Raw genomic sequence first — 233807 nt, 5'->3', positions numbered from 1 at the left:
AACTTGGCTGACTCCAATGCTGTCATAAACCCTTGCTTAGTGTAGCTCTCCCCACTGCTTAATGGGACCTAAATAATCCTTAGATTCCTGACACATTTTGTTCCACTTTCTTTTCCCAAACTATCCAACCTGACATAATAGTCATTCACACTACAGGGGATAGGAATATTTGCAAAACAGAGATTTGGGAAGAAGAGTTATGGAAGAGGGAATTCCTTATCAAAGATATGAAGGCAAAGAGAAATAATCACCAGGAAAACAATTACTTTGTCTTTCCTTCTGCAGTATTTTTAATTTCCTCCTGAGAATTTTTGGAAAAAGACCACTCTGCTGTCATCCTCCTGGGATAAGCAAAAAGGAAATGAAACTTCAAAATACCTGAAAGGCTGTTTGGTGTTTCTTCCATAGACTTTCACTAGAAGGTAGGCACAGAGATAATATTCTTCAAGGTTATTTTGACTAAAATATTAAAAGTCTTTTTTGTTTGTATTAGTAATATGCTAATAATTGTATTATACAAATGCTAATGTTCACTGGGTTTTTTATGTATTGCTTCTATTTTCTTTATATTTACAGAAGTAAAATCCATTAAAACAGTTTTTAAAACACAGGGCCTTCCTATTAGATACATAGTTGTCATCTATCTTTTGATTTATTCATAAAAATGCAAACAGACATATGTGATGATGCTCTTCAGACCAAATCCCAGTTCTGAGGGTTCCTCATTCCAGCACACACTGCTCAGTTGTGACCACACTCTCCTAACACAGCCATATGTTGAATTTCCCTGTAAGCCAAAGCATAATCATGATAAATTTCTGGTGTGACCAAAATGAAATAGTAACAGAACTGGGTCACTAAGAATCTTTCTTTATGTGCAAACTGAGCATTTAACCTCATGAAAGTGAAGTGCTTTTTTTAATCCTAATTGTCTTCTACATTTTTTTTTCATATTTAGCCTAAAACAAATCCCTCATTACTTTCCAGAGAAATAATTTATTAACTTGCAGATACAGTGAAAAGCAAATGATATTTTAGATATCTCAGCTTCAGGCTGCTTTGTGCTATCAGAGGAACATCCCTGATTCCACAAAAATTATTCTATAGAAAGCAATTTATTAAACCTCACAATCTGTCAAGAGACATGAATATTGATGTATTCACATTAACATCTCCTGGAGCTGCTGAAAACTGAATTTGTCATGACTTAATGGGAATTACATGTTGCACAGCAACAGGTGACAGGAGCTTAATTAAAGCAAACCTGATAAAGTATCTGAGCCATTATAAAAAATGTTTTGTTTTAAATGTCCTAAAGAACCACTTGCATGTTTTCATTGATGGGAAGGGAAGGCAACTTTGGTTTACAAGATAAAACCTAGAACAGGACAGGTGCTGCTTATCAGATGGCAACTGCATCTAACATAACTCTCAATTATTCTGGAATTTAGATAGAATAATCATGTAAAAATGGCCATACCCAGTTATATTTTACTTAGATTCCAAAAGAAGAAAAGAACAGCAATACCTGTATGGTGAAGAGACAGAATTCTTTTGAGAGCACAATTAAACTTATTATTAAAATTTAATCATATGTTGCTCCTAGGGTGAATTAATTCTAGATGTTCACAGCAGGACTCTTTTCTTTGCCTTAAATCAACAAATCCACAGAAAAGACATCCTTTCCTCAGCTACAGCAATAATTTGCTTGTTTGTGGGATTGGGCATCAGTGCCCAGGTATTTTGTTACAAAAACAAATATACCATCAGACTGAAGTATCAAAATTAAGTATAAAATAGATTAAATAAAATATGTCTGTTAAAATGATGCCAGCTATTTAAAAGAAAACAAACCCAGTCTTTACTAACTCCAATGATTAAAGATACAGAGGTAGACTTGGATTCTTTGTGTAATTGAATGGAAATAAACTCTGTCTTTTTCCTTTGAAGATTTATTCCAAAAGTTCCAGTAACCAATAATGTGTGCTCTGCAGCCCTATGGCATGGTGGGCAGTGTGAACAGGGTAAAAAAGCACAATAGTAGCACTTTGTGCAGAGTATAAATAAAAGCAGCAGATGAGGCAATGACAGCTTTAATGTCAAAGGACTCTTCCAGGTGAGACTAAAAGAAATTTGGATTTGATTGCCTGCCTATTTTTTAATCTGGAATCACAATTTTGGTACCTCCTGGATCGTGGATGTTCTTGCTCTGAGTGGGTGTGTTCGTTCCTGTCCCGAAGAGCTCGGCAATGACAGCCTACATGTTACTTTATTTAATCCTTCTAGAATTAGTTCTATAATGTTTGCTTGGAGGCCAGGAGATATTTTACAGTGACTGTGGTGGGATTCTCATTTTTAAACAGCTTTTCCCTGTTAAGAATTGTGATGAATGCATGATTAAGAAATAACACTGACAAACAGTGAAGTATTTTAAGGTTCATAAAGGAAGTGAATGACAATTTCTGGCTGCTTTGGAGGTCGCTGCATGGTGAAATTGCTTTTTTTGGAGTGCTCTTCACCATTTCTCATGGTGATTGGCCTGGCTCACATTGTTTTTTCACACTTTGAAATTTCCTTTACTACCTGGAAAGAAAAGGCTCCAAACCCAGTATATTCTTCCTCAAAAAAAAAAAAAAAAAAAAAGGAAGGTGGGAAGTTGTTGCAATGGTGCAATGCTCATGGTGTGCCAAGGAATTGCATTTTGCCATTTTTATCCAAAGGCTGGATACAAAAATACAAATCTTGAAAGAGGAATGGAAATTCCATGTGAAAGAGTTTCTGTAGAATAAACATTTCCTGAATACAAAATGGCTTTAGGCTGCTTTTCCCCCTGTGTTTTTAAAGTACTGAAGGTCGACTTTTGTTTTGAAAAGAACTTTTTAATGAAAGGTGGGATTATGCTACTGGTTCAAATTCCTCTGTAATTGAATTATAGAGGTACTAAGGTAGAATATTTTCTTCTTTGTATTCCTCTCACCACTTAGCCCTCCAGTTTTCCTCAGAGCAATGGATCTTGTGTATTGCTTCTCTGAAATTTGAAATGGATCAGATGCAGAATTAATGAGTTCTGCCAGTGGATGAGAACAATTAGTATCAATTAGTCCCTTGGAAATGAGGGGAAGGTGCAGACTTGGCACACCCCACATCTTAAAGCTTTTAAGCATGAAGCAGAAAGTAGTCAGCTTTTCATATCAAAGAGCTATCAATAAAAGCCTAACAGCCAACCTCAAAATGACAAAAACCAACAATAACTAAAATAAATAAATATTTTTTTAAATTTACCTTAAGTAATTGTTATTTGTTAACAACCAGCTACCACTTAAAATCCTCCAGAAAACAGCATTTAAATCAGTGGAGGAGTCTGTGTTCTGCATCAACCTATTCCTCCAGGAACAGATACTACAAAATAAAGATTATTTAGAATACAAGATGCTGGAATAAAAGAGATTTGCACACAGGCTGCATAGTTTGTTGCACCTCTTTCTTCTCTATGTTCCCCTGCTTATATTTTGATGCCTTTCAGTATCCCAGCCTCAAAAGATCATGTATCATCTAGTTCCTGTGAATAAGAACTGCTACTTCTCTCTTAAAAAGGGTTCTTTAAATCCTACTTGTTTTCTGGAATTCAGCTCCAAACTGAGCCAGAGGCACAGCCAGGAAATGCTGGCAGCGGTGTTCAACAGCTGTGTAGAGTCTGCAAAAGTCTTCCCCCCTTATATGTAGCCTCTTGGGGCAAAAAAATGCTATTCCACACTCAGAAATATCCAATGAAGAGGCTGATCCAAGGTATTTCTAAACAGTGAAGGTGCAGGAGCAAGGCTGCCTCCCCCTGTCATTGCCTGCCCAGCTGTGATGTGAGAGAAGGACACACAGCCCCCACTGCATCATTCAGCAGTACCAACACATCAGAAAATGGCAACTCCTAAATAGCATTTTTCTTTTCATGCCTACCAAGTCATTTGTAAAGGGCCATTTCTGCCCAAGCTGCATATAAATCCTAGGTTGTTAGTGGATTGCTGCTCTCTGGCTTCCTGTGCACAGAGCTCTGTGCCAAAACCGGGGCTCTGCAGGACCTCAGCCATAAAGAAGAGAATGATCAATAAGGCTGGGCAGGCTGTGACGCTCAGTGACAGATTTGCACTGCCTCTACGGCTGTATTTGAGTTTAGACAAAAATAGTGAACAGCGCAGTTGCAAGGGAAAAGAAGTCATCTGCTTCTTATCTAATGTGTAATTCAAAAATTCCTGTAATTGATCTTCATTGACAGTTTTTGCAAGCTCACTCACCCACACTGCACATATTGTGCTTCCTGACATAATTCCCGACATAGACGATGATATTTCAACAGAGGAAGCTTGTTAAATCAGGTCAAACAAAAAGCATTAGAATGTGCTGCAAGTCCTTGCAGCTGTCTGTCTTTTCACTCTTTCCCCCTTATTCCCACCAAAAAAAATACAAAACAAAACAAATAAAACCCACAAAACAACAACAGCAAAATGCACAAAAAAAACAATACAAAACCAATTTCCAAATACTGGTAATTTTGTAATGGGCTAAAAATACAAAATTCAGCTTTGTTAAATGTTGATAGGCTTTTGAATTAAAATACATTATTTTCTCCCAAGATGCTGGACTATTACTGTTGATCAGACATAACTGCCAGTCTTTTATTGCTTCCACATGGTTTAATTTTCCCTGGAAGTGTCATATATATTCTAATGATCTGCTGAATTAAAAGAATTCTAAATTGGTTCCCAGTTGATGAGATGGTGTTTCTGAGATAGGACAATAAAGGGCATTTTCTCTCACAGACAAACACAAAAATTCAGGAGGTGATAATGGTCCTCAGGTGTCTGAAAGAGCAATACATAATTTCAGAGCAACACAAACAATAGATGCATTTTCCATTTACAATGACTGTAAATAAAGAGGAACATAATGTTTCTGTTTTATAAACACAATCACTGGCCTAGGCAGCATTCTCCAATTACTCAAACTGCTCTTATTCTTCAAAAATTGAGATAGAGGAAGGGTTCAACAGGCTAACAACTAATAGATACAATTAATGGTAGCAGAAAGCCAGATGAGTTCAATAGAAGCATGTTAGAATAATAGATACAAAAGGCTGGCACTGGGGAACCTCATCTTAATTTCTATAAATACATCTCCAGCTTTTAAAATAAAACATTTGAAGTGCAGAGTGAGGCACTTTTCTATAGAGGTAGATTCCTTTATTCCAGCTTCTTTTTCCAACTCTAGTTGCTAATTCTATAGCAGTTGAGAGATGATTCCCATAAATCACCTCCCTGACCCACAGGCCTTTCCCCCATTGGCTGGAGGTGGCTCTTAGGCTGTGCTGCTGAATGATTTTCCAATTTCTGGTGGCTATAGCACTGCAGGTTATTTATGCTACAACTTATTGAGCTGAAAAGTCATCAGGAGAGAAAGAGAAGCAACCAAGGGTGACGCATGTACAGACACACTAAAAATAACAGTAAGCTCTTACCTTTCTTGCCCACAGCAAGTTTCCAGGAGGCTTCTGCACTGGACAGGGATGTTGGTGTGCTTCAAAAAGTGAGACAATATTTCCTGAACTCTGCAGACATATCATGTTATGTGCAAGCATCTCCTTTTTCCCACTGAGTAAGTTCTGAAACACTCAACAAACAAAAACACTTGAAGGGCAAACCCATAAATATTTCAGCAAGTTGTGTATAGGTTTGGAGTTAAATAACTGGAATAAAACTGACACAGTGTGTATTTTATACTGAGTAGCACAAAACTGACCCAGGGAGTAACAAGGATTATGAAGCAGACAGTGGAATGGAAAGCCATACAGGCTCTTCTGCAAGGATATTCAATAATGGAATGTTTGGAAGGTAGTTGCTGCCTCTGTTTTTTGGCCTTCACTGAAATGTCTTCATTTAAGTGTAAATTTGGGGAAGCAAAACTCATCTGTCTATATGATGGGTTTATATGAAACAGTGAGTGAAAATAAAAACAAAATTCTTCACATAAGGCTACATCTGACACCGACTTAGAAGAGAATTACTTAAATAGGAAAAAACATCCTAAGATATACTTTTAATATCACAGTGTTACTGAAAGAAGCCAGATACACAAATAAGTGGCAAGCTAACCCGCAGCACTGAAATAATGTACAAAATATTATTTTTTATGACTTTTCCCTTCCTGCTCAACAAAGCTGATTTCATGTCATTCTAGGCAGGCAAAGGTGTGAAGCTTTATAAAATAACCTGATCTCCAAGAGAGAGGAGAATCACAGACCAAAGGGCATTCAGCCAAACCCAGAGCCTGGATTGCTGTGGATTTTATCAGTCTCTACATCCAGGATGAAAGGCCATTGAGTAAGAAAAATATGCACCCAATCTTCCTATCTTTTGACAACAGCATGTCAACGTATTCATTGATCCCAGTGAAGAGTATCTGGCTCCCTTTTTGTCACATCACTGCCTTCACACACCCCATGGGAGACATTGGCTGTGAACTCACACCAAGGCTGCACTAAATGTTCATAAATGTCATTCCCAATGCAACTGAGCTCACCCTGCCCCTGCAGGCACAGAATGCTGTACAGCAAAATGCAAAAATGGGAAACAAGAATAGAAGGCACTTTATTAAGGTAATGTTCACATCTTAATTTCACCCCCATATAGATAATGTGTGGGTGAATATTAGATTTAAGCAGTTAGCTTAATGCTGAATATTTTAGTGACAAATATGGTCTATGCACTTCCTAAAATGTCTAGAAGTATGCAAAGGAATAATATGGGAAAGGCAGGATAGAAAGAGAAAGGAAACTTTTAATCTTAAGGTTTATTTTTAGGTGATCTATTGAATGAAGGTTTGGCTTTTCCTTAGAACACCCACACCCCTGCAGCAGAGCAAAGATTCTGATGAATGCGATACCCAGAGTATCACAGCTTTCTCCATGGTTGTTTTTTTCATATAATGCAGTCAGTTAATTAGATCTCCTCTGATCAATCATTGAATTACTGCTTCAAAAGGCATTATGATATGATGAGAGTGCCTCGCAGCAGTTAAACACTTTGATTTTTCTGTCCTAACACATTTACAACTGATGTCAACTAGGTCCTCCCAGCAGGAATAAAGAAATACTTTTTAAAATTACAAGAATAATTTATCTCACAATTTTAAATCTAAAAAAAATTACTGTAAAGTGGACCAGTAAGATTACTGTAATATGGATTCATTCTCTCCATTGGTCCTTTCTAGTATTTAAGACCAATCTCTTTCATGTTTTCCATGTTGCTTATGTTTTGATCTCAAGCCCTCTGGAGCCTCAACCTTCTCTCTTGCTCTCTTCAGCTGTTTTATACCATCACTGTTATATATCTGTGACTTCAGCTGTGTTACAGCAGCTCCTTCCTTGATCCTTGGGAGTCCAACTCAAAAACCAAAGCAGTGTAGCCATTCCAAAGAGATACTGACAGGAACTCTTCTGTTTTCCTTTTGTGACTTGGCTCTTGAAGAGGAACTCTGATCTAAGGGTTAGGACTGTAGGTCACAACTCGATCATGAGATTTGCATGCCTTGGCATTGGGGACTGTTGGCAAGTTACTGCCTTGGCTTCTCCTCATCCCTCTGCGAAAGGGGAGCAGGGATTACAGGACAATGTCACCCCTAGAGTTGCCTCATTATGGTTTCTGTGAAGAGCTTTGAACTCTTGGAAAGCAGACAGTACAGGGAGGGGTGGTGTGTAGTTTTGGGAAAGGTCTGGTTTTGCTTCCTCTCCAAAAGCAGATGCCATGTGCCACATCCAGGGATCTTTGCACAGTGCTGTACAGAGTTGGTATGTTTGCAGTAAAACAAGAAAATAAAGAAGCTTTCTACATTCTGCTTTTGTTTGTGATTCAAGTCCCCAAATGGGGCAAAAAAAGATACCTTGGTTTTCTGAGCAGTACAAGTGATGGAAAATAATTTACTTTCTAATCCTACAGAAATACTTTTGCCAGATGAAAACTGTTCTGCTATTGCCTTTCCAACAGGGTAGTGCAGTCTGCAAGTAATTAAACAGCAGAAAGCAATACCCATAATTCAACAGTATGTCTTAGCTGTTATTTGGCAATTCTTTTTCTCTTGAAAACTCCTATACATAACATGAGCTTAAAATGGAAATCACTCATAGCAGGTTTCATTTCATTGTGAATTGTTCTCATACACCAATATGCAACCACATTTGTAAGAAACCCAAATCTTTTCCTGCCAGCTGAAGCTGTCCTGCACTCTTAGAAAGTCTGCTATTTTGAATTTGAATACCTGCTACGTGGGCAGCAGACCCCAGGAAGATGATACACCAGTCTGGCAACTCGCCATTCTGTGAAACAGAAAGGTGCTGACAAAACTGAAGGGGATTTAGAAACCAGCAACTAGCATGAGAAGACACAGGATTTTCATTTTTCTGGAGAAATCAAGACTTAGCTAGTTTTATAGCAAGGTTGATTACTGCCTCCCAAATTAAACGCCACTACTGAGGGAAACATCATCTGGAGACTGGTTCCATGGTACTGCAGGTCTCCCCATGGCCAGGCTGACACAGCAGACAGATTTCCAGCTGCCTCCAGAGCTAAGAGGAGGAGAGGTTATTGCTCCTGACAGTGCAGAGCACTCCTGGGGCCCAGGGAGGCAGTGTGTCCCCTGTCCTGTGAGCTGAACGTGGAAAAGGTGACAATGTTCTTTTTAGTAACTCAACTGTTAAAAAGAACCAGAATAAATCTCAGTTTGAAAGTGTGAAAAAGGAGAAAGATGCTGGGGAATAGCACTGACTACCTCAAGCTAATGCAGGATTCCTCATCCATGTAGAATGAGCTTTAGCTCACCAGGAGCAACTTAATTACTTCTGTTCAATGGTTTTCCACCCACATGTTTATCTAGTTCGTGCTCTTGGAAAGTGCTGAGGAAACAGCTCAGGGTATGAAAGGGGATTACTCTCATAGGTAATGGGTGCTGCAAAAGCTCCTCTGAAAGCTTCTGTGCTGCACATACCCATGATGCCTCCCCCTGGGCAGGATGGTCTGACTCCTAATGATGTGACAGATCCTGCAGGGACACGAAGGTGCTGATATTTGCACCAAGGAGTGCAAATTACCAGCTCTAAGGATTAGTAATTACACAAATAAGTATACAGCTAATGAGAAACCCTGTTATCCTCTACTTTTTACTTTAAAATTTCTTGTTCCCAAGAAGTGAATCAGGCCTCTCTTCAGATAATTTATAGAATACCAGTTTCCATAACAACATAATTGCTCAATGAAGCAAAAATACCTGGCAGAGTTGCCATTATCATGAAATAATTGACCACAACAGTGAGTGAAAGAGGCTGCATTAAACCCCCACCATTGCTTTGTGTCAACATGGTCAATTACAATCCAGTAATGCCAGATCAAAGACCAGCATTCCTAAAACAAGTCATTACAAATCACAGCAGATCCCTAAGAAACAGAGAGATCGTAGTGAACAAGAATTTTTCCCTACAACAAAGCACTAAGTCATGTCCAATCATTTAACGGTTGCAGAACTCCATGGCCCCCACCATGACAGGTAATTTTAGGACCTAATGGTTTGCTGTAAAGAAATACAAGCAAGAACAGCTCTCTCAGTTTGTGCCTTAATATGGGCAAAGGCACAAGCTACTTTTTAAATCTTAATAGGAGTGTTTGTTCCACAAAGGCCTGGCAAACGTTGTCATGTGGTAAGATTCAAGAGGGAGAACTTACACCCACTGCTGAAAACACCTAGTTCATTAAAAAAACACAGCACCAGTCTAGATGTAGATGTGCATCTCCCATGGAACCATTACATCTTTACTCCTGTGGGCTGCAGGAGCAGCCAGCCCACAGCTGGGTTTGTGTGGGAGCACTCAGACCCAATACCTCACATGTAAGTGTTCATGCCATCCTGTACCTCCCCAGCCCAGCTCTCCTCTGCACCCTGTTCTGCTCACTGTGTCCCTGAGATATTTTCTGTTTCTCTGCAGCTTCTCCAGCAGCTCTGAGTAGCTCCAGCAGTGTCACACTGCAATCCCAGCAGCTGGCACAAGGGTGTGTGAGGATGGGAGCCCTCTTGGCACAAGTGTTGGAAGGTCATCCCACTAAGGAGCCAGCTTGGATCCTGTGTCCAGAGTCTCCCTGGATCATGGTAAGCCAAGAAGGAGCCTCAGGTGCAAGGCAGCATGTGTGTCAGATCAGGGCCAACTGTGAACCAAAGCCAAATTGTTGGTGGGGTACCCCAAACTGTTGTTGTTCTATTTTTTCTAGAGTCCCATATTGTTGTTCTATCAGATTTCTAAAGTCCATACCTCTTTGGTGTATTCTCATGGCTGCAGATCTTCACTGACTCCTTCTTCTGCATGCTGTTCTCTCTCAGGCCAGGGCTCCTCCAAGGCTCTCCCTGACTGGCTATCCTGCCCCCTTTTATCCCAGTCATCTTCATTGGTCACAGCTGCAGCCCATCAAGGGCAACCGGGACCTCTGGGGCAAAGCCTCTATACAGATATTCAAATACATTTCCTTTACTATATTTCCCCCTTTTCTTTTACTCGAGTTAACAGTTGTACAGATGTTCAAGTACAATACATACATTTTCTCATGACTCACAGGCCATATACAACCCACATAGCTCCTTGCTCAAAGGCCATACTCTTTCACAGCTCCCTGACCCAAAGGCTATGTTCCATCGCAGCTCTTGGCAGCCACAGCTCTCAGCTGTCTTAGCTTCTACCAACTACCACCGCAGCTCTTGGCTGTTCTGTCGCAGCTCTTGGCCATCTTATCTTCTGTTAACTATCATGTCAGGGTCACCAATCATTGTTGTTCTATTATTTCTAGAGTCCCATATTGTTGTTCTATCAGATTTCTAAAGTCCATACCTCTTTGGTGTATTCTCATGGCTGCAGATCTTCACTGACTCCTTCTTCTGCATGCTGTTCTCTCTCAGGTCAGGGCTCCTCCAAGGCTCTCCCTGACTGGCTATCCTGCCCCCTTTTATCCCAGTCACCTTCATTGGTCACAGCTGCAGCCCAATTAAGGACATTGCAGCTGCAGCCCATCAAGGGCAACTGGGACCTCTGGGGCAAAGCCTCTAGACAGATATTCCAATACATTTCCTCTACTATACCAAAGAGATCAAGCTGGCCTGAAATATTGGCCATGCAACTCCTCCAGGTCTGGAGTAGTTCTGCTTGTTCCCAGCACTGTCAGCTTTGTATAGAGAGACTGTTACAGAATGCTTCCAAACTTCACAATTCACAGAGACTAACACCTATGGTACAAAATAGTTACATCTCTAACTCCTATGTGCCATATTACAAGTCAAACTGTTCTCCTGTTCTTTTCCCTTTGCACCTCCTGTTCCTTACACACAGGCAGGGTGAGCACAGCATGGTTGGTTCTGTCCTTGGGCACTCCTGAGTCATCCATGCTTTACCCCCTTAGCAGTCAAGGGATGTTTCCCCTGACTTCAATACCATGAGTCACCATGGTGGATGAGTGGTCTTTCTGTTCTTTCTGATGTGGTTTTGATAATCCTGGGAAAAAACAAACTTGTCAGAAACTCTATGGAGATACTGAGCCTTGAGAAAAATAGGATGGCCTTTTTTTTTACTACATCTTGCTTGGCTAACACTCATAACAACTTCCTTTCCCTTCTTAAAACTTTCCAGAGTTTAACAATAAATCTCTGGTTTTTTCACCCTTACCAAGCTCTGCAAATACACCTTCCCATTCTGTATTTCCTCTACTCAGCATCAGGGAGAAGCTGGGCACACACATACTGGATAGGTTTGGACATTACAGAAGCAAAGAGAAAGAAAGGTCACACACGAGTCTTATCTCTGGCTTTACAGTTCTGGCCTGTTTTGCAAGCAAGACACAGATGTCCTTTAATTATTCATTAAGGTAACTGCAAACTCTCTGAGGCTGCCTGCACCTCTTGCAGCAGAGGAGGCTGTGGCTGAGGCTGTGGTTGTACACAAACAACCAGAAAACGTAAGATATTTGTCAGAAATTAAGTGCAGAAAAACAGAGAGAAGAATAAAGCAATTCATCATTCAGAAAGGGGGGAGTGGGGCAGGGAGGGAGAGAGAAAAAGAGAGAGAGAGAATGGCAAAAGAAACCTGATAGCTTGTGCTGCCTCCCCTGGAAATCTGTCAGCCACTGGCAGGAAGATTAAGGATGTTGATGGGAATTCCTTTCTCACCACAGTCGGCTTTAAAAGCACAGGAAAATAACCTACTTTTACAGGTCTGGCTGTGGCTTTCCCACAACACATCTTTTTCTCCCCTTACTCTAAACAAAAAAAGATGATCCCTTGCAGTGCCTGTTATCTGAGTGCTGCCCTCACAGCTGAGGTGATGGTATTGATTGAAGCACTTGGACATTTATTGGATTTGCAGCTTTCCTGATGTGTGAAAAATGCTTTGTCCTGCTCAAGTCATACAGTCCTACATGTTCCAGCATTTGTTGGTGTAACCACCAAAGGTCCAGACCCTCTGCCACACTTCCTTTGTGAGCAAACCAACCAGTGAAATCCCTGCAAGGCAGAATACAGATTTCAAAGCATCAGATCTAACAATATACTTGACAATGGGCTTGAAGAGCCTGCACAGCTTAGAGTTCACCTCCCCTTGACCCTCTGGGAAGGACAATACCCACTGCTGTATCCACAGCTTAAGCTGGATTGCCTCTTTCAGTATCTTGCTCTATTAGGAACCTGTTTAGTGGAGGGAATTTGCACTGGCAGGATGCCCTGGATGGCTCCTTGAATCAAGTTCTCCAACCCTCCCCATGGCTTTTTTACTGAATTCAGTGCTTGTGGGATGGAAAAAAGCAAGAAAGGAAAAAATTACTCAGAGGCAAGGTCAGTGCCACCCTTTTGCCCCATAAGAATAGAACCTTTTGCTTTCTAGTTTATACAGAACTATGCAAGATTTTCATCTGAGCAAGGAAAGAATGACTGACCCTCTTACAAAGACTCTTACACCACTCTCTTACACCTATGCTTTATTTTCACCCTTGTTTGCTAATATCACAAAGAAGGCAGTGTGTCCTGGGCAAGGTGACATTTCTGTGCTCTGTGATGACATCACTGGCATCAGTCACTTGCTCTTGGTTCTCTGTGTGCTTGAGTCAGTCTGGCCTTTTTGCATTTTCAGAAAGGGCCATCCCTGGAGTGATTTCCAGGCTGAAAGATCATTTGTTCTGTACACACAGAAAGCTTCTGTGTTTCAAGAGTGTCAGCTCTTGAAATGCCTGATCTAAATCTCCACAAGAGCTACTCACTATTGCAGTACCTGAGGAGTGAAGTCTCACATCAGCCTTCAGCAGTGCAATTAAAACAACCTCATATTTGACTTATTTCCAATAACTGGTTCTTCTATTTTCTGGGCTGAGGCTCTCCAAAGGACATAACCAAGCTGAAGCAGGGCAAGAAGAGCAGAAATGGGAGTTGGGCGTCCACTTAAAGGCAGCAAATGTCGCAGCTCTCAGCTGAAATATATTTTAGGATCCTAGAAGATAATGCCACCATTTCATTGTAAAGAAACTGCATTGTTATATTTTTAGCAGTTTTTCATAGGTATTTGATTGAGATGACACATACAAAATCAAATACTAATAAAGTAGCATACAAAGGAGTTTTAGAAGCAGTAACATACCATATTTCTAAAAAGCCAAACCAATAATTAAATTCACAGGACAATGGATTTTTAATTTTTTTTTTTAAGTGGAAGTCAATAATATGTTGTGCTATAAACAAAGCTTTAATCCAGGGTTGCTCCAGATAACACAGTTATGTTTTGCAGTCAATAGTCCCCAAAAGAACATTAAGCTTGTATAGAGGCCTGACTAAGATGGTGGCATATTTACAATACATTTCACTGATTTATATGTGCTTTTCCCTCTCCATCCAAGCAATAGATTTTCTTCATCCCTCTCCTAACAGATGCAGCAATGGGGTTTGTTTCAGGCTTTGTTTGGGAGATTAAAACCATCTCAGTATAATCTCTTTTTGTTTTATACACTGAAGGAAGCATTAGAGATGAAAATTGATGCCACAATGGATTTCATTAATCACACCAGGAGGCTTGGTTTGCTGTAGTAGGCACTTCCAGCAGAAGGTGCTCACAATCAGTTTAAATATTAAACGCCCTCCTGTGTTTAAATAGAGATGATCAAATCTGTGCAATCACAGCTCCTCTTGGGACAGGGATTCTTTTAAAAGGGCCAATTTTGTCCAAACCATCTCACCTTATGGTCAATCCCTCTTTCCAGCAGTGTAAGCGTCTGTGGAGCTGCAAGGACAAAAGGACTAGAAAAGTCAGTGCCTGGGGGAATTGCTGTGAGATAAAGGAGGTGCCACCTCTGGGTCACCAACGAAAAGAAAATCACAATGGTCATAAGGGCCAACAGTTACCGTGCTGGGACAGGTGCTGGCAGCACGAGGCACCAGTCTGCCCAGTCCTTGGAGAGTAGGTGCTCACATATCAAAAAGCAGCACTGCTGTTAACTGATGCTGCCAAGAAAAAGGCCAAGGATCAACAGATCCCCCAAGCTGGGCTGTTGGGGTGTATCCCCACGAAAGGCCAAGTCCCAGTGGCAGATGGCCAGAGGGAAGTTTGCATTCCCACAATTCATGTTCTAACTGTTAGGAATAATCAGCAGCTCTCCAGGGCCCTGGGTCTGACGCCAGGCAGAAGCCAGCCGTGCTTGAAACCTGCATCAGTCACCAATTGTCCCAGCCAAAAACACCTTTGGACTGATGTGTTGGGGCTGTTGCATACAGATGAACATGGTCTAAGTGAAGGAAAGGAAAGCAAACCCCAAGAAAGCAGTATACAAAGAAAAAAGCTGTGAAACTCATAATTCCTGTCTGCAGAATCTAGGAACCAAAAGCACAAGTTCACTTTAAAATGTTTTTGTGCCATCACTGTAAAGCCTTGCTTAAAATTAGAGTAAAATCAGAAATTGAGGGAATGGGGTCTTAGCAAAGGTGACAATATACAGGTTTATGCTGCTGTATTCTGCCTCAGCCTCCTTCCTGTACTGGGATCTAAGGAGATTTAAAAAATCAACAAAACCAAAACTGAAACCCCAACCAGTCCTGCCCCCAATAGAGGGAATAGTACTGGGAGCTGAATTGACTACAGTTCCCAACGTTCACTGAGGGTACCTTTAGGACAAATGTTACCCGAGAACATGCCAAACAATCTGAAATTGAAAGCAAGCCCCGGTGGCTGTTGGAAGCTGTAGTCAGTTCTCCGGGGTGAACTACTGAGCACAAAGATCCCGAGAGCTGCTCTGGCAACCGAAAGAGCCCCGCTAGAGTTCTGGGGGATCGGGCGGCGAGCGAGGAGAACTTGCTGTGCCCCTCGGGGGTGCCAAATTCCCTCCTGGCACTTCCCCGATGTTTTGGGGGGATTTTTGGCCTGGGCCTGCGGCAGAAGGGGCGAGACCTGCCCGCGGCAGCCGGGGCCAGCAGGACCCGGTTTCCCCCGCGCCGCCCGGGCCCGGTGTCGCTGGCGGCGGCTGCGCCGGCGGCAGTGGCGGTGGCCGTGGCGGCGGCGATGCGCTGCCGGGGCCCGGCGCCGGGGGGCGGGGGCCGGGGGCGGCGGCGCTCCCCGCCCAGCCGCCGCAGCCGCGGGCCGGGCGCGGGGGGCGCAGCGGAGCGGCGGCGGCGCGCAGGGCCATGTCGGCGCCGTGCCTGCGCCTGCCCGCCGCCGGGTCAGCACCGGCGGAGGCGGACAGCGCCGGCGGCATGGAGCCGCCCGGGGCCGCCGCCCTGGAGCTGGCCCTGGAGGAGGAGCTGGCGCTGCTGGCCGCCGCCGGGGAGCCGCCGGAGCCGCCGCCCGCCGCCGCCGCCCGCGACCCCGAGCTGCTCTCGCTGATCCGGCAGAAGGAGAAGGACCTGGTGCTGGCGGCGCGGCTGGGCAAGGCGCTGCTGGAGCGCAACCAGGACATGAGCCGGCAGTACGAGAGGATGCACAAGGAGCTCACCGACAAGCTGGAGGTGAGGCCCCGCCGCGCTCCGCCCGGCCCCGGCCCCGGCCCCGGCCCGCGGGTTCTCCCCGCGCAGCGCGGCCCCTTCCCCGGCGAGCGCCGGCGGCGGGCGCGGGCCCTGCCGAGCAGCCCACGGGACGCGCTGTGGCCGTGACGGGGAAGAAAGGGTCTGAGGATTGCCTGCGAGGCCTGGGGGAGGAAAAGCTGCCGTTCTCCCCCGATCCCCCCGGCGCAGAGCCGGCGTGCGGGGCCGGGGCCGGGGCCGGGGCCGGGCTGCAGCACCGCGCTCCGGAGGCTCCTGGGGGGCTGTTCTGCCCCAGGACCACCTGGGAGAGATGTGCGCGGCTCATCTCGTCACAGAAATACCTCGGAAGTTAAATTTGCACAGCAGGTACTGAGCTACAGAGCATATGTGACCCTTATGCTTAAGCTGTTGCAGCTAAGGCTTTAGGCATGGCAGGAGATAAGCCCTACTGATACATCGCTGTTAGCCGTTTGCTCTAAAAAATGCCTACAGGTATCTGGAGAGAGCTGTTTGCAAGGAACTCGGGGGGATTGAGCTATTTATTGATTTTTTAAAGATAAAATAGAGCTATTACAAAGAAAAGGACTTGTGCTAGCAGCTTTTTTTTTTTTTTGAACGACTCTCTTGCACAATTCTGAGAGAGCCGCTATTATTCACTCTTCCTCATAGCTACTCTTGAAATTGTATTTCTTCCAATAAGTAATACTGCTTAGAAGGCTGAGGAAAGCCTCTCTCACCTTTCTGGAGAGAGTTTGAACAGTGCTGGATTAACATTCACATTTCAAGTCACAGCCCTAGACCTTTCTGCACAGTCCTGCATATTCCTGTATTCCTTCCTCACAGACTTAACATTTCTCAAGTTCAAGAGGATTTGTGAAATTACGGTATGCCCTTTGTTCTCCTGACAAAAATTCCTCTCTCTTATTAAGCTTGTCATTTACCTCAACTGATCCCTTCCTTTTTGCAAGGGAATCTCTCTGCCTTTGCTATTTTAATAAAAAAATAGTGAAGGTGACATTTGCTCAAATTGTTGCTTAGTGGCTCTGTTTATCAGATGAGAATTTCCCAGAGTATTAAAATTTGCCAGAGTGAATGCTTCCAGGTTGATCTTTAAGCAAGAACAGACGTACGTGGTGTTGTGCTGACATGGTTTTCCTTAGGAGTTGGAGTAGAACCTTTCCTACCATTAAAGGAAAAATGCACAAGTTTAGGTACCCAGCGAGCTGCCTCTTAGAGAGTTCAGGAACCTCAAATACCACTCAGTGCTTGCAAAATGTAGAGGTGAAAAGGAGAGGGGAGAAGCTATGACTGTATAGTACTTTAAATAACATCCCACAAATGTTTACCTCTGCTCTCACAGGCCCATTCAGAAGGTAAATGAAGAGATTGTAAACACAACTGGCTGTTTACATATTTTCATCCCATTACTATCGCCCTAACTTCCCAGTGGAATAACAGATTGCTATTTTCCAGGCTACCCATTTGAGAGGAGTTAGTGTTATCTACTTTAGGGGCATTTTTTTTCCATTGTGTTTGGCAAATTTAACCCAGTGCTGCTTCACACAAAAAATCAAATTTCAACATTAATCTTCTAAAACACAAGCTTGATAATCCCAGCCTCTGCAGATTAAATCTCGGCCTCCTCCTGTTGTCACTGAAGTGAATAAAATTTCACAATAAGCTTTTTTATTTCAGAGTAGCAGAGAGGAAGGACCCACAGCTGTTCCCTCCTTCCCTATGCTGAGAACTTTCTGATGGTGACACAAAGCAAAGTCTCAAATGAGATCCTTGGTGACAACCTGATATAATGATGTTTAGCACTTAAAAGGAGATATTTTGTCCCAATTCACAGTTCAGAATGGGTTAAAAGAGCTCAGTGAAGCCTCTCCATTTAACAATAGCCAAGGTCCTGGTCTGCTTGTTGGGTGCTTTGCCTCAAGATTAAATACGTTCTACTTTTGTGGGTTCATTGCTGAGGTACAGCATTCCTGCCATGCACCTATTCTGGCACTTCACAGCCTGAATTTAAATTCATTTCTAATCATGAAATTGAAGTTCTGTAATAAATTCTGATATGTGATCCTAGACAGTTTTATCCTCTCTAAGGGATTAAAACAGTTAATAGTGCTGTTCCTCTGACACAGAGGAACCTGCTGTGTCCAAGCATTTTACAGTATGAACCCTCTTTTTATCAGCTGGGAAACTCCCCCTTGCTTTCATCTCTTCAGATGAGGACCAGCCCAGCTCAGTTAAGTTGAAGAGAAGCTGTTTTCAGAAGAAAACATCTTCTGGAAAGCAGTTGTGTTTAAAAATCAGTGAGCAGCTGGTGAATGGAGAGACACTCAGGAAACAAGAAACTCCCCTACTGAGGCCAGCAGTTTGCCCTATCAGCACTACGTGCAGAAATCCCCTCTCCAGACCTGCAGCCCTGCAGGTGCTGGGGTGAGGGCAGGCCAGGAGAGGTGGCTGCTGACAGAAGCAGGAGGGACCAGTCAACACATCTCATCTGGGTTCTCCTCCTCTTTGCAACAGCCTCTCTGTGCCCCCCTGCTCTGTTCTGGTTTCTCTGTCACAACAGAATAAACTTCATATTCTTCACCTTCTTCTAATGCCAGCCTTTGTGATGGCCATTTATGGGGGCTCTCTGTAGTGATTTTCTTTTGCAGTGAAAAACTAAAGTGCTTTTTAAATGATTGACAAGGCTTATCGGTGGCTTCTAAATCACATTTGGGTGTCTGGGGCACTTCAGCTGCAGTGCTGCTTCTCAGCAGGCTGAAGTTCCACTTTCCATTTAGAGAAGGCCCTGGATCTTTCTAAACGTTGCCTAGCAGTGAAAGAGGCAGAGCTATAAAAGACAGAATTTTCAGTGTGCTGCTGAAAGTGAAATTGTGGCTGCTCCAGCCACACTTGGACTACAAACAAGATTTCTTTGCAATGGTTGTCATGGGCCAGGTGCTGGGATCTCATGCCTACCTATTGCACTAAAATATTTCTATTTTTGCTTAGCTCTCATTTGCAAGGATGCTCATTCTTTTAGAGCTGAAACATGGGGAAATCCCCTACTATGGACCACTGTTTTTAATCAACTTTCCCTCATTTAAGGGTTTTTCATGAAAATCTGGAATTTGCAGAAGGATTTGAAGGCATAAGCAACATGCTGCTACACTGAGCTGGAAGGAGCATAGGAAAGGATTTGGGGATCAGGTGAAGAAAGAGAAAACATGGCATCTGTGTGGCAGAGCAAAAAAAAGGTGGAAGATTAGCAATACACAGGCCAGAAGCTGGAGAGGTACTGGAGGGTTTTGACATTCAGACCTGCTTGGGAAGGTGACAGGGACCCTGCCAAGGAGGCTGTGTGTCATCAGCAATAGGCACCCAGGGGAAACAGCCCCCTCACAGCCTGTGTTTCTAACAAGCAATAAAAAGCCACTTCACATAAATGCAGTGCAATTTTCTTTTCCACCTAGCAGGTTTATTTTTCCCTCCTATCAGAAGTGCCATGGGAATTGTTCATGAGGGAACAATTCACTTGGGAGAAATAGGCAAGTGCTACCAGTGTTTGGCCCAGTGGGTTTCTGTTCTTATCTAAGACACATTCCTTAAAGACTGGGGAATCTGATAGAGAGTAGCAGGAGAATATTCTGGGGATCAGAGGACAACCAACAAGGAGAGGACTCCCATTTTTCAGGTTTCCCTGCTGATCCTGGGACATGCCCATGTCCCCAATCTGTGACTGTTCTGAAAGTAAATGTGTGTCTTCAGCCACCAAGGGAAATTCAAACTCAGGGTTTTGGAGCAGGGATTCTTTCAAATGGGCACAACATAAATCTGCTTTGACCTGATTTGCAGCTCTGTTTCAATCAAGCCCTCATTTAACTGAGCCTGTAAAACATGCAAAAGTTTCACCAGATTGGTGCTGTCCCTCATTTTCCAGCCAATCCAAAGCCAAGCAGAGTCTCCAGAACTGAGAGTGGTTTCTAAGAAACCTGAACCCAGAACATGGATGTACATAATGTCTATAGCAACCAGTTCATTGCATCCATTGCCATTCCAGAGCAGGCTGCATCAAACAATGGAGTTACTGTGCACTATCAAACTCTCAGACAACTAATTAGGTCAGGAATAGAAGAAGCAAATGGATAGATGATTCAACTGTTGTTCATGAGACCCATATGACAACAAGGATGCCTCATCTACATTCCTCACCAACAGTAAGGGTATATAGTTTGTGTATTTTGACTATAAAGGCAATTTTTAAAAAATTATGCCACTGACCACTGAAATATTGCTTTGGAGTTAAGCTGGGCTCTGCTAAATCAATTGCTCCGTCTGACCTATATATCTCGGCTATTGACATGCAGCCTACTTCACTCTTTTGGCAGTTATTTCAGTAAAAATTCAATGTGCTGAACTCCAGTGGCCAAGGACAGGCCAATTGCTGGAAATGGAAATTGGCTTTAGTGCCAGTGACCTGCCCTGATGTGGAATTGTTATCTCCATGGCATTGTCACGCTCCAGCACCATCCTCTTTCCTGCATGAGGTTTTAGCCCTAGCATAGAGGAGGAAAAGGAGACATTCACCTTTTTCCCCTCCCTTCCTAACCCCTTCTCCCCCATCATGTAGCACCTGGAGCAAGAGAAGCACGAGCTGCGGCGGCGATTTGAGAACAAGGAGGGCGAGTGGGAAGGAAGGGTGTCAGAGCTGGAGAGCGACGTGAAGCAGCTGCAGGACGAGCTGGAGAAGCAGCAGGTCCACCTGCGCGAGGCCGACCGCGAGAAGACGCGCGCTGTCCAGGAACTCTCCGAGCAGAACCAAAGACTCCTGGACCAGCTCAGCAGGGTGAGTCAGCTGGGTGGCACAGCTGGGCATGGGACAGCTGCCATCCCCCTCTGGGGCAAAGGAGTGGGGAATCTCCAGCTTCCAGGGAAACAAAAGGTTCTGCCTTTGGTTATGTTACACATGCTGCCTTTAAACTGATTTTACACCTCCAAGGAGTGATGCATTTCTTTGGCAAAACAGTTGTGTTTCTGGGTTGAGTGGTCATTTACTGCATAGTTATCTCTCTCAACTGTTTTTGTATCAAGAACTGATGTAGAAAATCTGTTTCTAATTTACTAATAGGCTGAACAAATTTAGCATGCAAGAAGAAGGCTAATCTGCAACAATGGGGCGAAAGGCTTTTTGCAGGCCTCCCTTTTTTGAGATACATTGGTTGTAATGTTGTAGAATTGAACATACCATGTCATTCTCAGATGGTGTGTCACTACAGATAACTTTGCCATGGTTAGATGTGTGAGAACCTACTGAAATTCCTTGGAATGCCATGTTTCATCAAAGAGCTTAACTTGCCTCTGAATGAAAGAGGATTTATAGTGAGGCTGCTACAAATCAGCCTAATTGACTGAATACTTGCAGCATGAGTTTCTTTCTGACAGCAAAAGACTTAACAGTTTCTGCCTCCTTCTCACAGAAGTTAACCTGTCTTCTGGAATTAAGAGCCTTGATTTTTTTCCTCCCCACTGGACAGTTAGTACAAACCATAATTTTAATGCTTGAGAACACAGTTACTCCAGCAGACGAAAGCATTTGCTTGTTAGCAGTTGCTTATTCCCAAAATAGCATAGAACAAAAACACACAGATTCAGGCTGAAGAGGCCCACCTCATGCTCTAAGAACCTCTCTCAGACTAAATTCTGTCAGAGCTGAGTCTCTGAGGCTGACACAGGGATTTTGCTTATGGAAGAGTGAACACCTCAACCACAACAGTAGGATCAGGGGACTCTGAAGAGGGTCAGATGTGCAGGCCTTCACTCAAGCTGTGTATGCAGTTGTCCTGTGCCTCTGGAGGTGAGAGGAGCTAGTGTTGGGTATGACACTGTACTGACACTTGAGGAAATCACTCCTTATTCCACTGTAGATTTTCTTGTCAAGAATTTAAAAAGTCACTTATTCCAATTTGGTTAACTAACTTTAAAAAAAAAGAGGAAAAAAAACCCCAAAAGACCTGATCTTCCTTAGCTCAGGAATGCTGCTAAGTTTATTCATGTTTTTAAAGCAATGTGTCCCAAGTGAGCTACAAATCTTTCACCTTTTCTCTGGACAGAGCTTATTCCACATACACTATGGATGAGGGTTTCCACCCAAGACTGCACAAGCCCTGTGTTGTGTCAGGTTTCTTATCCAGGGCTAATAAGTTGGCTCCTTCTGTGTATGTATGATTTCTGTCACTGGCTGGGGAATGTAAGATTTGTTATTGTCCCAGCATAAGCATAAACTGGAAGAACATACTGGAAGGTGGGAGAGGCAAACCAGACAGCTTTTTTTGGGCTTTTAAAACAGATGGGATTATCCTCACATGATACTTGTGCTAGAGGAACCTCTCACAGCCAGATGCTGAGAGATCCACTCCACAAAGCCTTGTCAGAGGAACCACCAAGTTTACCAGCATGTGGTGTCCAAGCATGGGTTTTGTTCCCTTAACTCCCTGTTAGTGCCAGAAATGGTCTTCATTGACCCACTTCAGAACTGCCATATTCAAAAATGCTGAGTATTGCTGCTGCCCTTCCCATTGCAGCCCAGCCCTGCTCCCAGCCTGGAGGACAGTTTTTCTCCAATGCAGATAAGCTCTGATAGAGACAGAGCTGATGTTTGCTGAGGCACGATTCAGTGCTCATGGAGTTTGTCACCTGGCCAAAACTTGCCAGTAACTCAGACACAGCAGTGAGTATAGCAAGGGGGTAAACAGTCTTCCCACAGTCAGGAAAACCTGGACAAATTGAAAGAGAGTAGGGAACGATCTGTTGTCATTCTCAGGGCTTTAGCTGAGGCTTTTTAAAATCTTAGCATTATATTAGCTGCTTAATATTCCATATTTGCTGCTCCATAGTGTATTTACAGTCTCATGTGTCTGGTCTCTTCTTCTGAAGAGGTTACACATGTAATAATCCCTGAGGCAGTGGCACTGCCTGAACCCTGCACCCATGTAGTTCTGGCTCCTGTTACCACTTAGGCTTCCAATTAATAAAAAGGACAAATAAGAGTTGCATGGATGTGCTTGCCATAGGCTGGAGTCTCTCCTGGGATCACGAACTGAGCACTGAGGAGGAAAAGCCCCACAAAGAGGTGCTATTACAGCTTCTGTGATGTTTAAGGCGTTGCTGCTATCATCCTTGTGTTCCTGGTTCTGCATTTGTGTCACCGTGGGTTGTTTGGGAGCAGAGGGTCATGAGAAGTCTGGGATAAGGTGATGAAAGCCTTATTCAGAGCCTCAAGTCTGCCCCATCCTGCTGCACTCAGGACACAAAGACAGGCTTCTCTCTGGTAGTCGTTCTACACTAGAAGCTCCTCAAATTTGAATTTCTATAGTTTTTAGCAATTAACACCTCGTGGCCCCACTAAACAACACTTGATCATGTCACTCCTGGAGAAGGTATCCCCTTGGCATGAGGCTCTGTGTGTTAAATGACAGTCAGCCTCAGGAGCTGCCAGCCCACATGGCCCTGCTTGTTTCTTCTGGATTCCCTGGGCTTCAGCCTCTTTTATCTCAAAGCAGGGCAGCAGCCACCATCTCCTCCGTCCTGCCCCTCCTCCTTCCTGCTGCTGCCACACTTTCACCAACTAATTAGTCCTTAGGACATTTTTTAAACTCTGCCTTCCCCAGAGATGAAAAGCCAACACATACTCACTTTGTCTAAACCTGGCACTAATGCCAACCAACCAAGCACACACACCCACACAAGGACAGCAAGGGGACCTGGAAAGCTCTGTCTTGCAATTATTGCCTGGGACTGAAAAAATCCATCATCAGTTCCAGCAAAGACTGATAAGGAAAACTCAAGGATAGGAATTTTAAGTCTGTTCTAGTATCTAAAAATTAGCCTCTTGCCTCTGTCACCAAGAGGCTAAAATAAGGTCCTTAAAAAGTTTTGAGGACTTCCAATGAGGTGGTGATATAGGAGAACTTTAAATATCTAATAATAGTAAGTAGGCTGTAAGGAACTTTGCCTCCTCTTGAAATACAGCCTTTGGTTCTCTGCTTTTAGCAGAACAAAGATACTGCCTGAGGTTAGAGCAGCATTAAACCTTGGGGAAAATTTGGTTGGCTGGACTGGGAGCACATGATGAAAGACATGATTGAAATGCCAAAGAGCAAGTTTAAGACCTCCACAATATTTTTTAATTTGCTACATGATGATTAAAATCCCTTCTGCACATTGCTTTGATTTCCCTCCCCCTGCCTCAGCACAGCAAAGGGTGCAGGAGCTCTCAGCAGTGTGTCCACACCAAGCTAAATGCCAAGTTTACCAAGGAGAACTGAAGAGCTCCTCATGAGCAGTGTGCCAGGGTACAAACCACTCACCAGAACTGCTCAGAGCTAAAGTATGAGGCAAAGAACAGTTCTGCTGAGAAAGTCAAGGCTTGGGAATTATTACATGTTCTGTTTCCAGCTCCTTCAGTGTCTCCCATCTGTTTCAGTTCCCCACGAGGATAAAAAAAGAAAAAGAAAAAAGAAAAACACAAAACCCACAATCCTATGCCTTCTGTCCTTTAATGGAGGAGTGTGTATAGGGAGAGGTCTCCTCTTACATGTGCCCACAGCAGGTAGCACAGCAAGAGTCCTGTCCCCACCTTTGGGCTTCTAGGAGTTACTAATACAAATAATAATAGCAAGCAGTCATCTTCCTATAATGAGACAACATATTACTACTTTGTCAGGAAGTGAATGAGAAAAGACTTCCACGCTGTTTCTGAGTGCCTTCTTCACCAGATGGCTTTCCCACACATTTCCTGCTCCCCAGCTCTGGCTCCTGGAGCTGTTTGCTGCATGAAGCTTGGGCGAGGCTCATCCTGCCCGGTTCAGCTGGGCTTCTTTTATGGTTTGTGGAGCACCGGGAGCGATTTCACAATGTCAGGCTCAGGTAGTTTTTGCAATGCAAATCTGTTTCCCGGGGCAGTGGCAGAGTGTCATCTTGCACTGCTGAAACAGCTCCTTGTGTGTAGAGGGGAATGCTGGGCTGCTGTGGCATCCCTCAGAGGGGCTCTCAATCACCAACTCCTTAGATTCACTCAGCATCTAGAGCCAGCATGCTGCTACAAAGAATGAGGTGTTTCAGTCAATCCCTCTGCTACAAGAACAGGAGCAGCCAGCCCACAATTCTCCAAAGGAGGTATTATTTACTAACCACAAAACCCTCCTTTCAGTAATATTTCAGTTGAAGTTTCTCACTTCATGCTCTAACATGCAGCATGTTAGAGAACTGGCAGGCACTGCCTAGCTTTGCTTTGAAAGAAACAGGTTTTTATTTAAGAACAAGCTAACCATAATGTGTTCTCCTTTCCAAATTACTTGTATTTTAAATACATCCTTTTATGGTCAAGAACACACAGGAGAGGCAGATCTGTTGTCAGTTACTTATTTGAAGAGATTTTTCTGAATGGTTGTTGCTGGGTCTATCAGCATAGGAACAATGTTGGGTTTAAGAAATTCAGATTATTCACTGAAAAAGCAAGTTATTGGAAGAAGTGTGCTGGGCAAGATGCACTGCTTTTGCCATGCCAGAGATCTGTAGTAATTACACTATGAATTATGTCTTTAATTCCTTATTTTATCTATACAGGTGCTTAATGCAAGTCTTGTTTATTAAGTTGTCTCCAGTAGCCCAGCAGGGTCTATTGAGAGCTCCATCCTTAGCACAGAGGCAAGCCAGGCTGAATTTAAGTCCTGCTTCAGGGGGTTTATTTTTAACCAGACAAAGATCCTGAGTGAACCTGGGCTAAAGAAGAGTTTCTTTTACTATCCCTACATTTCAAGGTGCAGATCAACCACTACGCTGAATTCTTTTCCGTAAAAACTCTTCAGTTTTTGCTCTTCGAAGTGTTTACTGGACCTATTCAGTGAGTAGCTTATTAGCAAGCAAGCACAGAGTCCTGAGTAGCAAATCTTCACCTGCATCACAATTGAGCAGTCCAAATTCAATGGAAGGGGAGATTGCAGGAGAAAGGGCAGCACTGCTTCCTGTTGAAGGGGCTGAAGGACCTGCTTGTCATGGCAGCTGTGGTGGGGCTGCTCATTCCTTGGGGGAAGGCAGACAGCCCTCCAGCACTGTTTTGTGCCTGGCATAAGGCACACACTCGTGTCACACATGCTGAGGTGAGAGGAAACAGACACCAGCACCAGACAGAGCCAAACACTGATTCCAGTGAACCTCCCAGTAACCTCATTCCCAGCTCCCCACCCCTCTGGAGCATCAGCAGATCCTCACGCCACATAGCCAGATCCCTGATCACCCAGGGAATACTAATGAGAAAGGCTCCTTCTCTCCAGTTGCTTCTCCTCTAGCAGAGAGCACTTGTTAATAATTCAGCTTCGTGCCACATCAGGCCTGGAGTGCTGAGGCTTTCCATGCTGAGGCTGTGAATATAGGACGTGACTGCAGCTGCCTGTTCTCGCCTGCAGAGTCCTTCAATGAAATGATTCAGTGCCCTAGAAGGTAATGGAGAAACACCTTGAGGTCACTGCTGAGTGGCACTTATCCTTCTGGGAGAACAAGGACAGAGGCTCAACCCTCTGCTGAGAGTCAGTCCAAGCCTGCAGCACCCATTAACCCCATTTTAGGACACACAGAGCTTTGGGACCCAACAGGAACAGGATCATCCAGACATCAAGGAATAAATACAGGAAGTGCCAAAGTAATTTCAGCAAACATGAGGGGGAGCACCCCTACAGAATTTGCTCAAGGATTTTGCACACACTCATTTTGTGAAAGATTTTTACCCTTGAGTCCTTTGGCTGATGAGCACTTATGGTATGGGCAGAAAGAGAATGGGCTGTATTGGTAGGACAAAGGGGAATGGGGACAAATTAAAAGAAGGGAAATTCAGGTTAAGTATTAGAAAGAAATTCTCTCCTGTGAGGGTGCTGAGACACTAGAGCAGGTTGCCCAGGGAGGTTGTGGCTGTCCCAACCCTGGTAATGCTCAAAACCAGGTTGGACAGGGCTTGGAACTGCCTGGTCTAATGGGAAAATGCCCTGCCTGTGGCGGGGGGAATTGGGACTAGATGATCTGTAAGGTCCATTCCCATCCCTTAACATTTCATGCTTCTATGAAAGCTGTGCATGGACTAAAACAGGGGCTCGTGAATAGCGAAGCCCTCCCTAGGAAAAGGATTAAACTACTATTTAGATTAGAAAAAAATGTTACTGCTAAGGCAGTGGAACTACACAAGTCGCTGCTCCTGGGCAAAAGGATGGCATCCCTGCCTCCCAGGGGCTGGGTGGGACCCTCATCCTCCTCTGGGGCAGCAGAGCATCCCCTCTGTCCCCAAGGACCCCTCGCCGGTTGCTGGATGACAGCACGGCATGTCCCGGCTGCTGATGTCGCCGTGGCAACCGGGCGTGATTTCTCTGCCTGTAACGCCACGACAGTCAGGGACACGCAGGGAGACGCACTTGTGACGTCCGAGGCGGGCGGGCGGTGGCCGCGGCCCGGCTGCCACCCCCGTGGGCTCGGCTCGCTGCTGCCGGGCCGTGTTCCCGCGGCGCCTCTGCATCCCCCGCGGGCCCCTCCCCACCTTCCCTCCTCTGCTCACGGCGATTTCCCCCCCAACATCGCGCTGGAGCTGTACCAGCCCAAGGCAGCCTGTTGTCTGTACCATCCACAGTGAGCTCCCGAGACTGCTGGGACAGGCAAACATTTCATATCCTGGGTGAAAAGAGCCCCTTGTGAGCAGATCAGTGAGTGAGCCCAGGTGACCCTGCTGGGGATTTGGCACAGAGCATCTCCCGGGAGTCCAGCTCGGACGTGGCACCAGGGAAATGATTGTCTGCCCGAGCCACTGAGCCTGCAGGCTGTGCACGGCTCATCTCCCACCCTCCGAGGCTGTCGTGCCTGGATGAGGCAGCAGAGGCTGCCCGGGGAGCCATCACAGAGCCACTCCTCCTGTCCCACCATCCCCCCTTCCACCGAGCGGCACATCTGCAGGAATGAGTGGACAAATACACGTTGGTGTAAAGCCCTTGGTAGTCAGCCATACATTGTTCTTCCCTGCACTTCAGCTGAGCCCTCTCATAGTCCAGCTTTCTGCTGGCAGGTGGTCCTAGGAGAGATTTCAAAAGTTCATGCAGGGCTTCTGTCTTGAGACATCAGCAGCACCACTAATCTGTGAACATCTGAAAGCCAGAATCCAACATAAAACTGAAGCTGAATTTGTTCTGGAGTAAGAAGATAAAATTCTGAATGAGTCCTTTCCTCCCCTCTTCTACTGCACTAAACATTTTGAGCGGCTATTTTGTTTACATCTAGGTTGTTTATTGGAATTGTTTTATGCAGCAGCTCAGAGGTATGAACACATGGACAGAAGAAATTTTTTCAAAATATTTCTGCTTATTCACACTTGCTGTAAACACTTTCTCCAGGAGATTCTAGAAAGTAGGACACAGAAGGTGTTTGTATCCAGCCACTGCATTACTAGCTAGAACCAAACATGATTGAAGGCTTTGCAAATAGCTACATAAGAAAAAACCAATTAAAAGCATTTAATCTTTAAAGACCCATTCTGGGTTATAAAGTTTACACACCTTATAATGAAAGTCTTCTTTTTTCAAGCAGAAAAAAAGAAGACTTGCTTTTTTCTAAATGCAATTTAGTAGACAATAGCTCAAGAGGGAAGTCTCTTCTACACTGAGAGGGTTTTGCCAGCTGTATTGAGTGCTCTGATTACCCATGAAATCAGAGGCCTCTTGCAAAACAGCCAAGAGCTTAACCAACATTTTGTTTAGAATGTCATTTAGCAGAACCCAGTTTATTTTGAGCAGAGATACAGGATCAGGAAGACGCTGTTGTTGACTTCTGGTGGCCATGATGCAATACAGAGCTGGCTCATGCTTGGCAGCACCACCACAGGGATGGGAAATGCCACCTCAGACAGGGACACAACAGGATCCAGAGGCAGGAGTACCACAGGAAACAACTGACATACGTCAAGGGACCTGCATGTCAGAGCAACTGGAGTAAAAGGGTGCTCATAAGCAGCCCAAGGAAGCATTTAATTTGGAGGAGATACAGGCTGGCCTCACAACCTCAGTAGTTATCCTTCTGCAGAGGCTCAGTTCTGTAGGTGCCAAGTCCTCCAACAGATTTCCATCATGGATGGGATCCATGGCAGTGTTTGAAGGGGGACTGCTGAGGTCAGAAGTGTTGGGAACAATTCCATTAACTGTTCTCTTCCTCTCCTAACTATTCTTGCCTAGAAGGTTCTGCTGTTGAAGCATGGAGAGAACATTTTTAAACTGAGGGACTGCTTGGATAGTTTCAGCTGGGTTATGACTCTACCACGATTAGCACAGTAATGCAGATGTGTCATAGCTGCAGAGCTTTCACAGAACAGTTACACGACCTGCTGATGTTTGGGTAACTAAAGCATCCAGCTCATTGGATTTGCCCTTTAAATGGAATCCTTCAGTTCCTTTGCAGTTCAGTGCACCAAGATAACAAAATTTAACCTTGTGATTGCTTTGTTCTCTACATCCTTTAAAGTCTGTTCCTGAATCCACTTCCAGACTTGGCACAGTTTTGTAGTGACAGGGGTGCTCTTAGAAAGCTGTTCCATTTGGCAACTATTTTGCCTGAGCTGTTCCTGGTTACTTGTTGAACAAAGCACCATTGTACTTGGCTGTCTACAAGCTCAAATCCAGGAAAATGGAAGTGTTCTACAATTCAGGTGTAGATTTTTCACTCACACTAGGACCATTAGACAGGTAAAAAACGTCAAGACTTGCTGGAGGGAAGGGTCTGTATTTATAGAAGAGATCCATAGTCCCATTTGCTTTTGCAGGTGAAGTGTTTCAGGACAAAAACACACACAAATTTCAAGAGAAGGCCTTTTGGAGAAGTACCTAAAGAGCTCTCCAGTGTTTCTTTACTTGGTTAGCAAGGGATTGGCATAAATTCTATGGGAATACCAGGAAACTGAGGCACTGACAAGACTTTTCAATGAAAACCAATAAATAAGACCCAAGTGAATGAAAAATCTCCACTCAGGGAGAGTAGTCAAGAGTTAGAGCTTCTCTTGATCTTATAGAATGGGAGTGAACTGGGGTGGGGTTTGTTATTTGTTTTTAAGATGTGGAATAGGAATTTAGTGCTCTGTGTCCCACACTGACAGCATGACAGGGTAAGGCTAGTGCTCAGACATTACTCCTTGACCAAGTATAAGCTTTCTTTAGTCTCCATGTCCCTTACATAAATGGTCATGTGTATAAATTGCAGGATAAAAATTAGACTGATATTAAAAAAAACCCAAAAACAGCTGTAAGTTTGGCTGAGTCGAAGAGATGGTCCAGAAACTCTACAAGGTCTCCATCAAAAAGGAAACTTTTGGGAAATGGCCAAGCAGACACCAGTCAGGGAGGGCTGGCCAATTTCTGCACTGATATGAGAAGAACCAGGCAAAGTTAAGTCTGAAAGAGACCTTCTGAGGTTTCCCTTTTATGCAGGCAAGAGTTTGACTAACATCAGGTCATGTCTTCTTGCTGTTCATGAATACTAAAGAATGAGGCAGAGAAACCTGAGGGAATGCTCACAAGGAATGTGTGATCTCAAAGGCTTTGGAACTGACTTGCATTGTAACTCTACATGGACATAAATTAATGAAAGGGTGAAAACAGATGTAAACAGGCCATTATTCAAAATGCTTGAATAGACTCAGATTTTGTGGGAGTCATACTTTCAACAGATTTATGTTTAGAAGCCAAATGAGAAAGCCTGGAATGACCATGTTTGTTTAAAAGAGATCGTTGGTAGAATGTAGCAGTGTGATATTTGTCTAAATAACATCTATTGATCAGCTATGAAGTTGCACAGGGATTTGCCAGCTCAAACTATTCCTGTAGGTTTGCCTCTATTACAGAAAGATTTATTTCCCTAGGCTTTCCTGGATGTTGTACTTCACTTTCTGCACAAATTCTCCCTAAATGTTGTGCTGCTTAGCCTTTATTTCACTCTCCACTTTAGCACAAGGGACCAGACTCCTAGTGAAGTCTAACTCATAAATATTTAAAGCTTTAAGGGGTCCAGGCAAATGCTTATAAAATTGATGATTTCATTAATGCCACCTCTTCCTGGGACCTTCCTGTGCCTGAGGCACTGCTGCCATGGGCACAGGCCCTCACCCTGCAGAGCTGCAGACAAGGAGGGGTCTCTGAGGCTTGGGCTGCTTTATCAGCAGAAGCTGCAATAAACCAGTTCAGGCATTATCCAATCCAGCAGCTCAGTTAATCTCTGCTTACCCAGATTAACTCTGGCATCACGAGACACAACCCATCAGCTGCAGGCTGGCTCTCACAGCATCTCCCTCCTTTCAAAGGAGTTCTTTGCATCAGGCATTCAAAACTTGGGAAATTCCTTCTGTCTTCCCATCCTTCTTAATCCTCCATCAAGAGACAGTATCAGAAACTAAGAAGGTCAAAGTGGGGGAGAGGGAAGGAGACATGCAGCTTTCTCCCTGACTGCATGTCACTGCCTCACCTCAGCACAGGAAGGGAAGATTTGCCCAATGTGAGAAAGCTCCAAATCACACAATTTTAGTGCTCCTGGTCCCAGACATGGGCCTCCTCCAACAATCTCTGACCCTTTTCATGGCCATGGAACACCCTGCCAAGGAAATATTTTGCTGTGTGAAACCAACAGTGCAGAAGCCTTTCCAAGCATGAGCTTGTTCAAATGAAGGTATTAGCTCTCTGGTTTATTTAATCTCACTAAGCTATAAGGCACCCCAGGTCAGGGAAAGTGGCATAATTGCCCAAAATGCCTGTCTAGACCCACATACCGAGTAGGCCATGATGCTAACCCTGCCCACAGCTCAGTGAATGTGACACAAGCACCCAGAGCCAGTGTCTGTGGTGCAGCTGGGCTCACCCTGCAGGGGGGAGAAATGAGCTGGCTGGCTGTAAAGCCATCAACAAAGCACACACACCTCCATGCCTGTGAGTACCACCTGCACACCTCCACTCTCCCCTCCCCTCACACCGCTTGGCCTGAGGCACCTGTGAGTATTTCAGGCATGTGGAGTGGACAGTTCTCATTAAGCCTCTGTCAGACTGAAATGACTTCTTTACGTTGTTTATCCTTGTGTATGCTCTGCTGATGCCACAGAGTGCAGGTGGCTGGACAGGGAACTCACAGCACTGCAAAAGCCTTGTCTGCCCCTCCCCTTGAAGCCTTGGAGTGACTTTCTAGAACCAGAGGCTGGACAAGATTAAGAGAATAACAGCAGGTATTTCTTAAAGGCCTTCAATAGATACACCTTGGGCAGTCAGAAGCCTCCCAGGGGCTACACCCAAGATGGATGATGGTCACAAGGTTTTCACACAAAGTTTGGTCCATTTGCATATCAGGGTTCAGGTTGAGGTAATGAAGTAATTTACCCCCAGTTTGCTCCCCCCCCAAGTCACTTTTGTTGGTACTTTTCGGGTCCTGAGGCTGTAGGGTGTCCTTGAGTTTTAGGCTTACAGGAATTGTTTTGTCTGAGCAAAATATGAAGACAGTAGTTAATACTTTATATGGAGTTTAGAGTTATGCACTAATGCAGTACAGGATTTGAAAAATATAAAGGCTAAAATCTTAAGGCATCACCCACAGCACTGGATGAGGCCACCATAGGATAAAAGGAAAAAATCAAGGCCAAGCTGCTGCTGCTTTAATTTCACAGGGACATTTTTTGCATGTGTACCAGTCCTCCATATTCATCACAGAAGAGGTAGTACTTCAAAGGCACTCAGATAATCACTTCTTGGTGCATTCCACCAGCATCGTTAGGCAAATGTCCATAAATACCCTTCTCACATATCTTGTTTCACTCAGATTATCCTTGTCTCCTTGGCAACTGTCAGATGATGTATAATGCTGGCAGGGATTAGCCCCAGTGAGCCTCATAACCCTCGTGTAAATTCACACTCTGTGAAGGGACCTGGCCAAAACACTCCTTTCCTGGTAATGTTTAATTGTTGCCATAAACAATATTAAATCCTAAACCCTTTCAGCAAACCTGAGTAAGGGTGAAAATCAATAGAGAGCTTTTTAACTGGTAGTATTTGTCTTGTCCTCTAAATAAATAACTTTGAGACATGGATATACTTGGTGTTTCACAGCTTGACATGTAAAGCTGTATTTTGAATCAGTGCTTGAGAGAACACTTGTGCTGAAAACTCAGCTCTAATATCTTTATCTCCTTGTCCCTTGTTGTCAGTGGGATCACACTGGGAAATTCCAAATCCCTGCAAGAGCTTAACAAAATTATGCTTCACTTTAACCTGTTAATTTCTGAAAACTATCCAGGGTTCAGGCCATCACTTGGTGTGCACACACTGTCTGACATGGGTTGTACTCAGACTTTCTCTGAGCAAGCAGCTCTGGGTTGCACCCTCGTGCCCCACTGCTCAGGCAGACATGACCAAAGCATCAAGTCAAGGAGCTTCCACACATGCTCCACTTGCATGAAGCTTGTCTCTCCTCCACCTGGTGTGTGGGTCTGCTGAGGAAGAATTTCCTTGTCTCATGTGGCATCCTGGGCACCCAAAACCAGCTTTTGCCATGTGTGGCACTGACGTGAGACCTCCACATAGGAGATGCAGAGAGTGCCTGTGCATGGAGCTGAGCAGCCCTGCATTACATACAGGTGTTAAGAGTTGAAGATCTAAGTGATAAAAGCCTACCTGTGCTGCAGTAGTGACATGATTAAACCACTTGTTCCTTCTTCAGTCCACTCAGTTCTTTATAACTTCCCAAAGTGGAGATATCTGCTCAAATTCAACAGAACAACAAAAAATATCTTTAAGCAGAGCCAAGGAAAGGAGGCTGAAATCAGCACCAGCCTCAGGAACAAAACCAAATCCAGACATACTGCAGCAGAAATAATAGTATTTCTGTAATTGAGCAAATAAATCTCTGGCACAGCATTGTGTCTAAAAATGAATTCAACAATGTGCAATGGCTGATATCTCTTAGACTAATCAACTAGAGAGAGCTGAGAGAGGAGGGGGGAAAACTTTCCAGGAGGTAGGTCACCAAACAGCCAAGCCAAAGGGTGATGGGGCAGCCAGTGACAGGCAGAAGAAAACCCAGGTCCTGGCACAGGCTGGTGAGCAGCGATGCAGCCTGATTTTTTTGCATGCTCATGTGGACCTGTTTGCTCCCCAGCCATCTGCCAGCACCAGCACACACCTCACTGCATGCAAGACTTGCACGGAGGGAGGAAAGGGATCAGTGGCTTAAGGCAGGTGATTTTTAGCACTGATAGGATGAAAGCCCTCCTAGCTCACTCACATGTCTGTGTACTGGCAGAAGCTCTAAGCAGCACCATTTTAGACACTCCAGCACACAGCAGGGGCTCAGGAGATTTAGTGCTGCTACCACTGGCTTGTGCACATAGAGAAATTCAGCTACAGCAGCAGGAGTAATAAAAACTGCTGAGAGCTGAATACCACAGTCTCCTCTGTCACTGGTCACATTACTCTTGATTTCAGGCAGCTAGAGGAAGAGAAAGTTAATCATTTATGTGCAGCAAAGCTAGGGAAGATCCCAGTTTAAAATCCTGCTGTAGTAGCAGAAGAGATGGAGTAGATCAGCCCACGATTAAGTGCAGGAGAATCCACACACGCTCAGGCAGGGCAGCCCTCTCTGCTGAAGATAAAGGGATAGATGAACATACCTGGAAAGCAACTAAGGTTGCCACAGGTAAAGTATGAGCATGCTCAAACAGGGCTTTGAAAATTAAGCACATTCCCAACAGTAACTTGTCAAGGAGTCTCTGAAGCTGAAGAACAGCCACTGCCACACCACTTTTGTTGTCCTTTTCTTGTTGCACTTTACAGCTGGTCTCCATTCCCTTTTTTGGCCCTAGGTAGGGTCAAAAGGCACATGCACAGGGTACATGTCATTGGTACTGACTTCTGCTTAAAAGCACCAAAGCCAAAAGCAACAATATTTTCCCTAAAGGGCAGCTGTAGGGAAACTCTCCTTGTTTACAAACTCTGCCCCTCCAAGATAAATCACTGAGGGTGAACAGGAAGTTTTGGTGAAGGAGGGAAGCATGCTTCTTACCAGCCAAAGCCTCAGCTGTGAAACCTTCACAGAGAAAAGAGATCTTTTCTCAGCATCAAACACAGGACAGGCTGCTAATTCTGTCTGTGCAGTGTTTACCAGTCTAAGACCTTGACCAGTGCTTATGGGTTTGCAGGCAGCCCCACACCAGGGCTGTGGGTCAGTCCCAGACCTGCCTGGCACCTGCTCCAGCTCAGCCCAGGCTTGCTGAGAGCTGGCTGTGTCTGCATGGAGTCAGTTGTCAAAAAGCAGCAGCCTCTGTGCCAAAAAACCACAGCTTCAGTTACTCTTATCCCTCTAAGCAGCATCTTATAGACAGTGCAGGAAAGGGCTTTCACTTGAATGACACCTGACCTGGATTTGCAAAACCTTGGCTACAGGTACAAGTCTGAGTCTAACATATTTGTGCCAAACTGGCTGCCCACAGCCAAGCACGGCTTTTGTAACATTTTCAGTGGACTCTCTCCCAGGCAGTTACTCTAACAGAGCTGCTGGGATGTTGCTGCAGCAGGTTTTTCTTCCTCTAATAATACTGCACTTCTTTTCTATCAGAAAAATAGCTGAATACATGAAGGGTTGGTGACTGAGGCATCTTCCCCCATACAGGACCATCCATACTTTACCTTTAGTGATACTCACATACACTAAACCCTGAAACTCATACAGAGAGGGGCTCTTTCCAGTCCCTGATAATGATTCCCCTGCATGTGTATGGTTTGGCAGAGTATAGTATCCTTTATATGCCATCCCACAGCATGTGTTGCACCCACCTCGTTTTTCAGCTACGTTTCCTCTCCACATCTACTTTATTTTTTATTTCCAAGCACAGCCTGTTGTAGGACTTAAAGTACCAAAAGGCCAGCAAGTTTGCCAAAAGCTGTTATTTCAATAAAATTCATGCAAGAGCTTTTTAAAAGCAAGATTGTAGGAGGACAAAGCTGCAAGGAGAGATCCATATTTCCAGACCCTCTCCTCACTGGCCACAGCTACAGCCATGCAGTCTCTCCAGAGAGAGACACATGCATAAGATCATTATCACATGAATAAGATCTGGCCACTTGGAGAAGTACTGAGAAGCTTCCCAAAAGCTGGGTTACAAGAGTGGTTTGGAAAATATATCTTCAGCTTTGAATACACCTGCTGTGAATTTAGGCTCTGGCTCACACTAGAAATTACTATTGCATATTTGCCCCTCTGTACAGCTGGGGAGGTGCAGAGTGCTCTGAAGGCCAAGCCCTGCCCTGAGGATCTGGGAATTAAAGACCTAATCCCCCTCAGTGTTTACATCTGTGCACTGCACAGAAGGTAAACATGCTGTGTTCCAGCAGCTGCTGCACCTGCATCCACAGGCTCACCCTGGGTGGAAACAGAGCAAAGTTGGGCTAAAAGGAGACAGAATTCCTGTACTTATTACCCATGTTAATGCACTAAGTATAGATTCAGCTTCAGCAGATCAAAGTGCTCAGATGTTATTACTAACACATTGTAATTATCTTTTGTCAGCAATCACCAAGAGCAAGGTCTGCCTTGTGCTCAAAGTCTGCTCCAAAGACCTTATGCTCTGAACAGATCTTTTCATGCTGTCAAGAGGGAGAACAATTCAGATATAGCTGGAGGCTGCCAAAGTACAGGAAGAAGCACTGCTAAGTTAAATGGTATCTCTCTAGAAGCTTTTTGTCTGCAGGTATTCAGCACAGTTCTTTTGTGTTTAGGACAGATCAAGTACTAGCTGACCAAGAAATATTTTCAGTAAAATGTTACTTAACAGCTCCAGAACAATCCTTTAAGAACATAGATTTGTACCTTTTTATTTGAGTACTGCAATGTGACATGCTGCCATATGAGTTTCATGGTTTCCAGTCCATCACAAAGTTTCCAAATCTTTGTGATGGACTTGCTCATTTTTATGGCATTCACTTTCCATGTGTGGCCCTATTGCACCTATCTGTGGTTAAAACATTTAGTGAAGAGGAAACTTTATTAGAATAGTTTGAAGCCGTAGCTTTCATCCTGGCCACTGTTCACTATAGAGTTTGAGTTTCCTCATTTTTCCACAAAAAGCATCCACAAGTTCTACTGTATTGGCTATGAGAAATCATCCTTCTGCACTGAACATTTGCACATCTTGCTTTAATCAAGCCAAGCTCCAAAAACCACTTCTTAGCTCTTTTTCCTCTCACTTTTGAAATAAGTTTATCAAGTTTTAAAGGAAATGAGCAAACACATATGAGCACCGTTTTTAAGAAACAGCCTGATAGAAGTTATTTGGAATCAAACTTTGCAGGGATTTAAAAGCTAATCAAACATGTCCAGGTCAATCTACCATAAAATTTAAATATACATTTGAGAAAATGTTTTCTCTCTTCCTGTCTGAAGACTGCCTGGGAGAGTTTATTATATTTTAAACCAACTCCTTGAATTTTGTCCCATCTTTTTTAGCACTAACTCATTTCACATATATGGGAATGGTCACCCCTGTTTTCATGCATTCAGACATGTTTGTAACTGCAGGGTTGAGTACCAAGTCTACACACACTGGAAAACTTCTGGCTTGTATTTACTACTAATAAATCCTAAAACAGTATATTGTGAGCTTAACATGGTGTAGACATGAAGATTTCAAGAGCAGACAGAACTGTTAGTTTGCCATCAGATATTAGATATCCCCAATAGAACTCAGTTAATTTGCTTTGAAATAAAGGGGAGAGAGTGCTTAAAGCCAGAGCAGGAGACTGTAAGAAGCTTAATTATTGTCTCTTTCTTCCAGGCACAACCATTTGGGTTTAAACACCTCCAGGTTTAAGGTCTTAAGACTAAAATGATTTTGTAAAAGAATTAATTCAAGAACAGAGACTGGCTGTCCTGACTTCAGGCTACCATGGAAAGAGAGCAAAGCCTCTCAGGCGGGAGGGAATGTTACATTTCTTTGTCTCCAACATTGTAACCTTCTTAATTTTTCAAAAGGTTTTAATGACCAGGTTAAGTATTTGTGTTTCCAGTTCAGTTATTTCCAAACTAGTCCGGCATTCTGTATTTCTTTGTCCTCTCATCTGACCCACACTTTTGGCTCACTAGGAAGTTACTGGAAGAAATATTTTTCAGCCTTTAGCTCATGTAGCAAAGATAGACTGAGCTCCTGCAAATCTGGATTAAAAACCCACATCAAAGGTAATGGCCAAAATGGTCTATCAAGATAAAATATGCCTTTATCGGGGGAAAAAAACTTATTAGTGGAAATGAAATATTAGAAATGCATTGAAAGTTATCTTGGAGAGCAGACCACAGAGCTTACTGATGGAAAACATGAACTGTCCACTTCCAAACTGTACCATTCCCTCTGCTAGTCCAGTATAGAACTCCAGGCACTGTGTTCTTGCACAGGCACAAGGGGAATGACAAACTTCTTAACCTGAAGGTCCCAGACACCCTTGCAACAAGGGCCAGGCTGGGCTGCAGTGAATTAATGTGGTGGTTCCTCTCAGCTCCACCAGACTTGATTATTGCAGCCTTTCTGCTTCCATGTGCAATAGGTAACAAATGCTTCACTCCAGATGATGTGCAGCATCCCCACAGAAGCAGACCAGCCTGCTGGTGTCACATGTTATTACCCTAATCCTCTCACCATCCAGGAGCCAAGCAGCTGCCAACAAGCCCATGTTCAGCTCTCTGTGCAGAGCCCCACAACAGACACAGTGCAGAGCTGCCTCATCTCCCACACTTCTTCTGCAAAGCAGGATTTGCACACAGAGCAGGAGCCACTTCGTGCACTACTTAGCATGGTGTGTCCTCCAGGCACACTTTGTCCTCTGAATTATCTCCAGTGCTAATTTATTGCAGCATTCAAAGCATCGTGCCTCCTGCAGTCCCTCCCACAGGAAGCTGGCTGACTCATTTTTCCACACACTCTATTTTCTTCTCCACAAGAGCCAAATGTTTAGGTCAAGAATAAACCACAAAAAAAAGGGAGGCTCGTGTTTAAGCACCTCCTAAAACAGCCCACAGCCACTTGTGAAGCTCTTTCTTTCATTCAAATAACAGACATGCAAGTGTTACACCCAGGTAGAGTTACCCCCATATGGCACCCAACTGCCCCTGCAGTTCCTAATCCTGTAAATTGATTTAGCCCAAGCTAATGGTTTTTGGCCTCAATCAGTTATCTGAACACTTACTAAAAGACAAGATGAAAGCCACCATTTTGCATTCATTCCCCTGAGCTCTTTCCCAAAGCATTCAGATGCTTGCCTTGCACACTGGTTTTGATGTATCACCTAACCTTACAGGAAAGGAAAAAAAGAACATTGCCAGGAAAACCCCATCTAGTTTTTCACACTTTGCTTAGTGATGTAGCAAAAGTCAACCATCTTTGATAAAAAGGACTTTTCAAGGACACCTGAAAATAATAAAAAAAAAATATCAGTACCTTTTCTCCATCTGTAGCCACACAGTCCTCCAGTCACCAGAAATATAGGAAGGAACCAGAGTAATACAATGCAAACACTTTTCCTTCCAAAAACAAGAAATCCAGGTTCAGCCTGAGAAGAGCCATGGTTTGCAGATGTTTCCACCAAGGAACTAAATACCTCTATTCTTAATTCCACATCAAGAAGCAGGTGCCAGAGCACTCCACCCCAAAATACAAAGCCCCAGGTGCTGCCTGCTCTCTCTTTCAGCCAGTTGGGCCTCTGCCTCTCAGGTGTGAGGCCTCAGAGTTGATTGGCATTAACCCATTGCCACCCACTGCACAACTAGGGCTTGTGGTGAGGAAACACATTCTTGGGGTTTTTTATGGTAAAACTCAGGTAAATAGGAGTGAGGTTAAAGGACACACTGTGCATTTCCCACTTGTCCTACAGAAGGGAAAGGGAACAAATCTACAGCAAAAATTTCTCACTTTCATGCAAGCAATAAAAGCTTGTATTCTTGTATTTCCAAAATGTCAAAACTGTGGAAGTAGTGCAGAGCTTAGCATAAGCTGCCATTGCTGCCCTTTGTCTCACAGAATCCTCTCAGAATAGGTTTAATGCTGCAGCCATGAGGCTTTTCCCATCACTAATGTGTCCCCAGCCTGATGCTTATAAAAGAGTCATAATTGTGCCTTTCCTCCATTACTGAGTCTCCTTGCTTTGGCAGTCCTTTGGACCAAGATCTCTGTTTTCCTTTTTTCTGGGGAGATTCATTTTGTGCAAAAATGTTATTGTGCAAAACTAACATTCTTTTGTTTACTGTTTTGTCCCCCTGCCCTGTTGTCAGTGTGGGGCCCTCACCCAATGGAGCAGGCCTGTAGCAGCCTGTTTCCTGCCAGAGGGAGAGCTCATCAGCCTGAAATCCCCCACAGCTGGGCAGTAGCAGAGTGAAGGATGAAGTGAGGAGGAGGATTCAGCCCGACTCCCCATTTGGCAGGGATGGGGGCACTTCCCAGCTCTGATGTCCTGTGCTGCACTGGGGAGAAGCAGGAAGAGGTCTCTGGAGAAGGCCTAGCCAAATCCCCTACTACTCCTCCTTCAACCACGAGGCTGTTGCTGTTTCACACACTTTTTACCTCAGCTGACACTGGCAGAAGGTGTTGTGCCCTTTCCTGAGTGCATTTTTCCAGAGGTGTGAATGACAGGCTCAGCCCTGCCTGCAGAGGGGCTGGGGTGGAACTCACCATGTCCACCCTGGGGCAGCCCCAGCCTCACCTCAGAGGGTCTCTCAGCCCCCCAGCAGTGCCTGGGCATCTGCAGCAAATAAATTCCACCCCTTGCCTCAGCAAAATGCTAATTTCATAATGGTCATTAAAGCATCCACTCGCCACACACCCTGCACAGCTCCACTGATGACATCAGTCCCAAAAAAACCTCCTCACACCACAAAGGAAACAGGGAAACAGCACCATCAACAACCCCACCAGGATGGGCAATATCCACCCTCAGTACAGTTCCATCCTCTCCCTCACCACAAAAATCCCCATTGCTAATCCAAGGCAATGGTTGGTCTGAGCTTTGCCTTTTATTTTACTGGCCACTGTTTTAACTTCAAATTCCCCTAATAGTGTGTAATCTCCCTGTCTTTGTCTCAACCCACAAGCTTTTAAATCTTATTTTCTCGCCCATTGTTGAGAAGGGGGGCTGAGAGCAGCTGGGTGGGCATCTGGCCAGCCCACCAGGGTGCCACTGCTCTTCTCCACAGAGAATTCCTCAGGGAATCCCTCTGGGCACATCAATCAGCAAATACAAGCTGAAGGCCCCAAGAGGAGGTGAATACAAGCACTTATATTATGTAAGAACTTTTCCTGGATGGGCTAACGTTTCAAATAAGAATTTGAAGTTGACCTGCATTCAAAGCTTTGCTAAAAATCTCTCAAAGATTCCCAAACTGAGCAACTTCCAGGTGTGCAAAATACTGATTGTGGCTTATGGTGTTTATTGTGCCAAGGCTTAGGAAACAGCCAATTTATTGGCCTGGATCAAGTATCCCAGAAAACCAGGGTTCTTCCAGCACCAGGATGCTGGCTGCAGTGGCAAGACAGCAATCCCAATCCTCTGGGACTTCCTTCAGAAGCCAGATTAACAATTTTTTTGTAAATTACTAATCTAAAGCAATTTGTTGTTGTTGTTGTTGTTGTTTCCTGCTCTGGTTATGTTTTAGTAGCCAAATATATTTTCCTTCCAGAGAAGAGCTGGGAATCCAGGAACCTGCAGCCAGGGGAGGCAGCAATTAGTGGTTTGAAGTGTTAATGGGACCACAGTGGGAACTGGAAGTCCCTTGAACTCAGCTATTAGCAAATTAATAAAAGGGGTAACACGCTCTCCTGAGTGTTACAAATTTAGCACTAATTAGAACTTCTCTTTCTTAGCTATTTTAGGCAAGAAAATCTTCAATATCCTTTGTTAAATCTTAATCATCTTGTTTGTAGAAGTAAATCATATGGAAACATTGGTTTCTCCACCCAGCTACAGTCTATTTAACTTTTTCCATTCTCCTTTTCTTTGTGACATGACTTATAGCTAGATATTTTGTAATCAGTTAGCTTTATTTATCAACTCTTACCCCAGAGGAAGGTTTTCTTTGACTAAGACTAACCTACAGGCTATTAATTTGTCACAGTCCATCCCTGACTTCTCAAAGATCCCCCCTTCACAGGAACATCAGTGGTCCAATTTATTTATATTTGTTTTATGTATTTATTGCTCATACATTCCAGATGTTAAACCTCATGGAGTTCTTGTAACTGGCAAGCATCTCTTTCTGCCAGAGATATACACATGTAGATCTTTGTGTATTTTAACACTTGGGAATTAATCACGAGAGAAACTTAATCAAGTTTGCAATGATGAAAAGCCCTTAATTACAGCAGAAGCCAAAATGTCCTCCTGCTCTTCTTGCACTGCCCAAATCTCATCGAAACCTTGCCTGAAGACCAGAAAACAAATCTCACAGTTGATTGGATATATCTAATTGTGAATTGATGTCTATGCTTTTGCAGATATGTTTCAAATCTTGCCTGGCGGCTGCGTTGGCCAATTTGCCCATACTGAGGAAATTAATTCATTTTTAACTACAGAGCAAAGCTGTGATGTTGGGCAATATATGTCTCCTTTCTGTAAAGAATATTACTTGTCTCTAGGAAAATCAGTGCATTGCTAAGTGATTGACAGAACCACAAAAGATTTAGCTTTTAATGTTTAGGAAACACGGATGGAGAAGGGAAAGCCCTACAGGCTGGCTGAGGCAGAACAAACTCACTTCCATTCAGCAAAAGCCATATTGAACATTAAAGAGGAAATGGAGAGGGAAGGTTACATCTTCACTGAAGCCACTAAGTAAAAAGAGCATGTTAGAAGTAATCAATGGGAATCTCATGGTTTAAAACACACATGTACATGTGCACACCACCAGCAGTGCTGAGAGCTGAAGCAGACACTGTCTGAATATACACCATAAAGCCTGAGAAATACTGGACACTGTCAAGGTGGCCTTCATAAATTAATGCAAGCTGATGTTAAAATCTCTATTTTACAATCAGTTAGAAGGGTTAGTTTGGCAGCAGGATTAATAACCTATGAAACAAATGTAGCATGACAAGGAAGATTCCATGACCAGAGCTCAGCTCAGAAGACTGTTTCATGTCTAGAAAAACTGGATGAAGACTGTTTCTAGTTAGCCTGTGGAGGGAAACACAAAATACAGTCATTTCTGTTTACTTCTGCTAAACAGCTGGTCAGAGAGTATTTTCTGTACTGTGTGAGCCTAAAGCAAGTGTTGTTTTTGCTTTTCTCTACTGCATGAGGTAGGATGCAAGTGGTGTTCACTGAGGTGACACTGTGACATCCTGTCTGCCTTTAGGGCTCTAAATACTAACAGTAACTGAGTCCTTTTTTTCCCTCCATGTGGGTTATAATTGTGGCAATAAGATGTGTGAACCTGTGAGCTGGGCAGCACATAGATAAATTCCAGATGATGATTTAATGCTGGTGAATACAAGTCTTACAGTCCTGCAAGCAGCCTGGTACTGGAGAGGACCTTTGAGGTCAATTCATTTCCCTTCTGTCACAGGCAGCCCTCTGAAAGAAGCTGCATGATAAAGTGACCCAGCTCCATTACAAAGTTAAATTTTTTTGCCACCATTTCTACTACTGTAATGGTGCAGGAAGAGGAATCCTACAGCAGGTCCTTGAAAATGTAGAAATCTTCCTATTGCCAGCCTTAATATACTCTTATCCGGTTTATTCACATCTTTCTTTTCTGCCAAAATTGTGCTTCTGCTTAAATAGCGCTTCTCCCTTCTGTGTGCTCATCCGTGATGTATTTATAGGGAGTCCTCTCTCAGCATTCACTGCATGAGATAAAACAAGCCATCCTTTTTTTAGACTCCTTTCATATAACAGACTTTCCACAATCTGAATCATCCGTGCAGCTCATCCCTTCACCTGCTCCTGTCTGGGCATGGGGAGCAGAACGAGCAAGAGCAGCTATATATTCTCCTACCAGGGATTTTTACAATGCCATTAATACTGCCTTGTTTCCTTACTGCTCTGTTGTACATTTATATACTCTCTGTATGTAGAATTCTTCAAGCATATAAATTATGTTACACAGTGAGCTATCAAATACTGGTGTGTCATCTCCTCTGGGGCCACTTGTGCTCCTTGGGAGTGTGGTCAGCATCTTGCAGGCAAAATCCTTCAGTGCTTTTCATCTGGTGCTTTTTCATCCTTGATAGCTCCTGCAGAGTGTTTCAGCATGAAGATGTTTCAGCAGTCATTACAAAAGCAAGTGAATCATTCAGAAAAAGCACAATCCATCCATCTTCTTTAGTGTCACCAATTAATAGCTGCTCAGGATGCTTTGCAACCTATAGTTGCTTAAGGGAAGAAAAATAACCACCCCCTTCCTATAGTGCTGTGCTGTCATTATATTCCGTGCATCCTGTCCAAGCAAGGAAGCTTTATTAAATCCAGTTGGCAATCTGCAACGGGTTCTGATATGGGGCTTTAAAGAAGAGTGAAAAAACAGTATAAGAAGGGAACTAAAAACCAATTGGTAGACAAGATTATTTCTTTTCATTGGAACACACTTCTGTTTTTAGGAGCCAGTGGTCAGAGCCTGATTTGGTGGCCACACTTCTGTCTGCTTCTGCCCCTCCAAGCAAACAGTGCTGAGGCCACCAGTTTCCTCCACTTGATGGAGCTGGAACAGCCTTTTACTTCATGCTTCTGGTTTGGAATATTTTGCTGCAGACTGTGCAAAATAAGGGATCATTTTTAAAAGGGAGCAGTGTTGCCTTTGTGGGCAGCTCAGGCTGGGTCTGTGTGCTCATTGCTCCAGTCACAAGCTCCTAGAGCAGAGTCATTGCACCCTTTGGTGAAGCTCTGCCTTGGGCACTGTCAGAGCACCTGGAGAAAATCCAGACCCACATTTGCCAGACCTAAAGATGCATTCCCCAGCCTGCCCACAGCTGCTGGCTCCAATCCCTCCCTCCCATCTCACCTCCCTGTCTAAAGCACTGTGGCTTTTGCCACTGGACATGCCCCAAGCAGGACAGCAATGCCACCTCTTGGGGGGAATCAGCTCAATCCCAGCCCCTGTGGCATAGTTGGAGCTCTGTGCCTAAGTGTAATGGAACCTGATGGAAGCTAATTAAAAAGAAAACTGTCCATTTTGCTGTCTCTTTAGGATTTAGTCATAAAAACTTTATGTTGTCTCACAAGCCTAAGCAAGTGTGTTCACATGTAAAAATCAGCCATAAAGCTGCCTGGAGAGGCCTTAACATGTCTAAGCTGTCATTTGTAAGGGCTGCCTCAAGCCTGGATCCTGCAGGTAGGAATGACCTTTCTGCTGTCCTCAAACCACCCTGCATAAGTGGGGCATCTCTGCTTCAAAATGGGAAAGAGGGACAAGCCCAGGGATCCTTCACTGACAGTCGTGCATTGGATGTTTCTCCATCTGGCCTTGACAGGAGCTGGGAATCAAAGGCAAAGAGTACTTGTTATATTAGAGCTGTGCCAAAGATGTTCAGAGGTTAAGAGAGTGTAAATCTAATAGGAGTGTTTCCTGGTCTTCTCCTCAACCCCAGCTAGGCTACAATTTTTAAGGCAAAGTGAATTTCCTTTAGGACACAGGAGTCACCATGTTTTTTTGCAGTGAAAAAAATTATGGGCTGTGTCCTCTTGGCTGCCCCAAGGGAAAAATCAACATGGTTTAAATGGCAGCTCTCCCCAGTGTCTGTCCAGGATGAGATTTTCACTCACCCAAACTCTGCAAAATTCGGAGTTTCTGCTGAAACTGGGCTTGTGCAGAAGGTGTATCTGGGTGGGTTTCCCTAGGCAGGAGGAGAGGGCTGCTTTTGGGGTAACTGCAGCTGGTGTCTCCTTGCAGGCGTCGGAGGTGGAGCGGCAGCTCTCCCTGCAGGTCCACACCCTCCGGGAGGACTTTCGGGAGAAGAATTCCTCCAGCAGCCAGCACATCGTGCGGCTGGAGAGCCTCCAGGCCGAGGTGAGTCACCTGCCTCCCTCCTGCAGAAAGCAGCCAGGGCTCTTGGAGCTTGTGTAATGACCCTCTCTGAGCTGGGCAAACACAGTCACCCAGTGGAGCCAGCAGAGGGATGGCAGCACTGTGGCGCAGGACTGCCCCAGCAAGGATTGCTCCATGGTGTTCTGGCTGGGCTGGCTCAGGGCACCTTCCAGTGCTGCCTTTGCCACAGCATTCCTGCAAAATGAATGGATGAGAAGGATCTTCCAGGAGCCAAACTATGGCTGTGCTCCTGCAGGGCTGCTGTCCAGTACGGACTAAACTCTGGTAGGAATGGTGGGAAGGTCTGCAAGGGTTTTTTTCCTCTGTTGCTCATGCTTGCAAAGAAAGCAGCAATCCTCTCTTGCCTCTGAGCCATGCACTTGGGAAAGCAAGGAGCCCCTGCCTGTTTTAACTCAGGTACATTTGCAGGAATGAGACAACTTCCTTCCTTTCCCCTTCCCTGGCAGGCTCACTGGGGATCAAATAGGCAGGTAGAAGATGGGTAGAAGATGTCCAACTCTACTACCCAACCACTTCTTTTATTTAAAAGCTGTCTGGAAAAGCTTTTCCTAAAATCTCTCGATTTCTTTTCTCCCGCTCCCACCTGCTCCTTGCTGGTCCCTCGCCTTTTCTTCCCCTCCCCTTGGTGTGGAGCAGCAAGTCCTTGAAGTAAGTATGGAGGCTTGGAAAGGGTTTGCCTGCACATACATTGCTGTCACCATGCATGCCTGTCACCATGCATGCCACACCTTGTCTCCTCACTTCCTTCCTGTCTCTTGCTTTCCAAACCCTTTCCCCCTGTGCCTTTCCCATGGTCCAGGGCTCATGGCAGAGTGGTGTTTTTTATGTTGTATCATTATTTACAGCATGTTCATTACTCTGCCTACCAAATATGAAATCTTGATACAATCTCTCCATTAAACCTCTTATTTTTTTTTCTTCAACCCATGCAAATCATGGTGGTGGTGGGCAGAGACATCTCAGAAACCATTAGTCACCTCAGAGCAGCTTTCCAATACCTCCAGCAGCCTTTACTCGGCAGAAATAGCAAGTCCACGTACTTGGCTGATACTCCTTTGTGCAGCCAGATCTTTCCAGCAACCTGGAAAGCAGCAAAGAGACAAGGTCCCAAAGAGGCCAAGAAAACAGTAGGAATTTGCTGAATTTGTCTACACTCCATGAACTGAAAGGAGGCCATAAGGAATATTTAGGGTTATGCCGGACTGGTGGATGGCTGGCATACCAGACCCCAGAGATCCTGTGTGTACTAATGTGGGGAAAAGCTCCTTCTTCTTGGTTAAACAGAAGAAGTGACCTTGGCTAGTGCTGATTCATCCCTTGCACTGTTCCCAGCTAACTGAGTCATGGAGGGTTTGTTTGGCAAACTGTCCATTGCCTGAATTCACTGCCCTTGACAATTAAAAGAAATGAACCAATTTTGAAGGCAACCGATCACTGGGAAGCTAAAAATAAGCACGGCACAGAAAAGAGTCTACACAATTGAAAAGACAGAAAAATCCCTGGTGAGGACCTGATGAACACACACCAATTAAGAACAGCAATGGGCAGTGCTGTGGCACAGCCCTCCCTGCAGGGAGCAGGATCCCACAGACTCACCCTGTATCATGCTGGCTCACCCTGTGATCTCCAGCACCCATACAGGAGAAAATGCCACCATCAGGACCAGCCAAAAAAGTAACCAGTTCTTCCCAGTCTATTGAATATTCAGGTCCAAGGGGTGGGCAGGGGTGGTCTCCACTTAATATTGATTTCAAGGAATATGCCTTGCATATTCCTGCCAGTGCACACCCAGCCCCTTTGGAGCAGGCCCTGCAGCCTGGGAAAGGAGTTGGTTCCTTTCAGAGCTTTCCTAAGCTTTAAACCACACACAGAGGTAGTTTCTGTCATACAGGTACAGAACACCTGTGTACATCCTTCTGCTTGTTGCTGTTTCATTTCTCTCCTGGGAATGTGGTGTCTCTCCTCTCTGCTCTCTGCACAGTCTGACAGGGCCTCTCTTTGCCCTGCAGATCAAGATGCTGACGGACAGGAAGCGGGAGCTGGAGCATCGCCTCAGTGCCATGATGGAGGAGAACGACCTGCTCCAGGGAACTGTGGAGGAGCTGCAGGACCGAGTGCTCATCCTGGAGAGACAAAGCCATGACAAGGACCTGCAGGTGAGGAGGCAGCAGTGAGACAGGGAGGGGATGGGGAGATGCAGTAAAAGTCATGATTTGGGGTAAAATTTGCCACAAACTGGGAGACAGGACAACTAGAGGAATGAAATGGTTCATGCAAAAATGGCAGCAAGCAAGGTCCAGGTTGTTCCCCATGAAGACAGGTAACAGGAACATCAACGAGGCAAAGATCTTGACAGCAAAGAGCAGCTTAGGAGGGAGATCTGAGCAAGGAAGTGGGGCAGGGTACTGGGGAAATGAGGTAAATGCAAAAAGAATCAGAGGACTCTGGTTGCAGTTAATTTTATTTCGTTTTTTAAGAGTAGAATTGGCTTCAAAAGGGGCTTCTCTAGATCCAGAGAAGCCCCTCTTGATCTCTGCTGTTCTAGAGGGCTGTCACTGACCTCTGAGATCCCAGTGCTCAGGTGGTTTCCCAACAATCTCCATGGTGTTCACAGCCACAAATCACCAAATGCCACTCCCCAGAAAACGAGCTTGGCCCCTCTGAGGCTTAGGGCAGAGCAAGGTTTTTCCATTTCACTTCTGTGGGTTACCAAGCACTGAATCCTCAGTTCTGTAAAACAACCCTGAGTAATTCTTCCTTTTTTAAATATATATTTGTATATATTTTTAAAAAACATGTAGATAGCACTTTCTCTTTGGATCCACTTCCTGCTGTGTTGTTTTCAGAAAATTTTTTTACCTGAGTCCCAACTTCTTCACAATGTTCTCCATTTTAGTGCTGATTAATCTGCTATTTTTATCTTTCTGGATATTCTGGATTCTAAACAGTGTCTAATGACACTTGGAGATTATTAGGCTCCAATAAACAGCAATACCAGCCAAGAGTACTTTCCTCCTGGCTGGAAACCCTGTTTTGTGTCACTCATTCCTCCCTCCCAGCTCCCTCACAAACCAAGAGATTGATCCAGTCCATATTGCCTCCATTAATATTCTTCTGTTTCCTTGCCTTTCTTCCCAAGCTGCACCAAAGCCAGCTGGAGCTCCAGGAGGTGAGGCTGTCCTACCGACAGCTACAGGGCAAGGTGGAGGAGCTCAGCGAGGAGAAAAGTCTCCAAAACCTCAACACAACCAGCACATCCCTGCTCTCTGAGATAGAGCAGAGCATGGAGGCAGAGGAGCTGGAGCAAGAACGAGAACAGGTATTTGCCCTCCAGCCTCTGGGGAAGCCCACAGGCCTCTGTGACCAGAGCAAAAGGGAGTTTAATGCATCTGAGCTGGATTTGGAGCTGAAAATTGGGATTGGGGTTTGGCATCAACACCCTTTGACCATATGAAAGTAAACCTCTGCATCCATTTCCAAATCAATGTGGCAAATATTTGTGAGGGCTGGAAATCCCACACTGCACTTTGTGACCGTGTTCACAGGGGTCCGAGGATGAGGGAAGAGACAAGGATCTGACTCCATGTTTCAGAAGGCTGATTTATTATTTTTTGATATATATTATATTAAAACTATGCTAAAAGAATAGAGGAAAGGATTTCATCGGAAGGCTAGTTAAGAATAGAAAAAGAAGGAATGATAACAAAGGCTTGTGGCTCGGACAGAGAGTCCAAGCCAGCTGGGATGTGATTGGCCATTAATTAGAAACAACCACATGAGACCAATCCCAGATGCACCTGTTGCATTCCACAGCAGCAGATAACCATTGTCTACATTTTGTTCCTGAGGCCTCTCAGCTTCTCAGGAGAAAAAGTCCTAAGGAAAGGATTTTTCATAAAAGATGTCTGTGACAGCACTTGGCCATGGAGGGAGGCTCTCCATGGCCCTGACAGCCCAGGCTAATGTCAGGCTCTGTTGTTGCAGCTGAGGCTGCAGCTCTGGGAGGCGTACTGCCAGGTGAGGTACCTGTGCTCCCACCTACGGGGCAACGACAGCGCCGACTCGGCCGTGTCCACCGACTCCTCCATGGACGAGTCCTCAGAAACCTCCTCAGCCAAAGACGTGCCCGCCGGGAGCCTGCGCGCCGCGCTCAGCGAGCTCAAGAGACTCATCCAGAATGTGCTGGATGGGGCAGACTCCACGGTAAGGTGGTGGCACAGAGAGGCCTTGCCTTGGGCACATCTCCTGGCCCAGAGCTTGCTGCAGGTGCTGCTGGATCCTGAAGGTCCTGGTGTCTCTCTGTGGCACAGCCCACTCTTTGTGTCTCAAATGGTCAGCCAAGAGCCAAGCATGTGGGGTTTCAGCCTGAAGTGCTCAGACCACCTAAAGTTTCAAGCTCATACAGCTGTCATTGGTCCGGGAGTCATTCGGGAAAATTAATAAAAGTAGGCTTACTTTGAGATTTTCAGTAAGTTAGAGTTTCATCGTGGAAATATTGCAGGTTGCCTTACACATCACGGTTCAGTTATTTCCTTTGGGATTTTCTTAACCTTGCTTTATTAGTAATAGTATCACAAAAACATCATAAGCCCTATGTTGGAAGGTTCTGTCCTTGTGAATTGTCATTGGTAAAAATGTCTTGGCAGGAGCTGCCAAACTCAAATCCATGGCAGGTTAAGGGTTTTGCTGGCACAAGATGATGTCTGTAGGATGTGGTCTCCAGGCTGTTGAGCAAAGGGGGTGGCATGGAGGGACCAGTCATCATCCACAGAAGTGCAGAATTACAAGAAAACACCTCACTTTTTGTTGTGGCTCAAATCAGGCCTGGTCCCATTCCCTACAAGCTGTTTGCATTGCCATTAGGGCTTATTTGGGGTGTTGTGTTGAGGAAAACAGTGTAGCCCCTGCAGGGAGCTGTGAGGGAGTACTCACCCTCCTCACCTAAGTACCTATAGGCAGAGTATAGAGATGAAGTTGTATTTGTTAAATAAAACAGAGAGTGTCCTGTAAAACGTCCACAAACAGAGACTGTAGCCATGTGGGTTACCAAATGGGCAGTAGGTCTCTGTAAATTTGGTTTATGCCAAGCTCTGCATGCTCTTTGCATCATGTGTGAAAGCAGTACCCTTGGTTGAGCACCCTTGGTTGTGGAGGTATATGGAAACAAAAAGCTCTACCAAAGTCACATTCACATTTTCATTGTTTAGCACCCTCATCCCAAACTGGTACCAAATTAATACAATTGCCTTTTTTAAAGTGAAATCTGAGCAAGAGGTTTCTCTCCCGCTCTCAGAGCTCTCGGCGAAGCGACGACGACACCTTAGAGGAACAGATCAGGAGAACCAGTGAGGATTCACGAGCCCTGAGGGAATTAATGGAGGGAGAACGGGGGAAACTGAGGCAGAGTTTGGAGGAGCTGCAGCGACTGCACAGCCAGGTTAGCAACTCCCACACTTTACACGTGGTCTTGTAACAGCAGTGTTCATCCTCCAAGACATGCCTTCCATCAAAGAGACCAACATGATAAATAACCCAGGAGGATTTAGGCCAAAATGGTTGGATGAGGGAGATTTGTTAAACCAAATGCAGAGGATTTAAGCATTTAGGATGAAAATTTCTGACAAATTGTCTGGGGCCCATCTGAAGCATCATCTCCAGCAGCCAAACTTCATATAGGCTTTTCTCCCAGACCCAGACTGCTTTTTAGCCAGTCTCTGTTACTTAAATTCTTCTCAACAGAAGATCTCAAAGTATGAGGCTTCTTGATATGGGGTACTGGAAACCTGAAGGTATCTGAATTGCTGCACTGAGCCCTTGTGAGGGGTATGTGCACCATTCCATGGATATAAAGGTGTTGTTATCAGATTTCTAAAGTCCATACCTCATGGGTGTATTCTCACAGCTACAGAGCTTCACTGACTCCTTCTTCTGCATGCTGTTCTCTCTCAGGCCAGGGCTCCTCTAAGGCTCTCCCTGACTGGCTATCCTGCCCCCCTTTTATCCCAGTCACCTTCATTGGTTACAGCTGCAGCCCAGTTAAGGACATCGCAGCTGCAGCCCATCAAGGGCAACCGGGACCTCCGGGGCAAAGCCTCTATACAGATATTCAAATACAATACATTTCCTCTACTATATAAAGGTGCTGCTCTGCTGAGCAGCACCTTTATATCCATGGAATGGTGCACATAACCCTCACAGGGGGGTATGTGCAGCAATTCAGGTCAGCCTGAATTGACCTCTTCCACAGCAGCATCACAAACCCTCAGAAAAGCACTCCCAGAGAATCCTAATTGTGGCCAGGCTGGCACCAGGCAGCACCCCAGGGACCAGCTGAAGCAACCTCAACAGCAAGGAATGGTCCAGCCCCAACACCAACTCCATACCTAAGCACAGAATCCCATTGCACCCCCACCCAGCATCATCTGTGTCTGAGACCCTGTGCCAAGAGCAGGATGTAGACACAGGCATCCAAAGAGGTGCTTGGCAGTCCTTGTCTCTGTGAGACAAGACTCCAGATGCTGGAGAGGATCTGGAGGCTGCAGCAGAAGCAGCAGCAACTGCTCTGGAGCATGGAATGGGATTAATGTCCTTGACTGGTCTTCCCAGCAGTGCTGTATCACCCTTTGGAGAATAAATAGGAAAATACACCTCTGTTCAGAAAGTCAGCACAACCAGGGATCTGACAGCCTTGTGTAGGGCTGTGGGAGCTCCCACCAAAGGGAAAAGAGTGAGAGCATCATTAAATACCCTGGCAGTGGTGGCTGCACTTGTGCAAGGGTGGGAAATGTCCTGCTTCCACAGCAGCTGATCAGGGCAGAGTGTGGGAGAGGAGCAGCCCTGCAGCCCGTCCTTCCCTAGGACTGCTCCTCTCAGCAGTGTGGCCACCACAAGAGACACTTTTGAAGGTCCAGCCTTCTGCCCCCAGTGAGACATGAGCCAGCCACTGCCCTGGCTGTGCTGCTGCAGTCCTGTGCACCACACACAGCTTCCCTTGCCCTTAAACACACCTGAGATGGAGGAGACAAGGGCTCGACCTCTGCAACCTGGCAGTGCTGACAGAGACCTTTAGAGATTTATTCACAGATTTTATTGTCTGATCTCCCCAAACTCTCCAGCCAGGAGGGACCAGAAGACCAGCCCTGGATTACAAGCCTGGAACCCTGGGTCTGCTTTTAGGGGTCCCCGGCTGCCAAAGCTCTGAATATTTAGTAAGCAAAGGGAGGACTGCAGTTCTGTTTTCTTCTCACACCTCTGTGTGATGTGGAGAAAGATGAGGCGTAGCTACAAATGCAGCAGCCATTACTCTCAGAGAGGAACTCCAGCCTCCCACAGCCAGTACATGTCTCCCACAGCTTTTGCCTGTTATCCAGCCTCACACTTGCTGCAGGTTAATAATTATTCTCACCACCTGTTAAAGAGGCAGCGTCATCTTCTGTTCAGTGCTACAGAAAATTGATGCATGTGGAAATCTGGTCCAGCGGGGGAAGCAGTGCTCTGCTGCCTCCTCATCCCTCTATTCTGGCACTGGTATTGATACAATCAAAGGGGAGCTGCTTCTAAATGGCTTTTAGGATCTTGTGGCATCACACACACATTCATTGCTGCTGCCCAACAGCACAGTGAGCAAGTGGAGACAGGAGCCATCCTCTTCTCTGTCTACACTGAGAAGCTATTTCACGCCTTCTGCCTGTTTGTTTCCTCCCATTCTTACCTGAAGCCTGGACAGAACCAATTAAAATCCCAAACCTATCCCCAAACAGCATGTTTTGGGCCTCTGGATCCTCTGTCCCCTGGGATTTCTGTAGAAGTGCTCAGCATCTTTTACATCACCCCATCACCACTGCTCTGTGTCACATCATTGCTCTGAGGTGCTCCCCATGCAGGGCTGAGGGAGGGCACAGCTCCCCAGTTCCCTGGCAGCCCCGGCACAGCCCCCCAGTCCCGTGGGGAGTGTCTGCACAGACAGGGTGCAGTCACACCCTCCTCCCCCCGGCCCAGCCGTGCCTCACTAACAGCAGATCCTCCCACACCCTGGATGTGATCAGCCCTCTTTGACTGTCTGCCCTCTATTTAAAGATTTCTTTGAAGATTCAAGCACTACTGAGCTGCACTTAGAGGCAGGAGGTGGGTCAAGTGCTGGAAGGGTTTCCAGGTGGTGGAGTAGTGTAACAGAGCATGTGTGTGCCCTAGACAAAGAAATTAAATGTGTATGAAATATTGTGAAGCTGTGCTAATGCAATCCTTGCATGATTTCACACCCTATTAACTCACTCTGCACAGGACCAAAACCATAGATCATTTCTCAGACTATTAAAGACTCCAGACATATTTTAAAGTCTAATTAAAATTGTAAGATGTGCCAGTAACACCTTCCATGGCATGAAAGAGAATTTTCACATCCTTTGTCTACAGCTTCATATTACTTCAGAAGATGTAAGGGTCCCTTCAAAAATATTATTTGCTGGTAAATTATGTTAGCAATAATTTAACCCTGGAAAGATCAGAATTATAACAAGCAGACTCAAAGGATGTGTACAAACTGCTTGGAGAGGGACAACCTTTTAGCACTGATGCAGTAGTGTCAGCAAAGTCCCAGGTGGATCCTGCCCTGCCCAGCTTTCAGTGCTGTTTCTGCATGTTACTGAGGCCACCCTGGTGACACATCTTGCCCAGGTGAGCGTCCCAGAGTCACTCACCGCCTTTCATGGAGGGTGGCACCAGCACTAACAGCCCCACTCAGCAGACGCAGCTTTTTCTATGACCTGGGGATCTCTCAACCTGCAGGTTCGCCCATGTGGCTTTCCCCCCACACACTTGTGGTACATTTCCCTGGGCAGCCCCGGGTTTCACAGGCTCCCTTTGCCCACAGGTGACGCTGCTGAGTGTGGAGATGACGACGCTGAAGGAGGAGCGGGACCGGCTGCGCGGCGCTGCCGAGGACAAGGAGGCGAGCGAACGGCTCCTGCAGGCCATCAGGGACCGCGACGAGGCCATCGCCAAGTGAGTGCCACCAGCGGCCAGAGCCAGCCTGGGCGGCACTTGAGGAGTGCCATGGCAGGAGATGCCTCTGGAGTGGCTTTCTCCTGCTCTCCACAGCAGCTCTGACAAAGTGCTGGTGTTGGGAAATGCTGCCAGGAGCCTGGGAGCAGGGCAGGAGATGCTAAAGGCAGAGCTGCCCCATGGCTGGACTGAGGGCATTTAGGAGCATTCTGTGAGCCGTGTTTGTGCCATCCCTAGTGCTGGTGTGAGTCACAGTGAGGAGGAGAGGACTTCAGGAAGCTAAATGCAAACACTAGGTCTGCCCTATTTGTCACATTTTTCTTCCTTTACTGTTCCAGAGAAACAGCCCTGCTTTTCTGACCATCCCCATTACAGCCTGCCTGGGCTTCTTCCCTGAGCCATTCCTGTTCCAAGGTCTTTTTTTGCATCTCTAGTTCTGTAATTCTCTGGTTCTCCTTTTGGGATTCTCCCACTGTTTTGGCTCTTTATTTTGCCCATCATCCTTACATATCCGTGCAGTTCTGCTCCCCCATACCCCAAATCCTCCTTCCTCAGCTCTTGGGCTTGCCAAAATGCCCTGAGGAGAGGGACAGACACCTTTACCCCTCTGTGCTCTGCTAGAAAGGATTCTCTGATAATCCTGGTGGGCCAGGACACCACCAGTCCGTCTTGTTAGGGGAAAAGCCCTGGACAAGAGGAGGAGCAGGAGAGGGTTGCACCTCTGAGGGTGCAGGAGCTAAATCAGCCTTCACCATCCCTTTTTGTAAGTGGCTGGATCGCCTGTGCTGCCCCTGCCGGGCTAGCTGGCCACCAGACTGCCGCGGCTGTGCTCTGGAACACCTCCATCTATTGGCAAGGAGCAGGAGCATCCCAGCTGCGACGTTCCGGTGCCTGTGGGTTGCTGGCTCTGCCGTGGCTATGGCAACACTGCCATCAATCCTGGAAACATCCACCCAGCAGCGGGGAAGCGAACAAAAGGCTGTTCAGGTGCTCAGAGCACTGCCCGCAGGGGAAGGGCACAGCTTCTCCACTTCCCTGTGACCCTGCTGGGCAAAGCAGCAATATTTGGGGCTGGCTGGGCTGTCCTGCAGTGCAGGAGCTGTGGGAATGAGGCACGAGTGAGGGGGATTAAGGAGCAGAGAGTGGTAGCAAGGGAAAGCAGACAAGAGCATCTTGTCACTGAAGTGAAAACATCCCTCCCAGACCGAGTGGGCTGGTTCTGCCTGGGGAGGCTCGTGATTTTCTTCCCACCTCACAGCCCAAGGGTTAAGTTGCTTTTGTTCAACCCACCCCCCCCAAAAATCCCTAAGTCTGAACAGAAATAAAATCACTGCCCGAGGCAGACATCTGGTGTGGAAAATTTTTGCTTGAAGCTGAAGTTTGGCAACATGGGAAGCAATAGGAAAATAGGATCCTTTCAGAGGAAGTGTTAAGCAACCAGTACCTGGAATATAACAACTGGAAGTGTTAAGCAACCTTGGAATATTTGTGTTTATATTCTAATACCTGGAATATAAACACAAATTCCCAAATTGCCCTTCTACAAGGGAGCTATTACGAGACAAGGAATGAGCTGCAGTTAATAAGATGCAATTATTTCTCTCGAAAATGTTTGCAAGGAAAGATGGTTCCCAGCAAGTCATGTTACACTTTCCTATAACACAGCAGTTAATTGAAAACTTCAGCTTTGTGCTCACCTGTGTGCTCCCAGCAGGATGAGCAGCATTTCCCAGCTTGGGCAGCTTAGGAAATTGCTCCATCCTGAAGGACAATTCCTTTCCACAAGCAAGGAGCAGCTGGAACATCTCAGCCACTGAGCATTTGGGGCTCTTTGGGTAACCTTGTCCATGGCATGACATGCTCAATGGCCACCAAATGTCTGGGAAAAATGCAGCAGAGGCGTTCCCAAGGGCTGGGACAACTCCACTGAAATTGGTAGCTTTCCTTAAAGCCTAACAATTAATTCAAATAATTTTGACAGTCTTTCATTCTTAAAAAGTATATGCTGTAATAAGTTCTCATCTTTCATTCCTTCCTTCGATCCTTCCTTCAATCAAGTCCCAAGTGAAAGCAGAATTGTGCTCTTTAAGAGATTTTTATGTTTGTTTTATATTGCAATTTATTGATCAAGCAATCAGACATGAGTCATTTGATTTTTAGCACATATCATTTGTTTTCTATGCATGTAAATGGAAGAAAAATAGAAAACATTTGAAAATAGATTCTACCTTGTTCTAGATCTCCATGTTATTGGCAGATCTTGCACATTATCCAGGCACACTATTACCTTACACAGCAGCGTATCTGATTTTTTTCAGTATTTTTCACAGTGTGCTTATCAGAAATCTGCTGGTTTTAAGGTATAGATGTCAAAAGTTCTTCACTCAGATTAATAGATTGTTCAGAATACAACAGAGATGAACATCTTAGGATGTGGGGACTTGCCAGTGAAAGACATAAATTGTAGATTTGTTTAGATATGCCTGACTCTTTGTTTAGAAAGAAGGAGGTGCCATGTCTGGATTTCTGTCCCCGCAGGAAGAACGCGGTGGAGGTGGAGCTGACCAAGTGCAAGATCGACATGATGTCCCTCAACAGCCAACTCCTGGATGCCATCCAGCAGAAGGTGAACCTCTCGCAGCAGCTGGAGGCCTGGCAGGTGAGACATGAGCCCACTGTCCCCCCTCCCTGTGGGTGTGTCCTGTTCTCTGCCTGAGCACCCATGGATTGGGTGTTTGGGGGTTTTGGCTCTGCAGGAGCCAGCGATGCTCATGAGGTGTGGGGGGTGCTGCCCCTCCCTGCTCCCACCCTTTTGGCTGTGAGCAGTGAATTCTACAGCTCTAAACTCCTTTAAAATGGAGAAGCAGACTGTGCCTCACATGGGAAATGTGCACGTTGCTCTGCCCTGGGGTGGGGAGGGGTCCATGCAGGAGGTGTCCCCAGGCAGGCACACCCTGGTACACGTGGGCACAGCATGTCTGTGCATTTCCATGATGGAGCAGAAAGGTGGGAGAACGAGGTTGTGCTGATTGTTGCTGCACTGTTTGCAAAAACTCTGAAGATCCATCAAGAAGGAGAAGCTAAAATTCCAGTTCTTCAGCAAGGTGAAAAAACAAAGTCATGGCAGTTCCACAGCTGCCCTGGAGATGCTCTGCTTGGGGTCAGTGGGGAAAATCCTTGTGAGCAGACAAAGCTGCCTCCTCCCAAAAGCAGCACCAAGGGAGGGCTACTTCAACAGAAAATAGAGCAGACTCAAGAGCAAAGGTCTGTGCCATTTATAGTGATTTGTTGCAGACCATGCAAGCCCCCAGCTCTACTAAGAACCAGCCTGACCAGTAGAAACCTTTCCCGTACAACCTCGCTCCTGTTTCAACTCCACTGTGTTTTCGTTTCTCTCTCTCTCTCTTTTTTTTTTTTTTCCCTTTTCTTTTCTTCTTTCTTTTCTTTTTCCTGCTTACAGTTTGCTTCCTCAGGGCTTTTTACTATCTGGCTCCTTTGGTTTCTGATCTAGTGGCCTTTCTCAGTTCCTGTACCAACAGCTTTAGTCGTACACCCCTCCTGCCTTTGAGGTGAGCTCCCCACACCCACCATCCCCTCTCCATCTGCTGCCACCATCACCCACATCCTTCTGTGCCCTCACCATCATCTGGCAAGAGGGGCCAGTGGGGGTCTCCATCACCCACCAATATTCTGCCCACACCCCCCATCCCAGCAGCAGCCAGGGGCAGCATCCTGCACCCCATGGTGAGGCTTTACCAAGGTCCATGGGCAAAGCCAGGCTGAGGTGCACATTTTATTAACCCTCTCTATCCACATATTTAGTATCTGGAAAGTTTCTTGAAAGACAGACTGGGATTTTACTTCTCAGCCTCATTGTCCAGGTGACACTCTGCTCTGCACAGGAGCTGTCTGGATCCAAGTTCAGTCTGGATGGGTGCTATAGTTAGGCCTACTTAGTGCTAGAATAAACCCAGCTTAGGGCTTTAGAACAGGTCCTGTTGCAGTAACACAGCAACCCCAGACCTGCTCCCATCAGCTCTGTGAGCTGAGGCTCAGGCCACTTCATGGCAGTAAGTTGTCTCTAACATACTGACCTGAGGTGTTGCTACACAGCAACAAAAAGGTTTCCAGCCACCTCATGTCCCCTCAACAGCAGCTCAGCCACAGAAGCACAAAACAAGTGGGGAGATTTATGTATTTTGGGGACTATTTTGCAAAGGAGTTTGCAGAAAAGTTTCTGATACAGGATAAAAGTCTCTGCTTTAGCTGGGCATAATTGGACTCTTTAATCTGGTAACATTCTGCTTTTGCTCACTTCTAGTCTGCATTTCACCAAGGGCTGTCAACAAGATGACAGTGTTCTCTAAGGACATAATCATACAGGCTGCAAAATAGGATTCATGCAAAAAATCCTCCCTATCCAAGTGCTTTTCTCTCTGACTCACACATCTGACAGACAGGGATCCAATGCAGTGCACTCTCAATAGTGCATACTGTATTTTTATATATATATATGATATTTTTGTGTGTATATATATATATATATATATATAAAAATATACATAATCCTTCTCATCCCTTGTTGTATGGTCAATCAAGGACACAGATCTGCCATGCAGGAGCCTGGGCACCTACTTCATTTAGCAGAAGAGGTGCCTTCAAAATCCAAGTGCTGTACATTTTCACATGGCAGCTTCAGCTCTGGAAACCTGTCTCACTGATATTTCATACTGATATTCACCTCAACCTCTTCAACTTTCCCTCTGCCTTTCCTCTCTCCAGCCCTGCTCTAAAAAGACCCAAAACTTCCCCAGTCTGTGTAGCTCTGCACCCTCCTGCTCCCACAGGGGAAGCCCCCATACTAAATTCAGGCCCAGGTCATGGCTATCAATCCTTTTCCCTGAAGAAAATGCTGCAACAAGAGATCAGCCATTATTAAGTTTCCAGTCCCAGCTGGCTGATTTGATTCCAATCCAGAGCAGCTGGGGCACCTGCTGGGCAATGGCAGCACCTTCCCTTCAATCCTGGGGCTGCCCTGACAGGCTGCCCCTCACCAGGTGCTGAATGAACAGCACTTCCACCACTCCAGCCCATCCAGATTATCCTTACAGTGTCCTCAGCCCTAGTAGGGACCAAACTGCTGGGGAGTAGGTGATTTCTCCTGTGGGGCTAGTTTACGTACACACATTTTCACTAAGTTGTAGCTTAAATATGCAATTATAGGAGAAGCAATGGATCTGAAAGTTTAAAATCTGTAAAATTTATAGCCAGGTTTTCAAGGAACATGTTAGCACATCATTAGTGGCAACAGAACTGGGTAATTATTTTGTATAAAGGAGCTTCACTGTGCTGCAAACATGAACAAAATCAGAGCATTCCTGGTACACCTGAAAAGCCACAGTTGGTGTTGAGGTGTCAGTCAGAGCTCCCACTGCTGTGCTGGCTCTAGGGGAGGAGGGGGTCCAAGGGATGAGCTCAGTTCTGTTTGGTGAGTCTGGTGCAAAGCCCAGGAGGGATCTGGTGGGCCCACACCTGCCCCAGCCCCTCGGCACCTCCCCCAGAGAAGCCCCAGTGACAGTGGCCATGCAGCAGCTCTGCCACCCCTGCCTGTCCACTTGCTGTGCACACAGACCTGCTCAGCACAGACTCTGTCCTTCTTCTGGCCTCTGCTTTCAGCTGCATTTGTTCTTCTTATTTATTTCTCCCCAAAGGGGACATCTGCAGGCTGCAGACAGCAGAGAAACGCAGCTTAGGGGTGGCACTGAGTCCCAGGCAGGCACAGAGCTCCTGTGCCAGACCACCTGAGCAATCTATCCCTCAGAACTGTGTGATTGATCTTCCTCACTCCCTGAAAAGCCTCGTGGCAGCGAGCACAGCTGAGCCTGCTGTGGGGGGGGGACACAGACCTGTCCCTGCTCCCTCATCCCTGCTCCATCTCATCACTGCACGTTCCATTCCCATTTCAGCCGCCCCACCCCAGCTCCCCTTGGGCATCAGCTGCCACTAACGGCCCTGTCCTGTCCCTCTGCTGCAGGATGACATGCACAGGGTCATTGACCAGCAGCTGATGGACAAACACCCGAAGGAATGGAGCCAGCTTGCTTATTCCTTCTCCAGTGGCACCAGGCGGAGCGCCAGGCCCTCCCCCAGGCCGGAGCAGCAGGGGGACGAGCCCGGCGGGGCCGAAGGAAACCGGCTCTTCTCCTTTTTCAAGAAAAATTAATTTGAAAAAGAGAAAATTCTCCAACAATTCCTGCTTCAAGATGGGGAGTGGGGCAGCTGCCCAGCTTGCTGATGGACCCAAGTCTGATTCACTGAGTAAAAAAGAAGGGGGCAAAGGAGTTAACCCTTGAGACTCTGCACTATTTACACCGCACCTGGTCTGAACCAAATGTTTACATGAATTGGAGATTTGCAAATTGACAATGTTATTCTAGTAGAAAGAAACTTTTCTTATTCTATACGTGAAGTGATAAACTTCAGGGTATATTTTAGGCGCTTTGACACAGTCCAGTTTCTGCTGTGAAGAATTCTCTGATTGTCTTAAAAGCATTCTTATGCTGGAAAAGGAAATAAGCAGCCCCAAGACAGAGCGGTGCAGGGGATTGAGAACTTCTGTCACAGCAAGGAGAAGGGGAAGAAGAGAGCTGAATGCAAGAGGACAGAAGGGAGCCATTTGTATCACCCTGGCAGCTGTGACATCCTTCATCCATCCCACTGAGACTGGAGTCACTCTGGCCCCAGCAACACCATGTTTTGACCAATGTAGCTTTCTCCGTGGTGGAAGCTGAGCCCTCACTGCAGCTCCTGCCTGGGCACCATCTCCCCTTGAGCTCTGTGTGGCCGTTCACCCTCCCTGGGATCCAGGCTCCTCACAGCTCAGGGCAGGGGACAGATGGGTGGTGTCACTGTCCTCTCCAGCTCCCTCCTGTTAGAGGTAAGAGTTGCAGGCTGTAGCTACTCAGATTTCTCCCCAGGAGACTGACCATCTACAACAGATTACAGACTGGATAAAAGTTGTGCATGTTCAGTCCCGGGGCACCTGCTGTTCCTCCAATGGCCAAAAGCAGTTTGGGAGCTTCAGCAAGTCACACACCTTTCCCCAAAGCCATACACATCTCCCGAGCAGAGTAAGAAAACTGTCATTTTAACTGGATAGGCCCCCAAAAGCCTAACAAATAATTCACTGGAAGCCTACTCCCAATGATGTCAGTCAGTCTTTGACACTGGGTTGGCAGACTCCATCCTCAGAAAGCACACTGGCATCTGCCTTCACTGAAGCCAAAGGCTATCAGGGTGTCTACAAAGCTCTGGAAAGCCTGCAGGTTACTCTGCCCTATGCAGAAACACTGGCTATGGCCTGACAGAAAGGAGTTTTGTCCCTGCCTGGGGGTCAGTTGCTACTCAGCCCTTTAGTGAGCCAAAGGTCCTTTGGATCAAAGATGACCAGAGCCTGCTTTGCACGACTTGATCAACAAGAAGGAACGTGGCTTTTTTGGTGTATTCCAGCACACAGCAGTGCTGGAAACCCTGCAATACTCAACTAGGGACCTGCCCTCTGCACTGGATGGGCACTTTACAGCTCTTCTCTTTTATCAGTCTACCATCATAAGCCAGTGAGGAGCACCAGGCTCAGTTCAGAGATGTCCTGCTGCTGTCATGCAATTTTCACACATTCTCCCAGCTCATAATACCCATGAGTTTGTTTCCTGCTGCTTTCAAAAGGCCACCACCTACACTGTCCCACAGCAGACAGAGCTGGCCTCACCTCCAGCCCTGCCCTGCTCAGCAACTTCGGTGCTAACACACCATCCCACAGGGAGCTGCTATCTCTACTCACAGGAACAAGCTTTCTGCTAGAACGGGTACCAATCACCTTCTAAGCAGCAGGTAAGAGGCTGGTGGCTTGGGTTTTAGTGTTATTCAGCCTCCCTGTGGGATAGAACATCCATAATACCTCAGTACAAATATCCTTTCTGCCTATGAAGATTTGAGCATTCCTGTATTTCCTTGTTACATGAAACCACCACATTGGTATGAAATCATCTTGCACTAAGGCAGCTCTGGGCTGCAAGGAGCAGAGTGCTCTGAGATTGGCCATGATAGTGAAGAGCTGAGTGGTGAAACCCATCTACATGAAAGCAATGAACTCTGGATTGCAGAACTTTCTTCAGGAGATGCTTGGGCAAAGCCCCACCAATACAGCTTGATGCTTTTGGGGAAAGGCATCAGGAGCCTCACAGGCAGGGAAGGAAACTGAAACTTGGCCTCTCCTTTCTAGGCAATGCTCAGCTGTTGAGTATCTCCTTGTAGCCACTTGTGCAAGCGAGGGGAAGGGCTGCAGTGCAGTGCCACATGACCTCATGCTCCCATCCTGCCTCTACTGTGACTCTGGACAGGGCAGGGACACGAGGCACCTGCTCAGCATCTCCTGCTGCCAGGACTCAGTCACACCCACATGCATTACCCCAGCCTTGGATCCCTGCAAAATGAGGAGTGGATGCATGGATGCCAGTGACGCCTGTGACACGGTGACACCAGTGAACACTGAGAACGGTGCTCTGTCACAGGAGAGCCACACGAACATCTTGGTCCTCAGGGACCTTTCTTCTGCTGTCAGTTGTCATTTCCCAGATCCCACCAGCTCTCTTCAAGCCACATGCCCACCATGTGTGGGACTCTACCCCAGTGAGCATGGATGGATGGATGGATGGATGGATGGATGGATGGATGGATGCAAGCCTAAGGCAAGGGCCTTAAGTTACCCCACGAAGATGCAGTAATGAGATGAAGAAAGGTGCCTTCTGCTACGTTTGCTGAGGAAAGTGACGCAATCGGTTGCAGGGGTAGGCACAGCCCATCTCTTCATTCAATAAGAATCCTTAATCCCATTGCAATTTTATTTATTTAACAAGAGTGACAGAAGAGATTGCAAGAGGAAAGTCTGCATGTTCTAAGGTGCCAGTTGGGTATGGTTTCTTCAAACAAGCCCCTTCACCCTAAAGACTTAGTTGCACTACTAAACCCAGAGATACAAGAGAACTGGGTGTAATGAACTGGACAACACACCAAAGGAGACCTCCTTGTGCTGAGCTGCTACTCCACAGGAACAGAAACTGCCTTAACACAGCAACTAGGTATTGTCTTCTGTCTTGAAAAACCTCACCTGTATTTGTCACGTTGTGTTTTAACAAGGTCCCGACTGCTTCACTCTGTGCTGTCATTAACACACTCCCCTCCATCCTGTCACAGCCTGGAATCAGCCTTGCAGTGCTGGTTGGAAGACACTTCCTTCACTTGTGGCACTTGACTCTTCCAGGACGCACCCACGGTGTAAAGGACACAGCAGCTCCAGGAGATGAGATGGAGGAAGGACATTAATCCAGCAGGTACTCAGGATCCCAAAGGAGATTTAATGAGTGGGATCAGCAGCTCTAAATACAACCCTCAGCCTCGCTTTTGAGATAATGGTAAATAAAACAGCAGTGCTGCACAGTCACTGTTCAAATATTGCACAGAGAAGAGATGCCTGCTGAGATTAAGGTTACAAAGGACTTTCCCACAGGTAACAGGAGACTCTTTGGGCAAACGTTTGTTATGCCAGCCTGAGGGAAAAGGGATCAGTCTCCCCTTCCTAAACTCTGCAAGGGAAGCAACTGTAAACAAGGAACAAATGTAAATGAAAGGCAAGTCACTAGCACTTTATCTTCCCACAAACTTAGATCAGCAACTTGTCATGGAGATGAACAGTAAATGAAAAAGTTACTGACAACAGAGTCATTTTGCAGAGAGAGCAGGAAGTGAGGCTGCAGGCAGGGCCACATGCACTTGTCCTACTTAGAATGGTAGATTCCAGATATGCCTCTCCATCAGGCAAACTCTCTACTCCCCACTCAGCTATAAAAAGCAAAATTGTTTGAACCAAAAAGCCAAGAAAGGAAGTGTCTGGGTGCTGCAGCAATGATTCCCTTGGATTGAGAGGGAAAAAGCACACAGCAGGGACAAGCAGAAAGAATGTACCTATAGATATGTACATATACCACAGTGCTGTAATTTTTGTATGTAGCAGTCATGTAAATAAATGTATGGTTTTTATAAGATACATATTATAAAAATCTATAAAGGCATATTTTTAGTAAAAACAATGCTCTACTTCTTTTGTAAATAGTTCTCTTCAGAATAAAACATCATTTATACGATACTGTCTCAGCTCTCACTTTACTGTACCCAGCAGCAAAACAAGCTCATTTTTTGAACTGTCATTTAACACCCAACAGCATCTTTGGTGCTGCATCATCCCATGAAATTCAGCCAGGTAAAGCCCCTGTGTGTGCTTAGGGGAGAAGGGGCCAGGGCAAAAACATTTGAAACATTTGCATCTCTTAGGAACACCTAAAGGTGGGTAAATCATCTCACCTTCCAGCCATTTGTCCTTTACTGGCCCTGGGATGGAGGCAGACTCAGACTGGGAGGGGTTTAGACAGGAAACACAGAGAGGCACAGACCCACAGCTGGCAGCAGCTGCAGCTCAGGCCATCCACACGGCCCCACGAGTCCCCTCCAGCTGCTCCTCCCAAAGGGCACAGACACAGCCAAGGCACCTTCCCAGAGGTTTCCATCTCTGCCCCAGGAGCAGCCTGGGCAGGGCAAGGGGATGCTGAGGGCACAGCCACGGCTGCAGTTCCTGCACAGATTCATTAAACACACAGCAATTTCCTGGGAAAGTGAAGAGAGACTCCAGGTGATTTTTATTCACCTCGGGAGAAGGAGCTTTCAAAGCTCACTCAATACTTTTTGTTGAGCAGAAAGACAAAAGATTTCAGCACAATCACAGGCATCTCACTTCACACAGAAATAAGCTACCCATTCCACCTTCCTCTTTCATTCAACCTAAAACGGCAACTAAACATTTGAAAGCATTAATTATGGTTTTTTTAATATCCCCTCTTAGGAAATAACCCTTTACACTCAGCAGCAGAGCTCACCCCTGGCTTGCCACCCTTCACCTCCAGGTGCTGGACAGCAGAGGAAACAGAGCCTCAAAAAAAGATTTGGCAGCTTGTAACCTTTATTTTTAGTTTTTTAAAATTATTTAAAAAGCATAATTAGAAACTTTCATTACAGAAATAATCCTAGCAAACCAGTTAGACATTCCATTGCTCAACATTTAGGAAACTTCACATCAGCACCACTAGAGACACAGTCCCCACCCCTTCCAATTGAACAGTGATGGCAAGAGCAGAGGTAACTGCTCCTCTACAGCCAGCTCTGGGGAAAAAAAAAAAAGAAATTCCCACTTTAAGCCAGGAAGCTGGACCTGGATTGACAGAATTCCAACCACAGCCACAAAAACCTGGACTCAAAGAGGACCAATTTTTCCATATAAGAGAACACTCCAGGCTTGGGTGCACCATTTCCTCATTTTATTGCATCATTTCCAGTAAATTCAGACATGTTCTTTACTTCTGCCTATATGAAGTTACTCCCTCCTAGATCTGCACACAGCTACCAACAAGATTCCCAAAGTACCACAGCCGGGCCCCTCAGTCTGCAGGGGGAACCCCCACAGGCAGCTCCAGGGACTGGCCCAGCTCCTCCCAGCACACACATTCCACACTGGAGAGCAGGCAGGAGGGACTGGTGTGACCAAAGCCACCACTTTGCACAGCCTCTCAACACTGATCAGAGCTCACCCCAGCAGCACCATCCCAGCTCACTCCAGTTCTGGGGCTACCAATGCAGGATATGTGAAGAACAGAGGTGGGTGAAGGCAGCTGGATCCATATCCCAGCACCTGAACCCATTAAAAACCCACGTGTTGCACATTCATCGTTTACACTTTGGAAAAAGTCTTTAAAGTGATTGACCGTGATGTGATTGTATGATCAGGGCTCTCACCACAACCTGAAAAATCTAAAAAAATGCAGGCAAAATAAGTGACTAAAATTTAGCCTCTCCTGGAGAAAGGGTGAGGAAGGGAGAGAAGTGGGCTGATTCCAAGCTCATGGACATGGGTGAATCACATCCTACCAAACTAAGGCCAGCAATTCCACAGGGCCACTTACTGGCACATGGAGTATGTCCTCCTTCAAGGCCTTAAAGGAAGTCATACCCTCCATGCCTTTTAAGGTAAAATTATTTTTTATTATTATTTAGGCAATAATCCAGGTGCTGAGCGTGTCCTTTCAGCCCAGACATTTGATATTTTAGTTACACACACACACATACACTCTCCACCTTTAACTACATCTATTCAGGCTGAGGAAGTGAGCCCTTGTTTTCCCAGAAAGGCTGACGAGGGCCAGGAAAATGTTGCTGAGCACAGCAAGCCCAGTTTGTTTCCAAGTGTGATCCTCCACCACCACATAACCCAAGCAAGCAAGCTTTCCATTTCTTTGCATTAAACAGCAGTCCTCCTTCCTAACTGAAGAATCCTGGGAATGATCCTGCAGCTTTCATATTCAGACATCAATAAGAAGAGCTCAATTTTTTTCATGCCTTTTCTCTCTCAAAAACAAAAGCTTTGCCACCAAAATTCACATTCAAGTTCAGATTGCCTATTTGTGGACAGGGCAACAAGGAGAAGTTTGGGGTTTTTGGCAGAATCACATGATTTTTGTTCTTCTCAAAAGAAATGGACCCTCACTTAGAACACTGGCAGAACCAGAAGCAGAGGTCAAAGTTGTTAAACTTTGCTTTAAAAAAAAAAAGGTTTTATCCAAACAAATCCCACTTCTGCAGGTCAGTTTGTTTTCCAGTATCTTGATACAAACTACAGGAGAGCACAGGTACAGCTGGGCTGCAGCAGAAGGAGGTGAAACCCAAGGATCCAGCCACGAATCTGGATGATGGCAAGCTGAAATTCCAGGCCCCAGCAGCAGCTCCAGCTGCCAGCCCAGGGGCTGGTGAAATCAAACCCCAGGCTCCAGCAGCAACACCTGCAATCCTGGTACCTAGAAAAACACAGCCCGAGCCCCAGGAAAAGCCAGGGACTCCAGGAGAAGCCAGGGGCCCCAGGGGCAGCAGATGCCAGCCTGGAGCCCAACAGAAATGCAGCTGGAGGCCCCGGGAAGCAGTGCCAGCCCGGGGCCAACTCAAATTAAGAACTTTTAAACTTTTTCTTTAAAAAGATGAACTCTGCAGTCCATGATTGGTTGACATTAAGAAGGCAGAAGCCAAAGCGACAACAGAGAGGCGAGGCTGGTTAAAGCAATATACATTATATACAAACTCTTGGGTTAATTAGTCCACTTGGTAGGCAACGTCCTTCTTGTCTACAAGGCGCACTGGAATAAGCAGGGGAGGAGAGGGGGGCAAGATTCCATCCGATACCTTCTTGGCACTGCAGTGGGAAGGTGCCAGCGCCTCTTGATAGAAAACATGGAGAAAAAATAATCTTTAAATAACGGCACAAAACTGAGAAAGTCCTCCCAAAGCCTGCCCCAGTGGAATTGCCCGAGTCTAGCTGGAGGGGCTGATCTGTCTGAGAGCAGAGTCTCTGCAGCAGGGAAGGGGCATTAGCAGCACCGCTTCTTCCTTTTACTGTTCTTCGTTAGCTTCACCACATCGTTCTGTTGCTGCTGTTGCTGCTTTGCTAAGTTTTCTTTCTTTGCTCGCAGGACAAGCTCTGTAATGCAATTAAACATCTGCAAGAGAAACAAGCACACTCAGACCACCCCAGAACTCGGGTTGGCTCCTGTGGGGTGCTGGCTCCTGTGGGGTGCTGCTCCCATTCCCCTTTTCTCTATGTTACAATAACACTTCAGAGACCTTCCCCAACCCACTATGGCCCAAGTGGAAATCCAATAGCTTTTCCCAACCCACTCCCAAACTAAACAGTACCTCTATCCCTTTTTCCAAACCAATAAAACCAGGGCAGTTTGGCAATTGAGGGCAGGAGTGAAGTCTGGATAGTCTTACCTCTTACAAGCATTCTCAACTCCTTCCTGCCTAATACATGAGCACTGCAAAGCTACTGAAAATGCAGTGTGGGCTCCTTCATTTTGCTTCCCCAACTCTTCCAAAAACAGCTGAATGTCTCTTTTTGAGATTTTACCTACTACTTCCAACTCATACAAACACTTTTTCTTTCTCAATGGGAAGAATGGAATTTTTATTTCTTCCCACACCATTATCCCTAAATCATTCTATCTCTACTCTTCTGAATATTATATTACCTCTTCCACATTAATATTTTCTTTGGCGCTGGTCTCAAACAACTGGATCTCCATCTGCCCAGCAAATTTATAGGCATCTTCTGTTTCTACCACTTTTCGGTCTGGATCATCATTCTTATTGCCCACTAAAAAAGGAAAGAGAATAAAAGTCAGTTTGGTATTCCAGCAGGCCAGCCCACTAAATAAGGTGCTGTAACTCCCTAATCACCTACCAAGTATCCTGCAGACATCATCACAGTTTTGATTAATTTCATGCAACCACCGTTTTACATTCACAAAAGATTCTGCGCTCGTTACGTCGTAGACAACAATGACCCCGTGTGTTCCTCTGTAATACCTGTGGGTACAAAGGACAGCAAATGTTAACCCAGGGCATCACCTTCTCTTCCACTGAGCTTCTACAGGATTCACAATAAATCCTCAAGTTATGGTAATCAAGTGCCCCCATTTCTCTCCATTGAGACTCATGTAGCTCTTTTATAACAGCTTGATCCCAGGCTATTCCCCCAAAGCTACAGAGCTCCCTGCTCATTCACTCTACACAAATACATTTCCAAGTCCAAAGTCTTCTAAAATCTTCCTTGTTCAGGTTGTCAGGACCTTCAAAGATGAATGCTGTCTTCCAGCTACAGGACCAAAGGCGATGGTACCCCCAGCACATCCTCAGAACTGGCTGTGATGTCATCCCTGGGGCTGTATAAGCCACATCAAGTTTTTGCAGTAATTCTGTTATCTGTGAACAATCACTTACAGACTAAAATTTCAGCAGATCTCCAAATATACTCAACCTTCAGTCACAGTTCTCTTGAGCTCTCAAAAATTTCTGTCTTGTTGAGCGACTGTGTTCTGATCACACCTTCCTACTCAACAGATCGACTCCATATGTGCATTCAATACACTCTGCTACCTTTAGCCATTAAAAATAAGCTGTATTTCAGTTTATTCCCATTAGTCTTGGGCAACTGGCACCTTTAAAAGATGATGCACAAGTCTGATATGCAAGAAAAATATCTGAATTCAGGTTCCAACATTATCACCTGCACAAAGCTACCAAAGACAGATAGTATCTGCACCATGAAAATGCTAATTAGAAACAAGCAAGCTCTACCTTCTCAGTTTTCAGCCACAATCACAAGGCTATCAAGTACATTCCCTGTGGCAAATTAGGCAGCTGTAACCCAAAAAATAAAAAGTAATTTAAACAGGTAACAGTTAACAGTGAGGTCTTCATCAGGATCCATTTTTTTGTATTATGTGTAACTTTATTCTTTTCCTTACATCCTCTTCTCTTTCTTCTGATCAATATTAAAATTTTTAATAAAACAAATTCAAGAAACCAGCATACAAAATTGAGGATTTTCCCTTAAACTGTGACAGCATTACTAGACCTTGCTGTCTTATCACAAGCACTTCTTGCTTGTGCACTTCAGAGATGTCCACTGAGACCATTCTGCTGCTCTTTGATTTTTCCAACTCAGCAAACACATCTTTGAACTTCAAAGCTTTAAATCTAACCCAAACACACCTTTGAGAAGATCTCAAAGCCTCAGCTCTCTTTGCTACTGAAGTGCTTCAGCAAGTCACTGTCTCTTCCACCTCCAGCCTCATCATCCTTCTACGAGAGAAGCCACCTGCCTTTATGCATCATCAGACAGACTTGCAGAGAGGCGCAGAGCACCCCCAGGGTCACACACCTTCCTCTGCTGATCCCTGCAGTGACAGCCCTGGGTACCAGTGCTCCTCCAGGATGCTCCTACTGCCTGGCTGGGCACTTGCAGAAGACACTCAAATGCTTCTCCCATGCCATGTTTTACCAGTGATTTATGCTGTACATTTGCTTCCCTTGGCAAGAACTAACTCAGGTAAGAATTACTTATTCCCAGCCCATAAGAAATCCTGCACTTTCAAATGTTCTAGTCCATTCACAGTCAATTCTTTCAACAACTTCAAAACTTGCTACAGCACTGCATTTGTGCTTGACTTGATTACAACACAACTTTATTCATAACTTGGATCCTTTAGAGGGAAAAGTATTTCATGGCCTGAATCCACATGTTGCAAAAATAACCCATCCTCTCCTGATACTGGCATGCCCTGCACACTGGTTTTGATGAATCCTCTTTTGAGTGACATCAATCCTAGCAACACACTGCATTTCTCCACAGCTGAACAATAAAATTATCTTCAAGTTCTCCCATATCATCACCTAATAATCTTTTAATTCAGCAGCCCCCAGGCTGACCTACCACTTCCTCCCCAGCACTGAGCACTGCATTTGCCAAGACAGCCCTTGCAGAAGCGCAGTGGCTCAGCTGCACCTACGCAGAGCTGCTTCTCTCTGCTGTGCACACCGAGCCCAGCCTGGCATCCCTGTCAGCCCGAGCAGGGGCCCAGCAGAGCATCCTGCTGCTCCTACCTTGCCCACGCACCTACATTTTCTCCTGAGCAAAGCACATGATGTCAGGGAGTGGAGAAGGGGCAGCTGCACACACCAATCCCACTCCTGACACCTCCATGTCAGCACCACCACGTGTTGCTCCTGGGATGGGGTCTGTGGGCTGGACCCTGCAGCAGAGACCACCACAGCAATGGGAACCCTGCAGGGGTTTGGAGCTCCTGCCACTGATACTGCCAACCACCTCATCAGAAAAAGCTTCCTTTGTGCAAGACAGCAACCCCTGGCTCCTGCTGAGTGCCTACCAGCACACACTGCTGCTATTTTTGGAACAGAAAATTGTCTGGCACATCGTTCTAGAAAGGTTGCCAACCCCTCGTCTACACTAAAATGTCATTTTCTCTATTGGCTGTCATTACCAAGAGAGATAAACCTGAGAGATAAGACCATGACTACCTGTTATTCTCTAACTCTTAAGTCCCATAGCACACATTTTTTCTCAAAAAGGTGGTCATGCTATTTTCCATCAGTTGTTAGATGCTCTGCATCCTAGATAACATTTAAGGCTTAACAAGTACAGAGAAGCTTCTCCAACCCCAAATGCAGGACAGTACTAGAAAACAAAATCTAATTTATCCTATCCCATACTTCAACTTCCAGAATGATGCAGTGCAGAATTGCTTTTATAACAGGTTGTGGGCTTTGGCGAGTAGAGAACAGATGGGGCTTTTGGCATTCAGGGAGGAGTAGGTGTAAATTTTGTGCTTTTGGCAACCAAGAGGTAGTTGAGACTTTGACACAAGGGAAAGAATGTCTTATCTCCTTCCCATCCACATTTTTGGGGAAATAGAGACCACAGAAATGAAAGCAGAAGAGACCTGAAGTCCTCAATCTGAGCCTCTCAGTCACAGACTGGTGCTGGCTGTCCTCTGTGTGGTGGGAGTGCTCTGCCATGTACTCTGCAAACCCCCAAGCCAGCATCTGCTGGTGGAAATACCTTTGTGAAATACAGAAAAAAATGTTCTAGACCAGTTATTCATGTTAAGAGTATCCATGAAAGTATCCTGCTGAGGTGAAAGACAACCAAACCTGACCTGTGTACACCTTTGGATGCTTGGTGGTAGCCAACAATCTCCCATACAGTTGCAAGTCCCTAGACCTAGAGGCTTTACATTTAGCTTAGGTGTGGAAAAGGCTTAAGAAAGCCAACATTTAATTGAAATAAACACCTTATTGCTTGTTCTGCCACTGGAATCACCTGGGGATTACCCAAACTCAACATGTCCTTCAGCCACCTGCATCCCCTCCTCACATCCCTGAATACAGTCTTGGGAAACACAAAGGAACAGCTGCCACTCGTTGGGGCATTCACTGCTGCAAGAAAACAGTGACAAAGTTCTCAGATTCCCTCTAGCAACTGCTTCCCAATATTAACATTTGGAGTTATAACAACAGCTTCATGGAGCACAGCAGCAGCTAAGTCAGATTTAAAACAGACACTATGTTGGTCCAGTAGGACCCATATGTTGTTTTTTTTTTTTTTTCCCAGGAAAACATTTAACTGCCAAACATGAAAGACAGGGCACTGGTTTTTAATCCAGCTTCTTTGTTCATATTTCACTACTTTGTAGCACACATTTCCTTTGTTTTTTCATTCATCTAGAATTCTAACCATTTCCAGAGACTTCTAATAATCTGGTTTCATACTCATCTTTCTTTCAAGTTCTTGGAAGCACACCTATTGTCAGTCACACCAGTCTTTTAACTACTAGCCTTTTAGTCATATCTGCTTTACAAGACACAGCAATTCTATCATCTCAAAGGTCTTATCCCTCTCTCAAACATGCCATTCCACAGGAAACCATGGCAGAAGGTCCCTCTGCTATCACTATTCATCCTGAGCTGGCATCTGACAGCCATTATGTAAAGCTGGAATCCTAAACCCAGAGTCCTGAATCAGGACAAAGTAGTCCTGTCTACAAGAGGAAATCAAGTACAGGGACTGGCTGTTCATGCATTTTAAGTATTCCTGCTAATACAGCTGCATCCTGGCATGCTAAATCCCTGGTGAATTTAAATCAAATTTAATTTGGATGACATTCCATGGCAACCAAATTCACACAGATCAGCCTCTCCTCCCAGAAGGCACCAGCTATCCCAGTATTTCCACATTTAACAGACAATAAAACCAGCTGCCTTTATACTTCCTAGTCTGAAATTTTCTTGAGCTTCTGTGGAATACTCCAGACCAACGTGATTTCTGTTCCTTAACAGTTTTATTCTGCTTTTCAGCTTTTGACTGTAGTTACAGTCACGTGAAATCAAACTACTACAACCTTTTAATGTTTCCCAATTTTCCACTATTAACTTCCTACCACCTCTACCATTTTGCAGTTCTAAGTCCACACAGCAGCACTACCAACCTATTACTGTAATTACCAGATGGGCTCTAATTTCAGGCTTGCTTGCCAAGCTTGGCTCAACATCAATCTGAACTCTGCCTTTCACTGTAAAGGGACTCCCTGACCTACTGTAATACTGAAGGAACACCTTTTATATTCTTAACTTCAGTCTAAACCTCAATCTAGTCAAAGACCAGGCACACTACTACATTCTGTTGACAGGGCACTCACACTCCACCCATGATTTGATAGCCAAGGCCTTTTGTAAGAACAAGCAAGGTTGATTTGTCAGTCAGTTTAGGATAAATAAATCAGTTAACTTTGCCAATAAATGAAAAAAACCCAAAACTAACCACAAAACAAGCCAGCCAGAACCATTTCTAAAATTTAACTTTTGTTATTGCCTGGTTTTATAGGCAATATGATTAGGAACACTAGACAGGCACAGCCAACCAACCTAGCAAGAGGAGCCCTCATCCCACTATAATCAGCATTCCCAAAACATTTTCTTCAACACTTCAAATGCACTTGGACACGTGAACTTCTTTGCACAGAACTGCAAAAAATGCAGATTTTTTTCCCTGACCATGGAGTTACCATTCAGTAACTACCAGAGTGCTAAGGAAGACACCCCAAAACGTTAGATCCCCCTAAAGTAAAATATGCCTCACTTGGGTAAAAAGCAATGAATGCAAAAGGAAGTAGCAGCAGAGTTCCAAGAGGTCATGGCACAAATGCCTCAAAACAGATTTCATTATCTATTTGAAATGTTAACGAAGAAAAGAATTTCCATAAAACACTGCGCAAGGTCCGATCTGCAGCAATTCCCACTGAATCCTCCTTTGCTGGTATCCCCGCTCAGTGCTGGACACACCATGGCTTTCTAAGCTAGCTGGCATCACCCCAGGAGCCAACGCTCGTTCCTGAGCCCGGGAATCTGCAAACAGGAAGGCCATTTGCTGACTCAGCAGTACTGGGGGCTCTCTGACTCGCCTGTCACAGCTGACAGGGCTGCAGCACTGCACGGCTGCCTCCCCCTCACCACTTCCTTCCCAAAACTGCCTGCAGCGCTCCAACAAGAAGTGATGTCACACACAGGAACCCTACAAGAGGCAACTGAGGTTTTTTTCAAGCTAAACACTTAAGAAACAATGGAAGTAACCCAGTAATATCCATATAGGAGCGCAGAGGAAAGGGGCGGCGCACACATCACGTTGGACTTTGCCATTTCTAGACATAACACAGATGTAACCAATCTCATTATTTTCAGGTGTAAGCAAATTAATCAGTTCATCAGCTGAAAATTATCCTTCTCTCGAATAAGAGCCAAAGGAGAAGTGAGTCGTGAAGGACCAAGTGAAACATATGGATCTTTCAAGAATTATTTTGGTTAAAACCCAAGGAACAAAAGTTCCATTTCCAAATGCACTTTTCCCTCTTCCCCCCATGAGCAGTCCACTTTTACTGCAATCAGTTTACAAACACATTTTATTCTTAGTTCCCACCACCGCAGCTCTAGGTGTGGTTTCTTCAGGAACAGGAAAAGCTCTGCACATGCTGTTCAAAAGGACAATGAGTTCAAATCTGAATTCCAACCAAGGAAAAGGTTAATATCATGTGGGCGTCTGCTTCAGCAGAACTCCACATAAAGATAGCTGCTAAAGCATTTGTCCTAAAGGAAAACCAGGAGAAATCCCACTCTTCAATCTTCGAGCTGTTCATTAGTTACATGACACTGGCAGAGAGTTTGCACTCTGTGCTTGGCTGTGCAGTCAGAGGACAAACTTGGATAGGCACCGAGACAAGCTGCCTACTACACGCAGTCTAATACCTCTAGCTCTACCAGCAGAGGAATAAGGGAATACTAGCAGAGGAATAAGACAAAGCCAACCACAGAAATGCATAGAAGGGTGAGGAACTCTGAAATCCCAGTTTCAAAGCTTGCCAGAACATCACCACCACAGTCAGTTCTGACACAGCTGAGAGAGGTTTCACTGTACAGACCACACAGCTATCACTAGTGATCAACTGCAACACTTCAATAGCTAAACCCCAACTCTGGACTATGAGATCCAGACCCAGAGGTGCACAGCACAAAGGCTGGTGTTACTCACGTTGATGTAATAGTCCGGAAGCGTTCTTGGCCAGCTGTGTCCCAGATCTGGAGCTTCACCTTCTCTCCATTGATCTCAACTGTCCGGATTTTAAAATCCACTCCAATGGTGGTAATGTAGCTGCCTGGAGGGAAAGCATGGGTAAGTGAGAACCTAAGGCTTGTTTATTTTGGATGTCCCAAAGCACACTGCTTGGACACTACTTGGCAGCAGCTCTCAGACTGGACAGGAGAACAAGGTTCCCCAATCTGCTTACTGTTTAAAATGCCTTATATCATGCTGATCTACATATTTTTATCTGTACCTAATAGCTTTTCTTCCTAGCCATAAAACCACTTCTCCCATGCCATCTTTAAAATTAAAAGCTCAGTGTTACAAAATAAAATTATTATTTTCCTATCCCATTGATCAAGAGTATGCACCCAAATATCTCAAGAAATAGACAGTAACTATGAGAGCACTTCACTTGTGAAAATTTTGAGACAACACTTTGCTTTAAATACTTGTGGAAACACTTGTTTTGAATACAGTCCTACAGTTCTAGGAGTTTCCTCCCAATAAATTGGTTATATCACGAATGTAAGTGGTTTACCACAATACTCAATCAATCTAAATCCCAAATGGCTAATAGGAAGTCTGCAGAGTATAGCACAACCTAAACCACCCAAGCTGTTTCTGGAACCACCTCAGTATTTCAATACTCAGGGACTTCCAGCTGCAAGTGAAGATCAGTCAGGATGGCCTGCACAGGCCTACACCAAGAGATGCAAAGTTAAAAGATGAGGTATTCCCAGCACAGCTATCAGTGGGCAAACATAGATTCCTTACAACCAGCAGCAAACCTAGAGCATTTCACTTACTGAAGGAAACAAACCACTCACCTGAGAAGGTATTATCTGCAAAACGCAACAGCAAACTGCTCTTGCCCACACCTACAACAAACAAATACAGCAAACTTTCAATGCAGTCATCCTGGGGGTCGGGGAACATGACAATGTTTTATCCATCCATTGCATAAAAATCAGCACATCATTTAGTACCATCCACCTTAAATATTCATCTCCACACTCTCCTCGGAGATTTGACCAAGCACAGTCACCCCAAGACAGGATGCTCCTGGTAGCAGTGCAGGGAGGGGGAACTTGTGCCCTCCCTCCTCCAGCCCTCAGCAAACCCTGCAACAGCAGCTTCTGAACTGTGGTCAGTTCAAGAGGTCAGAGAAGAATAATAACTAAAATCAAGTTCACAATCAGTAGGCTTACATCTGCTAGGGAAAGAGCCAAAGCTGAGCATGTCCTGTGAATGAACAAGTGCTCAGAGCACTGCTCTGAATTCAGCACTATTGAATTCCACTTGCACATCGTGTGTGACGTCAGTAACAGCCCTGCCTACCTCCCATTCTGTGTGGAATTTGGACTGCTCTGACAATCACACAGGGCTCGGTACTACAAAGCTCCCATTAGCATGGCCACAGTGTAACAGAAGCCTGAACACTAATTGGGAATCACTGTCCTGTACTGCTGTCTGAAACAGCCTCATTGCACATCTCACTGGAAGGACACACACCTTTCTGAAGCTGTCCCTGTTGCCAAAATGTTCCATGAAACATTACTCTAAATGCTTTGAGTAGCTCTTCATCCAGGTTTTCCATACTGATTGTTTGCACCCTGATCACACCCTGTTGCAGGGAAGCATTTTTCACAGTGCTTCAGACAAGAGCTGTAAGAAACTCATTCCTGCACACCCACCCAAGGGAATCTGGGTATCTGAATGTCTCCACGTTGTTATCTCTGCATAACATCTCTGCTGTTAATGACCCTTTCTCCCCAAAATAAATCTGCTATGGCATGAATAGGAAATTCAACTTCACCGAGGTAATTATCTATTAAATCTTTTCAGGTAGAAGTTATCCAAGGTAATTATTTTGATGATGTATAACTTGCAAGTTCTTCTTAATAGAAGACCTATGCAAAGGCTATGCAGAACTCCAGTAGTTTTCAGCTGCTGGCATGTGACAACAGCTACCAACAAAAAATAAAAACCAGCCTAAAAATCTGCATGATTACAGTAAGCCAGGTCTCATTTGCAAAGAGTTCAAATCACCAGCCATCTGGAGAAGCCATGCTCATTCCTCACTGCTACCAAGCTAAGGAGGAAAAGAGGTAAGGGACTAAAAAATACAAAGCTACAGCATGCATATAATCAATATATCTGAGCTCAAAAAAGGTAGCAGAGCAGTTCCTTCAGAGGACTGGTTATTTAACAAGACTTAAAGCTCTGGAAACACCAGTCAATTAAGAAAAAATAAGAAATTAAAAGAAAACAAGGATGTTTCAGCAGCAAGCGTGTGCTTCTTGACCAAGCAGCCTTGGCCTTCAGCTCAGTGAAAGGCAAGAAGGTGCCAGAACCCCCAGACCTGTCAGACCACAGCAGCACGTCCGAGCTCAGGCGGCCCTGGGCAATGCTGCAGAGCTGCACATGACACTGCTCTGTCACACTGCCCTCCACTGCACAAGCTGCACAGCTCCCAGCAGGCTGGCAGCTTCCAGAGAGAAGAAAGCTCCCGAACTCAGGAAGTTCTGCATGCTCCCAGTGACAATGATCTCACTAAACAAACCCTGCCTCTGACCCACACTGCTCACACAGAGAAAACCACACTCTTGGTGACCCCACACTTCCCACACAGAGCTGTTTGAAGATCTGAAGACAAGGCTTGCAGGGCCCTCAGCTTCTTGAAGACAGCAAAACGAAACAAAACAAACAAAAAAAAGCCTATTGACTTTGCACAATTACAATTAAAAGTATATTTCAGTGTCAGACAAGATTCTAAGACCCATGTCTTACTGAATGGTAGAGTGAATTAAAGAAGCAGATGCAAAGCACAGATCATCTGTATTATTTTTAAATATCTGGCACAGCTGAAATCACCAGCAGCTTTTCAAGATGACCTGTTCTAAAAACACACAAACCTACTACCCCTCTGACAGATTTGCATACAAGGGAAAGCAGATGAGACAGAATTATCCTATCTAGTAACAGTCCACTTCCTATTGCAGGGAATAAATGTCAATAAACAAGGCAAGCAAACTGTTTCGTGCAAGCAGGGACAAAGCCATCCTGTTGGGGTTAACAAAAACAAAACCAAAGAAAAATCAATAGTCAAACTACATAGTGAGATTTAATTACAGCAGAGAACCACAGGCAGCCTGACAATTCTCACAACACTCCTTTCACTGGATACACTACAGGGATTTTGCTCAAGAAGACTGAGCTGACAAAATTTATTTAATTGTTTAAAATGAGAAGTCTTCCTCAGAGTTTTCACCATCCTGTTTATCTTGCCTGAACAGTTTTGGAACTCATCAGCAACCAACAGAGCCACTGCTCTACTCAGAACGCAGCATTTGGTTGTAATAATCCAAGGCTCCCAGAACTGCCTGAAGCTGCTCTGAAGCCATTGTCCTATCTCCCTCCTTAGATCCCTTCATGCAGACACAGTTTAGTGTAGAAAAAACCATTTTTTTGCATGAAGCTAAGGCTTCTGAAGGTGATAACTGCCAAGATCGTGCAACATTACCCTTTCATCAAGAGCTGTGCCTCGCTGCATGCCGGGACCTGCCGCCCCAAGGACCACACCTCTGTTAAAAGAAGAGGGTGGATGCACCCTTCTCCAGTTTATGGAAATTCAGCTGCAAGCTGCTGGAGTGCTACCAACACGGAGCTGCACCGACGGCAGCAATCCTCCCAGCCCCAATCCCTGTGCACCCAGACCAAAGCATCAGACACTGGCACAGTTCACACGCTCAGCCCTCCAGAAGTTTCTGAGGTTGCTGAAGTATTTAAAGGTCTATTTTCAAAAAAACCTCAAACTATGCCTTTATCTCCTCTTTTTAGATATTTGCATCCTATGCTATAACAAGAAGCACACAAAGCTACCAGCTCTTCCAGGATTCATTAAAAAAATAAGGAACTCTAGAACTGAGACTTCAGGCTGAAGCACAAAGAAGTCTTAAGGAATAATTAAGATAATAATGACTGTTAAAACGTACTAGCTGCCACACTGGAAACAACAGTCCTTAGGGCAGCCAGCCCTTCCCATCGATCCCTAAACTGCCTGTCACAGGGGAAGGGAATTCCCTGCCCATCCCAGCAACAGATTAGTGGGCGCCGTCAAAACATGCGCTCGCCAAGGCTGATGCCGGCAGCACCGCCGGTGCTGTCCTGGCTTCTACGTGTCTAATCTGCCTTTTCCCAAACCCAGCCAAGCTATTTACCATAATATCCTGCGGTAGCCAGTTCCGCAGGTTTATCAGATAAAACCTCCCGAAGCCCAAGCGAACGCGCCCCGCCATTCACGCACAGCGCGGGGTCCCGGCTCAGCCCCGCGCCGCGGCACCGGCAGCACAACGCCGCGGCTGCCCCGGGCGGAGGAGGCCGCCCGTCCCCGGCTCCCCCGCGCCGCCCGCCCCGGACCCGGCCCCGCCGCCGCGCTCCGGCCCCTCACGGCCCGAGGGGCGGCCACCCCGCCAGCGGCCTACCCACGCCCCCGGGCCGTGCCGCCCGCGCTCACCGCTGTCGCCGATGATGAGCAGCTTGAAGAGGTGGTCGTAGTCCCGGGCCATGGCCGGGGCGCGGCCGCGGGCGGCGGAGCGGGCGGGGGGGGGGCGGGGGGCGGCGGCGGCTCCGGCCGGAGCCACTTCCCGGACAAACAGCCGGAACTGACAGCGGGGCCGCCGCCGCGCATGCGCCGGGCCGCCGCCACGGGCCGCCAGCTGCGCCGCCGCGCCTGCGCCGGCCCCGCCCAGCCCCGCGCCGCGGCTGCGCGGGAAAACGGCCGCGCCCTCACGCGCCCGCGCCTGCGCGCGAGGGGCGGCGGTTGAGGCGGGCGGCGCGCGCCGGCGGCCCTGGCGGGAGTGTGAGGGACCGGCCGCCCTCAGCCGCCCTCAGCCGCCCTCCGCCGCCCTCCGCCGCCCTCCGCCGCCCTCCGCTTCCCCTCCGCGGGAACCTTGTCCTCCCCCCCGTGCCCAGACACTGACTGACCGCCGTCGGGCGCGTGTTTCCCCCCCAGTTCCCGTAGTGCTCGTGTGAGGACGCGGCAGAAAGCGACGCTGCCCCCAGGAAAGTGTCAGAGGCGTGAGGGAGCCGCAGCAGTCCCAGCTCTGCTCCAAAGGAGCGATTTGTGTAGGTACAGGAACAGTTCCCAGCGCAGCCCAAGCCGCAGGTGAGGAGCCCCACAGCAGTGATAGGAAGTGCCCAGGTGTGTGTGTCAGCCCTGGCAAGTCAGGCCAGTCTGAAATTAAATGCCTGGGGTTTTTAATCCACAGATGTGCCTGTGTATGGCCTAGGAAGGGCCTTGACCTCATGCCCATCTGCAGCTGTGCTTGCACCGTCCCCAGCCATATCTGCAGTGTGGCTCTCCAGAGCACTGCCAGTCGTGCAGCAGCCTGAGTGATTTTGTTATCAGTTGCACAGATACTGACTACACGTATTCTGCCAGACTATGGTCACTTTTTAGGTGATTGCCACCTCTAAGTGGAGACATGGCACAGGAAAAGTGCTGGGTTTTGCTCTGATTAATTTTTCTTAAAGATTCTCACTGGTACTTGAACTGCTGAGATCAAATTGAATTAGTTAATGAAACCTGTTACTAACATACATTATCATCCATCTGGGAAGAGGTATATTAGCTCTAAATAACTTGGATTGTTACAGATTATAAATGAGTCTATATTAGGAATAAGTTGTTCCCTGTGAGGGTGCTGAGGCCCTGGCTGGCACAGGTTGCCCAGAGAAGCTGTGGCTGCCCCATCCCTGCTGTGTCCAAGGCCAGGCTGGGTGGGGACTGGAGCAACCTGGTCTAGTGGGTCATGTTCCACTTAATTATAAACCTTTCTTAATCTTAACCTTCAAAAACGTATTATGGTTTTCAAAGTTCACCCCGTCAAGGTCCTCAAATCCTGGAATCCACCCATGTGACCTTCAGCTCACATTCACTCTGCAACTGATGCATTTTAAACACCACATGTGTATATATGTATATATATATATATGTTGCACTGGGGCAATCCAGCACCACCAGAGTAACTGAGGACACTGTAGCTGCAGGGAAATCCCTTGAACCCAGCACACAAACCACCAGCTCAAACCCAAAATGACAGTGACTCCTATTACTTCTATTTTTAAGCTCATGAAACCTCATCGCATGAAAAGCATGAAGTGTCATGATGTTACCAAATAAAATGGACAGTAAGAACTGTGACTAATCAAAAAAAAAATCAAAATATTTGAATATTTTATGCTTTTACATTTGTCTCTCTTCCATTGTAGTTTTTAGCACCTTGTAAGTTTAAACCTCTCTCATAAATTATTTTTTTATCTTCTTGAAATCCACACAGTTCAGCTGTCACTCAGAGACAGCTGCTTGACAGTTCAAAGATGTTATTACCATCAGTTGTAGGGAAAAATTATCTTTTACTGACAACTGGTATTTTTAAGACATTTGAAATGAAAAAAAAATTAATTCTTTAGTCTCCAAGTTGGCACAATCAATTTATCAGATCTCATGTTGTGGCAAAAATTATGGGTATTTTATCTCTGATACATTAATACTGCAGTGTATAAATAGTTTAGCAAAAGTAGCTATCAAAATCCAAATCGAGTGTTTCACTGTGACTGAAAAATCAGCATATTCTCCACAAGTGCAAGTGAGCTCCTACCTTTTACTCCTCTCTCTCAGGAATCACTAAGCTGAGTGCAGAAATTCAGGTGCTGTTTGGGAAAATGAATGAGTTTTTCCACTTGCTGCTACCTAAGTTGGAAATACAAATAATCAAAATAATAGAATAACTTATTGGTTGAAATGAACAAGTGAATAGAAAAGGCTTCATTTACCTATAATTTTCTTTCCCATGGTTATGTGGAGCATCAGTTGGAATCAGAATAAGCCAAGGTGCCCATGATCAAGAGCTCAAACAGACATTCTTCACCAAAACTTGCCATTTTTTCATTCCTTCCTGGCTGCAGTGATGGAGTGAGTGATTCCAGTACAATCACTGAGATTTTTGACACCTACTTAGTAGGTTTTGAGTGGCATCAAATTTTGTGGCGTTTCAGGGCAGAGGTTTTTGCATTGCATGGTTTAACTGCTGTTCCTGGGATCCCAGAGCACAGCTAATTCATCACAGGTGAAACTCATTCCAGTGCCCCAAGCTGCCAAATCTTTAAGAGCACTTAGCTGACTTTTCACTCTTGAGTATTACCAACTCAGTGCAGAATATGTGGTTTTAAGATGATATCAAATTCACAAGTATTTTGAAAGGTGAAAATCAGAATTAAAACTCACCTTCAAAATGCAGCTAAATGTTATGAAATTGAACACAATTTCCATCAGACCAACTGGGAAGCACTGCAGTTTTGTAGAAATATGTCCAAAGCATAAATACAGAATTAGAGATAATTAACTAAAGAGCCATTTTGTAGCTTGGCTTCATAGCTGATCACAAACTAAACATGTCCACAACATTGTGGTGTTGCAACAAAGGAACACCCAGACCTTGTGCTGGGGTGGACAACTGAGATTGTTGTGTGGGGCTTGCAAAACAACTCCCCAGGAGACCTGGGCCAGCAGTGGCCACCTTGAGGCAAGGAGGAGTCAGAATGAAACCAACATGAGGGGCAGCAGTGCAAGTTTAGAAAACATGTAAATCTCTAAGGAAATACATAGAAAATCTGATTTTATTTCATCCAGGAGTGAGGACACTGAAGTGATGATGCAGCTGCTGCTGAAATGAACTGTCTTCAATGTCTGTGGGAACAGAACAAGCAGCAATGGACTCAGGTAACAGCAAGGAAAACTTTTTCTTCAGACATGAGGTAAGTTCTGACAGTCCGGTAAGTTCATATAACAAAATAGATGGCATAGAGGGGTTATGGAATCTCCATCCTATAATGCTGTATAAACAATTGTGTGGCAGTCAGCTAGGAATGGTTTAGTGGGAGCTGAGACTATCTTAGGTATAGGGTAAAATAGCTGATTTCCCCAGTTCCTTCCACTAACTCCTACAGCAAATCTGTTGTCAGGATGCTACACCACAGGCTGGGAACTGACACAGCACCAAGAACCTCTTGTCAGATTTTTGTACTTCTGACCAGAATAAACCACAGCACTCCCCAAATACCTGCTCACTATTGTATCTTGCTGTTTGAGGCATGAATATGATAAAAATGTTCTTGTGTTTGCTGCTACTGCCATAACAATCAGAAAACTGCTTCTGGCAGAATGTGTGTTCCCACGGGGGTCCACCTCATGCTCTCCAATTTTATGTGTAGTGTTGTGTTCTCCATTCATCACAGTTTGAGCCATCCAGAGTTACAAGCAAGGAAGATTACACACACACACCCCCCACCCACATGAAAAAATAACAAATCTTAGTGCTCTGTCTTCTCAGGTGCAACCAGCTTCTGTGAGTTTCATAAAATAGGTACGGCTCACGTAACTATTGCTCTACATGAAACGTAAAGCACATTTAGCCTTCTAAAAATTTGTATTCTGCAACAAGATTTTCAGTATTTCCATCAAGTGACATCATATCTACTAGTAAATTGATTTTTTTTCCAAAAGAGATATATGTGGCCAGGTAAAATAAAAGACTTTCTTGGAGCAGGACAACTCATTGACCAAAAGACCTAAAGCCAAGTTTTGTGAAGCCTTTGAAGACGTAAATACAAAGGACGTTTTGTGAGTTGGGTAACTAAAAAGCTGTCTGTAGTCAAAAATACTTTTGAAATTAACAGGAGTAATTATTTACAGATTTCATTAAATGTCAGCTCTGGCTTGGCTTTAAATCCTGTATTGCCTCAGTTCTGCGAAAGGTTTTCACAGCACTGTCCACTCTACAAACTGTATGCCCTAGAACAAACAGGTCTGAAAAGTAAATCACAGTTTGTTGACAAATGAATTTGTAAAAAGAACAGTTTACATCAGAAGGATCAAAGTCAGAGCCTTTATTAAATGTTCCTTCTCTAAACAGACTGCATTTAATCCCCCTTTCGCATCTGTGATTTCTAAGGCTATTTTAAATACTTCGTTTTACAGGGATTTTCAGTCTTCAGAACCGTCACAAGCAGCAAGTTAGCAGTACACAGAAACAATACAACTGAACTTTCACTGAGTTCTATTCCTGCCTCCCAGGGGGTGTGCAAAAACCAACAATACCTCCAGTAGTGGAGTTTTTGCACAGACCCTGGAAAGGAAATAGTTGTCACCAGAGATTAAGCCTGATGTGCTCTAGCCACATCTCACAATTGGCCACAGCTGACCAGTACTGGTTAGTATGTCTGTCTCTTGCGCATTATCTGTTTCAAAAAGGGGACCAAATTTTTAATTTTCATCTAGTGTGGGTCTAATTAAGGCTATTCTGGTATATTTGATACTAAAATACTCTCTGGGAGTCCTTTTCATGAAATCCCATCAGAATGAACATTTTCAAAAATGAAAACATTTATAATAGGTGTTGGAGTTGAAATGCTGATGCAGCGGTTGGTTCAGTGTTTCCTGGTCTTCGGGAGCTTTATCACGTCAGGATAGTGTCATCGATCTGTTCCTCAGAGTCAGCCTGCCCAGCCAGCTTCCACAGGGACCTCCTGCAGCTTTCATTGAGAAGCTCCAGGCTGGCAGCATCCAGAATCTTGGAAACTGACTGTGGAAGGGAGACAGCAACAGTTACCAACTCCTTACAACATACCATTCAAAATCACAGTGAGTGTAAGTGCCTTAGGCACTGTACCAACTAAAATCTTTCAAACATCCCAAAAGTCTCCACCTGGTTTTACAATTTCAGCACTATCCAAAAACAGGTCAGCCTTAGAAAACAGGTCTGGAAATGGATGCATTAAGTGGTCTATCCTAAATACGTCCTAACACCACTGTGATCATCCAGGTGACCAAAGCAATGAATTATCAGTGCCAGCTGAGGGAACTCAGCACAGGCAAGGCTTAAGGGGGTATGTTAAATGCCTCAATTCTATTAATGCTGCACTGTAAGGTTGTACATAACAGGTGTTGCTGATTTCTTCAGAGCTTAGCATGAGAATGCTGCTGAAGATGTAAAAGAAAATGGGAATGTCCCGCTGAATCTATTTCATAAGAGACTTCCAGCACATTCTGCAGGCACTTCACAGACAAATGCAGAACAGGGTGACACAGCCTTACTACCAACAATTATGTTTTTTTAATATGTCTCATACCTCAAGCACTTCTTCACCCGCTCTCATCTTCAGGAGGTTGACAATAGCCTGGTCACTGTAGGCTCTTACACTGGTGTTTTTGTCTTTTGTGTTGTCCAGAAGTGCTTTGAGAATTGGTTTAATTGTTTGAGTATCCAATGGGGGAAGATGGCTTTTATTTGCCCACCAAATCATCTTTTCTGCAACTAACTTTATGTCACTGGATGAGTTCTGAAGACACTGAAGGAGACAAAGATACACTTGCATTCAGATATTCCAAGAATGTATATTTAAAGCAGTTGTTAATTTTTTTTCCTAATTTGAGTATTTAAAACTATGCTAAGAAAAACAGTTTTCAACTCACAGGTACACAAGATACACACTTGTTACCAATTAAGTCTGACTAAATTGTGTAAGAGAAGGTCAAACCTTGAAAACATGACAACTTTTCAATAGAAAATTTCTAAATATGTAGTTGATGACAGTATCACATGTTCATCTCTAGTGTCTCAGGAAGCAACAATGACCCCTAAGTGCAGAAAAGCTGATAGTGTCAGCACCTTTACAACACACTCACTCAGCAACAACAGCCAAGCCAGTCTCCGGGTGGAATCCTGCGTGCATTCGAACAGTGGATTTCACTTCACAATTCAAAGAATGAGAGTTTTGTATTTTAACCTTAACCCATTTAAAACATGAAAGCTAATGTCTGAATGTCGGGTACATTATTAATATGGTGATAAAGGTTTTGTGGTAACTGTGGTATTTTATATTTTAACACAATACTATTAACATAGAAAAGTTGGACTTCAAACAAAAAGTGTGCTTTGAAGAATGTTGGTTGTATCACGTCAACTTGGCATGTTTGGTCGTTTTTCAAGTAAATTGCAAAGAAATGTAAAACCTGAAAATGTAACATGCTGCAGCATCACCCCTCTCTATCTGTCCTTGTCTACCAAGAGGGATACTCAAGTGAATGGTGGGGTTTGGGGAGGGCAGACAAGTAAAGGAATCAAAAAAACCCAGCCACACACCAAAAGAAACAAACAACCAATAAAGGAATTTTGAAGAAAAATATTTAAATATTTAAAATAAACTGAAAAAATGTTAATTTCAATGTTCTCAGGTTAGGTGAGTTTTGGTATTTGATTTCTAGCAAAGGCTGTTTGACCTTTAGCAATGTTAAAAACCTGACATCTTCCTCACACTCTTCTCTGCCTCTCTGCCAGCTGTTTGCTACTATAAAGGAAAAATGCATTTATAAGGCTCAGGCTTGAGATTCAGTACAGAAGGCTCAAAAGCAAATTTCCATCTTGGAGCAGGGATGGCAGTGTTGTATTCACAGCTTCAAAGCAGGCTGATACAGTGATTCTATCTGCACCCTGCCTCAAAAAGAAAGTTCCAGACTTTCAGGGACTTGATAGACCCACCCATGAGTTAGGTCACACAGAGATTCAGATCACACAAGAACACCAGCAGGTAGCTAGCATGAAAATTCTTACCTTAATAAAGAGGCTGGAAAGTTTGGGAGGCAGGTTGCCTCCCTCTTCCATGTGGTATTTCATGAGAAAGCCCATCCCTCTGATGCCACTAACTGCAATGGGGATCTTCACCATAAAGACAAGAATTGGTATTACTACAGCACAGTTCAACAACAGCCTTTAAAACCAAACTCATGGTCTGTCAGTTTCTGTGGAAGGCTAAACCCATCTTTCAAAAGAGCAGCAGGATGAAAAAACATTGGATTAATGGTATTGAGTAATATGATGAAAAAATTCCAATGCAACCATGAGCCAGAGGAAACAAAGCAGCAGGCCCCACCAAGCCCACAAAATTCCTACCCCAAACTACTCATTCAACACCAGATTTAAACTCTCCCTCCCCTAAAATGATTTCCACTTCTTGCAAACTTGGTCTGTGAATGAGAGCTCTCTAGGGAAACAGGAGTGTAATTTACTCCAAATGAAAGCTACTCTGCAGTTAAAGATTAAATAATCTTCATCTCCCAAGAGATCAGAACTCAAAGAACCAGAACAGTTGTGTAATTTCACCATAAAAACTGCATCTAGCCAAGGGAGAATCTTCAGATGGCACTCGGGGGTTTTTGTCCTGGTTGGTTACACAGGAACCTGTTCAAACACCTTTCAAAACTGCTCCCAACAAGAGCTTGCAACAGCACTTTCCCTGTGGGGCAGGACTCACCCTGTCAGCTGTGGCATTGCTGAAGATCATCTCCTGGACACTGCTGTAGTATTTTGGGGAGCACAGCTTGCCAGGAGCCACGTTCACAGCCACGGAGAGAGCCAGGCTCCGGCCATGCCTCACCATCCAGTCAATGCCAGAGACATCTGCTGCAGAGGAAAGAACAAAACAATGGCAGGGCTCATGCCATCTACTTCTCTTCATCTGAGAGGCTTTGGGCAGTTTGTCAATTCACTGCCATAAAATGAAATAACGAGTGGCATCTAAAGCAATGCCTGGCTTCCTCCATTTCTCCCAAAAAGACACACAGACAGAGCTAATATGCAACACCTTTTCCAGGCAAGAACACCACTTGAGCAGGCAGGAAGGCAGACACTTCTGATGGTTCAAAATTAGACAAGCTTTGACTCTCTAATAAATTTGTAAAAGTCATCATCTATAATTTGACCAGCCAACAGACTTCCTTTCTAAGCCTAGAGGGAAGAGTAATCCATAAAACTCTCAAACATTGGGGTGCTATAAAATGCACATTTTTTTCTAACTTGGAGGCAAAATAGTTAATTTTCCAAAAGCATGTGAAGCCATCAGATGTGGCCTGCAATTAACATCAGCCAACCTAAGATCACAGTGCTTTCCCAAAATGTGGGATGGCCCTCCTGTCCACCCTGAACATCCTGTCATGTCCAACTGTCTGAACATCCTGTCATGTCCAACTGTCCTTGTGCTGGCAACAGCAATTACTCAGCCATGCTAGTACTTTTATCAAGCCATCAGATAACAAATCCAGGGGAAAAAAGTCTGAGCAATCCCAAGTGACAACCAGTTACCTGTGCTCCCTGTGTACCAGAGTGCATCAATTAAGAGCCATGAGAAAAGCACAAGATAATACAGAGCAGAGATTCAGTCACAAAGTTATCCTGAATCAATGGCTCAGAAGGAATCTTCCCTGCTTCCAGCATCTGTTCCAGTCCTGTAAAGAGCTTCACCTACCCAGTAAGTGCTGGTAGAGAACGTTGCTGAGCTCGTCTTCGGACAGAAAGGCGCACAGCTCTGCCAGGCAGCCGGCCGAGGCCATGCGGGTGGCATCCTGACAGGGATGGGAGAACACAGAACATGGCTTGAGATCAACACACCCCAGAGACAGGCAGCAAGAAAAACAAGTGCCAGAAGATGACAGGAAATAAAGAGGAGAAAATAAATAGCAGTATTTCACTCATACTCCTGAGGATTTCTTTCAGTTCACATTGTTTCTTGGACATAATGGAACTTAAAACCAAATCTAAGGTCAAAAAAGCCAGCAGAGACTGAAGAATTACAGATTTTATCTAAGTTTTGATTTCTTAAATGGAAAAGTCATAAAGATGAAATTCAGTGTTTTAAAAGATGAGCTTACAAGAGCTTCTTTAAATCTAGCCATCTCAGAATGAGCTGGTTTCTGTGATAAACTCTTACTACTCTTCATTTAACGCTTCCAAGCTTTTGCTGTTTTGGCTTCCTTATGTGACCATCCCATTACTGTCCACTTCTCCCCCAAATTTATTTCTATTTCTAGCATGTCAACAGTATCATGTCTGTTGCAGAGACTGACATAAAAAATAAATTATTAAATTATTAATTTAATCTCCTTCATGTTACTGTTGCTATCTGCTATATACAGAAGACCCTGTATTAAACTTGGAGAGCTTCTCTCATTGGAGAAAAATCTGTCATTATCAGAAAAATTTCTCACACAGAATTATAAACCTCACCTGAGAGGCTACAAACACATCCGTGCATATAGTGAAGGCACTGCAGGCTTTCTCCAAGATAAAAAACAAATCCTGACTGCAGAGCTACCTGAAACCTGTTAGTGAGGAGCTGCAGGTCAAACCCACATATGCAGTTGCCAAGGAAACATTAAACTGGAGGCCTTTTCAGAGTTACCAGGGACGGGTCAGGAATCTCCAGTTCTTGGCTGTGACTACATCATTAGTAATTTTCCCAGAAGTTATTTTAGATAGTACTTCTGTTAGAAAGTTCAGATTTTAAATGTAAGAACAAGACTGTGTGCAGCAGGGGACCTTTGCAGGTGGCAGAAGCAGTACCTCATCGTGTCCCAGCATCCCCAGCAGCACTGTGCTAATATTCTTCCTAATTGCAGCATCCACTTTAGCACCAGCTCCTCGTGTGACAAACCGCAGTGCTTGCAGCATTGTATCCCTGGAACAGATCACATTCTACAGTCAGACAGTGCCTCTCCCCTACCCTCCAAGAGAAGTTTTGTTCTGGATAGTGTAATTGCTGAGCAAGGATCTACAGGTGAGATGCCTTACAGTCTGGGAGAGTGATCCCCTCTCTGCACTGCTGGAGACTCCACCCTAGACAGTACTTCCATGTGTCTGTCTAACACAACACAGATATTTTCTGTTTGTTCAAACATTAAAAAAATTATCACGGCAGGAAGTTCCTATCTTAGGGATCTGTGCCCGTAGGATACAAGAACAGCTGCTTTGCTTCAGGTCAGACTGACAGTCAACACTGCCTTTTATCTGGAAGTGGGCTGCTTGGGGATGTGCAGGAGAGGAGAACTGGGCAGACCCCCAGCACTCTTTCTCCTAAATACTCTCAAAGTTCACCTGACACAGGAAAGCCCCATCACCCCCATTCCTGGTTTACAGTCCACTGCTTTCATTAATACATGCATCTTACTCTAACTGGGGGTTTTGTTAACTCATCCCAGCTCTTTCATCCTCAGTAAGCAGGAAGGTCTGAGCTGTCAGCTGCAGCTCACCTGATGGCAGAGTCATCGCTGGAACGAATTCCATTCAGGAGCTCTGTGAAGAGAGGATCCACTTTGACATGGATGACAATGAGCTTCCCAAGAGCATCGGCAGCTTTAAGGCGAACAGCGCGGTTTGAGTCCTGCAGAGCTTTGGTGAACGTTGTTTGCAACTGGGGCAAAAACGGTTTCAGAGCAATCTCCACCTATTCCAGAGTAGAAGAAAGGAAAGTGTTGGGGTCAAGTATTAAAGAGCAGTTGGAGATCAAAGCCTGAAAATCTCTTTTACAGCAGTTTGTTATCAGAGAACCCTCGTTAAATCTAACATGCTACTAAAATAGGAAAAACATGAAACAACAATTTACCACAAAACCTTTGACCCTTTCCAATCTAATTATCTTTTCTTCACACTGAAATACAAGGGTAGCACTGAGAAATTTTACACTATCATGTACTCAGAGTACTGAATAAAAGCTCAGCTCTGTTCAAAGATCTTTGCACTTAACAATACATAAAAATGGTAGATACGGGAGAGATTAATTACATGGTGGGTTTTAATCACTTGAAAGTGGGATCGGCATTTATCAATATTTCTAAGAAGCCCAGTGTTTCAGCACTGGGTGCTTTTTTTGTAGGCCAGAAGCCGCTGGAAGAATCCAATCAAGTTACAGTGCTATTCCTACATATCAAATCCACAGCAGCAGACATCCCTGCTGTATTTACATGAACAGCAACAGGTATTTCTGAAGGTTGCCATGGAAAATGTTCACAAACCACAGTCCAATACTTGGAATCTTACCTTAGCTAAAAGAAGGCTTAATGTTTCAAGCAGAGCCACCTTGACATTCCAGCTGAACCGATCTCCCAAGATTCGAATGAGTGGCCCAGTGATGCTCACCACAGATGGTTTGAGAGCTTCAGCAGAAGTCAACTTTATAACCAGCCCTAAGGCCTTTGCTGCCTCCTCCTTCTGTTCTGGATTACCAGTTAAAACACCTTCCCGCAGTACTACAAGTATGGAAGTCACTCCCTGTCACGAAAATCGGATAAGAAAGCTTAGAAGCTAAGATGCAAGAAATATGTATCTTATTTTTGCTGCTATTATACACCAGATGCACAAACTTGGAGAGTTTCTCTCAATTTCCTGTTGACCTTCAGCTGCCTGATTCCACACTGACAGAGCTACTTTTATTTGGTTTGATTTCATGCCTCTCCGCCTTACTAAGCCAGTTGCTATGAGAAAAGTGGTGGCGGCTCAGGGAATTTTTAAACCAGAGAAATTTGGCACAGAAGTCCAGTGTTACTCCCCCACAAAAAGCAGCCAGTAACCATAACTTACGTGCATAACAGAACTGTCAGAGACCTCATTGCAAGAAGGGTCTTCTGTAGGGTTACTCAAGAGCTCTAACCTACAAAAAGTCCTCCAATATACAGGTTTGGAAAGCCTAAATAGTCACTGCTTCTAATAGCTATAATATCAATCAGCTCTCCCCAAAGGTGGGGTATTGTGGCTGTGATGAATCCACACTCATTCTGATCCTTTACCTTCTTAGGAATACAGAATCCTGGCACATGTTCGCCCTTGGCCTCATTCCCTACAATCCGGATATCCCTATGCAGGTCCTCAATGAGAGCAAGCTGGTTCCCAGCGTCTAATTTCTGCAGGAGAGAGGGGTGAAACAAAGATCAGGCAACATGACATCCAGATATCTTCTGTGAAGTCTTCTCAGGCCAGGGATTACTCCTGTAACCTTTTTAAGCTGCCTCTCACCTTGGTGATGGAATTAAGCGCATCCCAGCTTTCATTCAGAACTACGGGGTTGGTGTCATTAAACAGGCGAATCAAGCCTGAAACCAAGCTCCTGGGATGCCCAGTGTAGTCTGCTTTCGTCTTGGAGCAGTAGATGTTCAGCATGACAGCTGCTGCCTGTCTCATGCCCAGCTCAGGGCTGCGGGTAGCTTCTAGCAGATCTTCAGTTATAATTCTTTGTCCAACATCATCTTCCACAGATAGGATCACAGACTGGCAGTTTGCCATCTCCTGAAGAGTCCAAATTAACTTTACATTAGCCCTCAAACAGAACAAAGCCAAATTTGGCCCCAGGTTTCTCCACGTTATCCCCAGCATTGTCTCTTAGATAAATCCTACAACACGCCCCATTTGCTAATTGTTTCTCATTAAAGAGCTGCTCACATCACCATTAAAGGCTTGACTCAGTCCTGGTGCAGACACAGGTATAACCAATTCTTAAAATTTATCAAGTGACCAAACTCTGCTGAACTGATTGCTCCAGCAGCTGCAGGAGGGCTAATTTACAAAAATTAGAGTAGCTCAGTCTCCCCATCTTACTCACCTGTGAGAGACTGTGAGTCTAGTCAGATAACATTCTTCGGATTTAGGTAGTTTAATGCTGTGCGTCACAGCCCTGATTACAAGCACGTCTGTGGATACATTAGAGATTCCAGGCAGACTTGGGGCTAGAAGCTGATCTAATGGGTATCCACAGCAGAAAGGCAACAGGACTCTGTCACTCATTTCTAATTCACCAACTGATTATGAAAATGTCTGTCCACAGTCACAACTCCAGGATGTTCTCTGGAGTCCAAACACCAGATGTTTTGGAAAGCAGTACGTGAGGAGTGCAGCATGCAAAATAGGAGATTTCCTCCCTGCAGCCCTTTAATCTCTCAGTCTTCTACACCAAGAATAAATACAAAGTTAACTAGACTTTCTGGCAGTTCTCCAGGAATAAGCAAACTGAGAATTGTATCTTGTAGCAGGCCAAGGAGACTTTTAAATGGATACAAATAGATTTGGAAAGCATACGTTTTTTGACTCACAATATGCCACCAGGCAAAAAGACTCATCCTGGAGAAGCTAATGGACTGAATTAAACATGCAATCTGTGAATTTAGAGAACACAGATTCTGGGATGGGAAGTAAACCTGGTGCACTATCTTCAGGCAACCTGTCACAACAAAGAGTTGAGCTGTGCTACTTGCCAATTGCTCTTCACTGGTGCCCAGCTTTTCTTTGAGTGCAGACATCATGGCAGGCAGGATGACACTCAAATGCCGTGTCAGAGCATCCCCTGCCACCGAGGAGAGGAAAGCCAGCACACGGGTATTCACTGGGGGGGTAGTCAGCTACAAAAATAAAAAATAACACCAAAAATTGAGACAAGCAGAAAGTTTTTTCAGCAGGAGTCTCACTTTCTCTACAGCATGAAATATTTATGCATCACAAGCCAAATAACAATGTTTTGAGCACAAAATCAGAAAAAAAAAAATCAGACTATGCTCTCCTTTTTGCTGTATTGGTCCAGAGAAAACTGGCAGCAAGCAGAGAAAACAGCACAAATATCAAGTTTAAAATTTGTTTCCCATTCTACCTTTGGCACCAAGTAAGGCAGCACCACACGGCTCTTGACAGCCATAACTTGTTTAAGACCATCCACAGCAAAGTCAGCTGTCTCTTCATTATCCTACAGGGAACAGAAAGAGACAAACCTGAGAAATTATCTGTGACACACTAAGCTAAGCCCTGCTTCAAGAGACAATTTTACATGTGATCATAAAAACAAAACCAAGTCCTTCTATTAAAAAATGTTCTCATATTCTCATTGTCCCTAGAAAAACCCAAACCAAGCTCTTCTGTCACATCAGACAGATTTTCCATTTCAGACATGTTGGCCAAGCAACTTCATCGGGTGACAGTGGCAATTCCATCACAGAGCCAGGTGTAGCAATTCTTAGGCCTAGGCTTAAGCCACAACATCTTCCCTACCACTGGCTAGGATGACTCCAGGAGGAGACAAAATACTGCTGCCATTCCCTGGTAGGTCTGCCACTACAATCCTCCTGCTCCTTTAAGTTAATTATTCAAAACTTGTCCCACAACATCATTAATCAGGCTGTTGACTAATGCTGAGCAATGCTCACCAGCTGCTTCAGCAAGAAGGGCAGGATGTCTTCAAGAGCCTGATGGCCAATTGTTGAGTGCAGCTGTTCAAATGTTTTGGCTGCAGCCTCTCGAACTTCTTCCAGAGGGTCACACAGTGCTTTTCTCACTGTAGGAACCAGGGACTCGGAGAAAAGCAGCACCTGTGGATGAAGAGATAAAATTACAGAACATCTAAAGCACAACAGACACTCAGTAAAGTAGTGAAGAATGCAGAATTTGCAAAACTGAAACTAAACTGCAATTTGCTTGGAATAATATTGGAAGAAAAGCAGGAACCATCAGCACAAATAGCTGCAGTGCTCTAAGGCTACCTAGTGGAAGATTTCTAGTATTGTATCTCATAAAAGGCAATGTTTAAATTTACCGACTGATAAAAATTCATACAATTTGCCTGAGCAGCAACTCACTATTAGTTACAAGCCCTGACTTCAGACCACAGAACACTGGCTGTATTTTTCTGTCTCAAGTGCAATACCTGCACCATAACATCAATACCTGGGAGAAATGGAAATTTCACCTGGCACATGTGACTCACCGCATCCCTGCTGGTTGATTTCATGATCTCGCTCAAACCAATGCAGACTCCTTGCCTCTCATCACTCTTGTCTGATCTCAGTCCATCTTCCAGGATAGGAATGATTTCAGGGAGGATCTTCTCCCCTAACTTTCGGACAAGGTCTCCTAATGTCCGTGCTGCAACCTGTCCCCAAAAATGTATTAATTATTTTCCTTTTTTATAAAACTTAAGAAGGTGAACTGTGAGCAAATGTTCACTTTTGACCATTCGCTACTGTTCATAGTGCAGACCGTAGGAATGGAAACAGTATTACAAATAACCATTGAAAAATAGTTTTAGTGTCATCACAATCTCAGTTGCCTTCAGCAGAAAACTCAGACCTGCTTATGCTCAGAACAGTTAAACTGATGACAGCTTTGGAGTTACTTATAGAGAAGAATTAGCCTCTGTTCCCTCAGGAGTTATTTTCCACAGTCACCTGCAGGATCAGCAAGGCACAACTTAATTCCTCACCGTTCGTTTATCTGCACAAGTACTGGCCAGGAATTTCAGCAGAAGCCCAAAGAGTGTTGGCAGGATTTCCCGCAGCGTGCGAGGAGTGTTTGAGACAACAATTTTCCAGACGTGTAAGGAAGCCTGGCGCACCACCAGCTGCGTGTCCGAGCGGCCCATGTACAGCCCTGCCAGCACCCTGTTCCTCCTCTCCACTCCCAGAGCATTAATGATAGCCTGGAAAGAAACAGCACAGAATTGTATTATCTGCCCCTGAAATCTATAAAAAGAACAGAATACATGATTATTCAGTATGTCTTTCCAGCAGGCTGTCCATGCCGATTTAAAATAGGAGAATTTGAAAAAAAATAAAGGCACAACAGGCAAGAATGGCTTTACCTTGTTTGACTGGGCTGTTCCAAAGTTGTCATCCTCTGAGGCAGTTTCTGTGGTCATTTTTCCAGTGACTCCTGAGATATGGAATAGGAGATCTCCAAGGAGCTGAACTGAGCTAAACCTGGCAACAGGAGCAAGTCAAGTGTTACAAACAGGGTGCTCAGGCAGTACCTGTCCAATTTTGACAGGATGTCAGCTACAGACTGGAGCCGAATGTGAAGCACAGCTGGGTCTGCACTGAAATGCTGCATGGGCTGATGTGTCACATCAGTGTGCCGACATGGCTGAAAGCAGCATGATAAAGAGAAAGGGAAGGAATGAATTCCAAACTGGAAGGGCTGAGAGAATTTTCAAATGAAAGCAATGAATCCAAGAATAGCTTTGACTCTAAAAAGGAACAAGACATTGCCTGCATGTGTCTAACCCAAACGACATTCAGCTGGGGCAAGAGTACTTAGCAACACTCAGCTGGCACAAATCATTTAGTGCAGCTAATTTTTGAGTAACTGCTAGTGGCTGTGAGTGCTCCACTGCGCATCTCCACACACAGGAGAACAATAACTTGCTCAGCATTTGGAAAAATGAAAAACAGTACACAAGGGCTAAATATTGCCACATCAACTTCCTTGGAAGTGCATTTCAGAGTCACCACCAGAATTAATAATCCAGCATGAATGCTCTGTAGGTAGTAGGAAACCTGATCCAGCCTGGCAGGGCTTTGCAGACTCAAGTGTTGTAAGGCATCCTAATCAAATCAACAAGCAAAAAGAGACACTTGTTTTTGCTTCACAGGAGGTCTCTGCATTTTTCTGAGGAGAACACAGAGCCTAAACCACACCAGTTTTTCAAGCACAGAAGGAAAACATTTGTGGCTAAGCTGGTTCTGCCTTACCTTATCCTCCACAAGTCATCAAAGAGCCCATCCTCGAGCTGTGGCAGGAGCAGAGCGATGGCAGTCTCGGCGTACATGCTGATGATTCGCTGCCCCGCGCGCAGCGCCGTGTCCCGCACAAACTCATTCTCATCTGCCAGGGCCTGCGCACAGGCACAAAAAGGCTCTGAAAACTCAGCCTTTCACAATACACAAAGCAACAGGAGGAAAACAAGCCAATGTTTTCTCTCTCCACCATGAAAACCAAATGAACTATGGAGTTGTGAATGCACAAAGATGACTTCAAAAAAATTACTAGTGACCACAAGTAAAAGACAGCAAGCCAATAAATTAGGAGAAATAATTTATCATTTTAATTCCCTTTTTTCCTAGTAGTCCAGCCAAGCTGGACAAATCTCTGCACATCCTACAATTATCAAAAATTTTACTTAAAATATTCTGGAGGCTTATTTTTATTCTGTGATAAATAAAATTCTTCAGTTCTGCTACATACCTTAAGGATACAAGGAATGATGGGACCAACATAGGGAGTGAACTTGTCTCCAAAGGTAATTGGCAGGTAGTTGAACATCATGATATAACCATCTCGTACATGTGGAGCAATATCCACTTTACTGGCAGTTGCTACAATCTCTGGCATAAGTTTCTCCAGCTTTTCTACCCCCAAACCAGCCATAACCTCAGCCAGACCTGGGGGAAAAAAGCAGGGAACAGAGCTGATACACACAAAAAACAAACAGCTAATTTGATTTAATATGGGAAGACCTGAGCTCAGTGCTCACACACAGCTGTCCCCACCTTGAGCAGCACCAGAGCGATCCACTGAGCTCTGCTCATATGTCAGTGTCTCCATCAGCCATGGCAACAAATCCTCAAAGCACGACTCTCCCATACCCTTCACCATGGCCCCCAGGGCCTTTGCAGACACTGTGCGCACCTAACAGACAAGAGGAACAGAGATCTGCAAAATGTCCAGTCAAAGGTGCTAAAGATGTGCCAGACTGATGAGGACAATGTTTAACCTAATGCACTGAAAGACAGACTGTGTTTGTACAAAAGACTTACTTCAGGTACAGGATCCAACAGAGAGGCCTTCAGTCCAGGGGTCACACTGGGTAGGTATGGAGCCAGATCCTAAAACAAAGAGCCCAAAAAGTCAGAACCAGATTCAGAATGAGAGAAAACACAGTCACCTTCATGTAAAGGACATACACCCCTTGTAATCAGCAAACATCCTTAACATCCTGAAAGTTTAATTAGCTGCTCTCACAATACTGCAGACAAGCACAGTGAATTATTCTGCAAGTCCAAGAACACCAGTTCTGTGCAGATCACTCAAAACCTTTTTAATGCTCACTCACAACGCAGCAGTTTGTGTCTTAGTATAATCCAACACTCTTAACATTTACACAAGGTTTAAATGTAGAGATTATCAGCACAAAAATTAAACACAGATCTTTAGTCTACAGTCAGGTCCTACAAATACTTTTCAAACAAATCCTGGATCCATTTGTTAGCAGCTGATCTGTGTTTCAGTTGTTTGTTGAGGCATTTCTTATCTGGTAAAAATTACAAGACCTTTTTGCAGGGATAAACTGGTAATAACTAGATGACCAAAGCTGACAGTCTTAAGGACCTCAGAACTGTCACTATCCTTATAGTCATCTGCTCATTTACATACATTTAATTAAGAAGCTGTAGGGATGATAGTATTTTCTATCTTAACAGCAAAATCTCCAAGCCAAATAAATTGTCTCTAGTGCTTGTCACAGTGATCAATTAGAATGCAGTTAGAGGGCTTTTTTAGCACTGTACCTTCTGGTCAGTCAGGGAGTACATGTTCCCAATGATCTGGGCAGCCATTTTCCTGGTGTCTGTGGAACGATCCTGGAAAGCTCTCTGAACAATTGGCATGATCAGGGCTAAGGATGGAGCATCAATGAAATGGACAAATTTGGTATCCAGTAGAGTCTGCAAACACTTCTGAGTCTTCCTGGAGGGGTCAGTAAGAGCATCCAACAGAACTGGAGCAATTGCTGAATGTTTTTAAAAAGGAGAGAAAAGATTTTTATTTGTACATAAACCAAAAATGTGTCAGGATGAGCTAGTGTGCTCTCATGAGATGTAGGCAACAAGCAGCACAAAGACAAGAGAAACTCTATTAACATCAGATGAAAAAATGGACAGGAACATTTAAAAAGCCTGGAAGCAGACAGCTGCTGTTAAGCTTTCATGTTTTACTTCTGTAGGATTAGTTTCATTTCTACACAAATTTGCACTTAATCCTAAATACCATGAACCTAAACCTTGCTATTATAAACCACAGTCACATCAGGACATTAGAGATGCACAGACAGGTCTTACCCAGGATCTCTGGATTCCTGATGACAGACCCAATCTGCCTAAGAGCCTGCTGCCCTGCATTCTGCACCTTCACATGGGAATCTGTCAGCACTTCAGTGAGTTTGGGCACGATGTTGGGTAAACAGGAGGAGAGCTGTTTGGGAGCACAGTATGCCATAGCCCCCAGCAATTCCACTGAGCCTGTGAAGAAAGCACACCAAGAAAAAAAAAAAGACAAAATAAAAGACAAAACACAGTATTAAGAACTGACATGAGATGATGATCACATTTACTTCAAACTCAAATCTACCAGTCAGAGAACACAAAGAAAGGCTGAAATGCATTAAGTCATTCCATGCCACCTAAAGACACCAAAAAATACTTTTCTTTTGTACAAGGGAGAAGGAATATGTTAAGGAAATTCCAGGTTCTGAAGTACAACTATAGATACAGGATACAAACTATCCCTTGAATATGCCAGGGGGAAAAAGGTTAACTCAAATGTGTCAGGGAACTCAGCTGTAAAAAGCTGGAGAAGTTCCACAGTCCCTCATAAGACAATAAACCATCATGGCCATGTGTTGGGATGAAGGAATACACAAGGGGGATGACAGCAAAGGGAACTGTGAGTCACTCTCAGTCATGTCAGGTGCATATTGGTCCATACCAGCTTTAGTTCTCCAAGATTCCTCTTCTAGTGCCGCAAGAAGTGATGGCAAAACCAGCTTCACTCCATGAGTACTCAGATTGCTCATTACAGCTTTGGCACAGTCATCTGCAGCCTCCAAAGAGAAGAGAACACTTACAAACAGTGACACAACACTGTTTTCCTTCCTCTGAGACTCTCTGGGAACAAAGCCTTCATGTAAATAGTGTCTCACTACAATGATGCAGCTGGCTAAGTAGCTCCCAATTAATGGCCAATGAAATCAGATGCTTTCAGTTACTAAGAAGATCAAATTGTTATTAGTGGTATCTCAAGGGATAGGTTACCTTCTCTATTTGCCTTGTTAAAAACAGGATTTGCATCCATATCCATTCCATCTGGGTTTTTTAACACTATGTGATAGCAGAAATTTCAAGCACCTTACCTCTCGCACGTACTGGTTCCCATCTCCAAAACAAAGCAGCAGGTGAGGCAGCACATGAACCACATAGGGCTCAAACAGCTTCCCAAGCATGCTGCAGAGCATCTCGAAGGCAAACAGAGCCCCTAAAAACCCAAAAAAGACAGTCAGAGGAAAATACAACTTCATTTAAAGAGGATGGGAAAAGAAGATAAAATTTGCCAAATATTTTTCCAAAAGCACTCAAATCTCACAGCTGAAAGTCTCTTGCTTTCTTGCCCTTGTGGCTTGTGCTGTAGTAGGGATTTGTGGCCTCAGAAAAGGAACTCTCCCGCAGCAACACCTGCCTTTGGCAACAGGAGAGGGGGGCACATCCATATGGTCTAGGACTAGAAATTCCTTCCACCACCACAAGGTGAATCGAGCAATTTTGGGACACTATACACAACCAACGGCCTCACAAGAGATACCTCCCATTTCTTTCTTGCCAAACTTTAGTAAAATAAATGTAGCTAAACCAAACACAGGGCTGCAGGAACTTCACCTGACCACAGTGGTAGTAGGTACAAGAGAAATTATGAGTATGTGGAGGAAAAAGCTCCTGTCCTTACCTTCCCGCCGGCGGAAGTTCTTCTTGTCCTGGATGGCATCGGTCAGCGTGGTCATCATCTCCTGCTGCTTGAGAGAGAGGATGCCCAGGCCTTTCACCAGGCCTGCCAGACCATAGGCTGCACCTTTGCGCTCAGCATATTTATCAGACTCCAACAGCAACTGCATCAGCTTCTGGATCATTCCTCCTGCATCTTCCTTAATTGCAGGCACCAGAGGTGGTAAACAGCTTGCCACTGACTCTTGAACCTATAAAACAATCCATCAGCCACCAGATCACAAAACAGTCATTACCAACATAAATTCCCCTTAGAATGCACCCCAAGTGAAACCTTTCTGTCACCATTTTTCATCTCTCTGCCAACCCTAACGGTATCCTGGTGTTAACCTGTCTCTGTGTGGAACCTGACAACTCCTCCCAAAGGCACCTACCTGCTGAGATGGGGTGGACAAGGCTGCTATCAGTTTGCCAACAATTGGTTTCACTTTAGGGTCACTCTTGTCCAGATGTTTTGCCAGTGACCCCATCAGAATGACCACGCTTTGCCTGACAGCATCATAACTGGCATCATTAGGAGCATTTTTCAGGAATTCTTCAAACACTGGCAAGAGAGAGTTAACATTGTCCTGAAAAACAAAACCACAGAACCTGCCACTAGAGTCCACTCAGAATGAGATCTGCTATGCTCAGTGGACTTGTTTGTTCTTCTCTGAGCCAACAACTGAACAATCACACTGTATTTACAGTTCATTTCATGTGTCACATCACATAAAACCTTGTACCATCCCGACAGGCAACAAATATTTCCTGCTAGAGAAAAATTAGTTCTTCAAAATTAGAATCCCCAAGCCTGCAGCATGATGTTCTGCCAGAAGCAACACAAGTTCTCAGGCCTGAACATCAGTGCCCGCTCCTCTGCTTGCCCCATTTGCCAAGAGAGAGAGCAGAAACATCAAACTTCACATTGTTTTTCTAAGAAACACAATGAAAGAATGAATAATATGAAAATAACCCAATTGTCTTGGGCTAAACTAAAGAATGCAGGCATCTGTCCAGAGGTGACTGGCACATATGAGGAAATCAGAAGCTGAGCAATTCACACCCTGCACACCTTCCCCATCTGACACTGCTGGGGAAGAGCTGGCAGGGAGAAGGATGGTCCTCAGCTCCTCAATGTTTTAAGTTTAATTAAGCCAACAATCAGCAAGGTTTCATGTTTTGCTTTGCATGAAGCCTGAAAAGGAATTCTCATCTTCACAGGATCAAAAGATCTATGATTTGACCATATCAAATCTATGGTCTGATTATACTTTTATTACTCTAGTTTTATACCATTTTAACTCCAGTTGATCCAGGGATATTATATTTTACAGCAATGACAGGGATGAACCACACTTAGTCAACACTAGACACTAACAGAAAAACCCTAAACACAAAAATTCCTAAATGAAAGTTTTCAGCTGTTACAAGTAACAGCAACCTCTAAGAAATTTATAATTTTTTTTTAAAAATCGATGGGCTTCAATGCAGTATCTACATATCCAACACATCTTTTTTCCCCTGACAGAGACAGATATATTCAGACTTACTTTGCCATGAGTGTTGAGTGTTGAAAGAGCTGCATCCAACATGCACTTCCTGACCTCAGGACTGCGATCATTCAGAGCATCCGGCACAAAAAACTGAAAGAGGGGCTTCACCTGAGAACTGTCCAGATGCTCTGAGAGCTTGTTAAGGGCCAGTGCTATGCCACACCTGTGAAGAAGGTAATGAGCCTGTCAGCTTACTGGCTTGTCACAGAATTGAGGGCTCACAATCACATTTGCTATCAGCAGCAATTACAGAAACTGAGAGCAAGAACCATTACGGAAACAAAATGCCTCAGAGTGTCCAGCCTCTGTGCATTTCATTACATAACTCCATGCTGAAGTCTCCCACAAGGACAACAATCCCTCAGCCATATAATAGCTTTTATCTCAATTAGGCTTTAGGGATACTTGAGCCAACTCAGACATCAGGATCACTTGAACTACTGCTGAAATGCAGCAGCTTTACAACAAGGTACATCAGCATTAAAGGCCAGATTAGCTCAACAGAAGTAGCAAACAAGATGATCTCCAATTAAACCTGTACAGAACATACAAGTAAACAGAAAGTAATTATCCAAACTGGAATTTGGCCAATTCATTAAGCCTTGCACTGCAGTCTGATAAGGAAAGACTCTGTTTTTATCAGGACATTGAGATGGTAGCACCCAATATTTTGATGGAGTTCTACCTGACCCCAGTTTGCTTGAAGGGCAGATGAAAACAGCAAGTCAATACAACTGCATGTAATTTTTTGTTCTAAATAAAAATCAAAACCATTTCATTTGCATGCACAGGAGTGATGAGATCAGTCTGAATACAACTGTACCTTGCTTCCCACTGGTCAGGCGGTGATTCAGATATCACTCGTCCCAAAGCATCCAAAACTGGAGGTGGCCTCTGGAAGGAGAAAAGATTTCATTAAAATGCCTTTTCCAAGGATAGGCATGCAGGGAATTTGTTAACCATACCTGCACTGCCATTTGATAATGGTGCACAGAGTTATGATACCACTAGCAGAAGGGCAAGGTAAAAAAACAAGCAGAAAGCAAGTTTGAAGTCAAAATTACTTCAACTGACGTTGCCCTACCACAGCCTTTCTGTATCATCTAAGGCACCCCTCCCACCTATCCAGTGGTGCCATTACTGGCTGACAACATGAAGTTCAAGACACTGAAGTCTGTGCTAAGCTCAAAAAGGACAACAGTAGATTCAATGCACATCTTCAGGACAGACAAAAGGAAAAGTGACTAACAGAAAATAAAGCAATAGTTCATGCTTGTCACCCCTTAGGGTAAGAGTACTTACATAGAGCTTTTCCTGGTAGATCTCTGTGAGCTTGCTCATGACCTCTGCTGCTTGCTTTCGGTACTGAGCTACAGCTCTGGAAAGAGCCTCAGCCCCTGCCTGTCGCACTGCCTCTTCATGGTAGATGACATCTTTGATCAGCAGGGAACACAGGTCAGGCTGCAGCTCCAGACCCATGGACTCCCACAGCCTGCAGCACACACACAGAGGTGATGGGTCACCCTTCAGCAAAGAAAGCACTGCCACATGTACAACTGGAGAGACCTACAGCTGCCCTCCAGCTGTGGGGCAAAGCCCCTGAGTGTAGCTCCATGCCATGGGCAGAGAAGAGGTCCCCCTAAAACCCAATCAATAAAGAAGAACCCTTACCTCTCTGCCAGCTTCTGAATCTCATCTTCAACATCAAACTTTACTACCCAGAGGCGACGCAGCAGGTTCAATCCATTCTTCTCATCGCTGTCTGGGGTTGGTAGAACCATTTGTAGCTCCATCAGTCCCTGAATTAGTTAACAGGAAAATCAGGAAAAAGGATCTGATTTTTAGAAACAGATGCTTTAAAACAATTAAAACTTCTGTCAAGTCAAGCTCTCAGTGGTTTAAAGTGTCAAAATTCATGTTTGTTTGTGCCTTTGTGTCTTACACTGCCCATTTTGATCAAGGAGTTCCTATTGCTAGTATGTGAGATGATGAGATTCCAGAACAGTGCTCCACAGGCAGGGTGCAGAGAGGCTCTGGTGACTACAGTCTGTTCTGCTTCTGAGTACAGACAAGACAGCTAAAGTGGTCTAAACTGGAATTTGTTTCATGGCAAAGAACACCAAGAGCCCTTGAATTTTTCTTTCTCTGTTCTCGAAGTGACTAAGCCTGAAGCTTTCCAATAACAAGGCCTAGTACAGACAGGAATTTTTTGACAGCTTCTCTCTTTAAGCTCTATCCAATTGTAAACAGAAGGTGTTAAGTAGTCCTAATTATACCTCTTTTTAAGGAAACAAAGGTGTGGATAAACCCAGAGTACTCCTTTTTGCAGATAAATCTGGCACAAAGAGCATGACTCTGACACACTGCCCAAAGCCTGGCATCACAGCTGACTCCTCTCTGCATCAGTGTTAGAAAAGATCCACCTCCCAAAAACTTCAGGAATTTGGTGTGACCCTGAATGATTCCCACCTACCCTGAGAGCTGCATCTCGAACGTTCATGCAGGGAGACTGCAGGGCCTGCAGGAGCACATCGATCTCCTCCTGCTCGGCGTAGGCGCAGCCGTCCTCCCCGCTGCTGCTCGCGCACAGCGCCGTCAGCGCCTCCGAGGCCAGCACCTACAACAGCACCAGCACGTGGCACAGACCCCACTACACCCTGAACTGCTGGCACAGCAAGCAATGAGTGCTGACACAGCAGAAATTCCCCAAGAACAGTGACCAAACCATGACAAGTTCAGCCCAACTCTGCTTTTTATTATTGACCTTTCTGCCACCTCATCCCTTACAAAACACTCAGAGGAGAGACTACTGAGCTTATCTGGCAGTGCAAGGCCTTAGAGAAAGAAAAAAATGTTACTTCTGGAAGACTGGAGAATATATTTGATGCAATAAAACCCACAGAAAAAAAGATGCAGGCATTTTAATCCAAGAATACCATAAACACAGAAGAAAATTGGGAATGTATCAACCACCAGCATCAGAGATTTAAACCAGTTGGTACATTTCCCTCATTTAGATGCTGATGAAACTTAGGGAGAATGCTGACTGTGGTTATGAAGCTGAGCACTCACCTGTAACCGTGGAGAACCTGTTCCTATCACCCGGGTCAGCAGAACTAGCATGTCCCGGCGGGGCAGCAACTCAGGGCCATTCTGAAAGGTTGAGGGGAGAAAAGGGCAGGGGAGGAAGGAAAAAGACTTTTATCTTGTGATTTCAAAGTGCCCTGCCTATGTATGACACTCCTTAAAACATCCCAGTCAAAACCTCAGGCTGGACAGGTATCAAAACCCATGGCAGAAAACAATCCTATACAGGTAACTCTACCGTGGACAATTCATCTGCTTTGTCCAGTTTGCACATCAGCTGTTTTATCCCATGGCTCATCTGAAGGAGGTAATCTGACCCCACAGCTCTCACCTCATCCACCAACAAAGACTGGCCATTCCCTGATGATCTCAGCTGGGCATGGACTGTAAGAATCTGCAGAATCTTGACCAGGAACTCCTCCTTGTCTTCGCTGTTATGGGGTGTCTCAGTCATAACTGTCTTCAGGAGAGGAAAGACTAAGGAAAATGCTGGAGCTGATAGTGGGGCAGCACCTGTGAAAAGGAAAAAACCATCCTGTGAACAGAGCTGATCCTCCATGACTTGGTTGATAATACTGACTGGTATAAAATGTACACTTGAGTAGCTCATAATAGATATGGCCAAGCTTCAGCCTCATGCACAAAGATGCTGAGTAAACCTAAGTATTTGCCATTTAGCAGCAGCAACAGTGCAGCTCCAACAGTGGCTTTTTCAGTGTTAGGTTAAGGGTAGGACTTGATGATCTTAATGGTCTTTTCCAGCCTGAATGATTCTGTGACTCTACCTGGCTTCAATTAAAGTCACATTAGGATTCCAAATTACTACCAATGCCACAAGAGTATAGAAATACATACTGTAAATGGAATTGAAACAATTCAGTGAATTAGACAGTCACTTATAAAATTCACTTGTCCCAAAGCAAAATCCCCCTGTTTGCCAGCTGCATTTCCTTTAAACACTTCCTACCAACCTAGCTAACCTGTCATTCCAGCCTTCAGCTGGATCTTTGAGAATTAAGTCCTTCTAATTCTGGTACAAGATTCAGCTCCCCTCGTCTCCTTGAAAAAATTAAAGCTTTTGGATTCCCGTTGTTAAAAGATTTTGCTCCTTCCTTTCTACAGGGCCTTGGCTATAGCATATAACAAATGGTCCTTCCAGTCTTTCATTAGTCCAGTTAATATTCAAGTATCAGGTGTCTACAGAAAACATTTCCTTTCTATATCCTATCTGTGCTGACAGAGAATGCCCAAGTTTAAATTTCTAAATGCAGATGAAGAGCATTGCAGATACAATACTGCAGTATTAGTCAGCTTATGTAGGGCAAAAATACTGCAAAAGTAGTTCAAGGGAGAAATATTAAATCCCAAACACGTTCTGAGCTCCTATTTAACAAGAACAGCTTCAGTAAAACCCTCTCTATTTCTCATGTGGGATTTTTCTCTCTGTTTGCTCAGTATCTGTTTGCTTTTACACTTTTCTTTTTTAATTATTGGCTGGATATTTTTAGCCTTAAACCACTGTCCCTCTATACACAGCAGGAGGAAGAAAGCTTTACTGGAGGAGAAAAATGTTCTACTCACACAGTAGCTGGTATTGACCAAAAAAAGAAAGATTATAGGATGTATCTTGGCATTTCAGCAATGATTGATAAATTCTGTCATCCACATTACAAGGAGGTATGGTGAATCTTAGGTCTCATAGTAACCTAAGAAATTAATCTCTACTAAATCATATCACACAAGTACGTTCCAAAGAACTTTGAGAAAGAGGAAAAATCCTTTGGGAATATAGTATGATTTGTCCAACAAAGTGCTGTGGAAACTACTGCCCTTCTCTTGCAAAAGTGGAAAAAAAAATAGATATTAATATAATTAAACAATATAGGAAATCTTGAAGGACTGAAAATATTTCCACTATTTTCTTATTTTCTAGATAAGCCTGAAAAAGGATTCAAATGTTAATGAATGTGCACTTACTATGGCAATAAATTGCACAGTGGTGACACCACATTATCACTGAGATATTCAGCACTGAAGTGGTGGTCAGCATGGCCAATGGCCACTGGTCAGCTGTGACAGTGACACCAGTCATACCTTGAACAGCAAGAGAACTGAACTATGGGGCTAAGGGACCAAACAGAATCCCACATTTCCCTTAAAAATATACACCATCTACCACAGCAGCTTTTGACTGGGTTATCTGATGAACAGCTCCAAAGCCTAGGAGAAGTGAACCACCTCTCTCCCTGGAGTACATCCTGAGACAACCAAAGCTATCCCAGCCCCCAGAGGACACACACCAACCCTCCTCTTCTGAACTGTCATCTTCAGTGGAGTGGCACAAGTACTTGTGCACTCCAAGAAGATTTTGGAAGCAACCTAAATAAAAACTAACTCCAGGAAATAAATTTTTTAAAGAATCAGGAAAAAAGGTTTACTTTAACTCAAATCATTACCTTGCACTGTAAAAATATTGGTGCTTGCCTTCATGTTATAGAGTGGAGAGAACTGCTCTTTCTACAATCATGGCAGTATAAAATATTCATGAACTGCAGCACCACACAGCAAACAAGCAGAGGCCATGGGCACTTCACTGCTGTGATCACAGATAACAAGCAATTATTTTCTCTCTCCACTTAGTCTCACTGAATCCCTTATGCTAAGTGGTGCTGAAAGGTAGGAGCTGTCCTTGGCAAAGATGAACCTTAATTTCACTGCTGTTACTTCTGTATGAACCATTTTAAGAAAAACTACTGTTATTTCATTTCTACACTTAACTATAGTTGCAACATCACTTCTACTACCAGCAGAAAAAAACCCTTAAGGTTTTTCATATCTATGAACAGCTATCCAATTAAAAAAGTGAACTTTTGCTTGCAAAATATAATACAAACTCTGAAAACTAAACCAGTCCATAGTTACTGGAGGTGGGGGCAGTGCCAGCAGAATGTACCATATTCACCATACTTCATACCTGGCTCTCCCTTGCTGGTTCGGCTGGGAATGGTGTGGGCATGCAGCAAACTGACCACTCTGTTCAGAGCAGTAGGCAGCTCTTCCTGACACCAGGATTCATCCAACTCACACTCTGGTTTCATCAGGCGCAAGGTCACATGGCTTACCAGGGTACCTGGAGTGGAAGAGTAAAGAATCCATGAGAGGGCCAAAAGAAAAGATTCTCAATAGAACAAGCCTCAGGAACACAGAGCCAAGAATTGTAACAAAGCCCTGGGCAAGAGCCCAGGCTGCAAAGAGGCTCGGAGCAGGAAGCCCAGCCCAGGGCTGTCAGGGGACAGATTTCTTCACAACATGTGTGAGTTACACTCACACCGTCCTAACTCTGCACAGGGAAGATGGTTCCACAGTGACCAGCTGCTCCTCAGAGCTGGTCACTGACCAGACGCTCCTCAGAGCTGGTCACTGACCAGACAAGTTCTTGTCTTTTGTCCCAGTCCTACCCAGCAGTAGGATCTCTGGGAAATCACAGTCATCTCCCTAAGCACTGTTCCAGGTGGTTTTTCCTCTTGGCTTCCTATGGTACATGGTCATGATCCACAGTCTATAAGAGCAAGAATTTTCACCACCTTCAAAATGACATATCCTGCCCTTAAAGAGCAACTGCAAATACTCACCAAAGGTTTTCAGTCGAGCAGGCATGACACAGGAAGCCAAGGAAAGAAAAGGCTTCTTAATCCTTGGAGCAGCCAAAGGAGATCGAAAAAGTGGCAAGAAGGAACTGATGAGACCAGGGATGTACTGAGTGAGACCAGGAGGCTTTTTCTTTAAAACAGTGTCCAGGAGTCCTAGAGCTGTTTCCAGCTCATTATCAAGCTGTAGGAAAAACAATTTAATTTTAAAAATTAAAAAAAAGCTCCACTGGGAAAAAAATCAATTCAATCTCATTTCTAATAAAAGAAACAAATAGGTGACTGCTACACCATTTTCTCTCCATCAAAGTGACTGGGGTCATGCTGGCTTCAAAAAATACAACCAAAGCTCACCTCCTTCAGCCGTTTCCTTATCTGAGCCTCCCTTTCCAGCTGTGCACGCATCAGCTCCTTCTGCTTGCTCGTCAGCTGCACCTCATCCTTTATTCCCTTCTTCTTCTTTATCTCCTGCAACAGAGAGCCATGGTCATCGTTATCTGGGAGCTACAAACACCATCCCTTCAATTAGTCAGAGAAGCAAGTTGGAAACAGGGTTTTTTGCAATTTATTTTTAAAACAGTATCAAAACATTCTTCCAAGTATACCCTTCTTGAGGAAAGACACAAAATGGAAATCAGCAGGTTAACAACACTTTAGTGTCCCTTGGCATAACATAAGTTTCTCTGCATTGGTCACAAGTTATTTGGTATCATTAAAAAGTGCTTTCTAGTTCATTTACAGGGGATGGTATGTCACCCTCCCCAGAGCTAAGAGAAGTCAACCTTTGTTTAAAAAATGGGATACATACAGATAGAAATATTCCAAGTAGTTCAGAGAATCTTTCCCACCAGCACACAGACATATGCCAAAAGCCATGGAACAACACACAACTTGCAGTGAAGATTCTGACCAGCCTGGCATTCCATCAACTCACCTCCTTCAGCTCCAGCTCAATGATTTGTTCCTTGAAGGAATAAGCTTTGTTCTCCCTCTTCATGTTAGCCTTTTTCATACTATCCTGTTGAGCACTGAGAAGGAAAAGTAGAGAAAGAATCAGCACTGCTCTGGACTAAGGACCAGGCATAAAAATCCACGAACTCCTGTGCAGAAAGAGCATCTGACACACCCAGTCACCCACTGGCAAGAACATCACTGGTGATCAATCCCCAGATGCACAAAGAAATTATGAAGACTTACCTCTGTATTATAGATTTGTCATACAGTTCTCCCTCGGGTGTCTTCATAATGGCAAATTCCTCTCGAGTAACCTGGCACAGAGCTGGATTCTCCATTGATGCTGTGATAGTGCTGATGAGCTGTGGGAGCACTCTGCCAGGTAAAAGCAGGGAGAGAGACCCCACTGCATTCATCGATGACTGTCAGGAAAATGGAGGAAAAAAACATAACCAGTCTTGCTTAAAATTGTCTCCAAAAAGTACACTCCCCCTTACATTCCAATCCCAAATTCGTTGTTCAGTGGATATTTGAATGTTATCTAAAATTCTACTCAGTTGCTGGTACATTCTTTCCCTCTCAAATCCCAGCTCCTTTTCCCCAGAGACATTCTCTTTTAACCTCCCTCTTCCACACCTTTTAGACTGCTCTCCTTCCTTATAGACCAGTTAGTACTGAACTCCTCCAAGATATCTCCCAAAAATAACAAGGAAAGCAGTTATCACCTGGTTCTCCAGAGTGTAGGTGGTGATCCTGGGTAAAATGTCATTCAGATGTTTGGTAATGAAGTCTTTAGGATCTATCTTCATCTTGATGAGGAGGGCTGGCCAAAGTCCTGGCTGCACTGCCACTAGCAAGAAGAATAAATGAGGACAATAAACATGAAGCAGGTTGCTGGCACAACAAAACAAAAAGCACAATAAAAACTCATACATTGGCCATGAGAGTCTTATCCCTGCACTTACCTACAGATGGATGATGGCTCACCAGCAGCATCTCCAGGGCCAGCTTCTCTGGCTCAAAGGAGTCCACATCAAGCCCTGCCACACTGGAGATGACACAGAGGGCCTCATGCAGCACACGAGGGGGAATGTATGTCCTTCCCAGCTCCGACAGCTCTCCTGCCTCTGTCACCAGCACCTCGTGAGGCAGAATCTGAATGGACAACACCAAACCTCCCTGAGACCTGAACACACCTCCCCACAGTACCACCAGGCTGAATACCATCTCCCTGTCAATACCAAACACCTGAAGTTTTCAAAGGAAAGAAGGGAATAAGGATAACAGCAAAACCAAAGCACAAGGATGACAGTGACAAGAAGATTAGGAATGGAGGACTATACTGGATTTGGCAAGCTGGGGTAAAATAAAACTAAAATGATCACTTCTGGCAAAGACTCTGGAAAAGGTTGAGCCAGCTGGCTGGGAACATTGTGTTCAACTTCTGCAGTCTATAAGCCAGGGCTTATAAAGACTCAAGATACAAAAAAAGGAATGAAGCACTTGGTCTTTCAGCAGATATTAAATCTGCATTAAAATAATAAAAAATACATGGAAAATTACAGCTTCCTCCCCAAAATATTTTGAATATGTCTTTTCTATGTATGTAGGGAAGACTAGGCATACCCCAGCCATTGATACTGTAATATGCAGTAATCCAATAAAAAGTGGCATTCCATGAGATCATCTGGAGCTGAATCCTGTTCACATCAGGCTGTACATCAATGCCAACGCCAACAGCAAACCTAGGGCAGGGAGGTGAATGGCACCACTCAGACATCTGTCTGAGCACACACTTGCTGGCTACTCACCTTATGAGAACTGAGAACCACTTTGAGTTCCTCCAAGAGCCCATAGGCCAGCTTGTACCCCCCCAGGGAGGACAGGAGCTTCTTCACTGTTTGCTGGGCCTGCCTGCGGACGTGCCAGGTGCGGCTCAGCAGCACGGCCACCAGGGCACGGTGGTACTGCCTGCAAACACAGACACAGAGTGAGCCAGGGAGCCAGCTCTGCAGCCAAGGGGACACAAAGGCACCGCGAGTTCAACATTCCCAGGCCACCCCCCCAAGCAGCACTCTGGGGTCACACAGGGATTGGGGACAGCAAGGGGACAGTACGTACTGAACTTTGCTTTCAGGCAGCCGCTGTGCATGATCCAGGAGCAGGCGCTCTGTCAGCTGCAGCACTGTGCACATGGCTGGGGGAAAAGACAAATATTTAAAACAGCATGACACTTTGTAAGGAAACAGATTTTTTTACCTGAAAACAAATGAACAGCAAACAGGACACATTAAAATAGCTCCTCAAGCTGAGCCTCTGCATAATCTTCTAACTGAAGCTAAGACAAATCCAACTCAGATCTGCCAACACTGGGAACTGAACCATGATTTCATTGAAATGTTGTTAGCTGGATCCCAGGACAATTTTCCTGACCATTGTGTGTGACCTATTTTGGTCTAAGTTGACAGAGCAAAGCAAATTATAAACACCATGCTCAGTGCTTCTGTTCTGTTAATTCCTGAGCCCTGCCAAAATGGCTTCAGTGGCAATGAAATGGGTCCTGAGTGTCAGCTGTCACAAGGCCCTTCCATTTCTTTATCATTTGGAATGATAAATGAGTGATAACTCAGGTTCATCAAGAAATAAATTAATTCATTTTCAAGCTCAGATTACAACTACTGTAGATGTACTCTGAAGAGTACACAGCTCCTTTTAATCTGAAACTGTATTCTCCAAGGACATAGAACAGGGCTAACAACATTAGTTGTCAAATACTAAGAAACATAGTTAAACAGCAACTGGATATCCAGTAACTGCCAATTTACCTTCCTCTGATGCAGACTGCAAAAACTTCTCAGACGTAAAAATTTGTTTTTTCTCATCCAAAATCAGCTGCCAAAAACCACTCAGCTTAGACTCTGACAGGAAAAGAACAGATGTCCATCAAGGATGTTTCAAAATAAGTCAGAACTCATCAGTGTACATAAAATACAGTAGAATTCTCTCTCCTGAAATCCCTCAAGTTACTTCTAGCCTTACTGGTCTTCAATTCTTAAGCTTCTTATTTCTCTCATTGAGAACTATAAACACACTCAAAAAACACCAGCTGATAAAAATACTTTTCTCTGACTTATATGTGTGAAATGTAAAGTCTAATTTACCTTAATCTTTCATAGGGCAAACTTTCCTAGAAGTAGGAAGAGGGGGAAGTGGTGTGTTGCTTTTGGTAGAACACATCTGATTTTATGTCCTGGCAGATGTATGAACTCAGAGAGCTCTTGTAATATCCTCTAATGGGAGACAGAATTCCAGTCCCTATGCTTTCCAAAGGTTTGTAAAACACTACCCAAATAACAATCAAGTAATACTGCCCATGCATCAGTCAAATCCAACCATATAAGGTCAGGGTGAACATCTCCTGTCAGAATAAAGAGGAATATTTCCCTATGTGAATGGAAGCTGGAATTTGTGAAGCCATGGAAGAGTAAGAACTCTTCACTGACATAAATGAGATGGGAATTAATCTTTCCCTGGTTTATAGAAGATCAATGATGCTCTATGTAGAAACTATGCACAGATTAATAAATAGCATCTCCTGCACACTGTCAAGAAGTGTTAACCCTCAGAACCTGTTTATATTGGATTCTGCCAGCTGTTTTGTGACCTTACCAGTTTGTCCCTCAATTACAGACATCCTGCAGATCAACAAAGCTGCAGCAACTCCTTCAGTTACCATGGGAACCTGAGTACTTTGAGATGCTGCTTTTTCTACTGTCTGGATCAGCATTGGCAGCAAGTCCATTCCCTGCAATAATGTGTCACCTGAGGGGACAAAAGAGACACATTACAAAACAGCATGGTCCTCACTTTCCAACCCAAGTATCAATAGGTTTTCTGCTGCCAGGAGACAAGGAGAGGAATCAGACACACACTGGGAACACTGAATCTCCCAAAGTATTTGCCAATCACTATCACTAAATTGCAACTATGAAAAGCTCAATGGCAACCACTTCAGTCCTTTTCTCATAGACAGAACATTCCCATCTCAATAGATTAAGTTTCTGTTCATGGGATGCAAAAGAAAATGCTAATTCAGTTGCATTAAAGGAATCACTTCAAATCACAGGAAGTCTGACTTCAAAGATTAATGTTTCCCTGAGAGAGGGAAAGCAAATTCCTGGCATGCCATGACCATCTGTTTCACTTCAAACATTCAGAAGTTAAGGAATCCCAGAGGTCTACAAATGTGCATGAAATGCTGCAGTCAAAGGGGGCAGGACCAAGATGTCAATCCTGAGAGGATCACCAAAAGAGAGTAATTTCTTGAGTTCTTCATTTCAAACACAGAAATTTTTTTCTAAACTTTCCAAGAGTCAAAGCCAGAGACCAAGATCCAACTGTGCTGGGTGCTATATAAAACAGAAGTATGGCCCCTGAGCTAGAATTTAGTTGTAAGACAAAAATAAAGCAATCAAAAATTACTTTGAGATATATAAAAGACAGCATGATGGACAGTGATTGTAGTTATACAATGAAAAAAAAACCATCTTTATACATTTGAATGCAGAAGAGTTTAAGGAGAAATGTGAAGGAGGTCAGTAAAAAGACACTGCCTTACAAAATCTTCCCTAATCTGCAGAGCTCTCTGTATCAGGAAGTACAAAGGTTGCTAACTCTCCTCCTAAGCCCCACAACCAAGAGTTAGCAGCAGCTGCCCAGTTTTACCTTTGAAGGAGGCTAGCATGCATTGCAGGTAGGCATGTCTCACTGCTGAAGTCGAGGTTTTAAGGCTGAAGGCTTTCTTTAGCCATTCCACCAGCTTCTTAGGAACTTCTGTGGTGAACCGAGCACACCAAAGAGCCAGGACAGAGACTGCATGGACCAATGTGCCTTCATGGACTGGGGAGAAACACAGAGCTCACATCAGTTCAGCAATTGCAGAAAGCACAGAATAGAAAACAGAAAGCAGGTAACAACATCAGGATGCAGGAAAAGAACACATGCTCCTAACAGGCACAGCAGTCTCCCTAGGGTTGCTCATCAAAACAGGGCAACAGATTCTCTTACACAGCAGGCAAGAATCCAGATTAACCTTGAATAACCATGTGAAAACCCTGCTCAAGATGAACACAGCTTAGCAAACCCAGAACAAAGGCAACAGGTCTCACCTTCTTGTTGCAGGAAAGGGATGAAAAGCTCAGCCACAGTTGCACTCAGAGCTTGGCTGGAGGGTCCAGATACTACATGGTGACTAAGGCTGCCAATCCCTGAAAGGACAGAATTCTCTCAGTAGTTCCCAAACTACCAGCACAACATCTAAAACCAATCAAGAACAACCCTTCACACTTCCATCCTTGGACAGACATCTCTTTCTTGTCACTACATCTGGATATCACACCCACCATGTACCACACTGCCAGATCTCTCTCTTCATTTTCACTCTGGGTGCAAGTCATCTTCTTTTAAGAAAATTTTTGGCCTATCAGCTAATTATTTTCTTTGAATAGAAAGTCAGGAACTGGTATGTGGTATCCAGCACCCTCTATGGGTTCAACTACAGCCAATTTAGAGTGACAGGCTGAAAATCCTGAAGGCTGAGGTACAGATCCCTTCCATTCAGCCTTCTGCTCAATTTCTTCCATCAGAGAAGCTTTCTTCCAGGATTCTCACCTGAAAGGACACTCATCTTCTGAGCAACAACTGTCAGCTTCCCCTCTGAGCCTGCCAACAAGAAACACAAAGGTGACAGGTGATTACAGGCAACAGCTCTGTGTTAAATCAAGAATCTCCAGAATCTCCTCCAAAACTCAAAAGCTTGCCCCATTATCCCTGATCCAAGCTGAGCCACCCCTTCCATACAGGCAGTAAAGAGAACAGAAAATACAATACACAAAACTCCTTGAGGCTGTCAAACCTTGATTCATCCCCACTGCTTATCCTACAATTTACTCACCCCCTAAGATGGCAAAAAGGTGCCTGCCCAGAGACTCCACAGCCGAAGGATCGCTGCACTGCCGAGCCAAGTTCTTTAATGCCACAACTGCTTCATCCATCAGCTGCACACTGTTGGATTTCAAATGACCTAGAAAGTAACACACGACCCAAGAGATCCCTATGACAAACTGCATAAAATCAGCAAGTAAGGATTATCTTTACATGTGGCTTAATGCAGCTTCTGGAACCATCATGTGAACTATTCCAGTTCCAATTTACAGTACCATCCTCCCTCCCACCTAAAACAACCTTTTCACCATGAATCAAGCTGTTGTAGGTACAGCCAGAAAGTTGCAGAAAGCTTTATTCTGAATTCCTAATTCCCTCCAGAAGTGAGAGAGTACTTACTGGCCAGTCCTTTGACAATGTCTAGAGCATACTGGCTAAGATCCAGGTTCACAGATACGAGCAAGCAAGAGATTGCTGACAACATAAGAGATAAAAACAGTTACTTAACAAATGTGATATGCCATTAGCATTTTAATACACTCTTCCCCACAGTTCACATCAAGAGCAGACAGGTTAATAAAGAGTAGGAATAAAAAAAACCTACTGAAATTGATGCCAAATTAACAGAATAATTCAGGATTATTCTTAGCACTCAGCTGTGAAATCCTGTCCTCAGTGCAAACAGTAGCTATCACATACCCTGACACTTGGGATCACACCACAAATGTTGCTTCTCCACATCTAACCCTTGATGCCAGACAATCCTGCCTGCACTCAGGGACCAAAAGCATAGCCCAGAGTGACACTGCCCCAACAGCTCCAGAGCAGTAAGGATTTAGGCTCTTTGACAGAGCAATGCAGAGGTGACAGACTCACTTTCAGTTACATTCTCAGGGCTCCGCAGCAGGGATTTCTGCAGAGTTGGCAAAACAGAGTCCTTGAATTCAGCGTGGGACACGTAGCGAAGGAGCGGAGAACAGCTGTCCTGCAAAGGGGACAGGGCACTCAGCACAGGGCAGTGCTGCCTGTGGGACAACATCACAAGCAGCTCTAAACACTGTCTCACCAGCACATGCTTCTGAGGCTTTGTCTTGCTCATAAGGATGGTCTTCAAGTAGAAATCCAGGAGAGCACTCTGAAAAGCAGAAACACCAGATTACAGCCACATCTCAACCTGTACTTAGCTCCTGGCACACTGTCAGGTGCCAAGCTGGACACCCCATCTCCTCCTCCTCCTCCTTTCCTTGCACCCTCTGCTTGAGCCAGTCAAGCAGAGACCAGTGCTCCCTGCTCTACCCTGAGCCCAACACTCAAACCACACTGAGAGCTACATGCTGCCTTTACTCCCACTACAGGGACAAGGTAGGAAGCTGTATGTTGGACATCCACAGAAATGGACTGGCAACACCAAACAGCCATGTATCTGACACCTCCTGTCTAAACACACCCCAGCTGTTTCAGTCAGAAGTGCAGGACTACTGAATTGACAGACAGTGAAACCAGGGCAGAAGCAAAGTACCAGCCTCACTAAGACACCTATTCATTCCTTTCTTCATGATAACAAATGATGTTTGTAATTCCCCCCCAAAAAAGCTGTACAACAGACTTACCTTGTATCGTTTAATAATATCCATCTCCTTCTGGGCTGTGCAAAACTGCATCACAAGTCCCAGCATTGCAGCATAACTCTGGTTTGGTTCAAGCCCAAGAATGACAGATAGGTACTGATCCACCAGATCCTGGTTCTTAAGAGGAGAAAAGCAAGGCATGTTAACACTGCAGAACAGAACAGCTGTAGAATATGGCACATAATGTAAACATCACCTCTTTCCACAGCCTGTTCAATTTCTTCACAGCCCCATCCACTGCCTGCTTGTGAGAGCCTCCCAGGACTTCCAAAAGGAGCAAACACTGAACCTCCACCTGCCAAAGGCAATAGACAAAAAAACCTTTGTGCACCTGCTTCTCAGAGAGCTCATCTCAAACAAGACATGCCAAATGTCAATGATTGTCAATGATCAGCTGAATCTGCTTAAGTCTTTAGATCATCTAAGTTCTTCCAACAAGCTGCCTTTGCTTTCATCCCACACCTAGAGCAGAACCATGCCTAACAGTTTTGGAAGCACTGAAAACAGATTACATCTCTTCTTAAAATCTATTCCAGCTATATCCCAGTGTGCTATGAGCAGAGTCACATGTTTGTGTAAAGGAAGTGAAAGGAAAGCAAAAGCTGTATGACAGTATCATACAGAGATATTTCAAGGGAGGCACAAGGACTTCATGTCACACTGCAGATGCCCCTCAGAGGCACCAGTAGCCATCTCTGTATGCAGAGCAACTGCACAGATGCAAGACTGCCCCACTCATGCTTTATACACCTTCAGTTTTCCCAGGGGAACAGGAGAGAGGTCACAATACACCAAATCTCCCTCTAAACCTGGATTCAAATTTGGTGTTTTCAGTTAAATTCAGAATTGTTTGCAACATTGCAGCAACTTAAACACATTAGAAATATTTAGATCCATATCTGTGATGGGATATTTCTGCAAACTTTAAAGAACCTACCAGTTTTTTCCATGTTTCTCCCTGTCTCTTGTCAGGTGTTGGAAAGACTGTGCGTACAAGCAGGCATGTCCAGGAGAGTGCCAGCAGAGCTGCAGATCCACTGCTCTTACTATTGTACAAACAGGAGAGGGAGGTAAATCTACACTTCCCAGGACATAACTTACACCTACTAGACCATTACAGACCTATTTTGCCCAAATTAGAACAGCACCTGACTGACAAGCAATTTTATCACACAAAAATGCAGCTAAAGCCTTAGTTTTTACAGAAAATAATCAGCCCTCAGAAGTTGGTTGTTTCAGCTCCGGCTTGACACTCAAAGCTTCCAAATGGCACATGAGGCAGCTGAACATTTGACAGGTGATGAAATTCCTTTCCTAGTAATTTTGGAGACTGTTTCTTGGAAGAGTTTGCTCCTCATCTCCCCAGACCTGAAGTTTAACAAAGGCTAAACCATAACTCAGCCCAAACCCGCCAGCAGTTATACCGGGATATTCCCTCTGCTTCCCCAGATGACATGGAAGAGGTAAGAGAGGAACATCTGAACAGCATTAAGAGCTTTCCCTCTAAAGGCTTTCAACACTTCTGCCAAGCAGCAGCAGAAGCCTCATTCTGAACAGGAGGAACTGCCAGCAACTCAGAACTGCTTCCACACAAGGGACTCACCTGGGCACTGCAGCCCTGCCGCCGATCCCTGAGGACTGCAGTGAGTGCAGCAGGTTCCTGGCCGTGGCCTCAGGCTGGGACTCTGCGAGCTGCTGCAGGGCCAGCTGCAGGGCCCTGCGGGACGCCGCGTCCCTGTGACAAACACGGATCAGGGACGTCCCCAGCCTGCCACACCGCACCCTTACCACCCCTGCACCGCACCACTACCCCTGCTCTGCTTTCTCACTTCAGCAGTCAGCCTAATAACTATTTTATCCTTGCTGTTCTGCACAGTGCAGAAGTTTTTATCAGAAACCTCCATTCCCTTTCTCAAGTGACAGCAGTTATGTAGAGGCCCTCCAGCAGATTGTGGAAGAAAATGGGTTCTGAACAGCTCCTCTACAAAAGACCATGACTTAATCCCACCTAAAATTTTCTACAAAGCATCTAAAAGACAGGTCAGTCTTGCTTCACAAGGACATGGGTGTTCATTCTTGCAAACTGAACCACAGGAATAAAGTTTTAATTTAAAAATTAAAGATGAAACACAAGGCAAATATTGTAGAACTTTTTAATATCAATCCTTCCCTGAGAATGTAATTACAAGATGACATTTTTTGATGTCACATACATTTCTGTGACACTGCATGCTAACACTTCCAGATGCTCCAGACCAATTTAATTAGTAAATACTGATAGATTACATAATACAGCCTTTCCACATCAATTTACTTGTAGCCATATTTTATGAAAAATCCTTTTGCTAGGATTTTTTCTCCTGAGTAGCTGAGAAGCCTCAGAGGAAAAGAAAACCAATAATTCTCTGCTGCTGTGGAATGCAACAGGTGCATCTTTGATTGGTCCATGTTGGTTGTTTCTAATTAATGGCCAATCACAGTCAGCTGGCTTGGACTCTCAGAAAGTCAGAGCTTTTGTTATCATTCCATTCTTTCCTTTCCTTGCTAGCCTTCTGATGAATCCTTTCTCTATTCTTTTAGTATAGTTTTAATACATAATTTACTTTTAATATAATATATATCATAAAATAATAAATCAGCTCTCTGAAACATAGAGTCAGATCCTCATCTCTTCCCCCATCCTGATTCCCCCGTGAACACCACCACATTTACTCACCGGTATCTATGCAGAGTAAGGCAGAAGAGTTTGCAAAGGCCTTTCACTGCACCTTCTGGGAGATCTGTAACAATGTATTTCAAAATACTTCTTCATAAATCACTGTGCTCTTGATCTTTAACGCAAACACAATTCACTTTATGACTGAAATCAGTAAAATGCTTGCATCTATTAAATTGCTTGCAAGAATTACAGTAGAAGTTTGCTCTTTCTATACATTTTATGTGTATTTTTACAAATAATGGTATAACTGGAACATGTGAAACACGGTCATCATCAGAAAATGAGAGAAATAAGTTTAAAAAATTTGCTTCAGCTGTTTTATTAAGACCATCTGTAATCTTCCACACTCCCCATCTCTATACATGTGTGTATCCAAATGTTCCATATGTACTAAAAGAACAAGCCAAGAGTCATGAAAGAAACTCAACTGATACACTATATGAAGAACTAACATACATAATGCTACAACCACTGACTGGAAAAAGTTGTGCCAAAAGCTGGGGTTCTGTGCTACCCACAAACCCCACACTTGGAATTAACCCTGTGATTGAGCACTGGCTCAAAACACTGCCAAATACCAAATACCCCTCACACAGCCTTTTGAAACAAAACATTTTAACATCATCCTCCACCCAGGTAAGCAGAACAGTGCTCCCAAGCTTTTACCTTTCCCAGAAATGCATTTTCCCAGCTCACTGAGGATCTCTCTCCTCTCCTTCACGCTGGCTGTAGTTACTTTCACTGCAAACCGCTTCAATGTGTCAGAAATCTAAAACCACAAAGCACAAAAACCACCAGACTGCCTTTAATATCAACCCACAGAACATAAACCAGGGCAAGCAGAACATGTCACTTGCTGCCACATGACCCCTTGGTGCCCAAATGTGAGCATCCACCATCTCATCCATCAAGGAAGGGTCACTGTGCTTCACACACTGTGAAACTCCTTCCCCAGGGTTGAGGGATGACTGCTCTGCAATTATCTGTGCTCTCATGCTCTGTAAGAGACACTTACCCCTCTAAAAGTAACACAGAGTAAGAGCTAGGACCCATAATCTGGAGTACAGGACCTTTCAAAGCAAAAAACAGTAACTTCAAGAATTCAAAGGAGCTTCTCCCTGTATGTTATCTCCTGAAGTCCAGGAAGTCTTGAAGGGGCACTCAAATTGCAGACAACCCAGGGAGACCTACACACCCAGGTTTTCTGCATTTACATAAAGCAAAGCACAGCTCTCCAGGAAAGACCTTTGAAATCCAGCTCTTAAACTGAGCAACTTTGAATCATCTTTTCAAAAGGCAGAGCATGTCTTCAGAAACTCATAGAAAACTGTTCCTTCTCTTTTCAATCTTTTTCAAAGAGCTCCTCAAAGCTGCTTTCCGTGAAGCTTTTTGCCTACACTCTGGAAGGCTGATCCTGCACTGTGGCTTCCTGACCTTTCAAGTCCATCCTGAGTCTCCCTGAGACCAGCACCATTTCACACCCACAAGTCCCCTTAAAAGCTGGCTGGGAAGCAGTGCTGCACCTCTGAACAGCAAGGCTGGGCTGAGCTGCAAAGCGTGACCAAACGTCACTGACACAAGAACCGAATGAACCAGCTGCTGTTAAGGACCTGCTCTCCTCTCAAAGATTTCAACTACATGAGTTCATCATACGCAAACTCAAACCAAGCTGCACTTACTCATGCTGCTTAATGACGGGCAGGGGAATGTGCAGACATGAAAAACGTGTTAAAATTACCCTAAGTCTAGAAATTAAAAATATAAATTATGTATAACACTACAGGATCTCACCACCATTTCAGTGACTTACACAAACTGCAAAACCTCGACTACCCACCAAGTCTCCATGGAAAAGCCACTGGGACAAGCTTCAACAGTTTGCTTTCTATTTTTATTTGTTAGGATGTTTATGTACACATTAGACAGCCAGCATACCGGCAATGCTTCTGCAAACAAATACAGAGGACAAAAGCAGTATCTGTACAAGTAAGGACCTGATGCTGAGCATACTGGGATTTGCTTTGGGAACACCCCAAGCCTCACAGGATGAAGCCGGCGGTCCCACAGCCGGAGCACGGGGAGCGGTCACACCGCGGCCGGGCGGTGCGAACCGGAACAGCCGCACACGGCGCCGCAGCCGGGCGGGACGCGACTCGTGCCGGGTCTCCGTCCGGACGGGCCGGGCCCGTTCGCCCCTCGCTCCGCCCGGATTCCCCGGCGGCGGCCCCTTCCCGCGGGCCGGGCACGGCGCGGTGCGGGCGGCTCGGCGGGGCCCGCCCCGGCTGCCACGTCCCCGGGCGGCTTCGGGCGCCGGACCGGGCCTCGCAGCCGGGCCGAGGGCGCGGCGGGGCCAGAGCGGGACGGGGCGCGGCCCCGGGAGCAGCCCCTCCGGTCTCCCCTGCCCGGGCCGGACCGTGCGCGGCCCGTCCCGCACTCACCTGCGTGTCGGCCGCCATCGCTCCGCTCGACCCCGGAACCGGTAGCGGCTTCCGGGGCGGGCCCGGCGCCACGGCGATGGGCGCTGCCCGCCCGGCCCGGGAGGAAACGGAACGGAACGGGCCGGGCGGCGGCTGCACCGCCCGAACGTGCGGCGGGCACGGCCTGCGCTCGGCCCGGCCGGGGAGATCCGCGCTGCGGCCCCGAGAACAACTCCTCCCCTGCAGCACCCGGGCCGGGGCACAACCGCTCCTTGCCGTGCCCCGGCCCGAGAACAACCATCGCCCTGGAGCGCAAAGCCCCTCGGGTTACACCTTTCCCAAACCCCAGCTGATATGGAGACTACACCATCGATGCAGGCACACATGAAGGTGTAAAAGAGCTTTTTATTTTTCCATCGGGCCAACTCTGACACAGGCAGAGAGGGTGGCTGCTGTTAGTCAAAAAGACCAAATCCCATGTCCTCGTCAGACTCCTCTGACTCCTCCTTCGCTGCCTCCTTCGCTGGAGCAGCAGCAGCGGCAGCAGCAGGTGCAGCTGTTTCAGCCACCACAGGCATAGCTGCCACAAAAGCTGAGGGGTCTGCCAGGAAGGCCTTCACCTGTAAAAGTGGGGGAAAGAAATGTAAACTCACAAGGAACAAAACATTTTGCAAGACTGAACCTTTGCAATGATAAAGGCAGCACTTGCAGCTTGCCAGAATCCAAACAGGTCCATTTATCAGTAGCAGATATGAAGAGCCAAAGGCATTTCAGCTAAGCTTTCAGCCCTCAGGTAAATCAGCTTTCTCCTGCCATTTGTACACAAGATATGGAAGAAGCAAGTGCCCCTTCTTCAAACACATCTCACACAGGTGTGTCCCAGTGTGGATGCCATGGGACAGAGAGAGAGAAATGGCAAGCGTTTCTCACAGCGGCTTGTGAGAAGTTTTAGGGAGTTGGAAAGATGTGATAACTTGTTGAGTATAAACATTTTGCAGTTTTTCTACTTTATTTTTCTGTTCCTCTTAAGGACAGTGTCTGAGAAAGATGTTTTGTTAGTAAGCCAACAGAATAGAACCTATCATACCACTCTATAAAAACCGCACGGTTCTTTTGAATAAACCCTTCTTTGCCTTTTCTACAATCCTGCCTCAATCAGCACAAGAGCGACATCCCAGTCCTCTCAAACCAGGGGGCATGCTGTGAATGTGCCTCAGTGCACTTCTAACACCCTGCTCTGCAGAGCTCAGAGCCAGCCATTACCTTTTCAGCCAGAGGGAAGGTGTAGTCAGTCTCCACGGCCACGGCCAGGACACGTTTGTAGCCATTGATGATGGAGTGGGGCACGGATGCGATGGTCGGGTACCCAATCTGCAGACAGACGCTGGCAACATTCCGAACACCCTGCAAAGAGACAAACTTGTGTTTCTGTGGTCTGAGAAATTACCTAGAAATTACAGCAGAGGATGGCCAGATGACAGCTTTTACACTGCCAACAGAAAGGAAAGCATGCAATGCACACAGGTAACAGCTCCAGTGAAATCAATGCATCAATACTTAAATGTCACTGATCTCTGCTCTCTGGTAACCAGTGACAGGACCCAAGAGAACAGCATAAAGCTGCGTCAGGGGAGTTTTAAGTGGAATAATAAGAAAACAGGCTCCCCATGGGATGCTCATGGCCCCAAGGCTGCCAGAGCTCGAGAAGTATTTGGACAATGCTCTCAGGCACAGGGTAGGATTGCTGGGGTGTCCTGTGCAGGGCCAGGAGTTGGACTTGATGATCTTTGTAGGGCACTTCCAATTCAGGATATTCCACAATTTTAACTGGCCTCAAATGATTTCTGAAGCAGATTCAGATGAAGAATCCTACAGGAAGGTACTCCCTGACACACAGTTTCTCTAGAGAACCAGGGAGAGCTCCTGGCTCTGCAGGACCTCATGGAAAATACCAGACAGGACACTTTGTTCTGGCAGTGGTGGCTCCCAGAGCAGCAAGGCAGAACACAAGGGACAGGGCTGTGGCACTCACCTCCAGGAAGCGTTTGTGCAAGGTCTCCTCGGTGATGTCCAGCACTTCAGGGTTGTAAATGCTACCATTATCAAAGACCTGCTGGATCACCAACCCGAAGGAGAACGGGGAGATGTTCAGCATGTTGAGCAGGGTGGCTTCGCTGGCACCCACTTTGTCTCCAGTCTTGATAAGCTGCACATCACTCTGAGGATATCAGGGAAAAGGAGTGAATACACACCAAGAAATTCCAGCATGTCAAAGCAGTGGGAGACAAATGCAGACCGTGGAACTGGAGGAGCAAATGAGCACAACACACTCCACATTCAGAGAAAGCCCTAGACCACATAAACAAGTCCATGTCAGCCAGGAGAAAGGCAGCACCTTTCCTTCATTACCTACAGGTTGCTCACCTGCACGTTCCTCTGACAGAGCCTACCTGTGGAAATCTGATTGAGAACTTCAATCCCCCCATGCTGCACATTGAAACCAAGCCAGACACCCTCCTCCAGATCCCAAAGTGCAATTATCACAGTGCTCATACAGTATCTTGGCACTAATGAGAGCTTTGGCCTTCACAGCTCCCTCAGCTGCCACAATCAAGGCCTCCCAGTCAAAGAACAGCTTGAATTGCAGCTCACTAACCAGAATTTCAATGGTTCCTCTGGAAATCTTTGTGGTGATGCCCAAGGCCTGGAAAAAGGAGGTCTTCTCAGGTCCGAGGCCTGTGTTCTGGGCTGGCACAGTCACATCACAAGGAGCGATGGCACCGGCACGGGCAGCAGCTGGCACCTGAGAGGGGGGAGATGAGAAGCTGCAAGAATGCTCACCCAGATCTTGTGGGATCACCTCCTCAGTGACATGCTCCTCCACGAGAGGCAGCACCCAGGCACACACAAGTGAGGCAGTTGAACTTAAGCACTTGCTAAGACTGCAAGGGCCAACTCCCAACCCCTGAGAACTTCCTGTCCACCATGAAGACTCAGTTTTATTTTGTGTTCCATCTCAGCGTAAACACGCAGTGAGGACTGATCTCCCTTACCTTGTTAGCCAACAACATGTCCCGGATCTCAGTCAGATCCTCCTTAGTGAAGACAAAGCCCACATTCCCACGGATGTGAGGCAGCAGCCTGAAAAGAATATGACAGCCTTCAGTTTTACTCCTTGGACAACCTCCCCTCCTCTGAGACAGAAGACCCAGAAGTGCCTTCAGGCAGCATTACCCACTTTTCTAGAGCTGGATTATTCTCCAGATGACCACGAATAGCTTTGCGCATCATCGTGTTCTTCCCCATCAGCACAACAGCTTTTCCACGCAGGGACATCCGGATCTGCTGCATCTGCTTGGATCCCACGTTGTCTGCTCCCACAATGAAACATTTTGGGTAATCATCCAGGAGTTGCTATAGCAAAACAAATACTGTAACTATACAAACAAATTCGGAGCAGTGCACAGAGCAACATTTAAACCGCAACACATTAAAACGTAAAAGAAGTCAGAAGTTTGAGAAAGATGAGTTCCAAGTGAGGCTGGATATGCCATAAGCAGCATCCTTCACTCCGCCATCGACTCCCATCCCTGAACAAGTCCGCAACGCCACGGCAAATTCTCAGCAGGCCCGATTTGGACTATCTCACATCTCTTCCTAATGCCAGAAATTCGTTCAGACAACCCATAGCACTCACCCATCTCTCTTAAAAGCCCCCACAGCCCGGCCCGCCCGGTTCCCGCTGCCTCGAGCCTGCCCCGGCAGCGCCCCACGGGGGCTCCGAGCCGACACTCACGATAATTTTCATAAAATAGTTGGACTTCCACGTAGCCCTGTCTTCCCTGGGCATCTCGGCGGTGCTCCAAGGATCGCCCGGTGGGTTTAAAGACGAGCTGGGACCTGCCAGGAAGAAGAGCGGTTCAGGTGGGTCCCCACCCTTCTCTCCGCCCTGGGGCCCAGCGCTCTCAACCCCATTGCCCGGCCGCGGCCCAGATACCGCTCCTAGTCCTAGTCCTGGTCCCGGTCCGCTCCCCTCAGCGCGGCCCCCCAGCCCCGCCCGGGCCCCGGAGCCGCCGCGCCGCGCCCGCACCTCCACGAGGGCTCCGGGAAAGAAGGGCCGCAGGGCGGGCTTGTCTCCTTTTATACCACGGCTCACGACCAATCGCAGAGCGCCGCGGCTCTGCCTTCCCTCAGCCCATTGGCTGCCCGCCGCGTCAATCATCCGCCGCTCTGCGGGAAGCGCGTGACGCCAACGGAAGGCGCGAAAGGCGCCGGAGAGCGCGCGGCCGTGCGCGCGTCGCCCCCTGGCGGCCGGAGGAGCGCACTGCCCCCCCCTTCCCCCCCGCCTCAGCCCTGAGGGCCCGCCCGGGCTCCGCTCCCTCACAAGCTCGGGGGCGGAAAACAAACGCGACACAGGCGTGACTATAATGGTAAAAATTTTATTGGCGTAACTGCAAGAATTTTAAATGGAGAGGAAAGAAAAAAAAAAAAAAAAAAGCGGAGTTAGAAGTTTACAAGGGAGGAAAGAATCAAATAATCGTCGACCCAGCAGAGCTTCCCCCAGCCCAGCCATGATGTGAAAGGCCTTCCCCAGGGGTAGCGCCTGGCCCGGGGGGGCACACACACACCCTCCCGGAGCACCCCCATAGCCCAACAGCGGCTGTGCTGCCCTAAAACCGCACCTGCACTGAACGAACAGGCATTTTGGACACCCGCAGCGGCCGCAGCCACCACCAGGCATTATTTGGCAGAGTAGCATCGGTGTGGCATCCCAGCATATCAGACACCAGATGAAGGCTGAAGGTGAGTGTGACATCATCTCGGTTAAGTACTAAGGCCAGAGGAGCCTCCTCTCAGCACCACACACCCCACACAGCACCCTGCACCCAGGTGTGCCACAAGAGTCACTGACAAAGCCTCAGCTAGCAGTGAGGTAGGTTAAAGACTCCCCAGACAGGGAAACTGAGGCACAGGATTACACAGTTTGCAGGTGTCACACAAAGTGGCAGTGCCAGAAACATCTCACCCCTCTCCAGCATCTGCACACAACAGCTGTGTGTCCCCTCAGCGGCACCAAGGAAGTTGACCATTCCAGAGATAAACGCAGGCAGCTTAGGAACATCCATTTTAACTCAAATAGACTTACAAGATGAAAAGGCAGATGCACAAGGCCTCTTGCCTCAAGAATTTCCCAGAGCTGTGCTCAGCCCAGCTGACACAGCTCCAGTGCTCCCACAGCTCCCTCTGGCCTCACACCCACACACTGAGGTTTGTTTGTTGGGGGAAATCTGTGGGACAGTTTCAGTGACCTGAGCAGGGCAGTGCAGCACCGTGATGAGGTTACATGGGACAGTGACCCATGGGTTTCAGGGCTGGTTTCTGACACAGCCACCCCTGGAGCCCTATAATGCACCTGCCGAGCTGCAAACACAACCAGATGGCAACGGTGACAGAGCTGCAGCTCTCTGGAGCAGGAATTCCAAACACTGCTCCCAGGGCTGGTACGCCACTGGGAATTTCAGTGCAGTGCTTCCCTCTGCACAGCACCCTCCAGCCAGAGACCTAAAAGTGCTTTACCAAACATAAACTCCGTCTCACAATAACCTCACAAATCCAGGCTAAACTGCCCCCATTTTACAGATGGGGAAACTGAGGCACAATAAGGTTTAGTGAGTGGCCCAAAGCTGCACAGCTAGTTAGGAACAGACTCTGTCTCCCAGTTTTTTCTCCTCAGTTACAAGACCTTTCTTCCACAGAAAGAAAGGAGCCCCCTCCCCAGTTAACCCTGTTCTGGTTTCAGGCAGCTGAAGAAGAGAAACCAAGGTAAAAGAACTCCTTCCCCCCTAGCATATCAAGATTCACTTTTAACATCCTGGAAGCTGGGCTTTGGGAGAACGGCAGGTGATTCAAATACAGCAGTTTACAGATTACAATAAAAACCGAAATTATACTTTTAGGTGACCCAGAGGAGGAAAAAAACACCCCAAATCTATTCACAGTTCACCTGCCTGTGCTAGAGAAAAAAAAAAATACAAGTCATGTTCCCTTGCCCATAGATTCCAGCCCCTCCCAACCCGCAACAAAAAGGAAATATTGAATGTTAGTTAGGCTTAATAAAGCATTGAGATTACAGATGCAGTAAGCCAGCCCAACTGGCACACTGCCTAGAACAGCACAGCTTGATATAAAAGTTGCTTTCTTAAAATCACTTCAAAACCAATTTCTGTATAAGAGGATTAAAAGTAAATTAGATATGAATTCAAAATCAGTGTAGAAATCTACAGTTCTTATCAAAGACAGGATACAGTATTCACTTTGATAGTAAAACTCCAAGTGTGTCATGCACACCTGACCCCCCAGGACTCATTATACCAGTAACAGTCAATATAAAAGGTTATTGCTGTAGCATCTCTCAGTAGAACATGTTTAACAAGAGCACAGAAAAGGGAAACACCAAGGGGCTGATAGGGTCTCATTAGCAAACTGGAAGAAGAAATGATATAAATTTAGGAATTTTTTTTTCTTGGCTTCTTAAACCCTTCCTTCTAGCCACTCTTGTGACAGATTCAGGCCCTGATAGATGGGAGAGTTCCAGGCCAGATAAACACTCGCACATCACACTCGCTCATGACAGGGCTGGATGAAAAAGGCTGCTCTAACCTCTCTGCACCTGTGTTTAAAGAAGGGGTGATGCCTCTTCCTCCCCCAGGAGCAGCAGGTGAGGGGAGCAGGTTCTCTGAGCTGGCCTGGGTGCCTATGGAGCTGCATGTCCCCACAGGAGAGCACAACAGTGCTGAGGGATGGTTGGGGCTTACCCCACCTCCTGCTCCAGTGTGCTGAGAGAAGGCATCAAGAAAGGGAGTAACAAACTAGGGAAAAAAGAAAAACACCCCACACAGTAACACCTTGATTCCTCGTAATTAAAAAAAGAGTAAGTGGTATTATCTCCTTACAGTGTAATGGAACTGGAGAGACCCTTGCAGGGTCTTGGCTGCCTGTGCTGATGCTCTAGTCTCAGCAAGTCACACACACCATGTAACGCTGTGAGGAGAGCCAGGGTGGCACAGAGGTCACAGGGTGGCCTCGCTGTGCTGTCACCCTGCACACCAGCAGGCAAAAGCCTGAGAATGAGGTGTCAAAGCAGAGGGTCGTGTTGTCTGCAAGTGTCACCATTTGCTAAGAGAGCTGACACAGGCTGAAAAGTACTGGCAAAGCCTCCTGCTGCCAGGAGGAGGCTGGGAAAAATCTCCCTGTTAGAGCCCTCGAGCTAAGCTCAGCTGTCAGTCACACACACAGACACACACACACCATAATGAGGGATCTCAGCCTCTCTCTTCTGAGACACAGCAAGGGCGTTTCCAGTTTAATGGTCCATCTCATCTCTGGATCTACTGCCTCTCCAGAGCAGCACTTCCCACCCCCCACCCCCCTCCTCCCCTGCCTGGTAAGGTTCCTAAATCACAGTAATGTTCAGAGAGACAGAACTGCCAAGGGGGTGGCAGAAAGATGCTTGAGCGCCCATCTATAGTGCCTCTAACAGAAGAGCTTGAGGAAGCAGTTCTGGCAGTAGGGCTTGTCGTTCTGCTCCTTGAAGGTTCCTTTGTTGAGTTGCTTGAGGCAGAAGGCACAGACAAAGTGTTCTGGGTGGAATTTCTTGCCCATAGCAGTGATGCAGCGTCCTGTGATGGGCTTCTGGCAGCCGGAGCAGAGCGAGCCGCGGCGCTCGTGGTAATGCACCTCGCAGTAGGGCTGCCCGTCGTGCTCGAAGAAGCTGCCGTTGACAAACGGGGTGAAACATTCCTGCAGCAGGACAAAGCAAAGGGGACAGCTTGTATGAGAAGCTGGGGTGGTGGGGAGGGGCAGCTCTACCAGCATCCTCTGCTCCATGGCACAGCCCAGCAGGTGAACTGCTGCCTTTCAGCACTGACCAGTTATCCAGAGCCAAACTCTGTCCATCAGGAAGAGCTTCCAAAAAAAGACTAAGAAATGGACAGATAGAAAAATAAGCAAGGGAATTAGTCAGCTCCTTCACCCAGCTGGCTTCACTTCTACAAAGAAAATACTATGAATGAGTTACCAGATGTATCCAGCCAGGACAAAGGAGAACATTCCTGCCCTGAGAGGGGAAACACTGCAGCACCTTTCCCTGGTTTTTTTGGTTTTTTTTTTCCCCTCACTCCAGCTTCCCCACAAGGGCAAGCAGAAAAAAGGACCAACAGACTCATGCAGCAGAATCCTGATGAGCATGGGACTGGTTCCAGCTGAGAAAATCAGGCACAATTAATCTTTATGAGTGACCTCCAGAATGGCTGGCATTAGGCAGGTACACTCTGCAAAAGATTGTCCAGCCTGAAATATTTCCAGTTACACATGGGTCACTGCTGGGAGAAACTGTTTGTTCTATAGTGCTAATGATGTGGAATAGATAAGGGGAAGAGGATACATCAGCTATGTGCTAATAAATGTCCAGAGCTGCTCCCTCCCCTCAGCATCTGAGGACACTTCACTGCACAACTTGCAACAGAAGCACCCACTATCCCCACCAGACTGGGGAGACTCCTCTCCTTGTAAAAGTGGGAAACTGAGGCAGCAGAGTAAGGGAGGGATTTAGCAAATATATCAGCAGCAAGACCCAGAGGAGGCAGTTTCCTGAATCCTGGTTTTGCTGTCCTCTTTCCCAGGGGGGACACTGAGTATCACACACAGCTGGCTCCCAGTGTGCGGACAAGAGTCCAGCAAACAGCATGCAGAGCCCTGGGCAGCTGAACACTTGCAGGAGAATGCAGCTTGCCTGCAGCAAGTCCAGGACTTTACCAATGCTGACAGTTACTTCAGTCAGCAGAACAGCTGAAAGGTTTGCTCTGCTTTTGCAGAAACAGTAGAGAATCACATCTTGTGGCCTGGAAGAAATCTGTTCTGGCCTCACTAATTCAGGCCACAGTAGGGGGAAAGGAAAACAGAACTGCTTGATGAAGTCTCAGTCTCTGCATGAGAAGGCATAGCCCTCCCAGCCCCAGTCAGGCACAGCTTCTGCCTCACTCTGCACACCACTGCAGGAGCCACAGACAGTCCCAACAGGGTGGTGACTGTCTGCCCTGAGCATCACAACAGGAATCAGCAGCTTTTGGTTCTGGCTGCTTGATCTGGTTTCTGCCTTCTTTGCCCCTCTAGGAAACAGTGGCTGGTTTGGCTCATCTCTTGGGGATGGTAAGAGTTAATATTTGCAATGCTCTCTGAAAGAGCGCCAGGCATTTAATCTGCAGTATTCCTGTTTATTATGCCTGTTGTATGGAGCTTGCCACTATTTCATTGACTTGCATGTTTGTCTGAACAAGGTCACTCTCATTAGTTTACATTTTCAGATGGAGCATGGGAGGAATATCCTCAAAATCTGATTGCTGCAAGTGCTCAGAGAGAAGCTTAGCTTATAATTATTTAAAGGTCACAGAAATATCTCTATCTGTGAGCTGCTGCAGAAGCCCATAGTTAAAGCTGGGAACAGAAAGAGCAAAGCAACTCCAAAATTTAATATAAACAGAGAACAAGAAGATGTTTGGTTGCTGGCATGTTTTTATGTTGTGGGGCTGGCTGCCCTTCACTACCCCACAGACACCTTACCCTGATATGGGACCAGATGCCTCAGGGTGGAAACAAGAGGGGTCATAGAGCAGCAGCAAAGGACCTTGGGTTTCTTACCCGACAGACAAAGCACTCGGGGTGCCACAGGGTGTTCAAGGCAGAGATGTAGTTTTCCAGGATAGCCCGGGCACAGCCTCCGCACTTGGGAGCAAACATATCAAAGTAGTCCTTGCGGCAATAGGCTTTGCCATCCTTCTCGTGAAACCCTGCCAGAAGAGAGGGGAGGCAAAGGGATCAGCTCCTCATCTTCACCTGTGGCGACACAATCTGTGCAGGGTGACCCATGTGGGTAGGATCATCCTCCTGCTAGCACACAGAGCAGCCACAGCTGTTTCTTGTTCTGTTCCCTTCCCATCCCAGCAGAGGCCTGTTCTTCCTCCCCAGGGAGAAGCCATTATTACTGGCACCATCCTTCCCCCATAAACAGCTCCCTTGAACTCCAGTAGTTCCCCTGTGATGCCTCAGGCTGTACCCTGGAAGCAGCTCTGCCTCACTCCCTCCTCTGCAGTTCAGAGGGGAGATTGCTTTCCCCTTGCATAAACCAGCAATACCTTCAGGTCCAAAGAAAGCTCCACACTGAGCACAGAAAAAGTGTTCAGGGTGCCATGTCCTATCCAAAGCCGTCACCACTTTCTGTTGAGAAGAAAACACAAAGTGCAGGTCATGTAAATGACTTGGAGGTGAGTAAGGGGGGCTGGAGAGGGGACACATGAATGTTGGTGCTGACAAGAGCAAGCATTAAAATAGACTGTCCTTTAGAGAGCAGAGTCAATTTGCCCCTGCCTCTGGCTCATTCAGACTTTCCCACTGCACACTTTTTTTTACCCTAAAAGGATCTTAGGCACTGCTTCCTCCCTTACACAGGGCCCCACCCAGTCTTAAGGACCAGCACTGGTGCCTGTTACCACAGGCTACCAACAACAAAAGCTGAGGAATCATTACCAGAATGATGGAGCAATGTGGGGTTCTGAAGGAACTCCAGCAAAGGTAAGAGGGACCAACTCCGCTCACTAGTGTAAGAATTTGACTGTGCCAAGTTGTTTCCCTTTCAAAGGAAGGCCAGAACAACTACAGAAATCCCTGAACAAAACCTTCCACCCAGGATACATGGGTGAAGTGGAATTTCAACACCTAGGCCTGCAGCAACTTGCCAGCACCATGACTCCCCCAAGAACTCACATCGAGGATGGGCCCGTTGCAGTAGTAGCAGCGAGGAGAGAAGAGGTTGTGATAGTCCTTCTCACAGTAGGGCTGCCCATCCCGCTCAAAGAAGTTCCGAGAGCCGATCTCCTCCTGGCAGTGGGTGCAGACGAAGTGCTCGGGGTGCCAGGTTTTCCCCATGGCTGTAACTACCTGTTGGGAAAACAGATTTTGGAGAACAACTCTATCTCTCCCTCCCTTCCCTAGACCACATGACAAGATACCAGCTGGAGGTCAGCAAGAATGACAAGTTCTACTACTCAAGTGAGCCCTGGACTGGGGTAGCATGAAAACTGAATTACCTATCATCTCAGGAGAGGGCAGTCCCTCAGGGGCAGGGTAGAGGTCACTGGAGGAGCTTACAGCGTACCTAGCCAGTGGATAAATAGAGTACTTCAGTTTCTCCAGCATCTCCAGTCTCTCCAGCCTCACGAAACAAGCCCTCCCCGTTACTCCCAGCTGCAGCCCAAGGTTCAGCAATGAGGCAGCACCTTCAACTCACCTGCCCAGCAATAGGCTTCTTGCAGGCTCCACAGACACCTTTGGCAACTGTAGCTACACCCAGTTTATTCAGGTCAGACTGAAGACTTCCCAGCATGGTATCCAGCTGACTGCCAGGCTTGGAGGCTGTGGATGGAGGGGAGCTGCTCCCAGCTTTTCCCTGCGCCATGAACTGCAGGTGAGACAAAACAAATACTGTAAGGTGAATGCTGCTATGCTTATCAGATAAATGCCTGCTGCTGCTGCCAGTGACTCCCCTGCAGAGACAGACAGGAGTCAGCTATGCTCTCTGAAGAAGCTGGTGAGAGTCAGGATCAAGTACACACATGTATTCTGACCATGCAGAGACGAGCAGAGAACTGAGATATGTAACAGCAGAGCTGTGAACTGAGAATTTGATTTTCTTTCACTGCACACACAGCAACAGTCACCAGCACATCCCAGGCACTCAGTATAGTGCTCTCTAAGCCTCTGCCAAAAATTTCCCTTTACCTCATCAGTTCCTGGCCAGCTGACAAAGCAGACGCCATCCAGAGGGCCCCTTCTCCTTGACCTCTCTCCATTCCTATGCTCTTGCTCTCAGTTGTCTCTCCTCTCTGATAGAGATGCTCTTCTCTCCCTCATCTCATCTCCCCTTCAGCTAGAAAATTTTCTCCCTTTGCACCACCATCTGCACACCTGTTTGCCAAGTCTCTCTCTCACTCTCAGGTGGTTCTCCCCCATGCCTGAGCTAAGCAACTGGAAGCAGGAAGGAAGGAAGGAACTCCCTCCCAGCTGGCTGCTGTTTACCTACAGAGCGGGCAGTGCATCCCCAGCAGACAGGGCTGCTAGGTGTACTGTACTTGGAAATGCACCAGTGGGGGGAAGGGGATTTGGATGCCTGTCTCAGAGGCTGTTTCTGAAACTCACACCACCACAGCACACACGGCTTGGAAAGGCTTCCAGAGGAGGGGAGAAATGTTTTACTGAGGTTCATAACTTATAAACAAAGCATTATGTTCTCCTTGGCCACCACAGCCCCCTTTACAGACAAACCCCAGCAAGGAAATAAGAGATTATTTCAGCTGACTTGGCACTGCCATAGCTACTGTCAGGTTTAGGGACACACAAAGAAATTTGGTTTAGAGTATGTTTTGTTTTACTAAGAGAGTAAATTAAAACAGACAAAATCTATGTCTATGAACAACCAGCCTGCTGCCAGCATAGCCAAAGGAGCAGGGACATGCTGAAGTGTTCCAAGCCTTGGCAGACCCTGCCCTTCCATCCACAGGAGGAGCTCTATTCCCTGTGCTGCAGCTGCTTGTCCTTGCAGTTGACCAGTTTATTCAATGATAAATCCTGGTTTCTGCTCATTTGTATAAACAGTCTCATGACATACATGAATTTAGCTGCTTTCACACACACATCCACACACTCTCCAGCCTTGCCTCCCATGCAGTGTGACTCCCAATGGATCCTAACACACAGCTTTTCCCCTCCTCTCTCAACTGACCTCTCCTAGTCCAGCAGCACAAGCAGCCCCATCACACCCCAGCATCCTCAGCGTAAAACAAACCCTTCACCACACAACAACATTTGCTACCAAAAACTGTTACAGTGGCTGCCTCCAAAGCACACACACACCTGCAAGGGCACTCTCACAGACAGAGACAACAGTGCTTGGAGACAAAGCCTGTCCAGAGCCCCAGGATAAAGCCCAGGCTTCCTGCATGATGCAGCAGGAAGAAAAGGGCTGCACTGTGTGGAAAGAATCACAGCTTCTCTTGCTCTAGCCAGGGGTTATGGCCACACAGGGCAGGCACAGATGCCACACACAAGTGATAAATACCATCCAGGGAGAAAGGAGAAGAGATGAATTCAACATGTAGCAACAGAGCACTTCACCCTTGCAGTGACCTGGAGGGAGCACACAGTCCTGCCAGTCATGGCTGACCCCAGAGCAGGCACAAATACCTGTGCACACCTCCATTTCTAGCTGGCCTGGCCATCCAGCCCTCCTGACAGCTCACAAATGAGCCCCCACCTGAAAGAGGCTTGTTTCCACCTCCTGTACATAATCCATGCTGTTTGTAGGGGACACTCGGCACATCATCCTCATGCAAACTGATCATGCAAAGGCCCTTCAAACTCCCACCCTTCACCCATGAGATTTGCCATCACTCAAGTTCAAAAAGGAGCTCTGTGGGTAGCAAACCATGCACTACAGGATATTATCCACATTAACAATGCTGGGAGCTCCAGGAGCAGATCCCAGCACACTCATCAACCAGAAGAGCACACACCATGCTGAGGAAACAGAAAGGGGATCCTGCCTTGTCAGGGGCTGTGGGGCCCCAGGGTGTAGGAGCAGCCAACAGACTGGCACTGCGGACTAGGGGAGGAGCAGAGGTCACCTGCAAAGTACAACAGGTCAAGATGCAGAGATGTTTCTTGCTCACTGCTTTAGAGCTGTACACTAACACTGCACTGCACTTATATGTTAAAGACTCCCCACCACCCTGGAGCTACAGCCCTTCCCTGGCAGGAGATGCAGGACCCAGGTCTTGACCATGCCGTCTCCTCCCCCAAATCCACTCATACAGTGGACACCTGCCTAAAAGGGCAAACACAGGAAGGGTTGCTGAGTTGCTCCTTCCAGTATGCGTGTTCCCCCCACTTCAGAGAGATTGTGGAAGGGAGAGCTCCAGGCTGTGTTTCAGAGTTACCTCAATCTCAGAGGGAAATGAGAGTCCCTGCTGCATGAAGTGCCTCTCAGGACACACAGGACCCACATATCCCAGCAAGTTATTTCACAGACATGTACTGTGCAGTACTACAGCTGGGATTAGATATTGTCCATGAGTCCTCCCTCCCATCCAGCAGTTCATACCAGCCTTTACCTGAACACTGTATCTATTGAGCTGTCAAATTACAAGCAGTAGTTGGATTGGAAAATACTGCTAAAAACACAAATCAGAATAGAGAAGCCTGCCTGCGTTTCTGGGAAGAAAGCTTCATCTTCAGTCTGACAGCCAACAGAGACAACTGCCTTGGTGCTAGGAGTCCAGGTCTGGGGAGAACAGGAATGTTTGGAATCTTCATTAGGAGGGGTGCCCACAACAGAAATCTCATGATAATCATTATCAGAAGCTTCCCACTGGAAGAGTGGCTGGGGAGCCAAGCTGAAGGAAGAGGAAGAAACTGGACTAGGAGCTGGGGTAGATGACACAGAGGAAGGCTGAGGTGGGAGTGAGAGAAGAGGTGCAGGGCCAGAGGCAGGAGAAGGAGCAGCATTAGCAGGGACTATCTTTGCAGCTTCTTTGGAAGGCTGGAGCTGGGAAGAGACAGGAACAGAGATTGTCCTCCTGGAGAGGAGTGGGGATTCTGGAGGAAAAACCACCTAGAAAGACACGGAGGAAGAAGAAAGGTGAATAAATCCAAAGAGGAACCAACAAGCACTTCCTTTAACAGGAAGGCTGGCTGCTACCAGTATGTTTATCTAAGGGGGGAAAGCAGCAAGAAGGAGAAGGGAGCTACAAAAGGTGCTGCTCTTTGTAGCTTAAGGAAGAGCACCATTTTACTCATCCCCAGAAAGGCCTGCACAGGTACAGCACTGGACAAAACAAAGCATGCCTGTGTATCAGGCTTCCCAGTGGGGTTTTAAAAATAATCCTCACATGGATATTTGAGATGTGATAGCAGGATACTGCATCAACAGATACCATAAGCAGCTCCCTCAGATCCCACTCCAGTTCTTAAGCATACAGAAGTAGGACCCTGTGCTGCTTTCCCTCTCAGGCCAGACAAGGGTGAATAGTTACTTCTTCATTTTGTGTTGCTTAGGATGCTCAGAAACTCAGTCTGCACCTCCACACAATGCAATCTGAACAGAGGGACATGCTGGAATTTGCCAGCACGTGTGACCCTGCTTTCTACCTTCTCTACTTGCTGTTCACCACTCTGCTCTTCCCCCCGGGGCCTGGCAGTGACAATGACCCCCTCTGTCAGCCAGGCATCCTGGCTTTGCCAATCTTTCTGCTCCTGGTTATCGATGCCCAGTCTGTCCTGAAGCTCCTCAATCAAGCGATCTTGGGACTCAGTCTTGTGGAATATGGCAGGACCTAGTTTACGCCTTGGAGAGAGGTCCCGAGACATGGGATGCACATTCGCAGTCTCTTTTGTCCTCTTGATTAAAGATTTTATCTAAATGACAAAGGCAATAGTATCAGCAGAGAAGAGCAAAGTCAGAGCAAGCCCCAAGATGCAACAGCACAAACTCAAGACATTAGTGACAATTGTGAGGAGGAAGAGTGATGGCATTTATTCCACAATGCCAAAATTCCTCTTGGCACAGCCCAGAACAGTGACTCAGTGCAAGGAAAAACCCTGTAAGGATAATCATAGCAGCCAAAAATAACTGTCTAGAAAAGGAAGGGAAAGATTAACCAGTGGGAAGCCAAGATAGGAGGTGCAGCATGAACACTCCACTGAGCATTACAGAAACCTCAGCATCACAAGGGCACAGAGTTGTGCCTCTGTGTTTGCCCTTGACAGGCACAAGGCTCTTGGTCAGAGATGTCTGGTGCACAAAGTGTACTTCCAGCACGGAAAGGAACACTGACAGCTTCAGTAATGAGACCTAAAACAGTAAACAGAGCAGAGGAGCTGCCATCCCAATCAGTAGCATGAAACAGCCCTTTCAGCTTTTTGGAGGTCTCTGTGGACTGAGCCTTACCCCAGTTAGGGAATAAAAGTCCACTTCACAAGGAAGTCCCTACAAGCTGCCATGTTCTGTGCTGCTGAATCACATGCAGGAGAGACCACAAGATAAAGCTGGGGGTTTTGAAGCCCTGTGAGATGCAGCTGTCAGTGACACCGCTCAGAGCTCGTGCTGTTAGTGGGGTGAGCCCGGGCACACTCACTGCATGCACACACTGCGAGTGTGCTGGCAGAACAGTCCTGGCTAGGACTCGCCCTACTCCTACATTCACTCAGTGCCTGCCTGGCCTGATGCAGAAATCCTCTCAATGGGTGGTTTGGAGACACATGGCAGATCCCATTCAGCCTTCCCAAAGCTTTCAGGAGATTCCGGAGTGACTGTAGAGCTTCTGAATTGCTCCTTTTCCTGGTCTCCTCTGGCCTTGTTCATGTTAGCAGTACCTGCCTTCCTAGGAGTTCTGTCTCTGCCCTGCCTCTTCTTGCCCACATCAGGACAGTGGTATACCTTGGTTTCGTGTGGCACTTCAGCTTTTAGCTCCTGTCCTTGCTTTGCTACAAAGCCCAACTGGCTTTTAGTGTCTGGGAAGACATCCCACCGATCCAGGGCAACAACAGAAGGCTCATTAACAGAATCTAAAATATTGTCATTCTTTGCATGCACCTCTGGCACATGTGCAGGCAGCTCCAGGGGCCACAGCTCATCTAAAGCTGTTTCCACACTTCTGCCCTGGGAGGAAAGAGCTGAGTAGTCCCTGAGTGCTCCCTGTTGATGCAGCTCCTTGGCTATCTTCCCCTTCTTTGAAATGGGTACATTTGAGATTTTGGGATCAGTTCTCTGCTCCTTCTTCTCAGTCTCTTTTGCCACATCATACCCTAAGCCCCGTGCCTCCACATTAGCAGACCTAGAGAGAAGCTCCACACTGGAAGCTGGCACAGCCTGGGAAGTATTTCTGGAAGAGTCAGGCTTTCTGTTCAGCTGAACTAAGCTGGCAGAGGCCACTTGCTCCCCACGAGTAGCATAACCAGAGGAGCTCCGTGGCGGGGGCACAGGGACAGTTTGTGCTAAGTGGGGCACAGGTGGAGGGGCAGCAGGGTGCCCTGACAAAGGCAGAACTTCAGTGTCACTGCCTTCCTCAATGCAGGTGTCTGCTGGGGGGACAGATGTTGGCACTGTTGAGTCCCCACTGTGACTTGCAGAAGGGTGTTTGGAATGGGACAGCACTGTTAAACTGTGAGGAGTGTTGCTGGAGTCTGCATTTGCTGAACTGGGAACCGGTTCTAGGGAAGATTCAGAAATCAGAGACATAGTGGAACTAGTCTGCAAAAGAAGAGATAGAAGGAATAAGGAGAGAAAAAGATAATGACAGAGATAAGGAGAAGAAAAAAAAAGGCACAGAATTAAACATTATAAGAATCACGACTCCCAAATCAAAAAGCCATGTTGACCCAAATCCTTACTTCCAAGAGTAAGGAAGAAAAATGAAACACCAAAGAGCAGAACCAGTATGACATTGCACTGATCTTCACGAGTTCTACAGCCTCTGGGATCCTTTTCCTGGGCCCTCCTCTTCAGTGATAGCTCAGTGTTCACCTGCAGCTGTGATGGGGGCGTGGCATGGCCACTGCCACTGCTGGGAAGCCAGCTCCAAACCCAGGAGTGTCTCGACTGTGAATAAAGGTCATGTAAACTTACTCACAGTCAGACATGTAAATTTTGTATTCCAAAGCTGCAAAAAATTCAATCAATGAATAGAACAAAGCATGACATTTTCTTCTTGATACACTTAATAAAATGCTCCAGTTGGCTGAGTTCATGGCAATGAAAACAAAGCTTCAGGGCATTCACAGCAAGAGCAGATGACATGGGCTTTGTTCTATTCACATCACTAATCTCACCTTGGAAGGGACACACACTGAATCTATACGAGCCTGTCAGTCATTCCATGCCCTTGTGAGCATTGCTTAGGTGGCAGATTAGCCTCTTCCCCTTAGGCCAAAGACTCCACATTGACATTGTAATAAAATCAGTATTAATTTTGATCCAAAAAACATTCTAAGAAGAGCAATTAATACATAGGTTTTGGCTTTCTTTGACTTACAGGATCTTTTGAAAACAAAAGATCATGGGTCCTTCTTTCCCCACTTCCAGTGGTTCCTGATTAAACTCTAGGAGACAAAGTATTACTACTCCTTTTTCTTAGAAAGGGAGACTCAGATCAGCAACTTGGACAAGTTCACACAGCAGGTCAACCTAAGACCAAGACTGTGCCTTCTCAGTTTTAAAAATGTACCCACAAAGGACTTCCAAATCCAAGAGCTATCAAGACCTGCTCTGACTCTTCATCATATTTTCCAGAGAAGCCTAAAGTCAGATGCTTATGCTCTGAGGTGGAAGGGCACATAACTTCCTAAGCCCCACATATGCTACCTCAGTCTCCACTTACCTTTCTGAGACACTTATCATGAAAAAAACTATATAATTAACCAGATCATGCACAAAACCTGTCAGTAAATGGAAGAATAATAACCTTCAGCTAACCTGAGCTCCTGCCATGCTGAGGGGCCAGGAGCTGGCACACATGCACACGCTTGCAAAGCCACACCAGTAGTGCTACAAGGAGACTGTTCTCAGAAAGGAAAGAGCAATAAGAGACCAAATTTCATTACAGATTGCTCTTCCCTTCGAGTAGCACAGCCAGGCTACTGTGACCACAGTCACAGCTGAGAGGAAAATGACTCGCCAGTAGATTAAAATGAGGGAATATCCCAACATGCCCTCTCCCTGAATTTCACCTAAGCTGGGTACACCTGTAAAAGTAACCTGGTTTGATGCTGTGCTTCACATTTGGTTTCCAGACTTCCTAAAATGAAGTCAGTCACTTTCAAGGCAAGAGTAACGTTTTGCTCAAACAGTATTTTTAACATACTGAAACCATACTAATTCCAAAATAAGAGCAATGGGTGAGCACTCCACAGTAACAGAACAGTTAACTACAAGTATCCAGTTATGCAGTAAGCAGGCATCACATTACAGAGAAATGGCAGAGGGTAAAAAAACAAGTGCATTAAGTAATCTCAGTGCCTGATGACCGATTAACCAGAGAACCAAAATCAAATGGATTCTGTAAGCAAAAAGAAGGGGCAACAAATCAGGGTGAGCAAAATATAATAAAAGGGTAATGTAACGTCACCTTTTACTCAGGGGTACAAGGCAAATCAAGCACCAGTGCCCTCCACTCCTCCCATCCTCATCCATTGCAACTTCTATCAATTCCAAATAATTACATATCATACTTGGGTTTTTTATCCTGTATCTTGCAGTCACACACAGGTCTGATACTCCAACAGCAGCCTTTCATATTCCACCTTTGCAAGGACTCCCCTTGTCTCCCTTATATGCTGACACTGGTACAGACTAGAATACATTTTTACAGCCAAGTTAACACCCCTAGCTGGCACAAACAGAAGAGGTATAACCAAACAAAAAGGACTGAAGGGAAAATGAAGCAACCTGGACAACAGGAGAAAAGGAAAGTAACTTAAAAACAGTCAATGACATCATTAACAAAAGGGAAATGATCACAGAAGCCGTGTTCCTTGTGCTCCAGGAAGAATGTTTAGGCACAGGTGAGCTCAATGCTTCACAAAAATACCAATGCTGTGCTTAATAAAGCGCAAATCTTAATATCTTGCTGCATTTCAATTTGGTCTCTGAGGTCAACTGAAAACTAAGCCAGGAAGGCAGGTGGTGTTAGCCACAGCAGCTCATCTCTGTCACACAGGTTTTAGTGGAGATTCTAAAGCTTCTCAAGAGTGCAAAGTACTGAACTCCCACACTTAAAAATGCCCACTCCCTGTTCTCACCAAAGAAACCTGTGCTGGGCAAGGTCATTCTCAGCTGCCAAGAGCTCACCTGGGAGCAAAGGCTGGGCCACACCCTGAGCTAGCTCCTGATAAAAGCAGCAGGGGCACAAGGCCACAGGGCTCAGCTCCCACAGCACACGGAAGGAGCAGGGCATGGAATGCCAGAAGCACAAGTGGGAACTCTCTCCAGCTCCACAGCACTGCAGTGTTTCAACCAGGGTGGACAGAGCTTGTGGCTACCCTGCACTACACCCTAGGACCTCAGAAGGAGAAAAAAGGCAACACTAAGGTGTCAATATTTGCAATTGACTAAACACAACTACAGTAAGTCTAGAGAAAACACTGAGGAACTCACAGGTTCTCACTGATTTAGGTGCATGTGCCAGGAATGGCAGACTGAATTCCATTCCAGCAAGCACAAGGCAAGTGAAGCTTCTCAGAACACGTGTGCCCAGTGCTAGGTTCTGAACTCACACGCTTGTCACAACTCTGGGTACTGTATTGATCTCCATGGGACCCACCAAGCACAGAAAGAACAGCAAACAGCAAAAGCTGTCACTACATGTTCTGTACCTCTCCTCACAAAACACTGCTCAGCTCTGGCTGCCCCACCTAATGTCATCTAGGAGGGGATGGAGTTCAGCACAGACAAGAAATCTCAAGCATCCAGCAGAATCTTCCATACAGGAATAAAACAGAAAGTTAGGAACTGATTTAGGATTAGAAAGCAGATAGGCATGTAAAAAAGGCAAACCTAACAAAGAGATTATCCAGTATATTTGCTTTCTCCACCTCTCTCAGAAGAAATCCAAGTCAATAATTCAGTAAAACTATAAGCAAAGCAGCTGAAAGTAGAAAGTGAGAAAGTATTTTTCATTTTGCCATGAGTATGGGTAAATGAAATCCCATGAGAACAACCTCCATAGTTCATCATCTAGTGCAGGAGTGGTAACACACCCACATGAATAAAGAAAAAGTTATTCAAGTACATATGCTGACACTGAATAGTACTTGCCATCCTTTGCCCCCACAAGAAACTGAAACTTTAATCCCATGTTGAGGTGAATAAGAGATTTTGTTTTAAGATAAAACCTTTGAAATCTCCTTCTGTCTGAGGTAAGCGCTTCAGTGCTCACACCACATGCCTGGAATATCCATTCTCCTCAGAGAAAGCACATCAGGATAAAAACACACTCCAGAGAGGAGTCATCCCACAGAACAGAAGGGCCTGGTCTCTGTCAGAAAGCAGAGTGGTGTCCCCATGCCTCTCTCCTTCTCATTAAGTTGTAGCACAGCAAAATAATTCACTCTACCGAGCGGTAACAAAGCTCATTATCTTTGGCAAACAGACAAACTGCAGAACTGAAGGAAAAACAGATCCCAGAACTGCCTTACCCTGCCAGCGATGACAATTTATAGCAGTCAAGGACACCTACAGCCCCACTGAGAAAGCACAAATACGCCACAGGAAGTTTATCAGAGCAAATGTGAGAGGTAAAGGAGGCATTCTGACCAACCAAGGTCAGCAAATGTGGTTAACAGGCAAGAGAGACTGGGCTGGGTAGGGACAAGATGAAGCTTTCAGCTGCCCTGACAGGGTACCTTGAAGTCAGAGAGGGATGCCATCAGCTCATCCAGTTCTCGTGTAGCTGAAGAAGCAGAAATTCGAGTCTGCTGCTGACTGGCCGTGACACGCTGGGGGCTGCTCACCTCGCCCTGGCTCACAGTGATTGCAGGCCTGGCCAGGGGAAAAATTAAAAGAAAATTTTAGGAAGAGTGTGTTTAAACATTGGAGGGTACTCCTAGACTGAAGTCCCACTGTTCCCCCAAGTAAGCAGAGGATGAGGAGTTTCAATTAGCACAGCCCAACCTGGCCCAGCTTCCCCAGCACGTGCAGACCCTGCCTCACGTGTGCACACACATCCCATCCTCTAAGAAACAGATGATGCCTGAATGTTCATTTTGTATTTGTGGTCAGCTGGAAATCTGAGCTTGAACAGTCTACCTCTAACAGATGACTTATGCATTTTTCCATCCAGAAGCAGATTACAAAGCACCAGTACCCGCCTGACTTCTGACCCTTTAGACAAAGCCCATCTTCCATCCATCACTGTCTGCAGCAGCTGTCCCTACACCACAGTCACCATTCCCCCAGGAGCCCACCCCACCCCACACCCAAGCCTGCAACCACCACAGCACTACTCACACTGGACTTGGCACGGAGCTCTCCAGCTCATCCAGCAGGCTCTCCACGCTGGGACGCACATCCTCAATCCCACGGGCACCATTTCGCTTTGGCTTTTCTTTTGTCGGGGGTGCAGCCTTCCCTCCCCCTGAGCTGCTGTTCTCTGGGACAACATAGTGAGGGCCAGCCACGTTGGGCAGTGATGGGCTTCTGCCAGCCTCATCTGAAGAAAGGGGAGCAGAAAAGAGCCATTCAGAGCCCCATTCCACACACACACACATCTGCTAATCACAAGCAAGTACAAAACATTGTCCAGAAATCTTGTGGAACATCCATCTTCGAGGATATTAGAAACTTAACAGTGCAAGGGCCTGAGCAACGTAAACTAACTTCAAAACTTTAGTTAGAGGCAGTTTTGAAGCTGGCCTTGCTTTGAGCAGGGTGCTGCAGCTCAGACCTCAGGAGATCCCACCCTCACTAAATGAATCTTTGATTAAGGGCTGGAGGGGTCTCCCTCACTAAGGATGTCGGAAAGAAAAAGCAAGCTACTATTCTGAGAATCAAAGTATCCACTCATACCAAATTCCTATTCCTTACCTGCTGTGAAGCCACTGGCAGGGGTATGTTGAACAGCATTCAGTTCCAGAAGGAGTCTGTCCAGTTCTGAGAGGTTGCTGCCCAGAGAGGAGCTGGTCATTGTGGGAGATGGTTCCGCAGATTTCTGCTTGTTCGGGAAACTGAAGATAAAAGGGAATGTGAAACCTCTGCATCAAGATACAGCAGAAGGATGGAGGGAAACTCATTAGGTTCCCAAAGTTTACACATGTGCTGTGGTCTTTTCAGGCTGACGCTTTTAGTTCTGGGCATAAAGAAGACACATGCTTTGTGACATGACTGAACACAGCCACTACTATTCTTGTAAATCACAAAAATAGCATTGATGGACAGGGCCTCTGATTTTAGGACTACGCGCTGCCCAGCCCCTGTAGGAAAGAGTTAACTGTCTGTAGATGCAAAATGCACAGAACAGCAGCAGAACCATTAGCTCATGTATGGGAAAATGACTTGTTTCTGCTGACACCACACCAAGCAGCAACATCCTCCTCCCTGAGTGAGGGAATGCAGGGCTAGCACAGACTGGAGACAGAGGCAAAGCACAAGCCTCAGGTTAGAAGCAGAAATTGAAAAGCAGTAGCATATGTCATAGCCTCTTGCAACACTCAAGGTCTCCCCAAGTCCTCTCACCTTTAATTTGGGGAACTGTAGTCAATTCATAAGAAAGTAACTTGTTATTATCTTCTACTGTGTTAAACTCTCATGCATGTAAAAGGCACTGGCTGTAATTACTGCTAGTCTTATATGGGTGATATCATTTACCACACAGAATTGCAAACTGTTCCAAAGCAGAACTTCACGTCAATGCAGTGATTTTTATAGTGGTTACACTGTAGTAACAGTCTTTCCATTGTCAGTGGCAGGAACATTTTTTGCTCCTGGTTTTACAAATGAACTTTACAAATAACTTTTAATGCTCTAGAGGTTCGTATTTTACCAAAAAGATATTTTCCAAATCCAAAATGGGAACTTCTGCCTTGTGCACAGGACCACATTATGCTCAAAAAGTTAGTATCTAGCAGGTTAAGGACTCTGACACTGTAACACCAGTGACAATTATGAATTCCATAAGGGAAGTTATCCTTCTCTTCAGGTTGAAAAACAAGATCCACAACTGCAATCTGAGGAGAACATACTTCATGTTGAACCAACACAGCAACTACAACTCACACCAGAACCAAGCCTCACCAGACCCTTGTTCAAGAGGACTTAGGGCTCTAATTACCTTCATTTAATACTAATTGCATGCAGTCATCTGAAAAAATTGCAATTACCATCTCCATTGGACCACCTCTGGCTAGGCTGCCCAGAGAGGAGCTGAGCTCTAACCAGAATTAGTTCTGGTTGGAAGCAACTTCCTGCTCAGCAGAAAGAGCTGGCATGGTTAGATTATGACTCCAAAGAAACACCAATCTCCAAAGTGTAAAAAGGCGCCTAGGATGAATTTCTGACAGCACTCATCCCCATGTCAGCAGAAAGGTCTGTCCTACTGTGCAGGCTACTCCTCCAACCTGTCAGAGTGAGAGCAGCTGCCTTTGCAAGTGTGAACTTGTTATCTGTCAATCACCTACTGAGAGGGAACTTTTAAGAAGCTTGAATTTACCTGAAAACTCAAGTCCCTGCACAACACTCCAGGCCACAAGTACTGAGTTCCCAGGGAAAAATAACCCTAAGGCCATCCATCCCCTGAAGAGCTTTTGTGCTCTTTAGCAGGAGGGTGGATTTGTCACTTGCATCTGGATCATATCCGTCACAACACAACCCAGATCCTGCTGTGTCTGATGGATCCTTAACCTCCTGCAGCTGAGCAAGCCCAAGGGCCAGGTCAAAGCTTGAAGTGAGTATGAAAGTTACAGTGGTGTGTTACAAAAGAGACAATCAAAACTGACACAAAGCAATGTAACACACACGGAGAGCAGTGTTTGTTTCCACTTATAGCAGGCAGCTTGACCCTCAGCAAGCTCAAGTTGTGAGTCAGGCTTATCTCTTAAAAAGGGACAGGATACCTGTAGACGTGCTCCTCCTCACTGGCACGGGGAGTAGGAGAGTTGAGCCCGTCTCTAGGAATGGAGGCACTGGAGCTTTTGGCACTAGAGCTGTATATAGGAGACTGGGACTGAGGCTGTGGAAACAAGATTTGCATTGGAAACAGAGAATACAAAACAAATACGTACACTACTGCATTGCAAACCCATGCATTGACAAGGCAGAACAAAATAAATGATCTGCTCTTTAGTCAAGCCAGTCTTTATCAGATGAGCTACACCAGGAACAGTTTTTTCCCCTTACTTCAGACCTGCCTATGAGTCACAGCTTTGTGCTGGAAACCCCCAGTCTGCCTTCCACAGGCTCAAGACAGATGACTAACACTAATCTCATCATAGCACCATTTTGTCAGCACAGTGACGATGGCTTTCAAATTCTTTTCTGCCATTTGCTCCAACCAGTTAGTTCTAATAAAAACTCCTACCTCCCCCCATTTCCCTGCTCCACAGCCAAATTCATCATCATTTCTTCCTATTCCCTCCTCCTTACTTTGCTGAGAGATCCTGCACTTACAAAACCAGCACCCTCCCACCCACACAGCCCCACTCACCTGCTGGTGGCCGTATCTGGGTGTGTTGGGCTGCCACTGCTCTGAGGGGTCGATCACGGTGCCATTCAGGGCGTCGTTGGAAGGCGGTGGGGGCACCGGGGGTGGCACAGCAATCTCCTGGTACGTGTGGTTTCCAGTTGGGTAGGAGTAAGGAGTTTCCTCCGTGAGAAACACTGGGCGTTTGGAGATATGCGAGGTGGTTGATTCCAGGTCTGCCAGCAAGGCGTCTGCAGGAAAGCAAAAAAACCCAACAAAATGGTAAAAGCCTGGATTAGAGCTTTGTCTCTTTCTTCTCATTTAATGTATCTGTGTCAGAAGTTTTTTGGGAGGACTTTTCATCTTTGGTTATCTACCAAATGCCCTGAAAAACACTACTGCTGCTCAGGAATGAACGAGTTAATCAAACTTGTACTACAAAGAGAACACCAAGATGTAGCAAAGCAGCCAGAAAAGCTGTGTCAGTCTCAGATTTTTGCCTTAACTGGAAAAACACCCAACAACAGGAACCCGTAGTCTTCTCTCATTGTACCCTGTAGAAGTGCAACCTAGGCAAGCCTGTCCAGACATCTACTCCAACAGGATATTGACACAGACTAATTACAGGCCCCACATCATCACAGAGTCATTTACTGTGGCCGCAGGCACTGCTTTCTGCAGGAAACAAGATCTCAGGAGGTGTTTTCTCCGGAGTCAAAGGTAGTGGAAGAAGCATGAAATGTTCAGATCAGTCCATCAGGGCAGCAGAAGGATGTATTTTGGTTGTCCTGACAAAAATCCCCCTCAGTACCTCATACAGTTAACAAGTTTCCAGAGGCTGCCAGGTAAACGCCATTTCTTCTGGAAACAATTCTTAACTAGATGGGTGGAGATTGCTCACAAATTCCTCAAGAGAAGGAAAACCTCCACCAGCTACAAACACTGTCACTCATGCCAGGCAGAGGACCCACATGACACAGTTAGCACTTCTCAAAAATCCCACAGTCCCATCAGAGTTTAGGCATAAAATGGCATTCCCAGCCTTCTGGATTTCTCCCTGCAAATGTATTCTCTGCCCATTCTCCCAACCCTGCACTCCTCTGGGGTGACTCAAAGGCAAACTCTGACCTGCTGGACCTTCCAGCCCATGTGCCCACCCTGCAGAGCCATTGCAGTTCCTGCTGGGGAAACTCCAGTGAGCGCCTGCAGGTCTGTGCTGCACTCACTTTCCAAAGAAAGCCTCCCTGGCCACGTGCCCAGCTTTCCACTGGGGCAGCAGCACAGTGCACACCTCTGCAAGGCTGTTAGAGAGGAGTTCACTGGAGACATCAGCACTCTCCATGTTCACGGGACACACCCGGCAGGTCCCTTTGGAGATGTGGAATTCAGCCAGAAAACAGGAACACGCTTCAGGAGAACTGGGAGGGAACACTCTGTGAACCCCCCCTAGATCTCCTTTCCCCCTGCACAGACCCAGCTGTCCTCAGAGAGACTCAGCAGATCCCTTCTCCTGCACACAGCAGGTACCTGACACTCAGGTTTGGGGCACAGGGGCTCAGCCTGAGTGTGGCCACCCTGCAGTGTCCCCCACCAGGTCACAAGGAGCTGGTGGCACCAGAATAGCAACCAAGCAACTGCTCACACTAATGGCTGCCCACAGCTCCCCGGGCAGCACCTGCCAGCCCTGAGCCACTTCCTGAGCACAGCACTCCACAGCAGCCAATGCACTTAGCAGGCCTTCAGGAAAATGTATTGGAAGAGGACAGTATTATTGAATTACAAGATGAGGAAGGTGCCCCTTTTATATTCACTCTTTTCAAAAAATCAAAGCATCACAAAAGGAAAAATAAGCAGTCCCGCACTCAGAGAGCAGAATACAGCCATCAGCAAATTAAATGCTGTGTTAAATTATTTCTATACACCTTTCATTTAGTAATAAAGATGCTCCGAACCATTAAAGTCACAGGATCTATCTTCCTAAAGGGACCAAAATATCCCAGAAGCAGATTCTCTGAAGGGAGACAAGTATTCCACAGCTGGGGAAAAATGAACTGAATCTTCTTTTCAAGCAAAAGAACAGCTGGTGGACTGCAGAGTGAAAGGCACATACCTCCAGGGAACTGCCGATGAACTGCAATTCCTACAGTCAGGCAGGTCCTGTGACTGGAGCTTTCACGCACACCACCTCCCAGAGAAGTGCTTGCCTAGAAGGAGTGGTTTTTGCTTCTCCCCTCCAATGACAAAGGCAATTCAAACTCCACCAGGAAGTGAAAATCCCGTGAGGGTGTTGGGCTCCTCCGGCCCTGCAGAGGGGACGCAAACCATTTTTCCACCCTCCACCTCCAGCCCTCAGTGCAGGAGCGGCAGCTGTAACCATCTCAGCACAGACACTGCCCTGCTCGGCTCCTCTCTGTGCTGCTGACCCATGGGACAGACACCCACTGCCTTTTGCTGATGGCACACAGTGAGCTCGGCTACACGCACTGATTTACTTTTACAGGTCTGCGGAAGCAGGGAGGTCTGGAATGCCAGGAGCACTGAGCCCCATGGCTGTGAAGGAGTTAATGATTAACCGCCCCCATGCCCTCCCCCTTCCTGACTTGAGCAAACAAGGCAAAGCCGAGGAACGGAAAGCGGAGGGAGGAGAAAAGGCCGGAGAGGAATTACTCGGTTACTCAAACTAAACTCCAACTTTACAACTGATATCGAAGCAGCTGCACGAAGGCAGCACCCCAAGCCGGGACAGGAAAGGCGCTCACACACCGATTTCCCGATGTGAAAGGACTTCTCCCAGTGCTTGCTCGCCCCCAAATCCTGCAGTCCCCTGTCCTCCCTTCCCTGCGCCCCTGCTCCTCCAAGCTCACAGCCATGACAGAGGGAAGGTCTTCCCCATTCCGTCCCCCCCAGTCGCTGTTCCCGGATCCAATCTCATCAGCAACCACAGCTCCCTGAAACTCTGCCGAAATGGGAAATTGCGCCCGTTTAAAGGGCCCGGCAGCAGCAGCAGAACGTCCCCGGCCAGGGCAGGGTGAGGGGGGCAGTGGCACCGTCCCACCCCACGGGAATCGATTCCTCAATGCACAGGCACGGGCTGCAGGTCCGTCCCCTGGAGGTCAACCAAGGAGTTCCAGAGCGTCACTTGAGGCTATTATTCAAAGCCCAACCAAAAATTAACCAAAGGGATTAACATTTTGTTTTCCATTTAGCACTTCATCCCAAGAGGTCCCAAAGCACCGTGCATTCATTTAGGATTTGTACAACTACCACAGGACAATATAAGAGATGAGGGGAAAGAATGGAGATTTATTAATAGAAAAAGATGCATCACTCTCTCTTTTGCAAAAGGGACCAGCATCTGTAACCTGATGAACTGTGACAGGGATGCTGTGCTTGTGCTGCACCTCTCGTCACACACTGAGTTCACAACGCCGACTGCTCCTTAAATGGAATATTAAATGCTTAAACAGAAATATTAAAGTCTCGATCGATTTACTGGGTAATGAAGTGCTCCTGCCCAAGGTGACCCCTGAGGGACGGTGCTGCAGGACGCGTGAATCAGCCCGCAGGAAGCAGCTGACTGGGCCACCGCAAGGCAGTGACTCGGGCCAGTGCCCACCGGCACATCCATCAGAGGGCACCAGCAACACCTCACAGGGACAGCGACGAAACCCACGGCAGTGCCCAGCCCGGCAGTGCCTCCACCTCACCTGTTCAAGAGCCGGGAGCCTGTCCCTGTTTCAGGCACACACAAACTCCCGGCGGTGCCACGTGTGCTGCACCTCCCCACGGAGAGGCGAATTTCGCAGCAGCTGCCGCCCAGAACTCCCGAACAGCCACACACCCTGACCTCACCACAGCCTCACCGCTGCCCCAAATACTCCCTGGAACACCACAGACACAGCTCCAGGAGGCAGAACCTCCCAAGGATGAAGACCATACATTTAGCTATCTCAAGAGAATAGATTTAACCATTTTGTAGCAGTAAAGTAAACCAGAGTTATAACGGACCTTCAAACCATTGCTCCTCCCCAGGATCACCCCTCTCCCCACCCTCACTACAAGCCACTAACACAACCCACAGACAAAATGTCAACTCAGAGACACCTGCACGGAGTAGAATTACTCCAGTTTCCAAAGACTCTGTAGGGGTCAGCTATCTATGGGCTTTGCATATAGAAATCTCTATTTTCCACTCCATTCACAGAGTGCTTCTCAGGAGGGTGCAAAAGGGACACCTGCTGGAACACCACCTACCTGGACACTCCTGCTTATCATGGCTACTCTGGAGCAGTTACACAGCCAAGAAAGCCCTAAATCCCTGTGCACTGCAGCACAGAGCACCTCAGCATAAGCACAGCTGGTCCTCCACAGGCTCAGGTAACCTGGACAACCACCTGGACAACCCAAAAATTACACACTAGATTGAAATCACATTTAGTCCTGAGGGCTACTCAAACCACATCCTCCCCAGTATGGCAGGACATTACTGTTTGCATTCAGGTGGGCTTTCTACGAAGATTTTCCTGTGGAGGAGGGACAGTTAAAGAATGATGCCACATCAGGCACTAAAAAGCACTCCAAGACACCTGGAGGTCCAGGGACATTAGCTTGCTCCTCTCTCCCTTTCCTCATTTTTGCCAAAGATCATTATTAACTAAGAGGTCCTTGGGATTCTGTTCCACAGATCCTCCACACCTCTCTGCACATCAGTTAGGTATGTACAAGCAGCCCTTTAATACCAACTGCTTTGCTTCAAGGTAATTCCCAGCAAAAACAAAGCTCTGCTGGTCATTTCAACAGCTCAGGACAAGAACTCTCACACTGATGTCCAATGCACCGAACCACTCACAAAACATCCCTTCTACCACCAAAGCAGCAAGGTAGAAGAGCAGGACAAATCCTTAGGCTGAGCCCCATTTACCAGTTCAAGCTGCACTGAAAAGATCAAGCTCTACAGTGCACATTCCTGTGCTATCTCCCCAGCCCACAGCTCGTGGGCCCAGAGGAGCTCAGGCATTCCAGGGGCTCCAGGGCAGGCTCCTTCGGCACGGCTGCGTGTCAGCGCTCGCTGCCTGCAGATGCAGCATCCTGCAGCACAACGGCCTCTGAGCAGCCAGGGGCACATTCTTCAGCTTCCCACAGCCCAGCTCTGACTGACACAGAGCAGCAGCGCCAGCCCGGGGAGCACAGCCCTGCTCTGCACTCTGCAGCAGCAATGGGTAACACCGGGGCCCCTTTGTACTGATGCACACATCAACAACCCTTTCTAGGAATTTGAGCTGGACTCAGCCCCTTTAAATAGGTAAAGTGAAGTTACTAAAAAGAAAAATATATATTTATATATATTTAGATGTGTCTTTCCATGCATATCAAAGCATACTTTGTGCACTTCCCCTTTCCTATGCATTTCAAAAATGCTTTTGGATTAAGGTGACACAGTGAAGCAGAACACATCATGGATTAATTCTGAAAAAACCTACATGACAAGGCATCGACAAATTCACATTTGCCAACTGACATCAAGAAGCTTTTCAATGCTAATTCTTCCTCAAGCAGTAAATAATTTTCCACTATTCATAAGCGGTTTAGAATTTATCTTTTCCTTTTTTTTTTTTTTTTAAAGTGAGGCAATTTAGAGAAATATAAATTTGCTTTCCTCCGGAGAAAGGATTTCCATATGCAGTTCATCTCTCTCAACAACTGAGGATTATTAAGCCATGCTGACACAGCAAATCACAGCATTATCAAGACAGTGAGGAGATCAAAAGGATGGTGGTCAATTTTCTTCCACATCTCATCTACTGCTGGGGAGGAAATGGAAGCATAACTGAAGCAAGATACTTCAAATGCCTCAGATATCAGCCTTTCATTTTCAACAGCTGAAAGCCACATCTGCACATGTATCAAACCACACACTGCCTGTAGATCTGCTTCTTGCATGAGACATCTGGAAAGTGAGTAGCACTGGAGACAGGATTCCTCACCCAGCCAGCACACAGCAAATGCATTCAGCCACAGAGTCCCATCTCCCCCAGCATCTCTGGTGCCACATGTCCCTGACAGCCCAGACAGCACACTGGGGAATCAGGATGAGATGTCAGAGCACAAACTACAGAATTTCCTCTGCTGCAGCTGCACAGAGCAGGTATCTGCACCTCCCCTATTTCCCCCCTGCCTCTATTTATCCAAATAGGTAGAAGTGCTGCAAGTTTTCCTGGTTTAGGCAGCAGAAGATTCCTAGAGGACTGGCAAATAGAAATAAAAATGAAGATATCCCTAAGGGCAGCTCTCAATGAGATGGACTTTATATGCTAATCATGTCTCTCTTGGCATCAGACAAACTGCAGACCTCTCACTGGCAGAATCACACACCATTCTCCCCAGCCCTTTTTTCTTAATACCTGCAAGATGCTGAATTCAAATCCTTGATTTTTGCTGTCCCCTGAGAGAGTGAGGGGAAAGGAATTGCATTTCCAGAACTGCAGTTTGAGCTTGCAGCCTCATCTGAGACACCTCTTTGCAAAACACCTGAATGCACACCTTAAAAATCTCATTAGGTTCAAATAAGTCTTCTCTCAGCACCTCCAGGAGTAAATGCAGCTCCAGCTCACATAGAGGGAGACAGCTCAAGGCAGTAACCCAATCCCTGGCATGACAGTTTTACCTTATGAGTAACTGCAGAGGAATGGGGAGCCTGGGTATATTTATCCTATTAAACAGCCTTTCAAAAGAAATATTTGCAGTGCTCTACAAGACCTGCATCAAGAACACTTGCTGGAGCCTTGCTTGGACTTCTCACTGCCCTGGAGTTTGACTGCAGGTGTGGGGAGCCCCAGACACTGATGGCAGGAATTCCCATTTTGATTTTTCTCAGCAAAATGGAAGAGCCTTATCAGAAATAGGAAAATCATGAACAGGTAAAGGCCCACATTGACTTCCAGGTAAAAGCAGGTTCCAATCAATGCTTTTAAATGCAAAAAGATCAGAGACTACAAAAGCAATAAAATACAAAGACTACATTCAAAACGAGACCTTAAAAACTCAAAGTGCAATTATATGCTCTTAAAATCCTCAAGTTCTCCAGCTCACATATATAGAAAGCATGTAAAATAGTTTGGCTTACTGTCTAAGACATTTTGAGATGACATCTAACAGTTTTCCAAAATGTAATCAATATGTCAAGAAGGTGGTTAGAACACAGGACACATAAAAGTGCTCAGCTTTCTTGTGAAGCAGGGGCAGATTGTTATTTAAGAAACACAAAATTTCAAGCCACAAAAGGTTAAGTCATTTTCTAGGCCTAACAACTGCTGGAGTATCAGTACAGAGCAGCCACTGGGATTTTTACTTCACATTGCCCAGGCCTGCTTAGAGAAAGTTCAGACTTCATGGTCAGTAAAATCACTCAGCTCTCTCCTTAATGTACTAATGTTTATAAAGCCTTGTGCTTTCTCACTATCGAGGTATTGCTGCAAGTCATATCTTGTGTCACTGCTTAACAAAACAAATGCCCAAACTAATATCAATATGTGGCATGGTAAATTACAGTAAAGACAATAGCCATTAAAATTTTGAAGCTTCTCTCCACTTTCAGACCAAAACTGCCCCTTAAAATTAGCAAAACTTTGCATTTGTAGCACTGATTCACAAACTTGTGTGGGTGCTCCCAAAAAGCAAAGGCAAGCTCCCAGCTGCAGTTATGCCTGGCTAGCCCAGGCTGCAGAGACAAACTGAGCAAGGATTCATCCTGTGACAGCCAGAACTGCTGTTGGAATCAGGTGGTGGCAGCCACCCTGAATCCTTTCTGTGCCAGAACTGGAGCACTGACAGCCAAACCAGTGAGCCTTGCCCAGTACAGCAGCACATGCACCCAGCTCTGACCACTATCAGCAAATGTCTAAACAAAGACAAGACACTGCAGTGTGAGATGTGGTCTGCATGAGCAGCTGCAGCAAGGACTGTGGCTTCCTTTCCCAACCACTGAGACCCAAGCTGGAGAGTTTACTCCAGAGCTTGTGGCCAACTAAGTGGTCACAACCAACATGCACTACTACCACCCCAAGCCTGGGGTTGTAAAAGGGTGTGCAAATGCAGCCTGTGTGAAGCAATTTCAGGAACTGTTTATCAGTAACTGCACTTTTGGGGATGAACTGCAAACCCCTGGAGTGCTCTGGCTGCAGCTCCAGCAGAGCTGACACCATCACACACAGCCAGTGTAAGGGAAAGGCCCAGGGATCCTCCCTTCCCCAGCATGCAAACCCAGGCTGTTCCTGGAACTTGCCCTGCTGATCACCCCTTTCTAAACTAATTCAACTTACTAATCCAATAAAAGTTTGCTGAGGTGTTGGTTTCAGTTTTTTTAGATAAACTCATCAGGTTTCTTGGAAGCACAGCTCCAACCACCCTATGACTTAAGCAGCTTTTAGAAAATATATTAAAAAGACCAATGGCAGAATTGAGCTCTTGTTCAAGTAAATGAATAAAATTTCTGCTTTAAATGGAAATGTTCTACTTTCAAAACTTAGGCCAGAACACAAATTGTAAATCCAGCCCATCCTGCCATTAGTTGAAAGAAATCACCTACCCTCCTGTCAGATTCCCATAATTCATCTGCAGCTCAGATGCAGACCAGAAAAAAAGGCAGCCTGAAAAGGTGCAGCCAGCAGACAGCCCCAACTGAAACGCTCCTTGTTCTGGAGACATCCCTCACCATTACCTGCTGCTTCCACCCAAACCTACACTGACATTTGATTTTGGCTTTTCAGCCCCAGGATTGTGACATGGCTCAGTCCCTAGGGCTACACTTGCTATGCACCCACTGATGCCTCACTTGTGCTGCTGAGCTGAAGAGTGACAGACTTTTGACAGACTCCTGACCATAAAAGTGAGGATAAGCCAACTCTGTATGCTACAAAAACCCAACAGAAGCCACCATGTGAGCTCAGAGCTTCCACCAGATCCCTCAGATGGGCAGGAGGGTTATTTCTGTGTGGGTCTGCTGAAAAACCATTAAGGTCACCACTAGATCCTTCCTGCCCACACCATGTTCTTGCAAACGAATGCATTTCTGTGGCACCCAGAGCTGCAGTGGTCTGTCTGTCTGTCTGTCTGTCTGTCTGCAGGGTGAGGCTGCTGGAGCACTGGGCAGCATCACGTGCAGTCAGCAGGCTCCTGTGTAGCCCAGCAGCTGCAGGGCTCTCAAGGGCACAAGGACACTGGAGGAGAACCAGCTGACCAGTTTGCAGCTTGACACCAGCAGTCCCTGGGAGTCACAGCCCCATTCCTTGAGGAGCACCTCAGATCCACCTCTTGACATCTGGGATGCAACAGGCTGGGAAATCCTTTGGCTGCTGGCTCTGTTCACATCACCAAGCTGGCAGGGAGGTAACCTGATCTTAACTAGTTCCACAGGGCATGGGATCACCAACTCAGCATGCTGGCTGAGAGACACCACAAGTGCTTAAAGATTGAGTCAGCACAGTTTCCTGGATGAAACAAATTCACAGCACTCCCTGCCTACAGTCCAGGCTGTGTGAAGGAACCACAAATGATTTTCCCATAGGATCAGAATTTTTCCACTTAACTCTCTCAACACTAAACTAGACTCCAGCTTAAACTGAGTGAGAGAAATGAACCACCACCTACAAAAGAGAAACACATGGTTATTCTGCCTTTCTCCAACTTCCTGATCAAAACCTCCATCCCCTTTCCACTGTCTCAGAACAGTTCATTAGATGGCTGAGATAATGGAAATGCCACAAGATACATAACTGCTTTTGTGGTCAGAGATAAATATTCCTCAATATGTCACAAGTGTGCTGAGCATCCTCACACTGAAAGTGATTTGTATTCAAGTCCCTTCTCCTATCAGAAGGGAAAATGCTCCAGAGAAACAAAATATGTTTTGAATATGTTTTCTTGGTTTTTGGACAAAAAGCTGCTAAAAGCAAGTGTAGCCCTTTGAAGTTCTTCAAATTAACCTCAGCTGTCCACTCCACTGCCTTGCCTATCACATTCAAAAGCTGCCAACAGAAACACCAGGAAGAACAAACTCTTACTGGCGCTGAAGATCGAAGGACAGCATAGAGGACAGCTACTTTCAGAGGCTGCTCCCTCCCAAGGGTGTGTCCTCCCATTTATTTCTCATTTCCAGAAGTGCTAGATCAGGGGGTGGGAAGGGAGGGAAGGGTTATTTCCTGCCACATACAGCATCTTTTTTATAGCATGGTTTTCTCCACACCTGAAGTGGAAAGAGACATATTTACTTCCCTCTGTTATAGTGATGAGCAGCAAACAGCTCATGCCAATAAAAAATACCTTATGCTAAGACTGGCTGCCGAAAATTGAATTCATGTTCCATGTTCCTTACCAAATAAATAAATATTTTTAGTTTCACAGCTACCAAAGGCTCCCGAGAACACCAGATCCAGCTACACAAGCCTTGAATGCCTCCAGATTCATGGTTGTGTGAAGCCAAAATAGAAAATAATCCTTTGTGTGGTTCCTTTCTGCCTAGATTCACTGGCCTGGCAGAGTCCTGAATAACAGGAAACCATTTCCAAAGCTGGATAAGCACAAAAAATTCTTCCACTGCTCCATGAACAATCTTCAGGAGAATGAGGAAAAGTTTGTCAAGGGTTTGTACATCACAGCTGTGGCACATCCTGTGACACAGCGTGTGCAAAAGCTGATCTGACCTCAACGTTTGCACAATGCTGAAGAGCAAAGCTGGGCTCTGCTTCACTGGACAGAGAAGTTGGAGATTGCACAAGAGAAGGATCACAAGGTGATTTGTAAAATGTCACCAGCCTTCCCCAGTACTCCAGCTCCTGGCCTCCAGGGATTCAGACTGTTTGATTTCAGTACCACTGTCCTCAGATGATGTTCCCACCCACAAGTTACAGCCTTTATCACATGGAAGCTTTTCAGTCACAGCTGTCACAGTTCCACACCCTAAACCTAAATCTCCACATATTCCATTTTGTATTGATAGAACTGGCTATGGCCTGCAGCAATTGCAGGCAGTAAAGTCTGCAGCCACTGTACCTGAATCCCAACAAGGCTCACAAATCAGAATCACCCTAACATTCACACTTCCTTGATAGCACAAAAGAAATGTACCTTTCAGAAATGGAAAACTGAGATGCAGCCCTGAACAGCCCAACATAACATAGCAAGTCCATATTATATCAGAATAGAAAAGCAAATCTGACTCTCAAGCCTGTACTAAAAATATTTAAGTTGGAATTTCTCAGCCTGAATCTGCAGTCTGCTATGTGGTGGCTCCACCTGCCACCAAGTCTTTTGTCAGAATCCTCTCCCTTTGGAAGCAAACTGACTGGTGTTCAACAGGCAGTTATACCTAGCCTTGTAAAAGACCACAAGGAACAACTATCTGCACAAATTAGAGAGTCTCCATTTCTCTTCCTGTGTGTCAGCTGTGAAATTGGAAACAGCTTTGGACTCCAAGGAGGGTAAGTACAGCCTCTGACAGTCTTCTCCTGGAGTGGCTCTTCTTATGCAAGATCTATTTCTGATCTCTGCCTGACAGCAAACACATCCTCAGGCATTTCCAGGAAGTCCCAGACAAAGGCAGCAGCAAATGGCCAATCCTGACCCAACAGTCTCTGGGAGAGAGGCGAGTTGGCTCAGACTAAAGCCAGGGACATTGCTCTGGACAAACAGGAATGAAACGGCATCCTGGACAGTTTGGTGGGAGGAACAGACTGGAGGGAGTGTAAACATTTTACACAAACAACTAAGCAGTTAACACCTCACTACTGACCTGGGCTGGATTGCAGCCAATGTTCTAGATGGGAAAAAAAAACTTAACAAACCCAAAACCACTAGTAACCAATACACTGTCTTTTTTAGTCCTTTATTTATCCTTACACATTCAAAATATTAAGTTAACCCTTCTTGTGCATGTTATAAGAATTTTCATATGCTGCTGGCTTCCCTCAAAGTTTCTCGAAGTCCAACAGGATCTGCTCTCCTCTGCCAAAACAAAAAGTTACAAACACCAAACAAGCAGCCACTGAACTGACCCCCCAGGGAAAATTTCCAGCGCCAAGGCCTCTGGACAAAATACCAACTCCCTTGTATTCCTACAGGAAGAGGGACTCAGCCAAGCCAGCTATCTGAGGAACCAGACCCTTCCTGCTACACCAGCCTGCAGCTTCTCCACAAGCACCAGGTCAAAACACAGCACTGCCATTCTACAAACATCTGACAAATCTGGCACAAAGGAGATCTCCACTGGACAAAAGAGTCCAAGGATGGGAATAGAACCAGCAGGAAACAAGACACTGGATTTTAAACCACAGCTCTGGTAACAAGAGCTCAAGGCTTGAACGCAGAGGTGTGCAGCACCTAACTACAACAAGCAACCCTTTACATGCCCACTGAAAAGAGGGTAGACAAGGGCATTTTTTAAGCCCTGTGTTGATATTTGGTTGAAATTTGTACAACTGAAAGCTGTCATAAAAAACACTGAGGTTACAACACATGCTGATCCAGGACTGGATCCCTCTTCCAAGCAGCAGCTTAGTGTGAAATCAACGGTGGCAAATCACAACATTGTGAACACACAGCAGTGGTCTCCAAATCTCAGGGCAGCAGCAATCCTGGTGTGCTTGTGCTCCAGAGCCCTCAGGTGGAAACGAGAAGGGCGTGGGTTTGACCTCTCAAGGGGACCCCTCACAACAGCTGTAAAGCACTTGTCAGCTTGGAGATCATAATTTGCTAAGTGCCGATTGTAACTCATCTAGGGAAGGAAAACATGTTACATCAGGGCTTACAGGAGCACAGGAGTTCCACTGGACAGTGAGCACCCTGGAGTGAAGGATACAGTTTCATAAGATGCAGAAAGGCGAATTAACAGCTCACCACTGCCAAAAATGGAGAGGTTTTACTCCCTCTTCCAGACATGTGCTGCTGCCACTTACTTGTGCAGGCTCTGGCTCTCACAAGACCCCTCTGTGAACCAGTCCAACAGGATATACACCCAGTGGGAAAAAGCTGACTGTCTTCTCTGGGGTCAGGGAAGAGAGGAGCACAGCAGTCAGCAGGAAGGGATATGTCAAACAGCATGTCAGACAACACAGAAGGAGAAAGGATAAGTAAAAGTAAAGCCCTCTCCCCCTTGAGCAGCAGCAGGACCACCACCTCAGACACCCCAGCAGCACACAGGTACCACACAGCCAGGAACAGCACTGCTAAGGATCCCTGTGATCCTCTCCATCTGCTTATGTAAAAATGGGCTTGGACACAGTCACAGACAAAATACAGCCAGAGCTTGCACATTCCAAGTTAATTATGTGCCTTTTCAAAAGTAACAGAAACAGGAAAGCATGTGGACCCTATTACCAATAAAGGGAAGAGTAGGATTTGCATGGTTATGCAATAATGGACATGGAACTTGAGGGGAAAAAACCAGCATCTTTTAAGCTGTGGAAATCCTATCCAAGCAGCATAAACAGATCTGAGTATAGACCCATCTAGGCAAAGTGCCAGTTACAAAATTTGAGACACACATAAAGATGATGAAATAAAGGACTGAAATACTAGTGTAAATTCTGAATTCATTAAAAGAATTCTGAATTCATTAAAAGCATTAGAAGAACCAATTCTGCCAATGAGATGCAGAGTGCCCTGGCTACCAGCAGAAGGAGGACTCCAGTAATAAAGAATAGGGACACTAAAGAGACTCTGTAATCATACCCATATTTAGTACAGTCTTATTGAGGCATTCCTATCCTGAAGGCTCTTAAATGGGATATCAGAATGCAGACTTGACAGATTTTAGACCTGGAAACACATATTTTTCATTAGCTTCAGCAACTTCCCATTCAGTAAGTAACAAGCATAGCTCCCAAAAGCATAAATGCAAAGAATATTCAACAAATGCAAATCTACCCTTAAAAAAGCACGGTATCTCAAGATTTAAAAGCCTGTGTCAATAAGGAGAGACAGAGTCCCAGCAAATCTCACCCAGATAAAAAGTTCGTATATTGAGATATAAATAAAGACTTGCTGGCTTGATGGGTTGTTTCCCTTTTTTTTTAAATGGGAACTTGTGTCAAATGTGGTTTAACTGGCTTGTTAAAAGTCTAATTATTAAGGAAGTAGTCTCAAAATGGTGGATGTTTCTTTTAAAAAGTTTTCATTTCTGCAAAGGTTCTCTGCAGCAGGGTGGGAGCAGACTTGGAAGCAACACAGAAATCTTTGTAAGCCAAAAAGTGTAAGTCATCATCAAAAACTGACTTTACACAAAGCGCTGCCAAAAGCACAATGTAAACTCACAGAACAGGGCAGGGGGAAATGACAACAAAATATTTCACATTTTTCAGTCCTGTGGATGTTGGTACTACTTATAACTATAATAGGTAGAAAGTTTTAAAATGAAGCTTTCAGTCTGATGAGCACTGCACTGTAACTTAAAAATAACCCAAGTTATTGCAGATAGCGGGCAAGCAACAGCTCTGAAAGACAACAAAGTACAAGGGGCCAAGAAACACATGGTTAAAAATCTAGTTAGAGCAGCTTCTTTCCACTTTAAAAGCAGCTTCTGGGAATGAAAGGAGGACAGTGTTTCAGAAATTAACGTGGGAACTGGTCCCCCAGTCCACTTTGGGAGATGTGGGTGGCAATTCGATGGAGACTGCTGATGGCTCTGTAGCTGCAGAGCTCTGACTGAGGGGTGGTTTTGGGTTTTTTTTAGCATTGGCAGAAGAATGTGGCTCAAAAGTTTCACAATGTCATGACACTGGCCCACTGCAAGAAAGAAAATTGTTAAATCTAGATAGAAAACTAACATTTTTAGAACTGGAGTATATTGGAGCCAGTGGATGGAGAAGAGCTGGAGAATGTTTAAGGTTCTCTTATCTCCTCTTACATGAGAAGGTAGATGACCCATCATTGTACCTGTCATCTGGTATCAGGACACAAGTACCAGTCACAAGTCTCTTGCTTGTTTCAGCAGCAGCAAGAGAAATAGTGAGGATATTTTACCAAGAGCAGTATTAATAAAGCAATTAAAAGCATGACAGCTTCTTCATTTCAGTGCCCTGAACACAAGTTGTTGTTGTTATTTGATAAAGAAAAATTTTATTCTATCAACCAAAGGTTGTTACTCACAAGAGAACTCTTGACTGCAGAAAAGAAAAACTGAGAAAAAAAATTCCTAAGATTAAAAAGAAAGTAGATTTTTGAGAGGTAGAGATGAGTAAGAGAGCCCGATCTCCAACACTGACCAAAAATGGAAATGGCAGCAATACTGAAATAGAAGCAGCATGAGAATAAACTTCCCTTTCAGAGGTACATGAAATAAATCCTTCTTCAAATTGCTTTCTAAAAAAGGATTTTCAGCATGATCTCTGATTGTCCCTCCACCAATCCTATGATAAAAGTCACCAATCCTCTGAGATAACTGGAGAGACTGTTCTACACAAGTCTAGAGAAGTCAAGACTCCCAGTGCCTACATATTTGCTTCGCTGAAAATTAAGTTGACTTCTTTGTCTCAGCTCATCATGTTCTTCCCTGCTATGCCCTGAACTAGGGCACAGAGGAAAAGAGATGAATTTTCTTATCCAGTACTTGGATGCACTCACATTTTATATGGATGTGTAGTTAAATCACATTCATCCTGTTACTGTTGGGTACTTTAAAACTAACCTGCTCCATCTCAAACCACAGTGGCATCCCCAGCCCTCAGAGAAACCCAGGGACCAGGCTCTGCCACTTACACACCCAATGTACCAAGGCAACGTCCCACACAAGCACAGCAGAGCAACTGCCCTCTCAGCAAGAACAATATTCCACTTCTATCTTCGTGACAAATCCAAGCCTAGAGTGTTTAAAGCAGCTGGAAAATAGAGCAACTCCAACTCCTTTCCCCCCTCCAAGATAGAAAACAGAAAAAAAACAAAAAAAAGCTGTTTCTGCCAAACAAGTACTGAATACACTGCATTCCATTTCATTAAAACAATTATTCAAAAGCCAGCCAAGAATTACATAAAGCTTCCTCCCTGCACCACCCCCAGCCCCTTCCTTCAGCCCCTCCTCCCCAGCAAACAGGCTCCCAACCCTGCAAGGACAAGACCAAGCACAGGACACTGCTCCAAACACCTCACAGCCCCAATGGCTCTCCCACCCCACACACAGCATTTTCCAGAGCCAAGCAACAGAGTCAGGGGGCTCCAGCAGATCCAGCCAGCCCAGAAGCTCTCAGAGTTTCACACCACCACAGCCACACCACAGTGATCTGTTTCAAGCAGATTTCTCCTTCACATGTGATGGGAAAGTAGCATCCAACAAATGAGGCCCCTAACTAACCCTACTAGAAAGATAAATGATAACCGAACAGATTTTCTCTCAAACTCACAGCAAGGCTTTTAAGTGTGACCCTAAGACAGAAGGTGCTGGAGGCACTGGATTTAAGCAGTTAAGAAGTACAGGAGCAGCATGCCAGAGCAGCTGTGAGACACTGCCCAAGCAAACTGCTCAGAACAGCCAAGCAGCAAATCTCAGATTAAGCACAAGCAGGACAGACTGAAAACCACAAGCTTAGGGTTATAAGAACCTGACTGACAAATTCATCTCAAACTCCACACAGCCACTGCACAGCTCTCAGCCTGACTGACAGTGCTGAGCTCCTCATCTTTCACAGGAGAAATAAAAGGCAGCTTCTTCAGGCCAGTGCAGCTCACCCACTCACAACACTGAGTTGGCCACTGATAAGGGATTTCATGACGTGGATGAAATGGCATTTCATTCCCTCCCCCAGTGCTCCAGCTCCCTGCAGGGATCCTGTCTAACTGCTGGAGCTGCTCACAGCCGGGCAGAATAGTTCCAGCTGTGTGTCACACTGCCTGACCAGGCCTACACAGCCCAGAAAAAGTCTCCCATATAAAACCATAATGAACAGGAGCTTCAAACCAGAAACACTACTCTAGGCACCTTCCTCTTGGGGATCACCTCTGCCCAAAAGGCAGCAAAAAAACCAAAACAAACCAACCCAAACCTAGTCCCAAGGCAGCGGCTGGTGCTGAGAAACAGGGAGCAATGGATGCAACTAATGGTAAAACAAGATGAGCAACAGAGACCAGCCAAGCCATCATCTTATTCCAGTTCATGGGGCACCAGTAGCCTCAAGTGACATGCAGTTAGCCCTCGGCGTTTATGTCTGACCCAGCTGAAATTAGTGGCTTCAACCCAAAAGAAACCTTTTCACAGAGAAGCCCTGAACTGGTTTAGGACCATGAAAGAGGATAAAACAAGGGAGTACTAAGCCCCTAATCCACGGCAAATTATTTACAGCCCTCTTGCCCATGACCTTTTTCTACCTCTGGCTTCTTTCACCATCTCCTGCTCTTATTAAAACTCATCCTAACCACAGTCCCTGAACAACCACAAACTTCCCCATGGCACAAAGTGAAATTCTCTGTTCACCTTCCTCTTCAGCAATGGAAATAAAGCAAGATCCTGTGAGGCATCTAGACAGACACAGGATTAATTCTGTCTGCCAGCTCAGTTCTGTGACAAAAACACGGGACTGGTTTATTCCTGGAGCCCCCATACAGTCTGATTTATAGCTGAGCCATTTAAAGCACAATTCCCCATGCAGAGTGTCTTTCAGAAGGTTTATTCCCTGGAGTGCCATTTACTTTTTTTTTATGTTCTTCAAATGATTTGCAAAATGTTAGAGGTTTAAACACATGCAATAAACAGCAAAAAACCACAAGAAATCAAGCTACACTCCACTGCACGCTGCCAGCCAGGCACTCAGTACCTCACCCAGCAGAGCCATCTCTGCAGATATGCACAGTGAGAACACTGTGAGAAGTGGCATGACAAGCTGCACTGGACAACTTCAGACTATCTCAGCATCATTTAAATAACTTGAACTGAAATTGTCCACAGTGTAGAGACAGTCCAGCACAGGGAAAAAGGAGCCAAGCTCTAACAATGCAGGCTGCCTCCCCCTGTGGCCTGCCATAAGTTCTCTTGGCTCCTCAGTTTACAGTTGTCTCAAACTGCTTAGATAAATTTCCCATGTAAATTCAGAATAGTTACTGTCTGCTAAAAGAAAAAGCTGCATTTGTGTGAGCAGAAAAAGTTTACCAGACTCCTAAACAGCACAAACACATAACCTCAGGGACTCAGTTCCTGTAACTGAAACACCAACACCAAACTTGTTCTGCAGCACTCCAGTTCCCATTTCAACTTGTTTGTTTCATTGGGATTTAAAAACACCCATGCCCAGAAGAGAAAGCACGGATTTTAACACCTAGCTGGTTGCTGCTGCTCTGGGGCCATTTGCAAAGAGAATGAGCATGAATGGGAAAAACAGCTAAAACTGATACAAGGAAGTCATCCCCCACCTCCTATTTTTATGGTATATCTTTAGCACACAACATTCCTTGAATGACTTCATGACGCTCTGTGGTAAAGGGAAAGACGAGGGCAGAGCCACTGCGGGGAACTTAGAAAGGAAAGAAAATCTTTTCTCCCTACTCACAGCTTGTCATAATGGGGGGTGAAGAAAGGATGAGCAATCAGAAAGGCACAGAGGGAATGTTCAACGGGCCTGAGAACGGAATAAAAACTTGTAAATCTAATTTAAACTTGCCACTGTAAACTTTTCCAGCAATGGTGACCAGAAAAGCTTGAAAGAAGCTTTTCAGCTGGAAGCTATTTCAGAAACACAAAGATCTCAACCAACATAACCACACGTTGCAGGTAAGGAGTAATTACCCCTGTTTCACAGACAGAGAAACAACATGCCTTAAGTTAGGGTACATTTTTGAGGCTGTGGAGAAATGGTTACCTTATGCTATATTAAACATAACCCACAGCTGAAGGAGGTAGCCTCACTTCCCAGTCCACTGTGCATGGAAAAAAAACGACTTTGAGAAGAATCAGCTTGCTGATGCAGTTAACTGTCCAACAGTTAATGTGGACACAAACAAAGGAGATGGCCACAGGGAACACCTCAGCAGCCAGCTTAAATCAGGTGAAACCAATTTGAGATCATAACTTATTCTCTAACCCATTCAACTTCAACCAAAGTGGAAAGTAATGCTGCCACTTCTTGCTTCTATTCTGCACTAGTGGATGTAGTAATCCTGCCACAGATGAGACAGTTCCCTACTTAACATTTTACAATGCAATATCCTAACAGTCATGATAACCTGTACTCCCAGGGTTTGTTACTAAACCTCAGTTAGTTAGGACAGGTCTGAAGTGAGCAAGGAACTCATTCCCTAATCACAGAGTGAGAAAGCTTCCCACAGACAATGTCTCACTTTCAGGCAGCTGGAACAGAAGAGCATCTTCATTAACAGCTTCCGCATCAGACAAAAAGGGACACACAGGATCAGTGCACAAAGAGGGAAGCACAGCCTGAGACCAGAGCAGGAAACTGGGACCAGAGTTCCTATTCACTCACACTGATTTTCCACTAGCACTCACAACTGCATTCAGAATCTGCTCTAGCTGTCTCCAAAGCTGCATCAGATTCTGGGTATCACAACTAACACATTAGTTCGATTCAAACTAGATTTGTTTTGTGGCCAGGGACAGCCTTTTTACCCCCTCTAATTTTAATATAAGGGTTTTTATCTGTCAGTCTGAGCAGCAGATCAGAAAACCAACTCTGATCTAAATAGAAATGCATTATTAGTCCTTGTTCTGCTGCCAGACTTTAAAATTTTAGCTGTCATTTCTACAGTTTCACAACTTGTTTCATATAACAGATAGATTTCAAAGGGCATGAGGTGAGGAAAAAGGGGTCCAGAAAAACTGAAGAATTGTGATCCCTAGGAAAGGAAGAAAAAGGAGAGAGAGAGAGAGAGAGAGGGAGATGAAGATGTATGAGAAGTTTCCCATTTGTTTCTCTAGTGGCAGAGATGGTGTCGGAGGATCAGTTTTAACCAGGAGGGCAGCTGAACACTCAGGATAAGTTGACCTCTCCCAGAGAGGGACAAAGGAGCTAAAGACAGCACAGAGTCCAGCCTTTCCGTGGAAATAGAGCAACAAGAAAAGAAGCCTCTCTCTGCATCGCACACTGCTTGAGGCAGAGGACTCCCTGTCTGAGCTGCTCAGGACAATGAAGTCCCTGTTTTACGAGGGGTCACAACAGCTAAGGAGCTGAAACAAGTCAGAACCCCATTGTGCAGAGCATTAGTTCTGTTTACAGCCTTCTCGCCCAGCAGCAGGAAGGACTCAGAAATCTGAGCCAGTAGAAAGCCAAGGCACCAAATTACTTTACCAGTGCTTCCCCCAATACCATTTCCTGGGTGTAGCTGACCTTAAGCAATTTCACAGCAAACTTTAGTCAAGTGACCCCAAAACCCACAGCATTTGACTCCCAAACGAAAGGAACTGAGTCAGAAACAGGCAAGCATCCCCCTCTGGAGAGGGACAGACAGCACCGCCCTGCAGAGCACAGCAATCTTCCAAATGTTAGGACAGATGACAGATGGAAACACATGCACCTCCCTCCACACTCCCATGAAAAATCAATGGCAAGATTGCTCCCTTTAAAGTCAATCTTGAGAGGATTAAGCACTGAAGAGAGGGTGGATTAGAGTTCCTAAAACAGAGGAAAACAACTAATAAAGCAAAATCTCTTGTGCCCTTGAACTATGCACCCAGAATTTTGAAGTCAAATTGCTAGAAAAACTTTATGCAAAAGAAAAATCCTTCTAGAAGTGAGAAAGCACACCTAAACAAAACAGCTCGCAATGTAGTTGACGTGGACAGCCAAAACAGTGCCATAAACATGTCCCCATTAAACAGATATAACTTCTTTGTAGAACACCTTTTACAAGCTCTGGTGAATGCTGTTTTGTTTTTGGTTGCAAAATCCAGTTTAAAAATATTTGAAGCCTTTGAAAACAATTTTGTTTTTTAAACAGCAGTAGAGAAGTGAGAATTTCATCAAATGAAAGCTTCTAAAAGCCATTTCTGTCTGGAGTTACCAAAAGGTTTTCCAGTAGTATTTGCAAACAATCCTTTCAGAAAAAGGCTGTAAAAAACTTCTGGAGTCAAAATCAAAACAGTACTCTGACTAAAGCAAATGTAAAGTTTCTCTTCTCCTACTCCTCTCACCATAAATACGTGACAGGTTCTACAAATTAGGTTTCTTCCTCTGCAACAAGCAGATCCTAACGGATCTGTTCCCTCATACTACACAGACAAGGCAGCCCCACAGTAACTCAACATCTCATTCAGTGTCTCATATTGTCTGAAGTGAGAATGTGTGGATGGTCACTTGTGTGCTGGAAGCACAGGCTGTGCTTTGGCAATCCCCTGAAAGGGCCAAGAACCCCAAATCTGGATTCTCACTCTTGAGGACAAAGCTGTGCTCTCTGTGCCAATTTACAGCACTGCAGGACGGCAAATTCATTCAGCAAACTTCCTGTCAAACTCCAAGCACATCCGCAAACGCGCTTCCTCAGAGAGACTGCAGGGACTCAATCTGGAGGGAGACAAGCCCAGCCAGCTGCTCTCCTCCCCCTTCCCACCACGGGCTGCTCCAGTTTCCATCCAGCCCCAGCACTGCGTGTCCTGGGCCACGGAGGCTCCCCCAGAACAACTGGGTGCACAGCTCCAGCCTGCAGAAAGTTTCCTCTGTGAGCTTCTTCAACACTGGGGGAGGGGGGAAATGGGAATGAAGATTTTTTTTTCAACTCCAAACGAATCCTCAAAGCAAGACAAATCCATTCTCATACATTTCATAAACTCTCCAGTCCAAGAACCAAACTGAGATACTTCTGGACCTCCATTTTACAGTGGACATGTGCACACTGATCAAATGCTCCAACTCTAGGGAGAGGGAGGAGATTTTTGATAAAGGCAGGGAGTTAAGAACAGACACACCAATGGTCTCTGTGAGGGGTTCACTCCTGCCCAGCAAGGCCTTTCACTCACTGCTCATTTCTGCGCCACACAGATTGAGAAGCGAGGCATGGAAGTATCTGAGCTGATTTGACTTGACATCAACTCTGAACCTGCAAGTCCCAGCTCAATATCAAACTCCTTTTGGGCCAAAACTGCCCCTGGAAGCAGAGCAGCTTTGTCTACATGGCACTGTGCCTGAACCAACAAGTCCTGCCTAACCAGCTTGACTCTGGACAGAGCCAGTGCAGACGTCTGTATCCATGGCACAGTTAATCCACAACTCAGATAATCCACCCATAGATAATGAGGAAAGAAAAACAAACAACTCTCACTTGAGTTTGAAAGTCTGACTTATTTCAGGGGAGTTGTATCAGCACGGCACAGTTCCATTATGTGTGCATCCCAAGGTGAATGGCTTTAGAGCAGTAAGTGAGCCATTTTGGGCTAACAATGATTCACAGAGGGAAAACAGCTGGTGTGCTTTTCCGTGGTGAATTCTGTACACTACAGAAAAGCTTACAGAGAGAAGGGGTCACACTTTGTTTTGTTCAGCTGCCTACAGTCAATTAGATCTTGTCCAGTCTGAAAGGCTGTACAAAAATTGAGACAGATGCAGTGTAATTAAGACTTGATGAAATCAAGTTGCTCAGACTAAAAGTTCTAACTTCTGGTTGTCCCAATATACTTCAGAGCTCAGAAAAACAAGCCAGGCACAATTTCAGATCTTTTTCACAATTTCTTTGCAGTTTACCTCTAATTCTCCTAGAGAGCAAAGAAAAAATGTTAAGGGACTGCAGCAGCCTATTCCAACAAGTGGGAAGTCACAGTACCACTGTTCAGGAATGCAGCTCTTGCAGTGGGCACAGCGAGGCTCCCATGGTTTACTGAAGAGCATCCTGCTGAGACACTAAACTGGCCCTACACAGACCCGTATGCTCACCTTGAAGTGCTACTCAAGTCAATACACAGAATCCTGGGTGAATCCTGTTCTGACTAGCAATGCATTCCTGAACATGCTAGGAACTCGCACCACATCTCCAAGAGATAAGCAGAATGAGGGATATGAGAAAAGGTAAACAGAGCTGTCTCCACTTAAAGGAACAATAACCATGAGAAGAAGCTGCAGTAGAAATTACTTCTGTTTCCACCAACAGCTACTTCACTAAAGCAGAGGGTTTCACTCCCCAAGGATGACTCCTCCATGGGCACACCTTTCACCAGAAAGCCACACAGCAGATGGACTCCTTGCCCTGTAAGTTTTATCATTAGCCCAATTCAAAGTCTGTTTTCTGAAGGTGTGACCATCAGCTTAATGTCAGCACCATAATGTGAGCTTCCAGGTCCAGAAATAAACCTGCAATTTTCTTGGACTATATGTCGACAGGACGTCTGGTTTCTATTAAAGGTAGGATGGAAGTAACGGATCACAGCCCCTCCCCAGTGTCTGATTTAATCAGTTTCATAAGCGGAACTCAGTCGTCCTAATGCCTCCCAGAGCACAAGGGATTTTGGCAGATCCACACCCTTTCCGGCTTGGTACCAAAGGAACTCAAATTCTCTAGATCTTTCCCTTGAGACCAGTTGCCTGACATTTCTCCATTACACGGTTTCGGGAAACCAAATAATGCAGCCCACCTGGGAGAGGCAGAGGGAGGACAAGGATGAGCTCCGAGCCCGGCTGGGCTCCGCTTATCCCCCCAGGGCTCCCCACTCCATACCCGCGCAAAGTTCAGATCTCGCCCAAGAACGGGCTGGAGAGGCTGCGGCGGGGCAGGGGAGGCGATGTTTGCTGAAACCCGAGCACGCTCCGCGCTGCTGCGGGCACAGGAGCGCAGGACGCCCTTCCCGGCCGGGACAGCCATCGCCTGCCCTAGCTGCGGGCGGGCGGCGGCCCCGGGACAGCCCAGCCGCGGGGGCCCGGGCGGGGCGGGGAGCCGGGCTGGCCGGCGCGGTGCGCGGGGAGCGACACGTCCCCGGAGCCACAGGCGCGGCCCGAGCCCCGCGGCGCCGAGGGGCGCAGCGTGGCCGGGCGGGCCGCGGCCGCCCGGGGCGCGGCGGGGAGGCGGCCCCCGCTGCGGGGAACCCGCGCAGCTCGGAACTCACCCAAGTCGTCCATGGTGCCGCCGTGCCCGGTGCCGGTGCCGCCGCGCAAGGAGCCGCTCCCGCCCCGCCGGTGCCGCCGCCGCCGCCCCAGCGCCCGCAACTTTCCCGGCCCGCCCCCGCGCGCGCCCGCCCGCCCGCCAGCGCGCCCCCGCCGCGCGCCCCGCGCCGCCCCCTGGCGGCCGCCGCGGGAACCGCCAGCCCGGGCCGGGCAGAGCAGCGGGGTCGGGGCCCCGGGCTGGGAAACGGCCCCGGGACCGCCGGGAGAGGCCGCAGCGCCCGGAGCCAAGCCTGTCCTGCCGCACGGGAGCCGTCCCGCTCCTGCGGCCCCGCGCGCGTCCGGGACTGAGCGGGAACGCGACACGAGCCCCGCACTGTGCCCTGCAGGAGCCTTTCCCAGAGGAATTGTCCTCCCGGTACACTGATGCGGGCACACCGGGATTATTGGGTGCTGCGGCTGTGCCCCAAAACCTTCAAACAAACATTTCAGAGCCTCAGCTGATTTACCCCATCCCAGGGAAGCAGGGCAGCAGAAACCTTTCCTGACCAATTTTCCATAAGCTGTGGCCACCATACAGGAAAGTCACCAGCTACTTCTCCTTTGCTGTGTTCAAGGACTATAACAGCCCACCTGGATTTCTCATGTGATGATCTTGAACCATCATTTCCCACATGCTTTTCCTTTCAAACATCTATAGAACAACACTCCAAGGCAGCAAAGTCCTTGCTTTGTCTGAGCCACAGCACAGCCCAACCCTCATCTGATGAGTGTTTCCCACTGTGCTCCAGCCAAGTTGACATGCAGTAAAGGCAGTTGCTCTGCCCAAACGTTCACTTCTTAATCTGATGAGAGCTACACCAAAAAATATCAGTGTGGGAACTGCCAAGGATCCAGGAAACATGACTCTTGTAGCTCTTTTCCTTACAAAATTACTACCAAGCCAGAGAATGTTCCCAGAACTGAACAGCACATGTCCTGTTGTTGAGCTGAGATTACGGAATTGTATTTCCATTAAACAGAGACCATGAGGTCAGCTGTGAGCAATCTCCAGTGCTGTATTTTTCACTCTCTAGGCACAAACATGCCCAGTTTCCCCTGCTAGCACAAGTCAGACATCATTATTTCCTGTGTTAAGTCATGCTTTAATGGGAATTATCGCTAGGGGGGCAGGGAAATATCTCTTCCCTCATCCCAGCCAATGCTTATGAATAGTCAAAAACCTCCAAGAAATTCATTCCAGCTTTTACTCCAAATACAGTTGTATTGGAGAACTAATATCCTTACTGAGATCTAAGTACAACACAAATGTAAGTAAAGACTTTCACTGCATGCTTCACCATCCATGCCAAAGATCTCACCTGACATCCCCCTTGCTGGTCTGCCTCAGCAAAATGTAAAACATTATTTGGAGGGACTGTTAAATTTTCTCAAAATCCATCACTGGCTGTACAATGACAACTTCAGGATGCGTGTCCCCAGGTGGAGCAGCATAAACCACTAGCACTGACTGGTCACAGAGCAGATCTAAAGTCATTAGAAATATGTCCTTTCCTGGGGTCTGCATGTTTCCTCCACCAACATGTGACAAGCATGTGCCTCAACTTGGGTTGTATTTTTACCTCTGCATAAATAAAGTGCCTGCTGTGCTCTGTTCATATTGTAGCCTGGTATGCAGTTTTTATTTTCAGCTTCCTACGATGTCCTTTGGGAGTCTGGAAGTGAATGTAAATCAAGAAAGCAGTTTCTATTGTGTCTCAGGGCTGAAAATAAGCTGTCATAAAACCAGCTAGGGTTGCACCCACAAGAAATGGGTTATGTCCAAGATGCTCAGTGTTAAAAACTAAAAAATAAAGTCATTGTTTCTAAAGCTTTGCCTATGGCTTGTGCACTGCATTGAAAGGTGGGGTGGAAGGCAGGGCTGTCCCATGAGTGATACTATCCTCTAGGCATACTGCTTTTAAACCAACCTGCTCACAGCCAGGTGCTGTTCATAACTGAATTCTTCACACATTGACATTTCTTACCTAAAATTGCCAGTCCCTAACCCTCCCACGAGAGCTGAAGGAGTAGGGGCAGGTTAAAACCCCAGCTGCTGAGGCAACTCCTCAGTGGTGTGGGCTCAAGCCCTGTCCTTCCCAATGCCTTGAACTGCTGTTTCCTCATCATTGACCTGCTCTTTGCCTCAGACTCTCCCTGACTCACAAACACCTGCTTGCTGCTAGAAATACACAGCCTTCCTCTTATGCTGTGCCCTGTGCTGAGACATTTTGATTTACCCTTGTCTTTCACAGAAGGTGTAACAAGAAGTTACCACCCCCGTTTGCAGATGGTAAACAGGGCTGGGAACTGGAAATGAAGTTATACAGTGAGTCAACATCAACAAAATGTTGAACTTTAGGGCTTCCTGTCTCCACACAATCCATGTTCAGAGCATTCCTGAGTCCACACAATCTGTGGCCAGAGTACTTGCTCAAGGCATCTTTCCCTCTTGTTGAAGAGTCATTTATTTACCAGTTACAGACCAAGTCCCTCAAAGGGCAGCTTAACCCACTGACCACACACAAGACCCTCAGAGTTGATGGATTAACATCCACCTGTGCCTTGTCATTTCAGACTGGCTGCCAAACAGAGGAGTGATCCAAGCTCATTTCATAACACCACCAAAGAAAAGCATCATTATTTTCAATCGCTGTCAGAGAAGAGAAATGAAACTACACTGGCCTGTGAGGCATGTTTAGAACTTACCTGTGCACTTTCCAGAGAGTGACTTGAAACTGCAGAGCAATGACAGCACCTTCATTGCAGTGTGTGCCCTCTGTGCTGTGCCACATGAACATCATGCAAGGGCATTTTGCTCTTTCTTCAGGTGAATGCAAGGGAAAAAATTTCAATCAGAGCTTTAGGTTTCAGGCAATAGCAGTAAATCACAACATGCAACTCCCACATTCGAGGTCCAACTTCACACTTGTTGAAAGGATCTCTTACAGCAAAATTAACAAACTTGGTTTCTGGATGTAGGACATTGCAATGCAGATTGAAAGCACCACACCAAGGCATTATCACAGACAATTCTGGCAGCATAAATGAAAAACAACCAAGTGATAAATCCAATACTTACCAACACAGTTTATAAGAATCGAGAAATTACCTGAAGTGTATGACTCACTGCAAACTACATATGCCTTTGCTATTTACCAGTGTGACTTATTCTGCCAAAGGGTAATGGTATCCCTCTGCTTCAGGGTTTGATTTCAAGTGATGTTGCTGGCAATAGGAACAAATGGGGAGACAAAGGCAATCTATGAGGTTTCACTGTCACTCTTGGTCACTGTTGTGTATGATATCCCAGCATGACTGAATGTTATTTTTAAAAAATAATAGTAATTATTAAGAGGAAACACTGATGTTCACTACTAAGTTTTCTACTCTACCAAAGTTCCAAGTAGCTGCCCAGCTCAGGGTCTAAGGGCAGGGCAGGAGCATCAGATGGCACACGTGGATCTGATTCTCTGCCCATACAGAGCATGTCAGAGGCAGGCTGTCAGCAGCAGAAGGTTCATCTCACTCACACAGAGTGACAGAGGGCAGCTGCTCCCACCTGCAGCAGAGCCCCAGCCGAGCTGCTGGGCAGTGGTCACTACTCTCCCTCTGCAGGGCCTGCCTAGCAACTCAATTGCTGCAAATTAGGAAAGGATGGGTTTACTTATAATAGGCGTTGGCACCAGTAGCTGCTTTTTCCAGAGTAAAGGTTTCTTTGTCAATAAAGAGCCTTTTTCTATTTTTTTTTCTTAAAGCAAGTGATGTCAATAAAGAATTGCACACAAAATGGAGTTTACAGTACTTTACACTAAGTGTTCCCTAATGGGTTTTAGAGGACTTCTGCAGCTGGGGAAGCACGATTCAGACTTTCCCTCTCCCTAGATTCCTCCCTTCCTGTTGAGAGGCTGAGCTCTCCTAAGGATCCTGCTCTACAAGAGCTATTCCAGAAACCTTTCTCCCGCACCTAAGCCCCTCCACTTCCGTTTTCGCTGACCGATTCATTTTTCAGTAATTTTGAGAGAAAAAGAAACGAGCTTTTCATTTAACAGCGCCCTCATTTTATTAAACCGCTGTTTTGGCGGCAGCAAACCAGGACAGCGCCGACAGAACATAAACCGGATTGTCTTCCCTACTAGACTTCTCCAGTCGCGAGATAGAACCCACTCAATCACACTCTTTAAACTGATATCCTCTCTTGATTTTCATCTATTTTTCACCAGAATTTTCAGTCTCCGTAGAGACTGTCAAAAATTGCCAATGCCGACTATATTTCAAGTCGTCATGGCGGGGTATTGGGAAAAGTTTTCAATTAGCAATAATCGCGCCTCGGATTAACCTCATTGGCTACGATACTGCCACTGCGCAAAGCTGACGGGGCTAGCCCGCCGCCGCCGCCACTGGCCCCGGGGCTGCCGCCCAGCTCGCGGTGAGTGCCGCCGCCCGCCCGCTCCTGCCTGCACCCTCCCGGCTGCGCCCCCCGCCTGCCCCGAGCCCCCCGCGCTCCGCCGGGACCGGGGGGGTTCCGTTCTGCGCTCCATTCTGGGCCCCCGGTACACCGCAAAGGCTGCTGGGAGGGAATATGCAAAGTAAGCGTGACGTCACGGCGGGCAGCCCCGCGCAGAACGAGAGGGTCCCTCCGCGCATCCCCGGTGTACCGAGCCCGGGCAGCCCGGACCGTGAGCCCCGGCCAGCCCCGAGCGGCCACCGCGCCGGGGAGCGCATCCCAGCTCGAGTCCCTGCCCAGCATGCCCGCGCCTGCTCCAGCACAGGGCACTGTTTAATAAACTGAGCGCGCTTTTCATAAAGAATTCGGTGTCTTTTTTTTTTTTTTTAACGTGCTGAACGAGAAATTATCAATGAAACTAGACGTGGAGTGACGCGTATGCTGAGTTTTCCCCACTTCTAAGAATAAGACTCTTAAATATGCCGAGTTATCCCCACCTCTGAGAACGAAACGCTTGAATTCATGCCCTTACATTTTTCTGGACGTCTATCTTTTAACCACGCTAGATCCGCCTCCGTAGAGGCTCTCAAAAATTGCCAATGCCGACTATATTTCAAGTCGTCACGGCGGGGTATTGGGAAAAGTTTTCAATTAGCAATAATCGCGCCTCGGAATACCCTCATTGGCTACGATACTGCCACTGCGCAAGGCTGCCATGGGGCCGCTCCCTCCCGGCACCGGGGCCGCCGCGCCCCCGCCGCGCTCAGAGCGTCTGCAGAGGGGCCCGGTGCTCCCCGCCCGCAGCCCCCCGCCCGCAGCCCGCACAACACTGCGGCACCCGGGGATGGACCGGGAGGCCACGGAGGGATGCACCGGGGGCCCGTGGCACCGCCGGGACCCGCGGAGGTTGCCGGGAGGGCAGTATGGTAATGAGCGGCCGGGAAGGCGCTGCTCGAGCCGGGGGCATTGCCCAAAAATCGCGGGTTTCCATCCTGGGAGGAGCGGGGCCGCTCTCGAGGAGCACCGGGGAGAAAGGGCGTCTGTCGGGTGCCACCAAAGCAAAGTCATCACCCAACGGTTTAAAACACGTTTAAACTCCTAAAGTATAGATCACTGAAAGTCGTTTAGACTCACGAAGCTGCCAAAAAGAAGGCTGCGCTCCATAGCTAAGCCCAGGGGCAGAGGGACAGGCAGGGTGGCACTGCAGGATGCTCTTCTCCCTTGTGATCACAGAATTACACACTGGTACACAGACGCTCAGGCTCACCTGGTTTTTTAAATTACTGTAAGAGACCAAAAAAAAAAAAATGTATTAAAACTTTCTGCAATGTTTGGAACTGTTTAGCAAGAGCTCTTTGGTGAATGCATTTGAAAAGCAGTCGAAATCTTTAGAAAGAGCACATTGTTTGCAAGACTGCTGGGCATCCAGTGCACCAGGCTGCTACCATACAGCAGTCTGGCCTTCCTCATATTATTTGTTCCTCACAAATATAAGCCTCATTTGAAGAAAAACAAAGCAAACACAAAACCCAAACAAAACAAAAAAGAAGAAAAAGAAGAAAACCAAACACGAACTCCTTATTGCCAGGCAAACGAAACAAATTATCAGGTGATTATTGAGCCTGAAACCTGCACCGAGCAGGGAGGCAAAGAGATGGGTTCCTGCCAGGGTGCACAGTCGGCAGCAGACAGGTCGGCACTGCCCTAATTCCCAAGCTAGACGTATCTTTAACAGCCCTCAGCGGATTTTTCTTCAGTAATTTATTTAGCCACATTTTAAGCCTAAAACATGTTGGTATTGGTTAAAAGAAAACACATATTTTATAACGACAAGCATCTACAATGCATTTTAGCAAAGCCATCGCATGCATTTGTATCCAATAAATTCGGATTTTAACCTCACACACGTTTCCCTGAGGGCTGCTATGAATCTCTCAGCGTTCTCAAACTGCCTCAGGTGTTTGGATGTTGGGAGCACCTTTCGCTCCCCCTCTGCCTGATGGGAGCTGTAGTCTCTGTGCTTGGTGCACATTTCTCCCCGTGAACTACATTTCCCAGCGGGCTCCCCTTTCCGGCAGGCCAGCCCCGTCCTTCCGCGGCCGGGAGGCAGCACCATGACAGGTGAGTTCTCGGCGTTGGTCACCGCACCGCTCTTCTCTCATCAGCCGGCTTCGGTTCGGCTGCCACCCCGTCCCCGCCGCTGTCACAGCACAAGGGACACGTGGGGGTCCCTATGGCGCGGGGGTCCCTTTGGATTTCTGGCCTGTAGCCGTTTGTAGGATCCTGTTTCTCTTCTACCTTAACCTTGCCTGATCTTTTCCTATGGAGCATCTTGGGTGTGTGCTAAAAACAAACTCTAGCCTCAGATCTCCGTAGGTACGTTTAAAGAGTTTCACTTATGTAAAGTAGTTTGGTTGGGTTTTTGGTGCTTTTTTTGTTTTGGTGTTCTTGGGTTTTTGTTTGTGGTTTTTTGTTTTTTGTTTTTTTTTTAATCTCAGCACTTTCATTTTACAAGCAGCTTTGTATTTGACAAGAAATATTCCATCCTTTAACATTTTCTCTTCCATAGTCCTTACCTGGTTCACAGCAGCTTTCAAATGTATCTGTAATTTTTGCTTTCTCTCTCTTGTGGGCCAACCTCTATTATATTTCTATTTCATTTTGCCTCTGAACATTTCCTTCTGAGAGATCTTTTGATGATAAGGGGCAGGAATGAAGAGTTTTCATCAGTTAAAGCAATTTAATTACCATCAAGCTGCCTAAACAGCCTTTGGGGAGCATCATGACACAAGTTACTCTCAAAGCAAATTAGTTTATTGGGAGCCTTTGTCCCTTCTAATGAATTCATATGGGAAATTAAACCTCTTTAGAGGGAATGCCCAACACGACTCCTGCTAAACAGCAAAACAAAGCAAAAATCATTGCAAACAGAATCACTGCTTAGATACAAAAAGCAGTTCAGACTATGGAGTCTGTCCAATCTTCCCTGCATTTCAACTGATGATGACAAAAAGCCTTGAGAACTGAAGACTAACTGAGGCAAATCTACCCTTTGCCACTAGCAACAATTTAGCATCACAGTGCTTGGAGCTGAACACCTCAACTTCAGCTGTATGTAAGCCCTCAGTTACCCACCAGTACTAGGTCTTACAGTAAACAGAGCAATATTTAAGTACATCTGAAGTTTAGGTGTTCAGGAGATCATCCCCTTTTATCAGTAAATAAAGTTCTTCCTCTGTCCTCCACATCTTGTACAAGCCCCCCTGCTTAGGGAGATTTAAGGAGGCAGAAATACCAGACAGTCAATTCTCAGGACTGTTGCTCTCAAAGCTTTTTGTACATTGTTTGCAAAACCACAGTAAGGCCCAGAAAGAGTAGTTTTAAAACAGTGAAATGGAGAAAGAACTGCAGACTGCTCAAAAGCACAAACAAAATCAAAGTCCAAACCCATGCACTCGTGTCTCAACAGGTCCTGCACACAATTCCAGGCTACTTAGTCAGCAAAGCCATCCATCCTGCCTGCCCCAGCAGGGCATGGCATTCCTCCCTTAAAGCAGGGTGTCCCTCCCATTCCTACCTGCCAGGCAGTTCCTTCTTCCCCAAACACTTTGGATGATCCCTTCTCTCTCAGAAAGCTCCTGTGCCTGCTGGAGAAGCAAAGCAGTGCCCGTCCAGCTCCCCACTGACTCTGGGAGGTGGCACCCACAGAAGAGAAGGTGTCAGAGGCATTTAGCCAGTGCCCTAATCATCTTCAGTCCCATTTCAAGGCCTGTTCTGCACCAGGCCTTTGTAAATAACAAAAACAAAAAAAAAAACCAACCAAAACATGCCACACAGGAGTAACTCCAGTCAAGGCCTTTGTCAGGGAAAAAAAAACCATTTTGAGGTTGTTTTTCTCTCCCTTCCTACAACATGTGTTAAGGATGGGGTAAATATAAAAGACTGATTTGGAGCAGGCAGAGTGTTAAAAGTGCAGAACAAGGGTCTCTTCTGGGGAGGAACCAGCCAGTGCCTCTGGGGTGGGGTGCTTGGCTTTCCTGCCATTTCCTCTGGCCTGCTGCACATACCTGGGAAAGGCTTCACATGCACAGGTCCTTCTGCACTCTTTACAAGCCCTCTTAGGCAGCCATCCTTCACACCAGGGTAGAACAGCAGGAACCCTGCAAGTCAGAGTTGTTAACTTTGTGCTCAGTGTTCCCCTCTTCCAAAAGAACATACTTGCATGCTGAGTTTTAGTTCACATTTCCAAAATAATTTGTTTCTTTACTAAAAAGAGAGCAAAGAATACTTAACAGCATAATTTCCCAGAGAATCACAAGCAAATGACATTAAGGACATGCTTTTTGCTTTCTGTTACCTGCCATGTGTTCTGTTCTTGCCTTTTAGCTGAACATGTTCTCTGCCCGGAAGTGGTGTGGCATTTTCAGAGCTGTCAGACTGCATCATTGCAGATCCCGTTCTGTATCCAGAGCCTCTCCAAACCTGACTTTTGTGCCAGCCTGTCTTCCCCCAGATCCTGCAGAAGTGGAGGAGCTGCAGCACTTTGTTTCTAACTCCAAGAGGCTGTTTGTAATGACTGGAGCTGGAATCTCCACCGAGTCAGGGATCCCCGATTACCGCTCTGAGGGAGTGGGGCTCTATGCCAGGACAGACAGACGGCCCGTCCAGCACGCCGAGTTCGTCCGCAGCGCCAGCGCCCGGCAGCGCTACTGGGCAAGGAACTTTGTGGGCTGGCCCCAGTTCTCCTCCCACCAGCCAAACAAGGCACACCTGGTGCTGAGGGACTGGGAGAAGCTGGGCAAGCTGCACTGGCTGGTGACCCAGAACGTGGATGCCCTTCACACCAAAGCCGGGAGCCAGCGCATGACGGAGCTGCACGGCTGCACACACAGGTACAGCTGCTGGCACTGGGGGCTCTCAGTGCTGACTGACACAGCTGCACTGCCAGCTGCTGAGAAAGGAGGCAAAATCTTCACACTGCATTGCTGGAGATGACAGACACAAAGGTGGTATTGGGTTGGGGTGGAGAAAAAATCACAACCCAGTGCTGTTCACAGCATGGTATTTAAGAAACATGACGACCACTCCATTTTTTGGAGCATTATTTGGATCACTTTCCTTGAAACCTGCATCCATTTCCCCTTTCCTTGGTACAGCAGATGTCCTCTTAGTAAAGAGAACAAAGGGATCATGAGGATACAAGGATTATCCACCTTAGGCAGAGTGGATAGTGCCAGAATTGCATGGGATATATGTACTGGAGAAGGGCCATCACAGCCTGTCTGGGATCACCCAAAATTTCTAGATGAAAAAGCACAGCATGAACTGGGAGAGAGGATGCATGGCAGGGTTGAAAGCACTTCCTCTAGAGCATTCCTACAAAGCAACAGAGTAGAAAGACATCTCCTTGACCTGTACTATTTGGTAAATAAATGTGGAAAATCATGACAGGCCTCCTAAGGAACAAGTTAGAGTCTCCAGATCTTCAGCTGACATGAAACTCTCTATTAAGACTTCGCCTTAATTTTCAGGGTTTTCTGCTTGGCCTGTGGAGACCGAATCTTGCGTTCTGAGCTGCAGGAGCACTTTGAAGCTCTGAATCCCACTTGGAAAGCTGAAGCGTTTGGGGTGGCTCCGGATGGGGATGTCTTCCTGACGGACGAGCAGGTGCGCACTTTCCAAGTCCCAGCCTGCCGTAAGTGTGGTGGGATCCTGAAGCCTGATGTGACTTTCTTTGGAGACACAGTGAGCCAGGAAAAAGTCAGTTTTGTACACCAGCGCCTGGCAGAATCAGACTCCATGCTGATAGCAGGATCCTCTATGCAGGTAAGTAGGTCTGCCTCCCAAACTGCATTCCTGCTTCTCTGCCTGCAATGATCCTTGGTCCCACAGCTTAGGACTACAAATGGCTTGTGGATCAGACCAGCACTTGCAGACCTTCTTTGTAATTCATTTTTACTGTGGTTAGAATCTGGCTTGATGGGTGACCTGTTTGGGCTTCCCTGTCACTCTTCGCCCGTCTACTTCATGCTGCTGTAAATACCTCCATTCACACCTCTCTCTGCTGCCTCCTCCATCAGGTCACAATTGTCCATAAAGGCAAGATACCTGATACAATTCATTCCTCACATTTTTTTACCTGAAATTTTTAGCCTCTGGTAGCTTTTTAGGCCTCATGGCACGCTGTGTAAAATACCAGGGTTTAGGACCTCTCATTCTTTATTAAATTCTCAATAAGAGAGCTGAAATATCTCTGCTGCTTGGGATTGTCCTTTGTATCACAATATGTTTTCTCCACTAGCCTCTTATCTATAAGGTAAGGTAGCTTCTAAACCATAGAAGCTTTTGTAATGGTGTTTATGTAAGATAATTTTTTTCCAGGAACAAGTTCTATTACATAAAAAAACCCTTACTCTTAACACCTCCCAGAAGAAGATAAAACCAAGGCTGCCTGATTGTGATTCTCTTGGCTTCAGGATACTGGATACAAATTCCTTAAGCTTGCACTTCTTAAGCTTATAATCCTCTGTACAGGAATGATTGAAATGCCTCAGGTTTGTTCTTGTACTACCTTAGCTGGGCTGTGCAGGAACCATCAAAGCGCAGCGTTTAAGTACCTGTGATAACTAATAAAAACTGCTGCAGAGATTTACTAAAAGACAAGGACATTTCCCTTCAATCTGCTCTGAAGTTTCAGTTTCTATGAAACTGCAAATCCTTCACTGACAGAGGTTAAAAGCTGTTCTATTCTGTGCACTCCTGAATGAAGACATTTCCTACCTGAGCTCAGTGCAGCTGCCTAACACAGCATGTATGTACAGCCCTTTTCCCATTGCCAATGGCAGCTATTTTATTCCTTTCTGTAACTCTTCTTTTGCCTAAGCTGCCTGTATTTTTGTGTTTTCTGCTACTCCTGCAGGTGTACTCTGGTTACAGGTTTGCTCTTGCTGCCCGGGAGAAGAAGCTGCCAATTGCAGTCCTTAACATTGGGCCCACCAGGTTGGATCACTTTGCATCCTTAAAGCTGAATTTCCGCTGTGGAGAGCTGCTGCCTTTGATTGTTTGCACATGACCCAACCAGCTGAGCTTCAGTAGCTAGCAGGATTAAAGTTATTTTTACAAGGTGAGTACCTTCCCTGGTCAGTCACCTTTCAGGGTAAAAATATGGGTTCCTGGCTAATGCTGAGGCTGAGATGTGCTGATTGACAAAATGTTCCCTCACTGCACCAAAAGGTGGCTGTAAATTTTAATCTGTAATTGGTCTGCTCTGATGGGCCATGATACTGTTTCCCATGATCATAAACAAGAAACATACATAGTGCTAGCTCTCCTAGAGAATTGGGTAGGAGTATCCAGAAGACTCAGTAGTGTAGAATTCCAATCCATTAGTGACCACCAGGAAGCTACAGGGGATCACCTGATCACAACTGTTGCCTTTGCAGTGAATTGCCTGACAATTCAAAAGCTGTTCCTGATTGAATTGGTCCAGCTAATCCTAATCAAACACTGCTGTTTAAAATAATCAATTTAGTCGATAAAGGAGCTTCTTTCTGCCTCTCCTGCAGGACTCATCTCAGAAAGGGGAAAACTCCAATCCAAGAGGCAGCTGTGAGATGCAGTGCACAGCAGCTGAGGGCACCAGGAGAGGGCAGCAAGCCTCACACGTGTCAGCCTCACCAGCGCTCTCCACTGAAACCATCTTCACGTATCAGGAAACAGAATGAGGATGAAAAAAAAAGTACTTTTCTGCCTTACCTTGCCGTTAAACAGTGCCTTTTAATTCACTGGGACAGGATAATTGGACTGCCATGTCTGAGGACAAAAAACCTTTTTTATAATTGTCCCCAGAGGAGAAGGGTGGGACGGGGATTCTGACCAGGTAATTTGAGGCTGTAGCACAGGAGGGCGATGTGGGACACTGCTGGGGGATCCAGTGCACTGGTGGGATACTGTAGAGTGTGCAAAGAGGAAAGGGAGGCAAGAGGAACTGCAGTGGTCACTATAAAGAAAAAAGGTTCAAAATAGAAACTGAACAAGAACACTGCTCTTGTAACAGATTAGTTGGAAGCACAAGCTATAAGGGCTGATGTCTTCCAGCAAGGAGGGGAAGTCAGCATTTCTCTCAACTGTTGGTTGACAAATTAAACTGCTTCCTATCTGACCCCTTGAAAAATTAAACATTGTTGAGATGCCAGAGGAGTTACTTGAAGTTAATCTGACCAGCACTACTTTCAGTGAGGCCACTACATTTTCCAGAATGCATTTTTTGAAGATGCTATTAATTAATGAATAGCTAAGGAATCAATTAAAATTGTTTAGAAGACTGAGACTCTTTGCATTGTAATTTTCTCTCCCTCCCATGATTTAAGTACATTCTAAATAGCCAGTTTAGATTCTTCTTTTTCCACTGCAAAAATGCAGGTTGCAATTACTAGCAGCTGATGAATTAAGAGAGAAATACAATTAAATCTGTACAATAGGTCTCCCTCAGGAGGTAATCTCTGTTGAAAGGTGCAATTTCCACACTCCTAACAGGAGATCCATCACTAACTGGGTAATTTTTGTTGATCTTCAGGATGGGATTGCAAACTCTGTCAAACTGTCCACAGAGTAAAATACAGAACCTGGCACAAACTAGAACACTAACAGTTTGACCTGACCTTCTTCATGAAACCACCACTCCCCCATTCTAGCTCTGAGGGATTTAATTGTTGGGATTTTCCAAGTGCCCCCTCCTACTTCAAGTAACACATCCTGGACTAATATTTTGACAAGAACTGTAACAAGCAGTTGGAAACAAGGATGCTAGAGTCATCTGCTAAAAGGTCGAGTAGCAAAGCAAGGAGAGTTGACCACAGGATGCAAAGTTCATTTTTGCTTTGTTGTTGATTCAAATCCATGCCAGGAGAGAGCAAATAAAGCAGAGAATCTAAGGGATACATAAGGCATGCAGTTTCTGCAGAAGGCAGAGGGCATTAAGATGCCTGATACATTTCAAGCTTTGGCTGTATTGGGTTAGAGGAGAGACAGCTTCAGTTTGAAGCCAAGCAAGAACAGTTCAGGACTCCCACCTGCATTCTGCTTGCGTTGAATGGTGACTCCACGTTGCAGTGACTCAGGTTTCTGCTGCTTGGCAGTGAGCAAAGCTCACAGATCTCTCTCCATCTTTAGCAGTCCTGTCACAGTACAGCTGTCCCACCAACCAAAGCTGTTGCAGAAATCATGCCTAAAGCACAGCAGAGTCTCCACCTACACCATGTTTACATGTAGGGGCTTTCCCTGTAAGAAGAGACACTGATGCCTCCTTAGCAGAGGAGCTGGGGCTGAGTTTCTCACTATCCACATCATCCTCTCCCCCTCCATGAACCTTACACCACATTGCTGTGTCAAAACCAGGGGCTGCAGGTTCAGTGCCAGTAGAGCCAGCATTTTGAGAAGGTGTGGGAGCATTGCCAAGCAGTCTAAAACAAGTCTTGGAATGAGTTCTGTGACAGGTAACTAAAGCTCCCTCATCTACCCCTGCCTGCTCTCCTGTTCTGCAGCTGAGCCTGTGGGAGAGGAGTCAGGGTGTGCCTTCAGCATCACTCTCAGATGAGTCATTACCCCAACTCTCCACTGTACTTTTAAGCCACCAGGACAATGACTCAGAATAAATGAAAATAACAGTAAATTTCCTCTGCATGGTTTATTACTATATGGTAATGAGCATATCTACAACAACTATATGAGGTTGAGATGAAGAAGTTCCTTCTTTTTTCTGCTAAGTTGATCCAGCAGTACTAAAATTGACCTCTTTTAGAACAGGATCAGAACACTTCACTTCTTAACATATTCCCCAAGATACCATTAAGTTTGCTCACATGAGAAATGCCTGAGAGAGCCTGAAATTCCTACACCAAAAGCCATGACATGAAATTAGCTGAATCAACAGCTTTTGCTCTTCTCTTTTTCTTACAGCTGTTCTTCCTGAAGCTTGGATAGAGGAGCTGAGAGTACGTTATAATGGATTTTTCTTCTGCTCCTCTGAAAGTGAGGTTGGAGTTACCCAAAGCAAATAAAAGTTACTTCCTATTTGGCAAATCTTGTCTTTGTTTCTGGGCAAATTCTCAGAGCCATCTGTAACTGAGTCCAGAAGTCTGAGGAAGGTATTTCACATACTGAGCTCCAGTGAGGGCAGCACAGAATGCAATGGCCCAGAGGGTTTGGTGCCCGTGGTCTAAGTGCAGCCTCCCACATCTTACAGTCAGATTGCTCCTATTGACACACCTGCTTGTTCATTACTTCTAGAAAATTACCCAAAACCCAGGGCATGCAGAATTTGTGAGGTTCAGTGGAGTGAAGGTGACTAAATCCACCATCTAGAGTGTGCTTCTTCCCCTGTGACTGCCTTGGATGTCACCCTTTCCCAGCCTTTGCAGCAGGCAGGGAAACAGCAGAGTCAAGCCAGATGGGCTTTAAAACCACTGTTCCAGACTGTTCCTGCAATTCTGTGTGCAGCTCCTGGTCATCTTCCTTTCCAAGGAAAGGTACCCCAGTGCATTTCTTCTCTTCTGCACCACTAACCAGACAATGGCAGAGAAAAAGAGAAGCTGAGCCTGAAGAGGACAAGCAACAGTGCGAGTGTCTCGAATTCGTCTCCAGGCCCAAACAGAAACTGGCACAGGATCATTACCATCAGCAGAACTGTTTGCTCTCTGCACGTCTCACCTCAGCTGGAGCACTCTCTTTCATCTGTGCAATGCCCATGTAGTTAAGAGTAATTCAGCCCTCCCTGCAGAGAGTGAAAAATCTTGGCATAGAAAACAACAATAGAGAAAAGATAAGAGACTGAGGCTTCACTTCTGCAGTGAGCCCCGGGAGCTGCTCTCCCTCCAGCATCCCAGGCACCAGCTGTGGTGCTGTGTAGGGTCTCAGAGCTCCCCCTTGCTGAGCACAGGGGTACCTGGCATTCCAGGCAATCCCTTTCTGCTTTGGAACACAAGTACAGACCAGCATGGTAGATCTTCACACACTCCTTGTACTCCCCTACACTGGCAGTTCAAGCAGTCACCAGCCCTGCTCTTACTCTTCCCACAAAGTTCCTCACAGCCCTAATGAGCAGCTCTGCACAACCCCTTCAGCTCCCCACCGGTGCGTTCATTAGGGCCTGACACTCTGCATTATGTGGGAAGGCTCCCCATGGATGGGGAATGTTTAGGTTTAATGGAGGGTCTTTCACACCACCAAAAGGGCAGGGAAATGAGAAGTGTGATCAAGGGATCAAACAGAAGTGCAGGCTTATAAAATCTGTATGGAGTAAGACAGATATGGAATATATTTGAGCCTTTATCTATCTATGGGGTTTGTCTAGGGAATGCTAGCATGCTCCAAATGCTGGATGCCAGGAGTAGATATACTGCTCACCTCAAATCTAGAATTCCTGTTACAGGCAAAATTCATACTGAGTCTCTGAAATGCTTCCAATGCACCCCAGCAATCTTCACTACTTGTGATAATACAGCTCAAAAGTGCAGTGTTCCTTCCAGATAGTGATGATATTTTACTTTTTTTCTCTACAATGAGGTTTATCACAAGGGGATTTTAGTAACATTTACTTAGGAGCTTTACTGTTCTACAAACAATAATTTCAGAGAATCTAAGCTAGTGAGTGAGTACAAGAGACCTCATCTTGCTCTTCCAGCCCTAAGAATGATTCATTTTTGCCATATGACAGAATCGCACCCAGGATCCTCAAGATTTCTGTGGAAGACTCCAAGCAGTCAGTGTTTCCAGAAAATTCACATAACACAAATACGTGAGAAAAATAAGCAACAAATACTGGTAAAAAAACAGGACTCAATCTATCATAAAATGGAATGTCTGGCTGTGACACAATCCCTTCCCCTTTTCAAGGAAAAGAAGAACTAAATGCAATTCACTATCCTTTCTCAATATCATTCTAATGCCCTTAAAGATACATTTACTTTCAGAAGGAAGGCATTGCAAGTACCTTTCAATAACATACCAAGCCAGCTTCTTCTTTCTCCATTTGTTTCTCATTTCCCAGAGAACTCTCAGGTCCTTGGGGTCTGCTTCATGTTTGGGTACAGTTCATTCTGATGATGAACCGGCGCCCTCCTCATGCCCTGCCAGCAAGCAGGTGTGTGTAGACCCTGCCCCAGGAGTTCACCCACACCTCCAAAAATATCTGCCAGCAAAACCGGTACCAAGGGTGGGGGGCAACTTTGGCACAGGACCTTGGCAGGGCTGGGAAAGCGGGGCAGATACCGTCCCTCAGAGGGGCTCCCTGCCTTCCAGGCTGACATTACCTCCTTCTCTGCAGCTCCTGACTGCGAATAGGGGAAGGGCTCCCCAGGGTAAGCAGAGGCCCTCAGGAGAAAGGAGCAGCAAAAGGCTCAAGACCCTCACGCAGCGATGCCCCGGGGAAGAGGGACAGCCGTGCTGCGGCTAACGCGTGGGCAGCCCGAGGCGAGGGCGGCTGAGGGAAGGCTTGAAGGGCGCCCTCCGGAATCCCGGGAGAGTGAGGGCGCCGTGAGGGTGAGGGCGGGGGAGAAGGGCGCCCTGAGGAGCCCTGTGAGGGTGAGGGCGGGCAGGGACGATCGCCCCGAAGAGCCTCGGGAGGGTGAGGGCGGGCAGGGACGGTCGCTCCGAAGAGCCTCGGGAGGGTGAGGGCGGGCAGGGACGGTCGCCCCGAGGGGCCCCTGGAGGGTGAGGGCGGGGAGGAGCGGTCGCCCCGAGGGGCCCCGGGAGGGTGAGGGCGGGAAGCCACAGCCGCACCTTCAGCAGCCCCGCCCGCGGGTACCTGAAGGGCGGGGCGGGGCACGCGAGGCCCTGAGCAGGTGCGCCCCGCCCCCGCCGCCTCCAAGGGCCAATCAGAGAACGCGGGGGCGCCTCGGGCCCCTCACGCGCCACACAGGGCCGTGGGCAGCGGGGGCGGGGCTTCCCTCTCTCCCCCACGCCCCCCCCGCCGCTCCGTCCCCTCAGCGCGGCGGTGAGTAGCGGCCCCGAGTATCGGTTTAGGTTATTTATTTGTTTATTTTGGCCTGCGACTGCCCACAGCCACAGGATGGTGACTATTTACAATATTTGTCCGTGTCCAGATGCTTGTGCTCGGGGTTGTAGGGCGCCTTGGCGAAGCACATGGCAGCGGTGCGGTCGCAGTTGCAGATGAACGCGGCGCACTCCTTGTTCTTGCCTGGAGGAGAGAGGGGAGCGGTCAGAGCCCGCGGCTCCTTCGCCAGGCGCTGCAGAGGCTCGGGCTGGCATTTCTTCTGTCACGGTGTGCCCGTTTCACTGCTGCCATCGCTCTAGGGGAGAACAGGCTTCTGCCCACTAACCCAGTGCCCCTAAAGCTGTGTGTTCCAGCCAATCCATCTCTCTCCTTGCCCCTTCTTCCCTTGCCTGCAGCCTTATCTGCCAACCTCTCAGCTCTTTACCTCCGTTCCAGAGCCCTGTAAGTCTCCACTATTCATCAGAGGTGTCTGGCAGAAACTATATAACAACGCCAAGTTAACATGCTGGTCTCTTGCATACTGCCATTAGAAGGCCTCCCAGAAAAGTACTCAATCCCCTGGAGACTAGAGAGGCTTCTCTATATTCTGTTGTACCATATATCTTCACAAACTTTAAATTGTGGGCTATATAGAGAATACTCATTCCAGTGCCTCTTTGAGGTGCCCTCTTTCTAATGACCAGGTCCCCTGGCAAGAGCTTGCACTTGTGCCTTCCTGCTGCAGAGGTGTGAGTGTAACACAGCCCTGCCCTTTCCTGAGAGGCTGGAGAATCTCTGGGGTGAAGTGGAAATGGACGTACTGCTGCATGTGATCTGCCCATCAGAGCAGCTGAAGTGGTACAGCTTAGTGTAGGGGTTGTCCAGGAGGAATTTGCAGGATTCCATTTTCATTGCCTCTGAGTAGCAGCGATCATGGGTTTGGCAGCACCTGGGAAGCAAGGAGAAAAAGGTTAGAAAATACTAGAATCACAGGCTCAACTGACCTGTAAGACACACAAATACGTTAGATTTGCTTTGACAAGGCTCTTGACACTAAAAAAAAAAGATACCCAGCAATAAGAGGGCAGACACAAAGGACCTCAAAGGGATACACTTGTGCCAGCTCATGGTCCAAGAGGTACCTGGTAAATACTTATGGGAGCACCTTCACAGTTGTCTATTGGGCACAGGGAAAGTCAAAGCCAGTGTTTACCCTACACTTCCCTCTCAGTGCCTGGTCGCTGACAAGCTCTCAGCCAACACAATCCAAGACTTGGCTGCCAGATTTGTGTGTCTCTAAATTGCCCATGCCATTTCCTAGCATTTTGCAGCCCAGCCTGTACATGTTGATAGTCAAGCACCAGGCAGAGTGTGCAGAGCTGCATCCAGGCTGCTGGCCCAGCACTGCTGCTGCAAAAAAAATTCTGGAATGAGCACACTGTGCTGCCATAGAAGGGAAGAGCTACTGTAATTATATTTTATCTTAGTAATAAGGCATCAAGGTGTGACAGACCACATCCTTTTCCCCTGAATCCATCTGTGAAAGAAAGCTTCCTTCACAGTAGCCAGAGAGTTTTGTAAACGTTCATAGGCAGGGCCAGCTGAGATGAAGCTGAAGCAGGAAAGTACAAGCAAGGAAAGAGGTGTGTAAAGGCAGAGTTGTACCTGTCGAGCTCGTCCACGGGAGTGCCGCTGCCCCCCAAGCCGCAGTAGCAGCCGTAGTGGTTGAATTCCAGCAGTGGGTGGCTTTGGGGCAGGGTGCACTTGATCATTTCACGGAACAGCCACACGGCCCGGGGCGAGACCTCCTCGGCACTGGCTGCACCCACTGCGGACAGACAGACAGAGGGTGGTTAGAGTCAGGTTTGGGGTTACCTGGGCCAGGACGAGGGCACCTACACACCCGACAGCAGGAAAAGCAGGGCCAGGAACTTCATCCTTGCAGCTCTTGACACAAACACTGGTGCCAAGGGAAATGAGTCTTTATACAGCAAGCTCACCTTGACGTGGTATGAGATAAACCAGCCAGTATTTATGTTACTAAATGCAGACTTCTTCCATCAGGGGCTGTGGGCGTCAGGTTGTGGCGTGACCAGTTGAAGGCCAATTGAGTTAAATCCATAAAAGCTGGAAAGGCAAATATTTGCTCTCTAGGATTTTGCTATTAAATTCTTGTAGTATTACTATTAGAAGTCAGCCTGAAAGATCTGGATATTTTTAAGGGCTCTCTACTAAAAAATAATATCAGTATGGTAGTTACGTTGGGAATTTCTGGCACACTAATAACCACCTGCCACTAATACTTGCATCCTCTTTTTACGGTATCCCACATATCATTAATCCTGTATCTCTCCATGGGTTCTCCTGGCATAATTCAGAGAATAAGATACAGGTTGTCCACTCATATCAAATGACCATTTGGCATGAGCTCACCTCAAAAAAAAAAAAAAATCAAGCTATTCTTTACTTTAAAACCACAGAGGAGAAGGAGGTACTACTAGACAAGAAATAGGAGCCAAGTGACCTGGAAAACCTTTAGGTGGTTTAAACAAGGAGTAGTATCTGGTTTTATGTGGCCTTAAGCAATCTACATTGGAAATGAACCAGGCTTAGAAGTTTCAACATACACAGCAGACTTCAGTGACTTAGAGCAGTTTCTCTTTCTCCAACACCAATGCAGAACCCAGTTAAGAACCTTTGATTTTCTATGCCACAGGATGAGGAGAGTTGGGAACCTTGAAAGAAGTTAAAAAATAATGGGTAAGAAAAGTCTTCCTGGAATCAGTCAGGGGTAAGTAAAACAGTGTGCTCATATTTAGATCCCAGAGGCTCTGGCATTTTCAGGGCTACAGGTCTGGCATTTTTACACTCAAGATATGGTTCCTAAACATGGTTATCAAGTCTGCATTGATAAACAAAGCACCAGAGAAACACAAAGGCCACCTTTCTACAACAGCCAAATACACCAGGGTGCTCATGCAGGAAACTTTGGGCTCACATCCCACCAGTAGGTTCCAAAGGGTTGATGAGGACGCCTTCCTCCTCATAGGGTCTGAAACTACACCAGGACACCCACAGTACCCACTGGATGTTGACATATCCATAGGACATCTAGGCAAAGTTAGACATGGTGCTGAACAAACAGATCCATTCTGACTTCTTTGATCTCTGCAAGTGCTCCCATTCTGGGGCTCCCCACTCATGGGTTACCTACAGCTGAACAGATGCTGGGTTGATTTAAGATTCTCAGTGTTCTAACCCAATACTGAACAAACATTAAAGGCTGATGTAAAGAACAATCTGTACCACAGTTAGTTCAGAAAAAATAATTTTGTCTTTTGCCCACATATCAATCTGTCAACTTTCCCTTCAATATCCACTTAAGAGATCTCTGTCTTCTCTGCTTTTAAAATTAAAAAAAAAAATTGTTTTCTTACCTATGAAACTTAGGAGTCCGGTTCCTTTTTCTCTGTTCTCTGTATATGATGTATTATTGATGTTTCCTAGAAAATTTCCAGTCAACCGGCCTTTTTAAAATCATAAGTCAACAATTTCCTACATTTTTAGTTCAACAAAAGGATCACCAAGTGTGGGAAAGCAAGCACGTGAGTATTACAAGAGCCTCATGAGAAAAATCCCAGCAGGGTAAAGATTTTTCCACCAATGCTATTTTTGGTTTCCCCCAACCTGTGCTGTATACAAAGCCACTGGTCCCTTGGTACACTTGTGAGCACATTTCAACCTATAACTGGTTCAAATTTACAGGCTTAAGCCTTAAATTATTTTTAAGACTTTTTTTTGTAAGCCCTTCTCTCTTTTGTTTTGTTAAGGACTTTACTTCCCATCTCCACATTTTACTTCCTTGCATCTAGCTTCCTTGGTCCACCACAGTCAATTGAATCCAGGGTATGTGCTAACCCTGTAAGCACCACATTATCTCATTTTCTGAACCTACAAATACTTACACAAACCTCTGTAATGTAAAGAGACACAATCTCCACTAAAACCAGATCTGCCTCACATTATAAACTGGCCACTGCCAAAGTGTGGGAGCAGAACAGCAAGTCAGAGACCTGCCTGGGGCTTCTATCCTCAAGGCAGGATGCAACTCCTGCCAGGTCCTGAAATCTCCCCCACTGGAAAACCTTGCACCCCCAAATAATGACAGAGAAGGACAGTTTTCAAATAATTTATTAGGAATTTAAAACTGAAATCTGGAAAAAGGGTTACAGGTGTGGAGAGAACAAACACTGGAGTGTAATAACTTACTGGCTTAAAAACACAGCTTTATTTCTTTTAAAAAAAATGCCCACCCTGAAACCAGAGCCCCAGCCTCCAGGCAGTGGCCAGAGAGTGACTCACAGCCCAGCAGCAGCACAGCTGGCCCGGGATGTCTGGAGGGGGCACGGAAGCAGCTCAGCGCATACACCAAGAGGGAGGAAAGCGCTGTCCGCAGACCCAAATTTGAAGTATATAGAATAAAAATAAACCCAATAAAATGCAGCTCTTCTTTAATTAGGAAATATTTAAAAAAACAGACATACAGACTCTTGTCTCAGTAACAAAAATTATTGCTTTGTGTTTTCAGTACTGATCTGTTAAGTACCTTCTTACCTAAACAGAACTCTCCAAACGCATCGCCCAGGTCAGGACAAGTTCCAGCAGACGGGGGAGAGATAGAAGAGAAAAAGGGCCCTGTGGGCACTGTGGCCCTCCCAGTCCTTTTCTAAATGCCCATCTCCTTTACAGGGGCTCAGTTTGGGGGAAGAGAGGGAATGATTTTTAAAACTTAAGATGAAGCTTTTATTTCCCTGGGAAAAGAGTTTGGCTGCATCTTAATAAAAGGCTTAATCACCCCCCTTAACAAGGTCTTTGGTTCACTGAAATCCAGACCCAAACCTGCCCCATGTATTCCTGCTGGAGGTCTCCCCTGGCAGAGTGCTGGTTGGCAGAGGCCTGGACCATACCAGGAGAAGCCCCAGCAGGTTCTGGAGAAGGGACCAGATCGCCCCGCACAGGACAACAGACAAATTCCCACAGTCTTCAGAACACAGAGTAAAGCAAACGGGAAGCTGCAATTCTATAATTCATATAATCCCTGAGAAGCCCTTAACCCGCCCCCAAATCACCACCCTAATGCTTTTCTCCCCTGTTAATGAATCCCCATCCCAGAGCCCTGCCCTTCAGAGAACGACTACCCAAATCTCCCCCTGGCCGACACCCCTTCTGATACCCTCGCCTCCAGAGGAGGATCCCCTTTCCCAGGAAATCTTGACGCAAGCGATAAAGTTTGGAGAGTGAATTCCTTTCAAAGTAACCAAGACAAGCAACGGCGGCAAAGCCTTTCCCTAAGCCAGCCCAGAGCCGGTGCTATGGAGCCCAGGGATGGAGTCTGTACATCAAGCAATTGGAAGCAGCTTTAACCCGCTCAGCAAAACAGCCGATGGCTGGTACGTTTCACCCCGCCCGCCCCCCCGCCCCCCTTTCATCTCATCTCATCAGAGGTCTTAAAATCTTACAGTAAAAGGTGTACAAAAAAAGAACAAAGTCCTGTCAGGATTCTGCTGGAGAGTATTGCTCACGCTGCGGCACCAAGTCCAGGACCTGGAGCTGCTCCTTGGAGCCAGGCTGCAGGCAGCAGCCAGGTTCAGCTCACGATATTTACATATTATACAGGAGGAAAAAGAAAACCCCACGTAAAACTAAACCTAGGAAAAAAAAATCTTTCAGCTGTAAGGATAGTGTTTTTCACTTAGCAAAATATACATTTGTTTTGTTCCATAGCAATGTCCAACGTTTTCGGATCCTTGGAGTTTCACACTTTTCAAAGCCTCACATTTACAAAACAGAAACAATTAAAAACAGTTTCTTTAAAAAAAATAGAAATACAGCAGTTCCTCTCAGCCTTTGCTCTCTCTCTCTCTGTCTCTTTCTTCCCTTCAGAACTGCATTCTTGTTACATACCGTGCTTTAAAAACACTGACGACAACAACAACAGAGTTGAAAATATTCAAAACAGTTTCAAAGCCAAATAAAAATACTCCTCAATGAAAACTACCTAACACAATCACAAAGCCAATTCATAAAATATGTCTACTAGCTCGGGAAAGAGCAAACAACAAAAAGAAGGGGCAGCCCCCAAAAAAGATAAAAAAATAAAATAAAAAAATAAAACTAACAGCTAATAAAATAAATAAAAGAAGAATCAGTGGGCTGGGGGCAGGGAGGGGGAAGCGTAAACCGTCGGTGGTTAGTAGGAAAGCGAGATGATCTCCTCGGGTTCAGTCCAGTGTGGTCTGGTCAAAGGGAGAGATCGGGCAGGGCGGCAGGAGCCTGGCAGCCAGCCGGCAGTGTGCAGTTTGATTCACGAGAAAGGAAACCTTGGCTCATCCCCCGAGGCTCACCAGATCCTCCAGCCACGCGCTGTCCTCGGTCAGGTCACTGGGGAATCTGCGGGAAACATCAGGGGAGGGAAGGGACAGGGTCTAGAACAGCCACAGCTTTCCTCCTGGGGTTTTTTTCTGGTGTGTTCTGACAGAAACACTCAATACCCAAACTTTGCCCCGACACAGTCTTGCTCTGCACATGGCAGGCACAGCAGAGATGTTTCTGTCTTCAATGGCAATGTGCAGGCCTAGGGAACGAGGTCCCACACCCCACATGGCCTGGTCCCTGTGAGGGCTGGGACATAGCAGAGTCCAACCATTTCCCCAGCACTCAGTCCAGCCCTGCCAGGCTGCCATGGGCTCCTGTCTGTGGACACTGCTCCCTCCAGTTTTTGCCCTCCTTTTTGAAAAGCTGGTTGTTCACTTTTTTTAATTTTAAATTTTAAGCCAGCTAACTTCAGTCATATTTGCAAAGCAAACAAAAACTATTCACCAGTTCCCTCTCAGCCCATCCAAGGACCAACACCAGAAGTGATCAGATTGTCCTTCTGCCGTTCTCCCAGGCAGGAGATGAAAACTTCACTTCCCAGAGACTGGTCTCAGCAGCAGTGAGAACAACCAGCTGCATGGTGGAGGCTTCCCCAGCCCCACAGAAGAGCCAAGCTTGTCTCTCAGATCACCACTGGGTTGTGACTCTGGCCAACCCTGTAGATGTTTTCTTTTTTTGTCAGTACTTCATTTTCTTCCTCTTTGTGCCAGACACTAAGACACTCTCCACTCCCAGCCTGGGGAGTGTTCAGTAGGAACCCAACCTGCCAAGCCTTCTGGTTCAGGAGGGAGCCCAGGCAGGCCACAGGACTCCTCCCACAGGCTGGGCCAGGCCATGGAGCTTCACAGCAACATCCACAGCTTCAGCTGAGAGCCCAAGCACAGGGACCAGCTCAGAACCTCACTCCTCTCTCTCATTACCTGCTCCTGTTCAAAGCTGTCTTACCTCCTGCCTCCTTGGTCCCCAGCTTCAGTGATACCCATTGGTAAAAGCTGTTGCAATCAAGGGACCCTGTGAAGAAAGAGTTAAAACCCCACTCTTAAACAAAAGAACAGTGAAGAAGAATTGCTAACACAACAAATTCAGTCATGGCCCAGATGACAGAGTAAATGTTTTCATTTGGAGGTGCCAGGTCTAAAGATCACATTGCCCTGCAGAATGCTGTGTCAGGGCCAAGATGGGCTCTTGGAAAGCCTGGGCTAGATCAGGGAAAGGACTGGAGATCAGGACCTTGAGTGGTGATCAGAGAGAGCCAACAGAAACCAAGCATGTGGGCTCTGCACTGTCCATCTTGGTCTGGGGCTCAGCAGTGGCACAGCCAATGCTGCAGTGGGTGGTATTTCATAACCAGAAAACAGACTGTGGGCTGAGGGGGCTGCCCGCTGCTGCTCACCTCCCTCACCACGTGGAGACACAGCCCACTCCCCATGTCCCTCCCTCCAGAGAGGGCCCAGAGGGAGCACTCACCCCTAGGCTGTGTCCAAAGCCGGTGCTTGGGGCTGGGCTGGCAGCGCTGATGTAACTGCTGACCCCTGAGTCCTGGTTGGCGGCTCCGTAAAGCTCTGCCATCGGCCCGGGACTGGTGGTGCCCAGAAAGCCTCCGGTGCGACTGGGGGTGGAACCTACAGCAGGCAGCAGAACTACGGAGTGAAGATCCCAAAAATGCAAGCCCGTCCCACCCCCCTCCCCAACCCCTTGGCAAACCTCCTGCAGGACCCATGCTGGGGAGGAAAGTGGAGTTACCTGTCCCTCGCACCACAGCCGCCGCAGCTGCTGCTGCTGCCATCGGTCCATACGCAGTGAGGGGGATTGCTGCAAAAGAAGGAGCAGGCATCTCAGGAGCACTGTGGCTACATGGGAAACTCCTCAAAGGGAGCCTGCATTTCCTACTGCAAAATACTGGGCTCACACATATGTATTGGCTTAGTGCACCACACATTAAAGGATGACAACGGGGAAGTGCGTAGCCCTGAATTTATCAGTGCTCTTTTGCATAGCCAGTGTCCAGGGGATTGCACAAGCCATGCTCTGTCAAGCCCACATCCCAGAGCAGCCAAAGGCACGGTGTGGAAGAGCTGAATGAGAAGTGGGCAATTTCAGATGTATCCTGTCACTACCAAGCTTGCAAGATGCAGTTAATCTGAAGCTACAGATCCAGATTTTGGCAGTAAATGTGGAGAATGGCAACAGCTCAGGGACAGCAGCTGAGGCTTAACATCCTGAGGCTCAGCCCCTCCTCTGTCTCTTGTTAATATTCTTGAATAACAGTTTAGTAGCCTCTTTCTCCCTATTTCTTTGCTCAAGACATACCATTCTACCCACACTGAGTTTTGCTCCTGATTGCTCAAAACCTCATTGTTCATTGTAGAAAAGCAGGAAACGTATACCTAGGGAGCAGGAACTAGAAATGGCTTAATTAAAACAGTAAGTCTTAATTTATATGTAACAGTTCTAATTCCCAACTCTACTGCCACAGGCATTCAGCCCTCGGGGCAGGAGGCATCTAGCCAGTATGTTTCTCTTTGCCCTTAAAATGACTGGGTCAGCATTTCATGCTTGAATGTGAAATTCACTGTGATTCTGTTTAGAGCACCATAAAAAGAGGTCAGAACAAATCAATCGCGTAAAGGCTGAAACCCAGACTAGCTTAGGAGGGAATATTTAGTAGCAGGCACCAGCCTGTTTCAAGCAAACGTCATAGGAGGCTTCTATCTGGGTTAGCCGCTCATTACAGGCCCTGGGCCAATGCAGGCATGTTGCTGCTTCACATCACCCCCAAAGATGCTGTTCTGGGAAAGAAAGGCTGCTGGCAGCCACCCTCCTGCAAGTCCCTAACACATGAGTGAATGTGGTTTTACTGAGAAACGAGGCAAGGTCATCTCAAAAGCTCCAGCTCTTTTTCCAAGAAAAATCCTTCTTGCCTTTGCAGTGTTATCTGCTGAGACACCAGGTTTGTGCTGGGTGACAAAGCACCTGTGTGTGCATCCCTGCCTGTGCCATCCCCTCCCTTTGGCTCCCCTCCCAGAGCTGTGAAGCGCAGCCCGTGTGTGCTGCAGCCACTCAAGGCACGAGGGCCCTCGAGCGCACGGCTCTGCCCTCCCCAGGGCCAACTGCAGCCTCTGCACAGGAACCACAGCCCAGCCAGGGCTGTGCAGCGCCTGCTTAACAGGAGGGAAGCGTCTCGGGGAGGGAAGGATGCCACGATCCCCAGCTGGTACTTCAGCGAGACACTCAGGACTGTAAGCTAATGTGGCACCCAGCCAGGACAGCAGCATTAATAACTTCTTGTTGTGCAGAGCTCTGGTGCACCCCGAGCACCAGTGACAGCCAGGCCCTGGGTGAGTCACCTCTGCTAGGAAAAGGCACAGGACAGCTGGGGGTGGACATGAAGGGAGAAACTATTCTACCAAGTCACCAATGTTCCTCTACAAATGTGATGGGTTTTGCAGAAAAACACACATGTAAATAAAGAACTGGACACACATGTGCTTTGCTTGCCAAGCAGAAGGCTCAAAGGTGCTTATGCAGCTGCATACATGGTGTCAGGGAAGGGTTTTGTTATGAGGGAAATGGGATTTAGTTTTCCCCTACCTCCCTCAGGGAAATTTGTTCATTGGTGACTGCCAACCTCAGCATCCTCATGAACAGAGAGTCCCTGAGGATTAACATAGTTTTGTGCCACAGAAACTCCCTTTCAAGCCTGTTTGTACTGCTAATTCCAGAAGAGCTTCCTAGGAAGGTTCCATACCCCTTTGCAGAGAGATTCAAACCCTGAAACAGGTGGGGGCAAGGAAGCACTGGGAAGGAGGAACACTATGGAAATGAAATGGCACATTGGGAGCAGGGTGCTACACAAAGCTGCTTTTCTATGACAGAAACCATGGACAGGACAGAGCTGGGAAAATATGGCCATGGAAGGGAGAGTAGACAGAAGGAACATCACGTAGGGAGAACACACTGCACACACCCCAGGGCCTGAAGATCCAGAGGGCATTTGCACTTTGAGGAAGGACACGGAAAACAATCCTCTGCTCCCATTTTGTTCCACAGCTCCCTACAAGCACTGCAGGACTTTGCAAGGTCCCAGCACACTCACTCCTACCTGGGAAGCCTGTGTGGGAGTAGCTGGGGAACTGTACCACTCAGAGAAGGGAAATCATTCCCTGCAGCCCCTCCTTCCCAGGGAAATGGGATTAGAGTAACCAGGAGGGCATCCACATCCTCTCCCTCCTCCCAGCACTCCAAATTTCATCCTTGCAACAGCTCAGGTTAACGCCATTTATAGACCTGTTGAAGTCACCCTGCTCTCTGCAGCCTCCATATCTGGTTTACATACAGCCTGGGGCAAGGAGCTAAAAATGAGGCAAGCAGCAGGAAAGGACCTGCATGGGCCTCTTCAGAGGCAATACACATGGCTCTGATTGCCTCTCCATCTTTCCATCCCCAGCTTTGAATGGAGCTTATCCGGATGAAAGAGGAAATAAGGCACATTTCCAGTCTAACTGCGCCAGGCTGTGGAGCAGCAACACCACTGAAACAGCACAAAGCCCCCTTCTCCCCTTGCAGCTTGTGAGTTTAGGAAATGAGTGGGACTGACCTGTGAGCTCAGGGAGGACGGGGGCACTCGGGAGAGGGGTCCGCTCTACACGGAACTCTAAAAATGAAATGCAAGACAGCTTAGGAACTTATCAAACGCCCCGAGGGAGACCCCCAGAGACACAGCAGCCGGGGTCTGCTGGGGGAGCAGTCTGCAACCAGACTGCAACCAGGCCAGTGTCTTCTTTAAACTGATTTATAACTGGTGCTGAAAGGTGCTGGACTCCTGCCCTGAAGGCTGAAAGGATCCATTTATCCTTGGAATAAATGTGGCCAGGGCAGGGCGAGTTCAAGCCTCACTGTGTAGCCTCAGGTCTGCCCTGGAGCACCACTCTGTGACCCAGCCAATCTGACCTCTCAGCCAATCTGATCTCTCAGCAGCAAGGCCAGTGGGTGCTCAGTATGTGCCACACTCAGCCTGGCACAGGTTTACAATGAGGGACTTGAAGCCACTACAGCTAGATTCACGGAGAGCTTCCAGACAGCCAGGAGGCAACAGCAACTTTCAGCCAGTTAGCCTGGGCTCACCTCAGACAAAGAGGAAACTTCCCATTCCCAGCCCTTAATATCAAAACTTCATATATCAACCATCACACTGAGGGATGGAGTGAGGAAGGGATGCTCAGAGTTGCCACAACTCTAGAAAATAGCAATAGCACAGTGTGTCCCTTAAGTGTGCTCTGCCTCATTCCCTGGCCTGGCAGAGAGTAGGAGGGGGGGCCCCGCAGCTCTGAGCAGCTGCAGCACAGCAGGTTCCAGCCATTGATCGCTGAATCCATGTTCTCAGCACATGGCAGTGTTAGAAACCACCCAGTTTGCAGGGGATCTGCAGCCCCCTGGCCCAGCAGATGCTTTGTGAAGGCTGTGAGTTGTCCAGGCACTGTTCAGATCACAACTGCAATGCTGCAGGCACCTGCCTTTTGCGTGCCCAGGAGATCACTGGCACATGGGGTTTAGCATTCTGTGCTACTTTCAGAGTGGTGGCAACTCTGGTAAAGAGAGACAGACACACACAAAGGCAGTGAGACAGGCAGAGCTGCAGGGCCCTTCTGTGTCACAGCAGCAGCACTGCAGAGGAGGCCAGCAGAGAGGACATCGGAGCAGCCTTGGGCTTTTCCTGCCTCTGCAGCGTGAGGATAATCCTAATGAAGGACAAGCTGTTCCCACCTATTCCAGGGCTTCTCCAATCCCCCTTCCACATCCATCTCCAATTTAAAGAAAGACCAAACAGGGAAAAGAGTGAAAGGGGCAGAGCCTGGGTTATAGATCATGCCAGGGGCTCCCATCACCTGAAGGCAGAGCAAAGAACAGAGCAGGGAGCTCCACTCACCAGGGAACTGGTAAGTGTAACCAGGTGCAATGCCAGTGTAACTTCGACTCGCGTAGGTGGCAGCTTGGAAGCCTGGATAACCTGGGGAAGAGAACAGGACTCTGTTACTGCAAGCTGGCAAGGTCTGGCTGCTCACCAGCAGCAGGAGCATCCTTTGGCATCTGACAGCAGAGAAGGGCAACAGCAGAAGCCCCAGGAGAGCACTGGGCAGAGCGCATAACACGTGTGAGCCTGCAGAGGAGTTTTAGCAGGCCCGTTTAATTTTTCCTTGCTCCAAACATGTAAGGACATGGAGATTTCCTTCTCAGACTCACAGCTCTGCAGACTAAGGCTTTCTGATGCATCAGCTGGATTTACAAACAGGAGATCAGGGAGGAGGGGGCATTTGAATGGCTGAGTCACTTTGCACTAGAAGTGCTGGTGAATGCAGGTACAAAGAACATTTCTTCATGGTGCAGGCAGGAGCACAAGTCCTGCTCTTCCCCAGGAAGCTGACCACCTATAGGAACAAGCCTGTGAGAATGCAGGGCATTGACTCACAGATGAGTATTTGAGATCTCCCAAGACAAGAGTCCGTGGATTTCCCAGTGACTCAGTTGGAGTCTTGCTGCTTTAAAATTCAGATGGCTTAGAAAAGGCAAAACCCAAAACTACAGGCTGGAGATTTATTTTCCTTCAGTAAGTCAAGTGAAAACATTGGTGGAAAAATGCCCTTTTGGGGATTTTGTTCAGTGACTAACTGCTACTCAGCAGGCTTAGCACTGAGAGCCAGGTTGAGTAGTACATCCTGCCCAGCAACCCCAGCAATGATCCTGAGCAAACAGTGCTCTTGGGTCAGCTCAGTCCTGGCTCCAATGAAAGTGAGAAGAGAGAGAAGCCAGGACCAGCACCCACACTGGTAGGATCATGCTGACTCTCAGATTCAGGCATTAGGCATTAGGTTTAGTACTCCTACAAAAGATAGGGCTACAAATTATTTTTGTTTTTAATTTTTAAATTTTTATCTGAATGCTTTTGTCTTGGGAGCATTGGTAGACATGAAACCCAGCCTGCTTGTCGCCAACTTCTCCTTACAAGACAGTCCTATGATAAATCTATAACTTTCCCTGCAATACCAGGTATTTACTGTACCTGAAAGGAACAGAACAGAGTGAGACAACACTCAACTAGAACTTTAAGGGCATTTTAACAGTCTTTAAATGGCAGTGGGGACATTTACACAGACCACTGCTTCAAGTGGAAGCTTAGCAACTCTAATCAACAAATTCATCAGAAAGCCTATACAAGTATGGGATAAAGAGGCCTGGGTACAGATTACTCCACACTCAGCTCTGCAGTTACATCCTATTCCACATGAAGGAATTGCTGTCCCCGTGCACTGCGGGACCGTGGAGGAGCTGCCGATGGGCAGAGCGGGCCCGGGTGTCGCAGGACCGGCCCGGCCCGGGTGTCGCAGGGCGGCGGTGGCACGCCTGCAGTTTTTCCCGGTGCCACCAGAGGGCAAGTTGCGATCGCGAACAGGTCCCGGCGGCCCCGCACGGGGAGCGCTGCCCTTGGCCGCCCCGGCGCTCCCGGAATAAACCTCTAAGCTGCTGCCTGGCACGGCCGGGAGCGGGGGGAGCGCGGCAGAGCTGACCGGGGCTTACCCAGCATGCCGATCCCCAGCATGAAGGCATCCATCCCGTAAGGCATGACTCGGGACCGCCCTCGTGCAGAGCCCGTTGGGGACATCACCTCCTTCGGCTGAGCTTTTTTACACTCCACCTGCCACAGGAAAGTAAGGATCAGGCTCGCCTGTCACAGGCTGGATCACAGACTGTCACAGGACACGGCCACGGAGCACAGGCAGGTCAGGCAGGGCTGCCTGCGTGACAGCACGTCCCAGCCCCAGCCACCGCTGTCAGCCTGCCCTGCTGCCCTTCTCTGGCATCGCTGTCCCCAGCCCACATGGTGCCAGCCTTCCCTCTTGCTCTGCAGCCACCACAGGCAGTGGGGAGCTCCAACACTGCTTTTCTCCTAGTGGTGTTGCCCTTGATGTTCTACTTGACCCTCCACCAGAGCCTCAAAGCCTGATTTTCCTCATTTCTGAATAAAGATAAAACCTGCCCCCTCCCAGGCCACTACAAGATTTTGTGTAACTTCAAAAACTCCAAGAACAGTACCATTCCTTGTTTAGTTAGCTCTCCTCCTTGAGAACTCAGTATTATGCTTGTTCACCCCCATAAGGTGAGGTTCTTCCCCAGACTGACTGCTGTGATTTTTGGGAAAAGACTCAATCTGATTCCCCACTGCAGAGAAGATGCATCAGGACCCAAGTGCCTCGCACCCTGCCTCTCCCACATCCACACCGCTGTCCCTGCTCCCCCAGGTTCTGCCCCAGACACTCACCATTTTGTTGTTGATCTCATGGAAGTGGATTTCACATACTTTTTCCACAATGTCTTCACTTTCAAATGTGACAAACCCAAATCCTGAAGAAAAAGCAAAACTCCCTGATCAGGTCAGACCCTTCACAGTTTGAACTCTCTACTCACAGCCTTTTATTGGCAGGAGAAAAGGAGAGTACAATCAGCCCTTTCGAACACAGCTGTCACTCATCTTCCCTCTCCAGCAAATTCTACTTTTATGCACAAGAACAGGACTGTCCTCTTACAGATTCTCCTCTCCTACTCATCCTGTATTTCTCACCCACTCTGGACCCAATTGGTCTCAAATCCAGGTTTGTTGTTCTTTGTTTTTTTTTAAACTTTGCTATTTGCAAGGCAAACCACATGGCTGGTAACACTGGGGAGGATCTGGGCAGATGCTCACACAAAGAATCGGTGGGGAAACCAACAGCTGCTTGCCAGGACATCACCACCCACACTAAACGCACCCCCACCAGCAGGAACACCCTGCAGCTCCCTCACAGGCACTGGCCATAAAGCCTCGTGTGAGCAGGCACAGATCAGCAGTGCAGCTGCACACAGCAAGGCAGATACAGGCACAATGATTTGCAAAGTTTCACCAAAGTAAGGTTTGTATCTGGGGTAAGACAGGACAGCGTGTTCCTGGCCCCTGGCCCACGCTCGCACCTCCTTTCTCTCACCAAGCCCTTTGCTGACAGTTCTGGCAAAGCCCAGCTCGGGTGGGCAGACTGAACTCCTCTAAGCTGACTGCAACCATTTCCGGAGAACTGAGGCAGGTGGGAGGATGTCTTAGAGCTTGCTGTGCAAGCAAGCTGGGATTAAGCAGAACTTTCTGCTTTCCAGAGCTGGCCAATTCCAGAGCTGGCGCTGTAAATAACATTCAAAAGCAGACGGGAACCCACTGCCCATACCTCACCTTTTCTCCACACTGCCAGAAACACCTCGCTATAAACTCCCCCATCTGTCTGTGCCCAGGTAGATTCACACCACTCATCTCAACACCCATAAGCAGAGGAGCTCAGGAATTCAGCAGAAAAATGCCAAAAGCAGTCCTGAGCCCCATCAGACTCCCACCAGGCCTGCTATGCCCTGGACTGAGCCCCTCTCTGCTGACACAGTGGCTAGCAGCTCTCCCTGCTGCCTCCCAAAATGCCCAGCAGCTCTAATTGGACCAGTGACTGACAGGCACCCATGGAGGAACAGGGGTTAATGCTTCTTCCCTTTCAAGATGAAGCTGGAACAACATCCTAGGACTGCCGAGGCCTGGCAGTCAGAGTAGATTTAATGGCTTTAGAAAAAAGTAAAAATCTGAAGGGCACAGAGAGTAGCAAGAGCAGAAGGGAGAGTTCCCTCGCTGCTCTGGGGGCAGGAGTGCTTGGAAGTGCTTCAAACAACACACAGGAAAGCAGCCAGCATAGGGCTGTTACTGACCCTGACTGGGAAGAGGCTGAAGCTAAGTTTGCAGGTTAAGCTGTTGCCATTAAATCTCCAAGTTGGATGCAAGTGTCAAGCCCTGCCACACCACCAGGTAGTTGGTCTGAGGACTGACCAGGAAGGCAGAGACACCCATGGATGGGCTGGGTCTGTATAGCACAAATAGTACAGCCTTGCTCCCATCCTGTAACCAGACTCCACCAGCAGGACTCGGGTAAGAAAAGGTGACCTGGGAGCACAAGTGGGCTCCAGGCCGAGGAAGGGGCGAGAAGCAGGCACTCTTCAGGCTCTCGTGTCAGCTTTCCCAGAGCTCAGATTACTCGGGACAAGGTAAGACACACACTGCAGGCTGGAGCCACAGAGGTGAGCATGCAGAGGAGGGGGCCGTCTCCTCTCACATATCTGCAACTCGACGAGTTTACAGCACAGGAAATGCACTGGACAAAAGCTCTCTGTGCTGCAAGGGCCACTGGTAAAAGATGCAGATGCAAAAGAATGGGGTGACTGGAGGCAAGATAGAGAGCAGCTGCGACCTGCATCCCCTGCTGCTTGGACCCCTCCCTAGGCAAGGCAGGAGGCAAATCCTCTGCAATAACCTCTCCTAGGACCAGAAGACAGCTCTCACCTCGGTGTCGGTTGGTTGTCTTGTCAAACATCAGCATCGCATCATCCACCTGCAAAGAGAATGGCTGCAGTCAGATTATTACTGCTGCAACAAGCATCCTCCAACTCAATTGTTCAGAGCTTCCCTGGCTTTCCCAAACCTGAGGGGATCAAGATGAGACATCCTGTCCCCAAGAAGGAAACAGGGTGTGCACACATATGCAGTACACATAAGCTATCACACCAGGCACTTCCTCAAGCCACAACCAGCATGGCCCTGGTCCCCCCCACCAGCCCGGGGCAGGTGCTGCTGGGCTGAGCCCTTTTGGCCCAGCCCCTGGCAGCAAGCGACCCCAATTGTTTGCCTGCAGCTCCAGCCGGGGGCCAAGGAGCAGGGAGGGCATTGTTCCCAAATCCCAGCCTCAAAGGAGAGGAGAATCAAAGGGGGGCAGAGAAGCAAAGCTGGAGAGAGGGGAGAGGAATAAGGGGCCTCCCAGCGGTGGGGGAAGCGGAGGCCTCAGACAACAGAGCCTGCCTGGGAAAGCTGGGAAGCGCCCCCACCCCCACCCCATGAGGAGCCTTTCCTCTAAGTGAGGTTTCCCACTGCTGGAGGCTGTAATTAGAGCAAATTTACTGCAAGGCCTGAGCAGGGCTGCCTTCCCGGGGGGAGGGGCGGCCAGATCCCATCCCCCAGCCGGCCTGGGGCTGCTCTCCTCCCCGGCACATCACCGCCTGGTGCCACTTTTCCCCCCATCTTCCCGCGAGTGTTGCCTTGTGGAGCCGCATCCACTCCGCAGGTCAGCTCGAGCAGGGTTAAAAAATACACTTCAATCCCCTCCGTGTAAGCCCCAGTGTAAACCTGTCCCACTGACCCATCCCTCCTCTAATACCACTGCCTTAATCCGATTATGAAACTGGACGTGCAAGTGCTCAGGGGAGGTGGCAGCAGTCTCTGGCCAGCAGCTGCCCTGGCCCTCCTCCTTCTCCATGTGAAACAGCCCCTCCCTGAGCAGCAAGCCCTGCACGCCCCCCAACTCTACAGGATTACTCCCTTGCCTTGCCCCAGGAAGAATCTGCACTGCTGCCTCCTCCTGAACAGTCACTGGACAGGGCAGAGCCCTGGCAAAGGCAGCCACGGGCTTTGCCCATGGAGACCCCACAGCCCCAGTCAGGAAGGGAGAGGCTCCTACTCTCAGGCCCCCAGGACACTCAGCCCCACCTCAGGGCCAGGTGGATGGAAGGAGCCCTTACTGATATTTCCAGTACCAACATAAGCAGACAGGGATCATATTTGATGCCCTTGGCATTGTCTAACACATCCACTCCAGGTGACAACAGACAACCTGGCTCCTGCTCATCTCACACACTTACCATCCTGGCTCAGCCTCCTCAGCCAAGTAAACAAACACCTGAGAAACATGCCAAGCATCCAGTCTGGAGCCACAGGGGACATAAGCCTTGACACAGACCCGAAGCAACTCCTCAGCAGCTTCCCAGGACACACAGTTAGGGAGATGGGTGCCGAGAGCAGCTCCTCATGCTGTCATTCCCCATTGCCACTTGCTCCCACATCTACACCATTTCCCTTCATGGGCACAGCACAACTGTGATGTGCTGGAGGGAGGCAAGACATGGCTTTAAAAAGTTCAACAGGTTTTATTGTCTGGTTTTCCCCATTTTAAAGTCTAGATCCATTCTCCCATGCAGTTCACCAAAAGGCTGGAGAAATAGCTGTTCTCCTCCCCAGTAAACACTGGGAGAAAGCTGTGTCAAAGGCACTCTGAGGTAGTGCCACTCCTAGCTCAGGTAGCTGGAGACCATAAACCCATGACAATGAGATATGGTGAGGAAAAAAAAAACAAACTAGTGTCAATGAGCACAGGCCCACTGCTGACTTACTCTGCCTGACCAGCCCTCCTCTCTGCAGAGCCTGGGAAGCAGGAGCAGCTGCAAGTGGCACAGCCCACTGCACTTCCACACAAACTCCTGGCACAGCAATATCCCAGGCAATGGCTGGGCACTGCCACAGCACTCAAGCACTCATAGAAAGAAGATGTACAACCATTTCATCCCAAACCATGCTGTATGCTGTGAGGAGAGCTGCAGCCTTCCTCCTCCTGCACTTTTTCCGATGGCTCTGCTTTGAGGTGTACCCAGCACTCCAAAATGTACTTGCCTTGCAAAGACATATTTATTGTAACACATGTACTCTATTTGAAAGCTGTTTCCTGCTAAAAACTAAATCTTATACAGTACATAAGTGTGTGTATATATATATATGTGTGTGTGTGTGTGTGTGTGTGCGCGCACAACTCCAGGGCTTCAACTCTGTGTATGACTGTAACTGATATATTTTATTGCCATTAAAACCTACACATGACCATCTTTATGTCTCCTTTCAAGGCAGCCTGTGGGCTCAGTTGGGTGGTCTCAGCACACACCTGTGAGGTAAAGCAGGGCCCAGATCCTGCCTAACCCTGGCTACTGCCATGGATAACTTGGGCAGACCCTAACGCTGAGGCACCACATCCAGCACCCACCAAAGCTCTGCCTGCACCGATTCTACACCCCCACGGGCCGTAAGTGGGCAGCTATTGTGGTGCTGAACCACCGCAATCCCCCACCCCCGCTCTTCCCTCCGCGTTGGGCCTTTCCCGGCTGGGCCGCGCCGGGCCCCAACAAAGGCGGCCGCCGGCGGGGCCGTCGCGATGGCAACGCGGCCGCCATGGCAGCTGGGGCCCGGATTAGCGGCTCACAAAGCCGCCCCGCAGCGCTCCGGGCCCGCGGCCTGCCATGGGCTTCGGGAGGGCACCCATCGGGGGCCTCCGGCACCCCAGCACAGGCGAACCGGCATTCCCGAGGGATTCCTCCCCTCGTTCCAGCCCCGCGGCTCTGTGCAGGGGCTTCAGACCCTTCCACCAGGCTGGTGCAGCCCCTCCAGCCTGGCCTTGGACCTGCCCCAGATGGGGCAGCCACAGGTTCTCTGGGCAGCCTGGGCCTCGGCCTCGCCAGCCTCACAGGAACAACTTCATCCTAAGAGCCAATCTAAACCTACTCTCTCTCTCTCTTTTTCAGTTTGAAGCCGTTCCTCCTTGTCCTGGCACTACATGCTCTTGTAAATGATCGCCCCCAGGAACCTGGTGCCTTGAGCTAGAGGAATCAGACAGGATGGCTTGGTCCTCCCTGCTTTCTAGGTCCTAAGTGTTCCTATGCCTTTCCTAAATAAGAAGGTAAAAAAAGAGGAGTGATTTTTTTTTTTTTTTGCATGCTTTCTGTCTGGGCCAAAATGTATTTTTCAAAAGCATCTATTCTAATTTAAAGATCTTAAATGGTGGCAAATATGAGACACACTCAGACTTGTGGTCTGAGGGTGACATACAAACCTTCATGCAAAAGCCATCCAGCAGCCTGGACTCCCCTGTCCTCAGAAGCAGAGGACTCCCCTGTCCTCAGAAGCAGAGCATGATCTCCCCCTAAAGCCAACATCCAAACTGAGCTTGCCACTGGATTCTCAACAATTGACTAAAAATCACCACTAGGAACCTGGTACCTTGAGCTTAAGCGACCTGCTGTCTTCTCTCTAGATCCTAAGTGTTCCCGTGCCTTCCCTGGACAGGCAGGAGAAAAGAGGAGCAATTTTTGTCCTGCCAGATGCTAAACAACTTTGAGGGCACTTGGAAGAAGAGTGAACAAACAGAGTTCACTCAGAGAAAGCCCTTTCCTCAGAGGGTAAGTTCCCTAAAGAAATACTTTAAAAGGGCATCCTCAACAGTTCCTTTTCACACAGTCCCAATGCAATTCCAGTAGTACTAGACCCAAATTACAGGAAAAAGTCTACCTGAAAAAAACATTCTCTGAGATGAGGATACCATGACTGAAGCTTCAGCACCTCTCACTTAAAGGTACCATAACTACAAATGATCCATCGAGCCTTGGCCAAAATACCTGGGGGTTTTCATTCCACTCTAATATCTTTCAATTTTCCCCATAGCAGATAACTAAGAATGAAATGGGAAGCCAATGACATCCTCATGCAGATTTAATAAAATAATAATTTCCCATGCCAGTTTGATAGGAAATATGGATGCACTTTCACAAAGGCAGATTTTGAAAGTTGGTAGTTTTGAAAGCAAAGAGTTTGTGGAGATGGACATCTTCCACCTGAACTGCAAATAAAAATGTCTGAGCTGGTCCTAGAAGGAATCACAGCAACACATTTGTAGTAAAGTTAGGCAGAAAAATAGTAACTGTTGAGACAGCTTCCATATGGAAAATAGAAACCAAACTATCTAGAAACCACTCAGGCATCCTGTCAAGAGACAGACAGCATTAACAGCCCTGTGAGGTTCTCCCAGCTGCACAAACAGGACAGGCCAATTCCAGGAGAGGATACACGGACAGAGAGGCTGCCTCCAGGGAGCAGGTGTGCTGTGCCTTTCAAACCCTTCTTACCCTGCTCTGCAGACCCACGGGCAGAACTCTGGGAATGAGACTTGGCCAAGGGGACAGAGCCTGCTCCATGCCACAGAGAACAGAACAGACTGTCCAGGTGTCCTTGCCCGCTCTCACACAGGCACCTGGCAAATATCAGGTGAACCCCAGAAGACCTGACTGACCATTACTGCTAGAGTGGTTTTGGCTATGTGCCTACCAGATGCGGAGCACAGAGAACCCTTTGTTCCAGAGGCATTGTTACCACAGGCCAAACTGCCTACTGCCACAAGAGAGGTGATCAGATTCCCCTTCTCCTCCCCTCCCCATCTGTTCATGGCAACCATGTTATGTGTGAGAATTTACATAAATTGCCCTCTGATATGTGGTAGAAAATCCAAAATCCAGTTTGGAAATCCACAGCAGGTTGACAAGTAGCTTTGATCCCTGAAATTTCCAGAGAGCAGCAGATTAAGGATTAATTAATTAACATTCTCCCAATCCAAAGTAAGGAAAATCATGGCCTCTGTAGGCACAGAAACAAGTCTTCCTTAAAGACATTTGCCATCAGTATCTGAAGGTTTTCCCATTAGTCAGCAGGGAAAACTCATTGCGCACACCTAAGTCAACCACCCCATTCTTGTGGCAGGACTACATGAATAGGCATTTGTGACAGACCCTCATCTGATCCAGCACCTCAGATACTGTGATTTTCCCTCATGGCAACAGTAACAGCCATCACCCCAGAGAGATCTCAGGACCTCTCAGGTCCAGAATTTGGATGGAGTATTACATGGCAGCCTAAAGGTCAGAACCCTCCTCAGACCCCAGATCTTTTTTCTTGTTTGCTTCCAGGGTATTTTTAGAGAGGAGATCTCTCTCTGGGCAAGAGCTGCCTCACAGAGGCTGAGCTTTCATGGCCGACTCATCCACACACAATTACCTCAGGCCCAGTGAGAGATGCAGACTGGTTTTAAGCACTTTCCAAGCACCCTTGGTGCTGCAACTGATTAGTGAGTCATGCAAAGACGTCACTGGGAATGTATTTCCTGCACTGCTGCTTCACCAAATGTAAAAGCACGTTACAAAACCATGAGTTCAAAAACCTGATTCAGGTGCAGGCCCCCATTTCTTCCAGGACCTCTGCACTTCCAGTTTCTGTTAAGATCAGCTTCTCTCCTGATGACAAACAAAAGACCAGCTGCATCAAGTTAGAGCAGAGCTCTGCCTTGCCCAAAACCTCCCAAGATATCAACCAACAGACAATTTTGGAAGAACATAAAGATAAGGCAAGGATATTACCACAGAGCCCAGAACACAACATCCCCATCCAAGCTATTTGTGATTTGGAGATTTTCTGAATTCAAAAAGGTGTCTGTGTATGTTAAAAGACCTTCCATGAATTTGCCCAATCATTTTGGAGCCTATGTAAATTTTAGCAACAACTTCCCGCGGCAAAGATTTCATAGTTTAGATATGCTCCATGATAAAATGACTTTATTTGTTCTAAGCCTCCTCCTATCTTGCAATTTATATAACCTTCTCTACCACAAAACTTCATCAGACCAACTCTTGCATTAGAAAGATGATCTGAGTTTTTTCAGTTTTGATTTGAAACAAATAACCTTGCTTACAAGATCAAAGACCCAACAGTCCAAAGAAATTACTCTGATGGACAACTCCTTTTCCTCCTCAAAAATAATACAGAACAACGTGTCCCCACAGGTTGAAGTAGCAAAGCAGGAAGCTGCAACTTGAGCTCCTCTGGCATCCTCATACATGTTGAACTAGACAGAAGACTAGCTGTGCCTGAGGTGGTAGCTGCAAGACACCTTCCTCCTCTCTTTCACTTTCAGGTTTCAGTGAGGGTGGTAGCCTGAATCTAGAGAAGCTGTTGAAATAATTCCTTTTGCTGTCTAATGATCTTCAACACCATCCAACTTAAGCCAAAGTACTTGGCTACACATACTGTGAATGAAAGTCTTTCCAGGACTTCTGTCCTACAGTTGAAAAAATAATCTCCTTTAGAAAGCATGTGCATGGCCTGAGCTTGGATCTCAGAGAGATTCAAGTTTTGGAACCAGAGAGGTGTTTCCTAGAGATCCTGCTATGCTCAAAGCCCTCGCAACTGCACCTGACAAACCACAGCCAGCTTGAGATCACTTTTCAGTCTCTCTCTCTCTGTACTAAAAAAAAAACAAAAAAACCAACCCACTTTTGTATTTTCTTTCTCAGGAAAACAGCAGCCCATATATTTTAGTCAGAGTTTTGGAAGGGAAAAAACCCCGAAGTGATTCCTCTTTGAAGCAGAGACACAGTGTATTTGGGATCCTCTTTGAAGCTTCACCTTTTGTGCCTGTTAAAACCAAGTATTTTGATATGAAGAACTAGGGTGGGTGCCAGTCTCTCCCTCTCTTGCTTTATCACTAAGTAATACTCACGGATTTCCTTTTCACACATTTTCACCTTTTTTTTGCCACTTCCATTTTACAAAGGTGAGAGACGGTTTTGGACACAGCAAGGAAAGAAAACAAAACAAAATAAAAATAAGAGAATAAGCAGAAATGCCAAAATGGAAAAATCACATCTGGGACTTTTGTCTAATAAAATAGAAAACCATTTCCTTTGCAGCCCAACTAAAGTTCCATTTTTTTTCCTGCTAATGGACGTAGGAGGTGTGCTGCATCTGACCTGAGATGCACTGACACCAACCACCTTGGTAGGCTTGTGAGCTGCAGTTCACGGATTTGAACTGGAGAGAACATTAGGATAATCTAATTTGACCTCATCTGTTCTGCAGGCCATAGCACTTCCTCTTGTAATTCCTTCAGCGTGTACATGCTTTCTGTCTGGGCTAAACTGTATTTTTCAAAAGCATCTATTCTAATTTAAAGATCTTAAATGGTGGCAAATATGAGACACACTCAGACTTGTGGCCTGAGGGTGACATACAAACCTTCGTGCAAAAGCCATCCAGCAGCCTGGACTCCCCTGTCCTCAGAAGCAGAGCATGATCTCCCCCTAAAGCCAACATCCAAACTGAGCTTGCCACTGGATTCTCAACAATTACTAAAAATCACCCCTGGGACCCTGGCACCTTGAGCAATCAAGACAGGATGCTGGTGCTCTCAGCTCTCTCCTCTCTAGATCCTAAGTGTTCCCATGCCTTCCTTGGACAGGCAGGAGGAAAGAGGAGCAATTTCTGTCCTGCCATGTCCTACGTAACTGTGGGGCCACTTCAAAGAGAAGGGAATAGTTACAAAGCTCTTTCCTAATAGGTCCTCTAAAGAAATGCTTTCAAAGAGCATCCTTAACAGTTGCTTTTCACACAGTCCTGATACAATTCCAGAAGCAGTACTGGACCCAAATGACTTGGAAAGTCTTAATGAAAAAACATTTTCTGAGATGAGGATACCATGACTGGAGCTCCAGCACCTCTCACTTAAAGATAAATCAAAGAGATGAAGACCACTCATGGTGTCTGGGACACCTGTAAAGATGGGATTCCAGGAGACCTCTGAAATCTGGGAGGCCCCAGCACATCATAAAGAGCCACCAAAAGAGACTGTGCATCAAAATCATGTTTTCCACGAGCAACAGCTGAAACTGAAGGCAACAGGCTTAACCCTACAAACCATACAACAGCACATTCAGAGCTGAGAACTCCAGAGGTGAAGGCCACAAGGTTTTCCTCTGAAATGCACTTTCCCATTGATCCTGCCCATCCAAGCTCTCTACTGTAGAGAATCTCTCAGGAAACAATTCTCCTGGCCACGGGTGAATTATTTGAGGCTTAGTCTGGAAGATGGTTACAGGCCAGGAATGATGCTTTACACAAGAGCTCTGAAGAGTCTCTCATCTGAAGTGCACAGATGAGTCTGAAAATTGCCCTGAAAACAGCAAGTCAATCTGACCAACACTAACATCTCCCCATGGAACCTCCCCAGAGCCAAGGGGGCAACTGCTCCAGCCCCACGCAGACTTGAAGCTCTGGATGTTGTCCAGGACACTGGTTCTTCAGAAATGAATCACTGTGCAGAACTCTCCCTCCTGCCCACTCCAGAAAACCATCTCACACAACCAGTCCTTGCCTGACATCAGAACACCTCTCAGCACACAACCATTAAACAGGAGAAACATAACAGCACCCCAAAAGAGCTGGAAAGGACTGCTCAGACTAGAGCAACTGTAACTGCCTGTAGACTGAGTGCCCTGTGACATGCTTCTTTGAATTAGCAGGGATACAGTCAAGGTTAAAAGGGGATTATGCCAAAGACAATTTGTTTTCCTATCAAACACATCCATCAGCAGCACAGGAGAACTTGCAAGTCCAACAGCCTTCAGACTGCACAGACACATGAACACCACCACCTTTAGTGGTGGCACCCTTGAGGATACCATGTAAAAGCTCTTGGGGACACAACAGAGTTTGCCCATTTCTTATAGAAAATGAAAGCACACAGAGCTACCAACTGGCAAACACGAGGATATCCAACCACTTTCTCTTCGAAGTGAACAGAGTCCCACTTTCCACACCAGGACATGCAAATTTGCCTTCAGAACCTGAATGAAGGTTCTGAGCAGATACTTGTATCAAACTTTCTGCCCAAAAGTTTCAGCAATATGGCAAATCTGGTTACAAAACCCCCTTTCCTTTCACTAATTAGTGTGCCTTAACATGACATCACCCTTTTGCAGGAAATTTCCAAAAAAAATTAATACCAAGCCTTCATCCCCACACTGCAGCTTACATGGTACCTCCCTCCATGACCATGATTCCATCAGCAACGTTCTGCCTGGGTCATCACCCACCAAACCATGTTCTTCCCTCCTAACTGGGCAGGAAGGTTCCAAGAGCTGAAGAATCCAACACTTCCTGCCCCAAAGAGCAAATCTATGCACAACTCCACTGAACAACAGTGAAACAGTGACAACGTCCTGCCCACGGAGGTGACCACACTCGGCACTTGGGTACGATGATCCCCTTCAATTCCTAATCCCATTAAAAATCTTGGGATCCTTCAGTCTAATCCTGCTGATAGCACTCCTGGAGATGCTGACAACCTCCTCAGCTGAAAGGTCACAACTGAACTCCCTTCAATGCTCAGATTTGGTTCAATCTCACAATTCACACACCTGGCTGTCATGGACCGTGGCACAAGTGACTTCCAGCCACAGTAGCCCACCCTTCCCTGAGCCACCACTGGCCACAGAAGAGCCAGACCAACACAAGGGACAGCCTCAGTGCCAAACTTTCTTCAACCATACAAAACTTACACCACCACTTGCCCAAGACTCAGCAGAAGTTTCAGGACCAAAAGACTTATTTTTAATAAAGGATTAATGAAAAATAAATCACAAGGTTTTGAGTTAGAAACAGGCCAAAATCAGAGGTTTGATAAGGCAGCCACTCTGTTAGAAGCTACAAACCTTCCTCCAGCATTTGAACAAACTGCAAATCTGTGAGCCACAAGAGGCTTCTGGATAGGAAAAATTTCCCATAGCTGAGGTCCCAGCAACTCTGGGAACAAGGATAAACTCTGTTTCAAATCACCACAGGGCAGGAGTCACTGGCTGTAGCCCCTACAAGGACATTACAGCCAGCCAGCATCTGTAACTGACCTTTAATCTACTTAACCCTTGCAAAAGACTCAAGCTTCTAATCCCGCCCCCACAAAAGTTCAGAAAACTCCTTTTGCCCCAGAAGCAACAGCTTTGATCCAACATCACTCAAGAGACTTACCTTTCCAAACTGCTCGAAATATTGTTTCACATCCTCCACAGTAGTGTTCACAGACAGACCACCCACAAATATCTTCTTCGTTCGGGTCACCATCTGGAAAAGGGAAGGACAGGAATTCACCAAATAAACCCAGAGCGAGCAGAGAACAAGACTCAAAAGGCCACTAACTCCCCTCTGCTGCTGGGAAGTGCTTTTCCCTTTGCTGCAGGGCTTCCAACTTCTTGAAGCCCTCTGGCCAAACAGCTGGCAGATCTGTCCCACACCAGATTCATGCTCTTGTCTTCACAGAGCCCACCACACGTGCCAGCACCCAGCCACCACCTCCTCGTCAGACAATTACCAGCCTCCTCCCTCACCAGCCTGCCACCACTCCCTTGGCACTGTGACACCACCCCAAATGTGTGGGGCACAGCTGTCCCTTCCCCAGCCCTACCACTTTGCACAGCCAGCCTCTTCCAGGCAGCCCCAGAGGTGCCTGCTCTGCTCCCAGGGTGACAGGAAGCCATCACAGGCAGGTTCCCCAGGCTTTACCCTCCCACCCCACAAATTGCACAGCCTTCCAATCTGAAATGGAATAAGCCTCATTTCACTACCATTCTCCAGGCACTTCAGTGGAGCCCAGTCAACGCCCAGTTAAAATGCTTTTGCCTCTACAAATGTAAAGACAAGATGCCTCTGCCACTTGTCACTGATACTGCTGGGACAAGGAAGAAAACTAACTACCCTGAGAGGGGCCATGGCTGCCAGGCTGAGGCACACCGACATCCTTTGAACCAGCTCTCCAGCTGCATCCTCCCCTTAGCTGCTTGGCTACACCCCTGCTCTCAGAGGAACACATGGTCCTAATTACCCCAAGGAGCATAGGGCTAATCCGCAGCAATTCCCTGCCTTGGAGAGCAGCCCGTTCTAACACTAAAGCACCTTCTGTCACCAAACTGCTTAATGGAATTAACCCAATTCCTACCATGTGCTTCCTGGCTCCAGTTACTTGGGATACCTGCTCACCAATTGTTCTCAGTGCCTGAACCCCTTACTTCCCTCCTACCACCAGTCTCCTCTTTCCTCTCTGCTTCTCAGCACAGCTTCTCCTCAGCTCTTTCACCCCTAACAGCACTTGGAACGCAGACTCTAAACTTTAAAAGTCACATCCAAGAGCCAAGTTAAAGGAAGACCTAAAGTCTAAAGGCAGTCCCCAGCATCCTGCTGGCTCCTCAGCTAAAAGTTTCTAGCTGCACACCTGGAAAAAGTTCCTGCCACTGTGCATTTTAATGCCAGAGCCTCTTGTAGGTAAGATCCAACACCAAACTCCTTTAGCCTTTTCCAGTGCTGAAGCACACAAGGGCATTTCACAAGTGAAATCCTTCTCCCCTTCCCTGCCATACACCTATTCATCACACACAGGTGCACACACACACAACACTCTTCCACTGTGTCACATCACAGCATGGAGCTGTTCCATATCTCCAAGGGCCTGCAACTTCCAACCATTGTCTGCAACCTTGGAAGGACTAAGGTCACCCTGGGCAGCATTTAATCCACCAGCTCTATCTAGTGCATCCTGAAGTACAACCAAGGGGCCTCCTGGTTCCTTCAGTGCCATGCAAACTCCCAGCACTGTGCTCCAGGTGAGTCCTGAGCAAACCCCAGCGAGCACCTCTGTTGCATGCATTGCCACTTTGCACAGAAGGACAAGGTTCACCACCACAAATTTTGCCCCTTGTGGCACAAGGGCTGCCCACAGTGCTTACCTTGGGCTGTGCTCGGCGAGGGAATGCTACCTTCGGGTCAATCTGAAAGAGATGTGGGGAAGAACAGGTGAACACATTTTTCCTGCCTATTTACAGACACACGGTTTCCTCCATGTGTGCAGCTGTCTCTGCCCATGTGGCACCTTGCTAAAAACTCAAAGAATCTACCTGAGGCTCATAAAATGAAGCTGGCTGCAGACATCTTTCCCTCTTGGTAAGGTGTAACCCAGGAAGACTACAAGTCCCAGCATGCAGTGGTCCATCTCCAGCTGAGCACTGGGCAGATGCACTGAGAGCCCATCACATGCTGGGATTAACAGGCTGGGCTGCACCCTCCCGCTTGGCCAGCCCCTGGGTGCCTTGCATCACCAGCCTCATATTAAAAGTGATTTCTTTTGCCTTTTTTGCTCTCACCCTTCACTCTTCCTACAACTACAAAGTTCATCTGGGTAGTAAGAAGACAGAAAAGAAGCAGCACACAAACCCCCAAACATTTCATCCCTTCAAACACAGAATGAAGGGCAGACAAAAAGAAGCAATAAAAGAGCAGACAGGATGGCACAAATTAACCCGAGGAGCCCAGGCCAGGCGGCTGCGGAGGCTGCGGCCGCAGGGATCGTGCTGCCCCTCTCCCCAGGCCGCGCTGCACACAAAGCCACGATGCCTCCCTCCCTCTCTCCCTCCCTCCCTCGGCGGGCTGAGCCTCCATTGTGCCTGTTCAGCTTCCCTATAAACCTGCTGCTGGCCGGAGCAGCCGGGCCCGCGCCGCCATCCAGGTGCCGCGTGTTCTGCCGGGCTCAGCACGGATGAGTGCCTGCCTACATCAGCCTCACACCACCACCAGCACCACCACAAAAGCTGGGACAACACCAATGCAGCTGCAAGCCAAACACCCACAAAGCCTTCTCTCCTCCTCAGCCACCACTTCTTTCTTTATAGCTCATTTTTACAGTAACTCCTGTAAAGTTACATCACATCGGGGATGATCCAGACCTACAAATCAGCTTACAAAGACCTGTGGTAAAGGCAGGTTTGGCTCATCCCCACACTTGGACAGGCTGCAGCTGGGAGGGCAGCCTGGAGCATTGTCCCATCAGCCCAGCAGCTCCAACAGCCCAAAAGGAAGCTGTGTTTCTCCAGCTCCTCTCAGTGCTTTGTTCAGCTTTCCAGCCTGGCTGCCCTCCCGTCCCGCATCCTTTTACTTGACTCAGAGCCCCGGAGCTTGGCCCCCCTGTGCCCTTCCACCAGCTCCTCTCACTGCCTTCCCCACCTCCATCCTGACTCACAGCTTACAACATAAATAAACTCAGCACGTAGGTAAACACAGGCAAAACTGAAGAGCACAAATAAATTCAAAAATAAACCTCGCTCCCCAAGCTCCAAGCGCCGGCAGATTAGCATACCCTCCAGTGCCTCCCTGGGGCATCGGAACCATCCAGGCCCTCCCCTCCCCAGGCACATCCCCCCCCTCCCCACTGCTTCCTGGCTAGTGCAGACACCCACAGCGAATTCTGAGGACAGGGGACGGCAGGAGACCAGGAGGTTGATGGCAGATAATAAGCAAAAACAATAATCTACTGTCTTTTACTTCTCAGCCAGTGTCATTCAGCTCCTGCCAATAAGATGCTTTCATACTCAGCAATGCTAAGCTCAGCCTCATTTTCTCATTACCCTGAGTGTGATCAACTGGGCAGAGATAACGTGTCCTCCTGGCTGGAGAGAGCAGGCAGTCATTTCACAAATTCTTCTGCACAACCAGCTATTGTTGCAGGTAGAGGGAGGCTGGGGTGACTGATTGCAGGCGCAGCCCTGGGAACACGCAGAGGGGAGCGAGTTCGGTGCCGGACTCAAGTTACTCAAACTGGACTGCTCCTTGGCTGCTGGAGTCTTTCCTAATTAAAGCAAAGGCACCGGTACCTTATTCCCTCATTTCTGGTGTTAAAACAAATAGCCCTGGAGGAGTTGTGTTTCAGTGTCACCCACTGACGTAATGGATCCTTTTTACAAACCCAGATAGAAATCTGCTAAGAGCATTCAGAACTGCTCAGATTGTATCCAAAAAACAAAACCCCAGATCAAGCTGCAGTGAATGGAAGTCACCTGAGCTCAAACTGCTTCCAGTTCACCCCACAAGACTTTGGTAATGAGGAATCCCACTGAAGTTGCAGGTGTACTAACAGGCCAGCCAGGTCCTTAGTAATACTCTTCAGGCCACCTAGAGCCTCATTTCATAGCTCAGATCTCGTAAATGCTGTGTTAGCCTAGCTGGTACCAGTGTCCCAAAGCACAGGGAAGGCTGGGAAGGACCTGCCAGACATCAGGACCGGGTTTGTTCTTTCATTGTACCTCTGTCACTACCTCTGCCCTGCTGGTCGGCACTGCATGGGAGCTGCAGATCACTCCCTCCACCACAAAAGACAAACCCAGCAAAAACTCAACAACAGCAACAAAGAAACAACGGGATGATCCAGCACTGCCAAGTGCTCTTCCCAGAGCGCAGAAAGAAGCAGCTCAAGGCAGCGGCCAGCTGCAGCTTTACAAAGTCACGCAAATCTTTTACCTTGAGACTGTAAAGCCAATTCTCATATCAAGTATTTTCAAAAATAACCCTGTAGTCTGCTATCTAGCTTACAAACAAAGAGGAGTCTGAAAAGAACAAGGCTGCCCCGAAGAATTGGGCCAAGCGCCTTCATTAGGGTAGGAAGAATCAGAAGACAATGAAGCAACAAGTTGAGAAGACACTGTCTATCAAATGCTGTTTGCCAGGAGACACCAAGCCCCATGAGAAGGCTGTCTTTACAGGACACCAGGCCTTTTCCTGCAAAGTTTCATAAAACTCTAAATTAAGATTTAGATAAGTTTGTGTCATTTAACCCATGACTCACAGCAAAGCCTTTCACCTCAGCAGGGAAAAGGCATATGGAGGTTCCATGTGCTCCCATAAGATCAACCTCTCACAAGGCAAAACACCCTAAATCATCTGACCCAGATGAAAACTGCACCAAACAAAAAATAAGAATGAAGGGGGAAGAGGACCAAAGTTCCTAACAAAGAAGGCCCTGGTGAAAACTGTCCCTATTCTCTGTGCCTGCCGGCGGGGCGAGCGGAGCAGATGCAGCAGGGAATTTCAATGGCCACGAGGCCCTTCTGTTCTCCTGCAGCGCCCACCGTCCCTCCCTGCCCGCCTGGGCTGCACCCGGGGCCGCACAGCGCCTTCGCACAGCCTGGCAGCGGCAGCCTGGGGAGGAGAATGGACAACATGGATTTCAGCTCACTCCCAGCCCTGAAACACTTCCAGGATTAGTGCTACAACCGACATCCATCACTTGCCTTTTCAAGAGGGGTCTATGCCAGCCCACAGACTCATGACAGGACTAGCTGATCAGAGACTGTGTTTACACAGGCTAGTGAGAAAAAAAAAAGAAAGAGAGAAAAAAGAAAACCCTGGGCCCTCCTCAAAAGACATTAATGTAAACCCACCCCCCAGAGCAAAATTCACATCACTCCTGGAAGGAGGAGGGCCGGGAGTCCTGGGGACCAAGCCTCAGCCAGGAAGGCTGGGGTGGGTTTAACCAGGAGCTCCCATGGGGTGGAAGGACCTGTGCACATCAAAGGGAGCGATCCAGGCAGTTAAACAGGAACAGACATAAATCTTGCTGCAACTCATGCCGTAAACCCTAAGAAAGAGGGTCTCGCTCTCCCGCCCTCTCCTTCTGCCAAGATAAAGACTAGGACGCCTGGGCCACGCACTGCAAGAAATAAAACTCTGCAGCTGGACTCCTCAGCAGCCCTTGCCTGGAGCCAGAATATGCCCCCTCACCATGCCATCCCCTTGCAGCCCCCGCCACTCCCCCATCCCTACCCTCACCTTCACCCCAGGGCAGCAATAAGGAAAAGGAATTCAGGGGAAGGCAAGTCACTGAAACTAAAGAGAAGGGACCTCCCACTCAGACATCTCACCCCCACCCCTCAAAACAGTCTGCACATCTCCTGAGCACCACAGATCCACAAGGCAGGACCCACCACCTTATGCCACTAGTCCAGTGAGCCACCAAATCTTTCTGCTGGCCCACCTGGGGGTCCTCATCACCCAAACTTGCAAAGTGAGGGCTGGAGCCACAGCCGCTCCAAGAAGCTGGTGGTAGCCCACACGGGCAGACACTGGCCACACTTGGAGACAATAAAGTCCTGAACCTCCGTGACCAATACAAAAACTTCACCTGGGGAGACCACAAGAGAGTCTCTGGGGTGCACAGAATGAGGGCTCTCTGCCGGGAAGGGGGGATGCACAGGCCACCATGGCCAGGGAAGCAGGGCCTGGGCGCTGGGGAACAGCACCCCTGAGGAGGGATCAGTGCTCAGCAGCACACAGGATGAAAGGGCGGCTTCCCTCTCTCGGAACGCAGCCATGTCTTATTTCCTGGGGCAAATCCTCATCCCAAACGTGTTCAGGTGTCCCAGCTTCGAGAGAGCTACAGTCACTGCCGGGATGGGCCTTGAGATGGGCCTTACAACCAACGAGCAAGAAGAAAACCATCACCAGGATCCACAGACCCACACCAGGAATCGGCACACGGTGAGCCCTGTGCTCGGGCGGCAGCTAGGCTACCCGCCGGCAAGTGGGACAGAGAAGGGAACGATCGATCCGTATCAGGAATCAATAGTTTACAACCTCTAACTGGAAATCAAACACTACAATCGACGGCTGCTCCGAGCACAGCCGTTCCACCGGTAAATGCACCCCTGAGATGAGAGAAGTCATCTCACCGTCTTGGAGTCCAGTTCATGTCTGGATTGGGCCAGGACCTTGTCGACGCCAGCCTGGTCCATGAACGTGACGAACCCGAAGCCCCTGAGCCCCGCAGCCCGGGCAGGAGAGGGGATGCGGAGAGAAGAGAGAAAGTTGGTTAAAGTGGCGGTCGGGCCGCGGCGGGGGCGAAGGGAGGCGCGGGCCCGGCCTCTCACCTGGATCTCTTTGTCAGCGGGTCCCGCATCACCAGGCACTCCTTCACCTCGCCGAACTGGCTGAAGTACTCCCGCAAGCCCTCTGCAAGTACAGCACCCACCGTGGGTGTCCCGTCCCGTCCCGGCCTCGCCGCACCCCCCCCGGGCTCAGCCCCAGCTCCGCCACCCCCGGCCCCGGCGGCAGGTGCGGGGCCCCGCGACGCTCACCTTGCGTGGTCTGCCAGCTCAGTCCCCCGATGAACATTTTGCTGCGGGAGGAAGGGGAGAGCCGTGAGCGGGGCCGCGCCGGGGGGCCGCGGCACCCCGCGGGGGTGGCGGCAGCGGCGGCGGGGCCGCGCGGGGAGGGGAGGGCGCGGATCGGCCATGTTGGCAGCGGCACCGCCGCCGCCGCTGCCTCCGCCGCCGCCGCGCCTGCCCGGGCCGGGCGGCCGGGGCCGGGGGAGGGGGCGGCCGCGGCCGGACCGGGGGGGGCGGTGGGGGTGGCCGGTGGCGGCCGCTGTGGAGGTACCAGGGGTCGTGCGGGGAGTCCGGGGAGGCGAGGCCGGGCTGGCTGCCGTCTGTCTCCATTCGGACCTCTTCTCCCTGCGAGGAGCGGCGCCGCACTCCCGGGGCAGATGAGCGCTGGAAAAGGGGCCGGACGGACAGGCCATGCTGCCCCCTCCCCCGACCCCTCTCCGCCGGGCGGGGAGGGAGCGAGGGAGGAGGGCCCGGCGGGCACAACCTGCCCGGCTCCTCCCACCCCCGCCGGCCCGCCGGCCGCCCTGCGCATAAAACCCGCCGGCGGCACGGGGGCCGAGTGCCGGGAGCTGCGCCCGCACCGCGCTGGGGGAGAGCGCCCGGCTCCGGGCTCGGCGGCGGCAGGAGCAGCCCCGGAGCTTGCAGCCGCTTTGTCCCTGGCCGCGCTGCCCGCACCTGCCCCGGGGCGGTGGACAAAGGGCGACGGAGCCAGGCCCGGCCCGGTGCGCTTGGGCTCGCTGCGGCGGACCCCGGAGACCCCGGCCCTGTTCCTCCCGGTGTTTCGCCGCCGCCGAGGGCGCTTCCAGGTCGGGACCAAGACTGCCCTGCTCACCCCGGGATCCCGACCGGGCCGCGGGGAGTCGAGGCGCCTTCTCAGAGCCCTGGTACCTCCGTGTCCCCTGGCAGCCTACGGGGACCCTGCAGGGGTCAGGGGCTTCCCGGCCTCGCTGCTCGCTGCCCCGCACGGCAGTGCCCAGGCTGCAGGACCCGGGGCAGAGCTGCTGCCGGGCACCGCGGAGCCCCGTAGAGCCCCGCAGCACCAGGTATGCACAGCCCGGCCGCTCTTCTCTGCCTGCGGCTCACTGGGAAGGGGGTAGGCTGGTCCCCAAGGCACCGCGCAGTTTCTTACTCATTCAGGCTGACAGACTCGTGCCGAGCTCCATTCGAGTTCCACTGCCACACAAGTTCATTCACATGCTGCTTCTCGAGCAGGTCTGTGCACTCTGCCTCTGCTCTTGGGCAACCTAGCCCGGGTGGCTGGAGGAGCTCAGCAAGGAACAAATGAAATACCTGTAAAGTTGGAGTCAAGAGGAGAGCTGAAACTTTGCCTGACTGTACCAAGCATCTTTCTGGGAGAAGGCATCTGTTTGCATCTGTGGCAAATCAGAACAGAGCAGTGCTCAAAACCTCTGGTGTCAGTGCTGTGACCCCTTCTCATGTCAAGAGGGTATCACTGGATTCCAGGCATAAGCTACTGTGATGCCAAATACTTCCCACAGGCATCCCTGGCTCTGCTCCTTCCAGCATGGGTCCACCCTGTACCCTCTCACTGCCTAAAGCAAGGTATTGACAGCTCAGGTCAGTGCCATCCTCATTTGACCTTTCTTCCCCTTCTCTCATGACTGTTCTTCCACGTCCCAGTACACATCCTCTCCTTCCTGGAGAGGAACCACTACACCTTTGTTATAACAATACTTTGCTACAGTATCTTTTGTTAGATGGGCTGCAACTCTGAGTAAATTTATCCTCTGCCCATTAGCTCTGCCAAACCACCATTTGCCCAACCCCATTTCCTGAGCTGGTTCAGGATCCTGTCCTGTGTCCTGGCCCTGTGCTTGGGCACAGCAACACACTCAGCACCAGAGCCTTGGGAGCTGCCCCTGGGAGCTGAGCTGTGCAGCATCCCAGCTCCTGCTGCCACCGGTCCAGGCTGAGCTGCTTCTCCAGAATAACCCACTCTTCATTCCACAGGGCTGAAGTCATCATTTGGGTGGAGGTGCCCTGGGAGGCAGCAGGGCTGGTGCAGCAGGGAAATATAAATAATGACAGGCAGAGGTGGTACTGCAGCTGGCAGTGACGGGCAGGAGTGCAGAGCCAGTGGAAGCAGCGGTGCTGGGGCAGCACCCCAGCCATCTCCCCTTGCACCTCCTGAGAAACCTGGACAAAGCTGGGCTACCAGAGCCACCTGCCACACTGCCCAGACTCAGGGATGTTTTGCTCCTTCCCAGCACCTGCTCTCTCCCATTTAGGGGGCAAATACTTTAAAGGGGGAACTAACTAACAATTTCAAGTTACCTGACACAGGTTTTATGTTCCATTATTGCCCAACCTAGGCCCACTACTAATCGTAATTAAAAACAAGAGGGGGAAAAAAATAAGAAACAAGAGCTCAGTGTTGGACTCACTAAAAGATAACATCTCTTGGTTTGCTACCAGTGCATTACTATAATTTTAAACGTGTTATTTTTAAGACAGTACAGGTTGAACACTCTGAGGGACACTGTTAAAATGCTTCATTGTCTTTTTTTAGTGTTTATTATTTTATTTACTTTTTCTCCACCAAAATAATATTGGAGAGGGGAGAACAGTATCAATGTGAGTTAACATCTGTGAAGACCAGAGGAAAAAAAATGAGCCTTCAGGAAGATTTGGGTGGAGAATGTGGTTGAACTTGCATCACTGGCAATGACACAGTAACCTACCATGTAACTTATTCCAAGGTTGTTTCCAAAACATACACATGATATTTTGTATTTCCACCTTAGGACCCCCAAGTGCCTTGTAAGTATCAATTCATTTATCTCTGTAATGCACAGGACAGTGGGTCTTGAAAAATCCGCTGATTAGTGACAGTAGGAAGCTTTCCTCACGGAGAAGTAAACATATAAAACATTCCAGACCTTATGATTGGAAAGATGATCTGCCGAATATAAAATAATGCAGCATTGTATTCCTGGGGCTGCAGACAGACAGCTGTAGTGCCTCTGTGGCTGCTGCTGAGAGGTTGCCAAACACCAGTGAGATTAACAAAACTGCTCAGTTTTCTTGCTGCTATTCAGTGTCTCATGTGCGGTAGAGTGACACTATCAAAATCATGTCCACTTCCTGCTGAGGAGGATGATTGGCAAAGCTCTGCCCAGCACCAGTGGCAGACACTGGAGTTATTCATGGGGAGAGGGAGGTTCCAAAAAGTGGAGGTTAGGGGAGGGTCAGGGAGAGCAGCCGCCTCTTTTCCTCCCTCATCATATAAAGCTTAGGGAGAGATTGTCTTGGAGACCTCTCTCTTGCGGGGAGGTTTTGGCAGTCAGGAACCATGAAAAGTTTTGCTTTTCATTTAGTTTGGACAGTTAATAAACAAATTTGAACTGGAATTGAAATAATTTTTGTAACACTTGCATTACAGTGCTGAAGATGCAAACCTGGAAGGTATTAACTGTGGCTCCATGGGCAGCCTGGGGGCATTGCCTGGCTCTGGCAGTGCCTTCTGGTGGTTCTCACACCTGCTTCAGGGAGGATGCTGACCCTCTGGAAGGGCTGATGGCAAAATCCTGCTAGGCCATGCATGAGGCAGCCAGGGGTGTCTACCTGGAAGGGAAGCCACTGCTCCAGCAACTACCTGCCTGGCAGGAGCTGGCTTGGGGCAAGAGTCAGGCACACAGGCAGAGAGGAGCTATTTAGGGAAATCAAATTATTTAGATTCCACTCAGGTGGGGGGAGGGACAGAGTCAGCAATAGGAAGAGACGAATAACTGCAAATGCACCAAGGACTTCTTTAATTTTTATAAGAAACCTCAGGGAGCAAGATTCATGGGGGTTTACATGGTGCAGAGCACTGAAAAACAGGATGGGTGGGAATACAGAAGAGAAACAGGGTGGCATGCAAGAGAAACATAGGTGTTAATAAAGAGCAGGAGAAAGGGGATAGCAAGAGTAAATAGAGATAGCTGGGATAACTGGAAAAGGAGTGAGGAAGGAAGGAGGAGACCACCCCCAATTACCACAAAGCAGCAAGAGGAATTGGAGCCTCACAGGGAAAAAAAGGGAAAGAAGTCTGCAGGGAATGAAAAATAAAGCATCAAGAGAACTTGCAGAGTAGTAAATTCAGTGTAGGGATTCAGCATAAAATAGCAAACCCAGAGAGAGGTCTCTGAAGGACAGTAGGAGATTGCAGGCTTCCACCCGCTGTCCTGGAAATGATGGCTAAGGGAAAAATCAGAGAGCCCTGCCTGCTATTCTCCCTCTCTACAAACTCTAAAAACTACTACGTGGCGTCTAGTCTCCATGATCCTGTCTAAATCAGTCCAGCAAAGAGGGAGGAAGCCCTGGCTGCTGAGCTGTAACACAGGAGCTGTTCCATGCATAGAGTGCGCCCAGCAGCCAGGTCCCACCTCCTGCACAGCCTGCAAAGGACCCCCCTCCCCAAGGAGCAGAGGGAAACATTTTCATTTTCCTTTTTTTTTTTTTTTTTAATACTCCAAAGACTGCTATAAAGTGACAGAAAGCAATAACAGATTTGAAAAATGAGACCTCTCTCCTTGAAAGTGCCCTGAGCTCCACCTTCCCTCTATAACCTCTTAGAGTTTGTCCCAGCCTTCCATCAGGCACTGCTTTCTGCTCTGTCCTTTCTCCTACCTAACCCCTTCCCAGTCTTCACTTCCTATGGAAAAGGGACCTATCTTAGAGCATCCACTGTCAGGAAGCTCTTCCCCAGCTGAGAAGCAGAACATTGCCTCCCATTCTTCCCCTCCTCACCTGGAAGCTCAGAGCTTCCCATGGTGGGGTACACAGGGACTCATTTCCCCACCATTAGAAAAGAGATATGAGGATGGATGCAAGCAAAATCCACCAGATGTGCTGGACTCTTTTAAAGAAGATTGATTAAATTGTTTCTAATGCTCAGTGAAGGTAAGGCAATAGGTTTAGTTGATACAGAAAGAGATAAATGTTAGATATCAGGAGAAACTAGCAACTATAAGGATGGCTAAAGATGGGAGAGGGGAGCCAGGAAGGCTGGGGAATTACCATTCAATAAAATTTTGAAGAATAAATTAAAACAAATGTCAGTTTGGTGATTATATCCTGTTTTGTTCTTGCACATTACATGCATAGATGGAGCCTAAAGAAGAGGAGTAACAGAGAAATTTAGGGGTTTGGTCCATGGGTTCATATCAGGGCAAGTGACAGTGCAGCATGGGGCCAGGTTCACCAAATACCACCAGACTGAGAAGACATTTGGGAAAGAGCTGGGTGAAGAGGGGTAACAGAAAAAGTTCTGAGTCAGGTTTGAGAGCTGCCAGACACCTTATACAAAAGGGATTTGCATACTAACATTTTACCAAAATATTAAAGTTCTGAATTTAAAATCCTGTATCCCAGTGGAAGGGGGGCAGGGTGAGCCCCAAACACACCAGCACAGCCAGCACATGTTTGCAATGTCTCCTTGCAGGGACAGGGCTGTGCCCGGCTGCCCGGGGTGCTGGGCCTCCAGCAGCAGCTCCCCAGGCAGTGATGCTGCACTATCCTGCACCTGCACATCCTCTGCAGGTCTGACGTGTGTGTGAATTATTAATCTGGGCATGGAGTCAGCACCATGTCAAGGACCTCTAAAATCTGCCTTAAAGAAGGTCAAGTCCAAGAGAACAGAGGAACACGGGGAGAACAGGACTCAAGGGAAGCACTGGATTCCCTGCTGAGATGCTTGCAGGAGGCAGAAATCTGGGTCCTGGCACTGTCCCAGAGCAGCACCAGAAGGAAGCACTCAGAGGAGCAAACAGAGAACTTTTGGCTCAACACATGAACAGGAGCTGAGCAAGCAGAAGCTGTTTCTTCATCCCCTCTCTTTCAGGATATAATCGATTTCCTACTCTGCTACAGCACTCGCACTGGCTTTTAACTCTCCCATTTCTTCAAGACTTATTTTCTAATCTAAGATTATGGGACCTCTGCTCCACAAATCCCAATGGCACTTCTCAGAAGATGACATTATAGCATCCAGGTACTAAAATGGTGTAAAGTAACTGGGGCTGAGTAACTGTTAAACTTAACAGCACAACATTGAGAAGGTTTGCAGATTATTTGGAGGAAAGAACAGAAAAGAGAATCTTTAAAATCCAGGGTGCATGCTGGAGCTCCTGAGATGAGAAAGGTTCAGACCAAGGCAAGTATACAGGACAGAAATACACCCTGTAAATCTTCCTAAGCAGCTCAGCCTGTCCTGGTTCCTCAAGGTTTTGCCAAGGTATTTTGTTTGTACTTGTCACATGACTTACATCAGGCATCACATCTTAATCAAGACGGACACCAGTGTCTTCCCAGGCAAAGCTGCCATGCTCAGATTGCAGGAGAGGCTTAGCTGCTCTTACACGTCACTGCTGCCTGAGTCTCCTCCCTGCTGAAGGGGAAAGGAGGCAAGAGCCAGCCAGGGTCCGGGTGCACTCGTGGCCAGTTGTCTCTGGTCATTCTCTTGTTGCTGTAGAACAGGCTACTGCAAGGCACAATTCACCCAGTGTGTGTGTTATACTCAGAACTGGTTTTCTACACCAGTGCACCCAGCACAGATGCTCTGGAGCAGGAGTGGTGTCCCCCAGAGAGGAAGGGCTTCCCTCACCCCAGGGCACGTCTTTACTCAGGCTTACAGGCTCCCAATCCTTCCAGGCTAGGGAATGTGAAATGAGATGGCTGTTACTAAATACTCTCGTTTCAGCAATCTTCACCAGCTTTTAAATGTGTTTGGAACTAGAAAAGGCTCAAGATCTGTTCTTTGGTCCCAAGACACAGCGATTGCCCTGCCCACACACCCTGTGAGCTGACCTCTAACTGAAGAGAAGCTCTCATTCTGCACTGCTCACAGTCTAGTGGGAAATACTTTGCTCATGCTGCTACTTGTCCATCCTTGCCCATCTTTTTCTCACTTTTCACAGCCTTAAAGCATTTATCTTTTCACGCCTTTGCCTGCTGTGGATTTCCCTCAAGGCTGATTTTGCTACCTTAGGGTCCTTATGCCATTTTCTTTTATCTGGGCTTTTTTGGTTTTGTTTGGGTTTTTTGGGGGAAAGCGGGGGGCGGTTTGTTGGTTGTTTTTTTTTTGGGGGGGGGGGATGTTTGGAGGTTTGTTGGGTTTTTGGTTTGTTGAGGTTTTTTTGGTTCCAGGCAGAAATCTCCCCACCTACCTCATGCCCATGCAGTTCCATGAGCTGAAGTAAACCGAGTCACTGACCCTTTTCCCACCAGGAGTAAGTAGTGATTCACAAACTGTTCCTCAGAGCTCCCAGCTGGCTGGTGGCCAAGGCACTGCAACAGTGCTAAGGACCAGCCCCCTCCAAAGTAGCTGGCCAGGGCATTATTTAGCCAAGGCTAAGACAGACAACATGAGATACTCCTTCAAAAGCAGGGACACAGAGGAGCAGCAGGAAACCTCTCTCACAGTGGAGGTGTGAAATGTATACTGAAACCATCTCCTTAGTAAAAGTATGAATGAAACAGTAACTTCTACAATTCAAAATTTCTGTCAGATACATTAATCAAAATGGAGAATAGTAATATTAAATATTTAAGTAATATTAGCATAGTAACATTAAAAAATACTTAAGGCTCAGACAAAAATGTGTTTAAGATTTTAGTTCCATCTCCATGCCATATTCCCAATTATTCAATGAGCAATTCTGCACTCCTTTTTGCAGGAATGATCAGTGCCTTTTTAGAGACATCAGAAGAAAGGACTCTCATGAGTTACACGTGAAATAGAGGGATCATACTCTGGTTTAAGACATCTTGACTCACTGGACTTGTAATCTGATTATATGGGTGGTTTTGGAATCCCTGTGCAGTATGTCCTGCCCTGCTCTAGCCTTTCCCTTCTGGAGGTAATCACGTGTACTCCTTCACAGACACCCTGGGCTTTGGAACCTGCCCACTTGTGATGGATGGAAATAGTGAGGCATCTTCCAAAACTTCCCACTGATTTTAAATGTTTGAAAGAAGCTAGGAAAGAGTAAACATTCCCCTTCCAAAGAAGGCCTGGGAAAGCTCTCAGCACAGAGCATTTTCTGCAAAACAAGCCCATGGTGCACACACAAGGTCTGGGATTGTTAGTGCACAGGTGACCAGGCTGAAAGCAGAAGGCTCAGTAATTTACACCTTCTCTATGGTTTTAACTGCCAGGCATCCTGGCTCTGTTTACTGCCACTCTGCTGGACACCCAGGAAACCAGTGTTCTACTCTCTCAAATGCTACAATGTTCCTGTAACAGAAAGGGTATTTAAATCACATTTTCAAGGGTGAATCTAAAAGGGCCTCTCTGGTGTTTAAGAAACCTGGGAATAGAACCGACAGCTGCTAGCAGAGCAGCTCTGGAATAAAACAAGTTTTTGAGTAGGAAAGCTGCTCTTACACACTCCTGCTGTCAGGCAAAGCATGCTCAAGTGTGCTGGTCATTCTGGAGCCTTGAAAGCAATGCAGTGTGTGGCAAGTTCACTCCCAGATGCTGGGAGAACAAGGGATTGTGGGAGACAGTGTAAGATGGGGAGGGATTTACAGAGAAAAAGCAAATCAGTGGAAGTTTGTTGAGCCTTACTTCCCTTTTGGTTTGTTTTTAGTGAGGCTGCAGTAGGAAAAAAATTAAGATTTTATGCCTGTGTTGCTTTAAGGACAGGAATGCTGGAAACAGAGGTATTTGATACCTTTGCTGCTAATTACAGTGCAAGCTCCCAGTGTCCTGACAATGCCCTTGTCTCTGACCTGGAGGGGCCTCACTGTCTCAGGGTCAGCTGTAATTTAGTTTCAGGTCAGACCTGGGACTCTCCTGCCAAACCAACTGCACTTTGTTTTGAAGTAGAGACCATTTAGTAGTAAGTCTGAGACCATCAAACTCATTTCACTAACAAGAAACAGGAACAAAGTGCAGGGCCCCTGAGATGAAGGTCAGTGTTTGACACAGGGAGAGTTCAGCTGCATCATGAAGGAAGGGGCTGTTCTGCCCACTGAGCCTCACAACCACAGCAGCTCAGATCTCCTGCTCTCTTCAATTAAGTGAGTTTATTACAGACAGGCCTAGGGACCAACCAAGCTGTGCCAGGCCCTGAGCAGGCAACAGCACTGTCAGGCCCCACCTTAGAGCACTGCTCACTGCTCCAGGGCTGCTCCATCTCACAGGAGGCTCCAGAGGAGTGAGCTCTTCAGTGAAGTCATTAGTTGTTTATGCTGCTCCTACCTCTTTCTCACAAATTGGCCAGGTGATTTGGGCCAAGAAAATTCTCTTTTTCTACTTGAAAACCAAGGGGTTTTCTTCCTACCTCAAAAAAAAAAAAAAAAGTTTCAAGATCTTCAGAGAGAACATGCTGCAGAAAATAACTCAAAGCTGTAAAGGGAAATACTTTTATCTTCCCCAAATAATCAGCCCTCTCTAACTCAAGG

At 46.7% G+C, this 233807-nt stretch overlaps 8 protein-coding genes and 2 non-coding genes across 14 annotated transcripts; 2 read left to right on the top strand and 8 right to left on the bottom strand.

Annotated features, from left to right (window-relative positions):
* The first annotated feature begins 15723 nt into the window (after positions 1-15723).
* Positions 15724-65369, top strand: BICDL1 (BICD family like cargo adaptor 1). 3 transcript variants are annotated; one of them, XR_010784708.1, is made up of 11 exons: positions 15724-16044; positions 20684-20899; positions 46015-46131; positions 48180-48326; positions 49310-49489; positions 50155-50373; positions 51464-51607; positions 55040-55170; positions 57709-57829; positions 58631-58739; positions 61205-61317. XR_010784708.1 is itself a non-coding variant. In XM_066562298.1 (10 exons), exons 1-10 carry the CDS (start codon positions 15724-15726, stop codon positions 61391-61393), a joined length of 1785 nt encoding a protein of 594 aa, XP_066418395.1. In that variant the 3' UTR covers positions 61394-65369. The 3 variants fall into 3 exon arrangements, 2 of the variants coding, with proteins under 2 accessions (XP_066418395.1, XP_066418396.1); XM_066562298.1 differs by lacking the exon at positions 58631-58739 and having other exon boundaries at positions 61205-65369; XM_066562299.1 differs by lacking the exon at positions 61205-61317 and having other exon boundaries at positions 58631-58993.
* Positions 65370-66220: 851 nt separating this feature from the next.
* RAB35 (RAB35, member RAS oncogene family) lies at positions 66221-80926 on the bottom strand. The gene is made up of 6 exons (XM_066562289.1): positions 80829-80926; positions 77140-77190; positions 76259-76382; positions 69560-69684; positions 69348-69472; positions 66221-68816 (listed from the first exon to the last, which is right to left on the bottom strand). The coding sequence occupies exons 1-6, from the start codon at positions 80878-80880 to the stop codon at positions 68688-68690; spliced, it is 606 nt and encodes a 201-aa protein (XP_066418386.1). The 5' UTR covers positions 80881-80926; the 3' UTR covers positions 66221-68687.
* A 4320-nt stretch (positions 80927-85246) lies between these two features.
* GCN1 (GCN1 activator of EIF2AK4) lies at positions 85247-123749 on the bottom strand. The gene is made up of 58 exons (XM_066562026.1): positions 123732-123749; positions 121960-122062; positions 121291-121354; positions 120178-120309; positions 119512-119620; positions 118771-118869; positions 118557-118691; positions 118013-118081; positions 117823-117931; positions 117346-117420; positions 116957-117085; positions 116674-116724; positions 116172-116270; positions 115729-115902; positions 114673-114825; positions 113829-113921; positions 113125-113200; positions 112815-112974; positions 111969-112158; positions 111729-111853; positions 111247-111425; positions 110984-111077; positions 110404-110517; positions 110035-110233; positions 109377-109532; positions 106734-106915; positions 106388-106468; positions 105789-105932; positions 104987-105114; positions 104618-104807; positions 104139-104209; positions 103313-103478; positions 102155-102349; positions 101725-101971; positions 101138-101259; positions 100714-100828; positions 100068-100247; positions 99519-99739; positions 98769-98837; positions 98502-98640; positions 98197-98393; positions 97704-97846; positions 96815-96932; positions 96437-96652; positions 95942-96106; positions 95385-95546; positions 94835-94927; positions 94446-94589; positions 93214-93483; positions 92988-93101; positions 92242-92472; positions 91455-91648; positions 90769-90883; positions 89675-89771; positions 88685-88833; positions 87985-88089; positions 86504-86722; positions 85247-85956 (listed from the first exon to the last, which is right to left on the bottom strand). The coding sequence occupies exons 1-58, from the start codon at positions 123747-123749 to the stop codon at positions 85831-85833; spliced, it is 8013 nt and encodes a 2670-aa protein (XP_066418123.1). The 3' UTR covers positions 85247-85830.
* A 346-nt stretch (positions 123750-124095) lies between these two features.
* RPLP0 (ribosomal protein lateral stalk subunit P0) lies at positions 124096-127822 on the bottom strand. Its single transcript, XM_066562065.1, has 8 exons — positions 127801-127822; positions 127507-127610; positions 126949-127124; positions 126764-126851; positions 126367-126513; positions 125743-125928; positions 124974-125114; positions 124096-124330 (listed from the first exon to the last, which is right to left on the bottom strand). The coding sequence occupies exons 2-8, from the start codon at positions 127558-127560 to the stop codon at positions 124166-124168; spliced, it is 957 nt and encodes a 318-aa protein (XP_066418162.1). The 5' UTR covers positions 127561-127610; positions 127801-127822; the 3' UTR covers positions 124096-124165.
* A 3346-nt stretch (positions 127823-131168) lies between these two features.
* Positions 131169-173087, bottom strand: PXN (paxillin). The gene is made up of 11 exons (XM_066562197.1): positions 172995-173087; positions 149009-149235; positions 148419-148534; positions 146395-146534; positions 145819-146020; positions 145215-145350; positions 135052-135222; positions 134529-134702; positions 133901-133982; positions 133407-133555; positions 131169-131510 (listed from the first exon to the last, which is right to left on the bottom strand). The coding sequence occupies exons 1-11, from the start codon at positions 173005-173007 to the stop codon at positions 131244-131246; spliced, it is 1677 nt and encodes a 558-aa protein (XP_066418294.1). The 5' UTR covers positions 173008-173087; the 3' UTR covers positions 131169-131243.
* A 4173-nt stretch (positions 173088-177260) lies between these two features.
* Positions 177261-177401, bottom strand: LOC136564534 (U4 spliceosomal RNA). The gene has a single exon (XR_010784723.1). It is a non-coding gene; the product is annotated as a U4 spliceosomal RNA (small nuclear RNA).
* Positions 177402-178046: 645 nt separating this feature from the next.
* Positions 178047-178187, bottom strand: LOC136564535 (U4 spliceosomal RNA). Its single transcript, XR_010784724.1, has one exon. It is a non-coding gene; the product is annotated as a U4 spliceosomal RNA (small nuclear RNA).
* A 1374-nt stretch (positions 178188-179561) lies between these two features.
* On the top strand, positions 179562-187555 carry SIRT4 (sirtuin 4). 3 transcript variants are annotated; one of them, XM_066562130.1, is made up of 6 exons: positions 179562-179596; positions 181862-182367; positions 183007-183301; positions 184395-184598; positions 185041-185213; positions 187433-187555. In XM_066562130.1, exons 2-4 carry the CDS (start codon positions 181868-181870, stop codon positions 184545-184547), a joined length of 948 nt encoding a protein of 315 aa, XP_066418227.1. In that variant the 5' UTR covers positions 179562-179596; positions 181862-181867; the 3' UTR covers positions 184548-184598; positions 185041-185213; positions 187433-187555. The 3 variants fall into 3 exon arrangements, with proteins under 3 accessions (XP_066418227.1, XP_066418226.1, XP_066418225.1); XM_066562129.1 differs by having other exon boundaries at positions 185041-185354; XM_066562128.1 differs by lacking the exon at positions 187433-187555 and having other exon boundaries at positions 185041-185804.
* Positions 187556-190548: 2993 nt separating this feature from the next.
* On the bottom strand, positions 190549-192271 carry PLA2G1B (phospholipase A2 group IB). Its single transcript, XM_066562440.1, has 3 exons — positions 192132-192271; positions 191288-191415; positions 190549-190670 (listed from the first exon to the last, which is right to left on the bottom strand). Exons 1-3 carry the CDS (start codon positions 192236-192238, stop codon positions 190549-190551), a joined length of 357 nt encoding a protein of 118 aa, XP_066418537.1. The 5' UTR covers positions 192239-192271.
* A 2368-nt stretch (positions 192272-194639) lies between these two features.
* MSI1 (musashi RNA binding protein 1) lies at positions 194640-224838 on the bottom strand. Its single transcript, XM_066562205.1, has 15 exons — positions 224668-224838; positions 224367-224407; positions 224160-224241; positions 223962-224046; positions 219195-219236; positions 217447-217539; positions 207295-207343; positions 205216-205298; positions 204474-204591; positions 202828-202908; positions 201499-201555; positions 198645-198713; positions 198369-198523; positions 197847-197912; positions 194640-196916 (listed from the first exon to the last, which is right to left on the bottom strand). Exons 1-14 carry the CDS (start codon positions 224724-224726, stop codon positions 197871-197873), a joined length of 1056 nt encoding a protein of 351 aa, XP_066418302.1. The 5' UTR covers positions 224727-224838; the 3' UTR covers positions 194640-196916; positions 197847-197870.
* Positions 224839-233807: the final 8969 nt, after the last annotated feature.

The sequence above is a fragment of the Molothrus aeneus genome, chromosome 18 (assembly GCF_037042795.1).
Source record: "Molothrus aeneus isolate 106 chromosome 18, BPBGC_Maene_1.0, whole genome shotgun sequence".
In the NCBI taxonomy this organism is placed as follows: Eukaryota; Metazoa; Chordata; class Aves; order Passeriformes; family Icteridae; genus Molothrus; species Molothrus aeneus.
This window is presented reverse-complemented; position numbering and strand designations above follow the sequence as displayed.

Coding starts and splice junctions, on each gene's coding strand:
- BICDL1 (XM_066562298.1), top strand. CDS start 15,724: ATGTCGGCGCCGTGCCTGCGCCTGCCCGCCGCCGGGTCAGCACCGGCG. Junction 16,045..20,683: donor AGCTCACCGACAAGCTGGAG/GTGAGGCCCCGC, acceptor CCCATCATGTAG/CACCTGGAGCAAGAGAAGCA. Junction 48,327..49,309: donor GCCATGACAAGGACCTGCAG/GTGAGGAGGCAG, acceptor TTTCTTCCCAAG/CTGCACCAAAGCCAGCTGGA.
- RAB35 (XM_066562289.1), bottom strand. CDS start 80,880: ATGGCCCGGGACTACGACCACCTCTTCAAGCTGCTCATCATCGGCGAC. Junction 77,191..80,828: donor GCTCATCATCGGCGACAGCG/GTGAGCGCGGGC, acceptor TGTTTGTTGTAG/GTGTGGGCAAGAGCAGTTTG. Junction 69,685..76,258: donor TTCCGGACTATTACATCAAC/GTGAGTAACACC, acceptor TTGTACCCACAG/GTATTACAGAGGAACACACG.
- GCN1 (XM_066562026.1), bottom strand. Junction 98,641..98,768: donor TGTTGGATCCTGTACCTGAA/GTAAGTCTTTTG, acceptor CTTGTCTGTTAG/GTGCGCACAGTGTCTGCAAA. Junction 88,834..89,674: donor TCTCTACCAGCACTTACTGG/GTAGGTGAAGCT, acceptor TTTCCTCTGCAG/CAGATGTCTCTGGCATTGAC.
- RPLP0 (XM_066562065.1), bottom strand. CDS start 127,560: ATGCCCAGGGAAGACAGGGCTACGTGGAAGTCCAACTATTTTATGAAA. Junction 127,125..127,506: donor ACTATTTTATGAAAATTATC/GTGAGTGTCGGC, acceptor GTTTTGCTATAG/CAACTCCTGGATGATTACCC. Junction 124,331..124,973: donor CCTTCCCTCTGGCTGAAAAG/GTAATGGCTGGC, acceptor CCACTTTTACAG/GTGAAGGCCTTCCTGGCAGA.
- PXN (XM_066562197.1), bottom strand. Junction 135,223..145,214: donor CATCCCTCTCTGACTTCAAG/GTACCCTGTCAG, acceptor TCTCACCTGCAG/TTCATGGCGCAGGGAAAAGC. Junction 134,703..135,051: donor AGAAGCCTATTGCTGGGCAG/GTGAGTTGAAGG, acceptor TTTTCCCAACAG/GTAGTTACAGCCATGGGGAA.
- SIRT4 (XM_066562130.1), top strand. CDS start 181,868: ATGTTCTCTGCCCGGAAGTGGTGTGGCATTTTCAGAGCTGTCAGACTG. Junction 182,368..183,006: donor CTGCACGGCTGCACACACAG/GTACAGCTGCTG, acceptor CTTAATTTTCAG/GGTTTTCTGCTTGGCCTGTG. Junction 183,302..184,394: donor TAGCAGGATCCTCTATGCAG/GTAAGTAGGTCT, acceptor CTACTCCTGCAG/GTGTACTCTGGTTACAGGTT.
- PLA2G1B (XM_066562440.1), bottom strand. CDS start 192,238: ATGATCAAGTGCACCCTGCCCCAAAGCCACCCACTGCTGGAATTCAAC. Junction 191,416..192,131: donor CCCGTGGACGAGCTCGACAG/GTACAACTCTGC, acceptor CTTGCTTCCCAG/GTGCTGCCAAACCCATGATC. Junction 190,671..191,287: donor TGGGCAGATCACATGCAGCA/GTACGTCCATTT, acceptor TCTCTCCTCCAG/GCAAGAACAAGGAGTGCGCC.
- MSI1 (XM_066562205.1), bottom strand. CDS start 224,726: ATGGAGACAGACGGCAGCCAGCCCGGCCTCGCCTCCCCGGACTCCCCG. Junction 201,556..202,827: donor TTACACTTACCAGTTCCCTG/GTGAGTGGAGCT, acceptor TTTCATTTTTAG/AGTTCCGTGTAGAGCGGACC. Junction 198,714..201,498: donor CGTCCTCCCTGAGCTCACAG/GTCAGTCCCACT, acceptor CTTCTTTTGCAG/CAATCCCCCTCACTGCGTAT.